General features: G+C 41.7%; 1 protein-coding gene, 1 long non-coding RNA gene and 1 pseudogene across 14 annotated transcripts; all 3 read left to right on the forward strand.

Moving 5' to 3' along the window:
- The first annotated feature begins 8,583 nt into the window (after positions 1-8,583).
- SIPA1L2 (signal induced proliferation associated 1 like 2) lies at positions 8,584-242,160 on the forward strand. 13 transcript variants are annotated; one of them, XM_035281006.3, is made up of 22 exons: positions 8,584-8,940; positions 124,658-126,399; positions 149,157-149,290; positions 152,009-152,197; positions 159,056-159,230; positions 163,798-163,901; positions 172,315-172,472; positions 177,897-178,473; positions 182,083-182,357; positions 197,196-197,453; positions 199,265-199,348; positions 201,065-201,165; positions 201,536-201,639; positions 203,429-203,817; positions 210,417-210,641; positions 214,299-214,452; positions 216,730-216,949; positions 226,255-226,386; positions 236,067-236,120; positions 236,673-236,796; positions 237,756-237,837; positions 240,888-242,160. In XM_035281006.3, the coding sequence occupies exons 2-22, from the start codon at positions 124,917-124,919 to the stop codon at positions 241,032-241,034; spliced, it is 5,169 nt and encodes a 1,722-aa protein (XP_035136897.1). In that variant the 5' UTR covers positions 8,584-8,940; positions 124,658-124,916; the 3' UTR covers positions 241,035-242,160. The 13 variants fall into 13 exon arrangements, with proteins under 13 accessions (XP_035136897.1, XP_054104164.1, XP_078213442.1 ...); XM_054248189.2 differs by having other exon boundaries at positions 8,584-8,675; XM_078357314.1 differs by lacking the exon at positions 8,584-8,940 and adding an exon at positions 9,236-9,500.
- LOC108589238 (small ribosomal subunit protein uS14 pseudogene) lies at positions 171,824-172,299 on the forward strand (annotated as a pseudogene).
- An 18,699-nt stretch (positions 242,161-260,859) lies between the features above and the next one.
- Positions 260,860-263,877, forward strand: LOC108589116 (uncharacterized). The gene is made up of 3 exons (XR_001908224.4): positions 260,860-261,889; positions 263,140-263,234; positions 263,399-263,877. It is a non-coding gene; the product is annotated as an uncharacterized LOC108589116 (long non-coding RNA).
- The last annotated feature ends 24,481 nt before the right edge of the window (positions 263,878-288,358 follow it).

Here is a 288,358-nt window from a genome sequence, read left to right on the forward strand (position 1 = left end):
GAGGTCAAGAGATCGAGACCATCCTGGTCAACATAGTGAAACCCCGTCTCTACTGAAAATACAAAAAATGAGCTGGGCATGTGGCGCGTGCCTGTAATCCCAGCTACTCAGGAGGCTGAGGCAGGAGAATTGCCTGAACACAGGAGGCGGAGGTTGTGGTGAGCCGAGATCGCGCCACTGCACTCCAGCCTGGGTAACAAGAGCGAAACTCCATCTCAAAAAAAAAAAACACACACACACAAAACAAAAATAGCTGGGTGTGGCGGCGTGCACCTGTAATCCCAGCTACTTGGGAGGCTGAGGCAGAAGAATCACTTCAACCAGGGAGGCAGAGATTGCAGTGAGTGAGCTGAGATCGCACTACTGCACTCCAGCCTGGTGACAGAGTGAGACTCCATCTCAAAAACGAAAACAAAAACAAAAAAACCATAATGCTGACAATTTGCAATAGTAAAAAACGACACACACAAAAACTTAAAGAAAAAAAGAAAAGAAGAGAAAAGAAACCTAAAAGGAAAATTCAACACATGATAAAGTGTATTGCAGGGCTAGATTACGGGCAATTGCACAGTGAGTCTTTAACAGGATGCAACATCTTGTGATTAGGATTTTGGGAATTTTAGACTTTAGAGATTTTAATCTTTCAGGGTTTGGACATTCTGGACCACGATGTTCAGGAATGTATCTTTTGGGCTTATGATCCAAACCCCGGCAAGAAGATGGGGGGTGACGTGGTCTAGTCCAGGGCTCAAGAAGGATCTTCCTGAGGGAAGCCATCTGAGACCTGAAGGACGAAGGGCGTTAGCAAGACAGAAGCAGGTGGAGAAGGAAACTGTTGGCACAAGTCTGTGTGGAGGCTAAGAGGTGAAAGTGTTTGGTATTACCGGCGAACAGGGAGCAAGGCAGGTGGCTGGAAAGGGCAGGCGGGGCCAGGTTAAGGAATTTTTCTCTTGAGAGCAACAGGAAGCCTCTGAAAGTTCTAAAACAAGGGAGGAAGGTGATCTGATTTGTGTGTATGAAAGCCTACAGTAGGGCAGATGAATTAGAGAAGAGCTGGACAGAAGACAGGAAGACAGACCACTTAGCAGGCTGTTGCTGTTGGCCTGGCAAGACATGATGGTGCAGTAGGATGAGGAGAAGTAGATACATGCAGGATAGATCTAGGAGGTAGAGATAGAGGACTGGTCATTGTTGGGATTAAAGCATGATGGAGAAGGAGGGGTTGAGGAGAAGCCCCAGCTTTGGACATGACAAATAAATGGGTGGTGATGCTATTGCCGAAATAGAGATCACAGGAAAAGGAGTTTGGGGAGTTCCATTTTTTGATATATTGGGTTGAGGCGTATTGAGGTTGAGCTACCTTTGAGGCATCCGTGTAGACACGCTGACTGAGAAGTATAATTTCATAGTAGTTAGAGTTCATTTTTGTGATGTCAACATCTGATATATGTATCTATATCTATAATAGTAATCAGAGTTCATTTTTGCAATGTCAAAGTCTGATATATATCTATATCTATCTGCATGCTTAGGTTCCTGGGAGCTGAATATACGTTCCTAGCCTTTCTATATTGGTTCATGGGTTCCAGCACAAGGTTTGTAGTTGTAAACATTGGAAAAGATGAGATTTGCCAGGGAGCAGGTGAAGGGTAGGAGAAATCCTGAGGTGCATCAGATGTGAAGGTGGTAGAACAGGAGTTTCAGAGGCAGGGAGGTGTCAGAGAGGAAGGAGGGAGTCCAGAAGAAGGTAGCACAATAGGGCAAAGGAAGGTGGATGTTCTATGAAGGAGAGAATGCTCTGCGGTGGTCAATACCGCTGAGAGCTATCCAGGAAGCTAAGGTTGGAGGCAGTCTATGGACGTTATAAATGTTAGGAAGGTGAAGAGAATGTTGACATCATTCGGTAGGCAATGGGAAGCCCAGAGGAATTGTGAACTTGAAATCTATGTGCTTATAGGACTGTGTGTCTGGTGGTTTGGATCGGGGGTCCCCAGCCCCCAGTCTGTGTCCTTTAGGAACAAGGTGGCACAGCAGGAGGTGAGTGGCTGGCTGGCAAGCAAAGCTTCATCTGTATTTACAGCTGCTCCCCATCACTGGCATTACTGCCTGAGCCCCGCCTCCTATCAGATCAGCAGTGGCATTAGATTCTCAAAGGAGCATGAACGCTATTGTGAAGTGCATGTGGGAGGGATCTAGGTTGTGTGCACCTTAGGGAGAATCCAACGGATATCTGATGACCTTAGGTGGAACAGTTTCTTCCCAAAACCATTCTGCCCAACCAGTTCCTGGTGCCAAAAAGGTTGGAGGCTACTTGTTTAGAAGCCAGGGGGAGGAAAATAAAGAGCTCATTTAGGAGAGTTGTCCACACTCATGGACAAAAGCACCTATGGAGGATGGCGGCGCTGGTGTGGGAGATCGTTGGAGGAAACCAGAACCATTCTTGTTGGATTATGGAAGGCAGAGAAAGAGAAGAATCCAAGAGAAGACTCTCTTGGGTCTAGTATTTAGCAGAGTGACAACATCTGTATCACAAATGTCGTGGTTAGCAAGAGTCACGAGCCTTCGGGAAAATTTGATAGATTTGGCTTTAGGTTGTTGAGTTGTAGGCAATAGTGTCCCATGTTGTTGACCTTTGTTGTTGTTGTGTTTTGTAGGTGGATGAAAATGGCGTCTGCCACAGGTTCTTTACTTAGTCACTTGCTGCCTTTCTGGAAATAAAGAAGTACAATTTTATAGTAGTCAGAGTTCATTTTTGCAACTTTGACACCTGATTTGACAATTTCTGGAAACACTGGAATTAGGTGAGCTAAGGTGTTTCAGTTTCCTTTTATGGTTGTTTTCTCCTTCCTCACTCCTACAATCTTAAAATACAGGATGAGCTTACTCTTTCCACATCAAAGCATTTTCAAAGATTTAATTTTCAGAGTTTGTGGGTAGGATTTACCTTCCTAACCCTTGGCCGCTCTTCTCATGTTTCATTTGATTGTCTTCTTACACTGCTCCTCTGCTCCCCTTCCTTCCCATCTCTCTCCCTCAATTCCCTTTCCACTTAAGTCTCTCCCCAGGAAATCTCAAGTGCAGCTATTTTGCAATCAGATGTTAGAATGAGGACATATGGCTTGGCTAATCCACCTGGGACCTGGAAAGCAGGAACTGCATAGTCTTGATAGAACATTTCAAATTTATCTCTATTTCTCCCTTACAATTCTTAACTTTTAAAAATAAAAATATGTCCCCTTATATGATTTAAATATCCTAAACATTTTCCTCCCAGTGTTCTGACAGTTTTTATTTATGGGATAGCAAGCATATCCTCCAAAGTATTTAATAGTGGGTGCCCAGTCCCTAGTTGTTAAATGAATAAATGAATGAATGAATGATGAAGGCAGGCAGAACAGTTTCTCTGCTTTTTTATTTTCTCCGTATTGCTTTCAACTTTCGCTAAATTTTTTTTCCCCAGGAGGTGGGTTTTTCCACCAGCAGTGCCAAAAACTTGGAAGTAGTCAGCAGGTACTATGAAATGTCTTACACATTGAGGCTGCTTAGAGTTGAATTAACAACTTCAACTGTTATTACAGAAGACCGTTAAACTAATTGTAACAAGTGATGAAAGCAAGTGGTTTGCCAAATTATAGGCAGCCCCAGATTCATAGCCAATATTCAAAAGAGATCAAATGCAAAATTTAAATCCTTATACATATATGTGTATGTTGTAGATGCCTTTTCTGTATTGATTTGTTTAGATGTATTACTCGGCAGAGTATGTGCGACGCTTTTGAGCATTACTATTGATAGACGCCATCTAGTGGTATAGAATAGCAGATGCCCTGTAGATCAATTCAGCTGTGTCATTATTACTGCTGTTTCATAGGAGAACCAAAAACACTCGTTTAAAGGATCCTATATGTCCCAAGTAGAAATAAAATTTGGAAGATTAAGATATAAACTTTATGCTATGGAAGAGAAGAGAAAAACCAACACAATACTTTCTCTGAGTGCAATCCATCCACCTACTCCCTATTCATTCATCAGGTATCCGTCAAGCCCACGTCCTTTGCCAGGTTGTGAGTGAGGTGCTGGATATAAAGTTTCCGTGTTCTCCTTGAAGGGTAGGAGCAAGTGGCAAACACTGGTGATCTATTGTGTCTTCAGCACTCAGGCTACGCCGGCAACTGTATGGACAGATCGGATGGCATCATCATCACGGCCCTGGAGGGTTTATTAGCCCATCTTTACATAAGGAAGATGTGACTTTGAAATGTAATTTTCTTGTAGTTACGTATCTAATAAACTTCTAGACCAGATTCAGAGCCATGGTTGTCTGACACCAAAGTAGGTGGGCTTCTAAACAATCCTCTGTTTGAGATATCAGAGAAAAGGCAAAAGCGGAAGATGCTTTTGAACTACAGTTTAGGATCTTTCTTCCTTTCTTTGTTCCTTCTGTCTTCCCTCTCTCCCTCCATCTTCCGTTTTTCTTTTTTTCCTTCCTTCCTCCCTCTCTTCTTCCCTCCCTCTCTCCTTCTCTCCCTCTCCTTCCCTCTTCTCCTTCCTCCCTTTCATCTCTTTTTTCTTTTCCTTCCCTCTCGCTCCCCTTTCTTTCCTTCCAAGGTGAGGCAAGAGGCAGAAGGCATCTCTCACAGTGATAAGGTTGGTGCAACTTGTTAATCTGTGGGCCTGAGACTAGGGAAAGAGAAAGAGATAATAAGGGGTATAAAATGTAAAATAGCTATGGCCAAGAGTTTGAATCATCAGAAAATAAATAACCCACCTGTCTTAGAAGATTCTTGGAGATACGTTAGATTGGGCACATAACAGCAAAGACGAACACATGGATTTTAAATCTGTGAAACATATGATGAAGAACACAAGAAGCTTCTCCCTTCTGAAGGATATTTGTCAGTGATCCGTGATCATGCCATCCAAGACTGGTCATTCCTGCTCTTGGTGTCACACATCTATACAACATTAAATTCAAGTTGGCATTTTAAGTGTATCATCTTTGCACTAATCTGAGCATTGCTTCCTATGTAAAACTCCCAGGTAGGCAGTATTGTATTTTCTTGAGGAAATTATTTATCTTTAATAATCCTCCCCAGAACAGAACTGAACACAGAGTAGGCCTCTGTCGATATCCACAGAACTGAGACTTTTAAATTACATAGGTTTCTTCTAAGGCTCTTATGGACAGTATTGGGTATTTAGCACATCATTCATGTTATTCTATTGGTTTTATGTTATTCTAGTGGTTTTTATTTTAAGTTAAACATGTGCTTGTTTTTTATCATGACTGGTGGTACGTGAACGCCAGTAACCCAGCTTTCTCAGCTGCAGCGGAGCCATTTCTTTTAAAATTGCAGGACCTGGCATTTCTTATTTTACTTCACAAGACCACATTCAAACATGTTTCTTTTGTAAGAGGTTTCCTAGGCCGGGCGCGGTGGCTCACGCCTGTAATCCCAGCATTTTGGGAGGCTGAGGCGGGTGGATCACGAGGTCAAGAGATCGAGACCATCCTGGTCAACATGGTGAAACACCGTCTCTACTAAAAATACAAAAAATTAGCCGGGCATGGTGGCGCGTGCCTATAATCCCAGCTACTTGGGAGGCTGAGGCAGGAGAATTGCCTGAACTCAGGAGGCGGAGGTTGCGGTGAGCCGAGATCCTGCCATTGCACTCCAGCCTGGGTAACAAGAGCGAAATTCCGTCTCAAAAAAAAAAAAGAGAGGTTTCCTTTAAAAAAAATAAGTCAAAGCAGTGCTCATATGCTTTTCTGCCTGTGAGGACTTCCCTCTAAGAAGAAAACAGAACCTGGCGTGGATGAAGTACCATGTAAGTGTTTGTTGTACAAGTGAATAAGCCAGTGCTTGGCCAGTGGGCACGGCTGTTTCCCAAACATGCCTTGCACAGTCGGCTCCTGTGTCTTCACCCACCATGCTTCCTCCTGCCAGGGGTAGCGCTCTCTTCTCTCCTCCTTGCCTGGCCAGTTTCACATCCTTGGTGAGGCCTTTGCTGGTTGGCCCAAGCCAGATGGCTGGCTGTCCTGCTCTCCCTGTGGGCGCCACTCATTGGTGATCCTGAGCATCTGCTACCAAGTTCTGCTCCTTGTCATAAAATTCATATACTCTAATAAATATTGCCCGTTGGGTCCTTAGAGTCTAATATAATACCCTGAATGTAATACACATTCAATGCCTATTTGTTGTAAATTATACATATTCATTTGATATAAAATAAATACTTTTTAAAAGATGGTTAGTAACAGAAAAAGGAAGGAAGAAATAAGGGTAGGGGTATACACTCTTGTTAAACTTAGGCATTCAGGTTTATTACACTGTATGCATATCATCTATAAGTAGAATCTTGCTGCAGTGTGTCAAGAAAATAAAACCCTGTTTTGCTAAATTCAAAGGTCAATTGCTAGAAGTACCAGGCAAGGTCAGCCAAGAAGTTCAAAACCTTGGAACAGGGTATGCAGTTGGTATGTCTTCGAACTCCATCTCTCTTTGCACTTAGAGAAAAATAGGTTAAGACTGAAGTTGGAATTATTTCAGGGGTGACGTGCTGAATCAAAATTGTAAAAAGCATTAATCCCTTGAGTTTGTTTCTTTAGGAACTCCTAGAACATGATGAAATTCACAAAAGAAAGAAGAGTTTTGAGGGATAGAAAGTGAGGCTTGGGCAACAGAGGAGGGAAAATTTTGGCCTGGGGGAAGGTGAAAGTGGTAAATTCACGTTAGCCTTTAGGCAAATACAATTTTATAATTCACCATTGATATTTTTCTTTAAAATTTCAGCAAAATCTATAGCTTTAATATAGAAAGAATTATTTTCAGTAAGATGTCCTGAGGCCAAAATGATGCACTGATATCTTCACAGGTGCTGCAAATTCCACTGTCTCTGTGCTAAGTTTAAGGCTGTTTGCCCTTACCTAAAAAGGCAAGAAAGAGGGCTGCTGCTAGGAGGACTAGCAAGGAAGGGCACACGCATAAAATCTCAGACTCACTCAGGATATCTGTTTGTTGAAGGCAGGCACATTCTGATGAAGGCCAGCCTCATGTGACCTGGAGTTCTGGGAAAGTCAGAAACTCCCACGGACCTTCATACACCTACACAAATGTTTACTCTGCACAATCAGTTAAGGCATTTTAAAAAGTACTGCCAACTTTGGTAGTGGGGCTTAGGATATTTCAATTGTAGTTTGCAAAGCACAGGAAGTGGGATTGGAAGGTGCAAGGGGGAGAATTGTGGCTAACATCGTCATAGAAGAATGGTCAGATTTCCATGTGTATTGGATGATCATTACGTATTGGATATTAAGGAGCACATCAAAGGGGTGGGTTCTTCTTCATCTATTAGACACTGGACGTTTGCAGCTGCAGCAGCAAGACTCCCCTCAATGACAACCCGCTGACCCAGGATCGGCTATGTGCTGCAGTGGATTTGTGCCTTAGGGATCAAAATGCTGAGGGACATGTGGTTCTTCTCCTCAAGGCCCTTACAGACAATAAAACACCCAATAATCTGAAATGTGAGTGTGTCCTTCCTAGGCACTCCCAGGAAAAGTTCCTTCAAGGCTGCTCCTCCTGTAAGGTTTTGTTGAGTACACAGGAGGTGTGTTGATATCTCTTGTAGTAGCCACAGCATATGAGGATATACCTGCAAGATGGTGAGCTCTTGAAGAGCAGGGCCTTATGTCCTGTGCATTTTATATTTCCAGCACCTAGCATGGTCTGCAACATCAGAAGAGCTTCATAAATGTCTGTTAAATGAATACATGGCAATCTTGTAAATGCTGATAATGGGGTGACAGTTGGGAAACATCAAAACCTGGAGCTCGGGAATTGCATTATGTCATAGGAGTGCTTTTTGACCTGTTTAGTTATACCTAGTCCCATAGATTATACCTAAAATTTTGAAAGAGATATGTTTTAGATCACAAAGAAAGATAGTGTGTGAGGAACCGCCTCTATTTAACTTTTACCAGGGCTGTGTTCTAGGGAAGTGTTTCTGATAGGGAAGTAGAGATAACATTCTCTCTTCAGGAAGAAGTCTGTCTGAAAGCCCCAATCCAGTCTCAGGGAACTCAGCTTGGAACTCTGACAAAAAAAGCCTGCTCAGGAAAACCTACTGTGTGGCTGGAAGGTAAGTCAGAGGGTGCCTACACCTGCTTGACTATTCCTGCGTATAGATGACTGCTGCCGTCCATTTAGGCAGCGTGAATTCCAATCTAGCTTAAAAGATTCTTCCGAGGCCCTTTAATCTTTCAGCATCTAATTCAAATGTCAAGCAATTTACACTAATAGTTCAAGTAATGCTTCCTCACAGGTGAGTCAACATTTCTAAGAAAGGAGAAAGTTTGGGTATAAAAAGTTCAATTCTTCCTAGTCGAAATAAAGATCCAAGACATTTCAGCCGTGCCTGGAGGGCGGGGAGGAAGGGGTGAACGGACCCGGCTGGGACGCGGGTGCCTGGAACTGCTTGGTCTCTCCGGTTCCCTCCTGGCTCCTAAAGGCCTCTTAGCAGCATTTCCTGCACGCTGGCACCCCCTGTCCTCCTAACATTTTACTGCCTGCGTATTTCTCCGAGCTTCCCCACCCTCCGAGCCCCGAGGCGAGGGGCGCCCTCCGGGGGCTGGCACACAGCAGGGTCTCGCTTCCTCGCGCTGTCTTTTCCAGGTGGGGTCACTTGGAGATGCGGCCGTTTGGGCGTCCCCGGGGCCTCGGCGATTCTGCGGTGTCCTGCCCCAGCGGCCGAGGCTCAGGGATCCGAATGCCCAGCCGCGGCGTCTGTCCCAAGTTGGGCCACGGTGGGGTCGGGTAGGGTCGTGCCTGCGCCAGGGGGAGGCTCGGAGCCAGACTCGGGGTTTTTAACTTATTCTTCAGAGGGGCGAGAGCGAGTCCCAACGACGACGGCGACCGCTGTCTAGAAGCCGGTGTCCAGGTAGGCTGCCCGGCCCTCGATCTCGCCCAACACCGCGCATTCCGCGCCCCGCAGCCCCCTCCCTCAGAAGGGCGCCCGGGCCCCTCCCGGACGCGCCGCTCCCGCGCACCGCGGGGCCTGGGAACAGCGCACCGGCTGCGCCCGGAGCCTGGCGGGCGGTGAGACTGACGGCGCCCGCGCCCAATCGCGGGGCGGGACCGAGGGGGCCTGCGGGCGGCGGCCAATGGGAGCTCGCGAGCGGGCGGGAGGCGGTGCCGCCGGGCGGGCGGGCGGTGGCGTCGGGAGCCGGCGCGGCAGACGGGGAGCCCGGGAGGAGCCGGCGGAGCGAGAGGAGGAGGAGGACGGCGGAGGAGCGCCGCGCCCCCGCCGGCCGCCCGAGCGCAGGCCGAGAGCTCCAGCCGCAGCCGGAGGGTCCGGGCCGCCTCCGCCGGAGCCCGGCGCGGGGAGAGTCCGGGCCGATGGGCAGCTCCGGGCAGCGGCGGGCGGCGAGGCGGCAGCCCCGGTACGCGCCACCCGGCGCGCACAGGCTGTAGCAGGTCCGGGAGGACGGCGTTGCGAAGGTACGTGTCGGGGAATCCGACGGGCAGCGTGGAGAGGGTCGGCTCGGGATGGCTGCGGCCAGGCGGGGTCTGTCCCGGAGGGGAAAGCGCGGCCCTTCGGGGGCTGACGGCGGCGGGGTGCGCGCGGCGCGGGGGTGCGAGGGGCGCAGCGCGGGGTTTGGCTCTCAGACGCAGATGCGCCAGCGCTCCAGGACCCGGCTGGGAGAGGAGCCGCCGCCGCTTGTTCTCTCCAAGTTATCGATCGGATGAAAGGTTATTGCCGTCTCGGCGACACAGGCACTGAGGAGGACCTCCTCCAGGTGCCCAGAACTCCGCTCTGACTAACGATCGCGGAAGGGCTCCCTGTTGCCCGACGCGGCTTCCCTGGCGCGTCGGGCGGGCTGACGCCGAACTTGCTGCGGAGCTAATTCCCCTGGAAGGGGTGCGCCCCGAGCGCGCGCCCTCGCCGGGACGGATCCCTCTTTGTAAGACTGCGAGCCGCCGGCGAGCGCCCTGCTCACTCAGCGCGACCTTTCTTCCCACTTTGTCAGCTCCTGGGCCTCTCCGGGTCTTCCCGTGTCAATGAGAGTAGTTTGACCACGTCCTGGGAATATCCCCAGGAGCACCTACAGATTAATTTTCTGCCGTGCTGCAAACCCAAAGAATCAATTTCGGCTCATCATCTACAAGAGGGAGCCGAGGCTTCTCGGAAAGAGAGAATAACTTGGCATTACCCCTCTGGGAGATATTTGTCATCATTAACCTGCTTCAGTTAAATTAATTCAGCCCAAGATGACTCTGACCTGAGTATTGGAAAAATCAAGTGCATTGGTCACGGAATTGTGCTCACCAAAACATGTGGTTAAAATAAAATTGTAGACATTTTGGGTTTTGGTTAGATTTAGACTGGGTTTTGACAAGGATGGCTACCCCCCCACCCCCCCCAAAAAAAACAAGGAAAAAACCCTCAAAGAATCTTTGTGGTTCTCATGGCTTTGCTCAGTAAGTTCAAAATAGTCGCACAGATTTTTCTTTTCTTTGCCTCTTTTGTCCGCAGTTTCCATTCTAAACGTTAACACTAGATGGCTTTCTCATGACAGGCATTTAGCAAACTGCCCATTTGACTTGCGTTTGTGTGCAGCCTAGGTTGTAATTTTTTCTAGTGTTACAATTAGTATTTGAAGAAAAAAAATCTGGCAAACTGTTGCTTTTTATTACCTTCCTAGAAAACCTACACATATCAATATTTTTGCGGTTACTGAGAGGTGGCCTATTAATTTTGGCATTCCTAAAGTTGAATTTCAAGAGACACAGGGTTTACTGTATTTAGTTTCGTCATTTAAGAATGCCTGTTTCATGCTTGGACTTATTTAAAGAATTCAGAGTTCTGTTAGTTTTCTAATCCTGTTTAGACAACACTTGCACTTAAAAGATGTTTACTGCTTGATTGAATTTCACTGCTTGATTAAGAGTTAGAGTGTATTCATGAGAAAGTGCAGCCTTAAGTTTTGGGTATAAATCACATTGATTCTTCCTAAAGAGTCCATTGATCCATTTTGGGAAGAGATGCAGTTGAAGTATCTGCATGATTCATACCAGGGGTTGTGTTAGGAACATCTTCTCCCCAGAGGATATTTGATTTTTTCCTTTCTAAGCACAAGCCCTTTTATGACAAGCACAATAGCACGTAGTTTCAGCAGTAACAGCAGCAGCAGCAGGCTCATGTTTTTAAGCACTTTTATTTTAAAGTAAAATTATGGCAGCCTGTCCAAATCTTGCCTAGGTAGGCAAACTTATTTATACGCTGGATAAATATCTTGAAATTATCTTTATAGCCCTCATTTATTGTGTGCCTTGGCCAGCTTAAAATAAGACATACTGAATTTGTTCTAAATTAGAGTGTATTCATAAATAGCTGAAGGAAAAAGAAAAACCACAGAGCAAACATCTGGGAAGTAGGAAATGAAATCAGAAACAGCTTTTATCAGTACCCACTTGCTACCTATAGATGGGGTGAAATGAACTTGGATAAGAAGCAGTGTAAGCAGGTCTGGAAAATAAAGCAAGAGCTAGATCACAGGTATGGGGGTGGAGTCTGGCTTTTGTATGGGCCAAGGATTTTACCAGTTGCTTTAAGTATATGTTTTTCATTAAATGTTTTTTTGTTTTTAAATCTTAGATTTTCTCAAAGAGCTTTAATTGTATGGAATGTAACTTTTAGTCTAAAAGGGAATTATCAGACCATGATTTGGCTTCTGCAATGCTTACTATAGTTCAAGCTGTGTAATACGGATTTGGTAGGTGTTTCCCCTCCCTCCCCCACCTCCAAGACTAGGATGGTGTATTAAAGGGTTCCTTGATTCCTGAGCTTGGTAAACACTTGTCCGCCTAGGGGATCTTTTTACCTGAGGCAAAAGGGGAAGTGGGTTATTCATTTCGAAATGAGCAGTCTATCTATTTCTGAAAGTAAGGAAATACTAGCTACCCTGAAAAACCAATTGTTTGGTAATTGAAAATGGTTTAAAAGCACTGTGTTTAGGCATCAAAACTAGTTTAAAAGGGATTGTGTTTCTTGCATACTTTGGAAAGAATTATGTGTTTATGTGGATACAGCCCCTTAACCCAATCATAATTGGTAAATGCAGGGTTATTTTTTGAGATTGAGGAGGGCATTGAGTTTTTGAACTTCTGATCAATTTATGGTGGTGGTTTAGAATTACAAATTCTTTAAAAGATATATTCAAGAAAATTTAGATGGGGTATTGTTAATTGAAGAGCTGCTTTTTTTTTTTTTTCTGTTTTGAACATCAGTGAAATACAAAGTACAGTCCTAGAGAATAGTGAACCATGTTGTAGGTTTTCTTTTTCTTTTTCTTTTTTTTGGGACGGAGTTTCGCTCTTGTTACCCAGGCTGGAGTGCAATGGCGCAATCTCGGCTCACCGCAACCTCCTCCTGGGTTCAGGCAATTCTCCTGCCTCAGCCTCCTGAGTAGCTGGGATTACAGGCACGCACCACCATGCCCAGCTAATTTGTATCTTTAGTAGAGCCGGGGTTTCACCATGTTGACCAGGTTTTCTACTTCTGTTAATGTACCTAATTCACTTGCAGGATGAGAGTAGAAAACGCTTTAGGCAGAGATAGGAACCTTGAGCTTCCTGCCTCTACCACCTGCCACGAATTAATTTGGATGGAAGTGTTTTCATGATCCCTTTCAGCACCGAAATTTTGGGTCTCTTTAACGTTTAAATGAGTGTATTAGAATAATGAAAACGCCTGTCTGATTGGGATACTTTGTATTTTCCATGATTATGTCTTTTCTTGGCCTTGGCCTACCGTAAGTTTGTATGTGAATCCTTTGCATGAGGTTTTTTCAGCTACTTGGTTTACCTTGAAATCAATGATTCAGAAATTGCTTTTCTGTTCCAATTGCATTTTGCTGTGACTCCTTTTAAAAGAGTGATAACAGTGTGATAGGAATTTAAAAGCCTCCCAACTTTAGACGTAGGTTATTTTGATCCTTTCTGAACTTGATTCATAAACGTTGGTTCCAAAGAACAGCCGTTGTAGAAGAGAGCCAGATCTTGACTCACTGTTGAGGTTCTGCTTCTTGAGAGATTTCATATTTAGTGCAGCCCAATTCCTTGGTACATTTTCCCCCCATTACTATATAGCCAAGTTGGGTGGTAGGAAGGAAGAAAATGTGCAGCAAGTCGAATGTAGTCATCATAGCATCTTTGGACCAGAAAGGGCCTTAAAGATTGTCTCATCGTGTTGTTCCCAAACCATTTCTTTTCATCTACCTGTCAAATTAAAAAAAAAAAAAAAGCAAATATTAGGGATTATCAGATATGTCAGCATTTAACGTTACTACGTGTGTTGAAAATTGACAACAGCAATTACTATCTATTGTCAATGCATTTCATCAAAATATGTTTGTTATACCAAAAAAAAGAAAAGGTGAGGGAAGAATACCTATGCTGTCAGATTTAAAGGAGAGTTCCTCCTAGCCAGAGAATATCTGTGTTAAAATTACCCCACTTGTGGGTTTATAACTATCCCCACACGGACACTTTTTTCTTTTCCATGGGTCAGTGAAAACTTCACTAAGGACCAGGGTTTGGAAATCACTGAGCAGCTCAACTAACCCGTATTTGATATTTGGATCCTTTTATATAATCTCTGTAAGTGGCCTTCCAGTGATACCGGAACATTGCAGGTAAGGGGTGGGGATCTCCACCTTTTAATGGTTTTGAGTACTAGAAAGTTTTTGGCCTATAGAATTCGAATCGAATTCTGCTTGTTTATTCAAATTCTACTGCCTTGGTGGCCTACTGAACAAATCCTTCTCTAGAATATTTCTGTTACTCTGTCAGTGTTGGGCTCCTGGTGTAAGTGACCCATAGAGTAGAGCAGAAGTGTCTGTCATAGGTTGCATGTTGCTTGCGCTGATGTAGGCCAAGTTTGCATTCACTTTTCTGGTGGCCAGACTCAGTGAGTTTCCTGTTCACTAACCCCCCCCCCGCCCCAGCCCTTAATCACATGCTGCCATTGAGCCATCTCTTCCCATCTTGTACTGATGTCACTGCAAATCCCAACATTTATTGCGCTGTGTTTTGCTTTATGTTAGCTGATTCTTTCCATTGTGCTTTTGGAATTTGATTATATTATTTGGCATTTACCTGTCCTCCCAAAGAAATGCTGTCGGTACAATAGATCAGACTCTTTTATATCTTTACTTAAGCCACCGATGAAATTGTTAAACTGGCTGAACAACACGAAGTATGTCTCTGGAAGCTTCCCTTGAGGCTTACAAGGAGTCACACTCTCGTTTACAGTTAACTACTAATGCTCTTAGCCCATGTATCTCCACCTTTCCACATGGATATCCTGAAAGAGTGCGTCATACTTCCTTTGCTGGTTCTACTGACCAATTTATGCTGAGTCATAAATGAGTTCATTTTCAGTGTGTCCCTAGTAACGAGTACTCTGTTCTGCATACGATTAAGAAAATTTGTTGAATCAATGACTGACTTGAGAAACTAGGGTCACAGAAACAGAGGTCACCTGTGACCTCTGGAGGCCCTAGACACTGCAGTTATTGTAGGAAAAATCAGAATCTTGTTGGACTTTTTTTAGCGTATTTTTTGGGTTAGTATTCTCTTATGTTAAATTGCTTTCAGTTAGTAGGGAAAAGCACCACAGTCTCTTCTGGTTTTGTTTTAATTAGTTGATATACTTCTCTTCCTATTTTACTCATAAACATTTAGCCAGAAGGGGTGTCTTGAACTCTGCCTATTAGATTACTCCATATTTTTCACTTCTGTGTATTTGCTTAATCTGCTGAGAGATATCCCCATTGAGTTGAGATGTTCAAGAAATCAGAACAGTCCAAAGTAGGCTGTTCTGTAGTATATTCAATTACACTTAGGTAAAAATACCTAGGTAAAGAGCCAGTGTTAAAAAGAGTTACTATGGAAAGTAACTCTTGGGTGAATAAAAAATTATGCTGGGTTAAATTATTGTGTGAAGTTTTAAAAACAGTTCTGACTAATGCTTATGGCATAGTACCCTGTGAAGTACCAAAACAATTGCTTTCACTGTCTTCTGGAGGTGTTTTTGATAACACATTTGGTTCCTTGTTGAACAGTGGGTATTCACATTGTTCAGGAATCGCTTTGGGATGCTGTCCTCTGTACTGGAGTTTCTAATAAGTAATTTTAGGAATTATAGTTTTGATTGTTCGTACAGGGCAAATGCTACCTGTTTCAGGTGTTTAAATGGCCTAATGCAGAAAACAGTGGTTTCTTTTTAGTGGGTTCAAACTTTTTTCAGCATGCATCCCATCTATACACAGTTGTCTAACTGTTCATGTATGTGTGCATATACGTATATACAGATATACATACAGATATACGTATGTATATCTGTATGTATAAACATATCCTTTGCTGTGCTAAAATATCATGGACATTATAAAACAAATATGAATATTAAGAGTAGTATGAAAAATAAATAGGTGCAGAAGTATTTTCTCTGCACCTCGAGGGCATTTGTATCTTTGAAATGTGTGGCGCCTGTTTGGATACCCCTGTTCTACTGCTTTAACTGCTTAGAGTTTATAACTGTTGGGAAATGGAGTTTCTAGGCAGCCTGTAGGGTCTTGCGAGGCATGCTGAAGACAAACTCCATTCTTAATAGGCCTTATATTTACTGTGTATTTATTCTTTTTCCTGAAGACATTTCTGACTTTGGCCTGTGTTCTTCCAGAATTGCTTGTGGGTCTTGGTTTGAGGCTTCCTTTATTGAGGGGTAGGTGCTTAATGTAATGGAGTTGCTATTCTCCTTAGAAAGTTTCTAGTTAACTCAGCCGTTTAAGAAGCGTCATAGTATCACACTCAGACAAAACCACTCCCAGGATCAGGGTATGTTGAAAGTGTGGATTAATAGCCTAGCTCTGTCTATATGTGATTAGCCAGAACTGTCGCGCACAGCCATCCCTAGTGCAAGGAATGCCTTGCTTCCCAGCCATTAGTGGATTGGGAATGAATGAGGAGAGAGAGAAGGGAGCCCTGCCCTTGAATCTCTTGTAGCTTCCACCTAAACCCCGAATGGAACATAAGCAGCAAACAAGCAGGGACATTTCTGGTTTACTACTGTATTCCTTGCACTTAGGTGGCTTTTGCCACATGATAGGCTCTCAGTAAGCAAATATTTGTTAAAGAAATGATTGGGAGTTGTGGGTTGAACATAAAAGAACTGCCTTTATCTTGGCTTTTGTTGACGCAAATACTGTTGCATTAAAGTTCTAATAATTCTTTCTCTTGTACGTGATCTATCTTGAATAACCGTTTATACCTCGTTTATGGCTTTCCTGGGTCATTGGAAATGACTTGCAATTGAACTCTGATATGAAACTGGTAAAAATGTGGAAGTAGTTTCTGAAGAGGGTTTTGACTGTGTTCCATCTGTTGCATCAAGACCTTTATAGCCCCTTTCAGTGAGGTGTGGTTCCTGGGAGTCTGGGCACCCTGAGGTGGCCTCCTTTCATGAGAGAGTGTGGTTTACACTTTTCCCAGGTTTCAAAGCCTGGTCTGTGCTGATGACTGCACAGCCCTATTTGAATCCCACGAGGCTGCAGTTGACTTAAAAGCCCTGGCAGGGGCTTAATAAAGCCTACTGAAAAGAAATGATTTCTGAATTGTGTAATACTGTCTGTAGTCCTTTGTCTCTCCGTTCATTAGCAGTGTTAATTTCCACAGGAAATAGTGATTTCTAGAAACACCATCAGTCGTGTATAGTGCATCTTTCATTGATTCAGTGCTTTTAATTTGAGGGTTGCAAAGTACATGAGGATATTATTTATGCCTTAAATATGGTAGGTGCTCAGTCGCTATAGTCTTAATTTTACATGGTAATAGTCTTTTATCTCTAATATCCTAATATAGTGCTAGTTCTTATATTACATGAAATTAGAGGGATATCAATCTAACTCCTATTTGTTTACCTTTGTGTATTAAGGTATACTGTGATACGTGCTGTAAGCAAGGCATACATGATAGTAGAAGTATCCAATTTATCAACCAGTGTGATTTGAGGATCATTGTAACTCATTTGTTTGGATTAATATGTCAGTTTTCCCATTTAAAATGTTTTGAGCTGGGCAAAGTGGCTCATGCCTGCAATCCCAGTACTTTGGGAGGCTGAGGCAAGAATTGCTTGAGCCCAGGAGTTTGAGTCCAGCCTGGGCAACAAAGCAAGACCTCATCTCTACAAAAAATTTTAAAATGAGCTCAGTGTGGTGGTGCACACCTGTAGACCCAGCCACTGGGGAGGCCGAGGCGGGATGATCCTTGAGGCCAGGCATTGAGGTTACAGTAAGCTGATCGTGTCAGTGGACTCCAACCTGTGTGACAGAGTGAAACCCTGTCTCAAATAAATAAATAAATAAGATGTTTTAAATGATAAGAATGAGTGAAGGAGACTAATGTTGATTTATGGGGAGAATAAAGAATTGGGGAGAGCTGTTCTTAAAGGCAAATGTTATCGTGCTTGAAGTTTCATTTGTGTTCTCTCACATGCACTTGATAAGAACCTTTTAAGGCTGGTGGGATTTTTTTCCCCTTTACAGATTAAAAAACCAAGATTTAATGAAAGTGTGGTTTTCTGAATCTGAGTCCTTATATTTTTAAACCCATGTCTCTTGGTTCCAGCTACAGTGTTCTTTACTACAGCTCACTTGTAGGGTATGGTAGGTTTTCATAAATCATTATAACAGAAAAGTATGAAAAGAGAAAGGAAGAAGGGAAAGGGGGAGGGACTAAAGAAGGTGTGTGCATATGAGAATGGTGGAACTCACTATCACTGAAAGGGGGAAACGGACGCTGTGGGTTAGGCTAATGAGCTCATTGTTCTGGTCTAAAAACTGCCCTGTTCTATCAGCCAGTGAATTGTCCATCATTAACTAGAAATTTTGTAATTTGTGGTGACGTAGCAGTTTTACCAATTGAATCAGGTTATATATTCTTTGTTGGGAAGCGAGTGGGTCCTTCTATGATCATGCAGAGAACATTTTTTAGCCCCTTGAGTCTTTGCCAAGATTAAAAGAAATATAAGAGGAAAACAATTTTTGTTTTGCATTTATACTTTGATAGATTTGCATAATCTTTGTTAAGCGAGTTGAATGTGAATCCCTAAATAAATTTCAGGCATTTAAATATTTAAAAGGATTCATCCACAGTACTTTACTCACCCAAAGAATAAGCGCTTCCAACAAAGAAAATAACCCCCTTGCAGATGTAGCCTATGTAGACTTTGTTCACCTTGTCATTGAATTATAAAACATTAACAGCGAAGCTGGAATTTGAACATTCACTGAAATGCTTAGCTGGCCCTGCTCCAAAATATTGTTTCCCTGGTAGAGAAAGCAGGACAATTTGTTTAACACTGGCAGTTCGCCAGTCGGAATAGCTCTGACGCAATCACTGCAGTAACTACTTTGCTCTGACTGCTAATTTTAGGGCAGTTAAATCTGGGTGATGTCTGATGGCTGCTGTCGCTGTGCGTCTGGTTATGTGGAGCTTTCTAAATTCATCTCGTAGCTTGGCACCGTAACTTAGTTCTTTCTGAGATAAGCTGTGGAGCAGAGGGGATGTTGAGTCGGCACAGGATATGTGCAAGGAATGAGGAAAAAGGCCCTAGGAGAGAGAGAGTTTCAGGAGACACTGCTTTAATCTTACTATGCTCTTTGTCATTCCGATAGCCAATACTTAGGACATCTGTACTTCCCTGGCTCTAGCACCCTGGGAGGTGTTGAGGAAGGTGGAGAGAAGTATACATGGAGACACCTGCCTTCACGGAGCAGAGTTCTGGCAATATGCACTTGCTTTCCTTGTCATCCCTGCAAGCATTCGTGTATTTAAAAGTGGACTTTTGGCCGGGTGTGGTGGCTCAAGCCTGTAATCCCAGCACTTTGGGAGGCCGAGGCAGGTGGATCACAAGGTCAAGAGATCAAGACCATCCTGGCCAACATGGTGAAACCCCATCTCTACTAAAAATACAAAAAATTAGCTGGGCACGGTGGTGCATGCCTGTAATCCCAGCTACTCGGGAGGCTGAAGCAGGAGAATTGCCTGAACCCAGGAGGCAGAGGTTGCAGTGAGCTGAGATCGCGCCATTGCACTCCAGCCTGGGTAACAACAGCAAAACTCCGTCTCACAAAACAAAAAACAAAGTGAACTTTTACCTTCTTCTTTTTAGGAACAGGTAAAACTAAGGAGAAAAATTATAATTTAAAAAATCTACTTAGAGCATTAAAGTAGAATATCCTGCTATTACAGATGATACACGTGGTGTAAGGGGTTCTTCGGTGGCCTTGTCTAACTCCTTTAATTTTCTGGGGCAGTGACTATAATCCAATTTTAAAATAAGGATGTGGGGTCATGCCATCTTGAAGTCTTTTTAAATGCTGGCATTCTAAGATTTTTCAAGTTAACAAGGGGCACCCTAGGGTGTGAGACCCCTGAGGACAGGGATCTTGTCCTTCCATCCCGATCTTTCAGTCCTGGGTAGCTGTCAGAGACAGTCAGCAAATTAATTGACTCTTAGAATTTAGTCCTCAGAGGGACCTTTGAGTGTTATTCCAAACTTCCACATGTTACTGATTCAGAACTATCAAAGGGAATGATTTAGCCACTAGAACTCTTGTGTAATAGCATGGGCTGCCTTACTAGGTGATGATCGAACTGCCTTATCAGTTGATGAGCTAACTTGGGCAGAGTTAATGGCCATGTGTCAGGTGTATTAGAAAAAGATTCCTGTGTATGTGAGACCATAGGATAGATGGGCACTACAGCTTCTTTCAGATGAAACACTGTGTGATTAGCTGAGAATAAGGTGGGTTTGCATAGTTAGGAAAACATTCAAGGAAGATAGGACTTGAGTTAAGCTTTGGAAAATGGTTAGGATTTGAACTTTTGTTGAGGGCGTCTTGTGTACAGGGAAACTTAGGCCCTGTCCAGACCAGCAGATGCATACAAAACTCTCAGTCGTTCCTTTGATCACAGTACTACCTCTTTTACCTTCCCCTGCTTTAATCCAAACTTACCTTTTTGCCTGGTTTAAGTCTTGCTCTATTAACAAAGGCAACATTAAGGAGAAGTGATGGACAGAATTTTCGAAGTGGTGATTATTACTTTGTCGTGTAAGATAGTCATTATGATTTTTTTTCCTCATTATAATTTACTGAAGGTTATAGACTGTCACAAACCTAAAGGAAAAACTATTTTGGATATATCAGAGATATAAATGATGTTTTGTTATAAAATGACTGCATTCATTTCAGTTAGTGTACAGAATATACACATAGTATTATATTTGCAACTCCAAGGTCATATGTTTTGTTTCAAGACTTTATACTTAGGAATATATGACTTGATAATTGATACATTGGAGTGATTTATTTTAAAATTATGCTGAATAACAAGAGTTTTAAACTGAAGCAGCATTAGAAAGGATGTCAGTGGACAAAAAGAGCTCGCCTCCCCTGAATCCCGTGTGTCCCCGGGTCTCTCTGGGGTGTTGTTCATATGCTGTCAATACCCTCTTCCTTCTGTCCACTTCCTGTCTTATGTCTCATGAACTAGCAGTAAGTGCTGGCTGAGATTTCCCTTCTTTAAACTCCAAACCAATACATCTCAATGTAATCACCATATACTTTTCCCCAACATTTTATCATGCAAATTTGCAAGTTTACAGAAAAGCTGAAACTATTGTGTGGTATAGTGGACACCCCTGTACCCCCCTCCTGGGTTGTTAGGCCTGATTCTATTTGATTTATGTATATCTCTTTGTCTCCTACCCACCCATCAATCTGTCTTATTTTTTTGATGCATTTCAGAGTCAGCTGCACACATGTGTACACTTTATCACTAAACACATCAGTATGTATATTGAAAATGAGTTAATAACATTTACATTTTTTGAAGTAAAATTATAAAGTGAAGTGTACAAATCTTAAGTGTATCATTCTGTTTTGATCCATCCATCCATCCTTCCATCCATCCATCCATCCATCCATCTGGCCTATACTTCTATTAGGATGTGAAATGTTCCTACCACTTCAGAAAGTTCTCTCATGCCCCTGCCCAGTCAACTTTTTCGTTTCCCACCTTCATCTGAGGCAACCATTGTTCCTTTTTTTTGGCCGTCGATAAGTTTTTCATGTTCTTGCCCTTGATATTATTAATGGAATCATGCAGTATGCACTCTTGTGTATAAAGCTTCTTTCAAAACTCAGCATAATTTCTTTCTACTTTGTCGTGTATTTTATATGAACACACTGGGTTTTCTTTACCTTCCTCTTGATCACATGAACTTTCAGAGGTCATGTCCGTTTGTCTACTGATTTTAGGGGAAATTTCTGTTAAATATTTATGTATTTATCTTCAGTCACATCTCAACTTCCCTTTTCCCCACAGGGGTGTGAATTTCCTATCTGATTTGGCAATTTGCCCACTGGGTCTCATCCCATTCATTCTGGAGATCAGGTGCTTCTTTTGTTAGTTGGCTGATACTTGATGCGGGCCTGGCTCAGGCTGGCTCACAGCATTAAGCTGAGCAACTTTGCTTCCGAAGAGATAGATCCTGACATATTACCGGCTTATTTGTGTCTGATATTTAGAAAATTTTAGGTGAAAGAAAATACATCTGTTTATCTGCAAAACTGAGGAAGTATTTTTAATTAATTCAAATTATTTCTAATTATTTCAAACGCAAAAATTATTAAAACTAAAATTTCCTGAGTTCAGTTTTATGATACTATATGAAGGAGACTAATCAACTAGTCCTGAAAAAATACAGATTTTCAATCACTTATGCTGAAGAGATACTGACTAGCAAAATAAAAACCTAGTTGACATAAAAATAAAATTCTAGACTTAATTAACCACCCCCTTTTCTATTTCCTCCACTACTGAAGTTCTGAGTTGCTAGACCTTTCCAGCGATAGACGAAACTACTAAAAGTTTTCGTCAGCTGTACCATTAATGGTTGTTTTTATGTGGAATGTACTGTCAAGGTGAGAAGACTTTTTCTTAGGGCTGTATTGTTTAAGGTTGCTCTACCTGCTCTAAGAGACACTACAAAATGCTCTGGCGGTAGAAATGCTGATTTCTTTCTTGTGTGACAGCCCAAGGTCTGGACAGGTAGGCTGCTCTCCTCCACCTGACAGGCGTGGATTCGGGTTCCTTCCATCTGTTTGTGTCACCATGGGGCCCTAGCCTCACGGCATTGACCTGAGTGGTCTTTGCTTAGGTTTGTTGAGGGAGAAGGGGCACCCAGGTGTGAATCACCTGAAGGGCTGGCCCAGAAGGGTCTCCTCCATCCCTTCTACTCTTCCACTCTCATTCTTCTGGAGCTCTTATATGACCCAACCTAACTTTTGGGGATGCTAGGCAGTGTCGTGTAGCTGACTATCCCTGGGCCTCTGTTCTAGTCCTGTGTAATTAGCATTGCCACTTGTTAGGTTCTGCTTTGCCTAGCAGATTTTATGATGCTTTGCGTGATGCTGGATGCTAGAACTTTTGTGTTTGGGGCTTCTTTAGTATCTTTCTCTCTACTGTAGGATAAAAGTCCTTGTGATCTTGAGCTCTTTTTGCTATACTGTACTCCCAAGATACAGAACACATTTTGGATAGATCAAACATGGGCTGAGACTGAGGGGTCTTCACTATGGCTGTGGGGCCTGTATGTGAGTTAGCTGCTTCCTCTCTGAAAGCCCTCATTTCTGAAACTATACATGGAAAACGTTCAATCTGTGTCATAATATTAGAGATAGGATTTGTTGAGAAAAGTGGCCTATTGTAAAGCTGGCGCTCAGACGTATTCGTTCATTTGTCAGCTATTTATTACGTGCTCTTTTTTTTTCTTACCAGACTCAATTCTAGGGACTCAGGTTATGGTGGTGCATAAGGCAGACAGGGTGCTACTCTTGTGGTGCTCTTTTTCTGGAAATACAATAGACTTTCTAGTAATGTTTTTCAAGATAGAGTATTTTTCCCACTCGTTGGATGCAGTTTAATTCTGAGTGGTGGAAGGGAGGGTACAGTCTAATAATAATGAGATTGCTGACGGATTCTCTAACTTTGAAAGGAATGTTACTGGGGACATGGATCAGGGATATAATAAAAGGCCTAGTCCCTGTTTAAAATTCAGACTCATAATAGAAGGCTTAAGAGACACTGATGAATGGAATAATGGTAATCACTTATTCAGGAGCCAGAGGGATTCTTGGGAGCAAAAACCTTTGGAATGACTGCAAGGCCCTCTGGCTTGCGTGCCATTTAGAGGAAGTTCCATTGGAGTCCAGTGGCCATTTCCCACTCTGAGGAGCTGGGATGGGGTTGGGCAAATAGTAAAGAGGGGCAAATAGTAAGGAAGCAGTTGTGCATGTGATTTTCTCCTTCTCTAATGAGCTCACATTATGCTGCTTTAGCCTGAAAGGACCCTCAGCAGACTGCCGGCTAGCACCTTGGAAGACTCTTGAGGTGAGAATCTGACTGATTTTAGTGGCCGCTTTGGAGACCCTGTAGAGTAGATTCCAAGCCTGTGTCCAAGCCTCTGTCCAAGTGCTGTGATCAGTGCACCATGGTGTCAGGGGCAGGAGATGGAGCGTGGCCCCCATTCCTGGGCTCTTGAGTTTCGTGTCTCTAGAGTTATGGTGTGGGTTTCCAAGAATGTGTAGAGTCATTCTTATGATAACAGACATAAATATTCCTTCCAGAGGGTCAACTCATAACATCCGCAATGTACTGTGAACATGAGCTTATTTCTCTCAGAATGTTTGAGAGTACAGATGTACTTGTTTGCTCTAAGTTAAGGGATAATACCCAGCTTTGGACTGGAATTTTCTCCTAGAGATTGGAGTGTTCATGCTCTTGAATGAAGACATGTAAAAGAATGAAAACTTGGTGATAAGGTTGCGTTTGTCACTTTACACTATCAAATTAGAAGAAGGGGGAGGAGAAAACTCTTGGTTAAAATAAATGACATTTCAAATTTTTGTAAGATGGAAAGGCTAAATGGTTTTTATTTTAACAGGAGCATCGTGGCATTTTGATAATTTGAAAGTTACATTCATTTCCTTTTGATTGCAGCTGTCGGCTTGAGACATCTATATTATAGATGGGCTATAGGTATATTGCTAATTTTTGCCAATAATTTAATCATGGAAGGATTCCGGGAACCTCCTGAGCAATAAGAACACAGCTGAGCATTTCTTGAGCCTTTCATTTGATTTTGGGGCAGTAGCTGCTGCTGAGCAGCTGCAGATGGTATGTTTTCAACTCATGCTGTGGCAGTTTGGGAATTTTTTTTTACATCTTTTTGTTTATAGTGAACAAAAGAGCAGTGTGGAACTTAATCAGTTAGATCAGATGTATATAAATTCTGAGGATGGTGTTTCTACTCTGTCTGAACTGAAATGTGAAACTTTTGTGTAAGTGAGGAAAACTGGCCTGCTGATTTATGGTGTCTGATTAAATCCCACATTAATGTGCCTCTAAAATGTGTGTGCTTTGACTTTCCATTAATGGGTAAACATTTACACTGGCCTTGGCTGATGGAATAATGAGTTATTCCATCAGCCAAAACCCTTTATCTTTCTCTGCTTACGCCGTTACACGAAGTATGCGGCAATCCCTATGTGGAGTGTGAGCCTGTGCTTCGCATGACAGTAAGTTAGTGTCGTCTGTTGGTTGGGGAGTTTGGAGGAAAAAAGGAAGGCTTCTACAGGAGGGTGAAGGTTTCTCAGAGTTCATTTCTTCATGGGAAGAATGGGAGGAGATGCCAAAGAAATTGCAAATATACTAATAATCCTCAGAGAAGTGGTTTTTGCACAGCGCCCTCCCACTAAGTGCTCTGTTATTGTTGGACTCAGAATAAAGACTTGCTGGACTCTGCCTCAATTCCTGTGGGCGATTCTTACATTTTTGTGTTCAGAAGCATCCTAGCTTCCTGTTGCTCAGATACTGGGTGTGTTCTGTGGGTTAGAAAGCACATGGCACCTGAAAGATCATATTCTGTGCTCCCTAAATGGAGATGAACTAATTTGACCTACATTAAAACATTTTTGGTGCTCTCTATGTGTGTGTGTGTGTGTGTGTGTGTGTGTGTGCGCGTGCACACACATACATATGTGTGTATATACACACACACATACATATAATTTTGTTCTTGAATTTTAACTTAATTGGAAGCTTCCAAAAACTGGGTCCTTCTAATCTTGTCTTTATGGTAGTATCTGTTTTTTGTTCACAGCTTTTAATCCTTGCTCTATTCTTCTAAGTGTTTAGATACCTAGTAACTTCCAGAATTGCTGGAAAACAGCTTGTGTTGGATACTTTCAGAGAATGTATAGAATGGTGTTAACACCTGGAGAAGCTTCCCTTGACTCCATAATAAAAGTGGGTGGTTTGCTAAGGACCACCTGTAACTTTGCATTTTACTTGTCTGGGACTTTTTCTAGCTTTACCACCAGGATGCCTTCTAAAAAGTCTAGTATAAAGGGTCTTGTGAAAATTCTCGTATTTTAAGTTATGTCTTTTGGGGTAGTGACATTGTGAAGTCCACTTAAAAGTACTGCTCACCTTTCCACCCACTCAAAATGAAGAGGTGAAGAATAAGCTGAAGGTCAGTGCATTACTCTGTTTTCACACTGCTGATGAAGACACACTGGAAACTGGGAAGAAAAAGAAGTTTAATTGGACTTATAGTTACATATGTCTGGGGAGGCCTCGGAATCATGGTGGGAGGTGAAAGGCACTTCTTACATGGCGGCAGCAAGAGAAAATGAGGAAGATGCAAAGTGAAAACCCCTGATAAACCCATCAGATCTTGTGGGACTTATTCACTACCATATGAACAGTATGGGGGAAACTGCCCCCATGATTCAAACTATCTCCCACCAGGTCCCTCTCGCAACACCTGGGAATTATGGGAGTATAATTCAAGATGAGATTTGGTTGGGGACACAGCACCAAACCCTATCATTCCACCTCTGGCCCCTTCAAATCTCATGTCCTGACATTTCAAAACCAATCATGCCTTCCCAACAGTCCCCCAATGTCTTAAGTCATTCCAGCATTAACCCAAAAGTTGACGGTCCGAAGTCTCATCTGAGACAAGGCAATTTCCTTCTGCCTTTGAGCCGGTAAAATCAAAAGCAAGCTAATTACTTCTTAGATACAATGGGGATACAGGTATTGGGTAAATACAGCTGTTCCAAATAGAAGAAATTGGCCAAAACAAAGGGGCTACAGGGCCCATGCAAGTCTGAAATCCAGCGGGGCAGTCAAATATTAAAGCTCCAAGATGATCTCCTTTGACTCCAGGTTTCACATCCAGGTCACAGTGATGCAAGCAAGAGGTGTGTTCCCGTAGCCTTGGGCAGCTCCAACCCTGTGATTTTGCAGGGTACAGCCTCCCTCCCAGCTGCTTTGATGGGCTGGCATTGAGTGTCTGCAGCTTTTCCAGGCGAACGGTGCAAGCTGTCAGTAGATCTACCATTCTGGGGTCTGGAGGACAATAGCCCTCTTCTCAAAACTCCACTAGGCAATGGCCCAGTAGGAACTCTGTGTGGGGACTCCACCACACATTTCCCTTTTACACTGCCCTAGCAGAGGTCCTCCATGAGCTCCCGCCCCTACAGCAGACTCTGCCTGGGTATTCAGGCACTTCCATACATCCTCTGAAATCTAGGCTGAGGTTCCCAAACCTCAGTTCTTACTTCTGTGCACTCGCAGGCTCAACACAATGTGGAAGCTGCCAAGGCTTGAGGCTTGCACCCTCTGAAGCCATGGCCTCAGCTCTGTGTTGGCCCCTTTGTGTCACGGCTGCAGCAGCTGGGACATAGGGCACCAAGTCTGTAGGCTGCACACAGCACAGGAACCTGGGTCTGGCCCCTGAAACCATTTTCTCCTAGACCTCTGGGCCTGTTATGGGAGGTGCTGCTGTGAAGGCCTCTTACATGCCCTGGAGATATTTTCCCTGTAGTCTTGGGGATTAACATTTGGTTCCTTGCCACCTATGCACATTTCTGCTGTGGCTTGTATTCTCAGAAAATGGGATTGTCTGTTCTATCACATTGTCAGGCTGCAAATTTTTTGAACTTTTATGATCCGCCTTCCTTATAAAACTGAGTGCCTTTAAACAGCACCCAAGTCACCTCTTGAATGCTTTACTGCTTAGAAATTTCTTCCACCAGATACCCTAAATTCTCTCTCTGAAGCTCAAAGTTCCACAAATCTCTAGGGCAGGGGCAAAATGCCGCCAGTCTCTTTGCTAAAACATAACAGGAGTTACCTTTGCTCTAGTTCCCAACAAGCTCCGTATCTTGCTCAGAGGCTACCTCAGCTTGGACCTTATTGTCGATACCACTATCAGACTTGTGTTCAAAGCCATCCAACAAGTCTATAGGGAGTTCCAACTTTTCCACATGTTTCTATCTTCTTCTGAGCCCTCCAAACTATTCCAGCATCTGCCTGTTACCCAGTTCCAAAGTCACTTCCACGTTTTCAGGTATCTTTTCAGCAACACCCCACTCTACTAGTACCAATTTACTGTATTAGTCCATTTTCATGCTGCTGGTAGATATACCCAAGACTGGGAAGAAAAAGAGGTTTAATTGGACTAGAGTTCCGCATGGCTGGGGAGGCCTCAGACTCATAGCAGGAGGCAAAAGACACTTCTTACATGGCAATGACGAGAGAAGATGAGGAAGATGCACTAGCTGAAACCCCTGATAAAACCATCAGATCTTGTGAGACTTACTCACTACCGTAAGAACAGTATGGGCAGAAACTGCCCCCATGATTCAAATTATCTCCCACTGGATCCCTCCCACAACACTTGGGAGTTACGGAAGTACAATTCAAGATCAGATTTGGGTAGGGACTCAGAGCCAAACCATATCAGTCAGAGAGTGTTGGTGCCCTCTGGGTTTCACCAACTAGAGTTGTTCTGTTTTTTTTAAAACTCATTTTAGAAATGTGAGTTAAAACCCTACCTGAACCAAGGTGTTTCTCCCCATTTAATTGCCCTTACTCTCCTTTACAGGCCGTCAGGCCTGTGCTGGGCTCTGATGAGTTCCGACTCAGGGAAACAGATGACACGGTGCCTCTCCAACAAGAAAGGCTGAACTCTGAGCTCTTCTGGAGGCATAGTGTCAGGCCCAGGTGCCTGGGTTCATCATTGTTGTTGATGTTGTGTGTATATGGAGGGGGTTGCTTGTTTGCTTGATTACTAGTTTTTAAGACTTGTGGACAAACTGGCAAACATACAAATATTTTGCTGTTTATCAAGATCTCTTAGAATTTTGTATGTATTTTATTTTTGAAAACTACATAAATAAGGCATATTTCTGTCCTTACATCTTCCATAGCCCCAAATTCTTATATCTTGCTTTAGCCCTGGAAACCTGGTGTCCAGCCCAGTGCTGGCGGGGCCCTCACCATTCCCTTCCATTGGCAGAGGCAGTTTCTCCAAGCAAGTCCAGGTGTCAACCAATGTCTGTTTTCATCCACATCACCTAGCACAGCACTTCTCTGTGGCAGAGACCTGAAGGAACTCAAATTTCTTTTAATTTCCAGTCCCACACAGATTGGTACTTCTGAGAATGTAATTAATATTAATTATTTTAAAACATGAAGAGATACACAGTATAAAATTTAAAAACCTCTATTTTTATTGTTAGATTTAACGGACAAACTTCCACTTCTTTAAATATAATCACAATAAACAGGGAAAAAGAAACGCATCATTAAAGAATTGTATTTGTTCCATGAAAATGTGCATATCAGAGATTAATAAAGTGAGTCACAATTACTCTCATAACTTTGTTCTGCAGGTATAACCAAAGTTACAAGTGAGAGATCAGTTCTCTACATTACATGCTAATAACAGATTTTGAACAGACACCATGCATATCCATGCATACCATTATTTTAAGATTTAAATGAGATAACTGAGCTTACTTCCTTTTTTTTTTTTTTTTTTTTTTTTTTTTGAGACAGAGTCTTGTACTGTTACCAGAGCTAGAGTGTAGTGGCTTGATTTTGGCTCACTGCAACCTCTCCCTCCCAAGTTCAAGTGATTCTCCTGCCTCAGCCTCCCAAGTAGATGGGATTACAGGCACCCGCCACCATACCCAGTTTTTTTGGTTTTTTTTTGTTTTTGTCTTTTTAGTAGAGATGGGGTTTCACTATGTTAGCCAGGCTGGTCTCAAACTCTTGACCTTGTGATCTGCCCGCCTCAGCCTCCCAAAGTGCTGGGATTACAGGCGTGAACCACCACTTCCTTCTTGCTTTAATTTATCTACTCAGGTTTCAATTGGTAACAGTATTTTAGGGGATAACGTGTATCTGAATGGTTTTTCTCTGTTTTGTTTTACTAGTAGGCATAATAGACTCTTTCACAGAGAAGTATGTTGATGGAAATAGAAGAAGACATTGTAAAGCAATTTCAGCATATTCATTTTAAACTTTTACCCAGAAAGTAAGCAAATGATATATTTCAGAATTTATCTTTGATCTGTCATTGGTGATCAGGTCCAACTGTTTATTTTATAAAGTAATAATTTGGTGAACAAAATGGATTCTGGATTTTGTATACTTTTGTGTTAAAATTGACAACTAACTATCAGACAACACTGTTGTAACACCTTCCTAATGATCTTAATTCATATGTGACTCACCATACAAGTTCAACAACATCCAGACTGGTCTGTGGCTAGTTTGATGTGGGTGATTTTCCCAAATTACCTTTTAGAGAAACAGAATTAAATTGTGGAAAACAAACTATTAGGAAAGAGATTACTTTTTTTTTCCCCACAGGTACTTCTTTTTTAAAGGAGGGGATGTGGGTTGATGTTAGATATATGTTTGACTTTAAGAAGACCAGCTTATTGTGAGTAAGTAGCTGGACTATGAACTCTTTGGAAGACTTATTTTGGGGCCGTGAGTTTAAAATGGAGTAATGGAATCTCATAGTCCCAGGTAGGTGAGCCTGCCTGGCACTTGCTTGGCCATTGTATGTGGTTTCCTCTGTGGTGTATTTCCCACCCCTGTGCCTCTACCTTAGTTGGAGTGCTGATCAGGCTTCTACTGTGCATGGGTCTCCTTGTGTGTGTGGTATATGCCGAGATATGGGTGTACAGCACACAGAGGAACACCTTTAGTAAATTGAGTAACTTGGCAACACCAAAATGCTAAAATAATTTTTTATTTTAGGCTGGGTGCATTGGCTCACGCCTGTAATCCCAACACTTTGGGAGGCTGGGTCGGATGGATCACATGGGGTCAGGAGTTCAAGAGCAGCCTGGCCAACATGATGAAACCCCTTCTCTACTAAAAATACAAAACTAGCCGAGGGTAGTGGCATATGCCTGTAATCCCAGCTACTTGGGAGGCTGATGCAGGAGAATCGCTTGAAACCGGGAGGCGGAGGTTGCAGTGAGCTGAGATAGAGCCATTGCACTACCTCCTGAGGGACAAGAGTGAAACTCTGTCTTAAAAAAAAAATAACAATTTTTTATTTTAATGAGAGAGAGGAGGACCATGTCAGTGCCTGAACTTGTGCTGAGAGGGTAGAGGAAAAGATAGCATTGAAAAGAGGGCATCAACCTGTGGATTCCAACCCATTAATTTGTTTTCTGTTATTTGAGAGTTGTTACTGCATTCGTGGGTGGTCTGCCCTTTGTAGCAGTCCCTCACTGGATATTTGTCCCCTTGGGAGAAACTATCCCTAAAAGATTATCTGTCCATTCCTCTCAAGAGGTGAAATATGGGGTTGGGCACCATGGATTATGCCTATAATCCCAGTACTTTGGGACACCGAGGCAGGCAGACCACTTGAAGTCAGGAGCTTGAGACCAGCCTGACCAACATGACGAAACCCTGTCTCTATTAAAAATATAAAGAAAGTAGCTGGGCATGGTGTGAATGCCTGTAGTCCCAGCTACTCAGGAGGCTGAGACATGAAAATCACTTGAGTCTGGGAGGTGGAAGTTGCGGTGAGCTGAGATTGTGCCACTTCACTCCAGCCTGGGTGACAGAGTAAGACATTTTTTTTTTCTTTTAAACAGGTGAAATATGGGGAATAAGTACAGATGGGAACATCACCAGTTAACTCTACATGTGTGCCTGAAGACTTTGAACAAAGCAGCCCTTCTCTTCCCGTGGCACTGGCTGAAAGATTAATAAATACAGGGAGAAAAAGGGACAGTTTTCTTTATGCTGTGTGCTTCAAGCATGGTGTTCCTTGTCTTCTAGGGAAACTGTGCAACTTATCATAACATAGAAAGTTAGTAATTGGGCACTTTGGGAGGCCAAGGCGGGTGGATCACGAGGTCAAGAGATCGAGACCATCCTGGTCAACATGGTGAAACCCCGTCTCTACTAAAAATACAAAAAAATTAGCTGGGCATGGTGGCGCCTGCCTGTAATCCCAGCTACTCAGGAGGCGGAGGCAGGAGAATTGCCTGAACCCAGGAGGCGGAGGTTGTGGTGAGCCGAGATCGCGCCATTGCACTCCAGCCTGGGTAACAAGAGTGAAACTCTGTCTCAAAAAAAAAAGAAAGTTAGTAATTGGATGGGCATTTGGGATGGGCAATTTACCTCATGAAATAATCACAAGTGGCCTAAAAGATTTATGGATAAAGATGCCCAATGTAATATTAGTTATAATATAAAAAATTGGAAAAAATTTGACAGTATGACACTAAATTACAATACTCCATATGATAAAGTAATTTAAATCAATTAAATATCTTGTTTTATAAGGTTATTTAATGACATGGGAAAATGTTCACAGAATATTAAATGAAAACATTTTCTTGGTAAGCAGCGTATTAAATATGCATATATATTAATGGAACAAGAATACATTAAAAAATTTACGATTATTACTTGTGGTTGTGTTATGTGTAATTATTCTTTTCTTTTTGCATTTGTTTTCCAGTTTTTCTAAAGTGAACATATTAATTTTATAATAGGAAAAAACATGCTGTTAAAATATTTGAATGACTGAATTATATGTAATCTTTAAAAAATAGTCTGTCTCGATATAGTTTCCCGATTCGATATAGTTTGGAATCATTTTCTTTTTTTAAATTGTATTTAACAGAAGTTTTCAAGGCAAGTAATTAGCAAACGTTTATTAGATATAGATGTCTAAAATATGTTTTTAGTATATGTTCTTTATTATAAAAACCCCTAACATCTACGTTTGGTTTCATGTATGCTTTGAAAATTATTTGTTGATCTTGTATGTCAGAGTTTAAGCATTATATTTTTTTACTTTCTGACAATTTTCGTTCATTTAAACTTATTACATAGGAAGAAATACATATGTATAATTTAAAGGCATTTAATTCAGGATTTTTTTTAGTGTTAATAATATATTATAAATGTTATAATACAAATAGTGAATGAATGATATAATTCGTTGGTAAGGCCAAAAATAACTTGCTTTCTATACACACATTATTTTATTTTATTATCACAAGTACCACTCCTTGACAATGAGAATATTTTTCTGCATTGCTACTAAACGTTAAGTTAGAGATTTTGGCATTTACTTTAAAAATACCGTTAAACCTCTCTGCTTATTTCTGAAAGCAGAGATACCTTGACCCAGATAACTTCCATGTCTTTTTAGCAGTATAATTGCCGGCCCTTTGGTACTATGCTTTTTGACATTTACGTTAAAAATAAAAATTAGCTAATTTGTAAGTTATGAGGTCTCAAAAAAAGTTCATTCCTCTTTTATGCCTGTTAATGCTTCTATTAAAATTCTGAAATGGCTTATTAAATTAAATGCAGTGTCAAAGGCTAATTGTCTGTCTGTGAATTCGTCTACATGACTTATGAAAGCATGTTTTAAGAATTATGTTTGAATAGCAACTCTGAAGCCAATTTTTAGTATCTATCAAATGGTAATGATAGTAGATGAAAAGTATTAACAGATTATGAGGTCATTTCTCTTGCGGTTACAAGGGATGCCTATAATATATATTCGTGGTTAATGTGCTTGAAATTTCCTGAACTCAGTAGCATCACATGTCTGAGGCACTGATACGAAGATGTGGTTAGGATGTGCTGTGTGTGATGCAGCATTGTCTGATGGATCAGAAAGCAGCAACTATGTCTGACTGTGGGACAGGCAGTGCTCATATGTGTGATGTGCGTAAGAATAAGTCCTGTTATATTGTTGGAGAATCAGAAATCCTGTATTTTTTATTTTCATCATAATGTAAAAATTAGATTTCACAGTCAGTATAATTTTACTGGAATGAATGTGAGACTTGGAGTTACTTTTTCTTGTTTCTTTCTTTCTATTTTTTTAAATTGTACTTTAAGTTCTGGGCTACATGTGCAGATCGCAGATCTTGTAGGATTGTTGTATAGGTATAAACGTGCCATGGTGGTTTACGGTCACCAACATCAGGCATTCATCCCAGCGTTATCCCTCCCCAACCTCCCCACCCCCTGCTGTCCCTCCCCAAGCTCCCCACCCCCCAGCAGACCCGTGTGTGATGTTGCTCTCTCTGTGCCCATGTGTTCTCATTGTTCAACACCCACCTATGAGTGTGAACATGTGGTGTTTGGTTTTCTGTTCTTGTGTCAGTTTGCTGAGAATGTTGGTTTCCAGATTCGTCCATGTCCCTACAAAGGACAGGAACCCATCATTTTTTATGGCTGCATAGTATTCCATGGTGTATATGTGCCACATTCTCTTCGTTTAGTATATCATTGATGGGCATTTGGGTTGGTTCCAGGTCTTTGCTGTTGTAAACAGTGCTACAGTGAACATACATGTGCATGTGTCTTTATAATAGAACAATTTATAACTCTTTGGGTATATACTCAGTAATGGGATTGCTGGGACAAATGGAATTTCTATTTCTAGGTCCTTAAGGAATCGTCACACTGTCTTCCACGATGGTTGAACTCATTTACACTCCCATCAACAGTGTAAAAGTGTTCCTTTTTCTCCACATCCTCTCCAGCATCTGTTGTCTCCAGATTTTTTAATGATCACCATTCTAACTGGCATGAGATGGTATCTCAATGTGGTTTTGATTTGCATTTCTCTAATGACCAGCGATAATGAGCATTTTTTCATATGTTTGTTGGCCTCAGAAATGTCTTCTTTTGAAAAGTGTCTGTTCATATCCTTCACCTACTTTTGAATGGGTTTGTTTTTTTTTCTTGTAAATCTGCTTTAGTTCTTTGTAGATTCTAGATATTAGCCCTTTGTCAGATGAGGAGATTGCAAAATTTTTTCCCATTCTGTTGATTGCCAGTTCACTCTCATGATTGTTTCTTTTTTTGTGCAGAAACATTTAAGTTTAGTTAGATCCCATTTGTCTATTTTGGCCTTTGTTGCCAATGCTTTTGGTATTTTAGTCATGAAGTCCTTGCCTATGCTTATGCCTATGTCCTGAATGGTATTGCCTAGGTTTTCTTTTAGGGTTTTTATGGGTTAGGTCTTACGTTTAAATCTTTAATCCATCTGGAGTTAATTTTAGTGTAAGGTGTAAGGAAGGGGTCCAGTTTCAGTTTTCTGCACATGGCTAGCCAGTTTTCCCAACACCATTTATTAAACAGGAAATCCTTTCCCCATTGCTTGCTTTTGTCAGGTTTGTCAAAGATCAGATGATTGTAGATGTGTGGTATTGCTTCTGAGGCCTCTGTTCTTTTCCACTGGTCTGTATCACTGTTTTGGTACTAGTACCATGTTGTTTTGATTACTGTAGGCTTGTAGCATAGTTTGAAGTCAGGTAGCGTGATGCCCTTAGCTTTGTTCTTTTCGCTTAGAATTGACTTGGCTGTGCGGGCTTTCTTTTGGTTCCATATGAAGTTTAAAGTGTTTTTTTTCCAGTTCTGTGAAGAAGGTCAATGGTAGCTTGATGGGGATAGCATTGAATCTATAAATCACTTTGGGCAATAAGGCTATTTTCACGATATTGATTCTTCCTAACCATGAGCATGGAATGTTTTTCCATCTGTTTGTGTCCTCTCGTATTTCCTTGAGCAGTGGTTTGTAGTTCTCCTTGAAGAGGTCCTTCACATCCTTTGTCAGTTGTATTCCTAGGTATTTTATTCTCTTTTATAGCAATTTTGAATGGGAGTTTGCTCTTGGTTTGGCTCTCTGTCTGTTATTGGTGTATAGGAATGCTCGTGATTTCTGCACATTAATTTTGTATCCTGAGACTTTGCTGAAGTTGCTTATCAGCTTAAAGAGATTTTGGGCTGAGACGATGGGGTCTTCTAAATATACAATCATGTCGTCTGCAAATAGAGACAATTTGACTTCCTCTTCCTAACTGAATACCTTTTATTTCTTTTTCTTGCCTGATTGCTCTGGCTAGAACTTCCAATACTATACTGAATAGGAGTGGTGAGAGAGGGCATCCTTGTCTAGTGCCAGTTTTCAAAGGGAATGCTTCCAATTTTTGCCCATTCAGTATGATATTGGCTGTGGGTTTGTTATAAATAGCTTTTATCATTTTGAGATATGTTCCATTGATACCTAGGTTATTGAAGGTTTTTAGCATAAAGCGCTTTTGAATTTTGTCGAAGGCCTTCTCTGCTTCTGTTGAGATAATCGTGGTTTTTGTCTTTGGTTCTGTTTATGTGATAGATTATGTTTATAGACTTGCGTATGTTGTACTAGCCTTGCATCCCCGGGATGAAGCCTACTTGATTGTGATGAATAAGCTTTTCGATGTACTATTGCATTTGGTTTGCCAGTATTTTATTGAAGATTTTTGCATCTATGTTCATCATGTATATTGGCCTGAAGTTTTCTTTTTTAGTGTGTCTCTGCCAGGTTTTGGTAACAGGATGATGTTGATCTCATATAAGGAGTTAGGGAGGATTCCCTCTTTTTATATTGTGTGGAATAGTTTCGGAAGGAATGGTACCAGCTCCTGTTTGTACATCTGGTAGAATTCAACTGTGAATCCATCTGGACCTGCACTTTTTTTGGGTGGTAGGCTGTTAATTGCTGCCTCAACTTCCGATCTTGTTATTAGTCTATTCAGGGTTTCAACTTCTTCCTGGTTTAGTCTTGAGAGGGTGCAGGTGTCCAGGAATTTATCCATTTCTTCCAGATTTACTGATTTATGTGCATAGAGTTGTTTGTATTAATCTCTGATGGTAGTTTGTATTTCTGTGGAATTGGTGGTGATATCCCCTTTACTGTTTTAATTGCATCTATTTGATTCTTTTCTCTTTTCTTTTTTATCATTCTGGCTAATGGACTGTCTATTTTGTTGATCTTTTCAAAAAAACAGCTCCTGTATTTATTGATTTTTTTTTTTGAAGGGTTTTTTTGTGTCTCTTTCAGTTCTGCTCTGATCTTAGTTATTTCTTGTCTTCTGCTAGCTTTTGAGTTTTTTTTTATCTTGTTTCTTTAGCTCTTTCAATTTTGACGATTGGGTGTCAATTGTAGATATTTCCTTGCTTCTCATGCGAACATTTATTGTTATAAATTTCCCTCTAGACACTGCTTTAAATGTTTCCCTGAGAATCTGGTACGTTCGTTCTCATTGGTTTTGAAGAACATCTTTATTTCTGCTGTAATTTCATTGTGTATCCAGGCATCATTCAGGAGCAAGTGGTTCAGTTTCCATGTAGTTATGTGGTTTTGACTGAGTTTCTCGATCCTGAGTTCTAATTTGATTGCACTGTGGTCTGAGAGACTGTTTTGATTTCCATTCTTTTGCATTTGCTGAGGAGTGATTTACTCCCAATTATGTGGTCAATTTTAGAATAAGTGCGATGCGGTGCTGAGAAGAATGTATATTATGTGGATTTGGGGTGGAGAGATCTGTAGATGTCTGTTAGGTCTGCTTGATCCAGATCTGTGTTCAACTCCAGGATATCCTTGTTGATTTTTTGTCTCATTGATCTAACATTGACAGTGGAGGGTTGATGTCTCCCACTATTATTGTGTAGGAGTCTAAGGCTCTTTGTAGGTCATTAAGGACTTGCTTTATGTATCTGGGTGCTCCTGTATTGGGTGTAGATATATTTAGGATAGTTCTTGTTGCATTGATCCTCTTACCATTATGTAATGCCCTTTTTGTCTCTTTTGATGTTTGTTGGTTTAAAGTACACTTTATCCTAAGAGACTAGGATTGCAACTCCTGCTTTTTTTTTTTTGGCTCTCCATTTGCTTGGTAAATCTTATTCCATTTCTTTATTTTGAATTGATGTGTGTCTTTGCCCCTGAAATGGGTCTCCTGAATATAGCACACTGATGGGTCTTGGCTTTTTATCCAATTTGCCAGTCTATGTCTTTTGATTGGGGCATTTTTTTAGGCCATTTACATTAAAGGTTAATATTGTTATGTGTGAATTTGATCCTGCCATTTTGTTACTGGTTGGTTGTTTTGCCCGTTAGTTGGCGCAGTTTCTTCATTGTGTCATTGGTCTTTAACATTTGGTATGTTTTTGCATGGTTGGTACTAGTTATTCCTTTCCATGTTTAGTGCTTCCTTTCCATGTTTAGTGCTCTTGTAAGGCAGGACTGGTGATGATGAAATCTCTCAGCATTTGCTTGTCTGTAAAGGATTTTATTTCTCCTTCACTTATGAAGCTTAGTTTGGCTGGATATGAAATTCTGGGTTGACAGTTCTTTTCTTTAAGGATGTTGAATATTGGCCCCCACTTCTTTCTGGTGTGTAGGGTTTCTGTTGAGATATCTGCGTGAATCTGATGGGCTTCCCTTTGTGGGTGACCCAACCTTTCTCTCTGACTGCCCGTAGCATTTTTTCCTTCATTTCAACCCTGGTGAATCTGATGATTATGTACCTTTGGGTTGCTCTTCTTAAGGAGTATCTTTGTGGTGTTCTCTGTATTTCCTGAATTTGAATATTGGCCTGCCTTGTTAGGTTGGGGAGGCTCTCCTGGATAATAACCTGAAGAGTGTTTTCCAGCTTGGATTCGTTCTCACCATCACATTCAGGTACACCGATCAAGCAAAGATTAAATCTTTTCGCATAATCCCATTATTTCTTGGATGCTTTGTTCATTTTGTTTCACTATTTTTTCTCTAATCTTGCCTTCTCATTTCATTTCATTGAGTTGATCTTCAATCTCTGATATCCTTTCTTCTGCTTGATTGATTCAGCTGTTGAAACCTGTATATGCTTTGTGAAGTTCTCATGCTGTGGTTTCAGCTCCCTCAAGTCATTTATGTTCTTCTCTAAGCTGGTTATTCTAGTTAGCATTTCGTCTAACCCTTTTTCAAGGTTTTTAGTTTCTTTGCATTGGGTAGAAACATGTTCCTTTAACTCAGAGAGGTTTATTAATGACCTTCTGAAGCCTGTTTCTGTCAATTTGTCAAACCCATTCTCCATCCCGTTTTGTTTCCTTGCTGGTAAGGACTCGTGATCCCATGGAGGAGGAGAGGCATTCTTATCTTTGATGATTTCATCCTTTTTGCACTGGTTTCTTTCCATCTTCATGGGTTTATGAAGTTGGTGATTTTGGATGGGGTCTCTCAGTGGATGTTCTTTCTGTTGATGTTGGCGCTGTTTCTTTTTGTTTTTTAGTTTTCCTTCTAACAGTCCGGCCCCTCTGCTGGAGGACTGCTGGAGGTCCACTCCAGACCTTGCTCGCCTGGGAATCACCCACGGCACATGCGGAGCAGTGAGGATTGCTGTCTTGATCTTTCCTCTGGTAGCTTCATCCCAGAAAGGTACTGCCAGGTGTCAGCCTGAGCTCTCCTGTATGAGGTGGTTTTTTTGGTTATTCAGGGGTCAGGGAGCCACTTGAGGAGGCAGTCCGTCCCTTGTATGCCTGCAGAGGTGCTGCTGGGCTGCCTCTGACTCAGCCCAGTTGCTTTGTAGACTTCCTCTGGCTTTTGTTTACACAGGTGAGATTAGACCCACCTTTGCAATGGCGGGCACCCTTCTCCCCACCGAGCTCAATAGTCCCTGTCGAGCTCTGACTGATGTGGTGGCTGCAAAATTCTCAAGTGAGAGGAGGGCTTCTGTTTGCTAGTCTTTGTGGGGTTGGACCTGCCAAGCCGTATCACCTCTCTCCCTGCTTTCAGTTCTCCCTTTTCCTGGGGGGCAGGTAGATCTGTCCCACAAGCGCTCTTGGCAGTAGTCAAATCTGCCGCCCAGATCTGTGCTCATGTTGCCGGGCCAGCCGGAGCTGCCACTCAGATCTGTGTTGGTAACTCGTGGCGCTTTTTGGCTTGGCAGTGTTCTCCTGGACAGTGGGTTGCAACCACTATGGGAGAAGCGCAGTATCTGGACTGGCACGCAGAGGAGGTAAAGTCCTGGATCCTCCACCCGGTTGCACTTCCCAGGTTGGGCAGTGCCCCACCCTGCCCTGGTTCACCCTCTTTGGGCTATACCCCCTGTCCAACCAGTCCCATTGAAATGAACATGATACCTCCGTTGGAAATGTGGAGATCACTTGCTTTCTGCATCTCTCTCACTGGGTACTACGCTCCAGAGCTGTTCCTATTTGGCCATCTTGGTGGAAGTCCCTCTTTTTATTTTTATTTTTTGAGATAGAGCCTTGCTTTGTCACCCAGGCCGGAGTGCAATGGCACGATCTCAGCTCCACTGCAACCTTTGCCTCCTGGGTTCAGGTGATTCTCCTGCCTCAGCCTCCTGAGTAGCTGCGATTACAGGCACCCATTACCACGCCTGGCTAATTTTGTATTTTTAGTAGAGATGGAGTTTCACCATGTTAGCCAGGCTTGTCTTGAACTCCTGACCTCAGGTGATCTACCCGTCAAATCACAAAGTTCTGGGATTACAGGCATGAGCCCTTGCACCCAGCTGGGAGTAACTTTTATTCACTGTCTTTTGAATACCTTCCATGGTTTGTGCACTGTGATGTTCCAAAAATACCAAAATTAGCTGGTTGTGGTGATGTGCACCTATAGTTCCAGCTACTGAGGAGAACGAGGAGGCAGAATTGCTTGAGCGTAGGAGGTCAAGGCTGCAGTGAGTCATGATGGAGCCACTGTACTCCAGCCTGGGAGACAGAGCAGGACCCTGGGTATTAGCTCTTACATTGCTATAAGGAAATACCTGAGACTGGATAATTTACAAAGAAAAGAGGTTTAACTGGCTCACGGTTCTGCAGGCTGCACAGGAAGCATGATGCTGGTCATCTGCTTGGTTTCTCGGGAGGCCTCAGGAAACTTAGAATCATGGTGGAAGATGAAGTGGAAGCAGACCGTCTTATGTGGCCCACACAGGAGGAAGAGAGGAGGGGTAGAATGTGCCACACGCATTTCAACAAACAGCTCTCCTGAGAACTCCATCACAAGACAGTACTAGGAGACTGGTGCTAAACCATTAGAAACCACCCCCATGATCCAGTCCCTCCCACCAGGCCTCACCTCCAACATGGGTGATTACAATTCAACATGAAATTCAGGTGGAGACACAGATCCAAACCATATCACCCTGTCTCAAAGAAACAAACAAACAAAACCCAAACAGATATATACCGCCTTAGGCAAGTTGAGCCTCAATTCTCACATTCTGAAGTGGGGCTTAGAATACCTATTGTGAAAGATTGTTGTGAGACTCTGCTAATGCTTGTGAAAGTGCTTTGTCCAGTGCCTGGCACATCGTAGGGACACAATAACCTGTAGTTACTATTCTGCATTACTGAACATCTGGCATGTGTTAAATAACTTGTCTGCCTACACTAGAGCAGAGTGAGAGGAGGCAGCTAGGAAGGAATGAATACAACTGACTGTAAAAGTGGAGGGAATTTTAATGAACGAAGAGTTTTTTAAAGTCAAAATATAAAAATTGTACTCAACGATTAATATTCCTCTCATTAGTGTTAGTGGGAGTCAAAACAAAGTTGAGTTGAAGAAAGGTGGCTTAGATACTCACAGGGGAAGTTCCACAACATGCTGGAATCTTTTGAAGATTCTTAAACTGATAAGCAAGAGTCTGTGGATGTACTGTATCCTTCTAGTTGATGTAATTAATTCCTGTGGTGGAATCAGGTTGATTTGTTTGAAAAATGCTATTCAGTAGCTGTTAAACAGGCTAGTGGATTGAGTAAATATGTCCACTTCTGTGAAATTCCCTGCTTAGTTCACTTTTGTATTTCACAAGATTTCTTTCACCCTTTTACTTAATCATCAAAAATAGGTAACTTGAACCTTTCTGACAGTTTCCACTGGGGCCTAGAAGAAATGATTTTGCTAAAGCCTTGGGGTGTAATGATGTGGCTGGTGTTAGAGCAGGGCCTGAGCGCCCCATATGGATCTAATGGTCACCTGCATCACTGGATGGCAGGGCCTGGAGAGAGGTGGGTTTCCATGACCTTGCTGCTTTGATCCTAATATCTACCAGCTCTCCACCCCTAAGCTGCTGTCTCCGCAGTCTTGTCTTCAGCCCATGGCTTTCATCATCTGTCCTTCCCTCCCCGCTCTGTGGGTCTTAGTATTGCCAGTCCTATGGCTTGTCTTCAGGCCTCATCCTCTGTGGCTTTCTACTCCTCTTGACCCTGAGGAACACCCCGCTGTTCAAACACCTCTGTGCCCAGTTCTTCTCCCTCTCCTGGTTATTTCTCTGATGCATTTCGTGGCCTCTGCCCCTCTCAGTGCCTTTTAAATGCTAGGGTCTCATCATTTCATCACTCTGCATGGTCACACCTCCCTAAGTGGCTTCTTTCACAGCCTCTAGAAGGAGACCTCCAGATCTTTACCTGTCTGGCCTTTCTCCAGCTGTCTCCGGTCGTCTTCCTTGGAACCTTGCAATACATTTCATGGTAAATGAATCCATTCTGGATCTGTTGTCTTCCTCCCAGACCTCTGTTGTACTCTGTTCTTTGTCTTAGTCTGTGCTGCCACTGTCAACATAGGATGTCCAATTAGACAAAGCTCATTGTTCTCCTTAACTCAATCCTTATACCACGTGTTCAGTTGATCACCAGCATCTGCTATTATTCTGCATCAGAAATGTCTCTTGAATCTGTCTTTTTGATCTCCCCTGCTCCTGCCTTACTTAAGACCTGTCATCTTTCATTGAATTTTGAAATAGCTTTCTAGCCAGTGTGTTCAATATGGTAGCCACAAGGCCATTTAAATTTTGATTAATTAAAATTAAGTAAAAAAAATTCAGTTCTTCATTAGCTACCTCTAAAGTGCTAGTGGCACCATGTAGCTGCTATACCGGGCATTGCAGAAGGAACATTTTCATCACTGCAGAAGTTTCTGTAGATACCACCGTCTAGCTCATCTCTCTGTCTCCAGTTGCCTGCTCTGCCCATTTCATCCTTCATATTGCTGCCAGCATTTTCTGCATGGAAACAGTCATCTAGTTATGAGCCTTCCTTGCTTAAAACCTGAGGCTGCCTGAGTAAAATCTGCACCCCTCAGCATGGCCCGCAGGTCCTCAGAGCCTCCCTTCTCCTCCTATACCACTCTCTTTGATCTCTAGGCTCAGAGGCTTCTGCCCCTCACCTCTCGTCCAGGTTGGCTTTGCTGCTTCTCTGCTCTTCTTTCTGCTTGGAATGCCCGCCACCGCCTCTTCAGACTTATCTGCGCCTTCTCTCTGGTAGTGCTTTCTCCTCCTTGCCTTCTAGCATTTGTTTACTAGGCTGCCTTCTCCATGGGAGGGGTTTCCTCAACGGCATGGTCTTCAGAGGTTTTTGTCTTTGTACCCTCTGAAATAATTTTTTAAAAACCATATACTCCTTCACATGCTTTTAAGGTGACATCCCATATTTTAAATCATAAATTTAAATAATTGTTTTTGTTAATAGCAAGTAGGAAGTATTAAACATATTATGAGATGAACACAATATGAAGATTGAGTTAGTTTGATACATGTTTTACAATAGAATTTGAGATATTAATTTCATCTACCTGACTGAAAATGTACTTTAAAAGAATACAACTAAAATTGTTGTCTTTGAAGCTTCTGCAACTTGGTTTGAACATTTTAGTGTTGGGGGTGTGGAATTTCAGATACATTTAAGAGAATGTATGCCATTAAACCTGCATTTATTCAGTTTTTCTGAATCCAGAACATCCCCAAATGCTCCAAGTTTTAGCCGTAACAGAAATACATTTAAGACACATAAAAACCGGAATCCATATGGATTCAAGGGGCCCTGGGCCATAATGAATCATCAAAGAAGACATCCTGATGATCAGTTTTGATTTATCCCTTGTTTGGTGCCCTGGGGTTTTTTAAACGTTGGAAGAACACACCATAGTAAGATTTCGGGGAGAGCGGAGCTGTTGAAAAGACAGGAATGCCCGTCTATTTTCAGAACGAGCTGCAAAGGGAAGTGAAGGTCTCAAGACTGGTTCCATAGGAGGATTGCTTGGGCCCAGGAGTTTGAGACTAGCCTGGGCAACATAGCGATTAGCTGTTAGCTCTCCTTGAACTGTGCACACAGGCTCTTCGAGTCCTTCCTGCTGCATGTGTCCTTTGGACTGCTGCAACTCTAGGATGGGGCAGCCTTCATCCTGCCTGTGTCCCAATGCCCGGCCTGGGGGCTGACTGAATAGGCCTTTTCCCTGGTCTAACTTGGCACAGCCTCCCCGACTGGTCCCTTGCCCTTTTTTAGGAGATACCATTGGGGTTGTTGGTGGTGCCTGTTCTTGCCTGTGGATTTACTTGAGACACCACTGGCCACAGGAAACAGGGACTGCCATTCTGCCTGTGGTAGTAATGAAAGTATTTTTGTCATGACACAATAACTGTGTTTATAGAAGCTTGCATGATTTTATCAGTTATTCTACAACCCATTTCGTAGGACAGTGGTGATGTCCCTGTGCAGGCTGCCTGGCTGTCACCTATGTGCCTTGAGGCTTCCATATGAGTCTTCGAGGAGTGATTGCTATCTCCAGCTCTGGAGCTGAGTGCTGGAGGGGAAAGGGGTGGGGGACACTCGGGGTGAGCCTCCTGCCCACTTCAGAAGGAAGGCACATGGTGACCGTTATTCCCCAGCTAGATCACAGATAAACCACATTATGTCATCCAATAGGTACACTCCTTAATTTAGATTATTGTCTTTTTTAGAAGTTACATAAACAGACACCCTTAGGCAAAATGCAAAATCAAACAAAAAAAGCCTGTTTCAGAGACAACAGTTTGACTCTCAGTCACCCCAGTAACCCGGTTCCCTCATCCCTTCACACCCATAACTTTCATTTCTCAGCGGGTCTTAGTCCACATGAGGTACTCTAGCCTTTGGAAGCTTGAAGTAACTAAAATAAGTTAAAAATACTTGATTAAAAATAAAAAGGGAGTATTGATTTTGGCTAAAACTTATTTGGGAGGATAGCTGGAAAAAATAATTGATTTTTAAATTCTTGTTTTCAGAATGTGTTTTCTAATTCTGCTAATGCAACACAGCACAGAAATGCAAAAGAAAATTGATTTTTTTTTTGTTAACTCTGTCACCAACACTGCCCCTTCATTTTGAAAACGCAAACTTGTTGTCCTGTTTATACCTCCTTCCAGAACTGAGCCTAACGTTCTCAAGCATTCCAAGAAAACACCCAGCAAAGCCAAAGGGCCTGCCTTCAGAGCCAGTTCAGGACCAAGGGTGCCGCTCCAGAAAGGCACTAAACTCTGGCAGTGGGTTAGTGCCCATGTTCTGGCAGGAGGCCTGCAAATGGGCAAACAGAGCCCAAGTGTTGGCTTTCTGATCTTTGGTGCATCAGTTGCTAACTTTTTCATCGGTTAGGTCTGGGTAACGCACTTTCAGGAATACATTTCTTGGACAGGAGATGCCCAGGTTAGATAGGTGGTTAATAAACGGTTTGTTGAATACCTCGGAGCATGCACTTCTGCAGAGCAGACAGATTGTGTTGTAGCAGTCCTCCGGCCTTGCTGTGTGTGATTGCGGTCATCTTAGCGCGAGGCTCGGGTCTTGCGAAGAATCTGAGGGCATAAATGTATCTTACACAGCTCTGCCCAGGGGACGGCAGGGGACTTGGAAGTGTGATCAATCATCTCTGATCCTAGAGGGGGAGTTCTACCCCAGCCTGTAGCCACTTTCATTAAAACGCATTACAACTTCCAGGTCATCACAGCTACTTCCTATTGTGGAGCCACACAGGGTGGGCACACAGGGATGGCACTATGGATTTGTGGGTTTCTCCTGAAATTGGAAACACATTATAATTTGATAGTGTACAGAAGATGATGCAGCTTCCCACACCAGGCAAAAATGTGTCCTTGGCCACAGTTCTGACTGGCAGATGGAGCAGTCAGTATCTTGCTGTGCTGGATGTCCCGCCGAGTAGTATCCTTAGAGTGAGGGAATACGGGTGTTGGGAGCAAGCTTTTGGTTTAGGCTCTACTGTCAGACTCATTAAGCTGTTATTGGCTTAGGTAAAATGGGTTTTCTCTACCCGATTGAAAATGTGCTTTAAAGAATACCAGTAAAATTGTTATCTTTGAAGTTTCTCTAATGGCTTGAACAGAAGCCGCAGTATTTGCGGAAGCTGCGGTGTTCTGGATAACCAGCCGCCACTGTTTTTTTTTTTTTTTTTTTTTTTTTTTTTAATATGTAATCTGAATCCAGAACCCCTGTCCTCATTCTGTCATGTTACAGAGTTTAAGCATAGAGCCGCACGCTGTTTACCTAATGGATTCTCATTTGCTAAGGGAAGTAATGTTATCGAATTGAATTGAATGGATTTGGGGTTATGAAGGAAATTGCTCCATAAAGTAACTGTCAAATTACATTGAAATGTAGTGGCTAAAAATTACAGAATTTGGAAGTCTTTTTTTGAGGGGTAGGTTTGTAACATACCTAACAGGCTTGTTTCACTGGAGTTGAGCTGCAGCTCAGGGCTCTTTGTCTTGTTCATCTTAGTCTGCTCATCAGTCTCTACGTGTTTGGTCTGAATATTTATGTTCCCCCAGAACTCATGTATTGAAATCTTCGCTTCCAAAGCGATGGTATTGACAGCTGGGGCCTTGGGAAGGTGATTAGATCATGAGGGCTGAGCCCTCTTGAACTTGATAAATGCCCCTGTAAGAGGCCTAAGAGAGGAAGAGACCCCTTCTATCATGTGAGGGCAAAGTAAGATGGTGAAGTTCTGTGAATCAGAGAAGAGGGCTCTCACTGCACCCTGGATGTGCTGGTGCCTTGATCTTGGACTTCCAGCCTCCAGAACCGTGAGAAGTAAATTTCTGTGGTTTATAAGCTACGCAGCTGGATATTTTGTTACAGCAGCTTGAGCAGGCTAAGACACTACATAACTCCTTTGCATATTTCTGATGCTTTATGGGTGAATGAAAAGACAGCAGGTGTCTTTGAGTTAGCTATAAGCTGTCATTTTTGATTTTCTTTTAGAGACAGTGTTTCATTCTGTCACTCGGCTGGAATACAGTGGTGCCATCACCGTTTACTTGCAGTCTGGACCTCCTAGGTTTAATCAGCAGTCCTCCCACTTTGTCTTCCCAAGTAGCTGAGACTACAGGCACGCAGCAGCACACCTGGCTGACTTTTTTTTTTTTTTTTTTTTTTTTTTGTTTAAAGAGACAGGGTCTCACTATGATGCCCAGGTTAGTTTCAAACTCCTGGGCTCAAGCAGTCCTCCAAAGTGACTTGGCCTTCCAAAGTGTCAGGATTACAGGCATGAACCACAGTGCCTGGCCTATAGGCTGTCTTTAAAAGGAATGTTGACTAAGCAGAACAAGCTTCTCTTTGGGAGCCAGATAATGAAAATTAAGAGATCACGGCCGGGCTGAGAATGAGGACACAATTATTGGCAAGCTTTGTTAGTTTCGAATTCAGTCTGTGGCCCGCATGCAGGTGTGCCTTACTTTAAGAAAACATGGAGAACAGGTTTTAAAAGTGAGGTGTGTATTGCACTTTGGAAGTGTTCTTTGGGTGCCTCAGACTCAGACTGTCTGAAAGGAGGTCCTTTGTGGGGTTCTAATTCCACTTCTGAAATTGCTCAGATCTCCACTGTCACTACAAGGCCAAGATCAGTCCCTCTTGCCTGGATCACAGTAGTGGCCTGAGTCATTCTTCTGAGTCCAGATCAAATCTTGTTACTTCCTTAGGTTGATGTTCAGGGCCCTGAGTCCCACCATAGAGGCTGCTGTCTCCTGGCCTCTGCCAGTTCACTATCCCCACCCTGTGCCTTTTCCTCTGGATTGTTTGTTTTTTGGGGCTGCCACTCAGGCTTGCAGGCCTGTGTGTGTGTGGTAGTGATGCCACATTTTAATTTTGGCTGCATTCATAGGTGCAGTATTAGATTGAAGTGTCCTTTTGGGAAGTTAAATTGATAATATTGCCCATTCACAGATGTTAGAGTTTCTGGGATGTTCATAGAACCCTCTTCCTGCCCAAGCTTTGACAGAGTTAAAAACCATAAGTAAAGGTAGAGGCCCAAATAATCATTTATCATTGATAGAGGCAAGGTTGGAGGCCACAGCTTGTTGTAAAAACCAAATGGTCCTGTCAACAGAGTCTTAGGATTAGGCCACTTAACTTACCAGGTCCAGGAGGCACATTGCCTATGTGGGGGCCTGGGCCTGGAGCAGAAGGAGGCCAGGAATGAGCCCTTTTCTAATCAGGTAAGTCCCTGCCCTTCTCAGGAGTGGAAGAATCCCGGAGTTAATGCATGGAACCCTTCATAGGCGGAAGTAGGGAAGAAGCACTTTTCAATGCTTCTCAAAGTAGGCTTCTCAAAAACGCTTCTTTTCAATGATTGTTTTAATATCAATAAGAAGCCATTGCTTTTACAGATTTATTGGAAATTTAAGAGTATTTATTGAATTCAAGTACCCTTCCTTCATATGAACATCCATATTTAGAATATGTTTATTGACAAAATGATAAAATAAGAAATATTTAACCGTTTATTTTTCTGTAAGCAATTCTAAATGTCTTACAATAGCAGGAATAAATTCATCAGCCAAAGAATTATGTTAGGGTCCTTCCTTGTCAGTGATCTGGGGCCCAGTTCTGCTTTCATTGAGCTCTTAGGTGAAGTTAATTTCAGCAGAATGTGCCTCAGTGGTGTATGTTTGAAATTCGTTTCACATATGGGAAACACATACAGCAGTTTTCTTACAGCCGTGTGAGTGCTTGGGAGACTTTTCCAGTGTCGTGTTCTGTATGTTTGGTGCTGTTTCATGAGGGAAAATGGATTTGAGAGAGTGAGCAGGGAGCTCAGAACATGCAGTATATTCAGGGTAAGCCTGAATCGGGCATCAGTAGAACCACTTCAAGACTAGCCCTTGGACTTGCTGGAATCCTGGTTAGTTTTAAACTAGAGCTTTCTTGTCTTTCTGCTCTTCTTCATGTCTAGCCTCCACCCACCGCCATCTTCAGCTTGAAACTTCTTTACAAAGATAGCATCCCAAAGGCATCATTCGTGAAGCCGAACAGTTTTGAAAACAGCAAGGGAAGTTACTCGCTTTTTTCCAGTGAACCCTATGGGCAGTGGAACTCTAAGGTAATTGTCAATTATGGTGGAAAGTAATATTTTCTTTTGGTTAACATATTTGGACCCATTCGATCCTCTGTACTGGCATTAGAAAGATGATTTCCATCTATGCTTAATGAAAATGGGTTTTATTTTCTTTGAAACATTTAAAGAAATAAAAGCTTAAATTCCAAATATTCCTAAAAGTCAGGCTCTCCTTTTGGAACGAGCATTGGAAGGAAATGGTCATTTGTAGTACAGACTCTACCTAAACATAGTCCACCACTCCCTCCCTATTGAAAGTCAGACAATTTATATGAAAGTCAGGAATTTGAAATCCTCTTTTGTTGGGGGGAGCACAAAAGATGACTTTTGCAGACCCAGAGCAGAGTTTGAGCTGGGTGGAATGAGATTAGTGTGCTAGGGGGAACATCCGGACCTCTGGCCTTCTCTCCTCTGTGGGGAAGGTGACAGCTGAAAGGAGTCAGAAGCCGCCTGGTGCAGCCGTGACAGCCCAGCACAAAGGGTGGCATGCTTTCTGACCTCCCGCTGCCCTTTGCTAGACCTTCAATTGTAGTTGGGGCCCAGACTTTGCATTTTTCTCTTTTATGGCTTAATTTAATTTTATTTCTAGCCAGTTTATTAGAGTGAAGGCCTCCTTCGTTGCCCCAAGGCTTTGCGCCTGTTGGACTGGAAATTAGATGAGCTGGGGGGTAAGTATTCTTTGTATGCATGAGAGGGTTAGTGACTGGGAGACACTGAGTGTCAGACCTCAGTAGCCAGTTGACCAATGAGTTCAACTTAGCAAGATCACTTATTACTAAGGGAAGGTAGGGTTGAAAGTAGTAAGCAAGGTAGGGCCTAGGAAGGGCAGAGTAAGTGATCACTAGCAACTAGCCACTATTGTGTGGCTGTTCCTGTTCCTTAGAATGGGCACTTTGGTTGTGTTTCTTTTGTGCCCTCTCAACCTTGGCTGGATATTGCAATCACTAGGAGCACTGGAAACAACGAAAATGAATGCCTGGGCCCCTGCAGAGCTTCTGGTTTAATTGGAATGGGTGCAGCCTGGGTGTGGGTGCTCTATATCTTCAGATGCTGGCACAGTGTAGCCTCAGTGGAGCACCACTGGCCTGCCTGAGACCTGAGATGTTTGGGGTTTACCTGTAGGCTTTACAGAAAAGTTAAATGGGGCCAGGCGCAGTGGCTCACGCCTGTAATCCCAGCACTTTGGGAGGCCAAGGTGGGTAGATCATGAGGTCAGGAAATTGAGACCGTCCTGGCTAACACGGTGAAAACCCGTCTCTACTAAAATTATAAAAAATTAGCCAGGCGTGGGGGCGGGCACCTGTAATCCCAGCTACTCGGGAGTTTGAGGCAGGAGAATCGCTTGAACCGGGGAGGTGGAGCTTGCAGTGAGCCAAGATTGCGCCATTGCACTCCAGCCTGGGCAACAAGAGCAAAACTTCTTCTCAAAAAAAAAAAAAAAGTTAAATGGTGTTAGAATATTTCAGGGGAGGTTCTGATTAGATCTAAGAATGAGCATATTAAATTTAGGAGACTAGAACTTTTTATGTTGTTGAACTGGAAAAACTTTGGTGGGAATAGTGGAGCTTACTGATTTTTTTTTTTTTTTTCCTAAAAAAACCTTAAAAGGAATAGCAGCCAGGCGCAGTGGCCCATGCCTGTAATCTTAGCACTTTGGGAGGCTGAAGCGGGTAGATCATGAGGTCAGAAGTTCAAGAACAGCCTGTCCAGCAAGGTGAAACCCTGTCTTTACTAAAAGTACAAAAATTAGCCCAGAGTGGTAGTAGGCGCCTGTAATCCCAGCTATTCAGGAGGCTGAGGCAGAGAATTGCTTGAACCCAGGAGGTGCAGGTTGCAGTGAGCTGAGATTGTGCCACTGCATTCCAGCCTCAAAAAGACAAGAAAAGAAGAAAAAAGAATAGCTAGAAGGAGGCCAAGGCTGGGTAAAGGAGCATTGAACTTGACTCCAGTAAGCACTGCTCCCAAGGTGTTTGTTTTACCCAGAGGGAGAGCGAGGATGGAAATCAAAAAATAAAAATGATCTGGCTATAGCTACTCCAGACAGAGCGACGGCTATGGGTGATCATGAGCATAAAATGAGGCGAGGGCAGGAGTCCCCGCCCTGGCTCCGTTCAGTGTTCACTCGTGTCTCTCCTGTGTACTCATCTATGACACCAGCTCCTCTGACTCGACGTTTCCCTTTGTCTTTACTCTCCTTAGCTCCAGCTGTTGATTTTTATTTGTTGCTTTCTCCCCACAGCAAGCTCTGCCTGCAGCAGCTCTACCACCGTCCCCCTTTCCCCTCTGGTGGCAATGCTCTCCTTCGTTCATGTTTTACCTTCACTTTTTATGCTATCAGTTACATGGAATCAGTAGGAGTCACGCTGTACAAGCCTGTTCTAGTCGGACTGGACAGCTGGAATGAAGTCATCAGAAGATTGGAGGGGAGTGCTGAGGATGCAGCCAGGGTGCGGTTTTGAGAATTAATAGGGCGCTGAGGTCAGGCTTGTGGGAGACAGGAGGTTAGAGATTACTGGAGGGTCAGAGGTCCCACTGCTTAGGCAGGAGCCATCTGAGCAGGGCTAACTGAGGGGCCTGAGCTTGCCCTTGTGGTTGTGAGGAGCCCAGTTGGGGTTGGCAATGACCATTCAGATGGGCTGGGCCATTCAGACTGTGCCTGCCCAAGCAGGGTCCACAGAGTATAAAAGAGGCCCCGTAGGTGGGGCGGTGCACCCATTTGCTGAAAGGTGGCTTTTCTAAAAACCCATTCATACTTTGAATATTGCTTATTTGACACGATTTCTTAAGTGGGATGTTTTTATTTTGGGGTGTGTGTGTGTGTGTGTGTGTGTGTGTGTGTTACTGAGAAATTGTATCTTTTCATTTAATTTTGACAACTCGTTGGAAAATGCTGGCCACTGTGCTGACTTCTAAGATACTTAGTGACATTTTATATATAGTTCAGACCATTTCTATGTAATCATTTGAACAAAACCATAACAAATTATTTTACGGAAAGTACTCTGGAGATGGTAAATCTAAGATTGGTTTTAGACTTCTTATTCTGCAGAGCTACATTTTTAAAAAAATGTGGCCAGGCGTGGTGGCTTATGCCTGTAATCCCAGCACTGTGGGAGGCCGACAGGGGCGGATCACAAGGTCAGGAAATTGAGCAAGGCCATCCTGGTCAACATGGTGAAACCCCGCCTCTACTGAAAATACAAAAATTAGCTGGGTATGGTGGCGTGAGCCTGTAATCCCGCCTACTTGGGAGGCTGAGGCAGGGGAATCACTTGAACCAGGGAGTTGGAGGTTTCAGTGAGCCGAGATCTCGCCACTGCACTCCAGCCTGGTGACAGTGCAAGATTCAGGTGTCTTAAAAAAAAAAAAACAAAAAAAACCTGTAATGCAGTCTCCAGGCCATGCCTTAAAATGAACGTCCCTCATTAATATACTGCTTATATTCAGGAATATCTCGAAAAAGGTGTTAGCACAGAAGCTGAAGGCATACGGCCTGTGCGTGCTGAGCAGGTTCCTCACCCCAGCCTTTCTCCCAGGCTGTGGAAAGGACTCAGGAAATGTGGCCCATCATTATTACTCATGTTGCTAAACAGGAATTTGACCAGATTACTCATTTTAACATTTTAAAGATATCTCTATGAGAGAGTTGAATATTTGACTTAGGACTTTTAGAGAAAATATATTCTTGTTTTTCTTAAATGTGTTTTGTGTTTTTGTAAATGTGTGGTATAGTATGCAATAATTTAGGCAGCCCTGAGCACACTGTCTTCAGAGTCATTTTACAGTTGCTGTCTGAGTTTACGAAGTCATTTGGATTTACTTGGGTGTGTTCAGCCCAGGTAAAAATTTGGATTTTGTTGGCTGTGTCTAGCACCACCTGCACCACTGTTAAAACTGGGAATTTCCTGCAGTCAGGAATTAGAGGGATTCTCGTCATTACTTGGGACTAATTTGCCCCTTCTTCTACTTTTCTAGTCATACAACAGAAGACTATGAGATAGATGATTTAAGGAGAGAAGAAAAGGGCATTTTCACTTTTTTCTTTCCTGTGAACATTTGGAGAGGATAACTGAAGCTTGAAATGTTAGGGCTCATTTTAATTTTATATTAAAGTAGTTTTGTTACAAGTTTTCTAAAGTTCTTTATGGAAAGGTCAAAAAAAGGTTTTGTTGTGGTGGTTGTTTAGTTCTAGAAAACTTCGCAGTTGACAAAGTTTTTAGGTAACAGTAAACATTCCTTTCATTTTTCATCAAGTTTTTCTTAGTCCTTCAATACCTGAGGGTCAGGAATGTATAGACTACATGATAAATGAGTTTTAATTTTATTTTCTCATATAAACTGGAGTAAATTTGATTTAAGATCAACAAACTTGATTTACAATAGAATACTTCCATTTTTAGTTCTAAACATTTCAGGTGGCTACAGTTGTACCCCAAATTAAGAAGCTTTGCAAACCACGTGGCGGGTGGTCTCATTCAGCTATACCAGTTTAGATGTGTTTACCTCTGGAGATGGAGTGAAAGTAATTGTATCTGGCAGACAGCAGAGGAAAATTGTCTTCACGGCTAATTATTCAGTGACTTCTATCTATGCAGCTTCCCATTTTAATTCTGACGGTAAGTGTCTGCAAATGTCTGTGCTAAATATTCCTCTTGCTATCACACAGCCTCTAAGTAAGTGTGTGTGTATGTGTGGGGTGTGTGTGCGTGTGTGTAAAAGAATTGATAATCTTATATTTACATATTTTCCTCCCTTTTCTTTGTAGTTTATTCTTAGTAGTGAAACAGTGGCAGTGGATCATTCAGTCTTATTTTCCTTCTTTTTCTTATTCTCCTGGCCCCTTTCCAAGAGTGATGAGCGGGAAAAAAGAGACACAAGGGCTCAGTCCCACTAGAAGTACCCATAGACATGGCCTTTTATGATGACAGGTGGCACTTAGAGGCTTAGGCTGTTGCCATTTCAACGGTGTTTTTATTTCTTAAGCAAGAGTCTCAGCCAGTTCTGATAAATTAAAAGTTCAAACATAAGAAGTGAGTCTTGTTCCTCTTGGGCCGGGATGAACTGGATTTTAAAGTAGAGCAGCCTCCATTCATTCACCACTTGGTGAGTTTATTGGTACAAGGGCTCTGAAACATTTTCTCCTCTCCTTGTCATAAGATGCTGTATCTTTTTGATTTTCTTAGACACTGCCCTATCATGGCCTCACTAAGGAGACTAGAAAACTGAGAGAAAACATGTAAGTCAGTAAACTGCATTAAGAGGCCTAAAGAGAATGCTTAAAGGCAAACACAACAAAGGCAAAGGTGCCAGACGGCCATGCCATTCTGGGTTAAAGGTTAAGTCTTGCCCTCCCTGGAGATGCAGCCAGAGGCAGCCACGTTCCTGGCCCTGGTGGGGCTGCTGGCCTGAGGGCTCCACTGTCCAGCCCGGGCTGACCCGGGGAGGAGCCGGGTTTGGTGTAGAACAAGTACGGTAATGGGCAGCACATACTCATTAGTAGCAAACCTTACAGGACTGGATAGTCCTTACTGGATAGTCATGACCAGTGTGGAAATTTCAGTACTGGAGTATGTGTGTATGTTGATCTTCTCCCCTGAAATATAAACAGCTACTTTATTTTCCAGTTCGGTCAAGGAAATAGGGAATCACATGTGAACTATTTTTGTAATAGGCAGAGTTACTAATTTTTGTTTTACTAACTCTTTCCATTCAAATACTTTTGACTGTTTTGTCATTGTTCCTATATGGGCTGCTGTTTTCAGATAGGATTCTAGAGGTCAGTAAGGTCAAGAGAGATTGTGGGCAGTCCTCAGTGCTCTCCTGTGTCAGCTGTACTCCGGGAAGGGGACACACACCTTGAAATGAACCGTGTTCTCATTTACCAGGCTTTCCAGTAGCCAGCCCTTAACTTGATCAAGGTTTAATCCCTTTTGTTTGTTGTAAACTATGCTCAGGAAACTTACAAAGCACTGTCCAGCCAATATTTATATCATATGCATTTTGGGTTGGTGGGATGGGTTTCATTTCTGTCTTAGAGTCACTTCTCTATCCGGTTTTCCTTTATTTAGAGCATGGTGATGAGTGCACCGTTTGGATATTGTGACTGACTTTGGTCTGCTGTTAGTTGGAAGATCTCAAATTCTTTCACTACAGGACCATTTTCTTTTTCCTTTTCCTTTTTTTTTTTTTGTGGTGGTAGAGATATTAGGAGGAAGGCAGGGATGGAACTGATTTGTGTGTGGCAGGCTTCATGGGAGAGGCCCAATGCCATGTGCTTCTCTAAACCATGTTCCCTTTTAGGAAGTAGGTAGGGCCCAAGAACTGGCGTCTGAATCAGCATGTGACCTCAGGTCCACTGTGTTTCTCCTCCATACCCTCTGCTTTCCAGAAAACAGTGTGTATGAGCTCAAGCTCCCTTTCTTCCAGCAATCTTGTTATAATGTTGGTGCTATCACCGAGTTAAATTTCGTATTTCTCCTTCAACTTTATTAAGTTTTGGTTTGTTTACTTTCTTCAGACTCAAGTTGTGTACAAAAATAAATGGAGCTTTATCAAATCTCACTGCTCAATTGGTGACACATACCTTTTAGAGAAATTAATTCAAGAGTCATTTTTATAGGGCGTTTTGAGATAAACTCTTTAGGGATTTTGAGTAGCCTGCATGGGAGGGCCCTGGAAGTGGAGGCGAGAGACTGTGGGGATGGGAAGATGAGGACTGCCTGTTCCATGGTGTGCCCCAACAAGTTGGCTGGAGACTCAACTTCCCTGGTGGGGAAGAGGATGGGAGAGCTGGAATTCCCGGCCTGCACTGCTGGATTGCAGGCACATGCCACTGGGCTCTGGAAGCCCTCAGAGGTTCTTTGGCTTGAGATAGAGTGATGATTTTGTGTTCTGCTGCTATTCTTCCTCCTCCTCCTCCTCCTCCTCCTCCTCCTCCTCCTCCTCCTCCTCCTCCTCCTCCTCCTCCTCCTCCTGATAGTTTCCAACTGCTGCAGGAAGTGTCTATTTAGCTGTGCAAGTATTGTTTCAGTAATTAGAAACTGTGTTTCCTTTCCTGAAACACATATGCTTTACCATAGATAAGGAGATTGTTTTTTCTTTTTTATAGTTCTTATACCTCAAGCATGCCATTTTTCTAAACAGGAGCCTATACACAAATATACTTATCAGTTTTCCCCTGGGTCCAGTAAAATGGATTTGTCTTGAGATTCCTGTAGTAAAGTTGTTGACAGAGAGTTGAGGGAGGATTAGATGAAAAGTGTCCAAGTGTGGAATCCAGTGGAGAACAGAGCCCATTTAAGTGTCTGACAACTGAGTGATTTGTAAGTTATGCCAAGGTCACGTTTAGAATTCAGTATCTTATCCTTAGGTTTCCAATTATTTTGATTCCTCAGCAGACTCCAAAGGGTAACAAGATAGTTGAGATTGGAAAAAAAAAGTTTCTGTGAAAATAAGCTCAACTGAATCTTAACTATGGTAATTAATTGGCAGAAAATCAATAATTCAGTGAGAGGTCTCTCAGCCAATGGTGGCAAAAGACACTATATTGAATGTTAGTGGATTTGGGAGAGTATACAAGTACCAGTGAGCTAATTGGGTAAATTTACATGCGGTGTTACTGTAGTGCTACACAAGACTAGTCATTGGATTAATGGAGATTCAAATGTTTAAATAGTTTAATCATTGACCCTAAAGGGAAATCTCAACAAACATGTATTTGGCTTAATGAATTAAAATGGAACTGCTTTTTGTTACCCGATGATTAGGAAATTTTAGCTCACCTGCTTTGTGTCTCAAATTCTTTTTCATAAACCTGCCCCTGTGTTTCCTTATGGGAATTGCCACCTAAATGTTTCTTTCAGGTAGTGTTTCTCAATTATTTTAGTCTCATACCTTTTTTTTACACTCTGGAAAATAATTGAGGACTCCAAAGAGCTTTTGTTTATGTGAGTTCTATCAATATCTATCATATTAGAAATAAAAATGGGATTTTATAAATCATTATTATTTTTTTTTTGAGACAGAGTCTTGCTTCTGTAGCCCAGGCTGGAGTGCAGTGGCGCGATCTCAGCTCACTGCAGCCTCCACTCCCCAGGTGGTTCAAGCAATTCTCCTGCCTCCTGCCTTAGGCTCCCGAGTAGCTTGGATTATAGGCGCATGCTAGGATACCCAGCTAATTTTTGTATTTTTCGTAGAGACGAGGTTTCACTATGTTGGCCAGGCTAGTCTTGAACTCCTGACCTCGTGATCCGCCCGCCTCTGCCTTTCAAAGTGCTGAGATTGCAGCATGAGCCACCACGCCTGGTCATCATTACTAAATTTAAAATAACAGTATACCAACTACATGTTAACATAAATAATACTTTCGTGAAAAATAACTGTTTTCCAAAACAAAGACGCTTATTGAGAAGTATGCCTCATTAGTTTTTGCAAATACCTTTAATATCTGTTTATTAGAAGACAGCTGGGTTCTTGCCTTACATCTGCATTCAGTCTGTTGTGATATGTTGGTCTGGTTGCTATTCAACCAAAGAAAACTTAGCCTCACACAGATTTGTAGTTGGAAAAGGGAGTGTTTTAATTTCCTTTCAGATAATGGTGGATCTTCGTTGATATTACACTAGAGAAGTGGTATCTCAAAGTTTGGTTGAGAAGTGTAGATTCTGAAGCCATATCTATGAACTTTAAAAATTCTGTTCTATGTATTATTTTGAATATCATGCATTAGCCACTTAGAAAATCTCCCAAAGGTTCACTTATAATATCAAAAATTCTTAAGTATAGGGGAAATTGTCAAGATCACAGTGGATATACAAGTTTTCAGAAAGTCTGAAGTTTTCATAAAACCTTGACTCTTACTGTTTTTCTCGAAGATGGGCCCATTTTGCCCCCTTTCTTTAAAATGCCTGCCAGATAGGCTTGTCTGAATAACCACTGTTTATATACTGCTCTGTCAAGTACGAGGTGGGAGTCAATGAAGAAAAATGGCTCATCACCTCATAGGTCCACCCACAGGTGCTGACCCTTCTGACGGCCATCAGTATATGGTGCATCTGGGCCTTCCCTTCCGTGACACACAGTCATAAAGAGTGCGTGCTCAAGAGTCAGGAGGTAATACAGTTAATATTTTACTTCTCCATTGTATTAGTCCATTTTCATGCTACTGATAAAGACACGTCAGAAACTGGGCAATTTACAAAAGAAAGTGATTTAGTGGACTCACAGTTCTATATGGCTGGGGAAGCCTCACAATCATGGCAGAAAGGTGAAAGGCGTGTTTCACATGGCAGCAGACAGGAGAAGAGCGAGAGCCAAGTGGAAGGGGTTTCCCCTTATAAAACCATCAAATCTTGCGAGACTTATTCACTACCATGAGAACAGTTTAGGGGAAATCGCCCCCATGATTCAGTCATCTCCCACTGGGTTCCTCCCACAACATGAGGGTATTATGGAAGCTACAGATCGAGATGAGATTGGGGGGGCGGGACACAGCCATACCATATCATCCATCAAGGACAGGAAGTGAGGTGACTGATCTCTTTATTTTAACTGCAGCTCTGTGACAGGATGACAGCTAGTAAGTACAGTGTGGGGCCACTGCCTTACTCTGTGGTAAGGTACAAGCATTTTTACATGCTGTTGATCTTGTACTGTTGATACAGTACAAAAAGGCAAATAATAGCTTTGAATTCTAGTTTGGCCTCACAGATCCAGTTGAAGAGCCTCAGGGATCCTAAGGGGTCGTTCGTGGTTCATACTCTTTAAGAACCACGGCTTCAAGACATATAGGAAAGATATACTACATGGGACAGAACCAGACTTGATTCGTTATGAACTTAGTATTACAGAAATGGGTCAGATACCTAATATGTATGTGATGGTCATGTGGGGCCATGTGGGATGGATGTGTAAGAGAGTTCCTGGAGTGTGGCACTGGCTGTTGACTTCTGTGTCTGAACATGTAAATCTGTGCCTAGTGTATCATCAGTTTATACTCCTGTATAGTAGTTTGAATACCTAGTGTATCATCAGTTTATACTCCTGTATAGTAGTTTGAATACCTAGTGTATCATCAGTTTATACTCCTGTATAGTAGTTTGAATACCTAGTGTATCATCAGTTTATACTCCTGTATAGTAGTTTGAATACCTAGTGTATCATCAGTTTATACTCCTGTATAGTAGTTTGAATGGTTAGGGCAAGTGTAATGGCTGCATAAATTCATTGGTTTTAAAAAGTCAAATGGGTTTTTTGTTTGTAATAAAAATTAATCAGGGTAATCTTTTTGTATTGTAAAAGTAATAAAGTTGTGAAATGTAGCTGTACAGCCTCTCCCATTCCACCTTCCTGTGATACCATCATCCGCAGTCTCCCTAGCCCTTGTATGTCTGTTTCCTGCTACCATCGAGACCCATGACGCCAGCTGTGTAGACATACTCCAAAAATAATAGATGCAGCCTTTATCAGTATTAGCTTTAAAAGCCAACCAGTGTTCTTTCCTGTGATTGGGTATGTGCCCAGTATGAAGGGATAGCATCAAATTGGTTATATAATTGATGCTGTTTGTGACAAAGACGGTCATTCACTCCTGTTTTCCCAGCGATTTTGCATTGTAACTAGGTAGTGATGATGTTTGCTTGTTTTCTGTGTATGAAGAATCTCAAGTGTGTTCTTCTTGGGTGGCTCTAGAAGAGAAAGCTTTCAAACATAGAAGAATACCTTGTTATTTCTATAGATGCTTTTTAAAATACTCTTCTTTAGAAGAAATTTTAAGTCATTTAGAATAGCTGGGGTTGTTTTGTTTTTGTGAGTTGATATTTTGAGCCATCGTATTTTTCTCTTCAGTTTTCTGATTTGTGTGATTACAAGAGGATATCTTCCTATGAATCTGGAGCACTCAGGTTTTCTGTCTTTGGAGCCTGTTGAGAGGAGGCCAGGTGCCCTTCAACTGCCCTTTGCATTAGGACTCTTTAGTAATAACTGTGGTGATGACTGGCTTGTCTAGATAAAATGACATCTGGTAAAATATTAATAAATACATTATAATGGACAGCTGCTTCTGAGGATGTGGATGTGCGAAACCTACACATTCTATTTAATAATGTCTTTTTAATTGAGTTCCTGGACACAGAGAGAGGACCCACATGATCACTAAGAAAATATCAGAACCGTGGCAAAACTCACTGCCCAAACTGTATCACTGTGCAGAGACAGAGCTACCAAACAGGGCCTCAAGGAGGAACCGAGTCTTGTGCTTTGCTTTCATGCGGGATTTTTCTGAGTTAGCTGATGAAGCCAAGCTAAGTAAATACTATCTTCTTTGTGTGTTGGCCTTTTGTTTTGAAATATTCCAACACTATTCCCTCCATAGTTTTCTTTTTATTGCTGTTATTATTTTTACAGATTAGAGGTACACCTTTTCCAGTCTTGCTCGTCATTATTTTTCCTGCTTCAAGCTGTGAACTATTTAATTCAGTTCAGCAAGCATTTTTGGAGTGTTTGCAAGTCAGTAGCTGTGTTATTACCAAACCTGCATCTCTACTTTCTACGGTTGCTACAAGCCCTTGGATTTGCATGTTCGGTATCAGCACTCTTAGCAGCTTCTTTTCTGTTTGCCTCCTTCGGTAGGTTTTTAGATGAAGAGAACTTTGTTATGGAGAACGAGTCTTCCAGGATTGGCCTTCGTCCTCCTTTGTTCTCTTTGTGTTGTTTCATTGTTGTGCTTCCTTGTTTACATGTGTACAGAGCTTCCAGTATCAAGCTGTTCTCTGGAGTAGGAAGTAGTTTTGGAGATGTAGAAACACAGGAAGGGAGAGGAGGAGAGAGAATATTAAAGAAGAAAATTATTCTCTTTTGATCAGTTTCCATTATGCATTAACCTTTGGTCTGTTCCTTTCCCTCGGTCCCCTTAGACAGACACTGCCCTCTTCATCTGTGCTTATATAATGAGATCTGAATTGTTCTGTGGTGATCCTGTGACCGTTACTATAGATGAGGTTGTAAATATCTTCTTTCACTGTGAGGAGAAAGGCACTCCGTTAGAAAAGAAGCGTTAAGCCTCCAAAAGAATATGTTCTGCTGTGTTTGTAGAACTGTCATCTTTGGTTCTAATGTATTACTGCTGAGAAACTTGATAGAAGTTGTGTTTACTTGAATACAGCAAATTACCTAAATGGATAAGTAAAGGTTATTCACTTTTATTACATGTCACATGGTTTCACTGTATTTCCCCAAATTGTACATTCATTACAGAAGTTAGCTTTGTGTTTCTACTTTTAGGTATATGAAATCAAGATCTCTACCCCAATTGAGTAGATATGTAATGGTTTAAATCTGAACACTGTGAAGTAAGGGGGCTTAAATGAAATATCTGCGTACTACTTAGTGAATGTTTGATATACATCAGCTGCAGCACTTCCTTTCTCCCCCATATATGGCAACATAGTTATATAACCTCCCACTGATGGAGTTATTTCTTCTCTTCCAGAAGTGCTCAAGCCTATTGTAGACAAATCTCTACAAACTTATTTTTCTTTTCTTATTTTTCTTCTGTCTGGTTGACCCAATTCATCACAGCCTTTTTATCTAGCGTTTTATATGAGTAGTCGTTTAAGTATGATTTAAAAAGTTCATCTGATAATGGGTTCTCTCCTTTTGTAGGGGCCAAGGGAAAAGGTTCACTGAAAATCACGGACAAAAGGCAGATTAAGGGGAGGAAATACAAATTCATTTAATCACAGTTTTATATGACGTGGAAGCCTCAAGAGTGAAGACCCAAAGATACAGGAGAAACTGTCCATTTCTATGCTTAGGTTCAACAAAGTATGCATAGCTGTGTAGAAACATGATTGGACTAAGGATATGATTGAATGCTGAGAGACGGAATGGGGAGTCCTGCAGCAAGGCCTGTCTGTTTGGAGTCTTCCTTGCCTCTCTGAGCATGCACTCCTTCCTTCTGGTCATGGTGCAGGACTCTCTAGCATGGGTGTCTTATGATCTACAGTCAAACATGGTAGGTCAGATAAGTTCTTTATGGCCAGTTTTTATACAGAAAGCAGAAGAGAGTTAATGTGTTTAGGTTTTATGGCTAGCTGTGGGCAAAAGGAATTCTAGTTTCTATAACCTATCTTGAGGAAGAGGGGTTCTAGATTCTGTGGCTCGCTTCAAAGGTGAATGAGAGACCAGAGACAAGAGGGCAGAGGGAGCCGCATTTGAGGCCTTTCTTTTGGTGTATCATTTTCTGAGCCCCAGCATCTTTCAGTGTTAGAAAATAGCGATAGTACTATTAGCCAAGTTATCAATTTGAGGCATATTTACCTTTCATGCACACCTGTAGTCATTTGAGTGAATTTAGATTTTAGTTTATCATGGTTGCTTTTAGTACCTGTCAATAAATAGAGAATATTATTAATTTTCACATGTACAATTTATTCTCTTCTCTGTTTATTGATTTAATGACTACTATTCCAGGTTTATAATAGAATTCCCCAGTCTTAAACTGCTTATGGTATTGAAACAGTGTTAAGTTAGAGCTTTATTCAACCTACACAGAGAATGGAGGACACCATAGTTTGCATTGTGCTCCATTTGACCACGGATGGCTTTGGGCTGGATCACTATTCAACTCTTAAGATAACAAATATAAGCTACTACTTTAATGAGAGGTATTTTCTCATTTTTAATGTTTTGCTTGTTTGCAAGCACATGGTAAAAGCAAACTAGTAAGTGATGGAAAAACATGTATCAGCTATGTATGCTAAATTTTATGCTCTGGTTTTTTTGTTTTTTTTTTTTCCTGGATAGGCATCCTTGTGGCAATGCTTCCTGACTTACATCTTTTCTGCAAATAAAATTGTCCCTGCTTCCCATACTAAAATGATACCATTATTTGTAATGTTTTCCAAATCGTGTGGAAGAGGTGAGTGTTCACCAGGCAATATCGTGACTTTTCACTCCTCCACCCTTTACCTTGGCATGTTGGAAGAATAACTATTTGAGTGTGAAAACAAGAGCCAGCAGGACAAGAAGCTGAAAAAATAAATGGGAGATACTGCCAGTGGCCTGGTTGCCTTGGCTAGAAATTTTGCACTTTGTGGTCATTGTGGAGTAGTTAAAGCTTTTTAGCTTTAATTTAGCAGGGATATATTGGTTTCCAAGCAGCCTTCCTTATGGATCTTGTTTGTGGGAAATACTGAAAGAGCCACAGAATTTTCAACCTCATGGAGGCTATCCCAGTAATTACAGTAACTTATAAGAATTAATGTAAAAAATTAAGGGAAGCCTTATACACTGTTGGGGGAAGTACAAATTAGTTCATCCACTGTGGAAAGCAGTTTGGAGATTTCTCAAAGAACTTAGAACTACCATTCGATCCAGCAGTTCCATGACTGCGTATATAACCAAAGGAAAATAGATCACATACCAACAACATGCACTTATATATTTATCACTATGCTGTTCACAATAGCAAAGACATGGAATCAGCCTAGCTGCCCATCAGTGGTGGATTAAATAATGAACATTTGGTGCATATGCACTATGGAATACTATGCATCCATGAAACGCATTAAATCATGTTCTTTATAGCAACATGGATCGAGCTGGAGACCTTAATCCTAAACAAATTAATACAGGAATAGAAAACTAAATATTAAATGTTCTCATTTATAAGTGGAGGATAAATATTGAGCACCTACGGATGTAAACATGGGAACAGTGGATACTGTGGACTACTAGAGGGAGGAAGGAAGGAAGAAATGGGATAAAACACTATCTCTTGGTACTGTGTTCACTGTCTGGGTGCAGTATACCTATGTAACGAATCTGCACCTGTACCCCCTTATCTAAAATAAAAGTTGAAAAAAAATTATGGAAAAAGCATAGACAGTGAATTAATTGTTATATCATCAGCAGCAAATGTTTCTTGAATGCAAGAAGCTTGCCTGCTTACATTTCACCAACTGTTTATTATTATGCATAAGGCTTCTGCCCATTAGGAATTCACAGTTGAAGGTACAGACATATCTATCAAGAAGTTACATAAGAGACGGACTGAAAAATGTTCCAGCCAAAGGTACAAATAGTATTCTAAATTAGTAGTAGAGAGGAAGAGATACTTTCAATCTAGGAAGTTTTTCTTTAACAGTTTTTCCTTTGGAAATGTCTGAGAAAGTTTTGTGGGGAATAAGAAGCTTTTAGGCACAAAGCATGCTGCTTATTTTGATTCATGGGAATATCTTGATAGAAGGAACAGAGGCAGGAACCTTTAGGACATACTCATTTGGGAAAGGCCAATTAATGTATATTCTGTCAGGTAGGGAGGTGGAGTTACGAAGGTACTTGGGCCATATTATAGAATTATTTGAAAGTTCTTTTGAGATTTAAGTTATGCATAGTATAGTTTTGAATAGATCTGTCTGTGTGAGCTGTTGGTTATCAGTGAAAAAAATCCAACTTAAAGTAACTTAAGCAAAAAAAAAAAAAAAAGGAAAGATATAGTTCAAGTAACTGGGATGTCTAGGGGTGGCATACTTCAGGCATTGTTGGATTCAGGGGCTCACACATTGTCAGAAGGCCTCTTTCCTTCCTCTCTCTCTCTGTCCTGGCTCTGCCTTTCCTGTGTTGAGCTCTACATAAAAGCCCTTTCTCTGTGATCTGTGAGACAGTGGCCAGCAGCTGCAGCCCACTCACTCCTAGCTTAGTTCCTTTGTCAGAACTGAACTTCTTAAGATCCCGACATCATCCGAGTGAAGACTGTAGATGACCTTGCCATGGTCTGCATATGTCCCTGAACTAGTGTCACTGAGCTAAAGGGAATGGTGTGCCCAGAGCAGCCCAGGGGACAGCATTCCATCAAGGGCAGGGATGGTTTCTTACAAGATCCGGAATGGAATGTGGGAAAGGGACACAAGGCAGACAGAAACTTTAGCTGCCATGGTTGCAGCACAAGAGGGAAGGTAAGAGAAGACTGGAGCTGTTAGCCCAGGTTGGGAACGTGGGTGGAGGCTGCAGACTCTATCCTCTGCATGTTGAGTTATATAGGTGCTATGGGTTATTCATGCGGCAGTTGGCTGTTAGGGCACAAAGGAGAGGGATAAGGTAAGCGTTGTAGCGTAAGAACTGATTGATTGATGATAAAGTTAATGAAGGGAACCAAATATTTTATCTTGAAATATACTATTTCAAGATGGCTATTCACTGGGCTTGAAATACAAGAGTAACTGAAAAGCTGTCTTTTGTAGGGGAGATTTGCATCTGGAGGGGATCTGCATTAATGCAGCCAGGCTTTCTCCAAGGCACTCCCTTGGCCTGATCTAGGAAAGATTAACTGAGAGTCTGACACCTGTAAAGGTCTGAAAAAAAATTTACCATCTATTTTCTCCGAGGGCTGCTACCTGTGTGAGGTTTCATCTGCCTAATGAGGCCATCTTTGCTAGCCTGGACTCCTCCCCTTCTCATACCTGTCCTGTCACCATAACTTGAGGTACCGTGATAACCTGGTTTTGGCCATGCTGCTGTCAGGCATTTTAACCAGAGTGATTCCATCTTGAACAGGGGCTGGGTAAAATGAGGCTGACACCTACTGGGCTGCACTCCCAGGAGGGTTAGACATTCTTAGTCACAGGATGAGACAGTAGGACAGGACAGCACAAGATTTAGGTCACAAAGATCTTGTTGATAAAACAGGTTGTGGTAAAGAAGGTGCCAAAACCCACCAAAACTGAGATGGTGACAAAAGTGACCTCTGGTCATCTTCATTGCTCATTATATGCTAATTACAATGCATCAGCATGCTAAAAGATACTCCCTCCAGCACCATGGCACTTTACACATGCCATGGGAACATCAGGAAGTTACCCTATGTAGTGGAACTATACTGCAGTGATCTCTTGAATTGCTTGCCCCTTTCCTGGAAAACTCATGAATAATCTACCCGTCTTTAGCATATAATCAAGAAATAACTATGAATATACTCAGTTCAGCAGCCCATGCCACTGCTCTGCCTGTGGAGTAGCCATTTTTTAATTCTTTACTTCCTTAATAAATGTGCTTTCACTTTATGAATTCAGCTCGAATTCTTTCTTGTGTGAGATCCAGGAACCCTCTTCTGGGGTCTGGATCGGTATCCCTTCTTCAAGCCCCCATTCTTTCCGAAACCTCAGAAAAAGCTCAACCCATCTGGCCATTTCTTTGAGTTCTTTTATTTTATAAGACTTCTGTTCACATTAATACGTTTGCCTTTTCTCTTATTAATCTGCCTTTAGTGGATTTTCATTAAAGCTTTGGAGAATGAAGAGGAAATTTTCCCTTGGCTCCTACAATAGGCATGGAATAAGTAAGCTCATTGAGGGGAGGATCAGAGATTAGATTGGATTGCACGAAATTGCTGCTTTGTTTAGGTCAAAAATAGAGAAACATTGGTATTACATATAGTTCAGCATATTCTTTGGGATTCCCTTATGGGAATGACTGTGTTCTTTCTTTCAACAGACGCTTGCTTATCCTATACATTCTGCCCTGCTTCCCTCCTCCTTTCTTCTTCTCGCTTGGAAAATATGTACTGGGTGCTTTGGAAGTACGGAGCATGTGCTTAGTGCTGGGTATGTGGTCCTGAACTGGACTTTGCTGGTGTCTAGGTCTAGACCGGAATGTTTTGGGGCCAATAGCAAACTCTGAGGCGTGGTGGTGTGGGGCTGCAAAACAAACACAAAGAAAAAGTAGCCTTTTTTTGATGCTGGCTTTCCCCAAATACTAGCAAGTCCATCGTAACTGTAAGTGGAGAAACAGAGCTGGACAGAATATTTTTGTTCATCTCAGTGGAAAGAACATGTTTGCCTTCACTTTCTCAGAACTTTGTTTTGCTGGGAAAACAGCTGATGAACCTACTGGTAAGAACAAAGAGCCAGACCTCTGTGTGTCTGCAACTCTGGTTTTCACACAGTGTCCTGTTGAAGTGCGAGGAGCCTCCTCTCAGTGATACACCAGGGAACAGGGGAGAACCTTCCTCCCTCACACATGGCATCACGGCTCCTGGCCCCAAGTTGTGTTGCTTGAGAAGATTGTGTTGCTGAAAGTTCATTTCTTTTTTTCCTGTCTAAAGCCAAAACAAGATAAAATACAATAGCCAGTTGCCTCATATAAACCACCTGCTCCATAGGAAATGAAGTAAAACTCCAGTTCCTATTGCTACTTGAAGAATTTGTGGTTTCCTTTCCTGTCAGTAAACAAAAGCAGTTAAAAGAGTGGAGCATTAATTGTTTACAGGATGTTTGCTGTATCAAAGGGAAGGAGCAGTGCCTTTTACAGACTGTTCATTGTGTTGGGGAAATTACAGCATAAAGGGTCTCTCCTAGAGAAGAGACATGAAGCACAAGATACTTAGTCACAAAACACAGACTCTTTCATTAACGGGACTTTAAAAGACTTATTTTGTAAACCAAAGTTGAAGCCTTTGTAATATATTAGCATAAAGAATATAGATGAGAATAGAAAGCTTCCTTAGAGGAAAAAAAAGGATCTCAAAATTTTGAAAAATATCGATGCTTCAGAGGCTTTGGATTTTTTAAATTGTATAATATCATGCTTTTATTTTTTTAAGAAACATTTATCTTTTATAGTTCAGTAATGCGTTTTACCTAGGCTTCCACAGGTTGCTTTTCAGTACAGCATACTTTGGAGGTGTTCTTGTTTCCAGACAACTGCAATAAACAGACGTTTCAGTGTAGCAGGTCACACAGACTTTTTTGTTTTTCAAGCTGTATAAAAGTTACAGTTACACTGTACTGGAGTTCCTTAGGTATGCTATAGCATTATGTTTAAAAAATGTGCAAACCTTAATTCAAAAACACTTTTTGCTAAAAAATGCAAATGATTATCTGAGCCTTCAGCAAGTCAAATCATTTGTGGGTGGAGAATCTTGCCTCAGTGTTGATGACTGTTGATTGATTGGGGTGGCTGAAGTTGGGCTGGCTATGGCAATTTCCTAAAATAAGACAACAGTGAAGTTTGCCACATCAGTTGGGTCTTCTTTCATGAAAGACATTATGTTGTTTCTTTTCCTTTTTTTTTTTTTAAGATAGAGTTTCACTCTTGTTGCCCAGGCTGGAGTGCAATGGCGTGATCTCAGCTCATTGCAGCCTTCGCCTCGCCTCCCAGATTCAAGTGATTCTCCTGCCTCAGCTGCCCAAGTAGCTGGTGCTATAGTCATGTGGCAACATGCCTGGCTAATTTTTTTGTATTTTTAGTAGACAGAGTTTTGCCCTATTGGCTCAGGTGGTCTCAAATGCCTGACCTCAGGCAATCCACCTGCCGTGGCCTCCCAAAGTGCTGGGATTACAGGCATGAGCCACTGCACCCAGCCTATATATTAGATTTTTAAACTCAGAACTGTCTGTATTGGCTATGAAAATTGTCAGTGTGAGAATTTCTTCCCCCACCCTAACCCTAACTGCTGCACGTAATCTTATATTCAGCCACAATTGAGGGACTGCTAGTAATTTTTCATCTATGTGCTTCATAAAAATGGAGACAGATTGAAAAAGGAGGGCTATCTAAAACTAAGGCTAATCATAGCCTTCTTGGTAGGTGACTTTGTAGTTTATCTCCTCTCTAAATGAAAGGGATGCTGTTAATGCTATGCTGGGTTAACAGGTGTAAACTGGGAGTGTCTCTGGGGTGCCCTCCTCCTTGGGGTCTGTCTTGTCTTTTGTAGGAAGCAGTGCTGGATCTTGCCAGCATTTAGAGAGCCACGCTGTCTTCATATACCTATGTTCGTATAGTTTTGTTTGAAGTGTATACTCCATTTTGTTGCATTTTGAGTCTATGCAGTGTCAGGTCGGAGGGTGAGCACTTTGCTGTAGTTGAGTTTGCAGAAATTCTTACATTGATTATTTTAAAAAAGAACGTGTTGAATCACGATCTTAGGAGTCCAGCCAACTTGAGTTCACATCCTGCACTTGCTGATGCACCTGGGGCAAATAACCAGTCTCTTGAGTGCTAGTTTCCTGAACCAGGGAGGCAGAAAAGGCCAATTGTTGTTATTTTCTTTTAACGTGGTGGTGAGGTTGGAAATAAGTGCTTTAGTAGAGTGTCTAGTACACAGCGCTGCATACCTAATACTGACCATTGCCATTACTGTTAAGAGAAGATACAGTTCAGTAGACTTTACTACCAAAATAGATACCTGGAGTTCTCAACATTTTTAGTTTTAGGATTCCTTTGACGTTCTCAAAAATTATTGGAGTCCCAAGGAGCTTTTGATTATGTGGCTTATCTCTGTTGATGTTTACCATACAGAATTAAAACTGAGAAGTTTTAAAAATATTAATTTAAAATGATGGTAATAACCCCTTTGTATTTTATTATAGATAGCACTTTATAAAAATATTTTTTTCAAAACAAAAATTAATGAGCAGCGTAATATTGCTGTATACTTTTGCAAATTTCATTAATGTGTGGCTGAAGAGAAGACAGCTGGATTGTCTTACCTGCTTCTGCATTCAATCTCTTGTGCTATAGTACGTTCCTCAGCCTCTGGAAAACTCCATTTTACTTTGGGGAGAGATGAAGAGTGGAAAAGATAAATAGTGCCTTGGTATCAACATGAAAATGGTTTTGACCTTGTGGACCCCCCGGGGATTCCTCAGATCACGTGTTGAAACTGCTGACCAAGAGTTGTCCTGGGGTCTGAATGGGTCTCTTATTTTGGAGGTTTTTGCCCGGGCTGTGTGAGCAGGAGCCTGCTGCTCTTCCCCACTCAGGTAAGCCTGCAAGCAAGGCATCCTCACTTCAGAGAGGCATGTTGTTGATTTTTAAATTAGGTTTTTCGTGTTCCATTAATCTTTTTTAAAGATTGTTTCAGTTTCCCTGGGATGATAGAGTGTATGTTTTTATTTTGTCACTCCGCCACAGCACACATGGGTGAGCATTGTTTAAAGAAAGCTCATTTGAATTTTGGAGTTGCCTAGTTTTAAAGCTTCTGGATGGAGGCTTCAAAAGGAGTCACTAACAAGTTCCTGTGAGCATCCTTCAATGCATTTAAAAGGATCTGCTTTTTATAATTGGTTTGTTTGTTATCTCCGTGGAGCATCTCTTATATTAGAGGCATAACACTGGAGCGTGCTGGTGGATCAAGAGCTGCCAAAGGCTTCTTTCTCCGTATAGGATGTGCCCTGGACCCGCTGAGGGTGGCCGTTGTGAGGAAGATGATCCAGGGAGAGGTGCGGTGAAGTCCAGCCTGCTCCGCCCGGGGCCGAGGGTACTGTTACCTAAACCCCTTCCTTGGCTGCTCTCTTACTTGTGTGTGTTCACAAATACTGCATTTCCTTTAGCAGCAGGAAATAAGGTGGGCTTGTGAAGGAGCCCCGGCAGAAGTAACCACCCCCAGGACATTTGTCCTCCAGACTTGGATTGTCAAACATGGATTCTTATCCTTTCCTCTTAGTCTGTGTCTACCCAACTTACACACAGGCACGTGGCACATGTATGTACCCACACACATGGTTTTCAGGTTACACACTTCCTGACCTTATACCCCGAAGCCCTTGAGTGCCATAGAGATATTTGCTAGGGTAACATGTTCAGTTGTCAACTTCAGATAGCTTCATATCGATTCCTTACACAGAATCTATTGTTTGTATGCCAGTTTTACCGTTTGCCTGAAAATGTCATTTGCAGTGTCATTCCCCCTCCATATACCGTCCCTCTAGGGTCAGGCGTTGCATTTAGTTGCCATATCCTTTGATCAATCTTTATTTCCACAGCCTTTGTCTTTTATGAGTGTTGGTGCATTTTGAGGTCTGTGGCCTGGGAGCTTGCCTTTAAAAATGATTTGAGGATAAGCATTTAAACTGTGGCAAAATACCACTGGAGGAGGGCTGGATATCCACCAGGTGTTTCTTATAAATACATACGTACAAACGTGTTGAATGGTGAAATTGTGAAAGTCCTTACAAGAGGTGGGATGGAGGAGACAACAGTAGAGGTAGACTCTTTGCCTGAAAAGACCGTGTTCCCTCTTAATGGGAATCAAGAGACTTGGCGGAAGTACTAATGAAAATAATTGAGACTGAGTAAATTCTGATATGGAAATAAAACTAGAGGGAGGTAATTAACATTTTCAGCACAGGAAATGGGAGGTGCTTCCCACCTGGGTTTAAGGAAAGAAAAACTAAAAGAACCAAAGCAATTGAACTTCATTCATACTTTTTATCAACAGATATGTTGTATGGATTTGTGATGTCCCCTTTAATTAGGGTCCCATTGTAACCCATGTTAAAATAGCACTTGAAATGAATTTTCAACTGAGAAAAAAGCCTGCCTGGTACACAACAGCTTTTTCAAGGAAGTACAGCTTTACTTTCCTCTGTGCTCTTAAAGACATCATCTGGATCCACATCAAAAGCAACTCAAACAATAAAAACATAAATAAAATTAAATTTTAAAATAAGAGAGAATACCTGGAGTTGGGCTAACAGACTGGGGGAAAATTAGATCTGGAACTCATTTCATATGCAGAAATAAAGGAAAAAAGTATTAAATGTAAATTTAAAACTAAAATATGGAAAGTAATCTTTATAATTGTGGAGTGGGGAAGTTTTAGCAGTGACTTACAAGCGTACCTTGTTTAAAATCTACAAATTGTGTGATAGTATCAGAACTGAGGAGACAGCATGCTTGTTTAATTACCAGCTTGTTGTCTCTCCTTTGTAGATGATTTTACCATTTGATGCCCTCTTTTCCCCATTGGCGAAGTTAGGATTTATTCACTTAACCATCTTAAAGGCTTAGAAACTTGTTTATCAGGGGATTAGGAGACTTGTTCTGTGGGAGAAGTCAAAATTATTATCATGAGAAATGACTGAGACAAGTTTGGGCTTAGCTCCAAATTCCTGTCCTTACAGAGACGGATAGAATTTTCCAAGATAGCTGGCACTGTAGTGTTATAGTGGTCAGTGTTTCAGCTTTGAGATTTCTGGTAAGAATTTCTAACTCCTTAGGTATTTTCTTATCAGAAAGGTGCTGTTTTGATGCCTGGACTATTTTGTTCCTCCTCTTTGCTTTTACCTTTACCTTCCGCCTTTCACCCTTTGGGAATCAAGATAAGTATTGGAGGGATGGTCCTAGGCTTCTTTTTGATCCTGCACCTTTTAATTTTATGGTCAGTTTCGTAAGGCCAGTAGAATTGTAGACTTGAATGGATCTTTAGAGGGTCCATAATTTATCTTCATCTATTTATTTATTTATTTGCTTTGAGCTGGAGTCTTCCTCTGTTGCACAGGATAGAATGCAGTGGCACCACCTCAACTCACTGCAACCTCTGCCTCCTGGGTTCAAGTAATTCCTCTGCCTCAGCCCCCCAAGTAGCTGGGACTGCAGGCGTGTGCCACCATGCCCAGCTAATTTTTGTATTTTTAATAGAGATGGGGTTTTACTATCTTGGCTAGGCTGATCTGGAACTCCTGACCTCAGGTGATCCGCTTGCCTTGGCTTCCCAAAGTGCTGGGATTACAGGTGTGAGCCACCGTGCCTGGCCTTCATCTACTTTTAAAATGTTCTCAGGTTGAGTTTCCCATTGTCCTGCCAACGTTTCTGAACAAACATTGTAGTTGCTAGATCTCTACAGGGGGAACAGCAGCATCCTTTGCCTGCTTACAGTGGATGGGTGCCATCTCTTGCCAGGATCGGGATGTCAAGAGCGAGTCAGTGGTGCTGGTGCTTGACTCTTCACTCGGGTGTTTCACCATTGGGAAGTGCAGTCGCCTATATATGAAATGTTTAGATGATTTCATATCTCTTCCTAAGTTCCATTTTTTTGCTGCTTCCATTTTTTTTTTTGGCTGAAATTACAGTTTCAGGGTGGGTAAACACAAACACTTTCCAGATTATGTTTTGAAACATTTTACTTCATATTGCACTATCAGCCAAATTTAGAAAGATGTAGCCACCTCAGGCAGATGGTCTTAAAATCTGAAGACCTCAGGGGAAGGAGACTGTGGGCTTCCTGAGAGTGATTTAGTACAGTAAATATTTACTGGATAATTTCTCTAAGTGCCATACTCTGTTAGCTGCTGGGGGAAACAAGACGATGAAAAGGTAGCCCTTCCCCAAGAAGAGATTATAATCTAAAGGGAAAGAAGCAAATATACACAAATAGCTCTGATAAAAGGTTCAGTTGCTGTAATTACGGAGTACTGGGGGCATACTAGTGAGCTGAGATGACCGTGGATCTTTTTGATCTCCAGGGCACCTGGCACGTTGTAGGCACTCACTACACACATTTGGGTGGATAAATGAACACATGTAGACATGTGCATTTTGGTGTACTTTATTCAGAGTAAAAAAGATGTGTATAAAGAGATAATGTGTTAGATTTGGGTATGGCTTCATAGGGTTTGAGGATTTGACGAGGTCACCAAGGGCCCGAGGCAAGCTGAGCGGAAATCTAGCCCATGGGCCACTTCTTGTCTTCTTGTACGCAAGACAACTCTGCCTGTTTCTTAGCCTCCTCTTCCCAAGGCTTGGAACTCGCTCTTTTTTTCTCTAGCACCTGAACCCATTGTACAGAGAAAATAAGATTTGGTCCTTAATTAAGGAGGTCTTTGAGAGTGAAAAAAACTGTTCTCTTGCTGTCGCACCACGACAGTCAACAAAGAAGCCATGACCACGTTTGGTGGTTTTGCCCCCACAGACCAAGCAAGCAATTACTGCAGCTGACACCAGCTGGCTGTCTTCTAATTCACTTCAGCTCTGATACAATTTACCTGGAGATAGTGTCAGATCCCATGGGTTGAGGCCCAGTCTCAGGACTCTCCCTCCTTTCTCTGCCCCTTCATATGCCAGTCTCAAGCTCCAGGTGAATTTACCTGTGCTTCTGATCGACTACATTGGGGTTTCCACAACCCGCTCCTTGGATATGATTAATTAGCTAGAGCGGCCCACGGAACTCAGGGAACCTCTTACGTATACTGGTTTATTATAAAGGATTTTACATATTTCTTCTACAGATGAGGAGATGCATATAGGGCAAGGTAAGGGGAAAGGGACCCAGCTTCCATGCGCTTTACAGGCATTCCACCCTCCAGGAACCTCCGTGTGTTCAGCTGTCTGGAAGCTTCCTGAACCCTGTCCTTTTGGGCTTTTATAGAAGCTTAATTACATAGGCATTATTGATTAAACCATTGGTCATTGGTGATCAAATTAACTTTCAGACCCTCTCTCCTCTCTGGAGGCTGGGAGATGGGGCAGAAAGTCCCAACCCTTTGTTCATGCCTTGGTCCTTCAGGTAACCAGCCCCGTCCTAGAGTAATTTCAGGGCTGTCATCCATCAGTTCACTCATTAGCATACAAAAATATGTCACTGGAAATTTTAAGGATTTTAGGAGTTATATACCAGGAAATGGGGTCGAAGTTCAAATATATATTTTATACTATCACAGTCTAATACGCTGGTTTCTAGTGGGCTGATTCATGCCAACCAGACTCAAAAGAAACTCCTTTATAACTTGGAATTTTTTTTTATTGGCAAGGTAAGGATATGCTTTACTTAGTAATTTGAAATTTCTTTATTTTCCTTCCCTTTTTCCAATATCTCTTCTTCTTATTGTTATGTTATAGCTAGTTGAATAAATTACAATTGATTATATTACTAATAAGGTTTCCCAGAATGTAATGCTGATCAACTTGATCACATAAGACACCCTTTATGACTGAATGTGACGGATGCCTTCCCTCATTTGCAGTGTATTTTCAGGCCATTTTCTCTTCTGTTGAATAATTATTATTGCAGCTTTATTTGCTTACACTATGTGACAGGCAGTATTATAGTACTTTACCTTTCTCATTTAATCTTTCAGTGTGCTTTGAAATAGGTATCCCCATTTAAAAGATAAGGCTCAGGAAGGCTCTGATTTGCCTAAGGGGCATATAGCTAATTTATAATGGAGCAAACTACCAGATCTCTGTGGTAGTGCCCCAAGGGTAGTGACTTCAGGAGGGGGCCAAGTCACCCCTTTAGTAGTCGTATTTTATAGATAATGTAGGAATGTGGTCTTATTTTGCTTCTGCAGCCAGTTAGGAGAAGAACCAAAAAGAAGCATCTGTACAATTATATGGTTATCATCTATATATTCATATATTGTTCATGCAGAAAGATAAGCATATTGATATTGTGCAAAACCAAATAGAATCCTCATAAGACTTCAAGAATGTGTACTAGAGTAATATGAAAGAACTACTGCATATTCTTACACTCAAATGAAATAATCGACCCATTCATAGCCTAAAGCCCTGCTTGAAATAATCACACTTCTCAAAATACACTGACCCCTGAGTGTTGTGAACGTTGGATTCTTTTTTGTTTTGCCAGATCTTCAGCTTAAGTGGGGATTAAATGGTTAAGATATGTGAAAGAAGTGTGAAATGTGAAAGTCATGATATTAGGGATTATCCCTACAAATGTTTAAAATGTAATGTCATGCCTTGTACAAGCCTGCTACAGTGTTATTATTTGGAAAGCATTTATAGTACCATATTATAAAGACATAATTTTGTATATTCCCTTAGCAAAAGCTGCTAATACCACTCTCAGTTCATGGATCTGAAATCCAGCAGGGCTTTTCCACATGCCACGTTGTGATTTTACAAGTTAAGTCTCAGTATGTATGGTTTGTTTTCTTTCCTTTGTTTGTTTGCTTTTATTAAACATTTCTCTTTGGAGGAAATATCAGTGGAAAGCTTCATAAAGGAAGAATTCAGTGAGGAACAATGGATAGTGTTAAGGTTTTGATTCTTTAATGAGATAACTGTTTTTCCTCAATGAAAGCACTTTCCGAGGTAATGAACAATGTGTCTGATAGGGGCTGCAAGGCTGAGACTCTATCTCAAAACAAAAGAAAACAAAACAAACCAAAAAAGCTTTGTTGTTTTGAACAGTGGTCTAAGCCCTAGCTGTCCACCTTAGAAACTTAAAACTGAATTAAAAACTGAATTTCCAACATCTATATTTTCCTAAACTTCCCCAGGCAATTCTTAAAAGCTATGAAGAGTTGAGAACTTCAGTGTGAGGGAAACTTGAAAGAGCCATAGTCAGTAATTATTATAGTGTAATCATCACCTTCATGCGTATTTCAGTGGGAGGGTAAAAGTTCTCTTAAGCCTGACAGTGTGTACTATAGGACCATCCCATCTTGAGGGCCCTTTCATACTCAGACATTCCTTCTGCCTCATACATTTCTGTGGTCTAGGAAGTCACAGAATATTGGATCATTGTGTCCCTTTCATACCTTAAGGCACACACAATAGAAATAAAGCCTCTGCAGTCACCCATTTTAAAAGTTTGTTTATTTAGAGAGAGAAAGGAATAGAGAATCTATATGTGCAGTAAATTGTGGTAATTTTTTATATTGATTTTCCTACTAAGAAATGGTAACGCATTCTAAGTTCAGATTCAATTCTTGGTACTAATAATTGGGTTTATTGAGTCCTTCCTGTTCTGAGTCTTGCTGTAAGCCTTTTGCAGGTGTTCTTTCTTTTGTTAATTAGTATGAAGCAGCTCAGGTTGCTGTCTTTCCTGCTCTGTGGATGCAGCACCCAGAGGCACAGAGATGCCTCAGGGACTTGTCCAGGTGGCAGTCAGTAGTGGAGCAGGCACTTTGGCCTGAAGGAGATTCTAGTGTGAGGCTTTTCGTCATAACTCTATGTTGACACCCGTGTATTTGCAGAAAACTATTCTGGCAAATGAGCTTGGTGGAAACAGTTTGATTTAATGAAAACACCTGAAAGAAACTTAATTTGAGAGTTAGACAACAACCTGTGCCATCCAAGGTGTCAGATTATTAACTTGATGTGACATTGGGCAAGCTACTTCACCTATCTAAGGTTTTTATCCAAATTCATCGAGATGATGCTTGTTGATCTAGCCATTTTCTTTTATTTGAAAAATCAACTAAACTCTGTTGGTAAGACACTTATCATTTTTATCTTTAAATTTCATTTAGTGTACTTACTTATTTACCAATTTATTTACTTTAAGTCCCAGGATACATGCACAGAATGTGCAGATTTGTTACATAGGTATATATGTGCCATGGTGGTTTGTTGCACCTATCAACCTATCATCTAGGTTTTAACCCCCTGAGCATTAGCTATTTGTCCTGAGGCTCTCCCTCTTCTCGCCTCCCACTCCCCAAAAGGCCCCGGTGTGTGTTGTTCCCCTCCCTACGTCCATGTGTTCTCTTTGTTCAAGTCCCACTTATGAGTGAGAACATGTGTACACTTGCTATTTATTACTTCTCCCATCTGTATTAATATATATTTATTAATGCTTCTGGGAGAAGAGTAATACCTCTCCCAGGAGTATTATTTATTACATCTCCCATCCTGTCCCCACAATACAAACTCAGGGTAAGAATCTCTTTTCAAATAAATATATTGAGAAAAGGAAAAGTAAATGCTCAGTTAAAATTGGGGATTAAGGAGTGTTAACATTTAGCTTTTAACTTTTCACTTTTTTATAATCTCATCTGATGGTTTCTTTTAGTTCCCTACTGTGGCCTGATTTTCATTCTGTCCAGCAGTGCTCTCTAGAAGGGTGACACTCCTGGCCTCTTGGTGGCCCATCCCTTGCAGAAGACTTGGTGCTTGATACTGATCCCCGTTCTCGTTTTTGTTGCCTGGCTGATGTGGTCTAAAAACTTTTGTCGGCCCTGGTGCAGTGGCTTATGCCTGTAAGAGGTTGCAGTGAGTTGAGATCATGCCATTGTACTCCAGCCTGGATAACGAGCAAAATTTCGTCTCAAAACTCCAAAAACCAGAGCTTTGTTGTTAAGGCTGGCCAACATGGTGAAACCTTGTCTCTACTAAAAATACAAAAATTAGCTGGGCAAGGTGGTGGGTGCCTATAATCCCAATGACTCAGGAGGCTGAGGCAGAAGAATTGCTTAAACCTGGGAGGCAGAGGCTGCAAGGGAGCATGCTGCTGCACCCCAGCATGGGCAACAGAGGAAGACTCTGTCTCAAAACAAAACAAAAAAGGGCTTTGTTGTTTTAAGCAGTGGTCTAAGACCTAGCTGTCCACCTTAGAAGCTTAAAACTAAATTAAAAACTGAATTTCTGACATCTATATTTTCCTAAACTTCCCCAGGTAATTTTTAAAAGCTATGAAGGCTTGAGAACTTAAGTGTAAGGAAAGCATGAAAGAGCCATAGTCAATAATTATTATAATGTAATAATCACTTTCATGTCTCTTTCAGTGGGACACTCAAAGTTCTCTTAAGCGTGGCAGTGTATACTATAGAAATGAGTGGCTCAGTCATGCACCCCTCCTCTGTTCACCTGCCTGGGTCCCCCCAGCCCTCTCATTTTCTTGTATAGGCTGTAAGGGCTAAAACTGAGGTTTGCTGTGTGTTCAGACAAAGAGAGGAAGCTAGAGGAGTCCAGGTTAAGAGGTAGCCACAGGAACTTAGGTGCAGACTGAGAATACAGTTTAGTCGTCTTTTCTATTCCTTTGTCCGTTGTTTAGGAGTTTAGTGTGTAGGATTATTCCTTGGTATGATCTGCCTGCCGAACCATACTATTTTTAGGCACTACACCACACAATAGGTTTATAAAGAGGCAGTTGAACCTTTTGAGGCTGCTGTAGTCTGTCTGACAAGAGCTGAGTTACAAGGAGGCTCCCCCGCCTCACAGTTCAGGCATGTAGGATTTTTATTGTTTCTTCTTTAGAAAGCATCTGAATAGCTTAAAAATACAGTGGTTTGGCAGTCTGTCAGGTGATGCCAGCTGTCTACACAACACTCCTTCCATGCCCGGGTTCTTTAGACATAGCTTCGCAGGTGTTTGTTAGGTTGCTAATTTTTGTTTTTTTCTCCTTTTCAAAATGTGCTAAAATATGCACAGTTAGTGATGCTAAGGGGAAAAAAGTGAACATGCGAAGGATTTTCTTGTTTGCAGGTCTCTGTCCTCTGTCTGATGATGCACTTTATTTGCTGAGGGGATCCCCTTGTCCAGATCTGATTATGAAGTGGACTAAACAGTCAGTAGTAAATATTTATTATTTTACATTTGTTTTTAAAATGGCAATCAGATCTTTTCGGCTTTGAATCCATTCTTAGAAATACACATCTGTACATTAGGATGAAAAAGTACTAGGTTGTTAACAGTTGCAATGGAAAAAAAAAACCTCATTATAAAATAATGTGATGCCTTTAATGTGTCCACATAATAGATTAGGTATTATTTATGATTCTTTTCTTCCTTTATTCTATCTCCTTCCATTAAGATGCTATAATAGGCAGTGTATTAAAATTACTATATAGCTTTGACTTTTTAAAGCAGGTATCTTGATGCAGATCATCCCCAAACTAATTTTCATCCAGGCAATTAGCCAAGTAAAGGTTTTTCTTCAGCAGTGCTTAGTGAGGGGGTAGACTCTAAGTTATCTTTGACAACTTCATGATTAATCCTGAATATTTTTAACTCCTTTCTGCTCTGGTTACAGATGCATGTATCTCCTTGGCATTCAAAATGTGCTGTTGACATATCTGCCACTCGGTAAGGATAGGTCTGCGCAGTCTGGCCAAGGGCAGCATTTTGGGCCATTTTCCCCATTTCTTCTCATCAGTGCTTCTCCAGTGTCCTGTAGCCTCCAAAACTCCTTGGGGATTTGTTGGTGATCTCAGCAGTTTATCCATATTTGATGCCGTATTTACTCACTCAGGGCCTCTCAGAGAAGCTGGCTCAGTGGGACCCATCAGGTGGTTGGTTGGCTCTGTGGCCGCCTCTTTACGTTTGGCCCTGGAAAAGGTTTCGTAATCACTAAGCCTGTGTATCGAGAGTCACCTGAGGCCTTTGCTGAAGTACCCATTTCCAGGCACATTCTGTACACTAACCTGCATATCTCTAGCTCCTGCTTCTACATTTTGAATCAGTAGGTATAAGCTGGGGGCTGGAAAGTGGAATTTTCTTTCATTAAGACCATCCATCAAAGCCTGGCAATGATAAGTAACTTATCCAGGATCACTCTGGACAACCTGCCAGTCAAAGGTAAAAGAGCCTGTACTCTCTACTTTTGTTTTCTATCTGTAGACTAGGAAAGGACCAACAGGCTCATTGGACTGTTCATCCTGGATTCAAGCAAATGGCTGTTTTGCTCATTAGTGTTTCGTTTCCTGTTAGTGGGTGGGGGGTGGGGTGGCACATTGTGTGTATCTCCCTGTGATAGAGAATGACATAAGACGAACATGTGATCTGTGTATCCAGCTCCAACCCAAAAGGTAATGAAAATGGGATCCAGTTTGTGGTTTTGTATATGGAAATAATTACTGTTAATTACAGATACACAGCAGGGGCTATCAGAGTCTGGCATGAGAATGTCCAAAATGTCTTCTGATCACATAGTGACACATAGATATTTGTAATCCCATTTAAAATAATCAAAAGTTGGCTTCCTGAAAATTTATCTGAAACTGTTCTCTTTTACCAGGATATATAACTATAAGGAGTTGGGAAGAGAGTCGAGAAAGATGCTGTGCTCCTTTGTATCATTAATCAGAAAGGTCTAGGAATTCCTGTTATTTGACTGACTTTGTTTTCTGTTATCTTTATCAGTTGATGTGGAGATTGCAGTATAGACAGTGGGAATGTCTAAACCAAATGACTCTTTTTATACATGTGAGCAAATGTGTAAAAGTCAAAAGTCACAATGTATCTGTCTGGAACATAGTAGATTCTTAATAAATATTCGAATGAAAGCTTAATGCTTTAAAAAGGCTCTTTTTATATCTACTAAGTTCTAGCTCAGGATACTCAGTGTTTTTATTTACTATTATTTTCCTCTTCATGAAAATCTCTCAAATCCAGTATCTTTAGTGGATAATTTGCATTTATTTATTATCCAAGTTTTATATCATGGTATTTTTCCAGCAGTGGTACCTCTCATGATTCTGTTCCCCTGTGAGAAATTACATACACTTAGAAGCTTCCATTTCTGGTTCATGTGAGAACTTGTCAGTACATGGCCCAGGGCCTTGGGGCTGCTCTGTTCTGGTCTGGCCATTGAGGTTTATGAAGGCTAAGGCCTCTGGGCCTGTCTCCCACATGCAGAGGAGGCAGGTGAGAGCTAGAGCTCCTCTCTGCTGGGCAAGGTGAGCAGTAGTACGCAGCATCTTCCTTCCTATAAGGATTAAACAATCACTGGGAAACCTTCCTGTATCTAAAGAATTATGCCTTCTTAAAGGAATCTTTAATAAGTACTCAACTTGAAGAGCAGATGATCCAAAAATGATGACTCTGAATTAAATTTTTTATTCCTGAGGGCCTTATTAAATACCAGTGTAGCATATGAGCAACAGGGCATAGCAGCTTTCAGGTGATATTATTTGGTTAAATAAATTACTAATACCAGACTACTGATTTCTTACTAACATTTTGGTATGGTGCTGGTAGCTGGGGATGTGGTTTGGGGTAGGAGGTGGTTAAGCCATTTTATCCTAATAGTCTGATGGATAGGAAAATGGGATTGCTAGCTACCAAGCTACCACGAACTCACAGGGAAAGCTGTTTTTAAAAATGCAAACTATGTTTCTTTACTGTCAATAAAGGACAGGCCAAGGGCTATTTCTGTTCTAAGATAATTCCTTTGTGGGCCCTGAAAGTCCAGTAGTTCTATGTGTGAGAGAGATAACAGATTAGGCAGGGATCAGAAATCAAGAATGAATTGAGGGGAACCAACAGGAAGGAAATTTGTTTCCAGACTGATTTGCTGATGGGTAGGTATTATTACTCTTTCTGAATCGCAGAACTTTTATTTCCTTGACGAACAGATAATCAGTTTATATCTGCATTGAATTAGCCTATAATAGAAACATTGTAGCTTACTCTAATAGAGCAATTTACTGATTTAAAGTAATACACACTACTCTTCATTTACTTATGGCTATTTATATTTTGAAACAAGGCTTCTTTGTTTTATATGTAACCTATTAAAAGTAGTATGTATCACATATGTTTGTATAGAAAGAAGGAAAGAAAATTTCCTCAATTGTCAACACCCAGCTATGAAAACAAAATTTTTGAAAATTTTCATCTTTTTTCTATAAATAGGTATGTCTGTGTATGTATGTTTGTATAGACTGCATATACATTTCCGTGTGCTTTTAAAGCAAATAAATTCATTAATTCATGGTCTTTATAAATAGTATTTTTTTATGCTAGAACATTTAATGTATTTCTTTTACTGGAGTTGGCACATTTCTTTTCAAGAACACAGACCTGGGCAAAAGGAGGTTTACACTTTCTGCTTGTGCAGTTCCCAGGCTTAGTGCTTGTGAGTGCAGAACTAAAGCCCTCTGCATGCTGGGTCTACTGGAGCTGATTGAGTTGATGTTATTATTGGTTCATATTGGAACCATCCCTTCTATGTTAAGATGTAGAAGAAAACGTTTATTAAAAAGGATGCTGGTGCCCTATGATTGAGCTCTGCATAGTGAAAAATATTTACTCAGCCTGGCTGCCTTCTAGGATAATCCCTGCTGTCCCAAGGGCCGGCAGGAAGGAAGCTGAGCTCTGGCTTCCTGCTGTGCCTAGGGTGCTGATGTCTGGGGTTGCTGGGGTAAATTCAGACATTCTTCTACTTTACATAATTGAGATCACCCACCCACCAGTGGGATGAGGACTCTAGAGTGTGAAATTAACACATCAAGTGAATTTTATATCATGGTAGCCTTGGGCTGGTTTTTGCAAATTAAATTTTTGCCTCAGCCATGCAAAAGTGGCATTAATTCAGTACTGGGGAAACCAAACTGTTTCCATGACACTTCTACCCTGAGAGGCGGGAAGATCGTTTTGTACTAGGATAGTGTCTTACTGAGTAAGTTGTTATGTGTTTGGTAAAAACCACTGTTGACTAAAAGTGATTACCCTCATAAAACTTGATCTACTTGGTATAGAAATTTAAAGAAAATATGCATAAAAATGAAGATTTAGGATTATGCATCAGCCAGGAGAAATGCCACTTAATTCTTCCAGAAGACTTTTATGGGAGATATTTATTGGTTGGCATTCAGTTAAAAAAATTTTTTTGTGTGGGGATGCACTGAGAATGGAGCTAGCTCTCAGACTTAGTTGGTTTAACCAAACTCACTAGCCGAGTATGTAATAAGAATGCCTACTTAGTAATTTACAAAAATAAATATGCTCATCGTGGGAACCTGAACGTCAGCCTCTTCTCAGTGCCATATTCTCTCCCTGAAGATAGACAGAGGTCTGAAGGTTGCTTGGCACATTTGCCATCAGAACCAGGGAGAGAAGTGAGTTGAACAATTACTGGCTTCAGGCAAGGACTGCCCAGGAGAGGACTCCCCATCTAGTGGCTGAAGTTCCTTCTCTGGATGCCAAAATTTCCTCCAAGATACTCCTTTTTCCATGTCCCCAGTTCCTGACGAAAACTCTTTCTTTAATTATGTTTTGCCATTAATTAGGATACAGTCAAATCTCCCAGACCTCGAGGCTTCTTGCTCTTTGATGTTTAAATCTCAGTGGGTTATCCTTTCTCCTCATTTCAAGCTGTCTGGGGAGGTATCACTGTGTGAGATAAAAGCCTGTGTACCTGGCTTTCCAGGTAGCCTTCTCTTTGCACAGTGCAGCTATGACTTGTCCCTTTTTCCAGTAAGGCTTTTGTTCTGGCTTACTCTCTGTACAGACCCTACTTTGGTGATGTGGAATAATCATCTATATAAAAATAATGTCTAAATGTTTCAAATATATTATTTATCTATGGACTGGTGATGTTACAGTCAGTGTCATGCTGGCATAGGGGGTTAGGCCTGTTTACACTTCTCAGCACGTGCTGGCAATGTTTCATTTAGCTGACTATCTTTCGAGTCTTTACTGTGCCAGGTATCTTGTTAGGCAGGGCAAGACAACACAGTATTGACTGGATTTCTCTTATTTCTCCATCCTCAGTTTAATGGGCTAGACAAGCATGTAAACAAATAATGGTAATGTTGGGTTATGACTGTCAGAACACAGAATAGGGCAAGAGCTATGGCTTGCCAGAGATGGTGAGAACACGGTAGCTGGAGGGGAAATACTGTTTGGAATACTGGAATTTTCAAAGTGCCTGGAGTTTGGAATAACAGAAGTGTGAGAGGAAACTCACTGGCTGGGAATGGAAAGACTGGTTGAAGTCATTCTTTGGTGGGGCCTGATGTGTTGTGGGGTTAGGATAGTAAATGATTTGCGTAGAAGGAAATGCACAAGGAGATTTTTGTAACCTTTGACCAAAGTTAAAACACCTACCCCTACTGTATGTGACTTCCACTATTGCAAAGCTGCCTAAACTCTCAGAGTCCCTTTTTGCACATCTTAACAGGGAGACTGATAACCACATTATGAGGCATCATAGGTAGAAGCAAATACCATAAATGGAGCCCAACCCCGGGCAGGGTGATATCTTCCTGTTTGTCCTATACGCCTGCTGAATCTGCGATGAGACCAACTCCACAAACGTTTTCACCATATCCTACTGTGGATTGCACAGGCTCTGTGCAGTGTCAGCCTCTGCCCTTCTAGTTCAGTATTTTACTGAGTTGCCTTCATGAGTTTTTGTGAATCCTCTTTTGCTCAAAGAGCTCAGATAAAAATTTACCTTTCTTGGTGTGGGATTTCATCCACATGGCTTCTCTCTCCATTCTTGACTGCTGTCCTAGAGCTAGCCTGTGTCTCCTGGCCCAACGATTGCCTCCATCCTCAAAATCTCAAGGATCGAAAAATCCTTGAGATTTTGTTATCTGAATCTAAAAAAATAGAGGGAAATTAAATGAGGTTTCAGAGAAGTATGCTTTGACTTTTCCTGGATAAATTGCCTTATCTGTCTTTTTGCAGACTTAAGTCTGACCCCAGTGTTCACTAACTTGGAGCTTTTCAATTTTTTTTTTAACTGTTTGTATAAGATCCCTAGTTTTGAAAAGCTGAAGTTCAAAGATTCTTAAGTGCGATTGATAATAGCTCCTGAAGACACATAATTTCTTTTGACTTTATCTTGTTTCTGTCTCTGTTAGTTTTTACCAGGTGACACACTTATCTGTCTGGTTTCTCCATATCTGAATGGGGTTTATGTGCCATTGATAGCTGCCTTTTGAGTTGCATGGATTCTTTTCCCATCATTGTCTATGCAGCATCAGAGCTCATTTGTGGAATTTATCACCTGGTGTGTTAAACTGCACTATGGCTATACCTCCCCATCACTAACGTTTTGGGTTCACTCTGTCTTTTAAAAATGTAATTGAGATAATTGTTTGGTTATCTTTAAGTTAAGTAACCGCAGCAGCAACAACAGAAAACCGGACGTGCCAGCAGATGAGATAGATGTTGGGTAAAATGAAGGGGCAGGAGCTGCCAGCCAAGCCCTTGTTGAGAAAAGTTTAGTTGAGTTCAGCTCATTCCTCTGTAAGTTTGCAACAGGTCGAAAGGTAAGCTTTTATCACAGTGTACACATTAAACTTCTTTAAACATCTTAGTGGATCCTGAGTTCTTGCTACAGATATTTCAGAATGTGTGCGCTCATGTTATCTTTAGCAGTAATGTCATCTTTAAGGAATCCTGTGTTAGCTCTTCAGTGGCTCTCAGCAAGTTTAGGTGATCCTTGAACTGTTGACAGTCTTCTAGGTTAACTATAGCTTGGCGTCTCTGCAAAATGCTATTCAAGGACTTTTTTTTTCTGTAATAGAGAATTTGCAGAATGGTTTTGTTTAAAAATGTTGTATTGTGCTTTCTAGGACTTGGAATGTAGAGTTCTCTGTCTCCTGCTGTTCTGTCCTTTCATCCTTTCATTTATTTAGAATTTCCAAAGATTGCATAGGCTCCGTGGATCTTTTTTGAATCTGCTGATTTTTCTGTGAAGCTGATGTCATGGTCTGGACCTTTACTCTTACATATGCTAATTATTAGATTACATTTGGCTGTTGAGGCTTTGTTAGAGGGGGTTGAAAAAAGTGGGTTGAATTATCAGCTGTCTGCTTTGTCTTGGACTTGGTCATAGCCTCAGTGAAGCCTATCTGTGGTGGAGCAATTGTAGGTTATTCTCTTTGTTAATTAGGCATTTGGTTAGTCTGTCTTCAGGAGTTCTGGTTAGAAGTACACCTTGGGGCACGGTGGCTCACGCCTGTCATCCCAGCTCTTTGGGAAGCTGAGGCAGGCAGATCACAAGGTCAGGAGTTAGAGACCAGCCTGACCAACATGGCAAAACCCCGTCTCTACTAAAAATACACGAATTAGCCAGGAGTGGTGGTGCGCACCTGTAATCCCAGCTACTCAGGAGGTTGAGGCAGGAAAATCGCTTGAACCCGGGAGGTGAAGGTTGCGGTGAGCCGAGATCGCACCCCTGCACTCCACTGTGGGTGACAGGACAGAGTGAGACTCAGTTGCAAAAAAAAAAAAAAAAAAAAAGTATACCTTCGGGAACCTGACTTCTCCCTCCAGATGGAGGTGATAAAGATCAGGGTGGGGTTATGCTGCTCCAGGTTGGCATTAGGGGGGCAAAACATGGCATTGTAAATAGAATAACATTCAGACGTGGCTCCACAAATACCTGCTCTCCCACTCTTGCTTCAGATTACTGGTAGAGGTGAATTTTGGAGTCTGAAACCATTTTTCTGTTTAATTTTAGGAATGGGAGTAGTACAATTGAAAAATAAGTAAGCCGGGGTGGTTTCATTTGTTCGATAGGAGTGCTGCTGCTTTTCTCAGAACTGCTGAGATTAGTAATGTGATTTAGAACCTAGTAGAAGTTTTTCAGTTGTTTGTGTTGTCACTGATTTTAAAGTAAAAGCCTCTGCCAAAATTGAATAATTAATGTCCAGAACTTCGTAAACTCTATTTCTGGTTTAACTTCTTTGCTCTTATTCCATGGACAGTTATTATGAGGAAGCAGGCCAAAGACTTGACAGAGAGAAAGGGACATTTAATTTTGCCAATTATAGACACAAATGTATGATGTGCAGATTCTTTCACTCAGAAATTCATTGTTTGAAGTTATTCCCTTATTGTTATTTTGACAAAAAATAATTGTACCCTTTTTAGCCTGTTAGATAAAATTAAACCAAGAAGCTCCGTGGAATGCCTGGGAACAACACCCAACTTGACGGCACAACAGCTGCAAGGCCAGGGTGCACACCAAACATGGCTGATGCAGATCCCAGTTTTAGAAAGAAAACATCAGCACGTGTGTGATAGTGTCAGGATATGTGTGCACTACATAAATATTGCTCTCTAGTTAAAATAAGGAGTTGTTTCATTCTTCATGACACCAGTGTTCTTGCAAAAGCAAACTGAAGGGAAATCTAAATGGTACCCTGAGAAAGAATAAAGGGAATTATTTTTAGGGTAGCGTTGTGGAAAGACTTTTCCTGTTGAAGGCTTTGGAATTTGAGAGGCTGGATAAAATAAGTTTGTTAAAAATAGGACTTTAAATGTAAATATTTCATTTCATAATCTCTTCTTTTAGTGCAGCCGCTTAAACATACCCTTCCTGTATGAGCTTGGTATTGCGTCCTGTTATTGAAGTTTCAGACTGTCCAGCCACTGATGTGCTGTGTCTGTCTTAGAGATTGTTTTCCCTTAGTCCCTCTCTTCTAGTTTGCTCTGATGACTGCATTTAAATAATTCCAGCGCTTGTTAACATTTATCTCTGAGAGAGACAGGAGATGAAGCTAGAAGTTGAAAACCAAATGTATCCATTTTGATTCTTAATAGTTACTCTGGTGGAAAAAATAACTTTTTAGAGATTGAAACCAGTGTTGTGGAAAGATTTGTTTGTTAATCTTGCCTCCTGTAGTAGTTTAGGGTGCTTGCCTTAGGTATTTTTCATTGCCTACCATGGGGTCTTGCTGCTTGGTGAATTCTTAATCAATGTTTAAATGAAAGAATGAACATGGATTATCAGAATTTTCATTTTGCTGATGTCTTTTCTGTTCTTTTTTTTTTTTTTTGAGACGGAGTTTCGCTCTTGTTACCCAGGCTGGAGTGCAATGGCACGATCTCGGCTCACTGCAACCTCCGCCTCCTGGGTTCAGGCAATTCTCCTGCCTCAGCCTCCCAAGTAGCTGGGATTACAGGCACGCGCCACCATGCCCAGCTAATTTTTTGTATCTTTAGTAGAGACGGGGTTTCACCATTTTGACCAGGATGGTCTCAATCTCTTGACCTCGTGATCCACCTGCCTTGACCTCCCAAAGTGCATTTTCTGTCCTTTATGAGAAAATTTTTATTGAGCGCTTACGGATGGCTCACTTCTATAATGAATATAAATATGTGTTTGTACTCTTGGAGTTTGTCTGATAATGGAGATAAATATTCACAAACTACAGAAAAGGCTGATTTTTAAAATGAGTTTTATGGTAGAAGATGAGTTAGACATATATTTTATAAGGGGAAGAAAACTAAATGGATGCTCAGGGGTAAGAGTATAAATAGGAGACAGTTGAGCAGCTATAACTCCTCTATCTAAATCCTGTGCTGGCTCCTTGCCTCCTGGCAGCTTGGCCACTTTCCAGGTGTAGCTGAGGCCAGAAACAAGGGTCACACAGTGATATGGAAAAGAGCAAGAAACAGGGAAATACTGGGTAGAAGAGGGCAGTTCCCCAGCAAAGGCCCCGCCCCTAATCCCGGAAACCCATGGCCCTAAATGGGAACAGGCATTCCTGTTTTCATGCCCGAATGTTGCCTTTTGGCCCTCTGCTGTCCACTATCCTGTACCCATATAAACCCCAAACCTCAGGCTCCATGAGCAGACAAGCAGATGAACATAACAGCAGAAGAGCAGCAGAGAAGTCGAGACGAGAAGGAGCATATGATCATCAAGAGGAGTTCTGCTAGGGATGGTTGGGGAGATCAGCCACTGGATGGCCAAATTTCAGGGGAGGGCTTTCTTCCCACTCCACCCCCTTTCTAGCTCGCCATCCATCCTGCTGAGAGCCACCTCCACCATTCAGTAAAATCCCTGCATTCACTGTCCTTCAAATCTGTGTGTGACCTGATTCTTCCTGGACTCCGGATAAGAACCCGAGTACCAAGAGGGCCTGGAGCTGGTTAACACTTAAGCCGTCTGCAGATGGCAGAGCTAAATGCTGTATAGCATGCCCACTGGGGCTTTGGGAGTTGCAGGCACCCACGCCTAGATGCTACTGTGTGGCCGGAGCCCAAAAGAGCTCACCCAGTTCTTGCACCTGCAAGTATGTGCCACACCCCTAGTGCATGTCCAGCAGAGGGGGTCAGGGAACTCTCCTGTTTCAATTGTAATGTCCATTTTTATGGTGTTAAATTACAAGAATCTGCTTTTTATTTCATTAATGTTATCTCTTTCTCTTATCCAGTGTTTGCTAGATATAATCCATTCACTTAAGCAGTCTTTGATTCAACAGATACTTACTGGCTGTGTATGGTGGCTCATGCCTATAATCCCAAAATTTTGGAAGGCCAAGATGGTAGGATCACATGAGCCCAGGAGTTCAAGACCAAGCTGGGTAACAGCAAGACTCCAACTCTACAAAAAAAAGAAGAAAAAAAAATAGAAAATTAGCCTGATGTGGTGCCACATGCCTGTAGTCCTAGCTGCTTGAGTGGCTGAGGCAAAAGGATCCCTTGAGCCCTATGATTGCACCACTGTGCTCCAGCCTGGCTGCAGAGAGACCCTTTCTCTAAAACAAACAAACCAACAAAAACAAATAGAAAACAAATATTTACTAATTAACTTAGTCTGTGTCAGGCAAATTACCAGTTTCATAAGTCATTGAGAGCTACCAATCTCATGATTTCAACCTTTTACCTAAGAATTAAGAAAAACCTATTATGCCAGGTAAATGTAGTATATAAGCATATTGTTATCAGTATTAGTCAAAGCTGACATTTGATCACTGCTCGCTCTTTGTGAGGCACTGGGAACTAAATACTGTATATAAATCTAAACCTCTCTGGCCTAAAAACCTATTGTCCTCATGGAAAACTTAAAATTCCTTGGCCTGGTCTTTAAGGCTCAACTCATCAGCTAAACAACTACTACTCTGGCTTTAGCTTTTTAAAAGGCTTTTACTGTTCACAGGAATCAACTCATTTGCTCCAGTGTAGCCCTTCAGCCCTCCTCCTCTGTGGGGCTGTGGGCAGCCTGGGGTGTTCTGCCTCTTCCCTCTGCGAGGGTGAAGAGTCTTTCCAGGCCACCTTCTCACCTCTCCCACGGGGCCTCTCTCCTTCCTGGAAATTCTCACTACTTTTCTTGGGAGTACTGCTACTTTGTCAGTTTGACATTGTCCGTCATTATTTTTAATTTTTCAAATTTTTGTGGCTCATCCTCGTTTCGTTGTTAACTAGTTTGTTCTTAGGCCTCTCCAGTGAGCATGGAGCAGTAAACCTGCTGGCAGCCAGTGTTCCTTAGATACTGGGTGTAGAAGCTGTGAGGACTCCTCTCTTAGGTAGTATTTCAGGTCTACCCCTTTTCTCTTACAGATGGAGAAAGAGCTGGTTCTGGGTCATATAATAAAAACAGAACTTATTTTAAGAGAACATGAGAGAAGGGACTAAACCAGTGTTCTGTGGTTTTTGTTTTTCGGTTTTGGAGTGCCTGTTAGGTCCCAGACACGTACATTCTATTATCTCATCTAATCTTTCTACCAACCCTTCTGTTTCCTTCATTAACTCTTTTCAGATGAGAAAACGGACTTAGAAATGCACGGTGGTTTGTCTGGGGCCACCTAGTAGCTAATAGGTGGTGGGAAGAAGATTCCCATTCAGGCTTGATTCCCCGCGCCCCCCAGAGTCTTTGCTGTTTTCACTCCTGGTTGGTCTTTACCTATCTCCTCACTCCCAGTCCACTGCTTCTGTTTCATTGTCCTCAACTGCACTCTCTGCTTTAAACCAGGTCCTAGTTAGTTGACTTAGCAATGCCTCTTCCTTGTTGCTCTTACCCCACTTTTTTTCTGTTTAAAATATTATTGAATATTTTAATAGTCTTGAATATTTTAAATAACAGTTTGGAAAGAGGACTTGAGTGTTTCTGTCTGTTTTGGCCCACGCACCTCTCAAGTTTTCCCAATACATCAGCACCCCCAGGGGAGAAGAGTTGCCAGCCAGTTCTGTTGTCTGCATTATGGAGACGGTAGTGTTGGGTACCTTTAAATGACATTAACATTGCTGCTGCTGCTGCTGCTGCTGCTAATTTTGATCATAGTAGCAAAAACAGCCACAATTATTAATGCTCCAAAAGGCAAAATCAGCTGTTTTTCCAAATGTTCTTCTGATTTGTGTAATGGTGTTTAACTGCTTTTCTGGTTGAAAATATTGCTGCTGTCAGGATTATTTCTTATATAAATGAAGGTGGCTGCACAAACTCTTATGGTTGGCAATCGTGTTTGCTTATGTTAAAGCTATCCTTGTATTGAAATTTCTGTATTGGTTTGAAAATAGATAGTAATTAAGTCTGACTTGTGGGTGGCTGGATAAGAACGTTCATATTTAAAATACTGAGAAATGCAAATATTTGACTTCATATAATGCAGCCATACATCCTGCACTAAATCGTGATTACTTAAACCTTCTGTTGAGCTCTTAGACAGATGGTCTTTTGAGTAATGAACACTCTCCTTTGAATACAGCAAGATGCCATTTGGTAAACTAATGAAGTAGCATTATTAATAAATATTTCATGCAGCAACCACAACAAAAATCTGAAATGGGAGTGGGTAGTTACAGTTTAGCAAAATTCCGAGTTCTGTCTTACAGATAGTTAAGTGTGTAATCCCTCTTCAGGCATTTGAATAGCTATTCTCCATTTCTACACAGAAATGAAAAAGAATTCACTGTCACAGTTATCACCATCACACTGTATTTATTAAGAGTCTCTGCCTGTGGGTGACTGGGCTTCAGAGTGATGGTAGAGCGCCATTCTTTCTCCCTGCTGGTTATTATAATCTAAGGCAGCAGTGGTATAGTCAGTTAGCAACATAAACAAAATTAAAATGATCGAGAAGAAAAATAATACTGACCAGTGATTTTTATGTTGAAACTTAAAATGTAAGTTAGATCAGCAGATTTTTCAGTTTCAGGGAAAGCTTAGTTTCTCCTCCCTTATTTGTACCTCAGTTCCTCTCCTCAATGCCCCCACCCCCAATTTTTGTTGAATAGTGGTACCCTGCCTCACTTATTTATAATCATTAGGGAAAAATGTGTCCCACTTACGTAGATTTCCCACATAGCAGAAGCTCCCATCAACATCAGATAACACGCTGATCTCAATCACTTTGCATGTTAACAATTCCTGAGAGTTTTCTTACACTACCTGGCTTTTCTCTCCCAACTGTTTATGCTCTAAAGTGGTTGGCTTTAATTCTGTATATCTTTTCTTCAACTGTGAGGATTTGGCTTTCAGATCTCTTCTTTTGGGATTAATTAGAGAAAATCACTGGGGAGAGTGAAAGGCAGGTTGAAAAGGATGATGGTGTAAGGCTAGAAACATTTGCAGTCAAGTCCTAAGAGGAAGAAAGGTGGATGTATGGTCAAGGGGAAGGTCCTGTGTCAGCCCAAAAGGAGGGCCCTGGGAAGTCGTCCAGGCAAGCTGTGGAGTGGGGACTTCCCTTGCTACTCCTCTTACCTCTGGTGGCGGGAGACCTCACCTGAGTTGTGTGGAGGACAGGGTGCTGGCGGTGCAGGCCCAGCATCCAGCCTCCATGCCCCTTTTGGTGTGCAAATCCTGACCAGAAAGAGGAAACTCCTCCTTGTGTTTTCCATGTTATTTCTTGCAGAGCCCCCTTTCTCAGAGTTATTCAAGCCTCTGGCTCTACACCAGCCCCTTGGGCTCTCCGAAAGCCTCTGCTCCTCCCTGCATAGCTGGCCTAGGCCTTTCCACTTCTTTATCTCATCTGCCACTCGCTTTCCTTTCGTGTCCCTGCACGGACTCTGCTGGCTCTCCCTTCATGCCTTCGGAGAGGCTGCGTCCCCTGCTTGGATCCATGCCATCCCTCTGCAATGTGTCCTGTCCTGTTCTGACAGTTGGTCTGGGCCCCCTCTGTTCAGAGGAGCCCGGATCCTGTTGGAGTGTGTGGTTTACACTACCCCCCAGACTGTGGGAGGCCTTGCCGTGTCCCTCTTTTGTACTCCTGCAGTGCTGGGCTTGTTACCTGCCTTCAGGTACGGGTGTTAGTTACTACACATTTATTGAAAGAGTAAATGAATGAAGTATATTTATTGAACTTATCATTGTTTGGGGTTATAAAACAAATATTTTGTCTCCCATGAGACTTAGTATTGTGGGAAGGTGAATACCAACCAATTAAGATACTCTGGGTTTCACACCAATTATGAATTGAGAAAAGTATATGCGGAGGTTGGAAGCAAATGGAGGTGGCGAATGAGGATGTTTGTAGTCTGAGAATATCCCCTGGGGAGTAGGGGTGGCTCTTCAGCTGTGTTTGCTTATCATACTAAGCCCGCATCTTAGGAGCTGCAAGAAGAAAGCTGTACAGTTCTTGAATCTGGTTTATAGAATCCATTAGAACCCTTGGAGATTTGGGCTCTGCCTTCAGCACATTCATGATTGCTATAGTAATCATACTAGTGTTTATTTTTCTTTTACTCAAGTAATTACTCTGTAGAAGAGCCTGTCTGTAAAAAGTGGGTGGATTATGTAATTATTTCTCTAGAAAATTGGCTTTCTACTTGTTCTTGGGATTAATGTTTGAGAAGACTGGGAATCACATTTTGGGACAGCCAGTTGTGTGTCAGACCCTGTGTGCTGTTGTGTATCAGGAGGCCACCTTTGCACAGCACCCATGTGGAAGCTGCCACTAAGAATAGTCACCTGTGTCTCTGTCACTACATTCACAGTCAGCAGGCTAGGGATCTTTACTAGGTGTTTATTATTCTGAAGGAAACTGCTTCAAGATCGAGGGATTTGGAAATGAGATATGTACTGGGTGAGATAATGTTGGGCAATCACTTATCAATAGGAATTGTTTCCCTAAACACTGTAGAGGCCTCAGAAAGTCTTTGAATAACGTAGGGTTTGGATGGTGCTCATCCCTAGATTGGTGATTTTCGAACTGCTTACTTTTTATCACTCATCTGCCCCACCCTGCCCTCACCCCGCCCCACCACATACCACAGTGATCATTAGAGCACATTTTGAATACTGTGAAAACGGTGACTCTGGAAACATGCTTGAGTAGAACCAGACCTGTGATTCTGTCCCTAGGGATGTCTTGATTGCTACACAGAAACCACCTTACCCAGAAAGGGTGATTTCATCTTGTGAGGGTTGCGGCCCCATATCCCAGGGTCGCTCAGACAGGGTTTGGGGAAGAGCTGTGTGTACCAGTCTCCTGTCTGTTATTTGTCCCAGCTGTGAGTTCTGCATAAAAAATGCTGTTTTTTTCATGGGGAAGAGGGCAAGAGTTAGTTTTATTATTTATTTAAAATTCTATTTATTTAGAAGGATATATTCATAGCGTCTAAAGCATAGCCAGTGAAAAGTCTTCTCCCACCCTCTGCCCGCCCTCCACTTCCTTACGGTATTACTAGTATTCGCAGTTTATTCGTGTTACTAATTTCTCGTGTATTCTTTCAGAGATTTCATTTGCATAGTCAAGCAGGTACTGATTTATATTCTGCAGTTTTCCAGCGCTCTGTCATGCTTTAATTTTGCCAGCTGCTCCTTCTGTCTGGAATGCCTTTGTCTCTTCTCCCTACCTGGCAGACCTCCTACTCATCCTTGAGGATCTATCTGAGTGCTCCTTTCTCCTGCGAAATCTTCCTGACTAGTCCCACACTGACAGTTTGCTGTTTTCTTTTTGATGCGTTCACAGTGCAGTTATCTCTTCCGCTGTATTGCTATCAGCATGTCTTAGTGCATGTCTCTTTCCTTTACTAGACTTGTTTTTAGGAGCTGAGCTGTTGTATTCCAAATTGCCAACTGTCCTACACAGTTCCTGAAACAGCCTAGACGTATAGTCAGTGAACGGAATGAACTGTGTTCATTAGTGCACTATTTGTGTGTTTTTGGTTCAGTTTCCCCACGCAGAGTAGGTTAGAGCATGTCTGTGATTACCGCAGGAGTCTTTTCAAAGTCAGGTGCCACGTTGTCTGGTACCCTGTATGCTATCATTCAGTGCCATTGATTGCCTGGATGGGGAGTCTTCCTGTTAAATCTTTCACTAGACAGAATGGGAGGTTCTAAAGTGTATTGACTCTTAGGAAAGAGGAGTGGGCCGTAAAACCCTTTGGTAAAAGTAGATGAAAAATGGTAAGTCAATAAAGGTGAAGTCTTGGCGTAATAGTGGCCTTTTAGGGTTTTCTTTCCTCTCTCCTGTGGAGGCCAGTAGAAACGTCCTTTATCTAGAGAAGAGAAGAAGGTGAAGGGACATCTTTACATGCAAACGTAGGGTTATGTTGTGTAACTGGCAGAGTGTACTTTTCTTCTCTTCAGTCTGTTACAATTTATCTATTCAAATCACTCTAGCTTTCTTTAGCCTCAAGATTTAGACAGGACTCCAGGTGAACTAGAAGATTAAAATGGTGCTTTTCTCTTATTTGCACGTTCCTAACACAGTGTGATGACTGTACGGTTGCTGATTGTGTCTATGTAATAACACTAGAAGGAGAAGGGAAGAAACTTCTCAGGCTGTAAATAGTTTATATTCTGTTGTCTCGCAATTCTGCATAAAGATTTGCATGTATGTTTAGCTTTTAAAGGAAGCGATGACTTATTTAAAGAAGTAAGATAGATTTTTGTTTATTGACGGAAAGAAGTTATTAATACATAAATTGAAAAAAGGTTAGAACATTATCATGTATATACTATTATATAATTTTATTACTGCTAAATTACAGACATTTGGAGAATTAGAAAACTAGAAGGCTGTATGTATCAAAGTGTTAATAATCGTTGAGAAAAGTGTTTTCTTTTTCTAAACTGTTTGAATAGTTTAAAAACAATTGTTTTGTCAGAATAAAAAGCTGTGAATTTTTCAGCTTGCTGGTAGAAAAACAGCCCAAGAACAAGAGGTTAGAAGAAATAGAGAAAAATCGCAGCTTCTGTAAGGGTGCTAGTATTATGTGTGATTATATACTTATTCTTCAGTCTTGCCGTTTTGTAATGTAAGTAGATTACTTCTATAATTAAAAACAAAGCCAACCATGGTTCTTCTAGAGAGCTTAGGCGCCCACATGGAGCCTAATAGATATTTGAGTCAAGTGCTTTAATTCAAAGTTTTAAAACAGGTGTTAAAAACAAGTAAGTAATTTATATAATGGAAGGTTAGAAATCATATAGTCAATAAGTGTACGTTGTTTGTGGGCCAGGTATAACTCCATGTGAAAGTTCTGCTTTATCTTATTAGTGCTGTACTACAGGAAACCATGTACAAGAGTTAATGCCTACTGAATTGCTGAATAATCCAGTAAAAATTAAGGCATAAAAATTGCTCTCAGATTTTTTTGTAATTTTTAAAAACATTCTTGCAAATACGAGTATCTTATTTTCGTATGAGGTTGGCTCCTTTGGTGCTTCTGTGACCATCTACCACTTTGCCAGGTTTTTTCTCAGGAAGAAAAGGTATGAAAATGAGCAGACAGTTATGTTGCTGGGGCTGTCCCATTTACAGATGTATAATCCCTGTTAACGCCTTTAAAAAGAATTCATATGCTGGATTCGGAGTGTGGTAGGCTTTATGCCTGTTTTCAGTGACCCCCTGCCTTAGAGAAAGGGGAATTTGCCTTTGGAGCTTTTTCGATTGTGATAATAACATAATGGTAAAGTTTTAGGCATCTGGTACTTATCTCTTTTTGTGCAAGAAGACATGGCTGTGTTGTGCCTTAGGTATCTTTTATTTGCTGGTAAATTAGGTGGCTGCGGGGCAGGGATGTCCCAAACAACCTTTGTGTTATTTCTTCCTTTCCCCCAGCACATTTCTTAATTACTTTGACCAAGCCTCTGTCAAATATGTTAGAGCAGATGCTCTTTTTGGGAGATAAAGATCATTATTGTCATTTAAGCACTTTTATATTAGAACGTCATTACAGTCATTAAATCATGTAAAGCATCACCTATCTCCAGGACATCTCAGAATTTGGAAGTAGTTCAGTGCTTTCTTTTTTTTGCATTTCAAGACTTATTCCATGAATAAGAGGATAAAATAAAAGGAAGGTTTGTGTTGAGGGGTGCATAAATGCATGCGCATGCTTTCGTGTATACTTATGCCCATATCCAAAATATTTGATGTGAAAATATTAATGGTAATTTTAGAAATTTCAGCCATTCTGAAATATAGTTGACTTGAACAATGTGAGAGTTAGGGGCACCAACCCCCTCCCTCCAAAACTGACCAATGGCTTAGTTGTTTGGAAGCTTCCTTAATAATATAAACAGTCAATTAACATATTTTATATTTTATATGTTTTGTTTTTGAGACAGGATTGAGCTCTTTCACGCAGTCTGGAGTGCAGTGGGGCAATCATAACTCACTGTAGCCTCAAACTCCTGGGATCAGTGAGCCTCTCACCTCAGCCTCCCAAGTAGCTAGGTCTGTAGGTATGTGCCACAACTCCTGGCTAATTTTTAAAATTTTTTGTAGAGACAGGGCTGGCTGTGTTGTCTAGCCTGGTCTTTACCTCCTGGTCTCAGGCTGTCCTCCCTCCTCAGCCTGGTAAAGCCTTGAGATTATAGGCAGCTTGAGCCACTGCACCTGGCCCATTGTTATGTATTATATACTGTAGTCTTGCAATACAGTGAGGTAGAGACAAGAAAATGTAAAAATGTTTTTACTGTTTATTAAGTGAAAGTGGGCCAGTATAAAGGTCTATACATCAAGTAGGCGGAAGAGGAAGAGAAAGGGATAGCAAAGGTAGAGGAGGAGGAAGGGGCCAGGAGAGGCAGGCACACTCAGTGTAAGTTTCATTGAAAAAAAAAAGTGTATAATCCAATGCAAACCTATGTTGTTGAAGGGCCAGCTATATTGATTCATTTGAGTCATGAGAAAAAATGTTTTGGTAAATCATGCAAATAAATGTTTGTGTATGATAAATTTTTCTATTTCTTTTCTTTTTTCTTTTTTTTTTTTGAGCTGGAGTTTCGCTCTTATTTACCCAGGCTGGAGTGCAATGGTGTGACCTCAGCTCACCGCAACCTCCGCTCACCACAACCTTCGCTCACCGCAACCTCCGCCTCCTGGGTTCAGGCAATTCTCCTGCCTCAGCCTCCTGAGTAGCTGGGATTACAGGCATGCACCACTGTGCCCAGCTAATTTTTTGTATTTTTAGTAGAGATGGGGTTTCACCATGTTGACCAGGATGGTCTCGATCTCGTGACCTCGTGATCCACCTGCCTTGGCCTCCCAAAGTGCTGGGATTACAGGCGTGAGCCACCGCGCCCGGCCCATTGTTCTATTTCTAATTAGACAGACCTAGATGAAAATATACAGCAAGGATAGTAGCAAGGCCTTGCTCTATGTGTCTCTTCGTTTGATTTACATAGCAGCATAGTCACAAGCTGTCCTTTGAAAGACAGTGACTGGTTGTGTTAGATAATGCTGTACACTGAGAGACCCTTACATTACAAATTAAGTCCCATGGAGAAGCACAACTTTATAAAAGTTACTTAAAATAGCTTCTTGAGGATTCTTGGAAAACTTCACTGTTTTTCTGAATCTGAGGGAATTAGTAGGTGGCAAAGCCTGATTTTTGTCATGTGCAAATACCAGTGTGTACAAACAAGGCATGTTCCATTCATAGCCTTGGGCTATTTGCAGACCCATAGAGAGGAGTATATATGAGTGAAAGGAATGTGCAGTTTCTCACAGGGCTCAGCAGGGCCTTGGAGTTGAAGTGGGAAGACCCAGACTACCAGAATTAGGTGAGACTGTGTCTATGCAAACACCTTGCCAGGGCCTAGTCCATAGCCGACCTGAGGTAAGAGTATTTTCTTTCTCCCTCACTCTGTGGGGTTTGGCCTCAGTTCCTTTAACTTAGTCCCTGACCTCTTGGATACTGGGAGGTACAGTTGTTTGGGGTCATGTTGGAAGGGCCCTGATTGCTAGGCTGGGAAATTTGCATTTTATTTTGTGGCAGATGGAAAATGAAGATTTTTAAAGGTTTTGAAAGACTGGACATGAGCAGGTGTATGTTTATGAAGGTCATTCTGGTGCCCTAAGACTAGAATAGATGCATTTTAGAACTTTATGATAAAGTAAATACCCACTGTGTATGAGAGTGCACTTTGCATACAGTAAATGCATCTTATTAAAGCTACTAGAAAAGACTGATTTCTGATAGATGAAATGCCCACATCTTTAAGTATCTTTAAGCATAGCGTAAGTGCAGGAGATTGTGCTTCATCTCATCACTCTCTCTCTTTATGTTGAGTATCCTTGAAATAATTTTATTTAGGTTTAACTAAATTGATAATTATTTCAAATAATCATTTTTCAGGCAGTAGAGAAATTAGTATATATCGCAGAGAGACTTTCCCAAGTTACCTAAGTAGATGGTAGCAGTCCAGTGCTATTTCTATTTATCATACTGTTAACTTTAAATTATTACATCATTCACTACAAATGCTAAATATTCAGAGACACTTTTATGTATCACATGTAATCTTGTACAAAAACAGAAATAAAAATACTGTGTGTCTTCTGTTAAGGGTTTAGATAGGTATTTTTAAAATTACACAGAGAGAGAGAGAGAGAGAGAGAGAGAGAGAGAGAGATTTAAGGCTCAGCCCAAGATTTAACACACTTTCCCTGCCACAGTTCCTCCACACGAATTACCTATTTTTTTATTCTGTAGGATCAAGCCAGTCCTTGCCACCCCAACCATAGACATGAGCTCTACTTTTGTGAAGAATGCTCCTGGAGAGGGCTTATTTGAAAGGGTATACTGAAAATAGGGCTTCTGTAGGTGTTAATGTGTTGTTCTTTCATTATTTCTAAAGAGTTAAATATCAGTAAAAAAACATCAAATGAGAGGCTAAAGTTGATCGGTAAATCTAAGTTTAAAACAGTTTTATTGTACAAGAACTAAAATACCGACTTACTGTCTTAACTCAGAGATGCAGATATTGTCAAGAAAAGAATGTAGGACTTGTTCATCATCAGTAAACCTGGAGTTTTTGGGGAAAAATAAATTATCTTCTGGTTTGTTAAAGAAAGCCTTATTTGTACTTGGGCCTTAGAGTTCAGGAAACTCATAGAACCTACTGTTTAAGGTTTTATGTCTTCCTTATTTCCAAATGGTATTTGGTTAAATGTACCTAGTAGACCATCTAGAGGTATTTTCTTGTTGAAAAATAATAAATTATTAATAAATGGCAAGCCCAGAAGATCTATTCTTTATTAAGTTATGGGATACAATGTGGGTTTGTTACATAGGTAAATGTTTGCCATGGTGGTTTGATGCACCTATCAACTCATCACCTAGGTATTAAGCCTTTCATGCATTAGCCATTTATTCTGATGCTTTCCCTTCCCCTGCCCTTCCCACTGGCCCCAGTGTGCATTGTTCCCCTCCCTGTGTCCATGTGTTCTCATTGTTCAGCTCCCACTTACAAGTGAGAACATGTGGTGTTTGGTTTTCTGTTCCTGTGTTATTTGCTGAGGATAATGGCTTCCAGTTCCATCCATGTCCCTGCAAAGGACATGATCTTATTCCTCATTATGAGAGTTACATTCTTAAAGACTTGATACAACAGCCAACACACAGTGAGTGCTCGGTGAGTGTTAATGGCAAGGTGTCTGATGAAGACATTGACTGTTGCTTATAATAATGATAATTCTGGTCAAATTTTAAATTTTACAAACTAGATCCATATTTGTTCCTTTCTTTCTCCCTCTTTCATTTACCTGATTTCTTTTTCTCTTGACCCAGTTTTCTTCTTGCATTTTTCTCTTTTTTTCTCCAATTGCTTTCCCTTCTCCCTTTCCTTCCATTCTATCCTTTTGCCATCCTCTCCTCTAACACTTATGGAAATTGTCAAGAGATACCCCTGGTTGACCTTTGCTGTCTTGTATTTTCCTGACTCACCTGAGTGTCCTCTGACTGTGGATTCCTTCCCTCAATGAGAGGGACTAGGCAGTGGAGGAAACAGCTGTTGGAGAGTTGAACAAATGAAGGTTTGTAGAGAGGCTGTCATGGCAGAGGCTGGCTCAGTGAAATGAAGACTCCAGTTTCAAGGTGCCACTTCATTGCTATTTTGCTTTCAGTGTTGGTGCTTTCTGTTTGAACTTTGAACTTGCTGGGAGCTGGACACTATTTTACATGCGATACAGGTGTTGGTATTGGGCACCATGCGGCTTTCTCCATCCTGCAGGGACGAGTTAGACACAGACCTTTCATTTTTGTTTTGGCCTCGTAGTCTGCACAGAAGTAAGAATGAATAACGAAAACGGTTAGAATTAAGCTCAGAGGAGCCAGTTCTAGATTGACAGGTCACTGGGACTTTCTAAAGGAAGAGGGCTGGCCTCAGACTTGTGGTAAAAAGAGGCTGGCCACGGAGTGCAACTGGGATCCCAGCTCTGGCTGGTTCTGGAAGGTGAGCATGGGGGAATGGGGAGGCGCAGACTGAGAGAAGAGCTGCTCCGGATCAGTTCTCTTTGCTATTCTGTACGACCTGTATGAGATCCTCTCCTCTAAAACCTCAGTCTTGATGCATGTTGGGCTGGTGATGCTGTGTACTAAATTTCTGAGGTAGTAAGCCCAGATCTACTCGAGGAGTGCAGAATTGAAGACAAAAATGCAAAGGGGAAATCTCTTATTACGTCTTCTCCTGTCATTGAAGATGTTGAGGTGGTTTTCAGGGCTGTTTGACTTGTAGGAAACGACTTAATTTCTCTTGGCCAAATGAAGTTTAAGTGATTTTGAATATTCTAGTTTGATCTTTGAGTGGCAGACCCTTAGACTTTTTGCAGTGGGAAGTACTAGGAAGGACTCAGATTCCTTTGAACCCCTCAGGGGTTCCGCTAGTTACCAAGAAAGAAGCCTTGGATAAGACCCTAGCCTAAGCGTTTCAACTGGCATCAGGTTAGACAGAGGAGTTCAGGTGCTTCACCTGCAGTAATTTGTGTAGTTAGCCTGGTAGAAGGCTGGAGAGTATGAACTGAAGATGATGAATAAACAGATTTGCTGTTTGCTCGACAAGCAAACTCTGAGGAGAGGATTTTCATTCTGTGCTGCTATAAACAGAACATGTGACTGCTACTTCCCCCAGCAATCAAAACAGGATTAAGAGGAGTAGAAAATAAGGTAGATAAAACTTTCATCTCGGGAATATTCGTCAGCTGTCTGAATAGGTAACAAAAATAGAAAAAAGAACATGATATTCTATATACACTTGCAGGTTTAGATGCTGAGGTCAAATTTTGTCTTTCTTTTTAGTGGTGAGTCAGCTCACCCACCCACTGTCACATTCTTGATGGCTGGGAAATTTTGAGCTCTCTACTCAAATCGTACCTTCATGTGACCATAAAGTTATTGAAAGTTTTTCTTCTCAGTTATATGTGTGTACAAGCACATGTGTGTATAGAGTAGGGAGGGGGGTCACAAAGCACTAAGCTTAGGGGACTTTAAGATTATATGAAGTAGGAATTAGCATGATAAAGGATCTTAAGGATGGCAGCATTCTCTGTACTGCTTCTTTTTGGATAATTTGAAACCAGCAATTTTAAGTATACTGTTTGAGTGCCAATGGTGAAAAGGTTTTAATAGAAAGTGGTGTTGGGGGCTCTGTGGAAAGGGAGTTGGTGCCTTACAGAGTGAGTGCCCTCATGTGTAACGATGCTTTGAAAGGATCAGTTACTGCACAGGCACCAGGCATTCTTTCACTCTGAGACATTCTGGAGGTATAACTCCTGCCGAGGGCCGGTTGCTGCCCTCCGTGTCTGAGAAGGGAAGTGGGTGTTTGGAGGGTTAGGAGACCTTCCTAGTCTGCCCCATGCCCCTCCCCTTGTCTGACATGCCTGAATGTTTTCTGTTCATGCCCTCAACTGCCCAGTGGCCCACTGAGCCAGGTGTCAGCAGAAGATCCCCATCCTGGCCTGACTGTGTTCTCACCTATGGTAAAATGGAGATATTTCAGCTTTATGCTGCTACCTTTGAAATTACTGAGACTTTGCGTTGTTTATATTTAACCACTGTTAATGAGAGTTTAAAACTAGCATTTCCTCACTGATACGGTAGAGAACTTGCCTGGGAGACTGTCACAGATACCTTAAATAATTGATGCTTATTACAAAACGGGTTACACTTAGGATATGTTTGTCATTTAGGATGTCTGTAATCAGTGAATGAATAATGGATAAGCTTAAATATCCTAATTAGGGGTAGAAAGGTTATATGTAGCTGGTTTAAGGATCATGAGTGAACAATAACAACTGTTGAACACATTTGCATATGGGAGGCACTATGCTAAGCCTTACCTGCCTCAGCTCATTTAATCCCCACAGCACTCCTGTGAGTTAGGTCCTATTAATTCTCCACTTTACAGATGAGAAGATGGAGGCTCACAGAGGTTAGCTAACTTGCCTGTCTATACATGGTCTGGTAAATAGAGCTGTGGTTCTGACCTTGGCATCTGACTCCACAGCCCATTATTACACCATGGCTTCCGCTAAACAAGGGTGATAGACACAAAACCAAAGCTTTAGGGATTTTTAAGTTAAGAAAATTTATCATTTTCCTATTTGTGATGTGTTCCTTGTTGCTTCTTCTTCTTTTTTAATCTTTTGAATTTTAGTTTATTTTTAATGTGGGAACCATAAAGGGATGCATTGCTGCTGTTCTTAAGCAGCTCTAATGTTTTGCTGTTATACTGTTGGTTTAGTTGCATACTTATGTACTTATGAATATTTCTTAATTTCATTGATCAGAATTTCTTCTTCCAAGAAGTAGGACATTCTGTATTCACAAATTAGGCCATGATGTAATTATTATTGTTTATTTATTTATTTTTGAGACAGGGTCTCACGTTGTCACCCAGGCTGGAGTGCAGTGGCACAATCACAGCTCACTGTAGCCTCAACCGCCCTAGTCTCAGGTGATCCTCTCACCTGAGCCTCCCAGGTAACTGGGACTACAGATGCAAACCACCACGCCTGGCTAATTTTTCTATTTTTTTGTAGAAACAGGGTTTTACCATGTTGCCCAGACTGGTCTCAAACTCCTGAGATTCAGCGATCCACCTGCTGTGGCCTTCCAAAGTGCTGGGATTATGGGCATGAACCACCGTGCTTGGCTCATAAAGTAATTATGACATGATGTGGCATAGAAAAGAATAGTTCCAAATTAAAGCACGTTCTTTGAGATAAAACATCTTCAGCCATCAGACATCCCAAATATTTGGACATAAGAAAAACTGGTTTTTGACTCTTGGTCACCTCATTTACTCCCATCAGTCATCTTAATTTTCTTTAGGCAGAAGAACCTTTTATTTATTACTTATATAGTGAAATAATCCATAGCAATATTGCAGTTCCAAGAGAAAAAGAAGGAACTTACTAGATTTAGAACTTCTGACTTTTTGTTTGTTTTCTTTTTCCTTTTTGGAGAACGCTTTTTCGCCAATCTGTTTACAGATTTTTAATGGTGATGTAGGCTGTCTTCGATTTCAGCCTACAGGCTTCTTTATTTGATGTGCTGGTTTCTCTCAGTCTCTGGGCTTTGCATCACTGGTGTCAGTCACATACCATCTGAAACAGGGTGAGAGGAAAGTGGTTCCTCATAAGCAGTGATTCAAGAGGCCAGGAGAGTGGTTCGTTGGGACCCTCAAGGCTAGAATATAGCTTTGAGCATCTCTAATTCCCAGGCCTTAAGTTAGATTCCCTCCAGTTTCCTTAAAGGTGTTTTGCATGTGAAAATCGTCTACGTACACCAGACATTGTGCTGTCTGCTGTAAGAATATTCTGCTTCATGTTTACTGAGGTGAGGCTGCATCGCCAAAAGAGAGCAGGCCCAAGCTGGAATGGGATAACCTGATTTGTAGATAACATAGACTTGTCTCCCCCTTTCCCAGCTCCCGCACTCTCCGATCTCAGGCCTGTTGTGCTTCCTCAGTCTCCTTGCCTCTGACCTAGCAGCCACATCTCTTCTCACCAGTTTCCTTGGCAAGTCCTCAGTATTGCCTCCCAGGCAGTGTGTGCCCTTTGCTCTGTCAGTTGCTGGAATCCAAGTTTCAGAGAATTCTCACCTGTTTTAGCTACAGAACATGTCCCTGAGAGAAAGTCACTTGAGACTCCAACATTTATAACTTTGATGGAACATGAAATCTCTTTTATGAGCAGTCTGCCTCACTTACGTTTCTGTTTTAATATGTAGAAAATCAGTAGGCCTAATAAAAATGACTAATACCAATTTTTTGTTGCTTTTCAACATTCATAATACGTACCTCACAAAGTAACTTGTTAAAAGGCGTCTGTCTAATGACAGAGTACAGAATTCCTTACTGTGAGACGCAATGCATTTGATGTGTTAGTGTTTGGCATTTAGTAGCATTTGGACATAGGCTTATGGTACATACTCATATTCAAGTCAAATGTAATTTCTTTAGATGTATAGCAATTAATATTAATAATAACTTGGCAAATTATTCTTTTAGAATCTCGGATAGCATTTGTAACTGAAAACTCTTCTACAGAATTTTACTTTTCTTTTTTGCTTAGATTAATTTTCTAGACATTTGGCTTGAGAAAACTGTGATTTTGGTTTTGTAGTAAAACCTTTTTGCCAATGAAGAACATTAAAATTCTGTCTTCTGCTTGTGTCATGTTTCAGAGTGAAGACATTTTACAATCAAACCAGGAAAATGTGAAAATAGAGATTTATAATGGAAATGTTGATTCAATTTGAGCTGAAGCCAGACATTCATGAGGGAAAATTAGATTAAACAGTAGATGTTTAGAGAGACTTTAAATTATGACAGTTTTAAAAAAAACATATGTTGTGGATGTTTCTCAGGCTTCAGCGTACTTTCTCTGGCAGACTGGGAACCTAGCTCCTTGATGTTTCAGCCGTTTATTAAATTCCCTTTTATCTTTCTTTGGACTAGTGGACCCCAAACCTATAGCTTAGAGTCTGGTGGTTGGGAACTGTATCTTGTACATTACTGTAGGATCAAAACCTAATGTTGTCAGTGGAAGTAATTCTGTCCTGCCATAACGTATTATATTTATGAGTATAAACTGCCATTTTAGATTGTGAGTATAAAGCTACCAGTTACAACTGATCTATTTCATTTGTCAAAGCCTAGCAGATTCTCCATGCAACTAATTTATTTTCATATACTGTTCAGATAGAGGAGGGGAAGTGCTTGAAATTGTGAGGAACTGAGATCCGTGTCGGGGGAGCCATGTAACGGGAGGGTTCATTAGGTGGCTGGATGTAGATGCTGGAGTGATGAGTCTTCCTAGAGATCCAGCACCAAAGGACTCACCCTTGCTGGAGTCAGCAAGACTCCACCATGGTGGTGATATCCCAGCCTCTGGCAGGCAACTGGGGCCGGTGACACACAGTGTGCTGTTGACACTCCTCGTATCGGATACATGATTTACAAATATGTTCTCCCATTCCATGGGCTGCCTTTTCACTTTATTCAATTGATGGTGTCCATTGATGCACAAAAGTTTTCAGTGTTGTTGAAAGACACTTTATTAATTTTTGTTGTTGCCTGTGCTTTTAGTGTCATAGTCAAGCAATCATTGCCAAATCTATGTGGTGAAGCGTTCTTCCAGTGTTTTCTTCTATGAGTTTTATAGTTTTAGCAATTATGCTTAGAACTTTGATCCATTTTGAGTTAATTTTTGTATATGGTGTTAGCTAAAGGTCCAACATCATTCTTTTGCATATAAATAGCCAGTTTTCCCAGCGTCATTTGTTGAAAAGACTATCCTTTTCCCCATTGAATGGTTTGGCACCCTTGCTGAAAATCGTTTGACAATATATTGTGAGGGCTTACTCCTGAGATGTCTTTTCTATTCCATCAGTCTGTTTCTTTGTCTTTATGCTGATATACTACAGTGTTTGGATTACTGTAGCTTTGTAATAAGTTTTATAATCAGAAAGTGTGAGACTTCCAGCTTTGTTCGTTTTTTTTTTTTTTCAAGATTGTTTTGACTATTTGGGGTTCCTTGAGATTTTATATGAATTTTAGGATAATTTTTTTTTGTATTTCAACAGAACCTCATTGGGATTTTGATAGTGATTGTATTGAATCCGTAGCTTGCTTTGTATGGGATTGACATCTTATCAGTATTAAGTTTTCAATTCCTGAACCTGGGTCCTTTCCATTTATTTGCATCTGATACTTTTTAAGAGCATGCATGTGGATGTAGCTGTTGGACTTGGTATTGGATTCTTGCTCTGCTGCTTAACTCATTGTTCAGCTTTAGATAAGTCTCTTTGGAGTCTCTGAGCAAAGTTTTCTTGTCTTTAAATGGAAGTTGTGGAACACTGCATGTTGTGTATCAAGGGTCTAGCAGAGGGTGTGTGATGCCTTTTTCTTTGTGCCCGTCTGCCTTCCTTGGACATCTGCGTGTGCCTCAGCTTTGTCTTCTGTGATTTGACCAACACTTTACCTGTTATCTCTCCTATTTTTAGACTGAACACTGGCCCAGGACACCTGCTGTAACTGAAACCTTATATCCACTATCTCGTTCATTTTATTCAACTAAGGTGCTAACTCCAGTTTCAGGTCAGTGGTAGCTGCACTCTACCTTTTGGTAGAGATCATTGCCCAGCCCAGTGGCTGGCCACCTGGGATCCAGCACTGGGGGAGAGCTGTGGTCTTAAACAAGCATCATCATAGGGTGATAAGGAAGGAAGTATGGGGTGACTTTAAAGGGTAACTCAATCATTAGTGCTACTTCTGAATTAATGGTTTAATCATACCATATGCTTGCATAATGTTCTATATTTTCCAACTTATTTTTTTACCTCGTGGATCTCAAAGCTGAATCAATACCAGAAACACCTGAGGAATTTGTTAAAAACTGTCTGGGAGCCCCACACCTAATCTCTTGAGTTAGGATTCCTGGGACAGTGGCTAAGGAGTTTGTGTTTTTAACAAATTCCTCAGCTAATTCTCTGGCAACTGACCTGGCACTGGTCCACAGACAGGCCTTTGGGAACCCTTGACCCATGCCCTCTGTCAGTTCAAGAATCTCATTTTCAAAATAAGATAGGATTTAAGATCTGGACAGCTAATGTCAGTATAGAGCATTGCACCACAGAAGGCAGGTTTTGTCTTGACCCCAGCCCAGCCCCATCTTCTGTATTTCAAGGGTCTTAATTTCACAGTTCTCCTTAGCATTTCTTCTGTAGTAGAGATAGGAATCTCACTGCCCTGCTGTACCTTAGAGTTTTGAACAAGGACATGAAATCTGGGTTTTGTTTTGCTTTTTTCTTACGTTACTCTGGGCAAGGTCCTGATTGGGTCATATAGCAGCTAAGCCTTAGGATCTTCGTTTTTCAGAATACAAATTCTGGTTCCCTAGACATTTCTGTTTACTTTAAGAAATGTTAATGGGATATGCTTTACTGCCTTCAGGAAACTCAAAACAATTCTAGAAACTAAACTTATTTTTTTTATCCCCATTGAAAAACTGCACAAAGATAGAAGTTAAGTTAGCATTTATTTTGTGCCCAAATGAATTGAGTTTACAGTAAGGAATGGTCAGTGTGAGCTGGAAGATTCAAGGTTTCATGTGGACTGATGATAACAACACAAATACTGTTAGTGTTTTATCAAGTTCTTACTGTGTCTTACGCCTTGTGCTCATAAGCATTTTACACATGTGATCTATTTAACCCCGCTCCTTCTACAGTCTTCGCTATCTTAATGAAGGTCAATTTCATCCTCTCAGTTACTTAGGCCAAAAATCCTGGAGTCATTCTTGACTTTCTTGTTGTTCTCCTGCTTAGCCCATTCATCACCCAAAGCTCCCAATTCTATCCTCCCACTTGGAGCTGTCTGCTTCTCAATATCTGTACTGCTGCCACTTGGTTCAAGCCTCCATCACCCTCTCTTGCCGGATTATTGCAGTGGCCTTACCTGCATCCCTCTTCCTGCCTTAGTTCCCTGGAGCCTTTCCTCATCGCAGCAGACAGGATGGCTAAGTCAGGTCTCACTCCTCTGCTTAGAACTGTTCAGAATGAAAGTCAAATCCTTCCTGTGGCCCATCAGTCCCTCCCTGATCCGAGCTCACTACCTTTCTAACCTGTGTCCTTGCTGTCTTTGTATGTGCCAGGCTTGCTCCCAATTCCAGGCCCTGATTGGAGCTCCTTCCCTTCCTCCCTCTCCCTTCCTGTCTGTGTGGCTTGTGTTCTCATCCTTTTCTTCATGTCTTTCCTTAGCCACCCTACCTTTCTGCTTACACCCATACCTGCACCTAAAGGTCCCCAACCTTTCTGGTCCTGCCCCATGGTAGTAGTCACTCTGAACAAGTTAATGTAGGCGCTACCCAAATTCATTTGCATTCTACCTATCCACCTTACCAACCACAGCCACTAAGAAGAACCAAAAAATGTTTCATCTTCATTACATAACTTTTTCTGCCAGAATACGTGTCCTTTGAGAGCAGGACCTTTTCTAGGTCCTTTCATTCTGCATCTTTGATCCTAGATTAGTACCTGGAAGGTAGTAATCACGTATAAATATCTGTTGAAAAAATAAAACCTCTTTTACCTATGATGAAACAGAATCTGAGGGTTTAAGAAATTTGCCTAGAGGAGCACAGTGAGTAAATGGCTAAGCCAGGATTGGAACTTACGTCTTATGTAAATCTCTGCGTATTCAATACCACAAGAAATTGTAACTATGGGATGGAAAAGACATTGCAGGGAGGGAATTCCAAGAAGGAAGCTGGGGAAGTTGGAGTGGCACAGGTGTGTGTGAGAAGATTTTAAGTTGTTTTAGTGGTTTTGGTTGGTAAGGTGGATAGGTAGAATGCAGCTAAATTTGGGTCGGGCCTTTAATGCTGTATTAAGAGTCTTGAGAAGTTTTACTCTAACTTGGGGATAATAATAATTCTTATCACATAAGGTTCTCAAAATTCAAATACTTAAAAGGCATTTAGAAAGTGCGTGGCACCTACAGAATGCTCAGTATAAATGTTGCAATTTAGAGTATATTTTGATAGCAGAGCAAACCCAGGCTGCTGTTGCCAGAGTAGAAATTTCTAGTATTTTGGACTCATACAGATAATTTTTAGAGCATTCCCAATTTCATATTTTCATTTTCTCAAAACTAAAGAATCTTGTGAGTAAATAAACTGCACTGCATTCAGCTGTTTAAGTGGAAGATGGTTCAGTACTTGTGAAAGGAAGAAACAGCGAAATTTTAGAATCACGTATTTAAATTTGGTTTTCCTCTATTAGAATTTATGTTGAAGCCAGTAGCTTCCAATCCTATTTGCGCGTGAGAATTCCCTTCTAAAACTTAAAAAACTGCCTTCTAAAACTCACATATTTAACTTTAGTTTTCCTCCATTAGAGTTACATTGAAGCCAGTAGCTTCCAATCCTATTTGTGCATGAGAACTCCCTTCTAAAATTCTAGATTCTAGGACAACTCCAGGCCCTCTGAACCAGAATCTCTGGGGCTAGAGTCCAGGAAGCAAGGTATGAACATCTCTTAGGTAATTTTGAAAATGTATAGTCAGATTTGGGAACCACTGGTTAAACAATCCCAAACTTGTTAACCCCCCCCCTTTTTTTTTTTTTAATTTTTTAGCGAAAAGGAGTATTTTCCTTTTTGCTCAGAAATCTGTTCTGAAGACTTAAGAGCCCTTTCTAGTTGTACTGCACTTTTATGGAGGGACTCAGGCCTGTGCTCCAAGGAGAAACTCTGTGGCTAAAATGTGACAGGGGTTGTAAATGCAAATAGAATAAATGGTGTGGCTTCCTGACCCTAGAGATGATGAGGATTCTGGTTATACAGGAAAGACTGAAGGAGAAACAGGTTGGTTCACCTTCAGTGACAAAGGTCAGAGAAGTTACAGTTTAATCACCAGTGACTGCTCATACTGAAGTCTGGGAACGATCCCTTCTCTCCCAAACTGTGGTGTTGATGGTGAAATGAGGCTTCAGGTTGCTGATGACACATCATTCTGTAATAGGTGGGGCCGTGCTCAAGAGCATAATACAGATCTCATATGGCTTTCTCTTGCCTTCTGTTGGCCAAAGTTGGCAATCCATTTTTTTTTTCCTCCATAAGAATAAAAGCCAAACTTAAAACTATTTACTCCTAGCTGAGGAAAGAGAGAAATATATTTTGATGTCTGCTTTGCCATCCTATAGTGATATCCCGTGCTGCTTTCCAGTTTTGCAAATGTATAGGGTTTTAATCTGAGCAGCTAGAATATGGATGAGAAGGTGCACAGCTCTGGACATTATTTTAGCTAGCATGAGCCAAGAGCAACAGCAGGAAATCTTAGCAGGGCATTCTTTCAGGCAGGCTGCATTCTGGCACCCTTGAGCCCATATTCCTCAAGGGTGGTTTGCCGAGAAGCTTTTTCTGGGCTCCCCCAAGCCAAGGGACATGCCATCCATTCTTTCTATTCTTCTGTGACCAGCTTCATACTTAGTAGGTTGATAGCTTTGTAAGTGGCATGTCAATGGATGAATATGATGTATGCTGTGATACAGTAAAGGAACAGAAAATACTTTGAAGGTCAAGTTTTAGAGTAAAATTAGAGGGGAAAAGCATTGACGATTATGGCTTTGAGTGTCTCAGACTTGCCCCTTCCAATGGAAGAAGAAAAACATTCCAAGTAAGGGAACCGAGTAAGCAAAAGCATAGAGGTTGGGGGGCATACAGGGTGGTCATGTAGATATTTTCAGCCCAGCTAAGATATGTATGTATCATAACTGACCATTATCATTAATACAACATTGAAATAAAAAGTATAAAGGACAGTGACTTAACTATTAGTATTTTGGGACCCCAGTGGAACATCCATTTTGCTTCTAACTAGTGTTGTCACCTTAGGCAAATCACTTAACTTCTGGGTTTATAAAGTGGGAGCACTGGGAGCATGAAAATAGATTCTGTTATGATTGTGAGTCTAAGTGGGTGGTTAACACTTAAAACACTACACAGTACAAGGGAAGAAATTATGTTTCTCTGAGACAAAAACCAAAAGTATCAGTAAAATGCGACTGGGAGTTGTGTTGTGAAGTTTTGATGTTATTTGGTGGTGGTATGACTGGGATCACGTCCAGTCTGCTCTGCCAGGCAAACACTTGAGATTTCCTTGGGTTATACAGGTAACTAGCAGGAGCGAACTGGGAAACAGAGTTCAACACTTGATTGTAAGCCGGGTCTGTGCATGGGTCTCACCAGTGATGCGAGGCTGGAAGGGCTGCCGCCTTTTCCTAGGCCTGTCCAAATCACCCTCAGTCTGGTTCTAAGAGGGATAAAGAGGAGAGTTAGCCCTGACAGGAAGGAGGAGCAGGAGAGTTGCTTAAAGTTAATTATTTTATTTAAAGTTCACAAATTTGGGTTAGGTTGGGTTCTTTTGAACAGGCTAAGCCAGTAATGTTTGTGTTTTGTTTTTATTTCTAATTTTTAAAAGCTGTGTGTAAATTTGAGAACCTGTGGCAATAGAAAGAATGAAGCAACTTGGGTTCTAGGTCTGATTCTCTCCAATCACAGTCATTTGACTGTAGGCAAAAGATTACTTTCCTGCCCTAGGACTTTTTCCTTGTCTCTTAAATGGAGAGAGAAGTCTCTTTCTTGTCTTTTCAGAGTTTTTTTTTTTTTTTTTTTTTAATGGATTGAATCAACCTATAAGGATTTGGGAAATAGTAAATTCTTCAATAAATGTAATTATGTTAATACTAACATTTTATAAGAAAGAAAATATTCAGACAGGTTCTTTGGGTCTACCTGTGGTTTTTAGAAAGTTAATGGTGATTGACAGACAATTATATAATTCGCTTACTTGCTAACAAGAGATCAGTTTTCACTGTTGGCTGCTGTCTTTGTCTCAGAGTCATTGTAACTACAGTTTCTGAGTCCCACTCATTCATTAACTTGGAAATGCAAAGAAAGTAGTAATTTTCCATGATCATATTTTTAATAAGAAAATGGGATTTTTAATTAAAAAGTTATCTGGGCATGGTGGCACACATGCTTGTAATATCAGCTACTTGGGAGGCTGAAGTGGGAGGATCACTCGAGCCCAGGAGTTTGAGCTGTAGTCAGCTATGATTGTACCACTGCACCCCAGCCTGGGCAACAGAGCGAGACCCTGTCTCCAAAAAAAAAAAAAAAAAAAAAAAGAAAGAAAAAACAGAAGAAGAAGAAAATGTGGTTTTTGGTGTTCTTGTTATTTTAGAAAATGCTATATATTAAGTGGTTTTCTTTTTTTCCTTCTAGAGGTAGAGATCTTTAGTGTTACGAACTTCTTAAAAATGAGCCAAATTAATTAGTGTCCATCTGTAATTAAAAGTGGTTTAAGTTTCCTTTTCATATTTAGCACTCAGTTCATACTTTAAACATTACAAATCCAGTATGTTTAGGGAAGAGGCAGAACCTTCCCCTCAATGACCTGGAATTTGCTCCCTGTGCCTAGTGAATTGGAGTGGTATCCCTCTGAAAGCAAAACCTTCTAAAGAAGTACATTATGGGAAAACCTTTCTTGAGGATTCATCCTAGTGTTACTTCTGGATTTGAGTTTCCAGGAAACTTTGTTTTCTGAAAAAATCGAATGAACTAGCCCTCAGTCAGTCAACAAAGCTGGGACAATTATGAATGAAACCACAGAATTAAAAAGTATGGAGCCCCTCCTGCTCCTGTCCTCTTTTCTGCTTTTTAATTAAGTGACCTCAAAAGTTGTACCACAAAGTTTCTTGTTTTATTTTTAGGACAAGTTTATTGCTGCAGAGGGATATATAGAATTTGGACTTGACACAGTTGGAGCCAGTATTTTTAACATTTTTCTTCACCCACCAAATCATCGTACTGGCCTCCCCTTGTGGGATTGCTTTATTTCAGTAACAATTCCTGAGTAGTTGGACTGAGTCCCTGGGACTTTGTCTTCTTTCTATCAGGCCCCCAAGAAGACAGCAATATGGAAAGCTTCGGGAAGGCCTCCTCAGAAGAGGATTGTACTGACCTCTCAGCAGGACACTTCAGTCTGGGATGGAAGAGTCCTTGGGCACGGTCTTGATGCAGCCAGGGGCATTGCAGCAAGAGGATATGAAAATCCACAGCCCTGGCCTTCCTCCCTGAGATACTGGTCGGGAGGACACAGTGTCAGATGAGCTACCCATGCCCACCTTGGAGAACCAGACTAATTTTAGGGTTGTCAACTCAGGGCAGGGCATGTGTCATGGGCCTACGTACGATATGTAGGTTCTGGAGTTGGAAGAACTCTCAAGCAGTGGGTTACGCAGGGGTCCATGACCTGTTAGGAACCCGGCTACACAGCAGGAGGTGAGCAGTGGGCAAGCACAATGCCTGAGCTCCGCCTCCTGCCAGATCAGCTGCAGCATTAGATTCTCATAGGAGCGCAAACCCTATTGTGAACTGCATATACATTTAGGTTGAGCACTCTAATGTCTGATGATCTGAAACGGAACAGTTTCATCCCAAAACCATCCCAACCCACCCTACTCCAGTCTGTGGAAAAACTGTCTTCCATGAAAATGGTTTCTGGTACCAAAAATGTTGGGGACCGCTGAGTTAGGGGATCCCATGAGAGGTGTACACACCGTCTGGCATGCTTTTGAGGAGTTACACTCAGGTGCTGCCAGGCGCCAGGGTCCCAGGTAGGATGACAGGCAGAGGCCTGGGGAGGCTGGATCTGCGTTTTCCTGCAGCAGAGTCCACTTTAACTGGCTTTCAGTATTGGCACTGCAGGGATTAGGAGACTCTTAGACACTTCTCAGAGAGGTTAGGAAGTGGAATGTCAGTCTAGAACCTAATGGCAACTTTTTGTATAGATAATATTCATTTCCTCAGTTGCAGTTTTGCCAGCAGCTTGGTCTGTCTCACTTCCTGATTTGCCTTTCTCTCTGGCCTCCTCAAAGCTGTTTAATTGGGCACAAGTTATTCCTCAGTAAGGTGGAAAGAACACTAGCTAAGGACTGGACATACACACAGGAGTCAGTCCCTCCACCTGCCTCTCCGGGTGTCTGCTTGCTCAGGTGTTAGGTGGTGATTAGACTCATAGTTTGCATCTGTGGTGGTAAATTTTCTGGAGTACTCACATGTGCTTCCTCATTTGTTCCCACAGCATTTATCTAAGTGTGCTAAGCAGACATTATCCCCATTGTGCAGATGAAACTGAAATAAGCGGCCTGCTGAGGGTCCCAGCATCCATCTTGTCCCCAGAGGTGTGATGATGCAAAGCTCTTAATTCTTACTCTTTTGTGCTGCCTACCACACAAGCAGCCTTGCAGTGCACCAAGCATCTGGTGAGATGTAAGGCCTCTGAAAATATATTTGAGTATAAGATACTATTATTCTAACAAAAGTAATTTCTGTTGCATGGGAATAAAGGGCATTATTTTTGTAAATACCTGCCATAAAAACATCATTAAGTTAATCAACAGTAGGTATTGTACATTCGGTGTTAATACCCATTTTCATCTTTAACATATTACTGTGGAACTTTAAAAGGGAGAAAACGTGTTGGTCAGGCTGGTCTTGAACTCTCAACCTCAGATGATCTGCCCGCCTCAGTCTCCCAAAGTGCTGGGATTACAGACATGAGCCTCTGCACCCAGCAATAGTCCTCTTTTTAGACAAGGAAAAATATTACATGTTCTGTATAATTAAACATCCATTGGTTTTATAAAGGATGTAAAATATATATATATTTATTGAATTTAAGGTTTATTTGTAATATGTGTAAATTAGCATACACATACAGTTACGTAACTTGGACACATTAGAAAAATACAAGGAAGAAAGCAGAAAGCATGCATAAGGTTACTTATAAGAGCTGACCACTATCATCATATGGGGGTGTTTCTTTCCTGTATTTTTAGTATGTAGATTTTTAACATACTCTGTTTCATGCTTTATATAAAGCTTTTTGTATATGGCTATTTTACACATAATATATTATAAATCCTCAAATTCACGCATATTCTTTAAAAATCGGGATTTTATTTTATTTGTGTACCACGTTTATCTCTGGCCACTGGCTGTTAAGACTGTTTCCAGTTTTTCATTCTTGTAGTTTTAGATGAGTATCTTTCTAATAAGTTTTTGTTTGCTTATTTTAAGTCTCTTACTTTCTTGGGTAGATTTTTCGGATGTAGAGTGTTGAGCCAAATGATTTGAACAGTTTTATAGCACTTAATATATATTATCTTATTGGTGTTCAGAGAGTGGTGCCAGTTTGCATCCGTCTGTAGCATGTGGGATATGTATCTCCCAGACCCTCACCGGCATGGGGAGTGTGTTTGTGTTTGTGTGTGTGCATGACATGCATGTGTGACACATTCATGGACAACTTTTGTAACTTGCTTGGTGAGAAGTGGTACACTGTAGTTTCAACTTCATCTCTTCTAAGACTCATTACTCGTGTGCATGTCTTACCTAGCTAAGCTTTCTGAGGATTAGGAAGCTCTTTCATTCATCTGCAGCATCCGGTACAGTGCCTAGTAGAACTGAATGTGCTTATTTACTGAAGTAACAACAGGGTTTTTTATATCAGATAGTAAACCACATAAAACCATTAAACAAAACTCAGTATTTTATAATTCATATAAACATGGGAACAGTGCAAAGACGGCTTTCAGTGTGTGTGTGAGCAGTGAATGAAATTTTTTGTGTATTTGCTGCTAAAATTACTGTTTTTAAAAAATCAAATACTAGACTGTTGTATGGATTGGCAGGGTTTTCTTTTCATGTCCTTTATGCAAAGTTGAAGCATCTTCAGATTTGAAGGCTTTGTGTTTACTTGTTGCATTTTAATAAAGAATACAGTGATGGTACATGCTTTGTACAGTTTATTTCAGTTTTTAACAATATTGATGTTAGTTTTGCTGAACACCATGATACAGATCCTTTGCAAGAGTTTTCACTGTGGAGTCGATGGAAAATAATGTTAATGAGAACAGAGTGTTTTCAGGAAGGGTTTTATTTTTTAAGGCTCCAGCCTGTCCAGTGTTTATTATAAAATGTTCATGTTCACTTCTTTGCTACCCAGTGTCACTAAACATTTAAAGAATAGGATAGATTAATTTTTATGATTTCTAAATGAAATTAATAAGTACAGTCTACATTGGTTGATATTAAATAGAAATTCTTTTCTTCTTTTGCTATGTTGTCCTCAGACACAAATGCCTCTGCTTAAATTATTAATTGGAATGACTGATTTCCCACTGTGCCATCTGTAATTCAGGGGTCACATTACTGGAAAGATGTATTAACTAATAACCTCCTGAGAGAAGGAGGTGAGGGCTATCTCTTTTTATCTCTTTCTGATTTAAAAGATTTAATGGGAAGCAGTCAATACTCACAGCTGTTCTTCTGTCTCCTTCAAAAAACTCCATGATCGAAATTATCTATTTAAACAAAACAGCCCTTTGTTTATTCTATTTTTGAATTACAGAATGATGGAGAGGGTAGCGGTTTACTACCAGAATTTTTTTCTTGTTTTTTCTTGACACACAGGAAGTTTAAACCTTCAAAAAAGTCATATTCTAATACAGTATAACGCCTCTAAAATAATATCAGATATCAGTTGTAGTTGGGAAGAGAATGGAGACTCCCTGGAGATTGTTTTGGGCAACTCACTCAGCATCTAAAAGCTTTTCTTTGCCTTTTGGAGAATCAGCTTAGACGCTGCAGTCACTTACTGCTTTGTGCTCCTCTTATTGTTTGTGTGTAAATTAATGAGCAGTCATCCCTTATTTTGTAAACATGACTATTTCCTTTACTGTGTTCCTTTGGAATAGTTATGGCTCTCATTCATTTGCTCAATTTCAAATCAATATGTTTATCAATACATATACACTCATCTTTTAAATTTTCAGCTATTATTTTTAGAGCGTTAGGTCCCATTGAATCTTTAGAATAATCCTTTCAAATAGATACAATTATTCCCTGTTTACAGATAGGAAACTGAGGCTCAGGGATTATAGATCTTTACCATCATCTCAGCAGCATGTGGTAGAGCTGGATATTTGCCGAGGGTCCATATGCCAGGACATGTCTATGCCTTCACTGTGCTTAGAGTTTAGAGGAGGACAGCAGCAAGTAATAAACTGGTATAGAATAGTCTGGTGTAACTTAGAGTAAAAAAGAAAAAAGGAGCCACAATGCTATGGAGCCCAAAAGCAAGATCATTTAGACTCAACCTTAAGGTTTGAGAAGGCTTTTTAAAAGCATGATATGTGAACTGAGGTGTGATGGATAACACCTCTTAGCAAGGCAGGGAATAAACATGTCTTGAAGAGATGGGGGCAGAGGTAGTAGCATGTACAGAGGATAAGAGCATGAAGGTCAGTCAACACAGAAGACCACAGAGAGTAGAAACCCAACAGCTGCACAGGGAGTCGGAACTCAGACCAAATCATTAGTGGCCTGTGCTGTCTTAAACAAGCAGCTTTATTCAGAGGGAAATAAAGAACTGTTGAGGGGTTTCATTATAATCTGGGAGAAATATGATAGTGGTTCTAACAATGGTTATGGCAGTTGAGGTGAAGAGATCAACATGGATTTGAGGAGCGTTTGGCAGGTAAAATGGGCAGGATTGAATGTGGGCTGTGAAGGGAAGGCATGATGAGCACAGGGTGTTTGGCTTGGGCACCTGAGTGCCTTTCCCCAAGCCGGGCAGAGGAGGAGCAGATTTGGGTGCAGGGAGAGGTGGGCAGGAGGACCTAGACTATCCTAGTGTGACTTGGAAATGTCGACTGTGAGACGTCTTTGGGCTTGTGGATAAGGTTTATGAGTCATCAGCGTAGAGATGGCATATGAGATGACAAGGATGGCACGAAGGAATGCATAAAATTAAAAGAGAAGGCAGGTTAGGGTAAGCCCTGAAGAACATCAGCATTTAAAGACGACCTGAGGAGGAGGAGGAGCCAGCCAGAAGAGCAAAAGAGACAGATGAGAATCTGTGTGCTCTGTGCATGTGGTATGATAATGTGTCGACTCAGAACTTTGGGATACTTTGGTGTGCAATCATTTCAATTTAGATGGATGGATACAGGTTAATGATGATTGTCAACCCAGTGCCAGGCATGACTGGGAATAGAAGCAGTGAATATGACAGGCCAGGACCCCACTCAGATGGGTTTACCAAGCTGCTTTACTTACAGAGTTACCCAAGAGCCCCATTTAACCTTTGATTGGGCCCTTTTTAGTACAAATCAGTATAAAGGAAACTCATAATATGGGGTTCTTGTGGAGACCGAATCCTTTGGGCTTTCTTTATTGAGGTCTTGCTTTACTCCAGTGAAAAAATTCGTACCTTCATCAAGGATATCAGCTTTTCTGAGACATCGCTTGAGAAATGCCTCCAAATAGCATGTGGAGTACTTTAAAAATTAGCCTCATACCAATGTGAACTTTGTAGCAATAAAAGAGTTTATTCTCCTTCACAGATCATAGGTTATCTCTCTGTTATAAAATCCCAAAGAGGATAATTCTGTTTTGTTTTTTTTTTTTTATGTTCTCATGTTTCAAAAACATGTATCTTTGGTACCACCCCCAGTGTTTAATTCAAGATAGATGTTTAAGAACTTACTTTCGTGTTCAGATCTATCAAAAACTTACCAGGCAAAAATATTATTGAACTTATAGTAGCTTCTTTATCAAATTGTCACATATCCTTGATTTCAGTCTGCTGTAATGTGAATGTGAGTTAATGGGTTGTTTTATAGCTATCTGGTTATAATTTCACTTAATACCAGGCTTACTTTTTGGTAAACCCAGTTTGGATGATTAGACCTCAAGTGCGAGCAGCACCTCAGCCTCAGCTCATTGATTGTCATCTTGACCACAGAGAGAGGGTAACAGTGGGGTCAGCTTGTTCTTCCTTTTATTCTCTGTCCTGTTACACATATGAGTATTAGAGCTGTTGGGATACTGGGATGAAAAATAAGCATTTTTATTTTAGTTATACTTGTATTATAAATCTGCTATATAATTTTAACCATTTTTTCCCCTTGAATGGGGCTCATAATTTGTGCATTTTGTGATTTTCAATCCATTTGCTACAGCTGCAGTCCTGATAAGTGGCTCAATTATAACTATAATATTGGTCTTAAAGACTCACTGATGTCTCATGGAAAACTTTGAAAAACATCTTATTTAAAGACAATTATGCTTAAATATCAAATGTTCTCCATATCTTTTCTTTTCTATCCTTTAAAAATTATTACCAAGACAGTTAGCATGAGAACAGATTAGTCCTTTCAGCGCTAAAATTCTTCAATTTCAGACGGTTGCTGTATTCCTTAGCCCTTCCTCACTTGGGGCACCCCACTACCTGTAGGGCTTCTGTCTGGTTTTTAAAAGTGCTTGCAGAATGTTGGTGACAATTTTTTATTTTTCCTGGGGAGCAAAAGCCATAGAATTTCATGAAATGCAAGAATAGTTGGAAACTATGGGAGAGAGAAAGGGACAGTGACCTTGACAGATAAAGTAGCTTAACAGTAAGAAAACTGTATGTACACACAATCCAGAGATCCATTTTAATTAGATCATTCAAAGGCACACTCTTTCTTCTCACCACCCTCCAGATGGTCAGAATCTAGGTTTAGGAAATTACCCGGAAGAGAGGATATTCATGTTGCTGGCAAGGTCACAGGCCTCATATAGAATATTAGTCTGTCATCTTTATAAAGTTCTAGAGAAGGGATTAAATGAGCCTCACATTTTCATTGATGTTTGCTTTTTCTTAAGCTATACGAGCTTAGAAGTATGAGTTCATTGAACCACTTATTTAGGAAAGCAGTTAGTATCCTTCTGCTCTTAATTAGAAAAAGGCAGGAGGGAGCAAATGGTACCTGTGGTACTCACCATATACATGTCCAATGAGAATCCAATTTATGCTGTATCTTCTTAATATTTCATTATAGCACTTTTGCTTTCTAAGGAAAATACCATGGCCTTTTTTGAGGACTCTGCATTTGCCAGTCTAAAACTATAACTGTTTTTTTTCCAATCTGTTAGAATGACAAGATAATGTAAAATCACAGAGAGGGGAAAGACAGGCGTAACACTCAGCTGCTCATGATAAAGAAGGCGTGTGTGGGCTCCTCGCTTCATATAGCTTCATCTCTAACTTGGACATGAAGCTGAAGTGCCCTTTTGACCAGGTCTTTCGATTGCACAGTTTCCTTGTGCCATCCAGTTTTGGAGTGGTACCATTTATGGGCGTGCATCCAGAGCCCCAGGAAGCTGGCGGCATGCCACCTACAGAGAAAACTGAGCTCTGCAGACAATCAGCTGCTTAGCCTCGCTCACAAGGGGACAGATTCTGGTGGCAGGATTGGCCGTTTAGGCCTCCTCATTACCTATCATGTTTGGAAATGGGCCTTGGGATCTACTAGAGGAAGCTGCAGAGATGCTTAGAAGATGAAGTATGGCGTTCTTTTCTTTGTATACAATTAGAAGACGTGTCTGTAATCACCTCATTTTGCTGGTACAAAAGTGGGGGTGGGAAGCTCTCTTTTCAGAGTGGAATAGTTGCTGAATTTTCTGTTTACCTGTTACAAGGATTTGGGAAAATGACATGGAGCAGTGTCCTGCAAAGTGTTAGCAACCATTCATAGGTATCTGACTTTATAATGAGTGGTTTTTTAACAAAGTTATATCATATGAATCTTTTGTGATTATAATATATAATATATTCCTGTGACTACTGGAATTTTCCATTTAGATATTATATAATATATGGGCTTACTGCATAGCGTTTGTATAGTAATTTTAAATTTAATAATATTTATTAAACATCTACCACATACTAGAAACAGCTCAGGCACCACAGATGAAATGGAGAAGAAAACAAATGTAGGCTGGGTTCACAGAGCTTTCTCCTGGGGAGAGACACACAGAGAGAAGCAGGAGGTCATTAGGTGGCATGGAACATGGCTGTTTGGGAAGTAGAGGACACCATGGGAATGTGTGTTAGGGTTGCTCAGTTGGGGGGAGAGAGATGATCATGAATGCTTGTCAGCTCAGTACAGGCAGTGGATGCTCCATTTAGAGGTAGCAGCTGGGACACAAGCCTGAAGAGTGGGCTGTTTGAAGACTTGAAAGACACTTGGTATGACTGGGGCAGGGCATAGAAAACAAGGGAGGAGGGAGAGAGATTAAACAACACAGAGTTTCCACAAGCTGCAGTAGAGGAAAATCTCAGGGGAGGAGTTGCAAGGGGATGGGATCTGGGCTGCATGTCGGGGCCAATAATTGTGGCCAGGGGATGAGGTATTCTTAACTGGCCACATGATAGATGTGGAGTTAGCTTCATACAAATTAAATGATTCTCCAAAGCAATTCAAAATGCCATTACCAGAAGAAAGAATGGATTCTAGATAGAAAAATCAGTAGCTGTCCACTAAAGCCAGTGTTCTTAGCACAAACAACAAATATTCAAAATTCACAACAGAAGGAATATTCTCAGATACCTTTAGGAAAAAATTTCATGTGCTCTCAGTTTGCTACAGTTTTTGTCCTTTATAGTGAACCTAATGATAATAATCAGCATAAATTCGTCTATTTTTAATTTCATATGTTATTTATATTTCAAAATATTTATTTGAGGCAGGATCTCACTTTGTTGCCCACACTGGGGTGCAGTGGTACGACCATAGCTCACTGCTACCTCTAATTTCTCGGCTCAAGGAATCCTCCTGCCGCAGCCTCCCAAGCAGCTGAGATTACATTTGTGTACCACTACACCTGGCTAATTAAAAAAATAAGTTTTTGTAGAGATGGGCTCTTGCCGTGGTGCCCATGCTCATCTCAAATTCTTGGGATTAAGTGATCCTCCTGCCTCAGCTTCTGAAAGTGCTGGCATTATAGCTGTGAGCCACCACACCCAGCTAATCTTTATTTTTGACTATATATTGGTGTCTTCCATTTTTTCACAAGATAGGTGTAATAAACATTTTGTATCTTTAATGTCATCTGTTAAACATTGAGAAAGCTACAAATGTTAGAGGAATCCAAAAGCTTAGAAGATAGATTTTCCCATACGAATCTGAGCCGAGTAAATTGTAATAGCTGGTCAGGTTTTCCAGGACTAATTATCGTCTTATCCTTGCTAATCCCAGTTTTAATATTTAATAGTTTCTGTAGTTTATTTTGCACATCTATTAGTTGGTGCCTTAAACTCAGAGCCTCCCTGTGGAGTGTGGTCAGTAGGTTACGAGTGTGGGGAGATGCTGGTGTGCTCATCTCTCTGGGTGGTGGGTTGAGCCCAAGGTGGTCAGTCGATTAACTATGTCTTTAGTCTGAGCATTTCCTTCCCTTGTGCTGAACAGATGTTGGTACTTCAGTATATGCCATGACACAGAAAAGAAAGGAAGGTAGGATTTGTCCTAATTATTTGGATGACATTCATTTTGTAAGTAAGAGGATAAAGGAGTTTCAAAGCGATGATTAAAGTGGTTCTTTGCATATCATAGATGCATTTTTTAATGTCATTTCTAGTTAAGGACTGATTATTTACAGGAGTACAACTTTCTAGTTCATTATGCCACAAGTGACCTGTAAAATAAAGTCCCCTGGAAATAGAAACACTGCAGTTTACCCATATGTTCGTAGATACTTGATCTAATAACTCTTCTCTTTAATTACAGATGTTTTTCTTTGAACTTATTCTTTCTTTATTTAGACACAAACATTTTCAGATATTATTTTCCAAACTCATGACAGATTATCTTACTCATTGGCAGAAGAATCAATGAACCACTTTACCTCTTCTGAACATAGTGATGGTAATAAAGGTAAAACATAGCCAGTTTCTTCACCCTTTACCAAAGCATAAGAAATATTAATAACTAATTCAGTTTGAAAGTATTAAAATCCCAACTAATTTAACAGCACAAAAACTCTTTCCAGTGGACTCTTAATGGCTTTGAGATGAGCGTGTGGGGGTGTCTTGGAGTAGCAGATATTTTCTTACGGTGGCAGTTGCTTTCCCCTACCATAAAAAATAACTTAGTTCCAAGATGGCAATGTGTCATCTACTCTCAGAGCTGTTCCATTATGGAGGAAATAAAATGATATTTTAGGATATGGCAAACAAAGGGAAAATGAGTAGTCAGATACTGACATGCACAGAACACACGTGTACTATCTTATGGTTTTCAGAAAGATAGAATAAATGACTACATCTTACCTAATTCTCTTAGAATTATTATGTTTAGAAGGATCAAGGATTACTGAATTATAGTTATTTCCTATACAGTTTAGGCTACTATCAAATCCATTCCTGGAGACTGAAAAACTGACAACTGAGGTACAAAAAAAACAACTTCTTACCCAGTATCTCCCACTGAAATTTATTTGATGTATCGGATACCAACCAGATCCTTGAAGACCTCTTCCCACTTAAAGGGGGAGCTGTGTGAGTTCTTGACTACAAGTGATCATTATGAAAACTCTGTTGTCAATGTCTGGTATTGACCCTTTTGTTATGGGACATTTTGAGTTTAACTGCTTTGAAAGAAAGTAAAATAATAATACTGAAACTCGTTATGTACATGACTTGTGCTACTCTTACAGCCAGCTCATTCATTGAAATACTTCATGAATTCCTGGTTTAAGCCAGGCTATGTTAATAGTTAATGCTGGTACACAGCTGAAAGACATGGTTCTTGGCTTAAAAGAACCTGAAGTCAGTGAGTTGGTAAACAGCAATTAGAGATAAGGAAAATCACTCTGTTGGATGTAGATGGAGTGCTGTGGGATCACAACATTCTTTGCTTAGATGTGATTAGGGTGGGAGACATCCTAGGAAAGTTTCTCAGATAAATTAAGGCCTGATGGTGTGGTGTGAATTCTTTCTAGCCATGTAGAGAAGGAAGATGCTGCTCCAGGGAGGGTAGAAACAGTGCTATGGATCGTGAAACTCCTTGGGCAGAAGCAGGAGAGAAAGACAGATACAGAATCTATCGTAGAATGTACTCAACTTGAAGTATATTAATTGCTAATGGCTACTTCCTATCTTTTAATTCAGGTGAAAGAAATACTCATGACCGGATGTCTTAAGGAATGCTTTGGGAAAGAACAGAGATGTACAACATTATTATGACGACAGACAAGCAAGTTGGCTTTGGAGGAACTGTATTCTGAGGATGTTGTTTGCTTTGGGTTAAAAAAAGAAAAAACTACAGACAAGGCTTTATATCTGCAAGTATTATGCCGTGGTCAATAGCAATGTAATTAGATTTACATCAGTCTTCCTGGTGAGACTTGGAGGCTCTTCTTCAGTAGACATGAGTGACCCAAGGCAGTCACAAGAAGAGAAGCACAAGCTCGGCAGAGCCTCTTCAAAGTTCAAGGATCCCCCTAGAATCATGCAGTCAGATGATTATTTTGCTCGGAAATTTAAAGCCATTAATGGCAACATGGGGCCCACTACTTCTTTAAATGCCCCGAATTCCAGTGAGACTGGTGGTGGTGGTCCGGCTAATGGTACCCCAGCTGTGCCCAAGATGGGTGTGAGAGCAAGGGTGTCCGAATGGCCTCCTAAGAAGGACTGTTCCAAGGAGCTAACCTGCAAGGCACTGTGGGAAAGCCGGTCTCAGACCAGTTACGAAAGCGTCACCTCCGTCATGCAGAATGGGCAGAGTGACCAGAGCGAAGGTCAGCAAGAGGAGCAGCTCGATCTGGACTTCGTGGAGGCCAAGTACACCATTGGAGACATCTTTGTCCACTCCCCTCAGAGAGGGCTTCACCCCATAAGACAGAGGAGCAACAGTGATGTTACTATCAGTGACATTGATGCCGAAGATGTCTTAGACCAAAATGCAGTCAACCCCAACACCGGGGCCGCCCTGCACCGGGAGTATGGAAGTACTTCGTCCATCGATAGGCAAGGCTTATCTGGTGAAAACTTTTTTGCTATGCTCAGAGGGTACCGAGTAGAAAATTATGACCACAAAGCAATGGTCCCTTTCGGGTTCCCTGAATTTTTCCCCTGTGACCCTGCAATCTCTCCCAGCCTTCATGCAGCAGCACAGATTTCTAGGGGAGAATTTGTCCGCATCTCAGGATTAGACTACATGGACAGTGCCCTCCTGATGGGGAGAGACAGGGACAAGCCTTTCAAACGGAGGTTGAAATCAGAGTCGGTGGAAACATCCCTCTTTCGAAAGCTTCGAACTGTTAAAAGTGAGCATGAAACTTTCAAGTTCACATCTGACCTGGAGGAGAGCCGACTTGAGAGGGGCGTTCGCCCTTGGAATTGTCAGCGATGTTTTGCACATTATGATGTCCAGAGCATTTTGTTTAATATCAACGAAGCCATGGCTACGAGGGCTAATGTGGGGAAAAGGAAAAACATAACCACTGGGGCTTCTGCAGCATCCCAGACTCAGATGCCCACAGGCCAGACAGGCAACTGTGAGTCCCCTTTAGGGAGCAAGGAGGACCTCAACTCCAAAGAGAACCTGGATGCCGATGAGGGTGACGGGAAAAGTAACGACCTTGTCCTTAGTTGTCCTTACTTTAGAAATGAGACTGGAGGGGAAGGTGACAGGCGGATTGCACTCTCTCGGGCCAACTCGTCCTCTTTCAGTTCTGGGGAAAGCTGCTCTTTTGAATCGTCTCTCAGTTCTCACTGCACAAATGCAGGTGTCTCAGTCTTGGAAGTGCCCAGAGAAAACCAGCCCATTCACAGGGAGAAAGTAAAGCGCTACATCATAGAACACATTGACCTTGGGGCCTACTATTACCGAAAATTCTTCTATGGGAAAGGTAAGGAAGAGCCCTGGATGTTTTTTGTGTGTCTTGGGAGTAATTTTTTTAGGACCAGTCACAATGTTTTGCTTTGTGTTGGAGCGCCTTCCTCAGGTGTCCAAGGCTATAGTCCACTGGGCTGGACCTTGTTCTCCATCATGGTCCCTCCATAGCTTCCAGGCTAATTTTTTCTTTGGAAAAGTGAAATTCCACGCCTTTGTTGATTGGTTGTCCTCAATGTGTAAATGCACTTTTGGTTTCTCTTTCTGTCTTTCTCTGTCTGCCAATTTGTGAGCATCAAAAATTCAGATTGATTTAGATTTTACCCCTTGTGAGAAGTCTTCCCTGATTAATTATGTCCTACTCCTATTCCTCTGAATAACCTCTTACACTGCTTACAGTGGAGAATTCTGTGTTTCCCTCACCTCTCTAGCGTTTCTGTACCTTGCTTCGCCTGCATTGCTGTGTGTGTTGGACATGTTACATCTTTGTTGAAAGAATGCATGAATTACCACAACAAATTTTGTTTTCGTGTAGTTCTATCGATGGGCTTGAATATTAAGACACGAATGGTAAATTATTTAATCCTATGTCAAATAAATGGTTTTTGCTTTCCGTATGTCTTCAGGCTTGAAGGATGTGTTCTTCAGAGGTTATGTAGTTGAATCCTCAGCCTTTAAGTAAGTATCCCTAATTATCCCAGGGCCAGGAGAATTGGCTCTGACTTAGAGACCTACAGAGAAACAGGTTCTACATGTGTCAGTAACACCTGCCGAGGAAATACTCGGGCATCTGTCGCCACCTTCTTATTGGGTGCAGCTGGTATCCTTCAGCCCTTCATTATAGTGCAGCTTACTTTTCAGAGCCCTATTTTTCTGTCTTAGTTTCACCTGCCAGCCCTCTTTCTGCTCCCAGGGGTCAGATAACCTCATGGAGCACCAGAGGAGACAGAGGGTAGGCCCCACCACTCTCCTCCTCCTGTTTCTCAGTGTATAAACTGTTCTGCCTCGAGTGCGGATAACCAGGAGCTGACTGCACTTATTATTATTATTTTTGCTTCAAGTTCTGGGAGATATGTGCTGAACGTACAGGTTTGTTACAGATATATACATATACATATATATATATATACAGGTGCCGTGGTGGTTTCCTGCACCTATCAACCCATCATCTAGGTTTTAAACCCTGAATGCATTAGGTATTTGATGCTTTCCCTCCCCTTTCCCCCACCTCCCCTCCCCCACCCCCAGCAGGCCCTGGTGTGTGATGTTCCACTCCCAGTGTCCATGAGTTCTCATTGTTCAACTCCCACTTATGAGTGAGAACATGCAGTGTTTGATTTTCTATTCCTGTATTAGTTTGCTGAGGATGATGGTTTCCAGCTTCATGCATGAGGACATGAACTCATTCTTTTTTATGGCCGTATAGTATTTCATGGTGTACATGTACCACAGTTTCTTTATGCAGTCTATCGTTGATGGGCATTTGGGTTGATTCCAAGTCTTTGCTATTGTAAGTAGTGCTGTAATAAGCATATGTGTACATGTGTCTTTATAGTAGAATGATTTATAACCCTTTGAGTATATACCCAGTAATGTGATTATTGGGTCAAATGTTATTTCTGGTTCTAGATCCTTGAGGAATCGCCACACTGTCTTCCACAATGGTTGAACTAATTTACACTCCCACCAACAGTGTAAAAGTGTTCCTATTTCTCCACATCCTCTCCAGCATCTGTTGTTTCCAGACTTTTTAATGATTGCCATTCTAACTGGCATGAGATGGTATCCCGTTGTGGTTTTTGATTTGCATTTCTCTAATGACCAGTGATGATGAGCTTTTGTTCATGTTTGTTGGCCACATAAATGTCTTCTTATGAGAATTGTCTGTTTATATCCTTTGCCCACTTTTTGATGGTGTTATTTTTTTCTTATAAATTTCTTTCAGTTCCTTGTAGATTCTGGATAGCAGACCTTTGTCAGATGGATAGATTACAAAAATTTTCTCCCATTCTGTAGGTTGCCTCTTCACTCTGATGATAGTTTCTTTGGCTAAGCAGAAGCTCTTTAGTTTAATTAGATCCCACTTGTCAGTTTTGGCTTTTGTTGCCATTGGTTTTGGTGTTTTAGTCATGAAGTCTTTGCCCATGCCTGTGTCCAGAATGGTATTGCCTAAGTTTTCTTCTAGGATTTTTATAGTTTTAGGTTTTAGTTTAATCAATATTGATTTCTGTCTTGAGAATAATTGTGTAATTTTTTACTGTAGTTGTTTTATTGGAGTGGATTGGGGAGGGTGGGTAACTCAGACCTTAAGAGGTCACTCTGTCCACTTAAGTTCCTTATAATGTTAATCCACTGTGAAGCCTTTTTATGACTTTTTCTTTTTTTTTGGGGGGGGGGAAGGCAGGAAGGGAGGGAAGAAGGACAGTAGGAAGGAAGGAAGGGATGAAGGAAGGAAGGAAGGGAGGAAGGGAAGGGAAGGAAGGAAATCAAGCAATGAGAGAGACATTGCCGACCTGGATCTAGAGGTTTACAAGTTGATTTCTTTTTTTTTTTTCAGAGAAGGAAAGAAAGAAAAAAAAATAAGTAAAGGAGAGGAAGAGAAAGAGGGAGAGTAAATGGAAATATTGCTTTATTTTGAAGAAAATTGGGTATTAATAATGGCCAATCAATGTTTCATTTAAACTTATGGGTAGGTGTGATGTGGTATTGACAAGAATGTATATTTTGTGTATTTGAAGTGGGGAGCTCTATAAATATTTATTAAGTTTACTTGTTCCGGATCTGAGTTCGAGTCCTTGATATCCTTATTAATTTTCTGTCTCATTGAATCTAAGTCTCGTATCTGGGTGTTAGGATCGTTAGCTCTTATTGTTGCATTGATCCTTTTACCACTATATCTTTGTTGCTTTAAAATCTATTTTATCCGATACGAGAATTGCAACTCCTGCTTTTTATTTATTTATTATTTATTTTTGCTCTCCATTTGGTTGGTACATCTTTCTCCATCCCTTTGTTTTGAGTCTTTGGGTATCCTTGCATGTGAAACAGGTCTGGATGTAACATGCCATTGGGTTTTGGCTGTGTCTTTTGATTGGGGGATTTAGTCGATTTAAATTTAGGGTTACTGCCATTTGATGTTGACCGGCTGTTTTATCCATTCGTTGGTGTAAATTCTTCTTTATGTTGGTGCTCTTTACTTTCTGGTGTATTTTTAGAAAGGCTAATACTGGTTGTTTCTTTCTGTGTGTAATGCTTCTTTCAGAAGCTCTTGTAAAGCAGGCCTGGTGGTAATAAAATCTCTGAGTTCTTGCTTGTTCATAAAAGATTTTATTTTTCCTTCAGTTGTGAAGCTTAGTTTGGCTGGATATGAAATTCTGGGCTGAAGGTTCTGTTCTTTGAGGATGTTGAATATTGGCCCCCACTCTCTTCTGGCTTGTAGAGTTTCTGCCGAGAGATCTGCTGTAAGTCTGATAGGCTTGCCTTTGTGGGTAACCTGACCTTTCTCTCTGGCTGCCCTTAGTATCCTCTCCTTCGTTTCAACCCTGGTGAATCTAACGATTATGTGCCTTGGGGTTGCTCTTCTTGAGGAATATCTTTGTGGTGTTCTCTGTATTACCTGGGGTTGAATGTTGACCTGCTTTACTAGTTTAGGAAACTTTTCCTGAATAATATCCTGAAGGGTATTTTCCAGCTTGGATTCATTCTCTCCGTCGCATTCAGGTACACCTATCAAACGTAAATTTGGTCTTTTCACATAGTCCCACATTTCTTGGAGACTTTGCTCATTCCTTTCTATCCTTTTTTCTCTAATCTTTTCTTCACGTTTTATTTAATTAAGTTGGACTTTGACCTCTGATATCCCTTCTTCTGCTTGAACAATTCGAGTGTTTAAACCTGTGCGTACTTCTCGGAGTTCCTGTATTGTATTCTTCAGTTCCATTAATTCACTCATACTCCTCTCTAAGTAGTCTATTCTCAATAGGATTTCATCAAACCTTTTTTCAAAGTTCCTAGTTTCTTCACGTTGGGCTACAGCATGTTCTTTTAACTCACCGAAGTTTGTTATTATCCATTCCTTGAAGAGTGATTCTGTCATCAGGAGGCGCTCGTTCTCCATCAAGCCTTGTTCCATTGTCGATGTGGAACTGCGATCATCTTTAGAGGGAGAGGTGTTCTGACTTTGAGCATTCTCAGCTTTTTTACGCTGGTTTCTTCCCGTCATTGTAAATTTATCCTCCTGTCGTCTTTGAAATTACCAACTTTCAGATTAGGTCTCTTGAGTGGGCGTCCAGGTTGTTAGTTCCCAGGGCCAGAGCAGCGGCGTTAAAACTGATGGTGCTTTTCTGCCCAGGATTCTCCTGTCTGGCTTCCTTCTTGTGTCCGTAGTAGGCGACTCTGCCTTCCCGGGGCTCCAAACCTTGGTCAGAAGGGGAACCGGTCCCGTTTACTCTGCGCCGAGCGCTGCTGCACCTAGGTGCCGTCACAGCTGCTGCGCCCGGGCTCTGGTGTCCTGCTGGGGGCCCGTGTGGGTCCTCCGAACCTGTTTACTCTGCTCCGAGAGCTGCCCTGCCGAGGTGCCAGCGGAACCGCTGCGCCTGCCACGAGACTCGCGCTGGCCACCCGTGTGTTTCCTCCACTGGGGGATCTTCTGCTCCGTGAGCGACCAGAATTTGTCTGAAAGTGTGGCGACCTCTAGTTCTCTGCGCCTTCCCTGAGAGCTGCAGTCCTGGGATGTTAGCGATCAGCCATCTTGGATCGTTCTCTATTACTTTTTCTTATGGAGTATAGGCTTAAAAGAATTTGTCTGCCAGGTAAATTGTGACCATTACTAATTCCACCCCTCCTGTTTTTGCATCAGTCCAGTCTTAGCATGTCTTTTATAATCACATTATGATAACATGTAAATCAGAGAACCGATTCTGATGCAATAAAGCTAAATAAACAGACATTTACACTGCACCTGGTCACTTAGTGGGAATTGTCTCTGTCCTCATACTGATGACATAAAAGGACTGTATTTTGTCAACAGATCTTGGTCCCCTGTTGTGTCTCCTTTCCTCTCCTCCACCCTGAATTTCAGTCTTGGCTTCAGGTGTGCATCAGTGTTAACACCATGAGTTATTTCCTTCCAGCCAGTGGAATCAAAGAGTCTCAGACCTGCTTTTTGTCTCTGCTGTGAAAATAACTCATGACATTCATGCAGAGGCATCACATTATAGAATACCGCTGAAAGATGATCTCTAGGTGGAAGTTAGTTATTTTTGAAAAGGGAGATGGAGAGATAGGCTTACTAACTGGGGTTATTTTTATTGATGAAGCCATGGCTGCCAAGTCTTGCAATAAAATAAAGTCTCTTAGACTTATTCAGCCCTGAAATCTGCAGATAATTAGTCATTCTGGCTGACTGAATTTTGTAAATAGTTTTGATTCAGACTTTGAAATATGAGAACATAAAATTATATATATGTTACTATTTATGCCAAGACTTAGTGCTAGTATTTCATTCATTCATATGCTATTACACATTCTAAGTGTATGTGGAATGAAAACTATTGTTTTTCTGCACCCAGGTCACCACCATTTGATTCATTAATGTCCCCAGTGTCTGTTCCTCGAGATGACTTCAGGTTGCTGGATTCTGTTAGTTTTCTTGACTGCTACTTGTAGTCTTTCTCTTGAATTCTCACCTGTCACTTCTTGGTGGTTTTAAAGACTTCTCTGCAAGTGATTTATTTCCTCCAACTTTTCTGAGGTGCTACTTAGTGTTTTCAAGAGCATTGCAAATGACATCATACTCCTTAGGTTTGGATTTGAAATAAATAAGCTCCAAAGAAGAATCTGAGTGTAGACACCCTGTCAGTGAATTGTGAGTGGATGTATGCTTATCGTTTGGCATGTTGGTGCTGTTAGGCACACCCTCTGGTTCTGAGCTTTGCTGTGGATTTGTAAACTAGCCAGAAAGCAGCATTCTAGACTAGTCACCCATCAGTTACCAATGGGGATGTAGTCTGTGAAATGTGTCATTAGGCAATTTCATCACTGTGTGAACATCATAGAGGGTACTTACACAAACCTAGATGATATGTATTTTTATTCATGAATATATGTACACACATACAGAAAACCAAATGTCCCCGCACCATTACTGAATATCAGTCATTTTCCCTAATTCATCTGCATTGCCAATATCAAGTGTCATGCATCAGGTACATATGCTCCTTTATGATTTTATGGGTGTACCATCATATATGTGGTCCATTGTTGACTGAAATATCCCTATGCGGCACATGACTGTGCTTTGCAAAGCCCACAAAACGAGGGAGTGGGAAAGCAGTTTCTGAGGTCACTTCGTCTTCAGTGTTCTGTGATTCTGTGTTGTGGAAGGTGCTGTTGTGCCAGCAGATGGGCTCAGGGGCTGGGGAAGGACTGGCCACCAGGAGCAAGAAGGCCGAGCCCCAGCTGCTCTGTTCTCTCTCCACTGCAGCTGTGAACTGTACTGTGCCGCCTCCTATATTTAGCTCTTCCCCTGTGGCCCAGTGTGACTTCAAAGTGGAATTGGCTTCAATGGCATCTGCTCCTGCTCTTGCTGGTCTCTTGTTGAGCCATTAAGGACTCCAGGCAGAGGCAGCAGCCCAGATTCTTAGGTGAAAAGTACAGTGAGGTGGACGCCTCCTATGGTGTGGAAGTAGATTCCCACCCCAGCTTCAGCCACTGGACACAGCTGTGCAGGACCCTTCTGTCTGCAAACAGCATGAGTTGGTTGAACTTCTCTGTATTTAAAAATGGGGGACCTATGCAGACTGGCCCAGATATGATGTTTTTAAGATAGCTTTTTTCTTTCCCTTTTTTGCTTTTCTCTCAGAGATTTTCTCTTTGGAAACTGTCTTTCAGGGATCTATCTTTTCATACTTTTCAGAGTGCCGTTTATTTTGTTCTATGCTTCAGGGTTCCGTGTAAAACTTCATTTTCAAGAGAATGAACTAGCTCCCAGTCATTGGCAAGTGTTTAAAGTGCAGAACTTTAATAATGTGATTTCTTCTTTATTGGATAGTTAATGTGAAACGTCTACCCTTGATGCTGAGGTGTATTTCTATGACACATCACCACTGAAAGGCTGTTGAGTAACTGTAAAAGGATTTCTGCAGAGGAGTGACTGGACGCAGGAAGCTGTGTGACAGCATCACTTGCCCAGGCAAATGCATCTGTAGCTTTCAGTGAAACAGCTTTTTTTTTTTTTTTTTTTTTTGAGACAGAGTCTCATTCTGTCACCCAGGCTGGAAAGCAGTGGTGCCATCTTGGCTCACTGCAACCTCTGCCTCCCAGGTTCAAGCGATTCTCCTGCCTCAGCCTCCTGAGTAGCTGGGATTATAGACATGTACCACCACACCCGGCTAATTTTTGTAGTTTTAGTAGAGACAGGGTTTTGCCATGTTGGCCAGGCTGGTCTCTAACCTGACCTCAGGTGATCCACCTGCCTCAGCCTTCCAAAGTGCTGGAATTACAGGGGTGAGCCACCACGCCTGACCGAAACAGCTTTTTTTAAAAAGCAGTGAGGATAGTAGCAAGTAGAGTTAATGCTCAATAATGTCCCTGTCTCTCACTGGCGATGGCCATGAAAACACATTGGTGCTGTTCGTTGCACTACTGTTTCTCTGATGGGACTCACTGTGAATGTGCCATTTGCTGCTTCCCTGAGCTTTCCATTTGTGAAACAGGCCGTGACAAAGGGTCTCAGATGGGGATTGTACTTGACCACAGTCGGCCATGTGAGCATCAGCAAGTCTAGTTTCCACTGTGGCAGCGCAGCAGGCTTTGTCTCCTTCTGGACCTGCTTGGCACTGCACACTGCCACCAAACAGAGGGGCTGCCACCGCACAGCTAATGCTGGAAGTGTGCGGCAGAGCCCAGACTGTGTGTTGACATGTAAGGGTTCCCGCTTGGTGATGAAATCCTTAACTTGTTAAGAAATTGTGCACTTACTGGGTTACTCAGGAGTTCTAAAATGGTTCTGCACCCTACTTTATGCCACACAGACCAGAATAGTTCTAGGAGGCAAAGTGAGTGCTATTTGGGTAAAGAGAGGTTAAAACCAGATGGAAGAATGAAGCTGGGCCTCCATGGTGACTCAGGAGTGACAGAAAAGTGGCTAAATCATTGTCTGAGCCTTTGGGAACATTGTTTTACTAGAGCCATTCGCTGGCACAGGAATGTGAGCTCCTCTGAATGTAGGGGAATAATGCTGAATAAATAGATTGGCGAATATATATTTTTTTCATCTAGAATTTTTAAATGGTATGTAAATGCCATTTGATGGTTATAGGAAAATAAGAAAATGTAGATAAACAAGAAATAAAGTCTCCCAAAATTCATCAGCTATAGTCACCATTAACATTTTGTCATTGTCCTTGAACGCTTTTCTGATGCAAATACATTTATGTAAATAGAGCTTATTCCTATTATTACTGTGCTTTTGGTGATCATCCCTCCATGCCATTACGTATAGAACTGCATCTGCATTTTAAGAGCCATTATCAATTATCTTTATCTGCCCTGAGTGCATGGGGAGATGCCAGGTACTTGCCAGCCATGATCTGGGCAGATAAGTTAATGACTGTGTTTACTTTACTTGAGAGAAAAACTTACCAGCTTGATGAAGCACAGTAACCGGGAAGAAGCATTATTTCCTGCCCTCTTGTAGCTGCAATACATCTACAAAACAACTTATCAAATACATTAGTGAGTGTTCATTTTTGTAAAGAAATCTTCACTTGAAAAATTAATTTATCATTATAAAAGTTTAAGTCAGTGTCCCTCCACCTCCCTACTTGGACGTGGGCTGCATGTAGTGACTCACTTCCAAAAGGTATAGTATGGAAAGACAGGGACAAATAACTTTCCAATGGAATAGCTTGGCAAACACTACCTTACTAGGTCACCAAGGTCGCCATCCACAGTTGCAAGTCCTGTGGATAGTTTGTACCCCAGGTATGAATGACTCTTCTGCAGTCTTCCTCTCCAAACCTATAACCCCAGTCCAACTAGGGGAAAACATTAGAAAAATTCCAAGTGAAGGACATTCTACAAAATCCCTGACCTGTCCAGGTCATCAACAGCAAGGAAAGTCTGAGAAAAAAAAAAATCACAAACCAGAGGAACCTTAGGAGACACATGACAGCTAAATGAAATGTGGTACCTTGGGTGGAATCCTGGAACAGAAACAGGAGATTCGCTAAAAACTGAGGAAATCTGAATAAAGTAGGGACATTAGTTAATTATATAACAGTATTGATTCATTCATCATGACAAATGTACCAAAATAACATAATATGTTAACAACTGGGAAACTGGGAGACGGGTATAAGGAAACTCTGCTATCTGCAGCTTTTCTATAAATCAAAAAGAATTTTAAAATAAAAAGTTAAAAATTTTACAGATGCAAGTCATAAATCCTCATGACATAACCAAAATGATCTATTTCTTGAAGACAAGAAGAAAGAATTTATAAGTAGTTCTTATAAATAACAAACTTAAAGGTTTATGTTGCTTTATTGAACAACTGTAGAATTCTCGAAAGCAGCCAACTTCACTGTTTCTAGTAACTGCTCTCTTACCTAGCTCTATGCAAACCCACCCTTTCTCCAGTGCTAATTTTTATCTTGAGTATTTTAACTGAAGAATAATATGTTGTATGTAAATCCTGCTAAATGAACAAATAGATTATTCTAGAATTTGTGTAATAACACTCTTACCTCTCTTGATACCAACTTAGCCATTTTTTGGCTGGGGAATTATCTTTCTGCCTTCAGGTAAAAGTGTTCATCCATTTTAATTATAGTTGGAGGTAAACTCTTGGTAAATAGAGGTCTGTGAATGGCGGGCAAATGACATCACTTAAGGTAGAGTGCACACCGAGGTTCACATCACAGCTCAGTTTGGGGCAAATCCTTGAACCACTTTGTGCCCTAGTCAATCATCTGTAAAATGGGATGATAATACAAATCCCTCCTATAAAGGGCTTAGAGCAGTGCTTGTCAATAGCATGCCCCCTGCTTCCCAGAACTACTTAAATAAATGTGTAAGACTTTTTTCTCTGAAAAGAAACTATTGTCCACACCACTGGTACAGGCTTTAAAGGGCAATACTTTATTTTAGTGGTTAAAAGATGAAGAGAGAAACAAGTAGAACCATATGGCAGAGAGGGCTGGGGAAAGGTGTCTGGTGAGGTCCACCACCCCATTCCAAATACACTCACTTAAGTGTCACTAATGTGGCAGTTGTAGGCAGGCCTACACCTTTACATATCAAATGAACCTCACTGCATGAGTGATGCATGGCTGCATTTGCTTTGAATTTCATGCCTGGTGGCTTTTTTTCCCTTCTGATTTTATACAGTCATTGACGAAAATTAATAGGGAGTTGGACACTATTAAATTCATACGGGTGAACAGAGTGCCATCTAACAATAGTACGATTCTATGACACACATTCCTCCCTCCAAGGACATAATCGACTGAGTTCTTCACCTCTCTCCCTGGCCAGTATTGCCTCCCCAAACAGAGGTCCCATTGAGTCCCACAGGGGCCCTTAGCAGGGAGGAATTGCCCAGATATACGTGAGATTCAGCACCAAGGGTTATGGTCGCACGGGCTCCATGTGGCTGTCCATGGAAAACACCAGGGCTTTCTCTCTTGCAGAGGTGCTGTATCTGGGCAGTCACAGTTCCTGTACACTGCAGCATTGTAGGAACCTGCAAAGGGCTGTATGCTATTTCAAACCTACTGACCCTCCGGCCCCAAAAAGTCTTCAGTCAGTTACTGGGGAAGAAGAATGAATGCCCTGTTACTTCCCTGGGAAGAGGAGTAAGACTGTTAATATTCCTTTATCGTCCGGCTCAAGTGGTGTGTAGGTGGGAGCACTTGCTGGCATTTTGCTACCGGTACAGTAAGTTGAAGCAAAGGTCTTTGGAGCATTAGTGCTTAAGGAATGTAGAAACTTAATTTAAACTACCTTGTATTTGTTTAACTCCAAAATGTATTTCACTAATTGTTCCATTTAAATAATAAAAGCTGGACAGCTGTCCTATTATCAGGGCTCTACCTCTCTCCTTTGAAGTGCTGAGGACTTTGTACTTTCCTAGCGTTTCTTCTTCCTTTCGAGCAAATAATAAAAATTACAGATTATGAAAACAGGCCTTTAATAATCGGCCTGCCTTCTTCAGTCTTGCATTTCTTACTGTAGCTTTCCTTGAGATCATGTTCTTCAAGACACCATTTTTATCTTAAGGATGCATTTGTTTTCTTATCTTTAAGCTATGTTCACTTACCTATATTAATTAATTTTTGAAATTAAAACCTTTGCATGAATTTTTTTACCCTTGAATTGCTTTCCATGAGAGAACACCAACGCTGGACCGCCTAGGTTTGCATCGTCACTGTCCCACCAGATTGTGACTTTGAGCAAGTCACTTAACCTCTCAGCCTCAGTGTTACCTGTAAGAATAGTTGTGCCTCCTCATAAGTAGACAGGATGAGCTGAGTTTATTTTTGTGAAAGATATTTAATACTATTGTCTTCATTGTAATGCCTCAGATTTTTCAAGCTTAGCAAATACCTTGGTTAAATTTGGGTAAAAAGATCAAAAATTTATATGACAAAACATCTATGTTTTTCCATCATGGTAAATTCAGTAATTTGATTCATGAAACACTAACAAAGGTGTTGGATGCTTCTTGAGGTTGTTGAGTTACTATTTTTTTTTTTTTTTTTTTCCCTGAGATGGAGTCTCTCTCTGTCGCCCAGGCTGGAGTGCAAACTGCAATCTCGGGATTACCGGCACACACCACCATGCCTGACTAATTCTTGTATTTTTAGTGGAGACGGGGTTCACCATGTTGGCCAGGCTGGTCTTGAACTTGTAGCCTCAAGTGAGCCGCCTGCCTTGGCCTCCCAAAGTGCTGGAATTACAGGTGTAATCCACTGCTCCTGGCCTGTTGAATTACTTTTTTTTTTATTTTTTATTTTTTGAGATGGAGTCTTACTCCATCTCACAGGCTGGAGTGCAGTGGTGCGATCTTGAAAAACTGCAACCTCTGTGTGCGACCCCCTTGTAGACCCCTGCCCGGTACCCGACCCCAAATAACAGCTCGAGAGTTGGAAGCCGAGTTCAGGTTTATTGGGACCAGCGGGCAGGCCAGGAAAGGAAGGAGATGGGGGCTGGCTGCGACTGTGCAGCTGGGGTAGGAGGGTTTTATAGGGGGGTGGACGGGGCGTGGACACAGGGCTGGCGGGGTGTCGTAGGAGCTTAGGATAGGCTGTCCGTCTCTGGGCAGACTGCTGAGGTGGTTCAGAGGGTTACGTGTCGGTTCAGGATAGGCCGAGGCTTGGCGGGCTTTCCTGCTGCGATGATTGGCTGCTTGTTGTTGCTGGGCAGAACAGAGCAGGCTTGGCGGGCTTTTCTCAGGGCAGCAGGAAGCCTGGGGGGAGGGTGGGGGCAAGAAACCTGGGGGAAAGATGGCGGGACTTTCTACCGAACACTCTGCTTCCCAGTTCAAGTGATTCTCCTGCCTCAGCCTCCCAAGTAGCTGGGATTACAGACATGCACCACCAGACTCAGCTTTTTTTTTTTTTTTTCAAGGTTTTTTGTAGAGATTGGGCCTTGCAGTTTTGCCCAGACTGATCTCAAACTCCTCGCCTCAAGCAGTCCTCCTCCTTCTGCCTCCCAAAGTGCTGGGAATATAGGCCCGAGCCACCATCCCCTTTTCACTTTTTAAAAAATAACTCAGAGTGTTTGAAAAAAGGGAAGGTGATTTAAAATACAGACATAGGGCCAGGCACGGTGGCTCACGCCTGTAATCCCAGCACTTTGGGAGGCTGAGGTGGGTGGATCACGAGGTCAAGAGATAAGACCATCCTGGCCAACATAGTGAAACCCCGTCTCTACTGAAGTATAAAAAATTAGCTGGGTGTGGTGGCGCGTGTCTGTAGTCCCAGCTTCTTGGGAGGCTGAGGCATGAGAATTGCTTGAACCTGGGAGGCGGAGGTTGCAGTGAGCGGAGATCACGCCACTGCACTCCAGCCTGGAGCCTGGCGACAGAACGAGACTCGGCCTCAAAATCAGTCAATAAATAAATAATACAGACATAATTGTTTAGAGAGAAAAGTGAAGGAAGGTACTTTTAGGTAGGAATTGAAAGAGCATTTAACTGCCAACTAACCCAGATCAGCAGACAGAGAGCAGGCAATTAAATGATCAACTAGTGGTTGAAAGAACAAAGAACCTTTAAAATGCATTTTATGGAAAAATAGCAAGCTAGCTTCTGCTGTGCATATTTACAAAGTAAAGGACGAGAGGGAACAGGTGCGCAGTTGCTTGTGGCCTTGGTATGCTTACAAATGGTTCTGTCGTCGCTGGATGCTAACAGCTTTGATAAATCCTGTAAGGCAGAGCTGTGAGTGAATGTCTTTTACATACCTGGCCTCAGGAGGCCCTGCAGAGATGTGATTCTTAACTGGTCAATTCATTAGTGAGTTACCACATAAACCTCTCTTTTAAGATATCACTGCATCTAGAAACAGCTTTTGGGCTAGGGTCCAGTGTACCATCCCTGCTCCCATTCTTTTTTCCCTCTCTAAGCGAAAATGGTTATTTATTTCTTTACTGAACAGCCACAATGCACCACAGAAATGCACTGAATCTCATTTCCATTTTCTGCACTGCAATCTTGTTAACTGATTTTTTTTATCTTGCCCTGTTGTTATTTGCATGATATGTGGATTTTCATTCAGCTTCTCAAAAGTCTTTTCATAGCTTCTGTTCTGCCAAGGAAGGATTTCATTTGATTCACCCTTGAAGCAATTTTATGGAAATCATCTGCCTGGAATAAGAATAGGCTCTGGGTAGGTGAGGGTCTGAATGCACACAACCCTGGGGAAGCCTTGCTCAGTGTCCTCTGCCCAAGATGGGAAGGGCCTTTTGCCATGGAGAAAGCGGATCTTTCCTGAAAGGGGAATGTGGGATATCATTTGAAAGGGGTAACTTTTTCCCTCCCAGAGGTTATGGGAGGGGACACAGTCTCTGTTTGTCCTAATGGCATGTGGAGATGCCTTTTATAAAGCTAGACATCATCTTACATTATTGAATGGAAGATTTTGATTTCTTTGGAAACACATCCAGGTAACCTGCTATATTCCTTGATGAAACCAAAAGCATAGGGAGCCCTTAGAAGATGGTTACGAGGCATAAAAGCTGTAAGTCTACATGTGTGATGCTTGTAAACAGCAGGAACTACATTTCTGTGTTTGCAATAAGCAAGTGTATGTCTGTGTGAGACAAAGAGAGGAAGATGGGTCTGTGGCACAGATTGGCAAGGTAGGCATGAGGGGAGTTTTTGTTTTTTAACCAATTCACCTGCCATCTTTGATAAAAACAGGAATATACATATTTTGGATTCTCAAACTTTTAAAAGTATAATTGATGGTGTAAATTATTCAGTGAAGTATATACACCCCTTCTTTCTTTAAAAAGACTTCTGGAAGTGCAGTGTAATCTCTCCAGGTGATTCTGGGTCAGCATTTTGAGATTAAAAGTTGGAATCACCTTCAGACTCACTCGTGAACTGTGGCGGATGTTTGAGCTCAAAATCAAAATACTCTATGATGCAGTTTATTTTATGTGCACTCCATTTTGTTTTGATTTCATTTTTTTTTTTTTGTCAGTAACATGCATGCCGTCAACTGTAGTGCCCCTCTCCCAGGTCAGTGATGCTGTTACATGTATTAGGTATCTTAGGAGACTGCCGGAGGATTCTGAGGTTAAGAAAGGTTCTGTAACTAACCCAAGGTTAAGCATGTGATAAGAAGTATCAAAGCCCAGATTAGGCAACCAGTAATTAAGCTTTTTATAATTATAAGATTGCACAGTAAATGGGTTTGAGGCTGCTGGTTAAGTAAGGTGAATTGAAAACGTGTTATCTCTTCCCCTTCCAGAATACCACTAAAAATGACAGTGAAGGAATTTTTTAAATGGGCATAACGCCACAAAGTAAAAAAGCACCAGGTAGAAGCAGCGAAGGCAGGGTATATGAAAGCATGTGGAAGAGCAAGACCACTCCTAGCAGATTGAGAGAGCCAGCCTCCTGTGTCCCCCAGCATTGGTGGTCACGGGAAGAGGGTAGAGGCCATCAAGAAGTGAGTCAGGCCATGCCACAGAACCAGGCACCCTTGGAGAAAGACTAGGGGAGTGAAAACAGGGGGCCGGTTACGTGCTTATAAAAGGCCAGGTTCTCTCTTTCCCTTATAGGCAGTTTACTATTTGTCCCTTTCCCAGGTAGAAAATAAGATTTATTCTGAAAAATAGAACAACAAGCCCAGCGAAGGGCAGGACTAAGACACTTAACTGAAAGTGGGGACTTAGTGAAAGTCAGCACAGTGAGGTGCCCAGCCACACCGCGTTTTTTGAGCTAAATATTTCTAGACAGGAGACTGGAAGGGCATTCCCTGAGACACTCACTGGCTCAATAAGAAGATGCCCCTGTCTGATGGCTGGGCCCTGCCTGACCAGCCTAACAAGGCACAGCTCAGAGATACGGTGGGGTCAGTGCCAGTCCACCCCAATACGATGACTATTGTAATAAAGTTAATCACACAATGTTTTTGGTTTCACAGTGCATATAAAAGTTAAGTTTATACTGTAGTCTACTATGCATGATAGTGCTATATCTAAAAGCACAGTGTACATATCTTGATTGAAAAACACTTCATTGCTAAAAATGCTAACGATCACCTGAGCCTCCAGTAAGTCAACCGTTTTTCTGATGAAGAATCTTGCCTCCACATTGATGGTTGTTGGCTGATCAGGGTGGTGGGTGTTGAAGCTTAGGATGGCTGTGACAATTTCTTAAAACAACAGTGAAGTTTGCCACATTGATTGACTCTTTCTTTTAGGAAAGATTTTTCCGTAGCATGGGATGTTACTCGATAGCATTTGACCCACAATAGATCTTTGAAAATCATCTCAAACCCTGTTACTGTTGAATCAACCAAGGTCATGCAGTATTCTAAATCCTTTGCGGTTATTTCAACAATGTTCACAGCATCTTCACCAGGAGTGAATTCCATCAAAGTTGCTCATCCATAAGAAGCAACCCCTCATCTGTGTAAGTTTGATCATGAGCAATTCAATCAGATCTGCAGGCTTAAATTCTATTTCTAGTCCTCTTGCTATTTCTACTACATCTGCAGTTACTCCCTCCATTGAACTCTTGAATCCCTCAAAGTCATCCATGAGGGTTGGAGTCACCTTCTAAATCTCTTTAAGTTTATATTTTGACATCCTCTCATGAATCAAACGTTTTTAATGGCATCTGGAGTGATGAATCTCTTCCAGGTTTCCAATTTTATCTGCCTAGATCCATCAGAGGAATCTCTATTTATGGGAGATATAGCCTTACAAAATGTATTTCTTAAATAATAAGGCTTAAAGGGCAGAAATACTCTGATTCATGGGCTACAGAATGAATGTGGTATTAGCAGGGATGAAAACAACAGTAACCTCCTTATATATTTCCATCAGAGCTCTTGGGTGATGAGATGTGTTGTTAATAAGCAGTAGTATTTTGAAAGGAATGTTTTTGTCTCAGAACTAGGACTCAACAGTGGGCTTAAAATAGTCAGTAAACCATACTGTAAACAGATGGGCTGTCATCCAGGCTTTGTCGTTCTGCTGATGGAGCACAGGCAGAGCAAAGCACAATTCTTAAGGGCCCTTGGATTTTCCGAATGATCGATAAGCATTGGCTTCAACTTAAAGCCACCAGCTGCATTAGCCCCTAGCAAGAGAGTCAGCCTATCTTTTGAAGCTTTGAAACCCGGCATTGACATCCCCTCTCTAACTATGAAAATTCTAGATGGCATCTTCTTCTACTAGAAGCCTGTTTCATCTGTATCGAAAGTCTGTTGTTTATTAGCATTAGCAGCTACTATCGTCTGTTGTCTTGCCTAAATAACTTGCTGGATAACTTGGTATAGCTTCACTCCATCAGCACTTGCTTCTTCACCTTGCACTTTAATCATGGAAATAGCTTCTTACCTTAGGCCTCATGAAGCAACCTCTGCTAGCTTCCAGTTTTCCTTCTGTACCTTCCTCACCTCTCTCAGCCTTCACAGAATGGAAGAGAGATACAGCCTTGCTCTGGATGAGGCTTAGCTCTGGCTTAAGGGAATGTTGTAGCTGGTTTTGTCTTCCCTCCAGACCGCTCAGACTTGCTTGGTATCAGCAGTAGGCTGTTTTGCTTTCTCACCATGTGTTCTCTGAAGCAGCACTTTTACTGTTTTCAAGAACTTTTCCGTTGCATTCACTACTTGGTTTGCTGTTGGTGAAAGTCAACACCGTGAGGTGCCCAGCCTCTCTGTGAAATCAAGAGGCCTAGCTTTCAGGCTGTCTCAGCTTTTGACATGCTTTCCTCACTAAGCTTAATCGTTTTTAGCTTTTCATTTAAAGGGAGAGAAGCGTGACTCTTCCTTTCATTTTAACTCTTACAGGCCATTGTAGGGTTATTATTTGGCCTAATTTCAATGCTTCTGTGTCTCCAGGGAAAATAGGGCAGTCGAGGAGTTTAACTTTTGTCTCTTTCCTGTATGATTACCCCACAGCACTAAAACATTTTGGAGCAGACAGTATTTGTATCCCCCGTATTTATCAGTTTCTGGCACACAGTTAGACATCCACTGTTCAACATTGGAATAAGTTAATTAAGTTGGATTAAGTGAGTATGTGTGGAAGGCTAAATAATGGTCTCCAGGGCTGTCCAGGTCCTAATCCCTGGAGCTTGTGTACGCTCCCTCATATGGCAGAAGAGATTTTGCAGTTTTGGTTAAGTTCGGGATCTTGAGATAGGGAGACTATCCTGGATTATCTGGGCAGGACCTGGCTGGGACCTAGATGCCATCACAGGTGTCCTTATAGGAGAGAAACGGAAATTTGACTACCGAAGAGAAAGGCGATGTGGCCACTGAAACGAGGTGCTTGGCTGCTGGCTATGAAGATGGGGGAAGGGCCATGAGCCAAGAAATGGCAGGAGTGTAGGTCTAGAAGCTAGAGAAGGCAAGGACATAGATTTTCCTCTAGAGCTGCCCAGGGGAATGCCGCCACTCTAGAACCTTGATTTTTGCTTGTTAAAGCTGAATTCTGCTCTCCAGAGCTGTGTGCAGTAAATGGAGTTGTTTTAAGCCAAAAGTTTATTGAAAATTTGGTACAGCAGTAGGACATGATAGGTCTGTTGCCATCTAAGTTCGAATAGATATATATAAGTTCTCGGTCTTATAAATACTTCAAGAAACTATATTGCCCCTGTCACTGACAGAAACGCCTGCTGCAGACTCCAAGATGCTTCACACTGGTCTCGTCACTTCTGGCATGAAATGAGCTACCTCCCTGTTTTCATCTCCATATTCTTGCTTGAGGTCAAATACAACCATCGCTTTTGAACAGTACCAGAGGAGCCTACTTCTGCAGTTCAGTGATCGAAGAGCAGTTTGTTAGCACCTCTCATTTATTAGGCACTGTATCAGTAGGCCTGGGATGTAAAATGGGAAGGATTTGGCCTTTTTGGAGGTAACGGGAGTATTTCCAGTGGAAATGGTGTTTGGATTGAGTCTTGAATGATGAGTAAGAAGAATGTCAAGTGAAGAAAAGTGGAAGACATTCCAGGCAGAGGGAGCAGGTGAAGTCCAGGGTTGGTCCCATCACTGGTGGAGTATGCTTCCCTAGCCCTCTATGAGTCCGGGGATTTGTGAGAGAAGAGCCTGGAGAAAGTTTGGGATGATATCATTGACAAACGTGAAGGAGAAGACGGGTGAGTAGATGGAAAGTCAGAAGACAGATCTTCATGTCAGCATAAAGACAGAGAATCAGAAAGGTCTAAGGCTGGAGTCTTGGGAAACACTCATGCTATAAGGAGAGGCCACAGGAGGAGCCATGCCAGACACCTGGAATGAAAGACCAGGAAGCAATCTCACCTGGAAAAACAGATGTCGTAGAAGTGGAGGAGTAGAGGGACCCGACAAGAAGGGAGTGGCCACTGGTGTCGCACAGCAGACAGCTCCTGCAGTTGGAGGCCTGGAAGGTAGTTGGATTTGGCAACAAGACCTTGAGTGGAGCAATAGCTTGGCAGAAAGTTTGATGTGGATTGGGGATTAAATACTAATTAAGGAAACAGGAAGGAGAGACAATGATGACTTCAGGAATAGGTACTATCCCCACTGACAGGCTGTGGGGGAGTGAAACAGTTGTGGTTTCTGTCTGTGCAGAAGGCCCTGTCCATTTGCAAGGACCACCAGCCCTTCCTCCTATTGAACCCGCCTCCCTCCAGTTTTTAAAACTGAAGGTATATTTTATGTACAGTAAAATTTACTTTTTTTAATGCACATATCTGAGAGTTTTGAGAAATAAATATCATGTTACCGTTACCACAATCAGCGTAGAATAGCTTTGTGACCCCAGAACATTCTCCCATGCCTCCTCTGTACTCAACCCCTTCCTTCCAGCCCCTGGCAGCCATGGCCCTTGTTTTCTGTCCGTGTGGTACCTGCTGAGTATGAAAGCAGTACGCATGTTATCATTTTATGTTGTCACCTATTAGAATTAGAGATTTGATTTTCTTAATCTGAGGCTCTCAATCTTACCGTAAAAAGTAGTTGTGTGTATTTACTCTTGTATACCTACAATAATTTGAAACTCTTTTGGATCTTGTTATAGGGCTCATCAAATGCCAAATATAGAATTGAGTATTTTTGCAAGTAACTTTTTGAAATGTGTTATAGGAAGGAAGATTTTGTCTTATGACTCTTGTATTTTTGTTTGCTTTCTGAATATTTTTCTTCATGCATTTGGCTTATGCTGCATTTGACTCATTGAGAGAAAAACAAGTTATTGTCAGGATAGTTAACTAACTGCAACTAAGAATATTCTAAAGTGATTTAAGTTTAAAGATGCATTTTCCATAGGATCTAATGTCGTGGGTCCAGTAGTCACTAATGCCAACTTAATGCAGTGACAGTGTACTTAGTAGTCTGAAGTAGACAATTAGCTTTTAGTCTCTGTTTTCACTGAATGTGGTGTTTTTTTGCCTGCTTCTGGATCAGCTCTTCTTAATCCCAGATCGTTGTTTATGTATGCTTGATGTCACTGGAGTTTTTATGTTTGTAATGGCTACTTTGGCCATTATCAGTACACAGTACAGCCATGCATCACTTAACAACAGAGATCTATTCTGAGAAATGCATCCCTAGGCAGTATCATCATTGTGCAAATGCCGTAGAGCATACTTACAAAAACCGAGATGGGATAGCCTTCTATACATGAAGGCTCTGTGGTATTGCATTTTGCTCCTAGGCCACAAACCTGTGCAGCATGTTACTGTACTGAATACTACAGGCAGTTGTAACACAATGGTAAGTATTTTTGTATCTAAACATAGAAACGGTACAGTAAAAATACTGTATGAAAGATCAAAAGTGGTTCACCTGTATAGGGCACTTACCATGAATGGAGCTGCACTATTGACTAAAAGTTGCTCTGCGTGAGTCAATGATAGAGTCGTGAATTAATGTGAAGGTCTAGGACATTATGCTGCTGCAGACTTTATAAACACCGTACACTGGGCAATGCTGCATTTATTAAAGTTCACAAATGCTTTATATTAGGCAGCACTTCATTTATTTAAAAAATTTCTTTAATAATAATTAACATTAGCTTACAGTAATTTTTCTGCTTTATAGCTTTATTTTTTTAATGTTTTTACTCTTGTAATAACACTTAATGCACACATTGTACAACTGTACAAAAATACTTACTTCATATCCTTATTCTGTAAGCGTTTTTTCTACTTAATTTACTTTTATTTTAAGAACGTTTTTTGGTTTTGAGTAATATGTTGGATTCCCACGTAATGACATTCGTAATGTCACTAGACGATAGTAGTTTTTCAGCCTCATGATAATCTTACGGGACCACCATTGGTATATGTGCTGCGTCGCTGACCAAAGCAGCATTACTCAGCACATGACTGTAGTATACCCAAGGGATTTATTACTCACTAAAAAAAATAGTCTAGTTTCCTTTTGTGCCAGTCTAGGACTATACTATGTCAATAATTCACCTTTCATCTTTTAAAATAGTTTGCTTGCTGCTTCTGTCCCTGACTTTAAAGGGAAATAATGTCAGTTCTAATCCTGTTTGGTTGCAAACAGCAAATAGGTAAATGATTTACCTTTTCAAGGTCTAGCCAGTATGCGTTAGCGGCTTTGGATAGCGTGTACTCTGAGTGATTCAGGTGCTATTTCCTTTGCTGATCTCATTCTGTTTTCCACTTTCTCAGCAACATTTCTTATTCCTTCAGAAATCATTGTGGCGAGCATTGGCATAACCAAAAGCCTTTGGAATACCTATAGGTTTTCTTGAAGCTTGTAAATGTTCACTGTATTGTTTCTTTTTAGCTAAAAAACCTTAAGTCAGGGTAAAAAAAATCGATTTTATGAGGATACACCTTGGAGAACTGACCTGGCAGCAGTTCATTAAGAAATAAATGAATAACACCTGGACGTTTGCGTTTACCACCTGCTCACATGAATTATTGGTAGGATGGAGCTGCTAAAAATAGATAAAATTTTAAGCTGCATTCATAAGCATTTGGGTAATTGCTCCCTCTATTTTGTGTGGGTTGGACCATATCTTGAATGTTGTAAGTTCGGGTCATTTCAGAGGAAACATTTTAAAAGTTTGAAAGTTGCAATGAGGTGTTTTTTGGTCTTTTAGCAGAGCTCACTGATAAGAAACCAGCAGTCTAGTGGGAATTGCTTACAGAGCAGTAGGCGTCATGTCATTTAAAGGGTTCAGAATAGAGTATTTGCTTCATAAGTAGCGATTATTTTCTGGAATGTTCTCCCCATGGCTGAAACAATGCCCACATGTAGTGAGTGTACATATGCATACGAGAAGAATGACTGTCTCTTAAGAAAGATGTCCTGGAAGGATCCCTGTGTTAGAGGAACAGTATAGCCTCAGGTTCTACCCTTTCCATGTGGATGGTATGATTTTTAGATCCCTCAAAGACCAGTGATTTTATGTGAAAGAAGTGATTAGCTGATGGCATTGTAAACCAAGTTACAGGATTTGTAGAAAGAATTTGACTTTAGCAACTCGCTTTTATGTATTTTATGTTCCTAAATTGTGCTTTAGACTCTATGAACCTTACAAACTTTAGAAACATTCTGCTGTTTTAGTGACATTGTAATGAAAAGGCAATTTTTGCTACACTACTTATCACCAAGATTAATCTGGCTGGCCCGAATGGCTACTTAGGTCACTTCTGGCGCCCTCATTGAGTCAAAGATGATGACTTTTCCCAGACGGAGGGAAACCGTTTTCGGTATCGATTTTTCAAGTAGCCATGTTCCTCTTTTGACAGTTTCTAAGAATGACAGTACCTCTTTCTAATGATGCTATTCAGATAATCGCAAAATAACAACTTTGGGATAGGGAGGCTTTTGCTGTTCAGGAACTAGTGAAAAGCATAATGAGAAGATGAAGTAACTGAAAATGAGATGTAGAAGTGCATCCGAACTGGAAACCAGATTTGATCAAACAAATACAGGGAAATTGTTATGTATGAGCTGTGTGGTGCTTCCTCAGAGATTTGTTACACAAACTAAGAGATATCCATTCTGCTTTTTGTTCCTTTCTCTTTCTTTTGATGCCACCCTCTCTCTTTCATTATAGAGCACCAAAACTACTTCGGAATAGATGAAAACCTTGGTCCAGTGGCAGTTAGCATCCGGAGAGAGAAGGTGGAAGATGCCAAGGAGAAAGAAGGATCCCAGTTCAACTATAGGGTGGCTTTCAGGACAAGTGAGGTAATGGAATTGCTTGCCATTGTTATTAGGCTAAAGTCTAAAACTTCCTTTGATGTTACTGCTTGAGTTTATTGTAGATAGGGTACTGAGTTTATTTTTTTAATGTTAATGATTGCAACATTTAAGATAATTAAAAAGGGCATTGCAGCGTTTTATTCCAAATGAAAAATTTGGAAACATGTCATGGATATTAAGTGGCTGTATTAGTTCATTGTCACACTACTATAAAGAACTACTGAGACTGGGTAATTTATGAGGAAAAGGTTTAATTGACTCATAGTTCTGCAAGCTTAACAAGAAACATGAGTGGAGGCCTCAGGAAACTTAGACTCATGACGGAAGGTGGAGGGGAAGCAAGCACTTCTCACCATGATGGAGCAGGACAGAGCGAGAGAGCAAAGGGGGAAGTGCCACACACGTTTAAACTATCAAACCCTGTGAGACCTCACTATCATGAGAACAGCAAGGGGGAAATTCACCTCCATGATCCAGTCACCTCCCACCAGGCCCCTTCTCTAATTTGACATGAGATTTGGGCAGGGACACAAATCTAACCCACATTATTTCACCGCTGGTCCCTCCCAAATCTCATGTCCTTCTCACATTGCAAAATACAATTATCCCTTCTCAACAGTCCCCTAGTCTTAACTCATTCCAGCGTTAACTCAGAAGTCCACAGAACAAAGTCTCATCTGAGACAAGGCAAGTCCCTTCTGCTGATGAGCTGGTAAAATCCGAAACAAGTTAGTTACTTCCAATACGCAATGGGACTGCAGGGATGGGTAAATGTTCCTGTTCCAAATGGGAGAAATTGGCCAAAAAAGGGGACTACAGGCCCCATGCAAGTCCAGAACCCACCAGGACAGTCATTACTACCCACACTTTGTTACACTGAGGACCCAGGTTTTCTTCTTGCCTGTCTTGCTTTTAATGGAAAGTGAGATTGTTGTACAAATGACATAACATGTATAGCTAAATAGGTAGAGATATTGATTTATATAAAGAATTAAGTCTGAAGCTGGGCATGGTGGCACATGCATGTAGTCCCAGCTACTCAGGAGGCTGGGTGGAAGGATGGCTTGAGCCTCTGGAGTTGAGGCTGTAGTGCACTATGGTTGCACCTGTGAATAGGCTCTGCACTCCAGCCTGGGCAAAAGCAAGACACTGTCTCTTAAAAATGAAAAGAATTAGATCTGTCTAGCACTTTAGCTTTTATCCTTTTAGTATGTTTTAATTAGAGAGATATATATTTGGCAGATACTCCAGAGCATGTATTTTGGTTAACTGCTTCCAGATCAAAGAAAACACAGAGCCCTTTTCTAGTTTCTAGCTGCATGAACACGTGTACCCCTGTTCATCTTACCTAGTACATAAGTGTCCCAGTGACCTAGGCTCTATTCTAGGTATGTGTGAGTTAAAGTCTCTCTCTTAAAGTGACATATTTTAAGTTATAGATCTGTGCTGTTCAGTTCAGTAGCCACTAGCCACAGGTGGCTATTTAAATTAAATTTAAATGCTTAATTTAATTTAAATGTTAAATTTAAAGTAACTAAACAAGATTAGAAATCCTTTTCCTTCATGGCATTAGTGATTTTAAGTGTTCAGTAGCTAATGTGGCTAGGGGCTCCTCCCGTATTAGCATAGGTAGAGAACATGGTCCTCATTGCAGTTCGTGTGTTGGCCAGTGTTACAGAACATTATGCGAATGTTAGGTGTCCTTAGGACTGCCATCAGCCCAGCTCCTGTTGTTAGTAGTCTAAGGACTCTCTTACTTGCTCTGGGCAACAGAGTGAGTCAGAAGGAGATTGGATTAGAACCAGGTCTCTTCATTTATGGTTCTAGGGTTTTCTCTTCCATCATATTAGATCTTAGGCATATGCTCCAAATATAGATTGCATGTTTCAGTGCTGAATTCGAGGATACCTAAAAAAATCATGAGACAAAATTTAGTGGTTATCTTCTCAGCCCTGAATTACCCTGCCCATGGATGCCACTGGCTCTTGTTCTCCTGTTCAGTCTCAGGTATGGTCACTATGGAATATTGAAGATAAGAAAGGGAGTGGAAGAAAAGAAGATGGAGAGATAGGAAAAAGGGAGGATGGAAGAAGAGTGATCATGGCCAGGTCCAGGATCATCGTATCTAGTTTCCTCTCATGTGGGTTCAGAGTTGTAGGAATGTCCTAATTTTCGTAGCATTGCTCTGCCTTGCTTCTCCTCATTCTTAGGCATACATCTGCTCATTTCCACTTCACCTGGCTTGTTCCTGATCCTTGTATACTGTTATTTTTTAACGACTCTGAGTGTTGGCCGGGCATGGCTCACACCTGTAATCCCAGCACTTTGGGAGGCTGAGGCAGGTGGATTACAAGGTCAGGAGATCAAGACCAACCTGGCCAAGGCGGTGAAACCCCATCTCTACTAAAAATACAAAAATTAGCCAGTTGTGGTGGTGCTTGCCTGTAGTCTCGGCTACTCTGGAGACTGAGGCAGGAGAACTGCTTGAACCCAGGAGGCGGAAGTTGCAGTGAGGTAAGATCACGCCACTGCACTCCAGCCTGGGCAACAGAACGAGACTCTATCTCAAAAAAAAAAAAAAAAAAAGACTCTGAGTATTGATTTCGCCTCTTCAAATGGAACACTTTAGCCCCTTTTGCCACACTCAGAAAGAGCCTTGCTTCTCATCAATATGAACCGAAGTCTTATGTTTTGTCCCTGCAGCTTACAACTCTGAGAGGAGCAATTTTAGAAGACGCTATACCCTCTACTGCTAGGCATGGTACCGCACGAGGACTACCTCTCAAAGAAGTTTTGGAATACGTCATTCCAGAGCTAAGCATTCAGTGCCTGCGACAGGCTTCCAACTCACCCAAGGTCTCAGAGCAGCTGCTTAAGCTTGATGAACAAGGGGTGTGTATAATGTGAGATTGTATGTTTTTGTGTGAATTTGTGTCTGTTTCTAAAAGTTTGGGAGTTTTCCCATCCGTCTTTCTTGTAAGATCATTTATTTTAAATGCCCCAGAACATTTTCTCTTTAGTTTTTCCCAAATATGTTTTTATACTAGTTTGGAAGCATGATGCCATTATAGTATATAGCACACCTCCTGCTGAGTAGTGACTTTCTGTTATTACCAAGGTTTTGGTGTGTCCCAGCTTGCAGGAGTGCATCTGATCGCATGATTAATAGAAGTCAGAAGTGGTTTTTTCCAAGGTTTAAAAATCTCATGTTGGCCCTTTCCCTGAACCAGCATTTAATCTTGTCTACTCTGTGGAAGGCATCATGCTGACAGATGGATGTGAACAGCAAGCATTAGAAAGATCAAAGCTGACTAAGACCTAGTCCTTGGCCTATGGGGACAGTAAGATTAAGAGCAGAAAGGCCTCTGCATTGCAGAAGATGGTAAGAGATCTTGGAGAGGTGTAAATGCAGTGAGTACTTTGGGAAAAAAGAAATAACATCTGACTGGGCAAATCTCCCAAAGAGGTGGCATTTTAACTGGGCCTTTGAACTTGGGTAGAATCTTAAGAGGGAGACATGAGGAGCTGCTGTTTTAGGAACTATGACTAGTTTCTTTACAAAGAGAAGAGCGGTGGTGAGGTGGGGTGGGGTGGCGTGGGAGAAGTAAGTTGAGCCTAGAACAAATGAGACCTAGAATAGTAGCCTAAGGAGCTCGCACTTGATTCAGGCAGTGGGGAGCCATTGAAGGTTTTCTGTTAGGGTGTGATGTGATCAGAACTGTATTTTAGGAAGATTATTCTGGTAAAAGGGAATTATACAGGCTGATGAAGATAGAGACTGATGGCTAAGTGGAAATTAATTATGTGGTTATTGACATTGTCCAGGAGAGAATTAGTGATGGATGGAATTGAGATGTTAGTTCAGAATATGGAAAAAGGTATTTAAGTTTCATGTGCACAATAACTCATAGAGGAAACTGAACAGTGTATGCTCAAGTGCATGCAATATATTTTAAATGAGTGGATTTGCTTTTAAATCCATGATTTTAAAAAGACAGTGACAATGTATATTTTCAGAATTTCCAAGTAGCATTCTTCTGTATGTTTTAAAGGGAATATGAGATATTTCTTGGTTGACCAGATGGTCAACTATTAATGTGGTTAAACCAACCATAATACTGTGGTTAAAATCAACTATTTGACATCTCAGATGGCTAGAATTCTAAAAGTGAAGAAACGTTAGCACTGCATTATTAGCAAAAAGAAGCAGATATTCAGACACTCAGAATGAATAATCTTGAGCTCTGTCTCAGGAACGAAAACTGACATATTAACAACCAAACCAAACTCTAATCTCGAGGAGGTGACTTCTAAAATTGCATAATACACAGAATAGGTTTACCATGATTATGACTGATAAAGTATGTGGAATATATGAAATGTTCATGAAAGAGTTGATGAAAACATATTATGGCGGGTTAGAGAGGATATAGCGGGGTTGGTTGAAAGTGCTGGGACTTTGGGCAGGCTTGATGTGAAGAATAGCATTTATTTTCATGTTGTAAGAGAGCTGGTGAAAAGCACTTGCCACCTATGTGGTGTAGGTAGTTCTTTATACCTTTGTAGGATATATTGGTTCTCCCTTTAAAATATATGATTGTACTACAGAACAGGTGCCTGGTGGGTGAGGCATTCATTTGGTCCCCTGTGGCTGCTCTAGAAAGTTTTATAGATGGTCCATGTTCCCCAGAAAGCCTCAGGGCTCTGCCCCTGCTACTATCTAGGGCTTCTTTTGCCGAGCAGTGAAAAAAGACATCATGGCCGCTGCAAGTTGATTGATGTAACCATCAGTTTCTGTCCTTATCAGCCTGTTCTAGGCATCAGTGAATGTGGGCTGCCTTTCTTCTACCAGAATTATCTTCCTAAAATACACCTCTGATCATGCCACATTCTAATGGAAAATTTTCCATGTCCCCTGTTGCCTTCTGAATCAAGTACAAGCTCGTTTGGAACGTCTGTGTAGTCAGATAGGTCTAGAAGCTATGCCACGCGATTCTAAAAACCAGGCATTTTAAGGATTTTTACTGAACACCTATTTATAGTCTGATGTCAATGAATGAATTTGAAAATGGGGTTCTGCTTTGATACAAACCACTGCATTTCATATTTCTGGTAGTAGTTCATGGGCTTTTCTCTAGATTTTATATTTGTTTGACTTTGGTATACTTTCTTAATGCTGTTCAAACTTAAGCACAGTATGGCATTTTAACTCCCTAAAACTCTAAATGGTATCAGATTTCCATTATACATGAGGAAAATACACTGTTGATGTTCATTTCTGTAAGAGATTGAACAGCTTTTTTTAACATACCAGTTTCTAAAGAATCCTTACAAATCGCTTCTAGCCTTTAGGGTAGTGGAGACAAGCAGTGCTGTTTTTTTTTTATTAATTTTCCTAATAGTAAATCTTCCCAGGAAAGGATGGGCCAATTTTGTTATTGTTCTAAGGGTTTCTTAATCTTGAAAATATGTTTGAAGTATAACCTCACATGGGTCAGCCTTGGTAGCTGATGCCTGTAATCCGGCACTTTGGGAGGCTAAGGTGGGTAGATCATGTGAGATCAGGAGTTCGAGACCAGTGTGACCAACATGGTGAAACCCTGTCTCTACTAAGAATACAAAAATTAGCCAGGTGTGGTGGCGGGTGCCTGTAATCCCAGCTACTGGGGAGGCTGAGGCAGGAGAATTGCTTGAACTGGGAGGTGGTGGTTGCAGTGAGCTGAGATTGTACCACTGCACTCCAGCCTGGGCAATAGAGCGAGATTCCATCTCAAAACAAAACAAAAAAAAACGAACTATATATATATTCTCCTAATATATATACATACAATATTACATATATATATATCTCCTGATTACATACTGTTAGTTTCTACTCTTTTGTAGTTTGCAGTCCATCCTGGTATGTCATATCGCCACTGAGTATATGTGCTCTGTATAAGACGGGTTTCAAAAGTAGGAGATTCTGTGGGTGTTTAGATCATTCCTTCTGTTCTTTCAGTTTGGTTAGATGTTTTGAGTAGGAAGACTTGAAGACTGGAGAATTTTCAGGAAAGTAATTATTAAACAAGACCTTGATGGTTTTGCTACTTTATCTATATATATTTCACCTCTCCACTTCTAAAATTCCATATTTCCTTTTTAAAAAGGCTATCCCAATGTGTTTAATAGGTAAACTCAAAATTATATAGGTTGACTGTAAACAAAGTGTTATTTCGATGAATTATGACAGCTCACTATCTTAGGATATTATGAAATCCTTAACAGAATTTTTAATTGGTTCTTAAGGTCAACTACTCCATTTCCCTCTTGTCCACTCACCCCAGATATGTATGTTTACTTAATATCAGATTTGCTTTACCTGAAGTCAAGCAGGTCTAAATAAATGAGACTACATGCCTAGAACAAGTAGACTGAGTCAGGAGAATGGAGTGGAAGGGATTTATTGCACACTCAAATATACATTCAAAGCAATTGCGAGGCTTTTTTTTTCTGACCTTCATTTGAATGTAAATTTTCTTGTCAATAATGACAAAGCTTCTGGCCTTGGAAATAGAGCTGCCAGTTTTTATCCTGTCTCAGAAAATGGGGCATGGTTTGGATCCTCTGCTGTCTGGCCAGTGTGTATGTATGTCCAGCTGTCAGCACTGAAGCCATAGGGAATTTTGACAAGGGAATATTTTTAGTTCACAGCAGTACTTATGTCCAAGTGCAAGCCTACTTCTATCCCTGGACTGTGGGACTGGCATAGCTCTTATCAGACCAGTTAATTAAAGGTTGGTGCAGTAGACTAAGTATTAGGCTTAGCTTGAGGTTTAATGAAGCCTTGTTCTGAGAGAATGAGGAATTTCAGTGCATGGAATCTGGAGTCTCTTGTTTACTTTATATTACGTTGGAGCTGAGGAAGTATGTTGCTGCTTTCTGATATACCCTGGGAGTATTTAGGAGTTGATACCACAATTTGATTGTTTTCCAGGTTTCTGAAAAAGACTGGTGAGAGAGGTCTCTTTACTGAACATTTTATTCTGTTACTGTTTTACTGGAATCAGCCCTTGTTGTAAACAAGCCGTAATTCTTTAAGTCACTGGAGGTATTTCTGTTGTATAAGTTTCACTTGGCAAACTGATAAAAAGTAGGCATGACTGGCAAATACCTGTGAGTGGTAAACCCATGCCATGTCATGTGTGTAACAAAGTGTTTTCTTTGGAGCCAGGGTATGGCAGCTATCCTAAGACACCTGAGGGCCTTGAAATCTGTTTTAGCCACATCCACTGATTCCCATGGGCCCAGGAGCTTCTTGGATGGAAATGCAAATCCTATTCATGGTTAGGATCTAGGCACAGGCTGTTGTGTCCGATGGCTGGAAGAGAAGGGTGTGAAGTTGACAGCACAACAGTCAGCAATGAGGTTTTATGAGGTTTCAGTTCTCCAGTTGTTTGATCTTTGCCTGAATGAGAGTTCACGAGAAATAGCAAGCCCACAAGACTCTCCAAGTCAGAGAGAAGGTGTGCCAGTCCAGTGATGGCTCTTCTTGACATACAGTGCACACTCTGGGCTCCCAAACACCTCTACTCCAGAACTCCGCATTAAAGAGCTGAACAGGAGAAGAGGAAGGGTTTTCCTCCTGGAGATGCCAGGGCATTCTAAGGCAAGCTGTCTTTTGTCCTGAGGCACTGGAGACAAAATTGGCCTTCAGATGATGTGGGACATGGCACTGGCAATGGTCTCAGGTAAGAAGGAGCAGATGACGCACAAACAGAGACAGCAGCCACCAGGACAGAGTGACCTCCAAGGATGAGGATCATGGTGCAGCAATTCTACTGGGTGCAGTGGAAGCAGTGGGCACTGAGGTGAACAGGCATTGGAGTTAGCATAGCGGCTCTAGTATTCTGCGGTATTAATGGTGGACTCTCATTATAGCCAGGGCCTAATAACTGGAGAGCACAAATCCTCTTCTCACAGTGAAAGAGAAGTCAACTAACATCGTGTCCATGATGGGAAGCAGTCATTTTCAGGCCACATCTTAGTATTAATACAGATTCCAACAATTACAGATGTCACCAACATCTGTGTAATAATTGGTAATCGTAATAGTTTCTCTAATGCACTTTAAGATCCCGAAATGTTTTCTGAGTCACTTAGGAGCAAATAATGTTTCTAATAAAATGAGGTTAGTCATGTTTATTGTACTTAATATTTTTTTGAAGATGATCATCTATTCTCAGTAAATGTGTTACTCATTGATTTAAATAATTGTGTTGATCGGAAACATTGACTCCTCAATCTCTGGGTAAATAGAAAGTTTTCTTCTTGACCCTACTACAGTAGTAGTTCAGTACATTTAGAATGTTAGGCATTGAGTAGTATATGAACACCATCTCATATCCCCACCCTGAGGGTACAGATCATTTTCCTCACTATGCAGCTGGGGATCTCCCGGCTTTGACAGAGTCCCAAGGCCCATGAACTGCAATGCTGTAGCATGCATCAGTATAGGTAGCTGATTCAATCAGATTGTACACAGGTGATGTTTCCTTTTACAGTCACCTCCAGAATATACATTCAGAATATATGGGTGGTTGACTCTACCTGCTCAACTCTGAGTTTAACTGGTATGCAGTAAATGTTTCCTGATGTCTGCTGAGATCACCCAGGCAGATGTCACATGCCTTTCTTGCATAATATGTTGTCATTAGGTAATAATATGGATGAGACTGCTGTCATCACTTTGCTGCTCCAGGGAAATGAGTATCATTTTGCCTTATTTTACTAAGATAGTCAGCTATGAATTTTGATTAAAGGCTCTATTTTACAGCTTGATAATAAAAGTGAACAGTGTTATGGATTGATGTCTTTAGGGAATTGGCGATGTCAGATAATCTGTCAGCCTTTGCGGCTCAGATTGCTGGTAGTAAGATTAAGAGCTCTGATTGCGTGAGTGAGAAGCAGTTCCTCTTTGAGGGGATATAAGAAAGCTATAAAAATGCATCCAGTTTCTTACTGGCCTTGGGAGGAAGTCCTATGGCTTCCAGCATGAACGTGGCATTGACCTAAGGTAGGATTGTAGCAGGAGCTCCTCAGTTGCTATTAGAATTTTTTGTAGTACACTGTATATTTAGCAGATGTTTTCAAAATAGTTAAAAATGTAAGAAATGAATATAAATTTACAGCCAAAGTTATTTTTTATGGCAACAAAACATTTTAATGTTTATATACATGTATCATAATTTCCATTGGAATTCTACCCTTACTGGACCTTAATTTGATTTGTTTTTTCCTTACAGTCTTAACATATTTACAAGAAACATATAAAATTCAGATAAAGAAGAAAAAGGTATTACTAGAGAGGGAAACTGTTAAAAGTATGTAGCCTTTTTTCTTTCCAGCTTAGAAGATGATCCTAATTACTATATGAAGTATATCAGATTAAGTGTTTCCACAGTTCTATTTTTAAGTAGATGCTTGAACCTTGATTTCCTGTCCTTTTTGGAAATCTGGCAAATCCCACATGGCCATGGCCATTATGTTTTAGGGTTTCTGACATGTCTCCAGCTGTGTTCTGGGGTTTCTGGGTTATTATTTGTAGCATCTCGCACGGTGGCAGTTGCCTGCTCTTTTGCTTATTCGCTTGTGGGAATTGTTCTGGCATGCTTTCCTCGAACAGTTCTCAGCTTCTGTAGTTTTAATTTTACTGGAAGTTAGCTTGTCTGATATGCTTTGCCAAGTAATTATATTTCTCCCCCATTTCAGCTGAGCTTTCAGCACAAGATCGGGATCCTTTATTGCAAAGCAGGCCAGAGCACAGAGGAAGAGATGTATAACAATGAGACAGCGGGACCAGCTTTTGAAGAATTCCTTGATCTGCTGGGCCAGAGAGTCCGACTGAAAGGATTTACTAAATATCGAGCTCAGCTAGACAATAAGAGTAAGTTTAATGTTTGTGTGTGTGCACAGTTTTAATTCTCCTAAGGTAGGCGTGCTGCATAAATCTAAGTAAGTGATCACATGCCCTCCTGTCCCCGACCCCAGAAGCAGCCTAGGAAGCTTATTTGGAATAGAGTTTAGATTTCCTCAGATGAACAAAGGAAACACATTTCTCAAGAGGTATGTGCTTCACAGCATAAGCTCAAAGGGTCAATTCTTTTTCCTTTGTAACACCAGCAGAGAGATTCCCCAGTGTTTCATGAAGAATTTTTTAATATTTTCTTCTTTCTTTTACCCTAACCTCTTCTATCATACCCTTGTTTCATTATACCAAGGACAAGCACTGCATTAATTTCTAAGAGACAAAATATTAACACATCCATTCATGCTGTGTTATTGGGCTTATTTTGTTCATTTCCAGATTCATGATGTTAACCAGGCGGTTGGAGCAGTGATTCAAAAGCTAATGCATCTTCACACGATGCCCCCTTATAGCAGACCTTCACATGTACCCGCTAGGTCTAAAATTAAAAAAAAAAAAAAAACGTGCCTGTAATCCCAGCTACTCGGGAGGCTGACGCAGGAGAATTGCCTGAACCCAGGAGGCAGAGATTGCGGTGAGCCGAGGTCGCGCCATTGCACTCCAGCCTGGGTTACAAGAGCAAAACTCCGTCTCAAAAAAAAAAACTGCTGCATCTTACTTTTCAAGGATTTTAGTTAGATCCCCTTGAGCAGGGCACATACTGGCTGTACAGTGGCAGATTGACTAGTCAATCCAAAACATGGGCTTTATGCCCTCCTAGTAGGATACATGAGTTTGTCTGATATCTACACATAATCTTATTTCTCACGATGTCTGTAAGGTCTCTATATTTCATCTCTGTGCTGTTATTTAGTTGCTATGAATATCTAAAATACCAGGCAGAGTAATTTTACGTATATTGGACAATTCTGCTTATTATCAAAAATCGTGTTTCCTGTTTTAATAAAAAGAGAGGAACAGATAGTCTAAGCTTGGAGGATCTGAACAAGCATCTAGTCCCAACTCCAAGTAGGAATGGTGAAGGGGAAGTTTTCTGTGTGGGAGCGCCAGGTGTGGCTGAGCTGGGAATGGAACCGAGGTGGCCTGATGCCGTGTCTTTCTGCCTTCTGTTCTCCTCCTTTAGTCATCAAGCCCTGTCCCCAAGTCTACTCAACGTGGGACTATCACTGATACTCCATTTGGTTGAGGGTGGTGTTGGTAGTCAGTTCCGTTTTTTGACCTGTTTTTGAAAGTAGCAGTTACAAGATAGTTCACAAGGCCCTGCGATTATGTAAACTCACACATGGGCTCCCTAGGTGTCCTCTACGCACGCCAAGGATGGAGTTTGACTATTATGTTGTGTAATGCTCGTGCCTCAGAACTAATTCATGGTACCCAAAATACAAATATCCGTATATTTTAATAAAGACCAACATGCCATTTTCCAATTTTCCTTCTTTATTTCTTTTCAAACTCCTCTTTCCTGTAAACAACCATTTACCCGCTAGAGATGCTGATATTCTTCCCTTAAGGATATCCTTCCAGGAAAACCACTGCTGATGTGAACTCTTATTGCTACGTGTGTTGTAATTCACTCTCTTCAGTGAATTGGATTGAGAAAACACTTTAAGAGTCTCTGATCTGTGTTGTCTGTAAAACTACAAACAACATAGACAATCCAAGTGTTTTCCTACATATATGATTGACATTGGCTTTGCATTTTTATGACATATGCAACATCCTTGATACATTGCAGATGTAGTATTACATGCCTTAGCTCAATGAGATGAGAACATAACTAGATTTTGATATGTTGACTTTGATAATAAATCTGTACGTTATTTTTAGGAGCTAGGCATTTTGTGAGATGCAAAGAAGTATGACATTCTTTTAGTAGAGAGGAGATAGGTGAGAATTAGATATGGGAGAATGGTCAGATAAAAATTATGTCTCTCAAGGAACAGACAAATAAAAATCTTCCTTGTAGAATTTGGGGGAATTGAGTTCTAGTTATAACTGTCTGCTCATCAGACGTAGGTCAAATCTGGGCCTCAGATTCCTCATCCTGAGGACAATTCAGGATGTTGGGCTAGAATATCTGGGATGTCCCATTCAGCATTAAAATGGGTTGTTTCTCACTTGAACACAAAATGAAATGGAGTAGTAACACAGGGGATTTGAGCCACTAAGATGCTCTGTTAACTGGAGCAGAGTACAGAATCTCACTATGAAAAGCCTTTATTGAGCTAGGTGCAGAGAAGGATAAAGTTGATAGTCTGTATCCCTTTTTTAATAGAAATATTTATAGCATACCCCAGAATAACTAGCCTTGTTAGTTTACATTCTTTATTACCTTTAGAAATTCCTCTTTTATATGGCTTGAGATAAACAAATTATTGTCACATTTTAAAACATAGCACCCCCTCCCCCACGTCCCCACCGCCCGATGCATCTTTCTTCCTTCCTTGCAGTTTCCTAAATCTGAAACAGTATCAGTCAGCATTTCTCTTTCTGAATTGGAACCACCCTGTTAGCAGTGTTGCGTTGAGTTCATTGAACATACCAGGCCTTTTCATCATCCATCCTTCGGTTGTCATCAGTGAGTCCATTGTTCATTGAAGGAGCATCCATCCTACCCTGGGAGGATGCTTTCTCACATCCAGAGAAAGCTACATTCACTGTCAGGGTTTCGAGCCAAGAGAATTAAAATGGAATGTTACTTTCTAAGAAGTCCTTTGAAAATAACAAATGTGTATTTAGTGAATTGTTAAAAGGAAGTTTTTTTATTTTTATTTTGGGACTGACACATATAACTTTTTAGATAAAAATTCTCTCTGTCCATCTGTAAATTAATTTGTTGGTAACTATATATAAACACTAAGTATTCACCTTATTCATAAAAATGCCTTTTATAAATGTCTTTTTAGAGCATCTAAGAACTCAAGAGGATATTTTTTTTGTAGACAGTTTTCAGGTCTGTTTCTGAATTGGATATAAATATTGGAAAGAAAGACATACTACAGGGCTCAGAAAAAAATAAGTCCATGAAGGTTGAATGTTTTCATGCTTTTAAAGTAAAAATTTAAATTTTTAGATAAAAAAGATTAACTTATGATGACTACTTAGAGGTTTCTCCAACAAGCACAGTGGAATAAATGATGTTAACAACACTGTTTCTTACTGTTTAAAAAGTAGAAAAATAGGCCGGGCGCGGTGGCTAAAGCCTGTAATCCCAGCACTTTGGGAGGCCGATACGGGTGGATCACGAGGTCAAGAGATCGAGACCATCCTGGTCAACATGGTGAAACCCCGTCTCTACTAAAAAATACAAAAAAAAAATTAGCTGGGCATGGTGGCGCGTGCCTGTAATCCCAGCTACTCAGGAGGCTGAGGCAGGAGAATTGCCTGAACCCAGGGGGCGGAGGTTGCGGTGAGCCGAGATCACGCCATCGCACTCCAGCCTGGGTAACAAGAGCGAAACTCCGTTTAAAAAAAAAAAAGTAGAAAAATAAGCCTGTATATAGATCCAGAATCGACAAAGAAATTGAATTCCGTTTACATTTTCCTTTCTGTATATCTTTTTGTTTTCATTATCCATATGTAAAAAGTCATTCAGAAGTTTACTCCAAAAGTACTTAAATATTTTAGTCACCAAATTAGTTTCAATATGTGAAACTATATCTGAGATACTCTTATTTATAATACACATGGAGTTTGAATTTATAAAGAATCATTCTGCCTTCCCAAAGATGAATAGTTTTATGATTAATAGGGGTTGAAATGTCATAGTTTTTTATATATGTGTCACTGTATAATATACTGTAAGTGATCACATTCATTCTCCATATTCTTAAGTCATGTAATGTATCACTATACTACTTCTTGAAAGGAGAAAAAAATTAATTACATTATTCCGGGAAAGATATCTTCAGAATAACATTTTTTGTTTTCATTTCCATATTGAGTCAATCTTGTTTATTTTTCTGGGTTCTGGAAGATCAAGTGCCCAAGAATGACTAAGAGTTAACTGTAAACACACACACACACATCTTGTTTCATCTTTCTGGGTTCCGGAAGATCAAGTGCCCAAGAATAACTAAGAATTAACTGTAAACACACACATGCGTGTGCAGATGTGGCCAGACTATCCCCAATTTGTCACGGCCTTCAGATAATTGCACCCAGACCCGCACCAGCTTCTCTCCTCTACTGCTCACCTGTGTACTTGGTGGCAAACACACTTCACTTTCAGTGGGTCACCTAAATCCATTCTGTGAGGGTAAGAACAGAGAAGAAAAGAGAGGAAGCTGAAGGTGCAGTAGAAAGAGGTGGGGAAGAAAATGAGCCCCTCAGTTTACAGCCCTGGAGCGGGAGGTGGTGGAAACAGTGCTTGGTGAGAGATGGATGGGCAGTGTCCAGATTCTGGTCGGGTATAGCTTGGGGTTTTTTGTGATTTTTTTTTTTTGGGCAACAATCACTGTTTAAATATTAAAGCACTGATTTTGTAGTGGCTTACTTTGCTTCTTTAATTCCTCTTTGTTTTCAGCTGATTCCACGGGCACTCACTCTCTCTATACCACATACAAAGACTACGAACTCATGTTCCATGTGTCGACCCTGCTTCCCTACATGCCCAACAACAGACAGCAGGTATGTCTTCCCCAGCCTGGAGCTTTTTACCCTGAGTATGAAATCGGAGGTGAGCCCATTGATGATATTGATGCATTTAGAACTTGCAAACAATCAGTGAGGGTTTTTCTTGAATAGCATTAATCATCTTTGACTCTTTGATCATTTGGAAGTATTTGGGCTTTAAAGAGAATATTATTGCACTTTTTTCTTATAAAACTTAGAAACTCTTCCACACTCAGATTTATTGCTTACTAGACAAAATCTTTTCTTAAGAGAAACTTGTCTCAACTATGTTAATTACGAAAAGGCCAACTGTGTTGACCTGACTTCGGTTTTTGCATGTGGGTGAACAGCTTATTTATAGAGAATACCGTTTGCAGTTGTTACTGGTGCTGTTTTCAGCTGTTCCTCTCCATTCCATTTTTGTTGTTTTAATTGGACTTACTGGCCAAACTTTATTGACCCTTTTAAAGGGGAAAAAATCAGAATGCATCATGCTTTGAATACAGCCACTCAGTAAGAATTAAGAACCTTTGAAAACTTGAATGATGCATAAATGATTGTAAAATAATTTACTTATTGGTAAAGTTTTTTTGCCAAGATTACTAGAAATTATGGCCATTTTTTATCTTGTGCTAGAAATATTTGAAATGCTTTGTCTACTCTGAGCTTGGGAGCAGTTGGATTATTTGGGATAGAAAAGAACCTATGTTTGGGATAGAGAGAATCTATGGGATAAATAAGGCTCCATTTCACATCTTGTTTAGAATCTCGTGGGCTCTGCCCATGTTAAACTGAAGACTTTTTTAAGAATATTGACTGCTTGAATTTCTGAAGGGTTGTTGACAGAAAGGTTTGTGAATTACGGGAACTTACAACTAATTCATTGACATAATTTAATTTTAGGGATTTGATTGTATTCAGGCTAAATCTGGAGTTAAAGTTTGTTTTCACACTTAGAAGATAGTTCTCTGGATGTCACTTAACTGATACTCCTTTGCTCCAAAGATGTAAAGCACCAAGGACTACATAGGAATTGCTCAGTAGCTATTTGTCAAATGAATGAAACTGAATTGTCTCAGTGAATTTTTCCTATTTAAAACATACTCATAAAAGTATATAAATTTAGTCTAATTCTGCATTTCTTTCCAAAGAAGAAACCAGTCACGTACCTCTCCTTCTCCCATCACTAGTTGGAGGAAGCACCTTAGCCTCAGATCCTCCAGCTAGAATGAGAGAGCAGGCCCCTGACCCCCAGTCTCTTCTCATGGTAATTGCTAGCTGGGTTTTCTTGCCGTTTTCCATCTCACACTTATCTCAGTCCCTTGTCCTTTTTGAATTTTCTAGTGTTTTCTGATAATCATGGTTCTTCCTACTACCTTCAAAAAATTTATCTCTAGATTACTCGTCTGTATTTTTTTAAGATAGACTTAAAATCACTAGATCACATGTATGTATTTATGTGTATTTTAACCTAAGGGATTTTAGCTCTCAAAAATTTATTTGCAATAATGCCAAACAGATTCACTGGATCTTAAGAGGCTTAATTTAGACCAGGACAGTTGTCCAGCAAATACTTGTGAATCATTCAGTAATTAAACTCTGTGGGAGTTGTTACTCAGAAAACTGATAGGGCTTACTCAAGCCAAGAAAATCTATCAGGACTTTAGCAGAAATAGAGCCAGTGACTTTTGACCCCTGTCATCGAGTATTCAAACCACAAAGCCCTTCCAGTTCCCTAATTACTCGAGTTGTTGGACTTCAGGCTGAATTGGCCCTGGCATTTCACAAGCACCAACCTCTAGAGGTTTGAAGTCTTTACTGTTAACCAGACCTCAAAACTGGTGTTCCCACCCCCTTTCACCGAAGGATAATCAAAATCTGTAGGTGTTAGAGTTTTGTGTACCTGACTTTATTTCACTGAAACTAACCTTGAAAAACATCTATGCACAAAATCAGGGCAGCAAAGAAGTGAAAATGTAGACGGCAGCTGGGGGATAGAGGAAGATTTGTGTGTGTGTTAAACTTCCCCAACTGGAAAGTAAAAGAAAAGTCCCTGTAGATTGAGGTTATACGTTACAAACTCCTGCAAGCAGGGACTGGCATCTGTTTTGTTCACTGAGATGTCCCTGTGTGCCTACAACAGTATCCAGAACCTTAGAACCTTAGCTAATAAGGTAAGAAGTCAACAAACATTTGCTGAATGAATAATAAATGAATGAGTGAACCTGTCTTAGGTGGTAGAGAATCGGGCAAATTAATACATGTAAAGCACTTAAAATAGTTCCAAGCATGGAACTTTTCGTTTTTATTATTTTATAATTCACTAGATACAGAGCCCCCAGTATTTTGGATGACTTAATTTGCATTTTATTTTCCTGTCTTCAGTCCTAAAGATCTGTTATGAGAAGCTAACACTCTGAATGGTTAAGAAAGTGAGAGACTAAATTTATTAATTATTTCAGAAAATTATTCTTACTTTGACATTTAATAAAATATTTTGCTAATCACAAGCTGTCACCAGAATGTTCTGTTTGTGGATAAATAATGTTACTTGCAGTCTTAGGACATGGATTTTCTAAATTTGTTGTGAGTTATATTGACTCCACTTCTCTCGCCCTCGCCATCTATGTCCACAAATTATGTTAATACCAAGAGCAGAAATGTCTGAAATAACCAGCTGGGTTCATGGGTGCAGTTTGAAGCCACGGGACTTAGCAAAGTTAACTGGCCTCTACATGAATTGTGCCTGTAACCTTGGCTTCTTACACCACAGTTTGTGACCGTTTAACTGGTCCAGACTCGTCCACATCAGATTTAATTTCTTGTATTCTTTTTTGTAATAAATCAAGCTGGATGCTGATTCCAAGATGTATTAAAAGTCTTCAGAAAGTTTACCACAGTTGCAAAAGAGCTTTAATCTTTGGAATGTCTCTGACTCTTGCGTCAAAAAACTCACCAGACCAAGAGAGTGATAAGAAACCAAACCGTACTCTTGGAGTATTTTCTCTTCAGAAGTTAAGTCCTGCAAGTCTCTCTGCATCTGTCTGGCAGTCCGTCCGCTTTTCCCAGGGCTGTTTTCCCCTGAGTGCTTTCCTTCTGCTTGCCCTGTTTCCTTCTGCAACTCATGGTTAAGCCATCGTGGGATGTCATCAATGGGAAGAACTTCATAAATTAGCTTTAAACTTCACTTTGGCAGAGAAATTCTTCCTTCAAAGTAGGCATATAAAGTAGAGTTGCCTCAGTGCCTGGCACACAGTAACCTATTTCTTTTTTAATATATGTGTAACGTTTTAGCTGCTCTGTTGGGAAGGGGTAACTGATGCCTCGTGGGGGTATCATTAAGTACAACTGTGCCCCTGGGTTTCTGAGAAGCTAATTAAAGGATACTGGTCTTATTCTAGTAATGGGCTTGATACCAAAGAGGCAATGATGTTATATTTGGGTTAAGCCTGCACCCCTTTTCTTTATAGTAGGTGGACTGATTGTAAGTCCCTGCCTTAAAGAGTTTGTGTACTTCCCTAAATCTCTAGTTGGTGTCGTTAAGGACCCCTATAAATACTGGAACCACCTGCCTCCCTAAGAGCTGTGAGCACTTGGGTCCTGACTATTCCTGGGTTCACCTAGGCATAATACTATAGAATATTTTGGAAGGATAAAATGCTTATTTAGCTTTCCATGAGTAGCTGTATTCCCAGACCCTAAGTAAGAGTATATACCACATCACAGAGATTGCTGCTTAAACTAAGGGTTAGTATTGCCCAGTGTCAGAAATCTGAGATATTTATAACTTCATAATCCTGTTACCATCTTTACTTTGTTACAAAGTCACTAAAAATCTGCATTCTTAGATCATTTTGTTTCTTCATTTGCAAACCATTCAGCATTTCTTAACTCATTTGTACATTGACTCTTGTTATTGGTAAAATATCATGATTATATGAAATGGTAAATCAGTGGCAAATCCTTGAAACATTAATTAAATGTAATATCTTCTTCTTGCCCATCTGAAATAAGAACAGTTCACTAGCATCCACTTTTTTGTTGGAGGTGGTGGAGACCTTTCTTTCTTTTGTATTTTTGTGGTAAGGTGTATAAGTTCCCCCTTCTCAGTTATTATTTATAATGCTTTTCTACATTAACTTTTTTCATGGGCAACTCTAGACGCCTCTTAAAAACCAAGGCAAAGTTCTAACCACTGATGCAGACTCTCAAGTATAGAGTATATGAGGGGATATGTGTGTTTATGTACATGCATCTGTATGTGTGAGTGCAAAATTAAGGCCATCCCTAAAGGAGGAAGAGCCAGCTTTCCGGGTGAAGGCAAAGAGCTTTCCAGGGATTAGTAACTGTAGAGTTTCTTGTGTAGGAACAAGTTGTCCTGTAGGAGGGACAAGGCACTGTCTAGATGGTAAGGAGCAGGTGATGAGGTCGGAGAGTTAGGAAGAGATCAGTCACGTCAGAGGAGTCTTTCTCAGCCCCCTTCTTAGTAACAGGACAAGGATTGAGAACCTGTGATTGCTTTCGTATAGAATATGGGTTTGCCTCTTTCTGAAGACCTTCTCTGGAGACCTGCCTTCTCCAGCTTCAGATGAGCTTCCTCTTCGCTGACTCTTATGAGCTTCTGAATCATACCCTGGCTGTTCTCTTTCATGTACAGCCTGCTTTCCGCCAGCATTAGGTGCAGAACACTTTGTTTCATTTTACTGGGCTAAAAAATGATAATAATTTAACAAATGAACGCATGTACATGGAAGCTAGCAGATATTATCTAATTCAGCTTTATCTCATTTGTCATCCAAGGGTACTGTCAGATACTTATTTTCACTTCTTAGGTTTTTTCTTCTCAGTTTGTTTTTTGAGTTTTTGCCTCTCATTAAATTTCTTTTTACTGATACATAATAGTTGTACATATTTGGGGGGTACATGCTATATTTTGATACCTGCAGTACAATGTGTAATGGTCACATCAGGTTAATTGGGATATCTGTTACCACAAACACCTCTGTGTTGAGAACATTTCAAAATTTTTTGCAGCTATTTTTAAAATACAATAAATTACTGTTAATTACAGTTTCCCTACTGTTCTGTTGAATATGGGAACTTACTCCTTCTATCTAACTATATTTTTGCACTGAATTAAAACTGGTCTTGTGAAATCCTGGTTTGTTTAAGGCACTGAGACTAAACCTACGGCTGTATATGCTATTTCTGTAGCATCTATACGCTTCTGCCGTGAATTGGGTGACGACTCACATTTTCACTTTCCTTGTCATAACAAGAGCTTATTCCTGTTTCACAGCTGGAATCAAGTGTTAGAAATTTAGTAGAAATGACTATGAAAATCTATCTAATACGAGATTTATTAACTCACTGTTGCAGTTGAAAACACTAGTAAGTCGGTCCTGTTGACATCACTGAAAACTGTCATTAGCTTTACATACCTAGAAAGGAGTTAGCCCCAGAAGATGTCGTTTCTACAATTCCCACGAACAAATAGTACCGCAGGGTGTGCCAGGCTGCATTTGCCATCCCTTTTCTTCTCCATTTACAGACTCTGTATGGAATTTCATTGACCAGTTAGGAAAAAAGCATAAACTAAATAATAAAAAAGTGCCTTTAAGAAGTTCAAGAAGTTACTTATTTCATGTTTGGCAAAATCTTATAACAAAAAAATTAATAATATTTCTGTTAATTGTTCAGAGATTTTCTTCAGTCTCTGAACCAAATTCAAGCATCCTGTTAATGGATAGTGTTCATTTTTCTTATTTTATTCTCCTTCAAAGAGCTTTAGATTTTACCTTTCTTAATGAATCTTCTTTCCACCTGCAATGGTTATTTTTTCCTACAAAGTGCATTATATGACCATGGTTAAATTAACCAGATTTTTGAAAACATTTTTTGGCCCATATGACAAAGCAAAAGAATATGCCTAGAAGGGGACAACAGTGGTTTGGCATGTTGCCAAGGTAACCAGCCTTAAAGTTCCCTTTAATGTGTGCTTAAAATCTTCCTGTATGTTATATATAGATTCAGACCCAACATCTTTCTGCAGGAGGAAAAGAAATTGGTTAGGAATAACTGTCCAATTTGCTGTTGCAGTCTGTGCAGCACGAAGCACTGACTAATGAGGCCCTCCCTGCCCCCTGCGTTTAATTGAGAGGGCTGGCCAACATGAAGCCATGTCGGCAATCACTCAGGAAGTAGAAGGCACTGAACTCACCGTTTGGCCTTGACCAAAGCGAGCTCCATCTTTTGTCAATCCGAGAATTCCTGTACATATTTTGGGGGTACATGCTATATTTGTTATAGCATGTGTTAAGGGTATTTAATAAAGTACAGTGTGAACTGCTGTGTTTTGTATTCTACAAATACATTGAACACAATAATGGGCATATTTTAAAAAACTGATGCTGATTTTTCCATGTCTTTTTACAGTATGTAAGAATCATATTTATCAGTTTTGGGAGAAAAGAGCAAAGAATGTTATTGCCAAAGTTTTCACTGATTATTTACATGCATTTGAAATGCCACATTTTAAATATCTAGCAAACTTCTTAAAAACTTCTTATTTAAATGAGGTAGCTCATTGGGTCTATATTATGATATACTCATGTAGGTTTCAAAACTTCACTCAGACAGTAAGATGATTTTGTGTGTTTATAACTTTGACCATGGGGATTTATGTAGGAATTTTTTAGCATATGACTCCACAATTTAAGTGGCCTGTAGAGAACTCAAAGAATGAACATTTCATTCCCACTTTTCCAGGCCTTTTATCATGCTAAATCACAAGTCAGGGACCTAACAATGAAATCCTTTTTGTATCTGGGTTTAAAAGGTCTTAAAAGTTGAACTTAATGCTCTTTACAGTGGAATATGCACTGTAGGTGCCAAATACATTTAAGAGTAGGGTTGTGGTGTTCCATATTGTGAGTAGAAAGAGATTTACTATCTGAGATTGTCACATTCCAGCAGTGACATCACCAAGTTGTGTAAGGATTGTTTTATGTATCAAAACTGAAGATCACAGACTTTGAGAGCACAGATCTATGCTTTCACTTGCATAAGCTTACAAAGTGTCTATTATAAGGATTTATTGGCATGTGTTTATAGGAAAGAATTTTAATCACAATTGTAACCCATAATGTGATGTGTCAGTAAATGTATATTTGGATCATTTGTTTATTTGTTAAACAAATGTGTATTGGGTACCTTCTTTGCTTGGCACACCATTAGAAACTAGGAATCTGAAAGTCAGTATGACACTCTCCGCCCTCATGAAGGTTATGACCTGAGGCAGAAGTAAACCAACCATTAGAAGAGTACAACGACCAGTGTAATAGAAATGGGCCTGGGAAATAGGAAGTTTCTTTCAGATGAGGTGAGAGCTACGGAGACGACTGCATTTTCTGGGAGAAACCTGGACTGCAGGGGGCATTCTTGGCAGAAGGAGCATCAGAAGTAAAGGTGGTGTTAGAGTGTACTGCTCTGGGCTTCGTTTCCCCCTGCCAGATTTGTGATTTATAAAATTACAAACGATTGGGTTTCTGGTTAGTAATCCAATGGAATTCTGTGTTTCTGAATTACATTTTAAACAGCCAGGGTTCAGTTAATTGGTTTGCATTACTGCCCACCAAAATGACAGTGTTCTGTATTTTTGTTGCAGAAATGCACGTTACTGTGGAATCACAGGATACAAGCTGAGGCACGCCAGGGCGACAGTGTAGGACCTTTCAGCAAACCTGTACCCACTCTTGTACTTTTCCTCCTAGCACTTAAACTACAAAATTTCTTAAAGCATTGTGAGCTCTAATGTGCTATAATTTTAGGGGTTTAGAAAGAGGAACTGGATAAAGACAAAAAGGAGAGAGAGTTCAAAATGAATTTTAAAATAAAAGAGATAAATATTTAGGCTTCTTTTTCCATGGGTCTTTTGAATGAAACCCATTTTGCTTTCTCTCTGCCAAATTTAGGAGCACTAACTTCCAAGGAATGACTATGCTTTTTTAAAATCATTCCTTCAAATTGAAAGATGAGTGAATTGCCTTTTACCTTGTTGCACTCCTGAGAGCAAGATGGGTCACCAGCAGCTGTACTGGAGCCACCCACGAAAATTTGGCCAGGGTTCTCACTCTTGTCTAATTTGTTAAAACTGATTTGACATGGCATGGTCTGATCCGGAAATATGGCCTCAATGTGTGCCACCAGTGTTTCCATCAGTATGCGAAGGATATTGGTTTCATTAAGTTGGACGAAATGATCTTCCTTCAAAGGATTATCCAAGACATCTACCATGAAAAATCATGATAGTTCTTTGTACATAAAATAAACATCTTTAAAAACAAAAAAAGACGGGTAAATTGTATATATTTATATATTTTGTTTTAAAGAAAAATTTATTTGTAACTCTTCACTCTCTTGACCACAGCTACTGAGGAAAAGGCACATAGGAAATGACATCGTCACCATCGTCTTCCAGGAGCCAGGGGCACTTCCTTTTACTCCAAAAAGCATCCGGTCTCACTTTCAGCATGTCTTTGTCATAGTCAAAGTGCATAATCCATGTACCGAAAATGTGTGTTACAGGTGAGTCAGTAATCTCTGATCTATCACTGTCCCAGGTTTATGTCAATAGTGCATCTTTTCCCCAAAATATCTTTGTTTTCCAATTATTATATTCAACTTTGTGATTTTCTGATTACTCAGACATTTTCTGTAAGAAATAATTGCCTTCTTCCCATTTTGCCCTCTTGAAAAAGTGAAATCCCTAGCACTTTAAAATGGTGGATTACACATGTCCTCTGTTTTTCTTTTAAAAACTTTAGCTTCTGTCAGAACCAATAGCTTAATTGGTATCTGCCTCTGAGCTGGGGGAAGTGGCTGTTAAGTGCTTATCTAGGAGAAGTAAGTATTGTGGCAGTAAAACATTTCTTGTCATCAAAGACCTTGGAAACACTATTTGCTGAGCTGCTGAAACAAGGAGTTGACACTTGTTGGGTGACTTCAAAAGGCCATGTGCGTGTCTTGGAATCCCAAGACTGGCTCTGACAAGGCCTGCTTTTATGCTGAACCGCTACCCCCAGACTCTGTCTTAGGAAATAACTGCAGCCAAAGGATGGTGTCATGTGGGGTATTGGTAAAACAATGGGCCTTTCACCTGAGTTTGAAACCAGCTTTACCACTTATCATAGGGCTTTGTGTGGGTTAGTTTATTTTTCTTAGTATATGATTCCTCATCTTAAAATTGAAGATAATGATAATGATAGTACTTATTTCAATACGTGGTTATGACGAATAAATAGCTTAAATTATGTAAAACACCCAATACAGTTCCTGGCATTCATCCAGGGTTATTTTCATTTATCGTCTTAAAACAGTAGTTGCCAATTCTTCTGCCCACTGGGCCTAGTTCAGAGACATGAATATTCCTTGTAAGAGAATGAAGACTACAGCGCTTGCCCCGTAAAGGCAAAAGAGAAACCAGTCTGTATGTAAAAAGTTGCCAGTTTACATCCCACCCTACAGATACCCAAGCGATCTTAGAACAAAGTCTGAAAACCAGCAGTTCTTACTCTGAATTTTGCTGCCTGGTCGCCTTGTAAAAATAGCCCAAGTCTGTGGCTCTACTGTGCTGTGTTCTAATGCAGTACACCTGGCGTCTCTGTATTTTCCTCCAGATTCATTCTTACACACATCTGCGTTTAGGACCACTGGCCTAAATGCTCAGAACTACTTTTTAAAAGTGATATTTGAAAGAATATAGTATCTACTCTGTACAGATGATACATTTTGGTACAAACATGGTGAGTTGGCCTTTTTTCCTGGGAGCCCACACAGTGAATGATAATTCTGAAGAATAAAATGAACCTTCCTAATGGATTGGGAAAACTTAAGCATAAGGCTTTATTATGTTCTATTTGGCATTATTTTATGGGTGGCTATTTTTAGGTCAAATCAAGTATTTTAAATTACTTTCTATCTTTATGCTCATATCATGAGGTAGTTCATTAACAAAAAAATTGTTAAGATAGGCAGTATCTAGTCACTGTATTTCTTTTAGGTTTTCTGGTTTTAATTAAATTACTGAGGCTATATGTTTTTGAAACCAGTACAGAGATCTCTTACATATAAACAAAGTACATTGCGTTATTTTTTCTATGATAAGGATAGCATATGCAAATCATTCAGAGATGGAGTCATTGGTTTTTAAGAAACCACATTGTTATTACTAAATTAACCTTTACTAATGAAATTCAAATGTAACATCAGTTAGAGTGCCTAACATTTTTGGAAGTGCCTCATCAGCTTCACTGATCTTGCTTAAAATTATCGGTAGTGTTTCTTAAAGAATCAATAATAATCTTCAGTAATCCTGTAGTCAGATGAATTCCATAACATTTCATGAAGCTATCCTTACTCCTATCACATATGGTTGGCATGCCCACATTTTATAAAAACACCTTAGTAGTCTGTTTCATGTGATACTCTTCTAAATATTCCAATGGAGAAATAAATTTATTAAAATAATTTCCAGGGAAATGATATAGTCCAGCTCTATAGTTCTCTTAAATTTTGCTATGTCCTAGCCCAGAGATGTATTTTAAAGGACTGGATGGTTCCCACACACCCTGGCAAGCTCCCGTGAAAGCTGTTTTTCTCCTGAGCTTTGTGTGGGTGTTGAGTGGCAGCATATTCTTGCTGACAGGGACCCACAGTACCAGTGCCAATTTGTGGACCTTGCAGCTGTCAAAAGGGCTCTGGAGTTGAGATCACCTCCTCTAATGAAACGTGTGCAGCCTGTCAGGTGTACCTGCCTGAGCAGAGGACCACACTCCCACCCTACAGAGGGAGTCAGGCCTCCGCCATGAACGCAGCAGAATGCTCGAGCAGTCATGCTGAGTCCACTGGAACTGGAAGAAATGAGGCAACGCCTCCAAAGCCCCTTGAAACATCTCGTTTTTAGTCTGAAAATTTTTAAAAAGCAGACATAACAAATTGCCCATTTCTTTATAAAAAGACTTGTTAATTTGTAGCCAATGTTTAACTCAGGGATTTATGTTTTTATGTACTGTCCAAGATAAACTCTTTGCAAAATGCTCAGTAACGGAATGAGAATAGGCTTGGTAGCTCACAGAGAATTAAAAGTAGAGAGATATCTACAGAAAATGATGACTGCCATTTATTAGAAAATTTAATATGTAACATCTGACAAAAAATTAGGTGACAGAGCTAAATCTATGAGAGTAATAGTGATAACAGCAACAATTTGGATAATAGAAGCTTTACATGCATCATTTTCTATCATCCTTACAGTGGGCTTTTGGGGATGATACTATTTTACCTTCCACTTTACAGATGAGGGCAGAGAGGCACTGAAGGATTATGTATTTAGCCCAGTCACTCAGGAGATGGTAGAGCTGAATTCCGTTACCTGACTCCAGTTTGCTCAAACACCAGAAGGCCTTATTAAAACCCTTTCATGTGCATATTAAGGAATGCTTATCTTTCTATGTTTGCTTTTGCTGGAGGGGCCTAAATATCGAAATCATTAACAAATGCTTTTGAATCATTTGGGTAAAATAAGGAGCTCTGATACAAGTTTTTGTTTCTACACATTGGGAATTATCAGAATCTGTTAAAAGAATATTTCTTCTGAACTTGACTCTACTTGAAATGTTGGGAATCATGGGAGCTTTTGTACCCAATGATCTCTAATTGATTCCCGTACCCAGAATGTCATAACAATCATGAAATAGTCATGCTTAACATTCTACTGCTTTTCTTGTACAACTTTGAGATGTACAAGAATACCATTTATTAAACAAGAATATGGCATACATTGTAGAGAGAATCTCCAAGTAGATATTAGTCTATAATTTGATACAAAAAGAGTTTTCCTAATATATAATGGAGTCACTGTGTCTCTCTTATTCACTATGTGACACCACAGTGGAGCATATTTAGATATAAGAAACTTCCCCTGATATTGTAACTTAAGTGCGTACAAAGTGCAGTGAGAGGTCAGAGGTTAGCATGAGATCTAAAGAGTTAATGCAAAGAAGTAATACACTAGAGTGCCAGATGACATTTGGCCACCTCAGCATTCCGTGGGTCAAATGCTGCTAGAAATCTGGACTCATTTTTGTAAGAGAGAACCAAATTTAGGAACAGAGATATATTGGCTTATACCCAGTATTTGCAGGGCAGGTTGCAGTGAACAGAGAGGCCCTTTGAGCTCATTGACAGTGAAGAGAAGAGAAGCCACAGGGTATGATTAGACTAATCACAAGTCCAAACAGGCAGCTTTGGGACCAGTCTCCCAGAGTTAACATGGAGGATTAATTCATTCCCAGTCTTGAATGGCATCCTGAGGATGGTGGTGAGGGGGAAATGGGCCACATCTGATCCCTGGCAGCATCAACCTCTGTGATGTTTTTAAGGACCTTCCCTTCATGTTAAGGACATAAGTCAAGTTTCCCCACAGACATACCCTCTTGTGTGGTATATATACTACCATAAAGCACCACTAGGTGCTATTCATGAGTTTGGTTTATCTGTCCCAAAGCAAAGCAGTCATTCCTTTCCCTTTCATCTCGGTGAAGGCCCCATCTAGCCAGCTGTCTGTCTGGCTGCTAGAGGTGATTAACTCTGCTGAAGAGGGTGCAGATTAAAGCACAAGTGAGAGACACTGGAACCTGTGATTTTTCTAAAGGCTAATCAACCACATTTCAGAAGGGAGTTTGCATCTGACAGAACAAATTTGGATAAAATGTTTTTATTCCTTAATTTACCTTTTAGAATTTTCCACAATGATGAAAACAAAACAAAGATTGCTTCCTTTCTTTATTCCAACATAGAAAATATTAGCCTGGGCAGATATGGAATTAGTACAGATTCTTGGTCTGTGGTAGCTACTAAGTAATTGGGGTGTTCCCAGTGCTGCCTGTGATACAGGATCCATTCATTCACTTACTCCTCTTAATCCTTCCTTTGTTAATTCATTAATCCACTCTATAATTTATCTTATTCAGAAGAGGGTGTGAGATAACTAAAGCAATTCTCTGATGTAGGGGAGCAGTATTGGTTTTAATAGATTAAGATGGTTATTAACACTATACATTTGATCTCTTCAATCCCTGAGATCTCTTAAAATATTGCTCCCATAAAACCTTCATTTAGATATTCAAAATGTGAACACGTAAAGTGAGCATTTTCTTTAAAAAAAAAAGTGACACTTAAATTTTGGGCCCTTATAAGTATGATCACTCTGTCTCATGTCATTGAACCCCATGCAGCTAACTTGGGCTAAACCCACTTTGGTCGGAAGTGTTACTGTTTTTCCCAGTGATAACCAGCCCCACAGGGTTATAGAGTGCCAGCCTGCTTATTCCACACGCTGTGGATCTGCTACCCCTGTATTAGTCTGGTAGCACTGCCATACTAATACCACAGGCCAGGTGGCTTACACAGTAGACGTTTATTTTCTCATAGTTCTGGAGGCTACAAGTCTAAGATCAAGGTGTCAGCAAGGGTTGGTTTCTCCTGAGGCCTCTCCCTTGACTTATAGAGATGGCCATCTTCTCCTTGTGTCTTCATGTGGCTTCTTTCTGTGTGTATACATCCCTGGTGTCTCTTTGTAAGCCCAAATTTTCTCCTCTTATAAGGACACCAGTCAGTTGGATCAGGGCCCACCCTAATGGCTTCACTTTAACTCAGTCACCTCCTTAAGAGTTCTATCTCTAGATAGTGTCGCCTTCCCAGAAACTATGGATTACCTTGTCAACATGTGGATTTTGAGAGGGACAGAATTCAGCCCATTATACCTCCTGTCTACTAAGTTTAAAACATTTTGCTTAAAGAACAACAAACCCTGGGTTCCAGAAATAGAAGAACAAGAACCTGCAGAATAAACTACTTAAGTTCAAAGTGTGTATGTATGCCAAATTCGTAAACATAAGTATTATGGTATCATAGCTCATCTCATTTTGTTTCTGTTTTTTCTTTCCTCAGTGTTGGAGTTTCTAGATCAAAAGATGTGCCACCATTTGGCCCACCGATTCCCAAAGGTGTAACTTTTCCAAAGTCAGCTGTCTTCCGGGACTTCCTTTTAGCCAAAGTAATCAATGCAGAAAATGCAGCCCATAAATCGGAGAAGTTTCGTGCGATGGCCACTCGAACAAGGCAAGAGTACCTGAAAGATCTGGCGGAGAACTTTGTCACAACTGCCACTGTGGATACTTCTGTGAAGTTCAGCTTCATTACACTGGGCGCAAAGAAAAAGGAGAAAGTCAAGCCAAGGAAGGATGCCCACTTGTTTAGCATTGGAGCCATCATGTGGCATGTGATAGCACGGGACTTCGGCCAGTCTGCTGACATCGAATGTCTTCTTGGGATTTCCAATGAGTTCGTCATGTTGATTGAAAAGGATTCCAAGAACGTTGTATTTAACTGTTCCTGCAGGGATGTTATTGGGTGGACATCTGGATTAATGAGTATCAAAGTGTTTTACGAAAGAGGAGAATGTATCCTCCTGTCCTCAGTAGACAACTGTGCTGAAGACATAAGGGAAATTGTTCAGCGATTAGTAGTAAGTACATGTTTTCTATTTTCCCACCATCCTTGCTTGCAATTCCAGATTCAAAATAGCTTTCACCTGGGAAATCCTACCATGATTATAGCAATTAGGGAATGCATTACTATTTCCTGCGGATACAGAGCTTAATTTTAAATGCTGGATCCTTTTGAGGAGTTGTTGAATACGTGAACGGTGGAGAAGCAACCATCATAAATTGATTGGGAAAGAAAAGCCAACCTGCAAAAGGGAAATATTAAGATGTATTTTAATAGCATTTGAAGGAAAAACAGAATTGTCTAGATAGAATGTTTATGAAGGCTGACATACATACCTTCCCATTGGGTAATTAACAACAGAATTGCTGTTGACTATATGAATGATGAGTCCTATTTGCCATTTCAGCTCTGGGCATATTTATACAGCAAGTATTTTTGTTTAATGTGCCAGATTAAATACATTATTAGTCTTAGAACCACAGTTTCTTAAGAAAGTTTTTCAGAATTACACATTAATTTAGAAAGGCTTTTTAAAAGTCAGATATAAAAAAGATTTTCATGTATGCGATTTTTAGGCAAAACCCTTATATTTTATCCATGGTGTTCAATTTCTGCTCCCAATTTTAACAAAATAAGATTTAGATTTTAGTTTGAGCATATAAAATAAAGTAGTAAGAATAAAACTGTTTCCAGTTTTTACTTGTGATAATATAAGAAAAAAAACATGCTTTGACAATAGAATTTCTTGTGCGTAAATTTTCTCCCAAGAGTGATTTTTTTTTAATTAGAAAAGGTTTAGTTCATTATGGATCATGAAAAACAAAGGAGAAATTATATCCATTTCTTGCCCCCTTTCCTACCACCAAATATAAATCTCCCTTTTGTTATTAGATACTGTGTATAAGAAAAGGTAAAATCAGGGCAGTGTCTGTTAGCCTTGGAAAAGTAATTTCATTACTATTTACAGTAAAGGGTCTCAGTATGTTCAACAGTATTAATCAGGTATATGTGTGCAAGCCTAGATATGAGTTTGGGGTGATTAAGTAAATGATTAGTTTTTATGCCTAGAGAATTGACTTGAGTTATAATGATGAGTCTCTGGATGCATTGCGCTTTTGCTAATTGCAAATACTTCTTTTTAGCATATCCACCAAATCATCATAATCTCTGCCTCTGAAAATACAACACAAATACCACTTCACCAGCCACCAAAATGTACTTTCCATGGATATTTACATGGGCTGTTATACATTTGCTATTCCATGGACCCGATCCTATTTTCCTAGAAAAGTGTATTGCTAGTGTGACCAAGATACACAATGTTACAAATACATTTTAGAAATTATATTCTGTGTCTAGAATGACTTGCACCATGAGCTACCGGAAACAAACGAAAGCAAAAACTGTTGAAGGGATTCAGTTGTAAGGGTTGGTACAGAATGGTAGTAACAGAAGTGGGAAGAAAGAGATGGATGCAGTCATGGTGGAGATGCTGAGAATGCCTGCCCCTCTGGCAGATGGTTAACTCAATGTCCATTCTCAGGTGATGGAAAGTGGAACTAAAGTGTCTGTCTTGCAGGTAACAGGGCAGGAAAGGAATGAGTTGTTCCCAGAGGGCAAGGCAGGGTTCACTTCACAGATGTACAACCTATGCAGTCACACAGGGACCCACTCTCAGAAGAGTTCGTGCTTGGTTGAATGCTCTGCTCTTGCCCTTTTGAAATTCTTAATAATTTTTTAATGAAGAGCCCTCCATTTTAATTTTTCTTGGGGCCTCACAAATTACATAGCCAGTCCTGGCTAGGAGACTACAATTTTTGTGTGATAATTGGGTCCATGGAAGAAGTATGTGAGGAAGTACAAATACCTGGAGAACACCTTCCTTCAGACTTTGGGGATGTTAGGAAGCAATAAACAGAGGGGATAAAGAAATAGCAAAAAGACAAAGTAGGGGAGGTGGCAGGTGATTGGAGGAAATGAGCCGAAGAGCCAGAGCTGGAGGACTCTGGAAAGGCTCAGCCAATAACTCTTCAGTCTAATACATGGATGTTAAATTTCAACTGACAATGCATTGGTATTTGAGAGAAGACTGAGTACATGTTATGTGTAGTCTTTTAATAGTATTGCTTAGAACAGAGTTGAAAAAGAAGTGAACAAAATTTATTTGTGTTATTTCAGTTGACTTCAGTTCGTGACTTTAGAAATGTCAATATTCTAAAACTTCACCACTAACTAAAATCAGCAGTCCCTTTCCACATTTTGCTGAGTCCTGAACTGTCATACCTGTCTGGGAAAAGCTGATTGTCATGGTCTGCACTTGTGGTAACCATAGAAACATCAGACACAGTGGTGATACATGAAGCAGCCCCAGTCCCACAGCTGTACTTACTGTCATAGGTCTTATTAAATAGGTATCTGTGTATTCAGAGCATGTTTCATAGAAATGGAGCATTCATTAAACTGAAACTTCATACATTGCCTCTGGGCTTTTGGGAATAGGAGTATCATACCTCTCAACTTGAAATTTCCCACAAACAGATGATGTCATAGTCATCAAATGGCATTTAATGAGCCCATGTTTTTCTTTTATTGCATGTAAAGTGTCCTCAGTGAGTGCTTTTGAGGGCTGCATTTGTAGTGCTTTAATGTACCAAGTGGGATGCAAACCACCATTCTGTCATGTACCTTTTCGTGGGATGGCTGTTGACTCTCACTCTCGGGTAAGGTATATACACTGGGGCTTTCACTGCTTGGGGTTGCCTTCAGCCCCCAGGGGAGAGGCCCAGTGGAGGAGAGGCAGCCCATAGGCACAGAGGGTCTTTCTGCTGCCTGCCAGAGCACTATCCTACACACTTGCCTTGTGAACAGTTGGCCAAAGAGTCTGGCTGGCCTGCCCTCACCATGGATCTGAGTGGCCGTCACCACCCAGGCAAGCACAGGCAATTGTGTGTCATCAGGAGAGGGACCTTAGGGAGCAGAACAGGACCTCCACAGTATGTCCCCAGGGCTGAGGCAGAGAGAACATTGAGAGTTTTCTTAAAACTCTTTGTGCTATTGCCCTTCCTGGACCTAGGAGTGGGATCTTGAGTGTTAGCTTTCAAGTGCCTTGGGGCATTTTTCTTTGTTTGGGATGAATACATCGTCTAATGGTTTTGGTGTTTGCTGACTGAAACTTTTAGTGGCCTCCAAAGTCTTTACGTGTTTTCCATTTCTGTACTCCATCTAGAATAGTGAGATTTGTATGTTTAAAAGCCAAGTCAGTAGGAGAATTATCTGAGCCCATCTGAAGCTCCCAAGCTCTGGGTCAGTGACATCTAAGAAAGCAGGACACCTGTATCAAGAAGAGATACGATTTAGAATGAAGAATGACACCACCGTTGTATTTCTGTTATTTTATTTGCACTTGATGCTGATGTTAATCGTGATAAGCTCTGAACTTAAATATGTCCTTTTCCTGTCACTTGGACAGTTTGAGGAAAAGGCAGAGAGAGATGGGCTAGGCTGTGAGGGCCCAAGGGAGAGAGAGGGCTGGCATGGAGGCCTGTACGTGCACCTTTGCTTCCTAGAGCCCCGTGGCAGCTTGGGATGCAAGAAGGGCATCTCTAAATGTCTCCTTCCCTTTTAGATAGTGACGAGAGGCTGCGAGACTGTGGAAATGACCCTGAGGAGGAATGGGCTGGGTCAGCTTGGATTCCATGTGAATTTTGAAGGAATTGTTGCAGATGTGGAACCTTTTGGCTTTGCCTGGAAGGCTGGCCTTCGCCAAGGGAGCCGCCTTGTGGAGATCTGCAAAGTAGCCGTGGCCACTCTCACCCACGAGCAGATGATTGACCTGCTCCGTACTTCTGTGACTGTGAAGGTGGTCATCATCCAGCCCCACGATGATGGCTCCCCCCGAAGGTAAGGCATGGGAGGCACACAAGTAATGTGCACTCCTCCTTTGCCTCCGTAGCAGGTGGCTGTCCTGACTGCTCTGCAAGGTCCTCAGAAAATGCAGTCAAGTGCATCTTTGTACAGTGTTGTTGGGATGTCACTCATTTGTACAGTGTTGGGATGTCACTCATTTGAGCAATTGAAAAAGAACTTTAAAATATTTAGTAAGTGATAAAAAGTAATTTTCTAAGCAATTTAATGGGACATTGACTACATAAAAGCTGAGCTATTCTGAACTAAGGCAAAGGACACCTGATTGGTTGCCCTGGACCAGTCAGACTTACATCTAAGAGGAGATACCCTGCATCACAGCTCAGCCTTGAGCACATTAAATACTTAATTATTCAGTTAGAATTCCCTTCCATAGCATGAAGTAATTTATTATTTAAAAAATATTAACTAGATCAATACTTGTAGGTATAGAAGAAGATGGGAACAGCCAATGTACTGTGTGTGCTGAATACTCCATTCTACAAACTGAAGCTTGCAAGGTGTTGAACTGATTCGGGGTATTGTCATAAACTGTCAAGAGAAATAGATGAAAAGAAATGGTGGACTTGGAAGGCTCAGAGCTGGATAGCTGGAGGGCTGGGATAAGAAGGGGTTAGAAAGCAGTACCGTCCATTACTAACAGAAGGTAATCACGCCCAACATAAAGAGAATCTTAGACCAAAATGAGAGAGAATGCTAATTAAGAAGGAGCCAGTCATTCAGGCTGTGGCCCACTGCTTGTTGTAATGCATGCCTGGTAGTATCTAGAGCACCTTCTGTCTTCATTCCCAAATGGAGTTCCTGGAGGCAGCCGTAAGAGCTCTGGCTTTTGAGAGAGAAAGTATGCTTAGAATCCAGCCATTTGCTGTGTGGCCTGGGGTAACTCATACACCCTGTCTAAGCCTCATTTACTCTCTATGAGATGGGATTATTATATTGCCTACCTCCTATGATTTCTATGAATTTTTTTTTTTTTTTTGAGACGGAGTTTTACTCTTGTTACCCAGGCTGGAGTGCAATGGCGTGATCTCGGCTCACCGCAACCTCCGCCTCCTGGGTTCAGGCAATTCTCCTGCCTCAGCCTCCTGAGTAGCTGGGATTACAGGCACGTGCCACCGTGCCCAGCTAATTTTTTGTATTTTTAGTAGAGACGGGGTTTCACCGTGTTGACCAGGATGGTCTCGATCTGTTGACCTCGTGATGATTTCTATGAATATTAAATAAAATATGTAAAGCTCTTAGAACCTTCTAGAATAATTACCCCCACACATTTTATTTTAAAAACTAAAACTAGGCTGGGCGCTATGGTTCACGCCTGTAATCCCAGCACTTTGGGAGGTTGGGATGGGCAGATTGCTTGAGCCTAGGAGTTCAAGACCAGCCTGGGCAATATGGCAAAACCCCATCTCTGCAAAAATTAGCCAGGTGTGGTGGTGTGCACTTATAGTCCCAGCTATTCAGGAGGGGAAGTTGAGAGGATCCCTTGAGCCTGGGAGGTTGAGGCTACAGTGAGCTGAGATCATGCCATCACTCCAGCATGGACGACAGAGTGAGACTGCATCTCAGATAATAATCATAAATAAGACTTTAGCATATTCATTTTAATTTGTTTCATATTAAAAAAGAAATTCTTATTATCCAAAGGTAGTAGGATTATTGGGTCTACTTTCTGGACTTAGGGACCTAGGTCATGCTTTCTCCTTTCTCTGTCTCCTTTCTTCATCCTTTAAGCCAGCACTATCCTTTAGCACTTTCTGCAGTGATCTATATCTGTACTGTTCAGAGCAGTAGCCACAAACCACATGTGGCCATTACATACATGAACTATAGTGCGAGTTAGAAAACAAATTTTTCCTTTTAGTTAACTGATACTTTAATTGGCCATGTGTTGCTTGTGGCTGCCATATTGTATAGATCAGCTAAACCACAATCTTCTTTTAGGAAAAACAAACAAATGCTTATACTGTCTTCCTCTGTGGTTAATGTACAAAATCTTGCAAAAATCTCTATTAGTTATCTTACCATTTGCCTCCAACCTCACTTTCTGTGTCCTTGTTTCCTGCATTTGCCCAGTATGTTTATAAAATAAGAATTTAAGAAAGTAAAATTTCTCATTAGAGAGTCAGTCTCACGTTAAGATGTTTTTTATTGCCCTGCCTGATGCTGTCTGGTTGAATCTATCCGCTCTTTGAGAGGCCCATGAATCACATGTACTACTATCAGTGCAAAGAAAATAAAGATAAAAAATAAATTTATTAAAAATGCATCTTGGAAATACCAAAAGGCAAATCTTTTGGGCCTCAGAAGCTAAAATATTGTATATATTTTTATAGTATATTTTCCAGCCATTTATTGGAAATTTTTTCATAGAGTAAGATTTCTGTCATCTTCCTTAGTAGAAATATAGATTTTTAATTCTTAGGATGAGAATCAGTCTTTTATCTGTCCTAGCAGCGGGTTACTATAGAATTGGACAAAAATGCACATTCTTTGGGTTGAAAATAACGTTTCCTGCCTATTTCAGTGTTGGTCTATTGTTATTTAGTAAGAAATGTTTAAAGCTTTCATGAGATCTGTTTAATAAAAATGGTAAAATTGTCATTATATATGGTATTTAGAAATACAATTTAGGAAATAGAATTTTCTAAGAAATACTGAATTGTTTTTCAGCTAAAACAAACAACTACAATTTAAAATTCCAGCAGCTATTATCATTTTATCCAAGGACATGTTTTTCCTCTAAGGAGTCAGTTATCTCCCTTGGTCTACACATAATTAATTATTTGTTTTAAATGCAAATTCTCTTATTGGAACTAGGCAAGATATTTATTTAAAGATTTTGCCCTTGCTTCCTAGGAGCCTCATTAATGTCATTCCCTAAACATACAAGTTTTTTTCTCCCGATTAATCTGTAATAACCGTCTTTGAACCTTGGCCAGAAGGATTAGAATTAGTTATTTGTCCAGTAGCAACATTCCAAAATTGGCACACCCATCACCCACATTCCTGCAAGTCATGAAGGCTTTAAGCCTAGGCTGTATCATTTAAAAGTCTTTCAATTCAGTTTTCCAATTTTCTGTGAATCTGAATTTATAAATTTCTAAATCCTTATTTTTGTTAGTTTTGATTTGTTTTCTGCCTGCAACTGTCTGGGTGCCCTGATAAAAGTACTTGCTGTTGTCAGACAACCTCTCATAACCAGACACCACCCTCACAATACCAGCCCTTTGCCTTAGACCGCAAGTGTAAGTATGAAATGTCATTTTCAGTTTCACCTTTGCACTCAGCATGTTTAGCCTTCTGCATTATTAGATTTGATAAACTGTAGAGGCGGGGCTAAGGGGTAATGGGTAGAACTTCACTCATTTTAAAATTTAAAATATAAACCCTTTAAACTAAACATCCTTTAGTATCATTAACCCTATAGCAACACATACCAGGATGTGCCTCAAGCTAAAGCTATACATTTGACTTGTGGCATGGAAAATGACCTCCATCTTTCACAAATGGGCTCTTAGTGCTTGTCAGGGAGGGGAAATATTATTTAAATGGATATATATATACATGTGTGTGTATGTGTGTATATAAATTTTTAAAAGTCATTTTTAATATAAACACGATGAAGACTGCAAAAATAGCTAAATTAAGGAATTATGAGATATTTTAGTCTTCATAAATGTTGTGAAAAATGCTTTCGTTCATTTTTGCCATTTATCAGCTCCCTATTTATCATACCAGGATATCACTAAGAAAATCATTTGAACGGGAGCCCAGCTGCTCCTGTGGGCAGCATGAGCAGCCCGTCATTTAATAGACAGTGTCTCTTGTCCTCAGGTCAAAAGGTGTTTGGTTCTGACTCAGAAGCTGATGGATTAAATGAAGTCTTTAGTAGGAAAAGTACTTATTCATATGTTGAATCCAAAGCCACCTGTGTTTTGAAGTCCCAAAAAAGTGTTTATGTTAAATCTAAAGCTACCTGAGTTTTTGCAATCCTGTTTGCCAGCCTAAGGGAGGTGACAGTCCAGCTTGTCCCTCAGCTTGAAGGGAAGTCAGAGCCATTTTGAGTTTTCTTTGTGGAGTTGCAGGGAACACTGAGCAGGGAGCATAGCCCTTGAGGGACACTTATTAACTGATCTAGTGCTGGGATTGGATCCTGGAGGGAATTCATAGACACTGGGAATGAGAGGCAAGAAGCAGTTTGGGAATAGCACTCTTCCAATGGAAGTGAGGTTCGGTGTTACTCAGGCAGTCTCTGTGGCAAAGATGGAGAGTTGCTGATGCTGGAGATGCTCAATTAAGGTCTTTCTTGTTTTTGCAAGAGATAATTTACAGCCACTGCTATGGCCCCCGCCTCTGGCCGTCAAAGGTGACTGACATTCTATCACTGTCATTTTAAGGAAAGCATATGAACCTGAAAGGCTGATTTAAAGGAAATAACAACTCATCAGAATTATGCATGAGTTGTTATATAATGTGAGTGAATTTAGTAAATATGTCCAATAAAAATGGAAATGAAATTCCTTGCTGCAGTGCATCTGTTTTGTGTGATTTTTTCATACTTCGTTGATATACTGTCCAAGACATTTTTCTGTATAATGCAAAACATTGGAAATTTTCTCATGTTATCATGAGTCTAAATTATTACTCTCTCATCATTCTATAAAATTAAAACTTTATGTCCTCATCTCCTGTTTTGCCGTATGTTGCCTGATCATTCAACTCCCTGAAGTATGCCGAGAGGAGAATATGGAAATAGAAGGAAAACCCAATTTTGTCAGTTTAACAGCTTTTATTTTTATATGTATATCTACACACATACATATATGAAATAGATGGTGAGCTGAAATCTGGACTCAAGTGAGCTTTTTATTTTTTTTATTTTTTCTCCATGCTTTATCCCATTTATTATTATTCATTACAAAGCAGACTTTCTCTTTCCAGGTTTTAGATTCAAGGGGTACATGTGCAGGTGTGTTACATGGGTAAATTGTGTGTCATGGGGGTTTGGTGTACAGCTAATTTTGTCACCCAGGTAATCAGCGTGCTACCCAGCAGGTAGTTTTTTTATCCTCACCCTTCTCTCACCTTTCACCCTCAAGTAGGCTCTGATGTCTGTTGTTCCCTTCTTTCTGTCCATGTGTATTCAGTGTGTAGCTCCCCTTGTAAGCCAGAACATGGCAGCATTTCGTTTTCTGTGCCCATGTTAATTTGCTTAGGAGAATGGCCTCTGGCTCCACCCATGTTGCTGCAGAATACACGATTTTATTTTTCCTATGGCTGTGTAGTTTTCCATGGTGTATGTGCACCACATTTTCTTTATCCAGACCGCTGTTGATGAGCATCTAGGTTGATCACATGTCTTTGTTGTTATAGTGCTGCAAAGAACGTATGCGTGCGTGTGTCTCAAGGGGACTTTTATATTAGATTTCCAATTTATTTGTATGGATAATAAAAATTAATTATGTCTAGTATTGTCTTATGGACCCTTTGGTAATGAATTTTGATAAGAAATTTGAAAACAATGCAGAACAAAGGTAACCTAAAGTACAATCACTATTCTGAGTCCTCTGCCAGTTCCTCCAATATAACGTTCACATTGTTCTCTCACTTCCTAAAGTAAGAACATAGGATTATAGAATTTAAAGTAGATTGCCTTGCATTTACTCATTCATTCATTCAGTCATTCACTCTTAACCAGTTTGTGCTGAGCACAAGGGCTATTAAAATGGATAGGACAGATGCAATCTGACTTTCATGAACTCCTTTTAGTCTTTCTGGTTTTCTGTAATACAGTAGTACTTATTCATATTTTGGCTATTTAGAAGCGATTTTCTCAGCTTATAGCAACAACTTACTACTTAATAATAAATGTCTCAAAGTAGTGTAGAAAACACTGTCACCCTCTCCAATTAATAATCTACACTTCAGTGCCCACATGGTTTTTCATTTTGAATGTTGCAATATTACCATCACAGTAGCAGGAATGCAGAGGGTAATGGTAAAGCGTGAGCGTTGTGTTAGACCAGTAACCATCTCATGCTTGACAGGTTACACCACAGATTCCATAGTGGACAGCCATTGGATGTCCTCCCTCATAGAAATACATTCTTCAAAATCAGGCATCAGATAACTAACTACTGAGAATCTCCTCTGTAGAACTTTGAAGTATTACAGTGCAATAAAACATTATTCCTGTTCTCAAGCTTCCTAAGAAACAAAAGAAGCAGTTGATTTGGACAAGAACATGCTGAGCTTCTGTCCAGTGCCCTGCTAGGTACTGGGTATACAAAGGCACCATCTGCCGCTGGGTCTGCTTCTGGTGAGGGAGGAAAAGGATGGAAGGAAGCTGATAAATTAGTCATTACCACATAACCTCACTTCCAATTCATACAACACCTTTTCAATTCATGGCCTTTATAAGAAGGCTTGGTCAAATGGGATTCTGGTCCAGATGTCTCTTATTCTACCTATTCTGGGTATCTCTCTGTTTCTATCTGTAAATTAAGGAATTTGTTGAAAAGCAAATATTATTTCATTTAGTGCCTATTTCATGTATGACACTGCCCTAACCTTTACAGTAAGTTATACTATGTGGTTATATCCCTGTTGGAAGCCTTTTGATTTTTTATGCACCAGAAAGAATTTGTGATTCAAGTGAATGAGCATCAATTACCCCCGTCACCTTGCTGGATAATTTGCAGTCTTTTAGCTATTAGCAGGCTATTAGCATAACAGACATTAAAATGATTAAAATATTAGTGATTACTTTAATCCCTGGGGCTGTAAAAGGATTCTTTTACAAAATGCATAATATTTAAAAAAAGATTTTTTTTTTAGAGGATCCGCTTTTGTTTCCAAAGATTGTTTTAGCACCTTCTGAAAAATATGACATAGTATAGGCTGCATTAACTGTTCTTCGATGATTTTCTTTAAAAAAAAAAAATAGCCATGTGTTTTAGGAAGAACACTGAGCTTAGAGTCAGAGGTATCCTTTTACTATTTCTGGTTTTCTAAAATACAGTAGTACTTATATTTTGGGTATTTAAAAGTGAGTTTTTCAAACTCTAGCAACAGCTTACTACTTAATAATAAATGTCTCAAAGTAGTATAGAAAACGCTGTCACCCTCTCCAATTAATCATCTACACCTTAGTGCCCACGTGTTTTTTTCATTTTGAATGTTGGAATATTACAGATTTATACCAAGCAGATTCTCAATAGCTATCTGATGCCTGATTTTTGAAGAATGTATTTCTATGAGGGAGAACGTCCAGTGGCTGTCCACTATGGTAGCCATGGTGTAACCTGTCAAGCATGAGATGGTTACTAGTCTAACGTAATCAGAGCTATCTCTGATTAGCTTTATCGTCTTTCCAACCTCTCTAGCCCTTCTTCTGAAAAACGGAGATTTTCTTTGTACCTCACAAATTTTTATGAAAGTCAATGGATATATGTGGAACACTATAAAGTGTTTACACGCCAAGGTGGTGAGTCGGAAATAAAGAATAGCATTTCAGTATTTTGTAAGACTTTTCCTTAGATTATTGGGTTCACTTAAAGGTTCTCTGTGATGCAGCCAAATAAAGTAAAACCAATAGGGAATTTCAGAGTCCAGTAAGTGCAAGTTACAATCATGGGATTAGATTAAGCTGTAGCTGCACGGTCTGTGGTACCCGATCCAACTAACTGTTCAACTGCCCTCTCTTTTTGGTGAGAGTATGCATTCATCCCTTAGGATTCCTCTCCTTTCTCAGTTTTGAAGTAGCATAATACAAAGTCATGTGTACTTCTTTTATGTAAGATGAAAGGAATAATAGGATAATGATATTATTGTTCTGTAGATAAATGTAGATAAAGGAGATTTTACAGCTCTAAAGATTTTTTCAATTTGAAAGTTAAACTTTAAAATTCCAGAACTCTATAAACATCTGTTAGCTCAAATTTTCATAAAATTTTATGTGGCTTTTGCAGTTTAATGTTGGTTTGCCCCTTTTTCTAGAAGTGAAAAGTAATACTGTCTGTTTGTAATGAACTTCTTTCTTTGAAGCTGTCACTTGAGGAAATTTACATATTTTATGTAATTTAATCTTATGCCCCCTTTGCTGTTGCTGTTTTGATTTCAAGGGGAGAGTCTAAGAGGTTGTCACATTTCTAAGCTGCACGTCATCACCTCTGGGTTTTAGCCCAGGGCGCAAACTCTCTCTTTAATGGAGACAGTTTGGTGTCTAGGATTCCTGTTGGAAACAAATAGAAAAAACTATATGGCTTGACTGGACTCAAACAGTGATGGTCTTGACGGTCAGCCTGCAGAGGTTGAAGCCATGTTTTAGAACCAAGTCCATATGCTGGCCAGCAGGAATTCTACCTTTCAGTGTCCAAATTACTGTTGGTAAATGGAAGATTCTTCCAGGAAACTCAAGGTGTCGTTGAAAAGGAATGGGCCTGGGTGGGTGGATACCATCTTGGGGGCCTTTCTGGATGCCTCTAAAGTTGTGGGGCCCATACACTACAGTACTTGGCAGTGACCATGCTGTCTGTTAACTGTGAGCAAGATTGGACAACCCCTCTTTGCCGATCATGTTCAGGAAGCCGGGAAGTGGTGGCAGCTGTAACCAAGAAATCTTCTGGTGGAAAACTTAGCTTTAGGCATCAGGAAGCAGGGGAGAAAGTCAATGAGTATGAATTCTCACGAGTGTATAGCTTTTACAGGAGTAAGCCATCCCAGGAAGTCCAGGCTGGTGAGTTCAGAAGGACAAATAGTACTGTTTTTAGAATATAGCAGTAAAATAGAAGATCCTCTCTGAGTATGCCATGTAATATAATTACTTGTCATTCTTATAGTTTGATAATGCCACATTTTTAACTAGCACATTTTCAATGACCTTCTTGGTCTACAGAGTGTTTTGCCTTCCAGTGTATGTTTTTGAGAGAGAAGAGAGAATCGACTCAGAAAAGTTATTGGCTAGATAAGAAATGTGAAAAATCACATTTTTAACCCTGAAGCTGAGTTTGTATTGATCCCTACGTAGCATGGTAATTAGGAGAATAAGTTGATGATGTGTACATTTGCTATGGAGCAAAGAGGAAATCAATATGCATACATAAAAGTGATCCTACAGCCTTATCTAACGTTTTTTAGGTTCTCCTACTGGCAAGAAAACTGTAAGGAATGTGCCAGAAGCTGGAAATGCAATTTCCATCCATTGACTTGATTTGATATGTCGAGGGGAAGCCAAGCATGTGTATCAATGAGTAGAATTTTTCTACTGTAGCAGGAAAGCAAAAGTTTTTTCTTTAAAAATATGTGAATTACATTAAGGTTGAGCAGCTCGTTTTGTTAGAAATGTTTTTTTATGCTAGGTCTTTGGGCATTTGGTCTGCTCAGGTTTCAGTTAGCCTTTATTTACTCATCAAAGTATTTGCCACGTGTCCCATCCACAGCAGCCCCAGGTTTGATACTCCAGACGAGCTGGAGTGTTTTGCCTGATGTCCTGTGCTAGAACCCCTCAAGAGGGAGAGAGGATGCATGCCATGGAGGACACAGATCCATTTCTGATGGGCACTGCAGCTTGAGGACCTCTCTGGGCTTCTCTTAGGCCTTTTCCCATTTCCCTAAACATTGGTTGAATTTTCCTTATGCATTCTTTAAGGAATTTCTCATACATATGGAGAACTGAGTTTGACTAGGTTTGATGATTGCTTATGCTATATCAGTAGTACTAATTTGGCACCTTGATCATAGAAGTAAACAAAGCAAAGTCTAGTTCACAAGAGTAGTTGCTGTAAAAGTGTCACATAATAACAAAATTAGTTTTGATTTTAAGATAAAACCATTCTTTTAGAATAGCTAATTTTTATTAGGGCAAAAGAATGCCAGTTCGTAGTATTTTAAAAGACCTTTCTTGTATGACTTTCTGCACAAGGTTGGAGATAAAATAATTCCACCCAGATTCCCACCTCAACTTAATAGATTACACAGATTTTTGCCCACTCTCTCAAAATATGAGTCATGATTATGCATTTATATTACATGTTTCTTCCAAGCCTCAAGCTAGATTATAGTGTCTTATAAAGACTACAGTCTATGGGCATGAATTAAGTAGACCACACTACTCAGCCATCTGTCTTTTCTTTCTTTCTTTCTGCCTCTCTCTCTCTCAAAAACCATACCAAAAAAACCTGAAGGCCAAACAAGCATTGGAAATGCAAAGTTGCCTTTTGGTTCACAAGATTTAAGGTTCACATTCTTTTCACTCAACATATAACTCCAGGATCTTTAACTTGGATGATAGTCACTTACAGTTCTTGATGTGCACTACTCAGGCAGCTGGGACCCGTGAGATACCAAAGCCTGGTGTTCACCTCAACACCCAGTGACTTGTTTAGAGCATCGATTTGGGTGGAAGACAAAAGTAGTCGACTTTCTTGATTTTTTGTTATCTATTGTCATATCTTGCCTTTGATTTTTTTTTTTTAGGTTATTAGCTATGGGAATGAATCAGTAGTCCTAGGGATGTGGTATCTTAATAAACAGAAAACACTTGGAAACAATATAAATACATGAACAAAACTTGGCATTTTATAAGAAAGTAATGCAACCCAGTGTAATTTGGGTTTACTCAGTTTGACCAATAATGTAACTGTTAAACTCAGTAAATCCAAAGTAATGTAAACTAAATAAGAGAGGTTAATTTTACTTTCAGGAGGGGGAATAGAGTTAAAAGATAAGAACTGATGTTTACTGATGCACAGAGAAATCACTACCTCATGTTCTGTAAACAGGTGTAAGATTTCTTTAGGAGGGCGTATTCCGTCTACTCTTCTCTGTCAACACTGCCATCAGAGGATAACGTTACCATCAATTTGGTTTCCCAACCCAAAAGCTAGGGTGTTGTTTTTTATTTTGTTCTCTTTGTCTCAAGCTCCAAGTACTAGGGATTTGACAAGTCAGAAATAACTTTCACCCAGAATTTTCCAGGCATTTCCTCTGTAATATTTTCTGCCTTCCAGTATTGTAGTTGAGAAGAATGGAGCCATTCCACGCCCAGATCCTTAGACACTTAGGCTCCTACCCATCCCGTCCCCAGCACCGTAGGCTTCCTTCCTTAACCCAGGAGTCTGAATTCCCCAATGATGTGTTTTCATGTGGACAATTTTTTATTCGTTGTTCTGGGTACTCTCTTTTAATCTAGTTTTATGTATCTTTCAGTTCTAGAAATGTCCATATACTATTTCTTAATAATTTTTCTCCCCCACTTTTTTCCCTCTCTTCTGTGATAGCTCTGTCTGGTAGTTGTTGGACTTTTTGGATTGAACTTAGTTTTCTTAGGTTTTTCTCTCTCACAACTGTTTGGGAGAATTTTTCAGTTTACCTTCCAACTGTCTTACTGGATTTTTTAATGTTTAATTTTAACTCTCATACGTTCCTCCTTTTCTTCAGCAATCTAGTTGCTCTAGGAGCTTCCCTGCGGAGTGATTGGATGGTTTCTATCTGCTTGTCTTTTCTCTAGAGAACCATCTTCTTTGATCTCTTTGGGGTGGTGAGCATTCTGAGGCCAAGTTTGGAGGAAGGAGAACTGGCCCTGGGCCTCATCTCTGCCTCAGGCTTGTTTTCATTCCTGTTCTTCTCCGCACCTCACACCCTTGACTCTGCATCTTTTCTGTTCTCTAAAAGACTACTGCTCTTGCCCCGAAGTGGTAGGGGGTTGGTTGCTGCCTGCCTGGGCCAGGCCCTCTGTGGACCTCAGGCCCCAGGGCCAACCTTCTGTTTCCTCCTTTCTAAGTAACATCAATGGCTAAATCTTCCTTTTCACTTGGCCTTCTGCAGTGCTTGGTGCTTCCTGTCCCTGCACTACTTTGGGGTTCTGCAAGGGCAATGGTCTTCCTTCCTATTGAGTTTTCACTCTGCACACCCCTTGGTTTCACCCTCCTCTGCTCAGCTAAACCATAACCTTTCTTCCATTCACCTCCAACTTTACCCGCTGTCTGTTAAATTCAGTTGGCAGTTGAGGTTGTTTCTGATTCTTGTTCTCCTTGTTCTTTGTGATGATTTTCAGAAAAGGCTAAAACTTTTACCATACTGTGCTGACAGTGGAATTCTTCTTTTTAAAATAGTGATCCCTTGCTCTAGTAGATTTCTCAAAGGGCAAATATTAGGAAGTTTATTGTTGCTGTTGTTCTATGGTGATTCTGGAATATCTCGGGAGAGGCACTGGTTTGGGATGCTGACTGCTTTGGCAACATGGTAAATTCGAATTATTTGCCCTCGCACTCAAAAGTGGAGACTTTTCAGACTTCTGTGTTTTTGCCAAACGACACCAGTTAGCTTTGTAGGCAGACTTTAGTCAAGTTAGCAGTACTCCTTGCACTGTGCGATGGGTGGGAACCTTAGGGACAGCTGACGTAAATAATATATTTTAAGCTAAAGAGTCTTAAGTACGTGACTAATCATTTGAGCACATGGGAAAGCTGTCTAAGAGGTGACCTTTTAGGGAGCCATAGGAGAGTAACTATGGTTACCAAAAACCACACCTGAGTTTCACATGATGGACACTCAGGTTTTTCCTGAATTGTGACAGCTTTTACTAATTGCACTTTTCACTTCTCTCAGATTCAATAAAAAAAGTGATTTGTAACTCTGATTCCTGATTATATTAATATAACTACAGTTTAAAATATCTGTTCAGATTATATAGACGAAGTATTTTTAATCTGTTCAAATGTATTTATCACCCATGTTTAATGTTCTTGATTCCACATAAGCATATTAAAGATATAGTCATTTCCGTCCTAGAAGTTTGCTAATTACCTGGAAAGCCAGAATTTATATATGAAATGCCTAACAGCAATATCCATCACTAGCCAGAGCCGAAACCATGATACTGATCATAATGATCCATCCTGGTTGTAAATAGACAAGGCCACTGTAGCCAAGAATGGGGCTGTTGCATGCAGCTGCATGGCTTGTGTAGAAAGGTACCTTTGGGGCCATGGTGGCTCCAGCCAGTTGTCCTGGCGCTTGAGGAGGCGAGGCCATGAGTTCAAGGCCAACCTGAGCAAAGTTACATGCTCTCATTGATGAACAAAAAAAAAAAAAAAAAAGAAAGAAAGGTACCTTCCTGCAGTGGTGAGGGACCACTCTCTGCACATGGGCCTGTACCTGTCAGAGCTTCTGTGCAGAGCGCACACCTTTTTAAAAATTGTATCATTACTTGCCATCCTGTGCATTGTGAGCATAGTCAGCAAATCTTGTGGAGAAGGCAAGATTTGAGTTGAGATTTGGGTCACACTGGGAGATGTGATTGCCAGGAGGTGGGGCTGGAGGCTGGTTCCTCTACAGGAGCGCTGTCCAATGTAAAGATTCCATCTGGATTTTCCAGCAGCCATGTTTAAAGAAGAAAAAAGAAACAGGTGGAATTATTTTTAGTAATATATTTTAACTTTATATCTCCAAAATACTACCAACATCCAAAAAAGGTTCAACGATTATTCATGAGATAGTTAACGTTATTTTTTGTATTAGGTCTTTGCAGTCTGGAGCACATTTCACACTTACAGCACATCTCAAATCAGAAACTAAATTATATCCCAAGTACTTGCTGTGTTTATATTTCATAAAATTTAAAGTTGAAAACATAGATTCACATAGACAAGTTATTCTAACACTTAAAAAGTGAATCAGAGCATCCGTTTTTAAATTTAAATTAATGAAGTGAAATCACTGTGTTCAGGTGTGCAGAGGCCTCTGAGTGTCTCTCTGAGCCACTCTGGCAGCTGCTGGGTGGGCAGTGTGACTCTGGAGGGACTGGGTTGGGCAAGCCAGTGCCAGGCACACGGTGTTCCCGAAAGACAGTAGGGAGACAATGAAGTTTTCAGGAAAATAAATCTCGTGCGAGTTTGTAATAAGGAGGAACTATAGACAGAGACCTTAGACTCCACCAGCTCCTGTATGTTGAACACAGACGTGGCTTAGTACTTCTGGTCACTAAACTGGTTATGCTGCATTTAACCAAAGGCTTTCTTGAAGAATAAAGCATCAGACAAAAGGAAGCTTTTCTCTTTCTATTTAATAAGATTTTTTTTCTACAACTTGATTGAGGTGTAGTTGATGCACAATTAACTGCATATATACAAAGCATACAGTTTGATGAGTTTTGGCCTGTGTGTGAAATAGTCACCACAAGCAAGATAATGGACATTTCCATCACCCCTAAAAGCAATGAACATTTGCTTAGGGGGTCTTATTTGTAGGGTGCCTGGTAGTGAATGTGAGGACCACAGGTCTAGTCTTGGTCCTGCTGAGTAGCTGTGAACAAGGTGTTATAGTCTCTGGAGACTTCTGATTTCTAATTATCATAGATAGTAGTTGTTTTCTTCAGAAATATATTTAAAATATTTAACTTACAAGTCCTGGAGGCCTCTGCTGTGCCAGGTGTTAATTTTTTTAGTTGTACTGGGGGTCTTGGGACAGCAGCTCCTTAACCACGGTAGTTGAGCATTTTGATAACAATGCAGCTGTATTAACAGGTACCAGCATAGATGATGTGTGGCTGTACAGCAGCCAGGAAAAAAGCCACAAGCAGCCTTTCTTATTTCTAGACTCAGTCATTGCTGGCAGAAGAGGAATTGAATAGTGTGGGAATGTGGTTTTATTATAGGTAAGATGCTCCTAAGGGTGGATCGCTTTGCATCATTGAGTTGGAGCCGGGAGAGGCACACGCTGCGTGATGTGTGTTGATGGGTGCAGCTATGAGTAAGCCATGCTGACGGCTCAGCTGCAAGCCTCCCTTCTCACCATCTCTTCTTGGCCCAACAGAGGGTGTTCAGAGCTCTGCAGGATCCCCATGGTGGAATATAAACTCGACAGCGAAGGCACCCCCTGCGAGTATAAAACCCCTTTCAGGAGGAACACCACATGGCACCGGGTGCCCACCCCTGCCTTGCAGCCCCTCTCCAGAGCGTCCCCCATCCCCGGCACGCCCGACCGGCTGCAGTGCCAACAGCTGCTCCAGCAGGCCCAGGCCGCCATTCCTCGAAGCACCTCCTTCGACCGGAAGCTGCCTGATGGCACAAGGTAATGCTGGTTTCGTTTCCTCAGGGGTGGCCCTTGTAAATCACTGAGGTGAGAACTTGACGTTGTAGGGAAGATTTTTTCACTTGGCTTGGTCACTTCTGAGTTAGCTTGTTCACAACAAGTTGGCAAGCAGGGTAGCAGGGCAGGTCCCAGACACGGTGGTACCTGGGGTCGGGTACTCTCCTGGCCCCAAGATGGTGCTGGCAAAATGCAGGTCCTGCCCACCAGGGCCACAGCTTTTCCTTTTCATCTAGTATCCTTCCTGCACGTCCACTGGCTTCCCAAGATGGGAAAGGTACCCCAGAAACTATTCTACTGGAGCCTTTAGAAAAAGTGTGAACAGGTTTGAGTATAAATAAAACAAAACTGAACAATCTGTGCTTAAATATCATCATAATGGGAGTAATACTTTAAGAGGTTCCCAGATCATTAAGACTTTCTCCTTTTGAGTTTAAAATTATTTTTTCGAAGAAAGAGTGCATACATTTATTTAAAGGTTAAATCTAATAGCATTAGAAACTGGTGAGAGTTTTCAGATGCCTAATTTGCAAGATCATTTTAACAGAACAAAATAATAAACTTCTTACTGTGGTAAATTCCTACTCCTTTTAACTTTTATGTGGCATGTAAGCCATGGCGATGCCATGAGTTTTCTCAATTATGACGTGTCAGGCTCTGGTCTGGTAGACCGTGGACTGGGGGCCAGGCTGGATCACAGCTCTAACTCACTTGATACGCTGTAACCATGGGCCTGGTACCATCAGCTCTGAATCTCCAATTTCTTCACCTGACAGATGACAGCAGGAAATTTTGAAGATTGAATGGGTCAATGTATAAAATGCTTAGAACTGGGCCTGGCACTTAGTAAGCTTATGTAAATGTTAACCAGAATTAAGTGATAAGGTTAAAACATTGTGGTCATCCTCTACCTTCTCCAATTTATTTTTTCCAGAGTGAAGGCAGGAATGGTGTTAATTTAATTTGACATTAAATCATCTTGGCTCTGGGTCTCCTAACTCAAAAGTCAGCTGAGTTTATAACCTTCCCATATTCAAAGAAATATACATAGATAGCCCTGGTAAAAAGGCAGCAGACAGTAAGCAACATGCAGAAGGAAGGGAGTTTGAAGAACCTCCCTTATTTAAGTAAATTTAAACAATTATGATTTAAGTAAATTATATTAAATTAAAATTTATTTAAGGTAAAATTAAGTAATTCTAATTTAAGTAAATTATAGGAAAAACCAGAAGTATTCTAGTAGCAAAAGGGAAACTTGGCAAGCACATCTTCATCAAGTGAGTTTTCATGAGTATTTTTCATTTTTGCATGTCTGAAAAAAAAGATAAATAGGATTACACTCAAGAGATGTGTGAAAATAAATGCTTTTGCCAAATTTAGGTTTATCTTTCTGCATAAGTTTTCAGTATAGAACTAAAACGTTGACTTGTTTTATATTTCACATAATAAGAATTAGTAATGTTTTCATGATTCTGTATTCTCAAGAATTGTATTGCTGTTCTTCTTTGTTTCTCTGGGAGGGAATCAGTCTGTGCTCTACATCTTTAGACAGTGCAGGCTTGTCCTGTCCTCTCTTTCCCAGAACAAATTGCCAGTCCTAACCCACCTGATCTCCCCGCCATCACCGATTCTTTTTTATTTCTCCGTGTTGATTCTGCGTTACATGGCAGTATGTTTTTCTTCTTTTTCTTTGTCATTCTCAAAGTAAATTTATTTGAGAAACAAAACAGGCCAGGTCAAGGGGCTTGGCAGATAGTTCAGTGCCCTGTTAATGACTCTAGTCAACCTTTCAGAAGCTCGCCCAGCAACCAGTCATCCTCCAGCGACCCTGGACCTGGCGGGAGCGGACCCTGGAGACCACAAGTGGGCTACGACGGGTACCACTCATTTTTACTTTACTGCTATCCGCTGGGAGGAACATGTTTCTGTGACTCATTCAAAAGCGTTTACTGTGCGCCTGCTGTACCCGGGGCCATTTAGGGAATAAGCAGATGCCAGACATGCTTTTAACAAGTGACTTGTCCAGGTTAGAAAGCTCATTATTACTATATATGTAGTGCTCACCTGTCTGTGTTCTTGGCCTTTTGTTTTTTGTTTTTGTTTTTTCCTTTTTGATGAGGAAAGATTTTCAGAACATGAAAATTAAGGATATGAGGGCTTAGTTGCCCCGGACTTAAATTGCTGATGAGAAAGACCACTCAAAATCAGAGAAGCAAGTTTAGCATTTGGCTTTTTTTGCTTCCTGTCCAAGAAGCACTGGGAGGTTGCCCCAGCACACCTAGCTGAGAAATGTCCTTTGTAGGATCCGTGCAGTCTCCAGGAGCCAGCAGCTCAGGCAGAGCCTGAGGACTTCTGTGAACAAAGACACTGAGTTGGCCAATCCCACCACCTCTGGGAAAAGAAGAGTGAGCATGGCGTCCGGGCACGCTCCTGAGGAGTGGTCTGCCGGGGCCACTGTGACTTGGCACACTGCTTTGGGTTGGAGTTAGGAGCTGGCTGCACTGATTGAGAGGAGAAAATGGCCCGTCAGTGGGAAGGACCTTGCTGTGAGGAGCAGCTTACATCACTGCTCCTGCAGGTGCACAGGGAACTTTCTCTGCATTTGTAGTCTGAGTTATATGTGTTTCTCCCCTTAGATAATAGATTTAGTTCTTAAAAGTTGCAGTCAAGCAACTTTCTAAATTATACTGTGTTTTAAGAGAAGTGGTTTTGATGCTGTTTTTTTCTTTTTTTGTATAAATAGAAAAACCTTTTCTGGCTTTTTCTATAAACCAGGGTCTTAAACCAGAATTCTGTAAATAAGGATCACTTTGTAATGTGAATAAGTTTTCTTCTATTTATTTCTTTCATATTTAGGGTTTTCATAAAACAAAGCCTACTCGAATGTAGTCTTTCTTTTTCTTCTCTTTTTTTTTTGAGATGGAGCCTCACTGTGTCACCAGGCTGGAGTGCAATGGTGCGATCTTGGCTTACTGCAACCTCCACCTCTCAGGTTCAAGTGATTCTCCTGCCTCAGCCTCCTGAGAAGCAGGGATTACAGGCACACACCACTATGCCTGGCTAATTTCTGTATTTTTATTAGAGACAGGGTTTCACCATGTTGGTCTGACTGGTCTCGAACTCCTGACCTCATGATCTGCCCACCTTGACTTCCTAAAGTGCTGGGATTACAGATGTGAGCTACCACACCCAGCCCCTTTTCTTTCTTAAGAAAAATTGAATATAAAGATATATCAGTGCCATGTATTCTAGGCATAAGGTAAAAAGCGACCTCCTACTTAGCTTACTGGGACATTGTCCGATCCTGGACAGTCAGTCCTTCAGCCTCCTGGTGTCAGCACCTGCCTTTGTCTATAAATGGCTATCATCCAGCTGCTTTTACTGACCTTCTGGTTAAACCGGATCCCACAATTTTGGATGCTTTTAGCTTCTCTGGCGAGGCTGAGCTGGCAATTTGCATTTTCATTTGCCAAAAAAACAGTTCCTGAATAGGGCTTTCCCTCATGTATCCCATTTGGAAGCCTACATTCCCATGTGCTTGCTGGCAGGTGGCACGGTGAGAAAGGACAGGCTCAGATCTGTGTCCTTTTCAGGTGCCAGTCCCCTCTACTGCTCGAACACCAGGGCTCAGGCCCTTTGGAATGTGATGGAGCCAGGGAGAGGGAAGACTCCATGGAAGCAAGCAGGCACCCGGGTAATATGGATCTCCTGGAAATTGACCTCCCTTGCCCCCCTTTCCTCCTCCCTGACCCCCTGTCCATCACTCATCCATTTTTTTCATTCATTCATTCAGCCTATGTGCACCAGGCTGAGGTGATCAGCTTGGGACTTCAGATGCAGGAGAGGGTGTGGCCACGATTAGTTGTGGTTGTGGTACCTGCAGAAATTAAACAGATGTGGTGGTGGTTCTGTCTATTTTTGTGGCATATCTATTGGTAAGACCAGAAATTCCTAGAACCACAAGCCTGGTTTGTTTCCCTAACCATTTGTCCGACTTCTGTTTTTCTTTACTCTTTTGTTAACACTGGAAATTGGAAGTTCAGCTCCTTCTCTTTATGTGACAGAAACCAAATGGCATGGCCCTCCTTCCAAGGTCCTGAGTTCCTATAAAGAAAGAGCTCTGCAGAAAGATGGAAGTTGCAAAGATTCCCCCAATAAGCTTTCTCACGTAAGTCCTTTGTTCATAAGCCCTTCAGTCACCCGGCCAGGACTGCTGTCTCGGCACACAGTGGTACAGCCTGCTTCCTGGGGATGCTCAAGAGCACATTACCTCACAGGGCTCTTAGAGGTGAGGTTAAAAAAGGAAACTATCTTCCTGATTTATAAAGGACCCAAAGAAAGGTTGTACAACAAACTCGTAGCAAAGCCCAAGTTATATCCTCAGCCTTTTGATCCTCAATATCCAGTGCAGTAGTTACTAAATCGTGTTCCCTTTTGTAATCTGTTAACCACTTACCAATTTAGTGGCACAAAACAGAAGCAGAAACTGCTAAGCAGTGTGTGTGGTCAGAGGAACTCTGCCCAGAGGTAGCTGTTTACTCTACAGTCACAGACAATTTAATACTCACGGCCACAGGCACCTATCTCACATGTCAGGGTAGCACAGCGCCCACATGGTAGTTCTCAGTCCTTTGCATGTGTTGCCATGTTTACCCCTTGAAGAAACCCTAGGAGGTGAGCCTCCAGGGAGACTGTATCTCAATGAAACGAAACTTCCATTTAAATGCGGACACAAGAATGATGAGTTACCACAAATAAAGACAACATTCTAAAGTGGCTTATTTTTTAAAATTTGCAGGTGAAGATAATTTATAAGGTCCTGAATTAACTGATATCATTCCTGTATCTTAATGTGTCATCAGCCAGCTTTGCAGTTGTCCCTTAGTGAACACATGCAACATTTCTTCCCTCAGCTGTGACCGCTGTCTTGTCTTGAGTCAGCCTCACCATATCTATTTAAATCCACCTTCACAGTGTTCTCATTATTGGTTTCAGCAGAGGGTTCCAGGTGTGGGCATAGTGTGGAGAATATCAGTATATGATGAAAAGGTCAAGGTGATTTGCTTAAGGATCTGATAGGATGGAATGAAAAAAGATAAGACCAAACTGCTTTAAAATCTACCAGAGCATGGCTCATTCCGATGACGCCAAAGCCCTTTGCTGACGCTTCAGATCTTACTGCTTTTCCCAGACTGAAGAGAGGCCATGTCTGTATGAACACATTGTACCGACAGGGACATTTCTTCTATTCTATTTGCTTTCTGTCTTTTGGAGACCCTTCCCCCTGACCCGCCCCACCAAGCATTGACTCTTCTTCAGACCTGTTTACTTGAAAGGGAGTCCCATCTCTTAAAGGCTTGGGAAATAATTTGACTGGGGCTGTCTCAGAGAGAGAGCTTGTGTTTACCTTGAGGTTTGCAGCAGCCAAAGTGCTTCTGCATGTGTTGTCCCATTTGCTTCACACAGGAATCCCATAAGCTCAGCATTACAAGCACAGAGAGGGTTAGATTAGCCAGAAAGTCCTACCTTTGTCACTGGAGTTGCATCTTCTGGCCCAGACTCAAAGCTGGCACTGTGATTTGTCATAAAAGCATTTTCTTAATAAGTGGCTCTTCTCTTTCCTGTATTAATTTTCCATATTCCGTCCTGGATTATATAACCTTGGTTTACTATTTTCTTGCTAGTGACACTGTGGCCATAGTTTTGTGCTTCGTGCACAAATAATTAAATAAACATACCCATTTAACTTAGGTAAATTATGGGAGGGAGTATGAATTAGAGACTTCTGCACAAAACCAGGTTGTTTTTGAAAAAGGAAGTGCTGTCATTGCCCACACTGCAGAGTGAGTAGAAAGGATTCGGGTGAGAGCCCCTGGCTTGTAGCTCTGTGAGTCAGGGAGAGAAGCAGCAGAGTTCGGGATTCACTTGAAGGCTCTCTGTTCCTCTTTCTTCTCAAGATTGGGGATAAAAGTTGCTCCAGTCACTCCAGCAGCAACACGCTCTCCAGCAACACCTCCAGCAACAGTGATGACAAGCACTTTGGGTCTGGCGACCTGATGGATCCCGAATTACTGGGGCTGACCTACATCAAAGGGGCCTCCACCGACAGTGGCATTGACACGGCCCCGTGCATGCCCGCCACCATTCTCGGCCCTGTGCACCTGGCGGGCAGCAGATCCCTGATCCACAGCCGAGCTGAGCAGTGGGCTGACACTGCTGATGTCTCGGGGCCTGATGACGAGCCGGCCAAGTTGTACTCTGTGCATGGCTACGCGTCCGCCATCTCTGCCGGCAGTGCTGCAGAAGGCAGCATGGGCGATCTCAGTGAGATATCCTCTCATTCCAGGTAAGCCCTGCAGCACTGCAGAGTAGTACCTGCTGGTGCCACCTTGGCCCTGCCTGCTGGGATAGGGCAGAAGCCTGAAATATAAACAGTAGGGGCATAAGGTAGGTTTGCTATTTTCCCAGCTGTCTGACATCAGAGGAAAGGAGTCTTGTTTCTACAATATGAAAATGTGAAAGTTTGCATGTTAATAAGTCCCTTGTTTGTGATTTATACCCCCCCTATATCCTTAAGTTTGAGCAAAAAGTCAATAGAGATATTAAATGCGCTAGTCAGGCCACTTATGTCTCTCCCTAATTCAACCTGTTGTCCCTACATGTTTTGGAGAAGAGGTGGCACTGACTAATCTTCAGACTGTAGCGGGAAGCCATGAGGGCAGCATGTGCATGGAGTACATGTAGCTCCCTGCCATGAGGGCACGCACATACTTCCTCCCTGTTCCTACAGCCCCGACAGCAGGGGAGACCTGAGATCATGTGTGTAACAGTGAAAGTGTGTTCAGCTCTGCAGCTGGGGTTCATTCAGTAAGGACTAGATAAGTGTAAAGGAATTGTGTGCTAAGTACTCTAAGTGTAGTTGTTTATTATCTGCTTATGAGTAGTTTTAAACTCCTGTTTGACATACTTACTCTGCGGTAGTTTTAAAATACCTGATTTGTGATTTCTGTTCACTTTCAAAGACTAGGCAGAGGGCAAAGAAATGCATTTATTGAGTTTGGCCGTGGACAGAATTTATTTACAGCAACTACCAATATCATTTTTCTGCTTGTGTCCAAGGCCTTCCCTAATTCAGCTCCAAGTCACTCTTTGACTCCTGCCCAGAATGCTGGAGGGCAGAGTCTAACTGCTAGAGGGCAGAGTCAGATGAACTAAGAATGGGAATATTTTTTCCAGATACCTAGAGCCGTGAGGGAGCATTTCTCCAGATGATGGTGCTCAGGGCAGAGCTGTAGCGGCCACGGTGAAAGGCTTTTTATGTTCCTTAGGCTCCCCTTCAGAGTCCTGCCTCACCCCACCATTGCTAGGGGATGCTGAGTGTCATTCAGGGACCTTTACATTACGAGTTAAAGAAAACTCCATGCTGATTGGTTCACGCAACCAGAGTCTTATCGGGGCTCATGTAACCAATAAGTCCAGCACTTTCAAGGTTCTGTTTGACCCAGCAGCTCAAAATGATACTGCTCAGGACCAGGTTGTCTCCTTCCTTTCACTCCACCTGACCATTTCCCAAAATCTCAGCATTCTTCTCTTGGCTGGAAACAGCTGTGTCACCTGCAGACCTCCCACACTCATGCTCCTCTGTCCACAGTAAGAAAGTGGTTCTAGTTTTTGCAGAAGAAACAGGTTTCTGCCCTCTCCAAAGCCAAACCCCCACCTCCATATCTCCTCACGTGTTCTTAGCTCTAATCATGTGGTTAGGGGGCAGACGAAGCCCTCAGCTTGGCCTGGGTCACTCCCTCTCACCCAAGCCATGCAGCTAAGGAATGGCAAATGCAGCCACTTTCCCAGAAGAGAAGCAGGGCATTATTTGTCTTGGAGGAGGAGGAATGGACACCAGAGAGTAGAAATCATATGTGTCCACCATGTACTCTTCTTCTGTTTGCTGGGGTGGAGGGAGCTTAGGATATGAAAATTATTTTCAAAACAGACATTCCTACTACTTTTTACCAGCTCTTTTTAATAATTTGACTTAAAATAGTTTTAGTACTACTAATAACTGATATAATAATTAGGGATTATCAGTGAACCTGGTTATCTGAATTATTCCTGGCTTAATTTCAGGAACAGTGGTCATACTGTAGAAACTATCTCAGGATTGTACAGCCTGCTAACATCTAATTCAAAGTTGAGATGATGAGGAAAATAGCCAATTTTATGATACCTTTTCGGACAGATGTCATTGGCATCACAAATAGAGTTTTGTATTATTATCAAGCAAAATTTCTATGGAGACTGCCTTCAGAGTACATTCATTTGTTGATATTTGGTAGGGATACTCACCGGCATTTGAAATGGATTTTCTTGACTACCTTATCCATTCACAAATTCAATGGGCTAGACTATTAGAAAGTATATGAAAGCGCTAGATTGGATTTCTGATTGATTTTACTTTCTTCCGCCACTCTACATTGAATGTGGCCCAGCTGTTGTGGAAGCGATAAATACTGAGTGAGTGGAATCCTTTACCACTTGACTGTCCTTTTCTTGTAATTCTTTGTTGATGGTGGCTTTGAAGCCACATTTCAACTTGCATCCTAGGCTTTTGCTCAGCGTGGAATTGAGTCATTGAATGGAATCTTTTTAATACTTCCTCTTGCCTGCCCTCCAACCTGCACAGGAGGCGAGGAGGAGGGATAGGATTTATAGCATTTGCCTTGTTTTCTGTGTGCTGAGTGAAAGGCAGGTGACTCATTAGAGCACAAGGGGCCAAGCTATCAAGTCACACAGAGATTCTGTGAATTCTGAAATGCCAAGCCTGAGGTGGGGCATGGGCGGCCATGAGGAATGCTCCCTCAGCCCCGTACTTTCCTCTTCTGTCCCAGTCCCCTTGGAGCTGAGGCCTACTGCTGGAGGACCTGGGTTGTGACTGGGAGCAGGTAGCCCAGGTAACCAGAGCAGAATAAACTTTCAGGAACTGACATGGGTGACCATCCTGGCTGATGCCACATTTCTGCCTCCAAGTGCTCTGTGCCCCTGGCCTGTAATTTTCATCACAGCAACCCCCGCCCCCCACCCGCAGCTGAAATTGATTGTGTTTACTGCGTATTCCCTTCCATGAAAAGGTCACATGTTGCTACCTTGTCCTCACTGGAGCATCTGTGTTTTGAGCTGATAGGGTCATGGCCTGTCTTGTTTGCTTGTATCCACAGCACTTAGTACAGTTCTGTGCACATGGCAGGCATCTGAATGTGTTTTGAATGAAGGAAGGAACTAGGAAAAGTGCTTGATAAATGCTTATTGATGGAGTTAATAAACCAGTGCCTGGGTAACCTAGGGAAATAGGAGGAATGTGGGATCCATCATTCCCAGTTCACAACGTCAGGAGCCCCGGTCAGCATATGGTGTACTCTTAATTCTTTAACTCTGGTTTTTCACCGCAACACCATAGCAAGCCTCCTCTAGCCCCAGGCGCACACACACGCATTCCTTGGCAGCCACCCGGGAGTTAAATAAGTACAGAACTGTATATATGGCATGGTTCCAAGATTGTACTAAGGAGGCAAAGGGAGGACTTAAAACTCTTTAAGACAAGTTACACTCTTGTGAGGAAGAAGGGAGGTGAACAGGAATCATCTATTAAGCAGGACAGGCATATATCTAGCCTGCTTTCTCCTGCTGCTCAGTTCTTTTAGTTCAGCAAACATATTTTTTTCTTTCTTCTAGGGCAGGGCACTTAGATAAGAGCTCATACAAAGCAGTGCTTATGCTAGCCTAACTAAGGCTTTGCAAAATGAAGAAAATCAACTGCAAAAGCAAACCCGGTGTTCTGAATTCTCCTGTAAATGGCACACACGATGTTGCATTGTTTATCGTTACTCATGACACCATACCTTCCTCCTGGTACAGATGATTGGCTGTCAGCAGTATAACTCTGAAAGGAGAACATTAGTCCAGAAGGAAAGGATTCGTGAGAAGCTTGTGGGCAACATTCTAGAATGTTTATCAGCTTCAGGGAACACTTCTGTGATGATACGACTGTTACTAACCGAGGAATTGTACCGCATCCTCATCAAATGGATTCTGTACATTATTTCTTCAAGTTAACTTTTGAATATCTTACAGTTGGGATAAAAGTCATTTTTGATGAAACCTAATTTTTAGAAAATGTTATAAAACAAATGGAAAATACATAGTTTGTGGTCGCACTATCACTACGGATACATTTTCAAAAGTGTACACTTTGGTCATTTTAAGGGGGAAGGTGCGTAACCTCCACACATGCAGCATATTAACTGTACCATGATTTTGAGTGTCCCAGGCAACAAAACATCTCAGGGATCATGAAAGGATTTGAAATACCTGAGAAACACAGCCAGTGGAAGGCAGTGCAGTCTCTCATCAGGTTCTTAATGGAGAAACTAAGGCCATAAGCCTTATCGGGACAGTTGGGAAACTAGCATGTGGACTCTCTGTTAGATAACAGTATCACATTCATGCCCGATGTCCTGTACGTGCCATCACTTGGTTAACTCTGTGGGGAGATGTCCTTATTCTTGGGAAATAAATGCTGAAATGTAGGAGTATGATGTCTTCATGCTTGCAACGAATTCTCAGATGATTCAGAGAGGAATTGGTGGATCTAGACAAAGGGTATGTGGATGTTTATTCTTTATCTCTTCTGTAGTTCTGAAATTTTTCACAGTACAAGAGAAAATAACATCCAGGGCTTCAGAGCCCGTTGCCTAGACGTGGAGTTTTCACGTCAGGGTTCCCTAACTGGCGTGCACCCAGTGAATGGGAAGAGTCCATTAGCTCCTGTTCTTCCTGCCTGTTGATCACTTGCTTACTCCTCAGGTCGCCTTGGTCATTATGCTTTACTGTTCTCTCGACCTGCTGTTCCATGTGTGGATGTCACTGGAGAGGCAGTGCAGCATCTTCCTGAGGCCCACAGTTAGTGCCCAGAGGGAGGGACCCGCCCGTCCTACTCAAGGGCACCAGACCATCCACCAGCAGCTAAGTCACTTCATAGGAGTGGATGAGGCGTGTTGTTTGTTGTTTAATTTTATTTAAGACCACACTGTTTTCCAGAATGCAGAGACCTCAAAAATGGGTCATTTGTTTCTTTATTTCCTCTTGAACCTCTACAAAAGGTTCATTTTAATATCATTCTTATTTTCATACTTTCTTCGTCTTTTGTGATACTTGCTTTATACGTGTGTCAGAAAAGGTCTGTGCTCTCCTGGGGCTTCAGAGTCAGACTGTATTTCAGCATACTGGGGAGCTTGCTACCTCAGGAACCTTGTGTTAAGCTCTTTCAAGAGAAAAGACTCCTACTCGCGAATAGTCATCTCCTGGGTCGCTTTCTATAACTACATATTTATATAATGCTTACCCTATGCTATGCACTGTTCTAAGTGCTTCACTAATACTAACTCAGATAATCTTCAGAGAAACCCTCGGAGGTAGATACTGTTACTATCCTCATTTTACAGATGGGAAAACTGAGGTTAAGAAGCTTTCCCAGGGCCTTGCAGGGGTAAGGGACAGAGCTGGTGTTGGGACCCAGAATCCTTGCGTTGCACTCAACGTGTCAAGTTTACTGAAAGTGAAGCCCGCCTGCCTTTCTGAATGCTGAAATTAGAAATATAATTTAAACTTTAAATTTTTTCATATTTATGAAGTAACTTATATTCATTTTTCATAAAACATATTGTTGATCTTTCTAATTTAAGGAAAAGGTATTTCTGGTGGTGGATATATTGTCCACTTAATTTCTCAGTCAGCCAGGGGTGGGTAGTCCTTCTGGCCTTAGCTTAATTACTAACCTTGAAAATTTTTATTGTTTTTAGGGCCTCTGTCTGTTTCAGTATTGTTGCTGTTGTATCATATGATAATGCAGCAAACACCCCTGTAACTACCGCCAGGTTAAGGACTAGAGCATTGCTGTGTCTGGAAGCTCTCTGCATCCTACCCAATTACAACCCCTTCTCTTCTCCCTTGAGGTAGCCACTGACCTGGCTTTTGTGATAATCATCCCCTCATTTTCTTTACATTTTCCTGAATGACATGTTGTTTAGTTTTACCTGTTTATGAACTTGATTAAGAAATTGGCTCATGATCATTGTATTCTTTGTAACTTACTTCTTCTCTACATTGTTCGTGAGATTGCCCAAGTCGTCCGTAGCCTCCGTGTATTCATTCATACAGTATTCCGTGTATTTCATTCATAGTTATTAACTGAATATCCTTCTACTACTGATAATTTGGATTGCTGCCATTGGGGAGTTGTTAAAATCAATGCTTCTAATTAACGTTGCTCCATGTTTACAGTTGCACATGGAGCAGGGGTTTATTGTGTGTATACACTTGAAGTGGAATTGCTGTATTGTGAGCTCTGCAGGTGCTCACACATTCATAGGTAGTGCTCACACTGTTCCATGCACTTTTAGCTCCCGCCAGCAGTAGTAAAGACCCACTGCCCCGGTTCTTAGTAGCACTAGGTCACTGGGTATTGTCAGGCATTCTCATTTTTGCCTATGTGGTGAGTATGTAATGGTATTCCATTATGGTTTGCATTGGCATTTCCCTGGTGACAGTTGAGTTTAAGCACCTTCTCTGATAAACATATTCACCATTTCAGTATGTCCTCTTTTGAAGCATCAGTTTAGGAATGTTGCCCATTTTTCTATCAGATTTCCCCAGCCATAATTTTAACATCCTTCCTGCCACAGGCATACAACTTACATGTGAATAACCTTAGCCTCCGTAAAATGAGGCTTCCTAGCAAGCTCCATGGTAGAAAGAAGGCTCCATCTGCCTCCCTGTGCCTGATTTTGCTCATGGAGAAAGACTTGAGTAAAGCCTTGTGGCTCTGAATTTGGCCGTGTGCCAGCACTGCTGAAATCTGTTTGTATTGCAGCTTTTGTCTGTTTTGCTCCTCAGTGGCTCTCACCATTCAGGAAGCCCTTCAGCTCACTGTTCAAAAAATAGTGGGTCTCTGGATTCATCCAAAGTCTACATCGTGTCGCACAGCAGCGGACAACAGGTTCCTGGGTCCATGTCCAAGCCCTACCACAGACAAGGGGCAGTGAACAAGTATGTCATCGGCTGGAAGAAATCGGAAGGCAGCCCACCGCCCGAGGAGCCAGAAGTGACTGAATGTCCCGGGTAGGGTGGTTGGCTATTCTTCTCTGGGCAGTATTTTTTACTGTGGGAATTGACTAAGCGAACATATTTTCCTCCCAAGGGAAATACATTCTAAAAAAGAATAATGTAGAAACATCTTTCTTAAACTCTTGAATTGTTGATGTTTATATTCCTCTATAAAATTATTCTCTTTTCTTTATTTTTACATACAAATTGAAAAGAAATGTGTGTTCTTTGCTTTTATATTCAAATCTGCTCGCAATGGAAAAGTCATGGTAATATGCTACTGAAGGTGTGAGGATAGATTCTCTATAAATACACAAGGTCAAAGGCAGTTTGAATTCCCACAGACTCCTGTATGTTTCTTGAAGTTGCCATGTAAGTGACATCCTAACAGAAAAAAGTATGGTTCTTAATTTTAGCATGACTTCCAATTTTCCTTTTAGATGTTAGGTTTGAGGTGGCAGGGGTCATGTAGGGAAGGATGCTTTGTATCTGTTTGAAAAAGAAAAGATTTTAAAATACTGATAATCCATCTTATAACACTTGTGAAAACTAAGCTGATGCCTCTGTGAAGAGACAGTTAAAGAAATCACATTTCAAGAATGCAGAGCCGGGCTGGTTGGGGCTAAGTAACTCTTTGCTTATATCATAAAGAAGCTGAACAGATCCTGATGCTAAACTATCTGTGTGCTTTGCTGTACCTGCCTGCGATAGCATCATCAGGCGTGTAGTGCTGAGCAAGGCATGCACCCACGCTGGGATGGCTCTTCAGAGAGAGCCTCTAGATTGTACGCTTTGCTGGTGAACCAGTATCACTTTTTTCTCTTAAAAATGATTCTGTGTCTTAAATACAGCTTGTATGATAATGCCTTCTAAATTAAAAACTCTTTTAGTGCTTAAATTGAACATGTAATCTTTTGTTAAAAAAATCATGTCAATCATTGCAAATGACTTGTTTAGGAAGGAATTTCATAGTGATAACTATCCCTTTTATTATAAATGAAAATGTTAGAATGATACATTGGTATTTCTATCTAATAAGAGTTTTCTGAGTGCTTCACAGGAATTCATTCCAAGCCTTTTTTAAGTTCCATGAAATATTTTTAGAAGCATTTTATATGTCGCCATAGTACTATGTTTAGGCGAAGGACTCTCTTGGAAAGTCAGGGAAGTGTGAAAGCAGCCCATTTGGACAAGTTTTCATGCGAAAGCCCAGGGTTTATGCATTTTCACACGCTGGTTTGTTGGCACTAACGTTCAGTGAAAGCAAGGCAGTGTCAGGAGTGAGGTGAGAAAGGGTTGTGGTGTCTCTGAGTCGCAGTCTGTGCACACTAGAGGAGACTGAGAGTATGTCCCTGCTGGAGCTTCTCACCTGGAGACCCTGTGATGTGCAAGGCAAATGGCAGTCCCCATTTTTGTTCTTGGCTGTAGAAGTTCTTCTGTCCTAACTCACATTTTACGGGGAGGATTTGAGATGATAACTCAGACTGGTTGTCATCACAGAGGTCACTGCTGCTATTCGAGACCAGGGGTCCTGGTCAGTGTGCTAGCTCATCCTGGCAGATGTAGCAGGCGTCCCAGGCCCTGCGCAGCAACAGAGAATGTTTCTAAGACAAGACAATCATACAAGACTGCACTAACTAGATTTGAAGTTTTAGCAAAGCAGTGTTTTACCAGATCACTGAAAGATATGCTTAGAAAACAGTCAGACAAGTACAGCGTATTTGTACCATGGAGAATTAAGGAACATTTATGTCTCATTGTACACCAAAAAAAAAATCAGTTGTGCCCTCCAGAAGTTTCACATAGACCAATTATTTCTCGAAATTGTATTGTGGAAGCCCTCCTATTAATTTAATTTTGTTAATAATATCATCTTACATTTTTAAATAATGTAAGCAAAGGAGCAGTTCGGTCTCAGGCTTTTGTGCAGCCATTCATGCTGTTTCCTCTGCCTAAATGCCCTTCGTGAGTTTCTGAGCTCAACCAGCACCCTCCTAAAGGGGTTATTCTCTGCTTTCGCTAGCCCGGTACTTCCTACAGTGACTTCTCACTGGATCAGTCATCTCGGCCTGCAAAGCACACACAACACATACACACCACATGCACACACACGCAGACTTGGGCTCCTGTGCAAGCCTATGTCCTGCTTACTGCTCTACTCACAGTGACTGGCACAGAGTAAACCCTCGGAGCATATTTATGACACATCATTGGATAACATCTTTAAATTACTAGTTTAGCAGAGAAAGCTAGTGATTTTTATTGAAACACATACAGACTAAAACAGTACATTGTAATCATAATTGTAGATATAATGTTTTTATCCATGCAGTTCTTCCCCCCGCATCTTTCCCAAATCACATTCGGACTGGAGCTCTTGAGCACCACCTAACCCACTTCAGGATCAAACGCTGGGTGCTTCTTGGCTGCACTCGTCATAAAAGCTGCATTGGTTTGTTTTCCTTATGTGGCTTTAGTGCAAAAGCTCTCCAGGGTCTTGGGTTCTTGTTGTAGCTCCCATTTTCACGTCATGCCATTCCACAAACCAACCAAATCTTCAGTAATGTTGTAAAAGTTACAAAAAGCTTCCTCTTTTACAGCTACTGTTTGCTCATGTTGTAACTGTAGCTTGTGCTTCAAGAACTGAGAGTTACAGGGAAACCAGTCCTACCCCAGGAACAAAGCAAGAGCCGCAGAGGAATTTAGAGATATCCTTCTTAATTTCGAGCATGTTTGTATATGTTTCTTCTTCTAGTAATTTCCCAGTGAGCTGTCATGAAATGACAAGATAGCCTAGCTTTTGGAATAAAGAGTCACCTCAGAGGCACACAGCAATAACATTCGGGTCATTCTCTAGCTTGCTGCTGTGGGCTATGAATTCCTAGAGTGTTATGTTTCAGGTTGTGTGGCAAGACCATTTGCCTCACTGACAGTACAACCACTGACTGTTTACTGTGTCCTCCGAAATATTTGGTTGCTCAGATTGTATTTTCAGAGTAAACCTTTTTAGAATGACTCCCCAGTTTTCTCCCTGTAAAGGAGCTGAAAACAATAATTCAGCTTGACACTCTTGTTGTCTATAAATAGATTTTATATACTGATAATTAAGGGAGACAGCTGCTTTATTTGTCCAAACAGCTTTGTGAAATTGCTGATAGTAAAACATGCTTAGCACACAACTGAATTGATGACTCTTAAATCCCGGGCTCCCTTGGGTGGCTTCCTCTCTGCTCCTTGGGTACCATCGGGCTCTGGTTGTCCAGCCACGAGAGAAAGGCTCTCAAATTTCTGAGAAGCACAAGGGTTGCTTCAAAAGGCATATGATAATCTCTGATGAATTATTGAAACTGTGTTTTCTGACACAGATTAGGAAAGGGAAAACACAGCCGTATTTTAAACGTTGGCTGTGTGGTGGTTTTTTTTTCATCCTGGGCTTTGGGGATCTGATTTGTTTCTGAATTATTCAGACATCTAACTTTGTAGTTGAGCTCGTTTCACAAATGTGAAATGGCATGGGAATTTGGAGCAAATGCAGCAAAAGTGAACTGACTTAAGACCTAAGAATTGTTCGTATGCATTTGTGGTTGTTGAAACTGGTTACTAGGTTTTCATTCTTACCACTACAGGCACTTTACAAATAGGCTTAATTTACATTCTGATTGTTTTCGACAGGATGTATAGTGAGATGGATGTCATGTCTGCAGCAACTCAGCATCAGACAGTAGTGGGAGATGCCATTGCAGAGACCCAACATGTTCTGTCTAAAGAAGATTTTCTGAAATTGATGCTTCCTGACAGCCCCTTAGTGGAGGAGGGGCGAAGAAAGGTTAGTGACTTATGGAGCTTTGAAGTTACCAGAAATACTAAAAAAAAAAAAAAAGTCTAAAGAAACTCAAGGGTTTCCAGAGTATTCCCACACACTTCATCGCTCATGACCGTACCAACCCCCTGCACATAGCTGACCATTGCCAGTTTTGATTCTATCAGTATGTAAAGGGAGCCTGCGAGAGGTTAAGAAGGCTGTTTTTAAAATCTCAGATACAACTAAAATCAGGCTGGCCCAGCTTCGAATCCTGGCTCCTAACTGCCTGACTTTATGCAAGCGGCTTGGCCTCTTGACCTCAGTGCTCTCATCTGAAAAAAGGAGATCATATTAATTGAATTGTGAAGTTACAGGGAAAATAAGAAGTAATGTGTGAAGAGCCTAGTACAGCTCCTGGACATAACTAGTGATCATGAACAGTAGCTGTTAAAATTCACAGCACCTGACTTTTGTTTCAGAGCTCTAGCCTCTGCTCCAAGCTGTCTCTCCTTAAATGTAATCCTGTTCCAGAAGTGGACTGGAGTTAGACAGCACACTGTCTGCTGGGCATTTTAAACAGGGTTGGAACTTGCACGCTGCCATTTAGAGATACGCAGAGATCAGAGGGAAGGCCATGCTTTTATCTTATAAACCAACCCCAAGTTCAATGGCGTACCTTTGCCATTCACAATGTAGTGTTCCCTAGATAATGTTAGCTTGCGTACTGGCTTTAGTGTCATCATTATTACAGTCTCCTCAGCCACTTTGCTAAACAATTCAAAGTATTAAAAGGGACTTAAAGGCAGTTCAGCCCAGTCACTTCTTTCACCAAGTAACTGAGGCCCCAGATGATGAAATAGGAAGTCTTCATAAGTATTTAGTGCCAGAGTCAGCAACTGAGTCCTTGTCTCTCACTTCTAATCCAGCACTCCCTCTTGTTCATATGAAAAGGGAAAAGGAAATCAGGTGTTGCCATACGGGCCATGATCAGGATAAACTGCAGGTCTTTGTGCTTCTGTCTTCCCTATATTAAAACAATTCTGCAGTTAACCTAATTGTGTTTTTAGAACAACACTAATTAGACATACTGCAAAGCTGCTTTAATCTAATATGCCTGTAATCAAGTTCTGAAGAACCTGCTGGTGGTGTGTGAAGAGGAAATTCCATAAGAACTCCATCATAATGAGTCTTTTTTTAAAAAAAAACTTAAGTCATGTATATGATACTGTGTAAGCTTGGGTGCAAAGGCCGACTGCTGTACGAAGAGTGTAAATAGCTTTTCTTTTTGTAGGGTTGAACTTCTTGACGTGTTTTTTTTCTTCTAAGACAAATCACCTTCTTTTCATAGTGTAAATTTAACTTTGTAGCTCACATACATTCCAGTTACCATTCATCAGGTGGAAAGACTTGACAAAATGGAAGGAACACATACAATAGGAATATTTTTAGACTTCTTTCTGCATTCATAAATGTAAATAGCCATTTATTTGTTTGATGTGAACATTCTGGCTTTACTGTTGTTTACCTAAAAGGAATGTGGTTTGGTATGCAAAGAAAGTCGTTGAAAATTCACATTCGATTTAACTTTTTTTGAGTATTTGACCACTCGTTTCTTTAGTAAGAATTTTCCCTACCCTATCTGTAATTAAACACAACAATAATTTTAATGATTCATTTAAGTCTGGTTATGATCCAGTACTGTAACTCAATTTTCAATAATTATACAGACTTTTGCAAGTGATACTTTTAAGTGGACAATAAGACTTTATTCGACTGCTGCTATTTTTTTTGAAATGTGTTTATGTGGCCTAGAAAGCTCCAGTGTTCAAAATTGGTCTTATTATTATTTAGATTGGATTGAACCTCATATATAGTTGATTGGTAGAGAAATTGCCTAATATTACAATGTAGTCATTTCAAATTAAAATCAAACCAGTATTAAGTGTGGCTTTGAATAACTATTGCCTAAAATGGCAACCTTATTTAATTCCAGGAACTGTCACTGCTATAAGGATATGGAGGTTTCATTTAACATTTCAGAGTTAATAAAGCTGTGCATGTCTAATTCATGGCAATATTTCATAGAATGTCAAAGGAGGAAAACATAAAATCTAATAAGTGCACCAAAGCCCTGGTGCATTTCCCTTGATCACCTGCATGCCGCGTTTAGCAATCCTGAGCTCACAGAGAAAACTCAGAGGCTATCACAGTAGTATGTGAAACCACTGGACTTGGTCAAACAAGCCACATGCATTTGTTTTTTAATCTCTGTTCCCTTCTCTCCCCTTGTTTAAACCCTAGTTTTCGTTCTATGGGAACCTGTCTCCAAGGAGGTCGCTTTACCGCACGCTGTCTGATGAGAGCATCTGCAGCAACAGGAGGGGGTCCTCCTTTGGCAGTTCCCGGAGTTCCATGCTTGACCAAGCCCTGCCCAACGACATTCTGTTCAGCACCACCCCACCCTACCACAGCACACTGCCTCCACGGACCCACCCCGCACCCAGTATGGGGAGCCTGAGAAGTAAGTGAGGGGCTGGCCGCTCCCTGGCCAATGCTGAGGGTGGGCTGATCACACAACTCCTGCCTCACTGGGCTCTGAGGGTGGCATGGTTTGGGAGTTTGTTTTTGTTTTAATTAAATATGCATCATTTGGCATTTTTCTTTTAAATAACTTTCAAATATAAAAGCCCCAGAGTGGACATTTTGAAAAAGTTAGGTAACACTACTTATTTTGAAAGAAATTGAGAAACTCATATTAGATATTTCTGTCAAGTCCAATAGTGATTTCTGTATCATATCTCCGCTATCATATCTGTAAAGGGAAAAAAAAAATGTTTAAAGCCTGATTTAATTTTAAAAAATTGATGTAAGAAGTTGGGTTTTCAGTGGGTGGCGGCAAGGAGGATGTCTAGTTTTCTAGCCTTCAGTCTCTTTGTATAGTTCAGTTCCTGGAGACGGGAAGGAGGCACATGTGCCTCGGGAGACCTGCCTCATAGACTGGGCTGTACCTGTGGGCGGCTTTGTGTTCCTGTGCAGATAACTTGAGTTCTCTTGTGTCCCCACTTACTTCAGTTTACTAGTTACAGGTCAACCTGATGATTTCTAGACGATTTTCCTTCAAATCCTAAAAGTCTTTGGTTTTTATATAGTGTCAAGGTTTCATTAATGCCACTTTTTAAGGGCACTTTTTTCCTTATGTTAGTCAGCCTAATTTCCTTTATACTTAGTGGGTTTTTTTTTTTTAATTGTACAGAGAGAATGGGAATTTAATCAGAAATGTATTCATTGCCAAGGTTTTTTTTTTATTTCATCACAGAAAATATTATCTTTAGAACCAATCAAACTTGGTTTTACACACACAGAATTCCTAGGCTAAATGAAATCAAAATTCTAGTAATGTTTCTAATGTTTAACATGATTGGAAATGAACCTTATCTTATAAAATTCTTATCTACTTCTTTAAGTAACACAGTAACCTGCCTGTTATAGAGTCCATTTACCTAAATGGAAGAAACCTTTAAATGCCTTCTTCACAACCGTGTGAAATATTTCCTAATATTTCACCTGCTGTTTTCCCGTTTTGGTAAATAGGCAACTTTAATGTCCTCTTAAAAGCTTTCGTAAAACCAACAAAACTCTATTTTCCCGCAAATGTTATTTCATTACAGTGTTTGAAGTGTGCTTGTGAATTCTCTGTATGTTATGTTGGTCTTACATTCTACCCTTCATTTTTGTTTCCATGTGAAAGATGTATGTCTTTTTGTTCTTTTAGCTTCGCTTAAAAATATGTATATGCTTTTTAGAGCAGTTTTACGTTCACACCAAAAAGTACAGGGATTTTCCACATACCTCCCCAATATGTTTCCCCTGCTGTCAACAAGCCCCTGCTCTCACAGAGTGGCAGTAGTACATGTGTTACAATCAATGAACCTATATTGACAGGTCAACATCACCCAAAGGCCCTGGTTCATTCTTGGTGTTGTGCATTCTGGGGGTTTCTCCAAATGTGTAAGATGACATGTATCCGCCATTATACTATCATTCTGAGTAGTTACACTGCCCAAAAAATCCTCTGTGCTCTGCCTTTTCATCCCTCCCTCCCCTCTAGCTCCTGGCAACCACTAGTCTTTTTGCCATTCCATGGTTTTACCTTTTCTAGAATGTCATGTAGTTGGAATCCTACAGTATGCAGCCTTTTCAGACTGACCTCCTCTATTTAGTAATAAGCATTCAGCTTCTTCCATGTCTTTTCATGGCTTGATAGCTCATTTCTTTTTACAGCTGAATAATATTGCATCTTCTAGATGCACTGTAGTTTATCTATTTGTATACTGGAGGACCGTATCCTTTTTTAATGTGTTCAAAGGCACAATTAGGAAACAGTCAAGTGACACTATTCATTCACTGTCCTAGTTGAAAACTGCCTTACTTGTCTTCTTTTTTACTTCTCTAGAAAAAGCACTAAGAGTTTCCCTTGCTATTAGCTGTTCTTTAAAGAAATCTTCTTATTTGGTGATACATCTCCTCCAATAGCTATACATAAGAAACTACTCAGAAAAAGTTCTCTAGGCTTGATGGATGAACTAACAAAATGTAAATCAGAAAGCTGGAAGTAATTCGTATTGATGTCTAATCCCCTAAAAACTTCTGATTTCTCACCCTCTGTCCATGGAAAGTTTAAGCTTCCAGAATCTAGTTGTTTGGAGGTCTCCAGTTCCCCAGCCTTCTGACTACCACAGTCGCCTATGTGATTATAACTGCTCCTTGACTTACGATGGGGTCATGTCCAGATAAACCCATCATAAGTTGAAAATACTGTAAGTGGACCATGTATATGGTCACCTATCCTACTGAATGTCATAGCATTTCCTACCCTACCTTAAACATACTCCGCGCACTTGCGTTAGCCTCTAGTTGGGCAAAATCATCTTGCAACACAGTTCACCATACAATAGCAGTTATTTACCCATGGAATCTCGCAGCTGACTGGGAGCTCTGGCTCACTGCCACAGTTCGGCATTGTGACAGAGTGTCATACCATGTATCACTAGCTGGGGAAAAGTTCAAAATTCAAAATTTGAATTATAATTTCTACCAAGTGTGTATCGCTTTTGCACCATTAAGATCTACTCAAGGCAGATTTTAATAATCCTCTTCTTTCTCTGGTTTCTCGCCATTCTGTAGACCCTCTCTAAGAAGAGATCAACCTTTAAGTATAGTTTGACAGTCAAAAACTAGAGCAGCCCAGGAAGCTGAAGTGTGAGTGTTAATGCCCAGAAGATGTCTTTGAGTGAGAAATGAGGAATATTTGAAGTTGCCCAGTAGTTTCTCTTAGCTTCTCAGAGAGACATCACTTCACTTTAAAACTTGGAGCAGAGGTTGGTTCCAGATGGTTTTAAATAGCTGTGTAGATAGAGTTAGGCAGAAAACTCAGAAAGCACTGATATTCTTCTCTTAAACTTTAAAACTTAGAGCATTCCTAGGGAAGAGAGAATCTCACCAGGAGAGACTCAATCAGATTTTGTTTCTAATTTGCAGGAAGGGTGGCATGGCAAAGTGCCCGTAACTGCCCATCTCTTCCTAGTGCATATTGGAAGACCTAATCTCTGTACTTTTTCTGCATGTAATTATAGTCACGGGCTTATCTTTCAGGTATTTTTAGCTTTTAAAAGTTACAGATTTGAATCTCTCTCAGTCTTTCTTCTCTTGAGACTAAGATCTTAATCTTCATACTTAACAAGCTCATTTTGGATGTAATTCATGTCATGATTCATCTATATTTCCTGTGAAGTTACTGAAATATGCTGTATCTTTTATGTCTTCAACGTGGAGGTCTGCAGATATTGCCTGATCCAGCAGTTGAAAATATTTCTTAAACGTTTCTGCCTTGCTTTTAGGACCTTCATTTTTGACATTGTTAGATTGCAGAAGAAAATTTATTTAAGGGCCCAGATAAGAAAAACAATGAAAGTGAGCTTTTGAACACACAGTTCACAGTCCAGATAACCAGTGACATTGAAAAGCAGTCATAGTTTCCTTTCCTTCATTGGCAGATAGACACCTGGATTCATAAAGCACAATCCCAAGCATTGGCAGGCTCACAGGTTTAAAGATAATTTTTTTGTTTTATTTATAGAACAGAGATCAAAACTATCCAGGAATGGTGAAATCTTCCTGAGAATGGAATAATGAGAATTTTTAGATTTCAAAAATGAAAATACAGAATATTAGCTTATGTGTGGTTTCAAATCCTATGGTTCTGACCTATGCATGTCACAAAGAATGCCACTTGAAGTTAAAAAGTGGGAGGGTGGGAGAGTTTGGAATAAATAAAATGAAATAGTATTTTAGTTATAATGTAATACTTGTTGCTTCGGACCACATGTGTAGACTCATTGGTTTTGTGTCGTAGATGATAAGGACTACCTACCACCAGAAGAATCCTTACCAAGGGTGGCATGGCAAGGTGTCCCTCCACCTGCAAACAGAGTTTTAACTATTCAGTATTTGACTAGGCAGCATTATTCAGTGTAATACTTCTTTCTCTTCTTTCAAATGTCCTCAGTGTTCTCTGTAATAAACATTCATTGGTTTCTGAAAAGTTTGATTGTGAAACCTCAGATATCTGACCACCAGGAAATGCTGTTGGGAGGCTCCTTGGCTTTTATAATAATAGCAATAAACTCAGACTCAGTAAAGATAGTTATTGTGATTTCAGGTTTTGAGTAAACAGATGGGAAGCCACAAGATCAATGTCACGAGCCAGAGCAGGTGGCAGGTGGGGGTTCCCTGACATTACTCTCCTTTCAGAATTCATGAGTCTCTTGAAAGGCTGAGTTAGGTCCACATGCAACATGGGCAGTGAGAATTATGAGCACAGAGAAGTGTCTTCTTCAGAAGTGAGGTAGGATGGCATCTATCCAACTGTGCCCAAGAAATGCTTTCAGAGGGTGTCCTGCCTTCCCTCCTGTTTTTTAACTCATCCTGAGAACTCCCAGGAGGTATTATGGGTATAAAGTAAATTCAGTTACTATTATTTTCTACCCAATAATTATCTCATCTTATTGACATTAGTATGTGATACCACATGCAACATTGGATCACGTTTCCAGTCAGAAAAACTATGAGAAACTTTCTATACCAGGAGGCCACTGTGCACTGTGTGGGGAGCCTGCAAATATGCCCCACATTTGTGTCACCTACTTTCCTGGGCTGGAACCTGGGAAGCAAGCCAGCTGCCCAACTGAAGAGGTCACTGTCTTGTCTTAATTGGCCAGAAGAGCTGTGTGGGCTCCTGGGGCTTGGGAGAGCTGGATTTAATATACAGGCTTTGATACCTGAGGCAAGTGGTGCCTTTCCTATAAAACTGCACAACTGAGGAGACTACAGTTCCAGCCACTGTGGCATCACAAAGCACAGGTGATCAGTTGCTCTTGCTCCTCTGGGTCTGTACCATGCATATCTTTTAAAAAATTATTAATTTGTTTGTTTGAGATGGAGTTTATTTATTTATTTATTTATTTATTTATTTATTTATTTATTTGAGATGGAATTTCACTCTTGTTGCCCAGGCTGGAGTGCAGTGGCGCTGTCTCGGCTCATTGCAACCTCTGCCTCCTGGGTTCAAGCGATTCTTCTGCTTCGGCCTCCCAAATAGCTGGGATTATAGGTGCATGCCTCCACGCTGGGCTGATTTTTTGTACTTTTAGTAGAAACGGAGTTCTACCATGTTAGCCAGACTGGTCTTTAACTCCTGACCTTAGGTGATCCACCTGTCTTGGCCTCTTAAAGTGCTGGGATTACAGGCAAGAGCCACCATGCCCAGCCAGTACTGTGCGTATCTTAATCCGAACCCCTCTCAGACCAACACCAGCAGTATTCTTCTGTTTGTTGACAGGGCTATTTGAGGATAGAACTTGTGTCTTGCTAGTTATTCTGTCCCTAGGTTCTGATGTAGGACCTAGACTATAGAAGATGCTCAGTAAACATCATTGGGTGTTGGTGGTAGTGATAAAGGTACTGCAGATAATTTTGGCTAATTTAGAATCTGTGTTAGGCTGTTCGTGCATTGCTGTAAAGAAATACCGGGGGCAGGGGAATTTATTTAAAAAGAGATTTAATTGGCTTTTGGTTCTTCAGGCTGTTGAGGAAGCATAGTGCTGGCCTCAGCTTCTGGTAAGGGCCTCAGGAATCTGCAGTCATGGTGGAAGGTAGAGTGGGGAGCAGGGGTGTCACAGAGCAAGAGAGGAGCAAGGAGGAGTCAAAGGCAAGATGTCGCATCTAACCAGATCTCATGAGAACTCACTCACCATCACAATGATAGCACCAGGCCATGAGGGGTCCCCATGACTCCAATACCTTCCACCAGGCCCTACCTTCAACACTGGGAATTAGGTTTCAGCATGAGATTTAGAGGGGACAACATCCAAACCAAGTCAGAGTCTTGAAGAAACAAAAACAAAACAAGAGTAGTAATTTTCAATGGAAAAGAAACTGTATATGTTTTTATGTTGATTATTCATGGAGATATATAGATGTCTTTCTTCGTCTAATAAGACTGCCATTGACATAAGGCTCTTCCTGCTTATTGAAAAATGACGGATTTTAGGTTTAAATTCACATCTTTTCACAGTTTTTATTCCTAAACTATGCTCTTCATTAAGAAACTTGTCATTTGGGTCCCAGCCAAGTGTCCCCTCCTTGGACAGGCCTCGCCAAACATGCCACCAAGCTTCCCAGTCACCTCACCCTGTTTTGTTTTCTGCAAAAGACTTAATGACTCCTTGTATTTTCTTGTTTATTCCTTCATTGTCTTGTCTTCGATGTTAAGCTTTATGAGAGCAGCGCCTCGCCTCTCACTCACGGTTATAGCGCCATCACATGGCAGGCAATAGTCACTTATCAAATGCATTGTGGGTAGACTGCTGAGTGGACAGTGCTCCAGATAAACTCTAGAGAAAAGGAGACGTCTAATCTGTGCTAACCTTCTCTGCCAGTTCTGCAGTGGCAGACAGAAGTCCCATTCACCACTGGAGAAGAGGGGACAGTATTTTGTAATAAAGAAAAAATGTCACCAGCAAATGTCCTTTGCTTTTTCTCCCTGCTTCATCAGCTATACAGATTAAAAGTAGTGAGTGGTTGCCCGGGCTTGTTTTTGGTTGTGAAATGTACACCCTGAGACCATCTCAGATTCCAAAGCCATCAATGCCACTTACTGTGTGGTCTCTGCGTGCATTGCGTAGGGGGCAGCAGGCAGAGACCCTGAGAACTGGTTGGCCGGGCTGCTCTGTGGGCAGCTGGGTCCACTCACTCCTGTACTCTGGGACACCAAGATTCAGGTTTGTGCCTTGGCACAATTATGAATGGCCACATATCAGGAACTTTAGAGGTGCTTGGGAATTGTCAGAGCTTTAATTATTTAACCCAAGACTGTCAGGATACCACTCTATTGAGTATTTGGGAAAGATGGCTCTTTGAGCACACGGTTGCAGTAGGAACAAGGGGAGGGGGAAGTAAGGGACATTCACATCCCAGCTTGTGAATCCGGGGACTGGCCACCGTCCCATCTGTTCTCATTCCGTTTTGCCCCTCTTGTCTACTGTGTTATTTTCCTCTTTTCCCGTCTCCTGTTTATCGCCAAGTAAGGATCTTGTTGTGTATTGGTCTTAGGGGAAAAATGTAGATAGCACTTAGAATGTGAGTTAGGTTTGATTTTAGCCTTCAAGAATGCCAGAAGCTGGAATGAAGGATTGTTTCTTTATAAACACAAAGAATATTCACAAGTTGTCATTTCTTAGTAAAACATGATTAACAAAATGTACTTTCTGTATAAATGTTCATATATCTGAATAAAATTCCATTCTGCTCCCTGATGCTTCCCCTCTCATGAGGGAAGGAGTGAGGACAGGGCTGCAGTGGGCCCAGATTCCAGCCTACCTGACGTCCGCAGCCCTCACAGAGCTATGCTGCTCTTGCACCGTTTCCCGAAGAGCTCAGCCATGTGGAAATCAGTGACAAAAGGAATTGCTGCCTCCAAATATAATTTCTTTACACTCAGTGCAGAAAACTTGCCTTGAGCAAGCAGCATATGAGTTGGAGAGAGAGAAGAAAGTGGTTTTTTAAGTAAAGGAAGATCCCTGGGCCTCTTTGCCTTTCTGCTTGAGGGTTGGATCCTAAGCCACTGAGACGGACCTGACAGCCAGGTCAGCCCAGCCTTTGCTCAGCAGGGACAAGGATGCTTCTGGGAAACAGTGAGTGCTGGGTGCCCTCCTTCCCACCTCCCACTCCTGTTTGCTGCTTCCTGCCTCTGCTGGTTAACCTCTTGGCAAGGACAAGCATATCACACACAGAACAAGGAAAAACCAGTGTTGTTTCAAAGAAGAGCACATAGAGAAGGGGGTTGTGGAAACAATGTGGACAATACATCCATTACTAGGTTCCCTTCAAAATAGAGGCAGGGAACAATTAGGTGGAATATTACCCCAACTTCTAAAGGTGGTAGGTAGCATGGAAAATTGGTGTAGCTGTAACTGTTAGAGATCCTCTAAGAGCTGCATTTGTCGAGTGTCTCAAAAGTCTGTTGATCTCCTTCAAGGCCAAATTTACTAACCTATCTGTCTTAGTCCAGATGCCAGCATTTCACAGCTACCTAAAAGGATGTGGGAATAAAAATTACAGGTGCATTTGGTTAATTATGCCCCTTACTTGACATAATTGCAGGCTCAGACAGCCAGGTGGTCATTATTTTGATTGGTCTAATTAGTCAGCTGTGTTCACATGCAGCTGCATGCAGAATTCTGGGCAGGCTCAGAAAAGGCACGTTAAAGAAGGTCCAGTGGAAGCCTTTTTAGAACTTGTCCTCAGATGCATAATAAGTTCTTAACAACTAGTGTTATTAATGACATAAACGCTTAAAGTACCTTGATGAGAGTTTAAGTAGAAAAAGAGAGGGAGAAAGTCCATTCATAGCCAAAGGAAAACTACCCAACTTCGAATACAGGGTGGATGAGAGGTTTCTGGTTTAGCCATTGATAAAACTATCTTACTAAGTCAGAAAAGTAGTCCAACCGCTGTGTTTGTGCTTCATGTATAAAATAGCATCCTCAACTTCATCTATTAAAACAAAGTATTACTACGTTTTTATAATTGGCGTTTGAAGCATTGCAAGTTTGTGGTGCTCAGCTTAGATGTGTTCCTCACAAGCTTTTAAAATCAGGATAGAGATTGCTCCAATACTTCTTACAGCAACGTAAACACTGCAACACTTTTAAAAAGAGTAAAGTCTCCCCTGAAGGAAATCAGAATTTATCCTTCAATACTCAGACCTGGATGCACTCAAAAGAAAGATGTACTTTTGAGTACTCCCGGAAGAAAAACCGTGAAATTATAATCGTGTACAAAGGCTTGATTCTGATCTCCCTGCGGTCCTGGCCCTTACATGCTGGCTGACCTCTCACTCGTGCAGACTCAGCTGCTTTTTACAGACCTCCGTTTTTCCTGCTATTTGCCTTTTGGGCAACTGCAGCTTCATGTTTTCTTTTTCCATTAAGACCAGGAAGCATTTCCTTGGCCACTTTGAGGGGATGGTGGTTCCTGTGCTGAATGACAGACTCTGGGAGGGGACAGAATTGCCTGTGCTCGACTGACTGACTGACTGACTGACTGACTGACTGACTGACTGACTTGGAGGGGGGCAGTGGTGTCCATGTTCTTACTGACTGACTTGGAGGGGGCAGTGGTGCCCATGTTCTTACTGACTGACTCGGAGGGGCAGTGGTGCCCAGGCTGTGCCTGACTGACTGACTCTCTGGTTTTATTTCTGTTTAGATGAGTTCTGGTTCTCCGATGGGTCCTTATCAGATAAGTCCAAGTGCGCAGATCCTGGCCTGATGCCCCTCCCGGACACAGCCACAGGGTTAGATTGGACCCACCTTGTGGATGCTGCACGAGCATTTGAAGGTAAAGACTCACCAGCCACTGGCCTCACCCCTTACCCCAGAGTGCGTTCCTGCAGGGCCTATGTGGCATCTTAGGGGAACATGTCTGTCTTGCATCATCTGGTCAGAGTTTTGAATGCCTTGCCCTGTTGGATGATGAAAACAAGCAGGGGCAGGCTTGGGCTATGACTAGGGACATTTCCTAAGGGAGACCATGTCATTTAATAAAAGGAGCACTAGGCAAGAAATCCCAAAACCTGAATTCTAGTTCAGGCATCAACTGGGTGGGACTTCTGTTTTCCTATCTGAAAAATAGAGGTGATTGTATCGGGAGCACCTGAGTCTTTCCTCACAGGGTATGATGTCAGGGAGACATTTAGGAGGCGGGAGCTGCTGGGCTTAGCAGGACAAGCACAGGCTGAGGAGTCTGGTCACTTGGTGTAAACACAGACTCCAGTGTGATTGGCTTGACCCATGCAAGTGTCGCCACCTGTCAGGGCCTCGGCTTCTTCCTCTTAAAATGTGGGTTGGTGAGGGTAGGCGGGCCAGCCAGCCTCCAGGGGCTATCCAGCCACCACACCGTCTTCTGTCATTTTTGGTGTCGTGAATATTAGAATGTTGAGGCTACCCCTTTAGGGACACCTTCGTCCAGCTCGCAGAGGAGGGTAGACAAAACAAGGAAGGTGCTTGCTTCACCTGCATCCTCTGGACCTCATGGCAATCCCACGTAAACCTGTGGCCCTTGGCATCGTGACTTTTGTGACTCTTTGCCTGTTCGCGTTCCTGAGCTGTTTAACTCGGTGAATGTTAAATAGTAATTCTTTGGGACATATGTCGAATTAATTTGGTCTTCATCTTCTCATCTATGAAATGAAGAACCAAAGAACCTGTAAAGACGGCATCATCTCGTCCTAAACCTCTAGTTCTGTGGTTTTGTTGTCAGCAAATTATTTCTAAGTTGAAGTAAGAGGATAGGTGGTAGTTGGCCCAGAGGGGAGAAAGTCTGATGTGGAAATTCTCCCTAGCTAGTGCCCTCAGATACATGAATGCCTAAATTAAACAGAAAATAACATAGTATTCTATTTGCCAAAGCAGACAACTTTGGTAATCTGACCTTTAGCATTGATAGATAAGATAATGTGGAAGGAGTTAATGCCGTGTTTACTTTTTGATGCTACTCCATGGGGTGGCATGTCATGAAAATTCAGTTGAGAATGTGTACCCCCTTTGGCTAATCAGATTCTCTCATATCAGTATTGCCTCGGGTAGCATCCCAGTGACCTGTTCCACTGTCTTGTGAGTTGCGTGGTGGTGACGAGTGTGATCAATCTCCTTAGCACTTTAAAGAGAAATGTCTTCAGGTAGATAACCCAGTTGCCCTGCTCGTGAATTTATCTTTCTATACCTGTTCTCAAGGCCATTTCTGAGCTGGAGTAAACATTATAAAGAAAAGATGATCCAAAACGTCCCTGTGCTTGTTTATATCATTGTTAGAAACTAACAAAGGCAGTTGAAAATGGCTGTTGCCTTAGACTGCTCTGGAATAATGCTGTGCCCATACTTCAGTCAGTACATCTAAAAACAGGCTTGGAAAATGGAATTTACCTGCCTGTTGAATTGAGATCCCATGATCCCTATAAAATCCAATAGTGTAATTGATCCCTGGCAGACTTGTTTCTCCCACATTGATCTACCTCATTTATGCTACACGTTTCAGCATATGATATGTTCACCTTCATTTAAGGGCTAAAGTTGACTTTGGATATGAGTTTAAGAATTTAGATTTTACTGTATCACTTAAGAAGAGAGCAGAGGCACCAAATTAAGCTGTCAAATCATGACTACTTAAGTATGTTTAAACTCTGTTAGTGCAAGGACCATAATAAATGGTATGGTTGTGGGTGAGAGCCAGGCATTCGGTGCACAAGGACTCAGCACGCTGCCTCCAAAAGGGAGGCGTGTTTCCAGACCACATGGCTGATCATAAGTCAGTGGTAATAGAATTAAGTAAGAAAAACAGAAGCAAGACACACAAAAAACTGACCATTTAGAAAGTTCTAAATGTTACTCTAAGAATAATTCTTCTGGGAAGAATTAATGAATATGACAAGAGCAATTTTTTTTAGGATTATGGAAAAGTTGCTACCTAAGTCTGGACTACACCCAGAGAGAGTGTAGTTCTTAAAGAAAAATGTATTTCTGAAACATTTATTTCAGTGAAAAAGGGAAAATTAACTAATTTAACTGTACTTCAGAAAGAATCCACACAAACTATGAAATAAAAACATGCAAGGAAAGAAAAGCAATGAAATAAGTTGTAAAAAAAAAAAAAAAACTGGCAAATGAAATTTCACTGCAATTTATAAATAAAACTAACAACCTGTTTTTCTTTAAATATTGATAAACCAATAGCAGATTTGATCCAAAATATAAAAAGTACAAATGAACCAAATTAGAAAGGAGGTTAAATTAACATGAGAGAAAGACAGTGGGACTGAAATGAACTATAGAACTGTGCTGTCTCCCTGAAGAGGACAGTGCGTTCTGCCTTACTCCTCAGCCCCAGACCAACTGCAGTGACTTGTTATTACCTCTAGGATAGGAATGTTATTACCTCTCCTTGGCTTGGATTATGAAGACCTCGTGATCATTTGGGGTCTTGCACTCCCCACCGTAATGCAAACCAGGCCAGCCTGAACCATAAAATCTGGTCAAGGCAAGACCCCGTCCTTACTCAAGAACTTGGTTTCCTGTAAATCTAAATATGTAAATGTACAGTATTAGTAATAAGCTGTAGAGGCTGAAGGAAACCTGTCAAAGGACAGCCTAGAGATGCAAGCTCAGAACACACTCCTTAGTGCACTCAGACACACAACCCGCCCACCTTAGCCGATCCAGTTGTTGGGCTCTGTATTTACCTAGAAAATTACTTTTCTGTCTTTAATGATATAAGATGATGCACTTGATCACTTAGTGTTATGCACATCTTGTCAGCCTACTTGGCTGTTTCCTTCTGCACAAAAAACAAGTACACAATCCTAACCCCCAGCTTCTGGCCCCCGTGGATCTCAGTCCTGTATATTTTCTAATTAGTCTGTTCTCTGGGTGACATTTAAAAAAAGAGACATAGAGATTTTTTTAATTACTAAGGAATGTCAAGCAGCTATATAGGAGTACATTTGGTGGATAAGGTACTTAGATTATTTCTTACAAGAAAACATGGCAGGGAGCACAAGAAACAGTCAAAGGCCGAAGTGTGGAAGGCATTGAAAAAGTCACCCAAGAATATCCCCAAACAGCAAATATGACTTGAAACTACCAAGTTTACAGTTAATCATTTTCAGAGTTTCCAAGAGTAATGATGCCCGTGTGTGTGTGTGTGTGTGTGTGTGTGTCTGGTCTGTGTGTGTGTATAAATTCAAAAGTAGCCTTCTTGCATGATAGGATTCTTTCCTGATACACATGAAAGATGATTATAAGACAGTATCACTCTTTAATATTAGTATGAGAAAGCTTAGATGAAATTCAGTAGTAAATTGAAAAGATTATTGTTACTGGCAAGAGTTTAGTTTAATAAAAGAAAAACTTTTATTAAAAAGTTATAGTAGGTGAAGTAATTAAAAGCTGTATCAATTTGCCCCAAAAGGTATATCTAATAGAATTAGAACCTATTTTTTCTAAAAATTAAGATTTGAGAGATGTCCCTAAAGGCTAATATCCACTTTATTCTAAATGGTTACATAGTACTTAATAGAAAAATGTTTACAAGCAGATTGCTTATGTCCAGAAACTAAGTAAGTGTACTTTTTGAGACCATGCCCTTTAATTTTTATACTGGAATCCATGACATTTAAACAAGGAATGCAAAGAAAAGGGTAATCAATGTTGGAGATAAAAAAAATTTTACTTAGGATTTTATACATAGAAAATATGAAAAATCAAAATGAAGTTTAAATAGAGATTATAAACTAGGTAATTAGGTTATTTTGAAATTTATTTTTATAAGCATCATTTTGAAGTGTTAAATTTTTTAGTATCTACTGCTGTATAACAAACCACCCCCAAAATTTATGGCTAAAAACAATAGTTTATTATTTCTCATGATTCTCTGGGTTGACTGGGCTCAGCTGGGTGGTTCTTCTGCTCCATATGTTCCTAGCCGCGGTCACTCAAGCAGCTGTGTGCAGCAGGAGCTCAACTGGATCTGGAGCATTAAGGAGACTTCACTCACCTGTCTGTGTCTGGAATGGCTGAGGCCTAGTGAGACCCCTGCCTTCAGCAGAGTAGTTGTGTTTATTCATATGGGACTTAAGGAATTAGAAGAGCAAAAGCAGAAGCTCTGTGATGTCTTAAGGCCTGGTTTTGGATGTCCCAGAACATTATATTTACCACCTTCTATTTAGGTCAAAGCAGTTCACAAGGCCAGTATTCCAGGGGTGGGAGATAGAATCTACCTCTTGATGGCAGGGGTGGCATACAGGGAGGGAAGAGTTGTTGGCAGCTGTCTTTGCAGACAGCTCTTCACTGTAATAGTCATAAGACACCTTAGATACATCAGTAAGATTGAATTAACTTTGAGAAATAAACCATCATCAGAATTATGAGAGAATTCCAAGGAACACTTTAATATCTAAAAGTCTTCAAAAAAAAAAGAACGAGAGCGAGATTGAGGCAAAAAAAAAAAAGTCTTAATATGTAAGACTAGAAATGGATAGAAAGCTTCATAGTAAAGGTGACGGTTTTTCCTGAATTAGCTTGTAGAGTTCATGCAGTTTAAAGAAAAATAGTTAAAGAACTAAATTTGCCACCATTTGGAAAATAGGTAAACGATATTCAACCAAAAGTTCTATTATAACTTAATAATAATTTAAACAGCGTAATTCAAAAATAAGGTTAAGAATTTTTGAAGAAAAATTAAGAGCTCAGACAGAAATCTGAATATATTTAAGAGTTACATAGGATCCTAAGTATTCCATTTGGATTTAGGTATTTTAAAAGTCAATTTTAGAAAAACTAAAAGTAAGATTACCGTTTTGGAAGTAAGATTATGCTTTAATTATGGAGTGAGAGAACATACAAAACATAATATGGTCAGATAAAGGTATTTAAATATTTAGATCTTTTATGAACCTGAAAGAGAATGTTAAAATAAAAGAGAAAATATTGGATGTTAAGAAAAGATTTCTAAAGAATGAGATAGGTAAAACCAGGATACCTAAAACACATAAAGGAACTTACCCAGCAAAGAAAACCACCAAACCCACAGTAAACAAATGGTCAAGGCATGTGAATACAAATTTCATAAAAGACAAATGCACAATAAATAAGAAGGTGAAAATTGTTCAACCACACATGTAAATTTAAAGAATAATGAGCTACCAGCTTACCCTTTTTGAATATGAAAAATGATACAGTAGCTCTGGGAAGCTATGAAAAACAGTCACAGCTGGTATCATTATAAAGATTATAAAGTGATCCATCTTTTTGTTCAGGCAATATGTTAATATGTTACTAGTGCCAGAAAACTGTACCCACCTTTTGACCAGAAATCTAATTCCTGAGAATTTGCTGACAAAAAATTATTAAAAAGAATTAAAAAGCTTCCAATAGAAAATATTATGCATTATTAAAATTGTATTTTAATAAGTGATCAAGTAACACATCTCTACCCAAACAGCTATTAAAAAAAAAAAAAATGTCCTTCATAGTCTAAGAAGGCAAAAAATAAGTTGGATTCCCTGTGCCTTCCCCATGCTGGGAAGGTCAAGTTCAAAAAGCTGACTGAGTCACATTTTAGACTTTGTTTTAACATATGTGGTTCTTCTGTTTGGTGGGGGGCAAGATGTATCCTTTTTACATGTCAGAATTCCTAAGTAAAATTGACGGTCTATCTAGTTCAATAAGATCAGTTTTGCCACCCTGCAGTGCTTATCATACCCTTTGTTATGTAGAATCATGTCAAATTTGGGGTTACCTGATGATGTATATAATGACTTTCATCCCCCCTTAAACATGGTAATGGGAACAAACCCAACTAGAAAACCTGGCTATGGGTCAAACTTAAGCTGGGGAAGGGAAGTGTAGTCTCTTCAAAAGCTCTAGGATTTCGAGTAGCTCTCATTCATCAGAATATCAGAAAGAGGCAGCTGCTGTGTTTTTAGCATTTGTTGAATGGATAATGTTGTTTTCAGTGAACATAGTCTTCAAAGGTAAAATGACCAACTAATGATCTTAGACTCTGGATTCCATGTCCCTGCCCCACGAAGGCCTGCCCTCCTAGGTTTCCATGCTTTCCCCGTTGGTGGTGGAGATCACCATCTTCCTATAGCTGTTTGGGCGCATGTGTGTGTATGTGCTCCTGCACAAATATGAATGTGAAAGACACATGCAGAGTCAGCAATTCACATGCCAGGCACCACTGTGGCAATGAAATGTTCCACAAAGCATATTTTCCAAAAATTCTAAGTCTGTATCTTTAATTTGGTGTGTTCTGTAGGCCCTTGGTTTCTTAAACAGGGCGTAATAAGCCTCACTTTTTATGATGAGAACTTTTTCTGTTATGAAGCTTCAGCTTAAAGTTGATAAAGTTGTTATAATTATCGATATTTGACCACTGTGTGTATGAGAGAGAGAAAATGTGTGTGTGTGTGTGTGTATACAAGTATAAACAAAATGTGAGTTAATGGTAACGTAATTAGTGAAAAAAATGGAAAGAAAAGTGGCTACTACATGGATGAAAAATACAAAGTCAAATTTGGAATAGTAAATCCATTTAACTTATCTCAAAAGTATGTTAAAATTATTTCAGGCCAAAGCAATCGTTGTTTCTTAAAGAATAATTTTAGGACTTTTTCTTGTTAATTACTCATATGCAGATACTAGACCATTATCTTTCTACATGCATGGGTAAGCTTCCGAAAGCCTAAAGCAGAGAATTTTAGGTGGAAAATAGTACATTACAGCCTTTTTTTCCCCCCCTTTCCTAGTGGCCAGGTAAGTCTGTTTTCTGCAATGCAATAAGCATAGGTGTCAGAATCAAAACTTTTAATTTTCTACATGTAGCTACAAAGCCCTGCTTTGTCTTTAGTTTGCATTTCTAACGAAGACATATTAGAACAGCATTGTGGAAGTAGGTTTAATCTAGCCTGGTACTTGAATGTCCCATTTGGAATGTATCTGGGGCAGGTACTATTGTTCTATTCCTCACCCTCAACAGACATGACACGTTGATCAGACCATTCACCCCGCCGATCCAGCCTTGGCCTTATGTTATAGGTGCTGTAGGCACCCTAGTCAGGGTCATGGGAGTGACTTGCGGTCATCTGTTTTGCCATCTCAGCTCTAGGATATGGAATAGCCTGTTGACTCTTCATCTTGTTTAGTGCTAAATGTACTAAAAATAAGAAGGTTTTTTAAAAGATTATTTTAAAGGATGGATTGTTTTGTGTGTCAGCCATACCCAGTGTTCCACCTTAGCCAGATCTGCTTGCACTGGAAAGAACAGGAAAGAAAACGGAAGAGTCTACACACATGGAATGTGGGTGATTGGCTCTGTACCGACTGCACATGAAGTTCCTGCTCTTGTGCCTGTCTTTTCTGATGGTTTTGTTTGTGCCATTTGGTTCTATCTCAGTGATCACTTGATTACTAAATATTTATCATCACAGAAATAAGCTGTAGGGGCATAAAGCTTCCACTGGAAACTGTCTCTAAGATTAGCTATTTTATAAAGTAGGTTAGCGTCTATACTTAATCAAGTAGCAGCATTCTGTTTGTATTTCAGCCGCCCAAGCTTTTCAAATCCAAAGTGAAATCCTGTTTGTGAAATTACATTGCTAGCAAAACTCTACTTTTAGCTTCTTGCCTCCTAACCAGTAAGACCTTGTTTCTCCCCAGGGAATGTCTGAATGACTGCTGGTAGCAAATTCTGATTTCTGTTAAATATGTGGGTATTTTATCAATTAAGGTAAAAACAGATGAAGGAAGCTGAGGCATGTTCATCCGTGTATTTAGACTTGACCATCAGACCCAAACATATTAAGAAAGATAGAAAGGTAACTGAATTATTATTGGCTTGCATAAAATGAGGGTGAGCCAATGAAAGTCTTACACAGTTAGACAAATTCTTTATTCGTTTTATTTTCCATTCATTTATTTTCTGGTCAGTAAAGTCACCATGGAATAAAAATATATCTCCTAATGATTTTTTCAATTGTGATGTGTTCCCATATTCTGGGCCCTTACAGAACAGAGGGTTGGTTATGTTGGGCACCACTGCAGCCCAGGCCTCCCGCCCATCCCCTAGAGCAGCTCAAGCCCAGCCAGGATTCTGCCCCCAGCTCTGCTGTGCACATCACATCATATGTAGAAGTTGGCAGGGCCCCAATTATGCTGTTGATCTTAATTAAATTGCAAATTACTTTAGGCAAAAAGCCTACTATGCAGTACCAAATTGGTAACATGATTCTCTCTCTCAGGAATATATGGTTACAGAATGTTTATCATCTTACAAAAGGTTTAATGTATGGAGCTTTACAGAAAGGTTAGTTGAAAGACGTCTGCCTGCCTAGGGCAGGTGTGTTAGCAAAGGGGGTCACGTGGATGGAGAACTGTCAGTGTGCTCAGTAGCTGGGTGCACTCAGGAGGGCCCAGGCCTCTGTCAGGGCACTGATGGTGCCTCCAGCACCATGGCCACAGCCTACAGCCTTGGCTTTCCTTCATGCATCCTGGCAGCTTCAGTGTCACCATCCTTTTTAATTAACTGGAAGTGTATGACCTGCCATAAAGCAAACAAGCCCAGGTAGTCTCATTAGGAGCTCGTCCAGCAGCCAGAGGGAGGCAGAGTGGGGTAAATTAAGAACGGAGCACCCCTGACACAGACCCAAGTGCAGTCTCTCCAGCATTAATCAGTTCATAGGAAAAGGACTGCCATAGCACTGATATACCTGCTATGTATCTCAGTTCCTACTGTAGATACATACATGTCCTCAGAAACCAGAGAGACTCCAGGGAATTGGGTAGGGGGAGTGATCATTGAATAGATTGCTTGGCTCTCACTTCCATGTGGTTCCAAAACAGAGTATTCTTCTGCATGCCATTCAGCATTTCTGGATTACTGTTCTTGGTCAGCGCTCAGCCCCCAGAGCCAGGCCAGTCTGGCACCCATTCTTACGGCTATTCTATTCCCTTTCCTTCCTACCTCTTAAAACATTGAATGTTAAGTTCCTAGTGCCAAAAATAGAAGTGTCCTTGTGCTAAGATAAGGCACTGTAGTCATACTGATCATTGGTACAACTGCTGTAAACACTGTGCCCCTCAGATCTTCCTTTAAGAGCTTCTAGTGAGATTACTTAGCTAGTCTCTCTCACCACCTCTCTCTGCATTTGTGGAGCGAGTCATTTAAGTAAGCCCACAATGGTGGTGTATGCTCATGGTCGGATCCATGTGTATGTGGCATACCATGTGTCTTTGTTGTACACTACGGCCCTGCTTCCAGCTGACAGTAAAAACAAACATGCAATGTGTTATCTCATCACATTGGCGTTACGTGATACTGCTCTCAGGGGTTTCCACTGGTCCATCAAACACACCCACGCCCTGTACTTCACATAACCACATTTTGTAAGCCTTGTGTGGGCCCCAGAGATTCTCAAGTACAGAGAGATACTTCTGTTCATAGGAAAATTCTAAATCTTATTTCAGGTCTTGACTCAGATGAAGAACTGGGGCTGCTCTGTCACCACACGTCCTATCTAGGTGATTGCCTGGGGCTGCTCGTTGGCTCCTGATATCCTGTGACCTTTTCTGTATATTTCATGTGTCTGCACGTCTGCATGGTTATTCCCGCTCTGAGGGTTGGGGGTGCACAGCGGGACATGTGCCCTGGCTGTTCTGTCTCAAGAACCTTCGGGTTTGGGGAGAACTTGAGAGAGAAGTCCCTCTCCTTGGTTCTGTCAGTTGAGTCATTATCCAACTATTATTTCATCCATAGCCAGCAGCTTTGGCATTCCTTGGGATGTGAAAAGAAGAAAGCAAATTGGCTTTAGCAAATCCCGTGTCTGCTAATTGTCCCCATGGCTGTGATGATGTGCATAGGCCATACAGCCCAGGAGGAGGACAGCCAATCTCCATGCTTTCTCCTTGTCAGCAGCTTGCCTGAATTTGTTTTTCTTCATTTTGTTCCAAAACAAGCAGTAACTGATTTGAAGTGGGGGAAAGATTTTATGTAGCTACTGCATTCCCACAAAGAAACATTGCCTTGCAGTGATTACTAACCCTTCTTTCTCTATGTGTTTCTCCCCTCCCCAGACCAGAGGGTGGCATCCTTCTGCACCCTGACAGATATGCAGCATGGGCAGGACCTGGAAGGGGCCCAAGAACTGCCCTTGTGTGTAGATCCAGGCAGTGGCAAAGAGTTCATGGACACAACTGGGTATGTGAGCCCCTGTGGACCCCCCCCCCCGACCCCTACTGTTCCAGGCATGATTAGCAAAGATTTGGCTAACTGGCTAACCTTGAGCCGGGCAGACGACCATATTCCACAATGCCCTTTCCCAATCCTGAAGAATCCAAAGAAAGGACTGGTTGGACTGACTTGGCTCCCTGCCCTGCTGTTGGAGACCACGCTTGGCTGCATAATCACTGTGCTCCGTGGGCACACCCTGCCTGCCAAGACTTGTGACCCTGTGCCCATGGTGAATGGCCTTACTGTCAGAGAGGGCAAGAAGGGGCCTCAAGGTCAGCGTCTGCTGCCAAATTACTGCAGCAGCACCAGGCAGGGATAAGTTGCTGGTTGGCCTTCCACCTGCCAAGCTGCACATGCTGACCAGCCCAGGGCATGGCTCCTCCCAGAACTTCATCCTTGATCCGGCCCCATGCCCTCCATTGAAATATGTTGGGAATGCCTCACTCTTTTCTCTAAATTTATGACATGTTCATTCCCATAAAATATGTGTTCTTTACCTGTGTCATCCATTCTTAATTCTAACTTCTGTATAAACTGAATATAGAAGTCGTGTTCACATTGGTAACGAGCTTCATCATATTGTCATCACTGGGAAAGGGAAATTGGGGAAACTGATTATTTGGTTCCCAGGACTTCATTAGGGTCCACCTTGTTGTCTCAATTGGCTAAACGAATTTAAATAATGTATCTTTTGTTTTCCTACCAACCTTTATATCTATAGAGATTCTGAATCTCTTTAAATTGGTAAAGTCCCAAAATGGGCTTTCCACTAGAGCAGCAATGTGGACACTTTCCCAATCTGACATAATATAATATATCTGCTTGCTGGGCTCTAAGCTCATGAAATAATTTTTTTGAGTGAAAACTTGACTAACAAAAATGCTGAATTGACTCTCTTGAGTTCTAATTCTACCCTTATTTGCTAGGGAGCGTTCCCCATCAACACTGACGGGTAAAGTTAATCAGCTGGAATTAATTCTTCGACAACTCCAGACCGACCTTCGTAAGGTAATCTGTTGGGCGAGCATACTCAGAACTCTTTCTCTTACAAAATCAACCGTTTATAACTACTACAGATAAATTGAAGAGACTCAGGAAAGAAAACTGCCCTACACAAACCATTGATAAATAGAAACAGATGCTCCTGAAGTCTTATCCGTCTGCGGACCTGCAGCTGATGTAGTTTCTTTTGCGGGGTGCAGGGACCTTGATGGTTATGGGTAAATGAGGATGAGCCTATGGTGTGGCCAATCTTCACTGTGAAGTAGAAGCATAGCGGGCCCGCAGTTTTTAATTCAGTGAGTTATCAATTGCACCAACTCTGTATAAGTACCTCAGAGGAGTCCATTGTTGCCAGAAAGCCTGGTCTGTCCGAGTCCTGTCCTCTGCCTGAGACAGCTTCACAGTACTCAGAACTTCTGCTCTACACATCAACCTACGCACAGTCCGTCCTCAAAAGAAATTAACTCCTGTACCCCGCAGATACCTGCTGAGCTCTGTTCCATCAGCCCTGTTCTAGAGAGCCACTTGGCTGTCCAGGGAAACAGAATGGGGGGCAGTATCGAGCAAGAGGGCATCACAGGAAGGTTTTTGTTGTGATGGTTTGGTTTGGCTTTTGAAGAAGGAAGAAATTGTAGCTGGTGAGAAGCTGAGGAAAGGATTCAGTTGGGAGGGAAATCATGATGAGGGTGAAGAGCAAGTGGGTGGAGTTCTGATCTTGTCACAAGGAGGGAGCTGGCCTTAGATAGGAATAGGGACAGTTCACACACAGTTACCAGAGTGGAGCAGAGTATGTGTGCGTGCACATGTGTTCATATATGCACATGTTCATTCACATACATATAGTCCAGACAGAGATGTTGGCAAATTTCTCTGATTGTTTCTTTTTTTTCTAGTTATGAGCTGAGAGTGGGTAGTGGGAAGGAGTATAAGAGCTTTGTGGATAGAGGATACAGGTATACCGCAGCGTGTAAACCATCCAGGTATATTTAGGAGACTTTGCCAAACAAAGCTAAGCACGTTTGAATTTGGAGCATAAGTTAAAGCGATTTCTCTTTTCCTGGTTGTGTGCTTTTTCCCCAGCTTGGGTGACTAGCTGTCCCAGGTTGCCCAGGATGGATAAATTTTCCAGGATATGGAACTTTCCATACTAAAACCAGCAAAGTCCCATGCAAGCTGGGGTGGCTGGTCACTCTGTCTCAAGCGCAAGTGTAGAATCGTTGGAGATTTCAATTTAGCCAATATTAAGGTTTAGACAGGAAATCAGGAGGAGAGAGAGAGAGGAGGACCCTGGGATGTATACAGGGCGTGAGTAAATCCAAGGACCTAGAGTCCAAGCCAGTTGAAGAGAAATAATGTCACTGCTGGGGAATGGCTGGGGACGGGGGTGTTGATGGGCAGTAAAAATAAGAGTAAGATTGATAATATGGATGGGTTCTATCATTACTGGAAGAGTAGATACTGGAGAATTTATTTTTAAAAGTAGGAGGTGGTGACTAAGAAGTAGGAACTTGAAACTTTTAGAAAGATGTGCAGTCATTGGCAATAGCATGGAAGGATGTGGGCATGATAGTGGGTTGAGGAGGGCCGGATTTGGAGGTCACTGAAGGAAAGCGACGGAGAGGCTGAATGGCCAGAGTGTCAGATGAAACATCTCAGTGGATTCGAAATCATCAGCACACATGATGGGGTGGGTGGGGCGTGGAGAAAAGAGCAAATCAGGTTCTAGAATCTTCCATTAATAATGTTTGCAACTGCGGATACAGTAGATAATTGTAGCCCATGGGGTAGCAGGTCTCATGACATAATGGCACATCTTCCAGAGGAGCTGGAATTGTAGGAAGGAGCAGTGATCTGGCCTGAACAATGAGGATGCGCTGTCTGCCTGCCTGACCCCTGTAGTGAGCTGCTGAGGACAATGTCCTCAGAAAGGAGCCAGGATTCACTTAGAGCATGGAGATGAAGGGATTTCAGGAGGAGAGACTGAGCATGCACAAGGCCTTCATGGCAGAATCCAGGTTCCATGGGTCACAATAAAAGGTTTGCAGGGTTGCGGAGAGGTGGGCAGCTAAGTTGCAGCAGGGATACTCTGAGCTGTGGGACTCAGACTCTCTTGGGAATGAGAGTCGTGGTGAGGAGTGTCAGGGAGAGTCAGTATACAGAGTGGACTGCAGGTGCTCCTTACAGCGAAGTGAGTCGCCAGCTCTGATTCGGGCCTCCTCTGGGGACCAGGGTCTTTCAGGTCAGTGGCCAGGCAGGTGGTATTGGGGAGGGCCTCAGAAGGGATCGGGAAACGAGAAAGTCTTGAGGGCAGGAGCGGACATGCCACCAAGGGTGGGGGCGTCCGCTCACCTCACTCAGTGCTCCTGCTCAGTTCTTCGGATGGCATCTGGTAACATTAGCGGTCGAGTTAGATTCCATTACAAAAGTACTGATTGTTACAATCTGACGATGAAACCCCTCCATCCATTTGGGGGAAGGCATCCTTTTCAGCAGGTGGGGCCTGAAACTGGTGCTGTATGTTTTTTACTGCTCTATGTTGGAAACTCCAGATGTGATTCTTCTGAAAATCTTGATTATTTTTACATAGTTTTTAATGGCAGACTTTAAGGGTCATTATGGAAATATAGTATTAACAGGGAAGTTTAAGATGGAATGAAAGACCTAAGTGCATGTTTTATTATAAACATATGTAACAGCTATGCTGATACAGGTTTTTAATTAGTAAGCTCTGTGCATTTGTCAAAGGGTATTACCTTTAACCTCACTGTAGTCTCCCATTTTTGGATGGAGGGTAATATAAACTATCATTAACCCCTTCCATCTTAGCACCCCTTGGGAGCAGAGTGGGATGAAAGAACAGGGTGTGTGGAGTTGTTCATTCCCATCCCTTTGTCAACAGCATGATCAGGCAAGTCCTCTTGCTGAACAGAGTCACCCTTTCTCCCCTCAAAAAGTAAATGAGTAAAAATTAGAATAAAAGATTCTCATAGCCCAGCTTAGGAAGAGTGACTGTATCTGTCAGTCTCCATGACTCAGTTTGTTTCTGCTCTGACCAGGAAAAACAAGACAAGGCAGTTCTCCAGGCAGAAGTGCAGCACCTGAGACAGGACAACATGAGGCTGCAGGAGGAGTCCCAGACCGCGACCGCTCAGCTGCGGAAATTCACAGAATGGTTTTTCAACACCATCGACAAGAAATCTTAGCCAGTCCGCACCTCATCAAGGGACCATTAGGAAATGCCTCTTGTCCTTTGAAGTCACAAACGTGGTTTTTATGTGTGCTTTCAGCCAATCGTAGATGTCTTTGCTGTTCCATTCTGTGTAGCACCATTCACCACAGCAGGATAGGGAGCCTGTACTCTTTCTCGGTAACCACAGCAGAGAGCAGCGCCGATGTGAAGATGAATGAATGTAACTCCTGGTGTGAAGATGAATGTAAACCCTGGCGATAGTTGAGACCTTTTTCTTTTAGACTCTGCTAAAACAATGCTCTGGCTTGGTTTTATTTCCTATATATCAGGTGACCTGGTAGAGACGTAAAGCAATTTACCATAGTTTGGGCTTTAGTATTGTAAAATAAACATGAAAACAAATAATCAGACATATACTTTAATGTTAAAGGTGCTCTATTTTTTTGGATGTACAGTAGTTTTATTTCCACAGCCACATTACCATAGCAATAAGAAAGGAGGCATAGTAAATAGTTGGAAAAGCTTTGTGGGGGGATTAAAAAAAAAGCACTGATGTGTTTAACACTAGTTCAAATGCAGTTACCTTAGAGACTTATTTATTTGCAGGAACAAATGGTGCCTGAATATTAACAGTGTTCTGATTAAAAAAAAAAAAAAAAGATACATATGCCTTGTAAATGGCTCACCGAGTTGTCAGTAGTCACTTCAACTCTTAGTTCACGTTTGTATAGTTGTTCTGCTGGAAAAAAGAGAGCGAATCTGCTTACTCACTAGAACCTCCCTGCGTGCCGTGAGCCAGCGGAACCACTGGTACAATGCCAGATTTGTTTATCTTTGTACAGAAGCTTTGATGAAGTGTCTTGTATTTAACACCCTTATTTAAGCTTATTTAACCTTAAATTGTTAATTTTATAAAATTCGGTTTGGCCTGCACTACAGTGAGGGCTAGAGGTAGCTGCAGGCTCAGAAGAAACCGGGCTTGCACACATCAGACCGAGAAGCAGGGGGAGGAGATTCTAACAACTGATGCTGCTAGTAACACGTTGTTTGTATTGCTTTCCCATTTTTAACTGTTATATTTGAGATGAACATACATTTTGCTTTTTTAATAAATGTTTAAAAGAAGTCCACATAAGAAATGGTGTTGTCAGGTGACTGGATGTTTTATGATCTGACGTGAAAAGTCTGACTGTGAATTTATTTCAGGTCATTTAGGACCTTGATTTGTATTAAATACTGTTTAGCTGCCTAATTCTGTGTAGAATTCCAGACTGATTTCAGGAAAGAGTAACTAGTTATTAGTAGCTGCTATGTGCCAGACACTATTCTCTGAACTTTTCATCCGTCTCATTTAATCTCGACAGTATCTTTTATAGGTGGGAAGTGGGGTCCCCGTTTACAACCACATGAACTGTGGCTCAAGTGAAGTAATTTACCCAAGATTGCCTTTTTTTTTTTTTTTTTTTTTTTAAAAAAAAGGCATTTTATTTAACAATTAGGTGTTGCCAGAACTTTGGGAGGCCAAGGCAGGCAAATCATCTGAGGTCAGGAGTTCAAGACCAGCCTGACCAACATGGAGAAACCCCATCTCTACTAAAAATACAAAATTAGCTGGGCGTGGTGGCACATGCCTGTAATCCCAGCTACTCAGGAGGCTGAGGCAAGAGAATCACTTGAACCTGGGAGGCAGAGATTGTGGTAAGCTAAGATTGTGCCATGGCACTACAGCCTGGGCAACAAGAGCAAAACTCCATCTCAAAAAAAAAAAATCAGTGTTTGAAAAATTATCAGGAAGTGGTAACGGTACATTTGAATCCAGTGTAAGACAGAGACACAAAACATGGATTCAGATGTGAAGGGAAACACTGTAAGGTCTATTGCTCTCAACCTTCGAAGAACAGAAAGCATATCAAGAATTCAGAGGAAGCAAACGGACTCTTAGAATTGGCCCTAAAAGCAATTTTCCATATGGGCTTCACATGAGAGGCATATTGAACAATTAGCATTCTCACAGCAGATGTAGTAGCAGTAGGCTTCCTAAGGCTGTTTCATGCAGCTGCCCTCTATGAAACACACAGGTGCACTTCCAAGATGCAGGCACTAGAAATTTTCAGGGAATAGCACATGATGGGCCACACAGATACCATCCTTCCTCCCTGCTTTCCTCTCTTTTTCTTTCCCATCATTGTGAACCAGGCAGCATGTGAGGAGCTGAAAATCCAATGGTGATCAACGGGTCAGGGCCCCTGTCTGCACAGGCGTACAGTCTAATATGGGGAGACGGGCATAAGATCACTTCGAAACATGAAAGAGAAATAAAAGGACCTGCCACAGGCCACCTTGAGTAACTATTATAAACGCTGACCCTGTTTGAATAGTTTCCGCATGCCGGCTTCCGTTGAGCTGTGTGTTCCCTGCCAGCACCCCTGTGAGGTAGGTGCTATCATCACTCCCTTTTTAAAGATGAGGAACTAGGCCCTAGATAGGATGGTCCATGAGTAGTCAAGGGCACACAGGGTTCTGAGTCCCTAAAGTTAGTGTGCTCAAGAAATCTAGCAGAAGCCAGGACTTAACGGAGGGTAAAGTGGTGGTAGATGTGCTTGAAGAGATAGCAGAAGCCATACTGTGAAGGAACTGGAGGCCACGGTAGAGCCTGGATTTTGTTCTAAGTCAAAAGGAAGCCATTGACAGAGGAAAGCTGCCTAATAAGAGCAATATTTTAGATGGAGTATTCTGACTGCTAACGGGGAAGGGATGTGCAAGCCCCTTCTGTGTAAAACCTATTTTAAGCTTCGAGAGTCACATACTGCCTCTGTTGCGTAGTTTTAAATTTCTTTTTTTTGAGACGGAGTTTCGCTCTTGTTACCCAGGCTGGAGTGCAATGGCGCGATCTCAGCTCACCGCAACCTCCGCCTCCTGGGTTCAGGCAATTCTCCTGCCTCAGCCTCCCGAGTAGCTGGGATTACAGGCACACGCCACTGTGCCCAGCTAATTTTTTGTACTTTTAGTAGAGACGTGGTTTCACCATGTTGACCAGGATGGTCTCGATCTCTTGACCTCGTGATCCACCCGCCTCGGCTTCCCAAAGTGCTGGGATTGCAGGCTTGAGCCACCGCGCCCGGCCTTTAAATTTCTATTTAATACTCTAAAGATGGTAAGAGCCATTCTTAGCTTGCAAGAGCACACAAAAACAGACCACTCACCAGTATAATTTACCAATGCCAGGTACAAGGCAGAGCACACGAGGAAGACCAGTCTAGGTAAGAGATGGTGTTGGTGTGGTCTGTGGCAAGGCAGTGAAAGTGGAGAGAAGTGGTTCGCCACGTGTGAGAATTTATTTGGAGGTAGAGCCCACGGAACTGCTGATGGGTTGGAGACGAGTTGGAAGGGCTGGATCCAGGGATAAGCCCTAGACGTCAAAGGAATCGATGAACTGCACGTTCAGACGGTTTTCCATAAATAACTCTTGCCTTTAGTAAAGGGTTAACATCAGACAGTTATGTTCCTAGCAAGGGTCCGGAATACAGCTTTTCTGTGTCTTTGATCCAGGGTGGATGCATTTGCTTTACAGCAACTAATCAGCTGGAAAGGTTGACATCATTTAGAGAAAAGAAAGGAATCTGACTAAAACCTAGCTGAATGGAAAGCCATTCCACCTTCCTACGGCGTACCTGAAGGCAGGACCAGAAGATAGTTCTTGAAAACAGTCCTCAGTGTATACTAGCAAAGGAATGAATAATCTCTCTCATGTCTGTCTCCAGAGGGCCATGCCAAAAAAGAGCAGCCAAAATGATTTGGGTCTGTTAAGCTTTTTCAAACATATTACCAGTCAACAAACAAACCGCTGCATGCTCCCATCGTAGATGCAGTTTTGAACAACTTGGTGTCCTGGTGAATGAACACTGTTAAAATATGTGCCCCTTAACAACTGAACATTGCTGTAATGACTTCCTGGATACAACCCAAATATTTAATGGAATATGTCTGCTAAAAAGTTTGTTTTAGAATAATTAAGCAGGCTTTTCTAACTGCATGGAGTGAACTATTATGTATTAAGCTGTTTTAGTATGTGACAAAGTTAACTAACATTTGTCCTGCTATTCTCGATAGCTAGGAGATGGCTTATGATTAGAAGCATGTGTTACAGTTGAGGGGGCTGACAGCACAGTTTTGCCTTTGCTGCTCACAATTATCTTTTGAGATGCCTGGAGTCTGTTCTGTGAGTCCACTAAAAGGCAGAATTCGATCTCCTGTCATTTTTAGTCTTCAGACTCCTGAAGCCATAAAATACAGCTTCTTGTTGGCACAACCAAAAATAAAGACAATAACTATAAAAACATTAAGAATAAAGACCTGTGATGATGATCAATAGAAAAGCACTTGAATAGGAAACTCACTTGCTCCTTGTGTAAAATAATTGGCCTGAGAAACTTGGGTCTGTGGTTTAGGGAGAGAATTGGCGTACAATTTAGACTGATCAACAAATGAATTCTCTAGTCCTGGAGAAGCTGTGAATATAACCTCTTTAAGAGTCGACTCTACTGTTTTCTACCAGATAGAACGTTTTTGTCACTAGAAACAAGCCACCATCTGAGGCAGAGCCACCTGCTTGACCATGACTATCACTGCCCCACCAACAAAGACATTTGTGTGAGCCTAAGAGATAAAGGCCCACGACTTTCAGGTCAACCTCTGGGGGGGTCATTAAATAGCTCAGATCCTCCGAAATCACACCAGTGTTTGTTCTTTAGAATTTCCAAGTTGGGGCATGGGGCTGGGAAGAAGTACTATAGACTTTTGCACGTGTTTCTGCTTTGAATTACTGGTTTGTAAGAAGCCAGTTCGTCGGAGTGTCTGTGGATTTTGTGCTTCACACATTTAAGACCACTTCCCTAGCTCTGCTGTAGGCAATTCAGGCACACTACTCACTCCCAAAAGAGAAAATAGAACCGAATGGGTTCTACTTAACACTAGTTAGGGGCACGTAGGAGGAAACTGTATTTATTTATGACCCACAGGAGGGAAAATGGTAAGACACCTGCCAAAACCCAAGGAATGCATTTGATTTCTGACCTATAACCTCTAAATTAAGCCAAAGAGCAAGATTCCTGACTTTCAATAATAGGAATTAGGCAGAAGCAAGCACAAAGGCAGTGTCTCCTCATGTATTTCATAAAAGGTTTAAATGGGCATCACCCCCAAATGTCACATTCTTGCATTTTGACACACAAGATTTGGGGACTTTCTAAGTTGCTTTTAAAAAAAACACAAAAACATGAATCCTGCAAGCCTTCTCTAGTTCATGTTAATTCCAGAAAATTTACTGCCCTCTTAAATTCTTACAAAGTTTTGATTAAAGTTTAGCATCTGCAGACTCTAAAAACATTTATCTCTGTTTTTCATCTCTTAATATCAGAGATCTGCCTGAAATTTGCAGAGCAGCTGGTTTTTTTAGTGGAACAAATGAAAAATAATGAGCCCCCTTGACATGCAAAAATACCCTTTGGCTGCAAAGCTGTAGCTGAGTTAGTAAAAAAACAAAATGAAGGGTAAGACTTCCAGAGTCCTGGCCATCCGTACCCATCAATCAGGCTATTAGGCACTGGTGTTGGAAGTCTTGTAATAAAGAGCTGCTCTCCCAGCCTTCCTGTGACCCAGTGAAAGCCATGTGGGAGGCTGTGTGCAGGAGAGGGCTTCAGAGCGGTAGGATTTCAGTAAATTGCCTCAACTAAATCAGTGCTAGCTATAAATACACATCTGCAGATGGAGACTTCAGGCCCTGGCAGAGTCTCCTGCATCACTGTGTATGAAACAATCTGGGTCTGGGCATCTGGGCCCTTGTCCCTCTTCCCCACGACCATAATCATTGATGGCAACCAAGGGGATCTTGCTGAATGCTCCATTAAATTAGAATAATTAAACATGGCCGTCATGTGCTGCTCTAGAATCTGATTAAACACCTTGTAGAACCCCATCTGGGCTGAGGGCTTTCCAAACAGCAGGCTACAGCCCACAGTCCCCACTTCTATGAATGTAAAATTCCCACAATGGGCATTCTATATCATTTTAAACTAAGTTCTTGAGAATGCAAACAGCACTACTCCGGAGAGGAAGTGCACAGAAGTCAGTGGGCTTAACCCCTCGACTCCTACTTCATTATTATTCATTTTTACTCTTGAACTATCTGAAGGCTGTTGTTCTGCCAGCATCATCTTAAAACGATTTCACTTCTGGTGGTTGTGAACGGGGAGGGATTAGAGAGAGGCCTGGTAGTGACCCAGTTAATGACACTGGCATCTGTGGACTACACTGTTCATGCGAATTCCAAGGTAGATGGGAGCTTCAAAACCACGTTTTTCTCCCTAATTTAACAGATTCTTGTTCTGTTCTTTCGAAACAAGAGCCTCCTAAGTGATTTGTCCTGAAACGTAAAATTGAAATTTTCTGGCAGTCTTGGCCATTCTCATTGTTTACCGTCCCATTGGGTAGGGATTATTCTTGTCAGTGACACTGATTTCCAAAAGCAAAATTGTATTGTTTAAATAAGATCCAAAAATGTAGCTGTATAAGGAAAGGTTCTGAAGGAATCCTACCTTCACTTGTCCAAAGAAACTATTTTTTTTTTTTTATTTCTACAGGTTTTAGTGAACAGGTGGGTTTTGGTTACATGGGTAAGTTCTTTAGTGGCAATTTCTGAGATGTTGGTGCACCTGTCACCCGAGCAATGCACACTGCACCCAGTGTGTCATCCTTTATCCTCCACCCTCCCCCAGAGTCCGTTAGATCATTCATATTTTGCACCCTCACAGCTTAGCTCCCACTTGTAAATGAGAATATATGATACTTGGTTTTCCATTCCTAAGTTACTTCACTTAAAATAATGGCCTCCACCCTCATCCAAGTCAATGTAAAGGCCATTTTGTCCCATTCGTGGCTGAGTAGTATTCCATGCTGTATATATCACACATTTTCTTTATCTACTCATTGGCTGATGGACATTTAGATTGGTTCCATATTTTTGCAATTGTGAATTGTGCTTAGGTGCATGAAGCAGTTCTACCATCAAATGCATTACATTAATGGATGTGAACTTCAAACTTGTGTGTTTATAGGCACACATTTTATTTACAAAAGTAGCTGCGAATATATACAGAATATTCCAACAGAACATCTTTAATATTTCTGTTGGAAATTTTGACTTGCCCTGCCCTGCCAAAATAACTCTTGGTTCTTACAGAAACCTGTTGCCTTTATTCTCCTCTGAGACTTCATCTCGCGTGGCCTTGTTCCCTCCTGAACTATGGCTTGTGGTGAATTGTATTTTAAATGAAGGATAGGGATGGAGTGTTTGCAAGGATGCAGAGGAATTGTAACCCTGGTGCACTGTTGGTGAGAATGTCAAATTGTGCGGCTGCAATGGAAAATATGTTGATTCTTCAAAAAATTAAGCTTAGGATTACCATATGATCCAGCAATTTCACCTCTGGCTATGAACCCAACAGAATTTAGGAAAGAGGTGTTTGTTCACCTGTGTTCACAGCAGCGTCGTTCTCAATAGCCGAAAGGTGGAAACAACCCTGATGTTCATCAGTAGATGAATAAATGAAATACAGTCTACCCATATAATAGACTATCATTCAGCCTTAAAATAGAAGAAAATTCTGACACATGCTACAACATGGATGAGCTTTGAGGACGCCATGCTTAATGAAATGATCCAGTCACAAAAGGACAAGTATTGGATGATTCCACTTATATGAGGTAGTAGAGCAGTTAGATTCATAGAGACAGATAATACAGTGGTGGTCACCAGCAGGTAAGGGAGAAGGAGTGGGCAGTTGTCTTGTGGGTCCAGAGTTTCAGTGTGAGAAGATGAAAAGGGTTCTGGAAATGGGTGGTAGGGAGGGTTGCAGAACAATGTGAACGTACTTCATACCCCTGAATTGTACTACTCTAAGTGGTTAAGATGGTAAATTTTATGTTTATTTCACCACAATTAAAAGTAAATAATTCTATTTTACAAAGATAGGAATGCAGCCTGCATGAGTGCGTTTGTGGGGACTTGGAGTAGATAAGCACAGGGAAACCAGGAAGCTGCATCTCACAAAAACAAAGACCTGTTGGAACAAGTGCAGGAAAATACAGAAACGCCATTGGAGTGCTCTCTGGATGTTAAAGTGCAGACAGACTTTGATCAATTGCCATCTATTCAGGGAGAAGAGATGTCATTCCACGTAGCTGTGCTCTGGGAGCCTGCAGAAGGATCAACAGGGGAAAAGAAGACCTCTCCCTGAAGAGTGATTAATTTGGTAATTAATGTGTAGAAAAGGAAGAATGACTGAAGTGTTTGCTCCAGGCCCTATGTTTTAACATTTAGCTCTGCACTGGGAGCATCTGGTAGGACACTGAGGTTGGATGAGCTAAAGAATGAGAGAGACACCAGGACGGCAGGAGAAGGGATGACATATGAATAGCTTCAGGGGTGCTTGAGGACTGGGAAGCTTGGACACGGTGGGGAAGAAAGTGCTTGGAAACAAGAGACAGAGGCCATCATGAGAAAGCCTGGTACCTACCAGAAGAAAGAGGAACCGCAGAGTTGGAGGAGACCAATCCCTTCACTTTATAGAAGACAGAGTTCTAGATAGATGGATGAAGAGTTGAGATCAAATCGGTAACAGGGTCCTGGATACAGTTATTCTTTGGTTGGATCAAAGAAAATGTTGTATTTATACATTTAGGGCACTGTTTGCAATTTGGATAAAGATGTCTGCACTCAACATTTTACTATCTTGGTCAAGTTAGGGCAATCAAGGACTACAAGTAAAAAAGGAAAGTACCATTGGATACCTTAGAGAGGAGGAATTATTGAGGAAAACCTAAGTTTTGCCAGCAACCCAACTTTATTGGACCTGTCTAGAGCCTGTCTCTCATAGTTACATCACCCTTAGTCATTGAATACCTGAGCGTAGTCAAGGTGCAAGTGTAGAACAGGTCAGATTTCAGACTCCCTGTGGCGCTGTGTGACCATTTCAGAGGTGCTGGGACATTGCCCAACGTTCTGGCCTTCAGAAAGGAGAAATATCCAGGTCAGCCCTGCATGCAGCTGACTGCTCAGTGAGAAGGTAGATCGAATTTGTGAGTATGGAGGACACTGGGTCAGGGCTCAGTTACTCCCATTCAGCCTCTTGGGACTTCATGTTGACTTGCCCAACTCCTGTGCACCTTTACCTGGATAGATTGTGTTTAACCTTTTCAAAAGGCTAATTGAGTCGCCTTTCTGTGTCTTTACAGAATGTGTGTGAGCTCATGATAGCCTATGCTCGCTATTAGGGAATGAGGAAGTGTACATTGGCGCCTTTTTTTTTTTTTTGGAGAGTCTCGCTCTGTCCAGTGATGTTATCTTGACTCACTGCAACCACCACTTCCCGGGTTCAAACAATTCTCCTGCCTCAGCCTCCCTAGTAGCTGGGATTACAGACACCCACCACCATACCTGGCTAATTTTTGTATTTTTAGTCACCATGTTGACCAAGCTGGTCTCGAACTCCCGATCTCAGGTGATCCACCTGGCCTCCTAAAGAGCTGGGCTTACAGGCGTGAGCCACTGCACCTAGTTGATGCCTTTCTTTTAAAAAAAGACAGGGTCTCACCTTGTCACCCAGGCTGCAATACAGTGGCACAATCATAGCTCAGTGCAGCCTTGGACTCCTGGGATCAAGCAATCCTCTTGCCTCAGCCTCCCAAGTAGCTGGGGCTACAGGCATATCACCATACCAGACTAATTTTTAAATTGTTTTTGTAGAAGTGGGGTCTCACTATGTTGCCTAGGCTGGTCTTGAACTGCTGGGCTCAAGTGATACTCCCTCTTTGGCTTTCTAAAGCACTGGGATTATGGGCATGAGCCACTGTGCCTAGGTGATTGGTACCCTTGAGTGCTATAAAGACAGAGGGGACGTGCTCTTCCTACAAAGCTGCTTCCTTTCAGCTGGCCAGCCTTGGCAGAAAGGGAGGGTAGGGTGCTCGCTGATCCCAGCTGACCCCACTGCTGAGGGCATGAATCTGTTTTGAAGTGAGGAGGTAAATTGTCTTAGACGGCTGATCAAACAGGTTCCAGAACCCCACAGATCCTTGCTGTCTTTCGCCAAGCATCCCGATGTTGAGGTTAGGAGAAGGGACAGGGCCCGGCTGGGGAGGAGGAAGACTGAGAAGGAGTCTGTGCTTGTGACAGATGCCCTGTGCCCGTTTTCCATTTGCATGGTGCCGTGAGCAGCCACATGGCCACAGCCTAAGCTTTTCAGGAGTCACCACTGGGCCTAGAATTGATTGTCAATTATGTGAAAACCCTGGAAGGAAAATCTCCTATCGGGGCTTTATTTTTCCTTACTCAGCAGAATTGGGCTGAGATCACCTTTGAAGATTCTTTTTCTCTAAAAAGGGATCATTTACAAACAGTACTCTCAGGTACTATTTTAGAACCCACTGGAGCTTTGTCCCATAACTGGTATTAGTTGATTATGTTACATCGCAACATAACTCCTAACCACAAACTGTAACGCTCACTTCCTTCCCCTGCTCCTCTTTCTCCCCTAGTCTCCCCTACCTTTCCACCCAGAGACTATTATGAATGCCTGTGATGGGGCAGACACTGCAGGGCATTGGGAATACAGCAGGTGACAGCTTCTGAGGAGGTGGTAGTGGGCGGAGGAGACTATCAGCAGGGAAATCACCATTTGCCTTGGAGTGCAAAATAACACAAGCACCAGGTGAGATGTGAGTGGGTACAGAGAGGGGCTGCAGAGAAGAAGGAGCACCAGAGCCAGGGACTAAAAGGCGAACATGCCTGTATCTTAACTCCACAGCTCATCTAGTCTTCATCTCCTCTACTGCCATGTTGCTAAGAGAAGTAAAAGGACGAGGACTTCTCTCCAGGTGTAATAGGAAAGAAATGAAGAGGTACGGATACCATCTAACTCCATGGTTGCCAGGAATCGAAGGAACGCAATACAAGTATTAACTTAGAAAATTTTCCACCCAAGTGCACGAAGGCAATGGACCAATATTACTGTTGAAACCCACAAGTGCCTGGTGTCCATCACTGGTGGAAACCATCATTCAGGCAGATGGTCCTGAGTCAGTCCGTGCGTGCATCTGCTGGGACATGCTGGGCATCATCAGCAGAAACTGGGTGTGACTGTGGAAGGCAGGCTAGACACGAGTTTAAGCTGAGAACCCCAAGGCATGACAAAGTGCACCTGGGCAGGTGGATCCAACGGGCTGCCCGCTAAGTGTCTGCAGCCCCTGCCCTGCCTGGTCATAAAGGCCAGGTGGGGTGAGAGGAGGCTGGGCCTTTGAGGAGGCACAGGACAGAATCCAGATGGCCAGCCCTTTCTGCCCCTAGAAAACCCAGGGCCTCAGGAGAGACCTGGCTCCCGGGCCTTGCTAACCTCAGCTAGGCAGACTGAGCTACAGCATCCTCAGAACCCTGAAAGGAGGCACAGAGGAGCCCAATATAGGGACCAACTCCCTTTAAAGGATGCTGACCCAGCTCTTTTCCCAATCTAAGTGCCCACAGTAGGAGCATTTTCCTCCTCTCCAAGTTTTAAGCTTTTGAACCTGGCAAATAAAGGCAATCTGTGGGCCTGTGCCTGGTTCATGCAGGTGTCTGTAACAGGTTTCCCCAGCCCCTGTTCCCCTCCAGATAGGAGGGAACTACCTGCAGGCTGTTTGCCGTTTGCCCCCGCACCATACATGGCACTCAGTCACATTCACACCCAGGAAGTCTGAGCCAGCCAGGGTGACCCAACATCCCACAGGGGTTCCCAGCCAGCTCTGCTTCCGGGAAGTGTTCAGCCATCTTCCATGGAATCACTTCTGCTAGAAGGAGCTGACATTGCTGGCCCTGCTGACAGTGCATGCTCACCTGCATGGTAGAAGGGACATCAGGTGCAACTGAGACAGCTTCCTGGCGTGGGCTCCTGGTTCTTTTCACCCTCCAGGTGGGATCTACCATCAGCTAGGCTGGGCCCCAACAGCACACTGTTGGGAGGTTGATTCACCAGACTTTGGAAAGTAAGACAGGAACACTAATCTGGAAAGGGTTGTGCCTTGAGAAGGCATTGCTGCTTTGACAGCTGACCCTGATCCCTTCCCAGAGAACGTGCTGTGTGGCCGGGTGAAAAGCTGCACTTAGCTCGAGGGACAAGTATGATCTCAGTCCTATCAGACTGAGGAAGCCCAGGCCGTGACCGCCACCGCGTGCATCCTTCCTTCTCCTCACTCAGGCTGGTGTCTGCGCTGCTCACTGTCTTAGCCTGCACTCTGGACATTCGAAACCCCAGAGCCCTGGCAGATGTCTCCGGGGTCCTGAGCCCTGGGGACGCCGTCATCTCTCCAAGGGAGCTCCTCTCACACTTGGAAATAGGCACCAAATGTGTCATGTCTTCTGTGGCTCCCTCTCTGCCCACTGATTTCCACACTGTCTACACAGGCTGTCTACACTGCCTGCATGCCCACCTGAGGCACCCAGTAACCACCCTCTATTTCCACCACTCACCTGAGCCTGAGGGTTCCAATGAGGGCTACCAGAGGCCTGCCACCTGCTAAAACAAATAGACAAGGAATTGCAATAAAAATAAAGTGCAGGCTGAGCACGGTGGCTCACACCTGTAATCCCAGCGTTTTGGGAGGCCAAGGCGGTGGATCGTGAAGTCAAGAGATCAAGACTATCCTGGCCAACATGGTAAAACCCCGTCTCTACTAAAGATACAAAAATTAGCTGGGCTTGGTGGTGCATGCCTGTGGTCCCAGCTACTTGGGAGGCTGAGGCAGGAGAATCACTTGAATGCAGGAGGTGGAGGTTGCAGTGAGCCAAGATCACACCACTGCACTCTGGCCTGGGCTGCAGAGTGAGACTACATCTCAAAAAAATAAATAAAATAAAATAAAGTGTAATAGCTGCCTTTTCCTATATATTTCCACACACTGGCATGTGGTACTAATGAACTTCAATTTTTCAGACCTTCTCCTTGCCCTCCATGGCACTAGCAGGGTGACATATTCCCTCCTGGAAATGTGGTGCCCCCATCCCAGGACACTTGACCATCCGTGGCTCTGCCCACTCTTGCCTGCCACCTACCTCTCCTTTGGCCACTCTGCCCAAGTCGGCCTCTGCCTGTGTTTGTGTTTAACCCACAGTCTCTGTGTGGGGAGCACTCATTCCTGCCCAGGGCACCCCCTGGTCTCAGCTCTTTTCCTTGACTCTCCCAAGATGAAAACCCAGCAATATCTTCCACCTGCTTCCAAACCGGTTCATACCCTGCACTCATGTCCGTAGCGGTGAGTGACAGCCATCTACCAGGCGCCCTGCCCAGGATTCTGGAAGTCAGCCTAGGTCACAGCCTCTCCCTCACTGTCTGCATCCAGTCTGTTGCCAAGATACACTGTTGGTGGTGGTGGTGTTTTCACTTCCCAAATGCTCTAGAATTGTGTCCTCCAGCTTCCATCCTCTCTTCCAAGCCCTCACCAATGCCCACCTGAACACAGCACCCAAATCCTGAGAGGTCTCCTGGACTAGCCATCCCCTAGCCCAGTTACCGCCATTAAGCTGCAAGCAGCAGTGCACTGTGACACATCCTTCCCTCCTTGCCAAGCTCCTGATTAAAATGCTTCTGGAGGCCAGGCACGGTGGCGTGTGCCTGTAACCCAGCACTTTGGGAGGCTAAGGTGGGTGGATCATTTGAGATTGGGAGTTCAAGGCCAGCCTGACGAACATGGTGAAACTGTGTCTCTACTAAAATACAAAAATTAGCCTGGCATAGTGATGGATGCCTATAATCTCAGCTACTTAGGAGGCTAAAGCAGGAGAACTGCTTGAACCCAGGAGGTGGAGGTTACCGTGAGCCGAGATTGCACCACTCCACTCCAGCCTGGGTGATGAGACTCCCTCTCAAAAAATTAATTAGTTGATTAATTAAAAAATAAATTGCTTCTGGTTCTATCCTCTGCCTCAAAATAAAGTCCAGCCATGCCTGCCTCCTATAGCCCAGCACCATCTCCTCTGTGCCACACCCCTCCTCACACACCCACTGGCTTCCTCAACATATGGGCCATTTGACATGCAGCACATTTGCGTGACTGAGGGGAGAGGCTCAGGAGCCTCCAGGCCAGACCAGGGGATGTACATTAACCACTGGGGCAGGAACCACAGCCATTTCCCTGGTGACTCCTTGATATTTGTTCCCACTTTTTCTGTTGGTGTGAAAAGTTATAGAATCATAGAAAGCCAATCCAGTACCCCAGAAAATTAAAATTTGTAAGACTCCCAATTCATCACAGGCCTAACTACAAAGGCAAAGCTGTAAAAGCTAGAAGAAACCTTTAAAATCATAAAACTAGAAGAAAATGCAGAAGAATATCTTTAGAGTCTTGATGAGGGAAAGTTTTATTAAACAAAATACGAAAAAGACACACGAGAAGAGAAAACTGATGTGAGTGACGTTGCTGAAGATTTCTGTTCGGTGACCAGCGACAAAGCCCAGATGAACGGATGGAGGAAAAAGTACCCATTCTCTATACCTGACAAATACCGGCTGTTCAGAAACTATAAAGAACTTTTGCAAATCAGGCAGAGAAAGAAGATAAATGCAGCAGAAAAGCAGAGGACGCGTACGAGCAGCCCGTCATAGAAGGAGAAGCTCAAAGGCTAATGAGCATATGAAGAGAGTCTCAACCTCACCAGCCATGAGAGCAGTATAGACTGAAATCCCAGAGAAATACAGATTCCCCACACCACTTGGCCAGGCTAGAATGCTGGGAAAAAAGCAATTGCTGAGGATGTGGGAGGACAAGGAGTTCGTGTGGACTAGTGCCGCCATTTGGAAAGCAGCCAGGCAGTGTTTCGTGAAATTCAGGAGGGAAACACCATATTACACATCTTTGAAAAAAAAAATATATATATATATATATATATACACATGTATATGTGTATATATCAAAAGAAACATGCACCTCTGTGCACAAGGGAGAGCGTCTGAGGATATTCATCATGGCACTGCTTCTGTTGGGTGGCCTAGGTGTCCTCACTAGAGGGATGGTCAATCTGAGCTGTTAACACCACCAGATTTCTTGCAGCAATCAGAAGCCAGAAACTCCATCTCCAGAGAGCCTACAATTACACCTCAAAAGCATACTGTTAAGTGCGAAAATGAGTAAAAGGAAAAGACTCATCGCAATGCCATTTTGATAATATTTGAAACACACAAAAGAACAAAGCACATTTTCTGTAAATATAAGTATGTATACATTATTTGATAACTAATGTATACATATTTAATAACATACATATACAATTATATATAAATTATACATATATAAATATATGATAAACACAATAGAAGATAAATACGATGGGAAACAGGTGACGCATACGAATGGGCCTGTCACAGAAGGAGACGCTCCAAAGCTAAAATACAGTGAAGAGATTCTCGACCTCACCAGCAGTAAGAGCAGTACAGATGAAAATCTCAGACAAATACAGATTCCTGACACCAGCTGGCCAGAACTGGAATGATATGGATGGACGATAGGTCCGCATGAATGTGGCAAAGTGCCGAAGGTGGGTGGGGTGAAGGGTTAGAGCTAAAGGGGAAAAAAGTAAAATCAAAGAAGGCAAAAGAAGGGCTTTCCACAGGTGTAAGTTCGCTTTGACTGTAGCAGTGCAGTCAATACTGTGCACCTGAGGTCCATTAGAAAAGAAGAAAAGGAAAGAAGTGCAGCCTGAAAAAGTCCATGCATTCTCACAGGCTCAGGTCAAAGCGCTGCTGATCCCCTCCGTCTCTCCTATGCTCATCTTCTGCTGCAGCTGATGATCCAGGAGATGTTAGAATTAAGAGCTTTGCTTGATTCTGGCCCATGGTGGGTGCCTCCCTACTCCACTGTGGCTGAGGTCAGGTAGTTGGTGTAGAGTCTTCTTACCCGCTAGATGACGGAATTCAGGCTTTGCCCCTCCGCCAGTCTCCATTCAAAAAGCAAAATCAGGATCTTGACATAAAACGATCATCTTGAAAGAAGCCAGTGGCCAATGTTCACTGCAGGGGTTCTGCTCCCTGAGGCATCTCCCAGGCAACTTCTGGAGACAGGACGAAGTCTGGGAAGGGCGTGTCTGTGCCTTCCACTCGGCACCAGATCAGTCACCAGGGTTGGCTGGCTGCTGCTCTGAGTGCAGGTCGTTTGACCATAATCATTTTGTTAAGAGCAGAGAGTAAGACAAAGTGACAAGGCCAGCCTTGTTGGTCAAGGTCCCCAGGGCTGTGCGCACTAGGGCCAGCTGCATCATTTGAAGCCCAGTGTGAAGTGCAAATTCAGGGATCCTTGCTCAAAATGCAGAAAATGAGTGCTGTTATAGATACTAAAATGTAAATTGTATGCTCTCTTCCTCTCTCTCTCTATTTCTCTCTATTTGCTGTGGTGTCTTTTGGCTATTTAATAGCCAATGAAGACATTAGAAGAAGCCAGGCGAGGTGGCACACACCTGTAATCCCAGCACTTTAGGAGGCCGCGGCAGGTGGATCACAAGGTCAGGAGATTGAGATCATCCTGACCAACATGGTGAAACCCGTCCCTACTGAAAAAAAAGTACAAAATTAGCTGGGTGTGGTGGCACGTGCCTGTAGTCCCAGCTACTCGGGAGGCTGAGGCAGGAGAATCACTTGAATCCAAGAGGCAGAGGTTGCAATGAGCCGAGATCGTGCCACTGCACTCCAGCCAGCCTGGCAACAAAGTCCATCTCAAAAAAAAATGGCCAGGCAGGCGCAGTGGTTCACCCCTGTAATCCCAGCACTTTGGGAGGCCAAGGTAGGTGGATCACGAGGTCAGGAGATTGAGATCATCCTGGCCAACATGGTGAAACCCTGTCTCTACTAAAATACAAAAAAATATATAGCCAGGTGTAATCACACATCTATTCAGGAGGCTGAGGCAGAGGAATTGCTTGAACCCAGGTGGCGGAGGTTGCAGTGAGCTGAGTTTGCACCATTGCACTCCAGCTTGGCAACAAAGAAAGACTTTGTCTCAAAATAAAAACAAAAAAAAATGGGAAGACATTAAAGTCTTCTTCTTGGGCATAGGGACATCTCCCTGTGGATACAGATCATCTCAGGATCCTGCAGACCCCATCCTGCTACTAGGAGGGGGCCCCCTTCTCCCAGCCATCACATTGACATACCATTCCTGAGCCGGGGCAAGGCAGGCACTCTCCCCTTCCCACACGACCAGCACTCCAGTTCATGGCGCCTCCCAAGGGAGACACCTCTGCGCCAAGACCAAGATCACCTCCTAGATAAGAGGTAAACCAGAAGCTCCCCCTTGCTGGGTCACCAGCAGCCACCATATTAAATTGGGGACAGACACTTCCATGTCCTGGGCCAAGGTGTATGGTGAATGTATGCTGGCCTTTCCTGTCGCCACACCTGCCTCAAGCCCCAACTGTGTGAAAGATGGCAGAGGTTGCTGGGAGAGAGGGGAAAAGAGAAGCCAAGTGGGACCCAGTGCCAGGGAACAGGGAAGCCAGCAGCAGAGGCGCCATCCCTGGGAGGCAGCAGCAGAAGGACCACGTGGGGCCAAGCAAGCCCCTGTGTGTGCTGCACAGTTCCATGAGCTTTCGTTCACAAAACACAGATCCCAAACTAAAATCATGATGACTTTCAGGCCTGCAGCCACACAGCATGACGCCCCCAACTGCTGCAGTAGCTCCATGCCCCAAAGGCTGACCCTGATGTTTACCATGACAGATTCGCTTTCTCCTCCAGGTAGGAGCTGTCAATCTCACCACAAGGCCCTGGGTGCCCGCCTCTCCTTCTATGTGCCAACTAATAAATATTTGGAACTTTTGCAAGCCAGTTGTTGTCCTATTGATTGCTCCAAATTGGCCATTTCTCCTTCCCTTCAAAGTGGTTCTCTTTCAAGGCCTTGTTCATCTACCTACAGGCATGGCTGGACCCTGGGGCAGATGAATGTGGCCGACCCTGAGAAAGGGAACGTTAGTCCAAAAGCAAGGCTGAGAGGGGCAAACAGAGCCCAACTCTCCAAGGTCACAGCCCCCACAGGAGTACCGCTGTCCCCAGGAGCCTCCCACATTGCAGTCAGCCTGGGCCTCTGGGAGAGGGAATGACCATCCCCCTGGTGCCATCTGGTTTGTCCTACGTGTCCCTCCTGGCTGTACACAGTCTGCTACCACCCTCTCTCCCTCCACCCTCCCTCTACCCTCTCTCCTGTAGTGCTCATTCCCACGCTGGGAGTTGACTTCCTTGTTGCCAGGGTCTCCACGGAGCTCTGTGGGGTCATGAGAGTGACCATTGCATAGAGTGGGAGGAGCGGGGAGAGGAGGCCGCCAAGCTCCATGGGGCTGGCCACTTAGCAACTAGGCCTTGGGCTCCATAAAATGGCTTGACAATAGGCAGACGGTTTCTTCCAGTTTAATTTCGTGAGCTAAGACCCTGGCTCAGATTTCCTTCTCAATTGCCCTCCCCAACTCACGTAGGAGACCAGTTGCTATTTGTTCTGTGAAACGACTCCCTGGGCAATGTTTGCAACGATGGGAACTGCCTCAAGGAATAATTGTGCAGATAACGTCACCCTCCTGACCAGGTCCGGGCTGGGAGTAAATGCCAGCTCCTGGGGGTGCTCAGGCAGGCTGTCTGTCTTCCCTGGGAAGCCCAGTGGAGCCTCTGGAAAAGGATTCCCACAGACAGCCCCCTGCCCAGTCCCTGAAGGAGCTGGCCTCACCCTTGGGCCTGGAGCTCAACGCAGGAATCAAAGACAGCCCTGCTATTCCTTTGAGAGGCAAAAAGAATCTTCTTGACTTAAGCTGTTTTGACTTTGCTGTTCTCTGGTTTCAGAGGCTGTGCAGGCCACATGTACCTGACTTGGGTTAGCAAGAGCAGCGGGCCCTCAGGTGAGGCCTCAGGTTTCCTGGTGTGGCCCCCTCCTCCTCACAGGCTGGCTGTGTCCTTTGACAAGACAGCAGGGGTTGTGGAAAGGGACAGGGAGCTTGTGTACCTTCCTTCCACCAGCCGGCTCCGGGCAGAGCCAGTGCCCCAGGCACCTTTCCAAGGCAACTGTGCAAACACATTCACTTCAGGTCAACCTTCTGTCTGCATGATGCAGCCTGTAAACGGGCTCTGCACCCTACAAGAGGCACGGGGATTTGCTGCTTGTTTTCGCTCATGTGTTGTGTAAGTTTTCGCTTAGTGAAGGGAGAACTTCCAGAGGCCGTCACGCTCGATCACGCATTTGCCAGCACTCATAAAACCGTAGCATTTTTGCTCAAACAATTTTTTTTTTAAGAACAGGGTCTCACTCTGTCATCCAGGCTGGAGTGCAGTGGCACGGTCATAGCACACTGCAACCTTGAACTCCTGGACCCAAGCAATCCTTCACAGCATCCCAAGGTGCTGGGATTACAAATGTGAGTCGCCACACCAGGCCCAAGCTATTCTTCTTTGCATAAATCCATAGGCAATCTTATTTTAAGGGGAGGGATTGTATCTTATTGACCATTGTATCTACAGTGCTTAGAATATGCTAGATGCTCAGCCAAGGTTTGTTATGAACTAAAATAATAATGCTATGCGGGAAAGAGGAAAAAAAGAGAAATATATAACGTTAATGTAAAAACTATTTTGAATCCAATTCTGCTGTGTGTCTTTAGCCAAATTGCTTAACCTTTCAGAGCTGCTAGCCTTTCATTGGTCAAGTTAACATGATCACATAAAATTCATAGTTTTGTGGTGAGAATGAAATGATAAGACTGTATTTCAAATGTCCGGCCAATCGTACGAGCTCATCGAGTATAATTTCCCGGCAGGCTCACAGCTATTATCGGAGTCTCTTAGGATCATTGTGCTAACCTTGTTGAGGGAAAGGAAGGCTGACTCACTCCTTTTCCATTCAGCAATGAAGATCAGTGAAGGCTCAGTGAAGCCAAAGATCACAGAGAAATGGTGGTGAGAGGATACTCCTCAACATTCATTGCATTCTAAGTGTCTATGCCTGGGTGGGATGTTCTGGAGAATACACAGGGAAAGTAACTCGTGAACCTGCTTTGGACTGACCCCATCTGTTGGTTTCTACTTTGCTGCACTAACGTCTTTGAGTCTCCATGACCCCACTCTGGACTCTGATCCTCACTCTGGATCTTGCTCCTGATCTCGGGAGTGGTAGAAAGAATCCAGCCCATGCATGTTTTCACTTGAATGGTCTTGAGTAAGTGACTGCGTCTCTTTGATCTGAGGCTCCTGACTGCAAGGAAAGGATAGTCGTAATAATTGCACCCAGGTCACCTCCAACACCATCTTGGAATCCCTCACTAAGTGCTCCACTGGTGTGGACATTACAGCGAAGGACACAGGATCTCCTGAGGATGAGGCATCCCCCCTCTAAGTGCTCCCCTCCTGGTCTCCAACCCAGCTCCGTTTCCTGTTCACGTCTTCAGCTCTGATGCATGCCCTCTGCTAGCAGAGCAGCACATTTCTCATTTGGCAGGTGCTGCTGTTCATGTCCTTTTCTCTGCCCAGGACTAGAACAATGTAATTGGAGTCACCAATGGCAGACACAGAAAGAAAACAGGATTGACAAGGTGGCACCGTGTGAGCTCATGAGAGCCAAACTGTGGCAAGGGGATTGCAGAAATCCAGATTCTCCACTCAGCCCTGCCCCAGCAAGAGGGCAAGCTCCAGTCAAGGGTGAAACAAGGAGACGCCCAAGTTCAGCCATGGGAAGATCGCACATCTGACATGAGCCAGGACAGCCCCTGTCTTGGGAAATACCATGGCTGCCGCCATCAGTTACAGACATTCGCAGGCCTCAGAGCAGGTGAGATTCACAGAATTCACATCCCAGCTCTGCCATCTACTGGTGTGTACTATGGGCCTCAGTTTCCACATCACGGAACTGGGATCCTAATTGCCTGATTCATAGAATCTCTATGAGAATTAAAAGAGAATATGTATTTCAAATGCTTAGCTTTGGACCTGACAAACATTGTAAACACTCAATAAATGGCAGCTGTTACTCTTACCCCAGCTGTGGCCAATGATATTAACATAAGAAATCTTAGTCACCTGTTCCCTGTGGCAGAGACTACTGGCTGTCCTTGTCAACAAATGTTCTCTCCTTCTTCCTAAGTGACAGAGTCCTAATTAGACTTGCTTGACAAGGTGTCCAGCTGAAAGATTATCTCCAAAGTTCTCTTGTTGTTAGTTGTGGCCAATTTCTATTTAATAGACATAAATAGAAAGAGTAGAGCATCTGGGAGAAGAGGGTACCTTTGTTCTTGCCACCCCTCCTGCTGCCCAGGGCACCCTGCTGATGGCCAGAGCTGTGGTGACTTCCCTGGAAGATAGAAAGGAGGGGCGCATGCTCTGAACGGAAGAGGAGTCTGGGGGCTGGTGGACTTCCTGGAACCATGATTGCTCTGCACTTCTGGCCACAATAATTGCTTTTTAACATGACGGAGAAAGAAGTCTTCTTTAAACTCATCTGAGCTTTTCTGTCGTGTCAAGCCCAAATGCAATCCTAACTGATACGATAACTGATATTTAGCAGGGAGTGGAGGGCCCAGGAAAGAATACTGTGATGCTGATGGGGAACATGGATGGTAACGGCTAAAAGCAAGACTTGCCTCCTTGTGGTAGGGCTGACCCCGTGGAAGACACCCATGTTTCGTGTTTTTACATCATCACACGTCCAGTTTGCAGATAGTGGCACGTGGTAACACCTTCTCTGTATGTGATCAGGGGCCTTCCCTGATGTGGTCCTGGGTCTTTCCGCGCTGACGGCCTCACTCGCCTGGCTGCTTGGTTCTGCACTGGGATTTTCAGCTCAAGTAATTGCATACTTCTTGCTTAAGATGTTCATCTCCAAATTTGGATTTCCTTGGAAAAGTAAAGTCGTTGTGGGGGATCCAGCCTGGGATCCCGACTTTTACAACTGTGTTTCTAGTGAAAAACTGTGTTTTGAGCTACAAAATACCTAAAAATCACATTGTAGAACTGGATATGTGTGCTCACAAAGGCTAAAGTAATCCACATATTGCTCTGTGCTAACCTTGGCCCTCTCTCTAGATAACGGGGCTGTGTACACAAAAACTGTGTCTGCCAGAGGTTCTTGAAGACACACAGCCTCCTCGGGATGTTCTCCGAATCCACAGTGTCTGAAGGTGAGATTTTATTCCAGTCTTTCTCTCTCATACCCTCTGAAAGCCATACTAGGGGAGTGGGATGAGGATTTATTCCCTGGGACAGTGGGAATTGGTGTTATTCTGGGACAGCTTCAACTAAGAAATCATATATTGCAATCGGTTTCCCAATTTTTCTTTCTTAGGATGTGTGAAACCAGCCTGAAGACAGTTCTTGTAAAAATGTCCTTGAAACCATGAAATCGGCACAGGACCGATCAGAACTAAGATAGGAAAAGCCACTCAAAGAACTCGAAAGGATGCCAGGCCAGAGAGGATGGTCTATAAGTTACTAGTCACATCAACCCACGTAAGTAAGGACTATATCCCTCAGAAATGGGTGGAATAGGAATCATGAAAGTTGGAGGAAGGCGAGACAGAGTCAAACACAGGCAGTGCTCATCAGGAAGGGCTCTGCATGGTGACAGTGCGTCGGATCCTGTCAAGTATATCCTTATTTTGAAGGTGAGACTTCCTGAGATTTCGGTGACTGGTGCTAAACTCTGAGCGCCAAGAAAGCAGGAACAATGTATCTAACTTATTCACAGGGCCTGCTGCACGGCAGGCATTTGACGAGTGTTTGTGGAATGAACTCATTTACTCTTTTAACATTCAAACCTTTCAGATGTGCATATAAATACATAAATTATATATTGTATGAGTCCCTTTTGTCTTTTTGTTCTGTATTTTTGATGCTTTGACATCTGCGGTTCTTGATGACCCTGGAGGGTTAGTCAATTTCTGGGGATAGATAACAGCTCACCCATGAGCATGCCTTTCAAATACCGACCAACCCATCTGGAGCCCACACTCCCAACCACCCCATCTGTGGGGCTCTCACACCCTGGGCCACTATTCCCTCCCCTAATCATCCCAGGGCCAGGTACCAGACAACCAGGGACAGCCCCTGCGCACCAGAGTCCTGAAATGATTTAAACTAGCCCATCCTAAGCCTGTTTACTTTGTCTTACCTTCTTCCCCTGGAAATGACAATAAAGGCCCTGCTCACCCTTCCTCCTTCCTCCTCTGCTTTCAGACAGAGTCTGGGGTTTCCCGAATGCTGTGCCACGCCTCCTGTTTCTAAGGACCTGTGAGTGTGAACTTCTTCCTTCACGACAGTCATTTCCATTTCTGTGTGTCTCACCATCCCTAAGTGAAACAAATCCCAGGTTCCCTTAAAACATAACTCTGTTCTCTAGCTCTATTCCCACCAAATGATGTTTCCATATTTAGCTCCCCATATAGCTTGCCCACAGGGAGGGAAAGTGTTAGTTAGGCCGATGTGAACATCTGGTCCACCTGACAGTTAAATTTCTCATTCTAAAAAAAAAAAAAACACCATTTTATTTTCTAGTGAGTTTCACTAGGGCGAGTCAACGTCTCCAATCCAAAGGGCTCCTGGTCCCTGAAGCAGCAAGATGGGTGCCAGAGTTCAGACGGTGGTCAACTGGTCCATTCACCAGCCCAATACCACCTTGAGGGGACTAGTCAGCATGCCCACCTGCCTGCCCCTGTCCTCTCTGCCTGGATGTGACCTTTCCTCTACACCAGGGTTTGGAACCAAGTGATGCAGAGAAGCCGGTTCCTGCTGACTCCTCTGTGTGTCCAGAGCTGCGTGTGCCTGAGATACAGGCAGATGTCCAGGCACCCGGGGAGAAGACAGCCTGGGAACCAGACTCTCGCACCTGGAAGCTGCTCCGGCTGACATTTCCAAACGACAGTCTGTCTAGCAGGAAAAGCCTCAGACATGCAGATGTCCCCAGAACGGTCACTCTTTCCAGAGAAGAGCAATGAAAAGACTTAGAAATACAGAGCCGGAACGGAAGCTGACCACTGTGCTCCACTGGCCCCTGCATCATGGAAGGTCCTTTGTCTTCCAGCAACGGCGTCAAGGGCAACCTTGGGCCAGAGGCAACATGTGCTCTCCCCAGGTGACTGGAAAGCTCCTCCCCCAGGCTGTGCAGCACGGACACACACACTGGAGCTTCAGAACAGAAGCTACTTTGTCTGTGCGATGAGTCAATGCTGTCGTCACTGGGGCACTGCAATGGAGACACTGGGTAAAGTCATGGAGCGTTGAAGGACAGGGTGTCACCCTGCAGAAAGTCTGGAGGGGGAAGACACCACAGCCCACCTCCTGTCCTCCTGCCCTGGCCTCCACCTGCAGTCACACTTCTGCTCCTATGTCCGTTCTTACTAGTAGGTGGCCTTGGGAGCCCCCTTCCGAGTTCCACCATCCCTGTGAAGCTGGTTTATGGCCCCCCATGCCCCGTGGTTCCAGGTTCATTTGCAGCAGCCTCAGTGCACACAAATAAAGGTGTGCGGCCATTTGGGGAAGCTGCTCGTCCCATAGTGAGGCTGGTCAGAGCTTGGATAAAGACGAGTCAAAGGTTTCTGTAGGCCAGGGACCTTCAGACCAAATCAATTAAAAGGGGTAAATGGGGGTGGGAGGAGTGGGGGCCTGAGAGTTTGACAGCTCATCTGCATCTTGGCACTCAGTCAAGACTAGCATCACAAAGGAAAAATAGATGCTCAAGTCAAGCCCAAGCATCTGAGAATCACCTGCATCCAAATCCCCTTCAGTCACTGTGAATGCAAACTCCCCAGCGCACCCCAGGTGGCTGACTCCGAGTGTCCTGGGGTAATGAAAAGGTGGGAATCAGCATGTTGGACCAACTCCAGGGCGTTCTAAGACCCTCAAAATCGGCTGCTGAAAAGAGAGAAGCTCTTTTATGGGCTTTGATGAAGTGAGAGGAGGTGCTGAGGAGTACACGGTGAGTGATCTAGAATTGAGAAGGCTTGAACTCCCGCCTGCCTCTGTCCTGCACTGTTTTTGTCCTTTCTGTTCGGCCTCCAAGGGCTTTGGGCTAAGCCAACAGGCACATGCTCTGAGGACCGGCCCTCACCCTGGGCTTCTGCTCTACTGCAGCTCTGAGCAGATGGTTTCTCATCAACCGTTTCTGAAGGTGTCACTCTTTATCGTCAGAGCAATGCTTGTATGCATCATGATTCCTAGACTGGGCCCTAATTATAAGTGTGTCCTGCTGAAACGATCACACAACGACCACATACTCCCTCGGGAGGCTCTAGAGCCCGCCGTCAGCTTGCTCATGTGGACAGATGAAAACAGGTAAAGAGATGAGCAGGGAGGAAAGGATAATCAAATTGTCGTGTCAGGGTGAAAAATGACGGCTGAGTTGTGACACTGTCTCCATTTCAATAAACACCGAAGATAAACATATTTACGCAAGATGCTTTGTTCACAAAACAATCGTTTGCGTTTCGATGATCACATTTGCCCGGTTACAAAAGAGCAAAGAAACTAGACTCACTATGAAAGTCTTGAGAGAAGACAGCTCGCTCCTGAGCAATTAGATAATGGCCGCCCTGAGGATTCCAGTTAGAACAACAGTTATGTATCGCATAGCGTTGCGGTCAGTGACACACCACATAAACAATGACGATTCTATAGCACCGTAATACGGTATTTTTACTGTACCTTACCAACGTTTAGATGCACAAATACCTACCATTGTGTTACAACTGGCTACAGTATTTAGTACAGTCACATGCTGCAAAGGTGTGTAGCCTCGGAGCGATAGGCTGGGCCTTAGAGCCTAGGTGAACTGCAGGCTATACCATGTAGGCGTGTACAAGAACACTATGATGCTCACACGGTGACAAAATCACCTAATACACATCTCTCAGAATATATTCCTGTCATCAGGTGAGGCGTAACTGTGCTCCAGACGTTGGCCTTCAGCATTTTCCCCCTGTGGAGTCCTGATGTCTCCATTTGGATGTCTCTGAGTAGCTTACGTACTGGATCTCACACTGGATTCACTACTCTTCTCCAGTATCAGGGCTCTCCATCTCAATAAATACGTCTCACGAAGAATCACTTCTCACAGTCCCTTCCATGTAATCATGGAGTCCTCTAATTCTGCCTGAAATATGCTTAAAATGTGTCAGTTTCTTTCTAAATCTGCTGCCCAACTTCCCCACTCTAATCCAAATTGCCACCGTCTGTCTTTCGGAGTTTGACAGGACTTTCTACCTGGTTTCGTCCCATTCGCTCTTCCTTTCCTTTGACCTACTCTTTATAGAGCAGACAGAGTAACTGATTTTTTTTTTTAAGACAGGAGCTCACTCTCTTGCCCAGGCTGGAGTGAAGTGGCACTATCTTAGCTGCCTGCAACCTCCGCCTCCCAGATTCAAGTGATTCTCTTGCCTCAGCCTCCCTGAGTAGGTGGGATTACAGGCATGGACCACCATACCCGGCTAATTATTTTTTTGTGTATCGTTTGGTAGAGGCGGGGGTTCTCCATGTTGCCCAGGCTGGTCTTGAACTCTTAGGCTCAAGTGATCCTTCCGCCTTGGCCACCCAAAGTGCTGGAATTACAGGTGTGAGCCACCGCACCCAGCACAGTAATCTTTTAATAAAAACATGATCATGTCACTGGCCTGCTTTAAAATTTTAAATGTCTTTTCTTTGTTCTTCGGGTCGTGTTCTGAGGCTGTGATTGCATCAGAGCCTCCTCGCCCTCTGCAATCCCCGCCACTCACTAAACCTCCAGCCAGGCTGACATCCTCTTTGTTACTCAGCCGGGTCGGACGTCCTCCTGCATCCTGGACTTGCAGATGCTCCTTGTCCTGGGGATGTCACCTCACTGCCCACTTGGACTGATCCCTCGTGCTCCTGTCCTCCAGCTGCCGTGTCACTTCCTAAGAAGCGGCATTCCTCCTCACCCCGGCCAGCCTGGTCTCCTACAATCACACAGCTCCCTGTATTTTCTCTACAGCACTTTCATCACAGTGAGAATCACATGTGTGACTATTTTTATAAGATCCCATTAAGCCACAAGGGCCCTGAGGACATAGACAGCGTGCCTCTTGGTCACACTGAAGGCCCAGTGTTGAGTGTAGTACTTATTATATTATAAACATGAAACAAATCCTTATTGAATAAATGAATGTGCAAGTTAAGGAACTGCAATTCAACAATGAAATCAGCAGTCAACCCAGTGACTCACAGAGTAAGAATGCAGAGTGGAAGACCTCTCTAGACAGAAGCAGCATTTCCCTTTGCTGATTTCACACTATCTGTGGAAATAGAGTTTTCAGAAATATGCCCCCTGCAGAGTCCTCCCAGAGTTGACGGCTGTGTCTCCTAGGATGAAAGGCTGGTGAACAAGGAGGGGCAGGGTTCAGAACCAGCACCAGGAAGAACCATCACCTGCTTAGAGTAGTCCAGCACTGGGATTCACCGTAGCAGGGAGCCTTGTCTCTGGAACGCTGAAACAGAGGCTGAATAACAGGTGCGACTCTTGTGGAGGAGGCCACATTGCTCCACTGCCCTTCCCACTCTTGTGATGCTGCCCCTCTGTGCAATCCAGCCCTTTTGGAATGCTGGTCATTTCTCCCACTGTCATCTCCTTCCCCTGGAATCTGCTCAGCCGCCTGCAGTTCTTGCTGCTGTCTTCTGGTTTTCTTGCTGTTAAGATGAGGTGCGACCATCAGAACTAGGAAACCAACTCCTAGGCTGGTCTGAGACCACTGGACATGAGTCTTTCTAGTTTAGAATTTGGATATTGGAAGATGAGGCTGTCAGATAAGGGTGCCTATTTGAAGTCAAGGCCATTTTAGACTTTTGAAAGCAAAGGAAGCCAGCTGAGTGATACACAGAGAGAGATGGATGGATGGACAGACAGAAGGCAGGAAAAAGTGAACATGAGAAGGAAGCCAGCTGAAAGAGAAAGAGACAGAGACAGAGAGAGAAGAATGGATTAATGGACAGGCAGAAGGCAGGAAGAAGTAAACATGAGAAAGTGAAGGAAATAACATTTGGTCTCTGAGAAGTAGCAAGAGGGGTATGTGCGTGTGAGAGAGACAGAGAGAGAAAGACAAAGAGACAGAAGGAGAGAGAAGAAAGAGGAGGAGGAGGAGAGGGAAGGGAAATGGGAAAGCCCCAATTCCTAACTTTCATGTTCTGGTTTTATTCTCTGTGTTGCTATAACTATAATTATATTCTATTATTATTATATATAATTATATAATATAAATATATAATACAAAATATAATTATATATTATATAATATAAAATGTATATAATAGAAAAATATATAAGTGATTTATACATATTATATAAGACATATTAAAATGATATGTTACTTATATATAAATGATATATATATTTTTTTATTTACTGGAAAGTGTGGGAAATTATAGCTTGAGAGGTTTGCTCTTGTTTTACACCAACATTTCCTAACCAAGATTGTGTACATTTTGGGCCCAGTTTTTCTGAGTCTTACTTGAATTTCTGGTGATGCGACAACCCAAACTGGAATCAGATATCCTCCCATGCTTAGCCATAAATTTAAACAACTGAGCACAGGTTATTCACCAGAGTACAGCTCTCCAGAGTCCATTTCCCAAGATACAGCAAACACTCTGACGGCCACCCTGTGTTCTCTGCTAACTCACTTGTTCTCCTAAACAGCAAAGGGTCAGAGGACATGTGGGGAAACCACAGAGCGCCTGGCATTCCTCTGGCCCATTTTCCTCTTTGCAGGTCCCTGTGTGTATTCAGTTTTGCAGTCAGTCTAGCTAAGGAGAGTCTAAATCAGCACTCTCTTAAAGCACCGCATTGTCGCCATCTCCTGATTCATGCTGTCAAACCCACATTTTGCTTTTGACACCAAGGTAAGCTCAGTGCGATATTATCATGTCATTGATTAAAGAAAGAGAGCTAAGCACATGTGCATTTCAGCAGATTGGATGTGACTTCAAGTCTGAAAGTCCACTGTCTCCCAGGGTCTTGTTGTCTGCCTCTGCAGTGATGAAAGCAGATGGAGACAGTAGCCACCGTTGCTTACAGAGTCATTAATGCGGAGAGCTGGAAAGGAACTTAGAATTAATCTAAACTATATCTTTTATCATTTGAAGCATCAATAAGATTTGTAAAATCATACATAGAAACCTACTCACTGAAATAAGTTAAACATCTGTAGATAAGAGGCACCTTCCTTCTTTCGTCACATGCCCCATAGTAAGGGTGTCTGTAGATCATCATCTATATTTACATATAAGTCTTACATAAATGGGATCTTTTCATGTTTATTAATTTGAGATTGTTTTTTATTCCTTAAGAATAGATCTCAGAGGGCTTTCTATGTCAGTGTATAGTACTTTAACAATTGCATACTATTGAATGGTAGGAATGCACTGCAGTTCGGGTGATAATCTCCCAGTAACAGACTTTGTAAGTTCTTTCCAGTTTCTTACTCTCACAAACAGCGCTTCCATAAATAATCTGTACCTAAATTTTTGTGCACCTGTGCAGGTATTTTTTAAGGTTGATTTCCTGAATTGGAGCTGCAAAGGTCATATGAATATGAAACGACATAGACATGGCCAAATTTTGATCCCAAAAGCTTATACCGATTTATCTTCTACCAACACAGCATGAGAGTGAATGTCTTTTCCCGCCAACATTAGATGTTTACAATCTTTTTAATTTTTGCTAATCAGGTAGATAAAAAAGGAATTATGGTGTTTATACTGGATTTCCATGAGTATATTTTCAAGTGTTTATTGGCCATATGAATTTCTTTATCTGTTAATTCCTTGTTCATATCTTTTTCCCTTAAAAAGCATATGCATGATCAATAATAAAATTGATTTTTGTTTTTACTTTGGAATCTGTAAGAACTCCTTCTGTATTTTGCACATTGAGAATTTTTTCTGTTATAATATATATAATACATATTTCTTATATATTTCTCATTTGTCATAAATTGTTTCGATTTTCAAGTAAACACAATTGTCTACCGCTGCCTTTAGAACATTTGGGTCATCTTGTTTAGAAAGACCTTCTATATGCCAAGGTTATAAGATTATTTGGCTATTTTTATTATTTTTATGAAACTTATTTTGCCCATTCACATCTTAGACCAATTGGGAATTTGTTTTTATGTATACTGTGAGCATAGTAACTAACTTTATTCTTCTTTCACAGATCAATAGCCAACTTTTCTGTCACAGTGTGTTAAACTAATCAATGAAATGATTTTTTTCATGACTTTCTGCTGATTGGAAATGCAAATTGTACCACATACTGAATCAATATGTTTCTTCTCTCTCTTTTGATCCATGGATTCATTGTCCTATTTGGCTAATCTGGACTATGAATATCCTGGGGTTTTCCTTGTTATTTTATAATCGTTTTATTGAGATATAATTCACATGTCACACAATCCTTCCATTTAAAGGATATAATTCAATCGTTTGCATTATATTCACAGACTTGTGCAACCATCAACATAATCAATTTTAGGCCATTTCATCGCCCCCCAAAAGAAACCCTGTACCCAATAGCTGTCATACTCATTCTCCATTTCCCCCAGGCTCATGAGTTCTAGGCAATAACTATTTTAATTTTCTTTCTTTACAGATTTCCTATTCTGTTCCTACCATAAAAATGGAATTATATACTATACGGTTCTTTATGACTGGCTTCTTTGCTGTAGATACTCTCTTTTTTTATTTTTTTAACATCATTTATTTTTGTTGTCATATACAACATTGTATGGATATATCATATTCTAATTTATCCACACCTCAGTTGATGAACATTTAGGCTGTTGCCAGTTTTTGGCTATTATGAATAATGCTGCTGTGAGCATTCAGGTACATGTGGACATGTGCTTTACTTCTCTCGGATGTATAAGCCTATCAGTGGAATTTCTAGGTTATACGGTAACTCTGTGTTGAGCCTCATTTTGAGGAACTGCCAGGCTGGTTTTCACAGCAGCTGCACCATTTTACAATCCTACCAGGACTGTACGAGGGTTCCATTTTGTTGCATCCTGGCCAACATTTGTTACTTCCTTTTTTTGTTATAGCCATCACAGTGAGTGTAAAGTGGCATTTCTTTTTTTTTTTTTTAATTTTTTATTGGATTTTAGGTTTTGGGGTACATGAGCAGAACATGCAAGACAGTTGCATAGGTACGCACATGGCAGTGTGCTTTGCTTTGCTTCTCCCCTTCACCCACATTTGACATTTCTCCCCAGGCTATCCCTCCCCACCTCCCCCTCCCACTGGCCCTCCCCTTTTCCCCCCAATAGACCCCAGTGTTTAGTAATCCCCTTTCTGTGTCCATGTGTTCTCATTTTTCATCACCCGCCTATGAGTGAGAATATGCGGTGTTTCATTTTCTGTTCTTGTGTCAGTTTGCTGAGGATGATGTTCTCCAGATTCATCCATGTCCCTACAAACGACACAAACTCATCATTTCTGATTGCCACATAATATTCCATGGTGTATATGTGCCACATTTTCCCAATCCAGTCTATTATCAATGGGCATTTGGGTTGATTCCAGGTCTTTGCTATTGTAAACAGTGCTGCAATGAACATTCGTGTACATGTGTCCTTATAGTAGAACGATTTATAGTCTTTTGGATATATACCCAGTAATGGGATTGCTGGGTCAAATGGAATTTCTATTTCTAAGGCCTTGAGGAATCGCCACACTGTCTTCCACAATGGTTGAACTAATTTACACTCCCACCAACAGTGTAAAAGTGTTCCTTTTTCTCCACATCCTCTCCAGCATCTGTTGTCTCCAGATTTTTTAATGATCGCCATTCTAACTGGCGTGAGATGGAATCTCAATGTGGTTTTGATTTGCATCTCTCTGATGACCAGTGACAGTGAGCATTTTTTCATATGATTGTTGGCCTCATATATATCTTCTTTCGTAAAGTGTCTGTTCATATCCTTTGCCCACTTTTGAATGGGCTTGTTTGTTTTTTTCCTGTAAATCCGTTTGAGTTCTTTGTAAATTCTGGATATCAGCCCTTTGTCAGATGGGTAAACTGCAAAAATTTTTTCCCATTCTGTTGGTTGCCGATCCACTCTAGTGACTGTTTCTTTTGCCGTGCAGAAGCTGTGGAGTTTGATTAGGTCCCATTTGTCTATTTTGGCTTTTGTTGCCAATGCTTTTGGTGTTTTGTTCATGAAGTCCTTGCCTACTCCTATGTCCTGGATAGTTTTGCCTAGATTTCCTTCTAGGGTTTTTATGGTGCCAGGTCTTATGTTTAAGTCTTTAATCCATCTGGAGTTAATTTTAGTGTAAGGTGTCAGGAAGGGGTCCAGTTTCTGCTTTCTGCACATGGCTAGCCAGTTTTCCCAACACCATTTGTTAAACAGGGAATCCTTTCCCCATTGCTGGTTTTTGTCAGGTTTATCAAAGATTGTATAGTTGTAGATATGTTGTGTTGCCTCCGGTGTCTCTGTTTTGTTCCATTGGTCTATATCTCTGTTTTGGTACCAGTACCATGCTGTTTTGATTACTGTAGCCTTGTAGTATAGTTTGAAATCCGGTAGTGTGATGCCCCCCGCTGTGTTCTTTTTGCTTAGAATTGACTTGGCTATGCGGGCTCTCTTTTGGTTCCATATGAAGTTCATGGTAGTTTTTTCCAGTTCTGTGAAGAAAGTCAATGGTAGCTTGATGGGGATAGCATTGATTCTGTAAATTACTTTGGGCAGTATAACCATTTTCACGATATTAATTCTTCCTAACCATGAACATGGAATGTTTCTTCATCTGTTTGTGTCCTCTCTGGTTTCGTTGAGCAGTGGTTTGTAGTTCTCCTTGAAGAGGTCCCTTACGTTCCTTGTGAGTTGTATTCCAAGGTATTTTATTCTTTTTGTAGCAATTGTGAATGGCAGTTCGTTCTTGATTTGGCTTTCTTTAAGTCTGTTATTGGTGTAGACGAATGCTTGTGACTTTTGCACATTGATTTTATATCCTGAGACTTTGCTGAAGCTGCTTATGAGTTTCAGGAGTTTTTGGGCTGAGGCGATGGGGTCTTCTAGGTATACTATCATGTCGTCTGCAAATAGAGACAATTTGGCTTCCACCTTTCCTATTTGAATACCCTTTATTTCTTTTTCTTGCCTGATTGCTCTGGCTAGAGCTTCCAGTACTATATTGAATAGGAGTGGTGAAAGAGGGCATCCTTGTCTAGTGCCAGATTTCAAAGGGAATGCTTCCAGTTTTTGCCCATTCAGTATGATATTGGCTGTTGGTTTGTCATAAATAGCTTTTATTACTTTGAGATACGTTCCATCGATACCGAGTTTATTGAGGGTTTTTAGCATAAAGGGCTGTTGAATTTTGTCAAATGCCTTCTCTGCGTCAATTGAGATAATCATGTGGTTTTTGTTTTTGGTTCTGATTATGTGGTGAATTACGTTGATAGACTTGAGTATGTTGAACCAGCCTTGCATCCCCGGGATGAATCCTACTTGATCATGATGAATAAGTTTTTTGATTTGCTGTTGCAATCGGCTTGCCAATATTTTATTGAAGATTTTTGCATCTATGTTCATCATGGATATTGGCCTGAAGTTTTCTTTTCTTGTTGGGTCTCTGCCAGGTTTTGGTATCAGAATGATGTTGGTCTCACAAAATGATTTGGGAAGGCTTCCCTCTTTTTGGATTGTTTGAAATAGTTTTAGAAGGAATGGTACCAGCTCCTCTTTGTGTGTCTGGTAGAATTCGGCTGTGAACCCGTCTGGACCTGGGCTTTTTTTGAGTGGTAGGCTCTTAATTGCTGCCTCAACTTCTGACCTTGATATTGGTCTATTCATAGTTTCAGCTTCCTCCTGGTTTAGGCTTGGGAGGACACAGGAGTCCAGGAATTTATCCATTTCTTCCAGGTTTACTAGTTTATGTGCATAGAGTTGTTTATAATATTCTCTGATGATGGTTTGAATTTCTGTAGGATCTGTGGTGATTTCCCCTTTATCATTTTTTATTGCATCTATTTGTTTGTTCTCTCTTTTATTTTTAATCAATCTGGCTAGTGGTCTGTCTATTTTGTTGATCTTTTCAAAAAACCAGCTCTCGGATTTATTGATTTTTTGAAGGGTTTTTCGTGTCTCAATCTCCTTCAGTTCAGCTCTGATCTTAGTTATTTCTTGTCTTATGCTGGGTTTTGAGTTTTTTTGATCTTGCTCCTCTAGCTCTTTCAATTTTGATGATAGGGTGTCAATTTTGGATCTCTCCATTCTCCTCATATGGGCACTTATTGCTATATACTTTCCTCTAGAGACTGCTTTAAATGTGTCCCAGAGGTTCTGGCATGTTGTGTCTTCGTTCTCATTGGTTTCGAAGAACTTCTTTATTTCTCTCTTCATTTCATTGTTTACCCAGTCAACATTCAAGAGCCAGTTGTTCAGTTTCCATGAAGCTGTGCGGTTCTGGGTTGGTTTCTGTATTCTGAGTTCTAACTTGATTGCACTATGGTCTGAGAGGCTGTTTGTTATGATTTCAGTTGTTTTGCATTTGTTGAGCAGTGCTTTACTTCCAATTATGTAGTCAATTTTTGAGTAGGTGTGATGTGGTGCTGAGAAGAATGTGTATTCTGTGGATTTGGGGTGGAGAGTTCTGTAAATGTCTATCAGGTTTGCTTGCTCCAGGTCTGAGTTCAAGCCCTGGATATCCTTGTTGATTTTCTGTCTGGTTGATCTGTCTAATATTGACAGTGGAGTGTTACAGTCTCCCACTATTATTGTGTGGGAGTCTAAGTCTCTTTGTAAGTCATTAAGAACTTGCCTTATGTATCTGGATGCTCCTGCATTGGGTCCATATATGTTCAGGATCGTTAGCTCTTCTTGTTGTATCGATCCTTTTACCATTATGTAATGGCCTTCTTTGTCTCTTTTGATCTTTGTTGCTTTAAAGTCTATTTTATCAGAGATGAGAATTGCAACTCCTGCCTTTTTTTTTGCTCTCCATTTGCTTGGTAAATCTTCCTCCATCCCTTTATTTTGAGCCTTTGTGTATCCTTGCATGTGAGATGGGTTTCCTGGATACAGCACACTGATGGGTTTTGGATTTTTATCCAATTTGCCAGTCTGTGTCTTTTGATTGGTGCATTTAGTCCATTTATATTTAGGGTTAATATTGTTATGTGTGAATTTGATACTGCCATTTTGATGCTAAGTGGCTGTTTTGCCTGTTAGTTGTTGTAGATTCTTCATTATGTTGATGCTCTTTAGCGTTTAGTGTGATTTTGGAATGGCTGGTACTGGTTGTTCCTTTCTATGTGTAGTGCCTCTTTTAGGAGCTCTTGTAAAGCAGGCCTGGTGGTGACAAAATCTCTGAGTACTTGCTTGTTTGCAAAGGATTTTATTTTTCCTTCACTTCTGAAGCTCAGTTTGGCTGGATATGAAATTCTGGGTTGAAAGTTCTTTTCTTTAAGAATGTTGAATATTGGCCCTCACTCTCTTCTGGCTTGTAGTGTTTCTGCCGAGAGATCTGCTGTGAGTCTGATGGGCTTCCCTTTGTGGGTGGCCCGACCTTTCTCTCTGGCTGCCTTTAGTATTTTCTCCTTTATTTCAACCTTGTTGAATCTGATGATTATGTGCCTTGGGGTTGCTCTTCTTGTGGAATATCTTTGTGGTGTTCTCTGTATTTCCTGCATTTGAGTGTTGGCCTGTCTTGCTAGGTGGGGGAAATTTTCCTGGATGATGTCCTGAAGAGTATTTTCCAGCTTGGATTCATTCTCTTCGTCCCCTTCTGGTACACCTATCAAACGTAGGTTAGGTCTTTTCACATAGTCCCACATTTCTTGGAGACTTTGTTCATTCCTTTTTGCGCTTTTTTCTCTAATCTTGGTTTCTCATTTTATTTCATTGAGTTGGTCTTCGACTTCAGATATTCTTTCTTCTGCTTGGTCAATTCGGCTATTGAAACTTGTGCATGCTTCGCGAAGTTCTCGTATTGTGTTTTTCAGCTCCTTTAATTCATTCATATTCCTCTCTAAGTTATCCATTCTTGTTATCATTTCCTCAAACCTTTTTTTAAATTCCTTAGTTTCTTTGCATTGGTTTAATACATGTTCTTTTAGCTCACAAAAGTTTCTCACTATCCACCTTCTGAAGTCTCATTCTGTCATTTCATCACAGTCATTCTCCATCCAGCTTTGTTCCCTTGCTGGTGAGGAGTTTTGGTCCTTTCTAGGAGGCGAGGTGTTCTGGTTTCGGGTGTTTTCCTCCTTTTTTCGCTGGTTTCTTCCCATCTTTGTGGATTTATCCGCTTGTCGTCTGCGTAGTTGCTGACCTTTCGATTGGGTCTCTGAGTGGACACCCAGATTGTTGATGATGAAGTATTTCTGTTACTTGGTTTTCCTTCTACCAGTCTAGCCCCTTCACTGTTCAACTGCTGAGGTCCACTCCAGGCCCTGCTTGTCTGGGGTGCACCTCTAGCAGCTGTGGCACAGCGAGGGATGCTACCAGTTTCTTTTTCTGCTATCTTTGTCCCAGAATGATGCCTGCCAAATGTCAGTCTTTTGGATATAGAGGGGTCAGGGAGCTGCTTGAGGAGACAGTCTGTACTTTATAGGAGCTCAATTGCTGAGCTGTGATCTCTGTTGTTCATTCAGGGCTGTTAGGCTGCTATGTTTGATTCTGCTGCAACAGAGCTCATTAAAAAAAACCTTTTTTTCTCATATGCTCTGTGTTGGGGGGTTTGGGCTTTATTTTTGGATGTCGGTTGAGGTGTCCTGCCCAGCTAGGAGGCAGACTAGCCACTGTTTGCCTGCCAAGGCTCCGCCCTGCTGATGTGAGGCTCGCCCTGTTAGAGCAGGCTCTGCTGTTCTGCTGTGGACTCTGCCACGCCCTGAGGTGGAGTCTCTCTGTTGTAGCTGGTTGCCTCGGCAAAGGCAGGCTGCCTCAGCAGTGGGCATGTATCTCAGTTGGGGCGGTTTGCCGCGGTAATGGTGGACACCCCTCCCCCACAGAGCATCTCAGACCGACTGCATGGGGATCGCTTGAAATCGCGGTCTTGTTCATCCCACTGGGCTAGCCCAAACGCTCTGTCCCTGCAATCCCCTGGGCGGGCCCACTGTCCAAGTCTCGCTCAGTCTCAAGTCCAGCCCTCTCAAGTCTCAGGTTGCTGGCTCACCAGGGCACCCGGACAAGCGTGCCCTGTGGGGAGCGATGGGCAGGGCCGGCCGCCACCACCCCAGCTGCCGGCTTCACCAGGCAGAGGCACTGCCAGGCGTCCAGCGTCTCCCCTATACTTGGGAATCTCCCTGTTCCGTGGGCAACAAAGATCAGTCTGGAAATGCAGCTCCAACTCACCTCTCTGCGGATTCAAAGAGAGCTCCAATCCTGGGTTGTTCTCACAGCGCCATCTTCCACAGTGAGTGTAAAGTGGCATTTCATTGTGGTTTTGACTTGCGCATGGCTGGTGGTACCGAGTTATTTTCTTAATGTGTTGATTGAGTAAATGAGATGTATGAATCGGAAGAAAGAGTTCAAACCCATCGGTTGTGGAGCTGCATGACACAGAAGCATGGGTTCCCTGATGACTTTCACACCTGCTTAACCACAGCAGGATTGACGTGTTATGGAGGAATAAGGCGGGCCTATTTTTAGTCTTCACAATGTACTTGTGGACCTTTTGCTTACAGTCTTATAACCTAAATATTTAAAAACACTGACTTAAATATTTTGACTCTTTCTCTTTCTCTCTCATATTTTTGAGACAGGCTCTTGTTTTGTTGCCAAGGCTGAAGTGAAGTGGTGTGATCACAGCTCACTTTAGCCTCAAACTCCTGGGCTCAAGTGATCTTCTCACCTCAGCCTATGAAGTAGCTAGGACTATAGGCATGCACATCATGTCCAGCCATTTTTTTTCATTATTATTTTTGTAGAGACAGATGTCTCACTATGTTGTCCAGGCTGGTCTCAAACTCCTGGCCTCAAGAGATCCTCCTACCTTGGTCTCCCAAAGTGCTTGGATTACAGGCACGAACCACTGAACCTGGCCTCAACTCATTTTGATTTGCCATTGCCTGCATTTCAATTAGTAGATAAATACTAAAATCCTAGTTTTGTTGAAGTGACTTGCCCAACATATTGAATTTTCGAGAAGAAGAACACCACCCATGTTAGTCTTTCTCTCTTTTTTAAAAATAATGACTTAAGGTCCCAGATACTTTCATAAGATCATTAAATGTGTCCAGTCCAGCAAACCTCAGATAAGTGGTTTGATGGGTTTGAAGCTACTTTTTAAGGATAAACATTTAAAAATAACTTAATGAAGGAGGTGTCATTCTCTGAAATGAAGTTTCAGGTATATGTATAAACTATTCACTTATGTTGGTAAATGTCCTTCAGTCATGGGCTTTTGTTTCTCTTAAGTTCTCTTAAAATACGATTTGCAGTTATGAGTATAGCTATTAAGTGTTACTTCCCCTTCAGCTTTTTCTAGTTCTCGTAAACAAACATTTTGTATGCAGGGCAGGGGACTTGTACTGAGTTCTGAGAGTGCCAAGTGTTGGAAGCTTGGTGGTCATTAAGGCAGATCTCTTCCTAGACCTTTAATGAAGGTTGTTTCTTTACCTGCTGGAGTAGATTCCCCATGCTACGTGCTACTGAGGCACCTGATGAATGCAATGATGAATTTCTACCGCCTCAGATTGCTGAGTTTGGCAAATCTCTTCAACACAGTAAAAGTTGCTAAGCATCTCCCCAGCTGTGGCCTTTCTTTCTCCTGAGCAATACAGTGGGACATTATTCATCCTTTAGAAAAAGGTTATTAAAACATCCCACAAGGCAGTAAATTACATGGAGCAGGTGTCTCCAAGAGAAGACTAGACATCTCACAGCCAAACATGATGAGCTGGTTCTAAGCCCTGTTTCCTGGAAGCCTAATTTATTTCTTGTCTCTTAATTAAAATAAGCCTTTAGGCAAAAATATTATTGTAGTGGCCTAATGACAATATAAAATATTATTCTTGCTTTATCTTCTGAGTTTGATTGGAACAATTTTAGTAATTATATATCAAATTCTTCTCACAGCCTTAGCTATTGGATAGTTTTTTAAAAGTATATTACCTCTAAGATTTAGAAACATAGAGACTAGGAAAAGCTGGGAGGAATTTTCTATAGTAGGATGGTTTGCTGAAGAGAGTAAACCAGGCTTAGGCATCTCTCCTGGCTGAGCCTGAAATATTCCTCATTTACTGCTTATCATATTTGTCTTCTGGACAAGACGATCTTCACTGGGAGGCCTGTCTGCTTTTTGTAACCCTGGCAGACATTGCTAATCAATCACAGATTTCTCTCATTATAAAATCTTTCTCCACCTTAGGCCCCAGAGAGTCACTGTGAATTGGTCAAAGTTGTTATGCTTCCTGAAACTAATCTGCTTTTTTGGGTATATGTTTCATTGATGAAATGGTTCTGCATCTAAAAAAAATTTTTTTTAACTGTTGATCTACTAAAATTGCTTAATTTTCAGCATAAAAACAGAAGCTCAGACTCATCCCAGAACACAGCACAAGTTTGTGGCAGAATCGAAATTAGAATCACTGTCTTTTGTCTGACAGAAGAATATAATATTATGTCTTTCTCCTGTCTTTATTCTTAGTACATCTCTGCAGCTGTCTATAAACAATCATCTCTTCTGAATGATCCAGTCCAAATACTAAATCCTCTCCCTTCTATGTAAATGGTCCACCTGGCAGATAGAGAGCAGTAATTAGTGAACCTAATGATTATGCTTCCCCTTGAGATTCTCTTAGCTTAGGTACTTTGGTTAGCACACACCTTGTACCCACCTGACAAGAGAAAGATGGGGAATGGGGAAGTGAAAAGGACGAGGGAGCAACCTCGCTGAGTATGGTATGCCAAGTAGTGAACATGTGTTGCCTCATCACACTCTGACAATAACCCCGCAAGTGAGACCAATACCCCATTATAACAGGGGCAGAAAAGAAACATCCCTTACATCACATAACTAATAGGTACCTTCTCTGGATTTGACCCCAAGTGATATTATTCCAAAGCCTATGCTTTTGAAAATTTAAGAAATGTACAGATTTATTTTGAGGAAAATAACCTTCCATAATTCTTGAGCATACTCCACAAATCTCCTAGATTCCTTGGAGCCCAGTTTGTGAAATACCACATTAGAAGTGAAGTGCTACCAGCTGGAGGAGCAAAATAGCAAAGTAGTTAAGAGCTACCAACTCTGAAGCAAGACTGCCTGGTTGAGTTCTGACTCCAGCATGTTTCAGCTTTGTAAAATGAAGCATGAAACTTGATGTCTCTGTGCCTGCTTCCTCATCTATAAAATGCATATGCTAATAGAATCTACGTTGTAGGCTTGCTGTGAAGATAAAATGAGTACATGCATTCAAAAATACATAGTCTGGTATCACCCGGTATAGAGTTAAAGAAATCTATATGTTGTTCTAGTATGTAAACTGTAAACCAAATGAAAACACAGAAACCAGTCTTGACATCAATTCACAGCCCGAGGGAAAGATACGGATTTTAGGAGGCTAGTTGTGGAGTTAGAAGCAGAGCCCAAATTCCTTGTCTTCCATTGCAGTTCTGAATCCTAAATTCTTTTCTATGCAAACTTTCAAGTTCTTTGTCACCGAAGTGTACCAGGTGTACAACTTAAATCCAATCCAAAGCAGAAAGCATTTTACCCTCCTTGGAACAATTGATGCTTATAGATCAGAGAAAAAGAAATAAGAGGAAGGCAAACAGGTACGAAATTATCCAGCAAACAGCGTCCTTTGCCTCCTCTCCAGCGATCAGCTCTCCTGGTTCAGACTTTTTGTACTGAAGTGCTCTTGCATCCAGGAGGCAGCTGGAGGGCACTGGGAATTTTACAAGGACAAGTAGCTTGTTGATGAAGGAGGGCAAAGTTGGAGAAAATGCTAGGCAGACAATAGAGAGCCAGAATAAGTGCGATGGGAAGGAAAGCTTCCCATCATCTCCTTCTGATCAGTCCAATCAGCAATCCAGAGGTCATGAAGTAGAAAGATCCCTGGGAAACCGAACAGTACAATTACCAAATGATAAGATGTGATTCAGAAAGCTAGTATCTTCCCTAAAGGCTGAAGCCAAATGACTTGTTTTAAACAGTCAGGAAGGAAGGGCATCGCTCTTCGTGTCTTCCTTTTCAAGTCCGTGGTTATTTGCCTTTTCTTGCTGCCTTATAAGGGTGCTTGTTAAAAATTCAGGAACAATGCCAGCTACCAAGGTAGACAGATCTGGAGTATATGACAAATAAAGTAATCTAGCACTATTATTAACAGCAGGCACGTTGCTCCTAGGCTATTTTATGGCTCATTTTGAATGCATCATCTGTATCCAAAAAAGGGAAATGTGAGTCTTATGTCTAGGGCAGTTCCAAGGGTCTACAATGAATGGGGTTTCTCTGACAAAGCAATCAACTTTTCCATGGTTGGCAGGTGAGTAAATTGGGTTTTACTAGGCATTATTAAATATGGGTTTTGGCTGATTTACTACCTGCTAGGTTTCCATGGAAGTTGAGTATATAATACCCCAGGCCAACAACATTAATCTTTTGTTCTTAATTCATTGCTGTTTTCAACGTGGAGACAGAAGCAGCAGCACCGATGTTACAGGAAAGCCATTGCCAGCTCTGCTCCTTTACACGTGTAAAAACATCTGTGGGAGACAGGCAGCACCCCAGTTCCTGGGGTCATGAGAGAGCCTGTCGGGACTCCTTCCTATTGAGATGCACAGCGGTCTAGGTGTTCCCTAAGCAGGCACCCATAGAATCTTTGGCTCTTCCTTGACCTAGCCCAGCATGACCCCTTTCTGGACTTTTGCATCCCTGTCCCTCAGCAAGTCGCTGTTTAACTGGTGGAGCTCCCGTTGTCTTGATGAGAGGGCACCATTCCTGCATGGAGGGAGGTTTACATGGCTGCTCCTTCTCCTGATAACGACACTGAGCTTTCCTTCGTTTCTGTGGCTCTGCTTCCCTTAAATCTCTCCTCTCCTTTGCAAAGTGACCAGTGCCAAGAAGGAGGATAAAGCTAGAGTAGGTGACCCACCCACTCCTAAAGATCACAGTGGGAATCCCAACCCACCTCTCAGCTCTTAAAGCCGCTGCAGTTTCCACAGGAAGTCTTAGCTTCTCTGGCCATCGCTTCTCAGGACCACTGTCCCAGTGTGGCTAGGTTGATTCTCCAATCTGACTCAAGCTCCCAGGCTTCCGATGCCCAAAGCCTGTGCTCTGGAAATCACGGTCACCACCAGCACCTCCACCCTCAACGTCAGCTCCTGCTGGATGGTCCTTTCATTCTCCCACAGTGAAACAGACCTGGCCCTTCCTGGGGCCCCTGCTTCCCCTACATGGCTCAAGTTGGCTGTTCTCCACAGCCTTTCCCACCATGCCTGGCCATTGTTGGGTGTGTGTGTGTGTGTGTGTGTGTGTGGCGGATGCCTTTGCTATTTATTAGCATTGATTATTCCTCCTTCATAAAACATCCCAGCTCCCCCACGCCCAATTGTAATCATTTATAGACTCTTTGCCTCGTTCATCAAAAGTTTGAGTGCTGACTCACTGTCATCATTTTTGGCAGTTTCAAAGCCACATACACACTTCATCTGACATCCTCATCCTTGCCAGCGACCTTGTCCTCCATCCCATCCCAGCCACCCATTCCTCTGCCCTTAACCACAGAAACTCCAAAATACTCATTTCAAACACTCTGCTTTCTGACTGCCACCTCCTATCTTTCCAGGTCACTCCTGCTCATGGCCTGAATCTAACAATTCTTCGCCCACTAGGACCACTAATCTGTACCCCTACTGCCTTAAATTCCTCATCATTTTTTCACTTTCCTTTTTTCTCAGCTTACAGTCCATCCCTTTAATCATGTCTGTGCATACACCCTCAACAATGTGTCTTTCTATTGTAGAATCCTTGAAAAAACTGGTTAGAGTCAGGTATACTGAATCTGCATCTGAGCAATTGACTATGGCCAGAGTGAAAGAATAACTGGATAAACTGGGATCAACTCAAGTATATGACCAGACATCAAGATGGGTCCCTCAGGACTATTGAGAGACCCAGCCCCTAGTCAATTCACTTTCTCACTCCCTGGGACCTTCTGTTCTCTCCCTCCAACCTCGAGCACCTTGCTCTCACCTTTATTCTCTATCTTGCTTCCTATTTTGCTGAGAATGTAGATGCAATTTGAAGAAAATGTCTACTCTACAGCCATGTCCACCAATTTAGCCTGGTAGACAGCTGTGTCGGCCCCTCGTGAAGCCAGACCCTGAGTATGTGCACTGGTTCCTGTCCCCTCTGGCCTGTTCTTTGCTTATGCAATCAACTCTTCTCTCCTGCATCAAAGCTCTCCCACCTGCTGTCTCATTCCCATCAGCAGATAATCATTATCCTTTCTCCCATCTTTAAAAAGAGCTCCTTTCCAGCAGTTGCCCCCACTGAATCACCCTGGAGAAATTCTCCGTATTCACTGGTCTCTCATTCTCTTTTGAACCCACTTTTATGAGGTTGTTGTACCCACCAGTGCCCTGAAGTGATGACCGGTGTTACCAACAATCTTTACACACACGTAACCTGTAGTTGACTCTTGGGTCTTTCTCTTTTCTGATGTATTTTTTTACTTGGTTTCTGGAACATTCCACCTTCTTGGTAGAGTGTTTACCTACTTCTTCACAGCATCATTTTTCTGGATTCCTCTCCCTTTCCTGACCTCTGAACGTTGAAGGGCCCCTGAGTTCTGTCCTTGGGGCTCTTCTCATCTCCACTTACATGAAACTTCCATCAGAACCATAAATGCCGAATGTATGACACCATCTCTTCCTAAATTTCTGAGGAACACTTCAGCTGTGTCTAGTAGGCATCTTAAACTTTACATACTCTACACAAATTATGTGATTTCCCAACCCCCTGGCTGCAGCAACCTATTCTTCCTTCCCTGTTCTTCATCTCAGGAAATTGCCATAGCATCTTCCCAGTTAAACAACAACACTTAAAGTCCCTGATAAAGGTGACTGTGCATCCTAATTTAACCCGTCAGTCTTTTTTTTTTCTAAGATGGAGTCTAGCACTGTCACCCGGGATGGAGTGCAATGGTGTGATCTCGGCTCAACGCAACCTCTGCCTCCCGGTTTAAGTAATTCTCCTGCCTCAGTCTTCCAAGTAGCTGGGATTACAGGCACCCGCCATCACACCTGGCTAATTTTTTGTATTTTTAGTAGAGACAGGGCTTCACTATGTTGCCCAGGCTGGTCTTGAACTTCTGATCTCATGATCTGCCCACCTTGGCCTCCCAAAGTGCTGGCATTACAGGCGTGAGCCACCGCACCCTACCTTGTCAGTCTTTGAGCATCCCCTTTAACTGCCCAAAACCTTGATTTGCATAATAAATTATAGAGTCATGCTCCTCTGGTTCTTTTTTGCTTCTATCTATGAGCATTCCCTGTTGAGTCCTCACTCTAAATATATTCTGAATTTACCCACGCCTCACCACCTCCACTGCAACCACCCTGGTTGAGCCACAGTCATCTTAAGTCTTGACTGCTGCTGTGAATGACTAACTGGTTTCTCTGGTTTACTTTTGCTCCCAGTGGTTTATTTCCTACACAGAAGCCAAAGTGATCTTTCAAAGAGTTTGCTCATGGCATTCCCTCTGTTCAAATCTTCCGATGGCTTCCTGCTGCTGTGAGAATGAAAAGAGCTATGGCCCAGCCACCTCTTTGACTTCATTTATCCCTCTCGCTCCCCACTTCCAGACCCACATGCTGTAACCGTAATAGATTCTTTGCCCAGTGCAAACTGCAGGTCAGTACACTGAGACACTGGGTTGCAGCAGAGAAAGAGATTTAACGGTAGGGCTGCCAAACGAGGAGATGAGAAGAAACCTCAAATTTGTCTCTTCCAGGAATTTGGGCTTAGGGTTTTTATAAGTTTTGAAGTAGACCAAAGTATGAAGATTGTCGATTGGTCAAAGAGTGCGGGGTGAAGTCATGGGAAAAGGAGATGAGGAAACTACACTCTCATGCTGATTCAGTTCCCCTGAACTTCTTTAAACTGGTAGTTGCCAGCTGTTCTGCTGAACTTCAGGATCTGCCTGAGCAATTATTAAACAAAAACCTTCTAATTCTAATGTCAGGAATTTTATCCACAGGAACAATGGGGATTTGAATTGCCAATATCTCATGCTCTGTGACTTTTGGTTACAAGGAAATGGGTTAAAGTGCAGCCTGATTAATGCTTCATTATAACTCTATTTTTGTACAGAATTCTTGTTAACCCTGTGAAGACGGCGTCAGTGCCTCTTAACTGTTCCTAACCCACATCGTCTCACCTGGGGTTTTCTGTTTGCTGTTCCTTCTGCCTAGAAGGCTTTCCCCCAGCAATCAGCACGGTTGGATGCTCACTTTGTTCTGGTCCCTGCTTACATTTTGTTTTGCAGAGACGGTTGCCAGGTCCCTCTCCACTGCCTTACCTGGCTTTGCTTTTACTCAGACAGCTTGCTGTTCCCGTCATTGCAATGTGTTTTTGTCTCTCCCGTTGGTATACACGCCCCATGCCAACGTTTTCTCTTTTGCCTTCCACTAGTTTATTAGACCCTGGAACAATAAAAGAGATCTGCTTCATCCCTTATTGAAAAAAATTAGTGATTGGCTGAAGGGATGAAGCAGATCTCTTTTATTTAATTAGTTTCAATAATTGCGTGCCAAGCAGTTTACTCTCATACTTAGTCCCTTTAAAAACAGTGTGGCTACTGCTATCATCCAGATTTTACAGACAAAGGAATATAAGTGCAGGAAGGCCAAGGACCTTGCCCAAGTTCACTTGACTGGTAAATGGCTGAGATGTTTTTGATTCCAGACGAGCTGAATCTAGAGGCCATTCATCACCACAATGCTATCCAGCCTTCCTAATGTTATCAGGTGACAAATTTAAAACACTAGGGATTTTCACAAGGGAGAGAGCCTGGTGGTTTCTTGTAAATGGCGACTTTGTTTAATTTCTGTCTTCTCCATGGAATGTACACATCCTGAGAGCCGAGTCTTTGCTGCATGCGTTTGTTGACTATGACTAAGCCCTGGCTTGCCTCAGCTTCTTCATCCCAAGCCACCGTGATGCCACTCAACACCTGCAAATGTAGCCTGTGCCAAGAGCCCTACCCAGGGCACCGCAGAACAAGAGCCAGGGCCTCTTGTTCTGTTCATCCTTCTTGGCAGTGCCTCTGAACACTGCGCAGCTAGCTGGGCTTCCCTACTCCAGACCACCGTGAGCAGCTCGTTAGCTTATCTGGTCCTTCTGCCTTGGCCACTGGCTTAGGTGTCTGGCTTCTAGTCATGTGCTCAGTGCCTGGTCCAATCTCACAACCATTCTGGGAATAGAATGCCCGCATCTGCACACCCATCCATCAGCCAGATGACCCAACTTCCTTACCCAAATCTAGTGGCCTCCTTGCTTCCTTTTCTCCCTGGACTGACACTCGCTCCACTGTCTCTAATGCTGAGGTCTGTGCTAACTGAAAGCTTTCTAAATTCTCTCCTCCTCGAAAGCATTCTGGACTGCAGACTTCATCCTGGATTGGGCTTCAGTTATTTTTACTGTTGTAACAACATTCTTGTTATTGTTATTTATAATAATATATAACGCAGCCAATTTTATTAAGCACTTTCCATATAGTATTTCCAATAATTTTCACAATTACTTTGAAATTACTGTGAAATTTATCATTACTGTGAATGTTATCATTCCCATTTTATTGAGGAGAAATCTGGAATTTAGGGCAATAAGTAAACTCCAGATCACCCACTTGGCATGCGGCAGAGGTAAGAGTCAAAACTGGGTAGCCTGGTTTCCAAAGCCACTTCCCTACTCCCCATACCCTTTGCAGGGTGCTGGACTGAGGAACCCCTGCTAAGACAGCATGATTTGCTCCGGCCACCTGAGGGGTTCTCGGGAAGTCTGGTTCCATGCTAACTCAGCATTGGTTTGTGCTCACATCCTCCTGTTTCGGGTAGGAGTAAGGGAGCTTCCAACCTGGATCCCAAGCCAGATACACAGACTGTGTCCCCTGCACCTGGGCAGACTGCCTAGCCCTGGACTGCTAAGGTTGCCTCATCTTTGATTCCCACATAGTGCTGGATACATAGAAGGTGCTGGAGAAATCTGGCTGAATTAACCACCATTGGCTTGTTAAGACCATGCCATTGGAGGGAAAATTATTTATTATAAAACAAACGTGAAAAGGGAAAGG

This window comes from Callithrix jacchus, chromosome 19 (assembly GCF_049354715.1).
Source record: "Callithrix jacchus isolate 240 chromosome 19, calJac240_pri, whole genome shotgun sequence".
Lineage (NCBI taxonomy): Eukaryota > Metazoa > Chordata > Mammalia > Primates > Cebidae > Callithrix > Callithrix jacchus.

Coding starts and splice junctions, on each gene's coding strand:
- SIPA1L2 (XM_035281006.3), top strand. CDS start 124,917: ATGAGTGACCCAAGGCAGTCACAAGAAGAGAAGCACAAGCTCGGCAGA. Junction 159,231..163,797: donor AGCTCAGCTAGACAATAAGA/GTAAGTTTAATG, acceptor CTTTGTTTTCAG/CTGATTCCACGGGCACTCAC. Junction 172,473..177,896: donor ACCGAAAATGTGTGTTACAG/GTGAGTCAGTAA, acceptor TTCTTTCCTCAG/TGTTGGAGTTTCTAGATCAA.